General features: G+C 47.8%; 10 protein-coding genes and 3 long non-coding RNA genes across 19 annotated transcripts; 4 read left to right on the forward strand and 9 right to left on the reverse strand.

Annotated features, from left to right (window-relative positions):
• On the reverse strand, positions 2,031-3,809 carry TAS2R60 (taste 2 receptor member 60). Its single transcript, XM_003134589.2, has one exon. It carries the CDS (start codon positions 3,711-3,713, stop codon positions 2,769-2,771), a length of 945 nt encoding a protein of 314 aa, XP_003134637.1. The 5' UTR covers positions 3,714-3,809; the 3' UTR covers positions 2,031-2,768.
• LOC110257513 lies at positions 22,496-33,970 on the reverse strand. Its single transcript, XR_002340232.1, has 3 exons — positions 33,810-33,970; positions 23,493-23,618; positions 22,496-22,876 (listed from the first exon to the last, which is right to left on the reverse strand). It is a non-coding gene; the product is annotated as an uncharacterized LOC110257513 (long non-coding RNA).
• EPHA1 (EPH receptor A1) lies at positions 38,425-56,096 on the forward strand. Its single transcript, XM_003134566.5, has 18 exons — positions 38,425-38,561; positions 39,598-39,665; positions 45,170-45,451; positions 47,156-47,561; positions 48,057-48,212; positions 48,514-48,858; positions 49,009-49,136; positions 49,346-49,496; positions 49,960-50,056; positions 50,280-50,350; positions 51,126-51,251; positions 52,105-52,290; positions 52,466-52,527; positions 52,652-52,858; positions 53,023-53,172; positions 53,449-53,642; positions 55,252-55,407; positions 55,493-56,096. Exons 1-18 carry the CDS (start codon positions 38,477-38,479, stop codon positions 55,569-55,571), a joined length of 2,949 nt encoding a protein of 982 aa, XP_003134614.1. The 5' UTR covers positions 38,425-38,476; the 3' UTR covers positions 55,572-56,096.
• Positions 56,192-65,376, reverse strand: ZYX (zyxin). Of its 2 annotated transcripts, none has more exons than XM_003134592.5 (10): positions 65,067-65,354; positions 64,723-64,939; positions 64,055-64,254; positions 63,801-63,893; positions 63,171-63,686; positions 58,986-59,106; positions 58,687-58,856; positions 58,394-58,572; positions 57,498-57,618; positions 56,192-56,744 (listed from the first exon to the last, which is right to left on the reverse strand). In XM_003134592.5, exons 2-10 carry the CDS (start codon positions 64,922-64,924, stop codon positions 56,640-56,642), a joined length of 1,707 nt encoding a protein of 568 aa, XP_003134640.2. In that variant the 5' UTR covers positions 64,925-64,939; positions 65,067-65,354; the 3' UTR covers positions 56,192-56,639. The 2 variants fall into 2 exon arrangements, with proteins under 2 accessions (XP_003134640.2, XP_005657776.1); XM_005657719.3 differs by having other exon boundaries at positions 56,484-56,744; positions 64,723-64,936; positions 65,067-65,376.
• On the forward strand, positions 64,236-86,523 carry LOC102166231. The gene is made up of 3 exons (XR_299598.3): positions 64,236-64,584; positions 86,035-86,137; positions 86,281-86,523. It is a non-coding gene; the product is annotated as an uncharacterized LOC102166231 (long non-coding RNA).
• On the forward strand, positions 88,443-98,142 carry FAM131B (family with sequence similarity 131 member B). The gene is made up of 7 exons (XM_003134569.5): positions 88,443-88,656; positions 91,172-91,281; positions 91,612-91,647; positions 91,899-91,992; positions 92,289-92,486; positions 94,006-94,149; positions 94,628-98,142. Exons 1-7 carry the CDS (start codon positions 88,629-88,631, stop codon positions 95,098-95,100), a joined length of 1,083 nt encoding a protein of 360 aa, XP_003134617.1. The 5' UTR covers positions 88,443-88,628; the 3' UTR covers positions 95,101-98,142.
• On the reverse strand, positions 97,660-136,650 carry CLCN1 (chloride voltage-gated channel 1). Of its 2 annotated transcripts, XM_021078561.1 has the most exons (23): positions 135,296-135,563; positions 131,925-132,045; positions 131,387-131,518; positions 130,688-130,816; positions 130,072-130,205; positions 128,623-128,700; positions 127,535-127,613; positions 121,137-121,262; positions 120,729-120,813; positions 120,420-120,521; positions 119,721-119,805; positions 119,025-119,174; positions 113,922-113,991; positions 113,648-113,758; positions 110,472-110,685; positions 110,093-110,226; positions 106,570-106,805; positions 106,173-106,284; positions 105,783-105,862; positions 105,491-105,529; positions 100,835-100,939; positions 100,653-100,739; positions 97,660-99,804 (listed from the first exon to the last, which is right to left on the reverse strand). In XM_021078561.1, exons 1-23 carry the CDS (start codon positions 135,473-135,475, stop codon positions 99,433-99,435), a joined length of 2,961 nt encoding a protein of 986 aa, XP_020934220.1. In that variant the 5' UTR covers positions 135,476-135,563; the 3' UTR covers positions 97,660-99,432. The 2 variants fall into 2 exon arrangements, with proteins under 2 accessions (XP_020934220.1, XP_020934221.1); XM_021078562.1 differs by lacking the exons at positions 110,093-110,226; positions 110,472-110,685 and having other exon boundaries at positions 135,296-136,650.
• On the reverse strand, positions 141,552-161,208 carry CASP2 (caspase 2). Of its 2 annotated transcripts, XR_002340222.1 has the most exons (12): positions 160,991-161,177; positions 158,267-158,417; positions 157,511-157,699; positions 157,273-157,354; positions 156,619-156,713; positions 156,169-156,345; positions 148,868-148,996; positions 148,629-148,719; positions 148,483-148,543; positions 144,746-144,895; positions 144,491-144,600; positions 141,552-144,116 (listed from the first exon to the last, which is right to left on the reverse strand). XR_002340222.1 is itself a non-coding variant. In XM_005657720.3 (11 exons), exons 1-11 carry the CDS (start codon positions 161,062-161,064, stop codon positions 143,985-143,987), a joined length of 1,380 nt encoding a protein of 459 aa, XP_005657777.1. In that variant the 5' UTR covers positions 161,065-161,208; the 3' UTR covers positions 141,552-143,984. The 2 variants fall into 2 exon arrangements, 1 of the variants encoding a protein (XP_005657777.1); XM_005657720.3 differs by lacking the exon at positions 148,483-148,543 and having other exon boundaries at positions 160,991-161,208.
• On the reverse strand, positions 166,007-169,250 carry TMEM139 (transmembrane protein 139). 4 transcript variants are annotated; one of them, XM_013990764.1, is made up of 3 exons: positions 168,406-169,250; positions 167,265-167,513; positions 166,007-167,041 (listed from the first exon to the last, which is right to left on the reverse strand). In XM_013990764.1, exons 2-3 carry the CDS (start codon positions 167,495-167,497, stop codon positions 166,645-166,647), a joined length of 630 nt encoding a protein of 209 aa, XP_013846218.1. In that variant the 5' UTR covers positions 167,498-167,513; positions 168,406-169,250; the 3' UTR covers positions 166,007-166,644. The 4 variants fall into 4 exon arrangements, with proteins under 4 accessions (XP_013846218.1, XP_003134620.1, XP_005657778.1 ...); XM_003134572.4 differs by having other exon boundaries at positions 168,384-169,248; XM_005657721.2 differs by lacking the exon at positions 168,406-169,250 and adding an exon at positions 167,858-168,377.
• GSTK1 (glutathione S-transferase kappa 1) lies at positions 187,743-194,188 on the reverse strand. Its single transcript, NM_001315574.1, is given in 8 exon segments — positions 187,743-188,890; positions 189,277-189,370; positions 190,011-190,127; positions 192,335-192,370; positions 192,652-192,752; positions 193,057-193,185; positions 193,374-193,455; positions 193,972-194,188. Coding segments are annotated over 8 exon segments (681 nt in total). The 5' UTR covers positions 194,044-194,188; the 3' UTR covers positions 187,743-188,840.
• Positions 194,286-239,318, forward strand: LOC106508196. The gene is made up of 4 exons (XR_001304823.2): positions 194,286-194,485; positions 228,158-228,289; positions 229,171-229,322; positions 238,766-239,318. It is a non-coding gene; the product is annotated as an uncharacterized LOC106508196 (long non-coding RNA).
• Positions 219,538-222,317, reverse strand: TAS2R40 (taste 2 receptor member 40). The gene is given in 2 exon segments (XM_013990765.2): positions 219,538-221,648; positions 221,650-222,317. Coding segments are annotated over 2 exon segments (954 nt in total). The 5' UTR covers positions 221,821-222,317; the 3' UTR covers positions 219,538-220,865.
• On the reverse strand, positions 263,207-264,918 carry TAS2R39 (taste 2 receptor member 39). Its single transcript, XM_013985568.2, has one exon. It carries the CDS (start codon positions 264,332-264,334, stop codon positions 263,207-263,209), a length of 1,128 nt encoding a protein of 375 aa, XP_013841022.2. The 5' UTR covers positions 264,335-264,918.

Below are 284,555 nucleotides of genomic sequence, written 5' to 3' on the forward strand. Positions count from 1 at the left end.
CTCAGTTTCTACTTTGCAGTGTTATTTGAAGAATTAAACATGTTAAAAAAAAAAAAAAAGAATGAAACATATAGGAGTTCCCACTGTGGTGCAGTGGGTTAATGATCTGGCTCATCTCTGTGGCATTGCCAGTTCAACCCCTGGACCAGCACCGTGGGTTAAGGCTCTGGCATTGCTATAGCTGTGGCAGAGGTCGAAGATGCAGCTCGGATTTGATCCCTGGCTCAGAAACTTCCACATGCTGCAGGTGCAGCCGAAAAAGAAAAAAAAAAAAAAAAAACCTTAAGCACATAAAAGATGTAAGTAAATAAATTTTCTGGCCCAATGCCTCACACAAAACAGGCAATCATAAGTGATTGCTATTAATGCCATCGGTAAGCACGATGAAATTAGATTGCAGGCAAAAATTAATGGCAAAAATCTTGCTGGGTATTTTAAAAATACAAGGAACCTTACTACTCTTTTATATTTCCCAGGGTGTTCAAGTTCCAGGGTGATTTCTCCCTGTGGGGAGGTCATTCAGATTCTGGTAGATATTCTGTTCTCCTAGGCTAATAACACGAAGAAGAGAAGGAACAAAGAGTAGCTGATGGAATGTGCTTAGGACAGGGCCACCAGGTCCGTAACAAAGAGGAGAAATGTCACGTCACTTGGATTTCCAGAGGAAGGAGCTTCGCAGTTGCTTAGCAATATGTAAATGCACAAGAAAGAAGGTAAAGCTATCGTCATATCAGGCAAATTTTACTCTCTCTCCCATTTATTATTTCTACATCATGCTTAACTCAAAGAAAAACAGAATATATACGTGGCCTCCAAAAATAAGCTGGCCAGACGGCGAAGGGACTACAGCTGAAACATAACCATAAAACTGCGTTGGGGGAGTTCCCGTCGTGGCTCAGCAGAAACAAGGATGGGGTGTGAGGGTAACATCACATTTAGGGATCAGAAACTCATGCACATCCTTTAGTTGCACATTTCAACAGAAAGGCCAGCAGAAGACGCCTGCAAGGGTCCATGAAGGGACCCCAGCACGTCACTAATGAGCAGGATGATCACTTGAGGGAGTGAGAGGGGGAAGAAGGGATGAGGCACATTTATTAAAGAAAGGAAGAACTGGCGTTCCCGTTGTGGCGCAGTGGTTAACGAATCTGACTAGGAACCACGAGGTTGCGGGTTCGATCCCTGGCCTTGCTCCGTGGGTTAAGGATCTGTCATTGCCGTGAGCTGTGGTGTGGGTCGCAGATGCGGCTCGGATCCCACGTGGCTGTGGCTGTGGCGTAGGCCGGCGGCTACAGCTCCGATTCGACCCCTAGCCTGGGAACCTCCATATGCGGAGGGAGCGGCCCAAGAAATGGCAAAAAAAAAAAAAAAGGAAGAACAGTAAAGAGGAAAAGGTGGACAACTCGTGCAGAATTGGGAATTTTTGGCCAAGCGGGGGATAGAAAAGAGGCAGGAGAGGTGAGGGGCTCAGAGACTATGAATGTTGGCCTCGAAAAGCCAAAAGCAGGGACCTGCCTTCTAATGCAGAGAAGGAGAGAAACAAACAAACAAACAAACAAACAGGAAGTAAGGCCAAGAGATTCTAAAGCAAGTGGAGGGACATCGAGGGACCTCGGCTTGAACAGTTCAAGAGAGAACTGAGCTTGAGGAAGGCTTGAGGTCTCTGAAAGGCAGAAGAGCACTTCACACGCTTCGCCACACCAAGCCGTGAGGCTTCTTCGTAAATCTTATGTATCAGCCACCTCTCCATGTCAAAAATTGTAGCAGATGCCAAGATCAACATAAAAGAAGTCACATCTGGGAGTTCCTGTCATGGCGCAGTGGTTAACAAATCTGACGAGGAACCATGAGGTTGTGGGTTCGATCCCTGGCCTCACTTAGCGGCTTAATGATCGGGCGTTGCCATGAGCTGTGGTGTAGGTGGCAGACATGACTCAGATCTGGGGTTGCTGTGGCTGTGGTGTAGGCCTGCAGCTACAGCTCTGATTAGACCCCTAGCCTGGGAACCTCCATGGGCCATGGGTGCCGCCCTAAAAAACAAACAAACAAAAAAACACATCTGGGTTCATGGACCTTAACATTTGCAGACGAGACTAACAGATGGGGGGCTACTGCAGAGAATGTAAACAACATACGAACCCCTAGCATTCAGAGAGATCTCAAAAGTACTCTGTGAACATACAACACTCGGGTAACACGCAGGACCACACGGGCACAAATTACACGATGCTTCGTAACCCCAGGAACCCCTACATGGAAGGAAAGAGAACTTCATAGCAGTGGATGGCTGGATTCGGGTAAGTGATTAAACCACAAGGAGGAAGAGGAAGTGTGCTGTTACAGGATGAAGCCAGAGGAGAACTGAGCTTCCACAAATCTTCTCCAGTCTTGATTCAACCAATAAAAATTGAACCATGTGTCGGGATTCTTGCATCCGGTTTCCAGCAGGGTAACGTTAAACGCCAGGAGTTTAGTCACAGGAAATAAAAGTTCCCTGCTTCTTTGGCCACATAAAGTCCCACAGGGAACACCAACTCTATCAGCGACGCCCTGATGAGTGCACATCAGTGAGACTAGGCCCCTGCTTCAGGACCTTCCATCTCATCTGAAATCTTATTTCACTGAAGTTCTTCTCATCATGAAAGTGGGCCAAAAGGGAGAGATCATGCAATGCGGCAGAGAGATTTAAAGAAGCAGCGTCCCATGCCACCCAGGCCTTCTGCATTAGCGTCTCTGAGGTTTTCATCAGTGCCCCCTCAGGAGGCCCCCTATACGGGGGAGCAGCCCCTCGCTAGCACAGCTCTCAGCCTGCGGTTACTCAAGAGCAGAACGATGGGGTAGACGGCTGTGCACAGATAAATCAGAGTTTGCCCAATCCAGTACCTGAGCTCCTGGGATGGAAACACACCCACCGCATTGAGCACCAGTGACAGAAAGTAGGAGATGAAGAGGACGGCAAAGGAGACGAGAGCCAGGAGAGCCTTGACGTGTGCCTGGGCGCTGGTATCACGAAGGCCTGAGATGGACAGGAAGACCTTCTTGGTGTGTCTCCCCAGCGATGTAAGGAGCAGCACCATGCTGGCGACGAAGACACTGCTGGGGACTGTCCAGGTAGCAATTTTCAAAGGGAAGAAGTAGAATCTCTCATAGGATCTCCTCAGAGCGTTTCCAGTGACATTCCAGGATGGCAGACCCCTCTTTAAATAGTTCTCATATATTCTGTGGTTGCCTATGAAGAAAAGAATGGTGCTGAGGCTGGAGAAACCCACAGAGCTGAGCAGCATCCATGGGACCAACCCCGACACATTCCGTTTCAGCCAGAGGAAGGCAGGATGGGTGAAGGTGGCGATTTTCACACAGTAGAAGACGCTGAGCCAGGTGGAGAACCAGAGCGTGGCAGCATTCAAGAAGTCCCACTGAAAGGCTAGGAACTGGAATACCGGGTCGTACGGGAAGGCCATCGGATGCAGGAAAATATAAAGGTTCTTGCTCATCATCACCCATTGAAGACAGAAGCGAGAGGCCCCCAGGCTGACCAGTAACTTATTGCAGGGTGACAGTGTTCTACGCAGCAACCACTCCATGCCCAGCGCTGCAGTGATTAAGCCGTTACCCACCAATGCCACCAGGCACAAAAGGAGCAAGATGATAATGAAGATGGTGGCTCTCTTATCAGCCACCTGAAGTCCTGGAGCCACACCCTCTGCGCTCATCCCTCCTGCAGACAAGATGGGTCCCAAGTCTTCAAGGTCTATCCTGTAGGGTGGCTCTGGAAGGCTCGGAATGATCTGGGTCCTTCCAGCTGCCCCAAGTACAGAGGACAAAGTAGAGGGTGTGGGCTCTCTGAGGACCGTGAAGAGGTGACTTCTCAGAATAGATGCAAATGTAGTTCAGGCTCAGTTTCAAAAGTCCCCCTGCCTGCCCATGAATTTGCCTGTCCTCCTCTGCCTACCGTCTGCCCATGGCAACCCCAGTGTGGGTACCGTGTCAGGCCCTTGCACCTAGAACCCCTTATGTGAGAGCCTATGCTTCTCCAGGCTGACATCTAAAACGGGACCTCACACCTGCGGCCTGCTTGGCGAGGAAACCCAGGGGCCGAGCCTCTTATCCACAGTCAGCGTTCTCATCCGCGGTTGTGTGATAGGTTCTGGGCCCTGTTCTGAGGCATCATCATTGTCTGCGGTTCTCATAAGGACTGAATGATGCAGGTGCCTTTAGGAAACCCCTCTGACAGATAGCAAACTGAGCAAAACCTCTACTGACAGGGGGGGGTTAATTCAAATCCTATTATTTATAGCGACCATTCTCTTCAAATAGAACATAGGAAACCATTAGACATAATCAGGTAGGTGAATTTTTTTTTTTTTTTTTAGGTCTGCACCTGCGGCATAGGGAAGTTCCCAGGCTAAGGGTCGAATCAGAGCTACAGCTGCCGGCCTACACCACAGGCACAGCAACGCAGGATCTGAGCCACATCTGCAACTTACACCACAGCTCAGGCAACGCCAGATCCTGAGCAAGGCCAGGGATTGAACCCATGTCCTCACAGATACTCATTACCACTGAGCCATAACAGGAACTCTGGTGGGCGAATTTTGTAACCATAATTTACTAGTGAGCTTTAAAGGGCATTTCACAGAGAAAACCCTGCTGAGACAGCTATAATACCAGTGGGCTACGGCAGGAAGAACCCTGGGCTAGGAACCAAGGCAGGGGTTAGTCCTAGTTCCACTCATCACTGTCAGTTATTGGATATGTCAGTAGACCCCTCTGTGCCTCAGTATCTCCATCTGTAAGATGTGAAAATTATCTTTTTTTTTTTTTTTTTTTTTTTTTTGCTTTTTAGGGCTGCACCCGCAGCACATGGAGGTTCCCAGGCTAGGGGTCCAATCAGAGCCACAGCTGCCAGCCTACACCACAGCCACAGCAACGCAGAATCAGAGCTGCATCTGTGACCTACACCACAGCTCTCTGCAACGTCAGATCCTTAACCCACTGAGCGAGGCCAGGGATTGAACCTGCAACCTCATGGTTCCTAGTCAGATTTGTTTCTGCTGCACCATGACGGGAACTCCCTGTCATCTGTTCTAATTCACAAGATAAGGCTAGAATCTAGGACTAGAATCTCAGTTTTCAGAGTGAAAGAAGACATTCAATAATTTTATAGATGAAATAAATTAAGCCTCAAATTACAGATTAAGACTCCCACTTAAAGTCACAGTTAGGTGGAGGAAAGACCAAGACCCAAACTGACCCAAGACCAGAAATCTTTGCACAGTCAGCAACGCATGCTGTTCTCCTATCTGCTTCATCCCCAGCTGGAGTCAGAAAACCAGGTATGGAGTCTTGTCTCAATCACCATCTACGAATTTTTGGACTAGTCGTTTAACCTCTCTGAAACCCTCTTTCTTCACCCCTAAAGTGTGGATCACAAATAAATGTGTATCTTTATAATATATATTATATTATTACATGTCATAATATATAAACTATAAATCTCTACACACACGTAAGAAATAAGGAAGGTGATGATGACGTCTGTTATTCTAATGACTACCTTTTATTCCACCCATCCTTTGGAGGGACGAGCAATCCCAGAATAATTCAGGAGAGCATCGGAGCTGCAGCAGAGGTCCAAAGCACCAAATCTGGGATATCCACTTTCATTAGATATCTAATTTCTAATTTAAACGAATCTAATATCTAATTTAAGTAGCAGAAGGTGGCATAAGCAAAGGCCACATTTTCAACAGGAATGCGGTTCAAAGAGTCAAAAAAAAAAATCTGCAATCGTGTGGGTGCTTATTTACCCAGGTGAGAGGAAGCAGGTTAATATGTCACAGGGAGAGAGGCAGGAAGCAATTGTTCTGGGTCAAAGATGGCAATGCTGACGGCTCAGGGATCCAGCGACAGGCGAGTGAGGGAGGTTTACAGGACATTCAGCTCCGGACCAGCACCATTGCCTACAAATTCCATGCACAGGACCCTACAAAGAGAAAATAGCTTTCCAGTTCCCGGTTCACCTGGGACAAAAGTCCAGGTGGAATTGTTCTCCCAACACAGAAGCCTTGCTAGTAAACATGTTTCCTAGGAAAGAAGAGGTGAACTAAGGTAGCTCATTCGTGCTGCGTTTCTGTGAAGATGCAAATCTCCAAGGAATGGAGTTCCCCACTCGGCTCTCTATCCTGCCCTTGTTCGTCTGGCGAACATCAGGCTGTTTCCTGCTGGAACTTGGAGCGATAAGGCAAACTTTGAGCTCGTAACTCTGGAGTTTGGCAAAACACAAACCTCTCAATATGGAAAATAGATCTCTTTTTTTTCCTTTTAAGGTTATTTTAATTTTCTCTTTCCTTTTATTGAAGTATCGTTTACGGAGTTTCCATCATGGCTCAGTGATAACAAACCCAACTAGCATCCATGAGGATGCAGGTTCGACCCCTGGCCTCGCTCCGTGGGTTAAGGATCCAGCATTGCCGTGAGCTGTAGTGTAGGTCGCAGACACAGCTCAGATCTGTGTTGCTGTGGCTGTGGTGTAGGCCGGCAGCTGTAGCTCTGATTTGACCCCTAGCCTGGGAAACGCCATATGTGGATATGGCCCTAAAAAGCAAAAACAAACAAACAAAAAAAAATGGAGTTAAGATCTGAAAGAAAAAAAAAAGTGTAGATGATTTAGGAGTTCCTGCTGTGGCACAGTGGGTTAATGATCCGGCTTGTCTCCCTGGAGGTGCCAGTTTGATCCCTGGCCTGAGAACTTCCATATGCTGTGGCAGAAAAGGAAAAAAAAGTAGACTTGATTGACGATGTTGTACCAATTTCTGCTGTACAGCAAAGTGACCCAGTCATACATACACATACACATTCTTTGTCTCATATTATCTTCCGTCACGTTCTATCATAAGAGATTGGACGTGGTCCCTTACGCTGTCCAGTAGGATGGAAAACTCGTCTATTTCCCCATCTACCCTCTCCATCTTAGATGGTTCATATAATGGGAAAGATAGGCTGTTAACCCTCAATTCAACTAACAACAATTGATAGGCATCTCCTGTCAACCGTAATGATCTTGTGACACGTGCTTGGGCTACAACCATGAACTGGGTTATCTGCCCTCAGAGGGCTTTCCTGAACTCATCATAAACCACAAAAATGTACTGGGTGTACACTGTGTGTAGATGAAGTTAATCCAAGAGGGAGAATGATCATTTATAGTTTAGTACGCAGCATCTTTTACTGAGATTCGTATGGTGTTTGTGTTTTTGTTTGTTGCATTTTGCTTTTTTGTATTCAGATTTTCTTATTTGCTGGACGCAAGGTCTGCAAATTTGGAATATTCCACAGGTTAGCCTTTACGAGTGTCATCCTGAGGGCAGTAGATTGTCTCTGTGGGAAACACTTAGCTCAGGTCTCTTTCTCAGAGGATTAAAAAGGACTCCCGGGCTGTGTGGTTCTAAATGTATGTGTCACCCCATCGTCACCCCAAGAATTCCCAGAACTCAGTAGCAGCAAGCTCCTCCGTTGCGGGACAACAGCGATACTATCTTGTATGTTGAAAGAAGGAGAAATGATACCAGTAAAAGAGGTGGAAGTGTGATTGTGTCTAGGAAATAGTTTGGCTACAACAGAAGATTCGCATACGGGAATGGTGGCACATCAGGCTGAAAGGTAGGCCGGGGAGAGATTCCGATGCATTCCGCTATACGCCCCATTATACGCCCCCAGGAAGCCCTGAAAGTCAGGATGAGATCCTGGGCTGTGTCTTTGGTCCAGATGGAGCCATCAAATGTGTGTTGGCTCTTTATGAGCTAGAGCCTAGGAGAGGGAGGTTGAGAGTATCAACCAAGTTAAAACCCCTGGGATAAGCCCACTAGACCCGGCATAACCCAAGAGGCTGTGAAGATGTCACAGAACACGAGAGGCACCACCGTGCCCTCCCTGCCGGAGACATTCAGTAAAGCTCTGGAGCTCTGCCCAAGGTAAAGCCAGTCATCCAGGTGGCACCCATGAGGCTCCTGCCTTTGCTGCCTCGACCTAACCCTCTTTTGGCTTAACCCCCAAGGTTCAGTCCCCACGATTTATCATTGCCCTCCCAGCTCACTCATGCTGCAAAAAAAAAGAAAAAAAGAAAGAAAGAAAAAAAAAGAAAGAAAGAAAAGAAAAGAAAATCTCTTTATGATAGGATAGTCCCAGCGTTCCAGCTTCCTCTGTCCAGCCTCACCCTCTCTCCACCCCCTGGGAAACCCCTTATACTCCTCTCCCACAATTTAGGAAACTCCCCTTTCAAAGCCTGTATCAACTTCTTCCAACTGAAAGCTCCCCACTGTTAGCTCCCCTCTATTCTTCTTTCTTGCTCCTCTTACCATAGCTCAGCTTCTAGCCGGCATTGTAACATAATGTTTGGGGGGTCTCAGCTTCCCAACACTGCCAGACAACTTACTGTCAATGCAGTTACCGATTTGAAAGGTCTTTGTAACCTCTGCTCTCTTCTGTTGTTTATTACTCCTCTTTTTACCAGCTCAGACCTATAAATCTCTGTTAAACCATGTGTGGTGCTTCCCCCAGTCTCGCCTCATCTCTTGGTCTCCATACTTTTTTATAGTAAACTCTTTATAAGTTAAAAAAAAAAGAAGATGAATTCCACTTTCTGCATTGGTTATATTTGTGTAATGCTCTAATATATTATGCCCATTATACAACACGTGCCAAGAAAAGCAATTAAAAGGATGAGACAAAAATAAATGGAAACTGAAACTGCCACACTTCTTTCCACTTCCAATGGAGCATTTTGCACACACTCCGGGATACAAACACCCTAATATAGAGACTACCATTCTAGACACTGGCCGCCAGGGTCACCTCCTAAGTAGACAGGAAGAGTAAGATTCTCAGAATTAAGAACGGTGGGAGTTCCCACTGTGGCACAGCGGAAATGAGTCTGACTAGGAACCATGAGGGTGCAGGTTCGATCCCTGGCCTCGCTCAGTGGGTCAGGGATCCCGTGTTGCCATGGGCTATGGTGTAGGTCACAGATGTGCTCAGATCCTGCGTGGCTGTGGCTGTGGGGTAGGCCGCCAGCTGTAGCTCTGATTTGACCCCTAACCTAGGAGCCTCCATATGCCACAGATGCGGCCTTAAAGAGCAAAAACAACAACAAAACACTGTAGCAAATTTCCTGTTTCCCATCTCTGTCTTCTATTGGCCAGAACCTAAAAGCATTTCCAAATCGGACAGTTCCTTTTTACTCAGCATACAGTAAACAGACAAAATCATGGACAGGACCTAGGAGCACAAAACTCATATATGCCCTCAGATGTCTATGAATTCAAAAGAAAAGGCTCCGTAGATAAACATTAGTCCTTTTTTTTTTTTTTTTTTTGGTCTTTTTGTCTTTTCTAGGGCTGCACCTGCAGCATATGGAGATTCCAGGCTAGGGCTCTAATCAGAGCTGTAGCCTCTGGCCTACACCAGAGCCACAGCAACGCGAGATCCAAGCCATATCTGTGACCTACACCACAGCTCACGGCAACGCCAGATTCTTAACCCACTGAGCAAGGCCAGGGATCGAACCCCAAACCTCACAGTTCTTAGTCGGATTCATTAACCACTGAGCCAAGAAGGGAACTCCGATAAACACTAGTCTTAAGCAGGGGCCAGAAAGAGGGAATGGCGAAGATAAGCAAAGAAAGGAAAGAAGGAAGTCCCAGATGGGCCAAAAGATCACAGGCTGTGGGGAGGAGCAGACGGGGAGATATTCGCTTCCTTGGGCTAAGCAGAGACTGAACTCTGAGAGCAGAGCAGTGATGAAGCCAGTTGATGCATGTGGGACGATGTGGGACAACCTACATCATCATTAAAAAGGAAAAAAAAAAAAAACCAACACTTTATTGTCATGATCTGTACACACAGCTTGGAAAAAAGAATTTTCCAGAGTCAAAGCAAGGTGAAGAAAAGAAGGTTTACTGAGGAAGAGATGCACAGGGGGCAACGTCTTGATAATCAAGGAGAGCTGACCCCGGGCGCAAGGCTGTGTGCTTTGAGAGCCGAGAGACAAAGGAGAGAGGGGAGATGTCTCGCCATGCACCTGCTGACCTGCTGGTTCGCTGGGGAAAGATGGGGTCTTATGATACACTTGCCGGTTGGCTGGGGTGTATAAGGCCCCTAGAGGGACCGGGCACATACCTTTCCTGGTCGGGGGGCAGGAAGGAGTAAGCCAGGTCTCTCCCAAGTGGGGGGAAGGTGGCATTGCAATGAGATGAGGGGGCAAAGCTAAGGGTCTGGTAATTCTTGTCTTGGCCAGAGGCTTTGAAGTCCCACATTTGTGCTAACTACAGAGACAACTGACCACCACTGCAAGTCTCTGTAAAGGGAGTATGGACACTACGGATGTGATAAATTCATTTGAGTAATAAAAGTTTTTAAAAAATTAAATAAAAATAAAAGTGACATTCTCCTTCTTAAAAAAAATAAATAAAGGGGGGGGGTTATGGACCAAAATGTTGCATGGAGGCTGTTATTTGGGCTTCTTGTATAGTGAGTGAGAGAGAGGCCTATGAAGACATGAGACCACCATCCTAGGCCAAGGGGGTTGGGGTCCCAGACCAGAGACTAGGGCCAGTGGAATGGATGATGGAAACATAGGGGGATGGAAAAAGAATTAACAGGGCAAAGAAAGAAGAGAGAAGAACGAAGGCAATAAAAAGAGGAGAGCCCTCCAATCATAGCCTCGTCCAAGGATAGTTGTTATTGATACTGACTCTTTGTCCAGAGCTCACCAAGGCCTCTTCTTTAGGGCCCTTCTCAGCTTGGGGCTGCTTTGCCCCAAGATCCTGGAGTGGAGACAGATGCCTGCGTGGGTCACCACTTCCCAGGCCCAGGGCCAGTGGTGCCAGAGCCATATGCCATTCAGAGCAACAATTATCGGGGACAAGAAATGTGATGTGTAGAGATGCGGAAGAAGGCAAGGGACTTTGGGGCCACGGTACGCGCCTGGGTGGAGTGCTAGGATCATGAGGTCCCCCATCGGGGTCTAGGGTCCCTCATCTGCCCCAAGTGCCAGTCCAGCAAGAACATGAGCAAGAGAGTGGACGCCAGGAGCAGGAAGAGTGGACTCCACCCCAGGAGAACTACCCGAGGTGGGATAAAGTACCAATGGGCTGAAGTCCATCAGCCAGGGTGCCGCTGTCGTGGGAGTTCTGGGCAGCCATCATCTGCAAAAGACTTGCGTTCTCTATAGCCGATGGGAGGAAGGGTCAGTCCCGATACAATCGGGGAGCCCAGCAGCAGCCTGGGTGCTGATGGAGAACGCCTCCTTTTCAGCAGAGGAAGACGGAGTGGGAACGGGAGGTCTTCCCAGAGCAGAGAAGAGCGAGCAATGCAGTCAGCCCGCAAGAGCGAGTGCTGAGGAAATCCCGGGCGAGGTTGAAATAATCTTTGGAACAAGAGTCAAAGGAAGCCAGGAGGTTGTTCAGGAGGGACTTCCCATGCAGACAGAACCAGGCGGCGGCCAGGCTGGCCACAATCATGGCACCCGCGGGCAATGTCCAGCCTCGCCCCCACTCCCAGCTCAGCACAGTAACTTTGAAGTCATTCAGTAGCCATTGCAGCCAGTGACTGCAGGACAAAGACGACCATGAAGATCAGCGTGGGTAAGGGGAGCATCTTCTCCAGGGAGGCTCTGCTCGCAGTGCTGGGGAAACACAGCCTCGCTGACCAGGCCACTCCGTGGAGACGACAGACTCAGAGGCTCTTTTCTTGGATTCCTGCAAAAGCAGAGCTTCCAGCCAACACACCCCCCCACACACACCCCCAAGCAGGTCCTCCAGGATTTGAAAAGAGGCTCCCTGTGATTTCCCGTGGCATGCAAATCACTCCCAGGTCAGTGACACCCCGCCTGTTTGCATAGCCTGTATTTGCCTGTTCTTTATCAGAGCGAGATGCAGGGAAATGGTTAACAGAATAGAGATTCCGGGGAGGGGGGAGGATCAAAAATACTCATATCTTGCACTTAATTTCTCTCCGTGCTATTTCTTTCCCAACTGTTCCTTCAAATATGTCCTTATCCCTGTTTTCCTCCCATAACCACAAACCTTCCCTGACCCTTCATGGTTAATATTTTATTCCGTATCCAATGATTATATTAAGACCCACCTCTCAAACGGGTGGAATAAGAAGTCATCTATATGCAGAGAGTCCTGGAAGCATGAAGAAAAGGCTCCCTTTCCTGTCCTGGGACCGATTATGTTGCCTAAAATTTCACTGGCAGGCTCCATATTGGAATCCAAGGAATCTCTGCTTAAACCGTTGAGGTTACCTGATGTGTTATCATCAAATCTGTTAGCCATTAACACCTTAGCTTCACCTTGTTTGGAAAACCAAAATTAATCATTTCCTCAGAGGAAATGAGAGAGAGTAGATAAGTCATAAGGAGGAGAAGGGAAATGAGGAGCTCAGATCTTGAGTGGATAGCAAAATAGGAGCCAGGCGAAGCAAGAGTTGGTAGGACAAGAAGAGCTAAGAATAAAGCTGAGACCAAGCCGCCAGGGCGGGACTGCTGTTTGTAGAATGAACGATGTCCTAGAACAATGCTGAAGATAATAACAACCAGCTTGTTTAGAGCATCCCTTTGCCACTTAAGAGTGATTTTACACACATTAACTACTGTTCGCCTCCACCACCGACTTCACAAAGGGACACTGGTTCATGTCAGCCAATGGAGGCTCAGGTACCCATGAAGGAAAACTCAACTAAAGTGGGTTGTAAAAGAATCCTGTGAACGTGAAAAAAGACAAGCAAAGTGGGGGAAAAGGAGAAGCCAGAGGAAGGTAGAGGTGCAGGTGGAGAAGCTGGGAAGATCCTGGAGTCAGGGTCTTCCGCAGGGACCACTCACAGATGACAGCCTAACTTCCTCCTGCGTGTGGTCTCACTCCAGATTCCACAAGTCAGAGGTCTGTGTGTGACAGATTTAAAAGAAACAGAACCAAGGTTAACTATTTACAGTGCAGACCTCAGGAAAAAAAGGCTATAGCATTTGCTTGAAGAGCTGACTCATTTTTCTCCAAAGATGATCCAAGAGCTGATAATCCAATCTGCTCAATGGTTTTGCAACCGAGCTTCAGTGACTTGATTTCGTTTCTTGCCTGTTTTCTCTAGTTTCTCACAGGCAATGGTAATTAGTGGTTTCTGCATGTTTCACAACATTTTGGCTGTTCTCAGAATACTTTGGGGAAAGGCCAGCTCCATGATGTCATCAAGAAGCAAGTTGAGGCCATGGCACACACGCCCTGTTGCGGTCACATGTAACCGAGTGTCCCCTGTGCATTCACAGGCAATCTTCATGTGACTTGTGCAGTCAGCAGAGCATCTGCTTTGCCAGAAAGAGTCTTTCCCAAGACTTTTCCTTTCCTGCAGTTAACAGCTCTACAGAGTGAGTGTTCCCTCCTCTTTCAATCCTCTTCCATAAGAAGGTTGAAAGCGCGCCCTTCCTCATGCACCTTTTCATCCACCTCTCAGTGCCCCGTCAGCCACGTCCTGGAGAGGTCCCCTGTCCCATTTATTGTTTTTCTCTAAAAGAAGCCACAAGCAGAGCACTGAGACAACTTAGTGTTGTTTTTGAGACTTTCCAACACGCAACACGCAAAAGCAGTCAAAATACCAGGTGTCTCTCCAAGAGTTTGGGTCATGTTTCTTCTTCCTAAAGGTGTCTCATGTCTGCAAATGAAACTTATGAATACTTTTTCTTTTCTTTTCTTTTTTTTTTTTTTTTTTTTGGTCTTTTCAGGGCTACACCTGCAGCATGTGGAGGTTCCCAGCCTAGGGGTTGAATCAGAGCTGTAGCTGCCGGCCTACACCACAGCTCATGGCAACACTGGATCCTTAAACCACTGAGCGAGACCAGGGATTGAACCTGTGTCCTCATGGATCCTACTCAGATTTGTTTCTGCTGAGCCATGATGGGAACTCCATGAATACTTTTCTATAGCACAATTGGCAATATTTTTATTTTTTTGTCTTTTTGCCTTTTCTAGGGCTGCTCCCACAGCGTATGGAGGTTCCCAGGCTACGGGTCTAATCGGAGCTATAGCTGCCGGCTTACGCCACAGCCACAGCAATGCGGGATCCGAGCCACGTCTGCAACCTACACCACAGCTCACGGCAACGCCAGATGCTTAACCCACTGATCGAGGCCAGGGATCAAACCCGAAACCTCATTGTTCCTAGTCAGATTTGTTAACCACTGAGCCACGACGGGAACTCTGGTGATATTTTTAAAGATGATACCTGAGTCCTCTGAGAAATGATGCTACCATCCAATAAGTAACAGCAGAATGTTGGATTCCAAGTGGATAGTTCTGAAAAGACCCACGTGCACGTCCTTCATTTTGCTGCTCTGCTCTCATAAAGGAGGTTTTTGGCTTCTATTCATGGATTTGCTTTTTGCTTTATTTTTTTCTAATTATATTCAAAAATGCACTGGGCTACCACAGAGACATGTGAAAAGACACATTTGATTTGACAAGGTTTGTATGTGTTGGTGTCCATTTCCCACCGACCTTGGAGTGACCATGGCTTCAGCAGGTAACTGATGGTCTGTGTCAGGGAAAGGTAGAGAAGGAAGGAAAGAGCCAGGCTTTTAATGGCCAAACTGTATAATTCTAATGATGTTCATACAGAATAAGCTCCAAATAATTTTCGGGCCCTACAGACTTCCTCTCACTATCCTATTTGGGTCAATAACTTTGGATAAAACGTTGGATCTGACAGCAATCCAGTATAAAGCAGCATTTTAGCTCTTTGAAAATAATTTGGGAATTTGCAATACCCTCAATTATGAAAGTATGTAAGCACATTCAACATTGTTTAATATTCGGGTAACTGTAGTTTCCTTTCAACTAAAAATAGCATTCTAAACTCATTTTTTTTTTTTAATGAGAAGTTTAGGCTGCAAGGAGATCCAGAGTCCAATTTTGTTTCTAATCAAATTTTTTTAGACTAGTTCTTTCTGTCTTGTGCCATTGGAGCAAATTGGAAGCAATACAATTCACCTCTTAAGGAACAAAGCAATTCTCCTTCCATAAGCTCCACTCAAATGTCTGTGGGGGAGAGAAATCACATTCACTGGCTTCTAACTCTGTGGTTCACAAGCCATGCCTTCCATGAACTCTTCACGGTTCAAAGGATAACGGAGACAGTAGAACCACATCTTCTCATCAAACAAAGCAGCTCTGTTTATATCTACTTTCTAGACCGAGCTTTCGCATAAGATCTAAGTTAAAGACAGAAACGCCACAGCAAAAAACAAATTTGAAACTGCTGTTCTACATCAAACATCACCAAAGGAAAAACACAGATTAAGTTGATGCATCTTCTTTTGCTCCCTCCCCAAACTCCTACGTTTGTTTGTTTGTTTGTTTTTCGTGTTGAAGACACCGATTCACAATGACAGCATTTACAATGAAAAAAAAACAAATATTTGGGAAGCTGGCAAGTATGTAGATGGAAGAGTGGTTAAAAAAGCAGAGCAGACTTGGACGTTCCCGTTGTGGCTCAGCAATAAAGAGCCCAACTGGTATCCAGGAGGATGCAGGTTCGATTCCTGGCCTCCCTCAGTGGGTTGAGGGCCTGGCGTTCCTGTGAGCTGTGATGTAGGTCTCAGATGAGGCTCGCATCCTGCGTTGCTCTGGCTGCGGTTGTGGCTGGCAGCTATAGCGCCAACTCGACCCCTAGCCTGGGAACTCCCATATGTTGCAGGTGCAGTCCTTAAAAAAAGCAAAAAAAAGGAGTTCCCGTCGTGGCGCAGTGGTTAACGAATCCGACTAGGAACCATGAGGTTGCAGGTTCGGTCCCTGCCCTTGCTCAGTGGGTTAACGATCCGGCGTTGTCGTGAGCTGTGGTGTAGGTTGCAGACACGGCTCGGATCCCGCGTTGCTGTGGCTCTGGCGTAGGCCGGTGGCTACAGCTCCGATTCGGCCCCTAGCCTGGGAACCTCCATATGCCGCGGGAGCGGCCCAAGAAATAGCAACAACAACAACAACAAAAAGACAAAAAGACAAAAAAAAAAAAAAATCCCCCCCCCAAAAAAAACAAAAACAAAAGAGAGGAGACCTGAGAAAACTGAAGGCAGACAGAAGGAAAAGTAAAAAAATAACCTGACTTTTACTTAGGATTTGCAGTCCCAGGTACCATCAGAGGAAAAAATGGTAAGAATTGGTGAAAAATCAGTTTAAGTTTTAGATCCCCAAATCACGTCTCCCAGTTTGCCTTGGAGACAACTGTGCCTCCCTGCCCCGGGAAAAGACTGGAGGTGTATTTTCTGGAGAAGATGAAACAGGATCTCTGAGCTGGTAGGCCAATACATTTGAGGCAAAGGTACATGGGAAACAGAGAAATTAGGAGTTCCCGTCGTGGCTCAGTGATTAATGAATCCGACTAGGAACCATGAGGTTGCGGGTTCAATCCCTGGCCTTGCTCAGTGGGTTAGGGATCTGGCGTTGCCCAGAGCTGTGGTGGAGGTCACAGATGCGGCTGGATCTGGAGTTGTTGTGGCTGTGGTGTAGGCCAGCAGCTACAGCTCTGATTGGACCCCTAGCCTGGGAACCTCCATATGCCGCGGGAGCAGCCCTAGAAAAGGCAAAAAGACAAAAAAAAAAAAAAAAAGAAAGAAAGAAAACAGGGAAATTAGGTGGACAATTGCTTTTTCTTCACTTGGCACATAGAGAACACCGGAACCCTAGCCTTCACCCTCCAGGCAGGAGGTTAGTCTTTTCCAGGAATCTGAATATTCCAAGAGGGTGAACTAGAAGCACTAGGATCAGAGAGTCTTCAAATAATTGGCCTAGTCAATCACTCTACGACGAAGCCTATGGTCAACCAGTCCCATTCAAGAGTTCGGTTTGCAATCAGTCTTTCTTTTTTTCTTTTTTGGGCCACACCCATGGCATATGGAAGGCCCAGGCTAGGGGACGAATCTGCGATGTAGCTGCTGGCCTACCCCACAGCCACAGCTACACCAGATCCAAGCCATGTCTGTGACCTACACCACAGGCAATGCCGGATCCTTAACCCACTGAGGGAGGTCGGGGATCAAATCCCCAGCTTCATGGATACTAGCCGAGTTCATTAGCACTGAGCCACGATGGGAACTACCCCAGTCAGCCTTTCTGTCCTTAACTCAGCAGAGCAGACAACGGGAGTTTGAGACATCTGAAAAAAGATGGAAGATAAGGAGTTTCCCTGTGGCGAAGCAGGTTAAGGATCTGGCATTGCCATTGCAGCAGCTCATGGAAGATAAAACCCAAACAAAGAAATAAAGCAAAGCAAGGCAAAGAAACCTTTCTCCTCAAATATCAACATTCACAGAATTAAGAGACAATGACAAAAATAAAAAAAAAAAAATAACAGAATGTTCCTTAAAAAGGAACACTCAAAATTTTCCAAAGTAACGCTCACGGGAATTAAAAACATACCTGAAATTTAAACTCAGTTGAAGAGTTAGAAGATAAAATTTATGATCTCAGAAAATGCAGCAAAAAAAAAAAAAAGTAACTGAAAAACAAGAGAACACAAATCCACAATATCCAATACTGAAGCAATAGTAGTTCTGAAAAAGAGATATGATAAACAAAAGCCAGAAAATCATCAACAAAATGAGTGAAGAAAAATTCCCAGAACGAAAGGATATGGGTTTTCATATTAAAAGGATCCAGCAAGTATCTGGCACATCATCATAAAATTTCATAATACTGAGCAGGATGAGTAAATCCTACAAGCTTTTTAAGAGGAAAAAGAGAGAGGGAGGGTACCAAATTCAAAATATTAGAAATGGAGTGGTTTTAGACCTTTTGAAAGTAATTTCAGAAGCTAGAAGGCAATACAACAATCATGTCTAACCTAGAATTCTCTATCTGGATACTCAAGGACACAGGCAAAATGAAGGCATTTCAGACAAGCCAAGCCAAGTCTCAAAAAAAGTCTGCTTTCTATATATTTCCTCTGGGAGCCACTCCTCCAAAGCTAGAAAGTATGCCATGGTAAAGGAAGACGTGGTTAAAGGTGACATTTCTTGGAGAGGTTGTGACTGTAATTAGGCTAGGTATTAAGTCTCGATTTGCTGAGATGGAGCCTTAAAGCAAATTATTCCATTTGGGGTCTATTTCTTTTTAACAAGCTTCTGTGCAGAAGAGTTAGTTCTGCGAGCAGGAGCTTCTGTCCCTGTGAAGCTGGAGTTCTCCACCTTTCCAGCATGTGGACGTGTTTCACCAACCCGAAGCTCTCTGAAATCCCCTGTTGAGGGCTTTCGTGGAGGCTCTATTACGTAGGTATGACTGATTAGGTCATTGGCCGCTGGTGATTGACTCTCCAGCTTCCCTCTAGGTTGGAGGTAGAGCTGAAAATTCCAGGCTTCTAACCAAGTCTGTCTTTCGGTTGACTGGCCCCTATCCTGAAGCTAGGGGCCCGCACTCATCTCATTAGCATATAAAATCTCCTAACACTCCGGAGATTTCTAGGGTCTTAGCAGCTCCAGTCAGGAATTGGGATCAAAGATCCCATATTAGGAGTTCCCGTGGTGGGGCAGGGGTTAATGAATCTGACCGGGAACCATGAGGTTGCAGGTTCGACCCCTGCCCTTGCTCAGTGGGTTAATGATCCGGCGTTGCCGTGAGCTGTGGTGTAGGTTGCAGACGCGGCTCGGATCCCACGTTGCTGTGGCTCTGGTGTAGGCCGGAGGCTACAGCTCCAATTGGCCCCCTAGCCTGGGAACCTCCATATGCCGCAGGAGCGGCCCAAGAAATGGCAAAAAGACAAAAAAAAAAACCCTATATTAGCACAAAAGCACCCTACCACTCAGGAAATGACAGGGGTCCTAGGAGTTCTGTCAGGACCTGAGGCAGGGACCTGGGGCATATGGAAGTTCCCAGCCTAGAGGGTCTAAGCTGCATCTGCGACCTACACCACAGCTCACGGCAACACCAGATTCTTAACCCACTGAGCAGGGTCAGGGATCGAAGCTGCATCCTCATGGATCCTAGTCAGGCTTGGAACCCGCTGAGCCACAGTGGGATTTTCCATGTATATTTCTTATTATGACACGGTCATAAGATTTCAAACACTGAATATTGATCTAGCCAACATTACAATTAAACTATATTGAAAAGTAGGATGAAAAGGGTCGGCCATGGAAATGGAGGCAGGAGGAACTAAGTCTTTCTGTTCCATAGTGGAATGAATGTCTAAGACTGAAAAATCAAAAGCAGTAATGCAAGCATGAAATTTAGAGACAAAGACAGAAACATACACGCACACACACACACACGTAAAGAAAATGAAGGTAATTGCCTTGAGAAAGGGGGAATGGAAGATGATGGGAGCAAGAACCACTGTTTTTCAAAATAAAGTGGCAGACAAATCTGGCTCTTCATTTATTTATTTATTTATTTTTGTCCTTTTTGCCATTTCTTGGGCCGCTCCCACGGCATATGGAGGTTCCCAGGCTAGGGGTCTAATCAGAGCTGTAGCTGCCAGCCTACACCAGAGCCACAGCAATGCGGGATCTGAGCCAAGCCTGCAACCTACACCACAGCTCACGGCAACGCCAGATCCTTAACCCACTTAGTGAGACCAGGGACCGAACCCGCAACCTCGTGGTTCCTAGTCGGATTCGTTAACCACTGCGCCATGACGGGAACTCCCCGGCTCTTTAAATTGGATGCATATACGACTTCGACAAATTTTATTGTTGGTGGTGGTGGTGGCGGCCACACGCATGGCATATGGAAGTTCCCAAGCCAGGAATTGAACCTATGCCTCTGAGTGACCCAAGCCCCTGCAGTTGGATTCTTAACCCACAGTGCCACAGTGGGAACTCCCAACTTGAATGAAATTCTAGGAAAAAATGAGAAAAGGCAACAAGTAGAGGACTATAAGCTAAAAGCCAAGTTATTCTTCTTTGTTTTTTATAAATGGCACAGCCTCCTAGAAGCACGGATTCATTTTCCTCTTGCAATTAAGTATTGGATGGCTGTCCTCCATAAACAGGAATTATAATGATCTAATATTACTCATAATTGTACTAAAATCTTCCAAGTATATGTTTTTCATAATCATTTGGAGAAAGAAAGGGCAGAAGTCAACATGAGTAATGTTTCTAAGATGGTTTCATCATCTTGCTTAAAAAGAATCAATCTAAGATTTCCACTTTTCCATTTTTCTCCTAATTTTTTCTCTTCTCCAACCCCTTCTATGTTGCCCCTCCTCAGGTCCTCGCGTAACCCCCACCCACCATTCATCATTATACAACTTCCTAGAGGCAAAATGGGTGAGGGGAGTGCTGGTGGTAGCAGATTGTGAAACACTTCTTAGGATGAGGCTAAAACGTGCTGACCTGTATACCACTATTAGTGGGAACTGGAGGGTAAAATAAACAAGCAAAGACTGTAGCTTCCACTACGCTCCCGCAATGATGTGGAAGCTCATATATTTCCTCTTATATTCAATAGAGATGATTTAAAAAATCATAGCCAAGATATGGAAGCAACCAAAATGCCCATCAACAGATGAATAAAGAAGATATGATCAATACATAGATAGACATATACACACGCAATGGAAAATTATTCAACCCTAAAAAAGAATGAAATCTTGCCATTTACAACAACATGGATGGACCTAGAGGGTATTATGCTCAGTGAAGTAACTCAGGGAAAGACAAATATTGGATGATTTCACTTGTGCTTGGAATCTAAAACACACACCAAAAAAATGAGCAAACATAACAAAACAGAAACAAAGTCATAGATACAGAGAACAAACAGGTGGTTGCCAGAAGGGAAGGGGATGGGGGAGGAGACAAATAGGTGAGGGAAATTAAAAGGGTAGAAATCTCCAGTTACACAACAAATGAATCACATGTGTGAAATGCATAGAGGAGCGCATATAGGCAATCGTTATATAATATCTTTGTGTGGTGACACATGGCAACTAGATTTATCATCGGGATCATTTCGAAATATGCAGAAATATTGAATCATGTTGTCGTGTATCAGAACAAATGTAGTGTTGAAAGTGAATTATACTTCAAAAACAGACTCCTAGAAGAAGAAATCAGACTTGCAGTTACCAAAGGTGGGGTGGCGGGCTGGGGTTTGGGGGAGAGGGTGTCAAGAGAAGGGAGTGGGAATTGTATGAAGGTGGCCAAAAAGCACAAAATTCCAGTTATGAAATAGACAAGGGCTAGGGATGCAAAGAACAAAATAAGGAACGTAGTTAATGTTGCAGTATGTTCTCTTGGAAAGTTAAGAGTAATTCCTGAGTTCTCATCACAAGGAAAAAAATGTTTCTGTTTCTTTAACTTTGTATCTATATGAGATGATGGCTGTTCCCTAAACTTAAGGTAATAATAACCACTTCCTGATGTTGAATCATATGTCAAATCACTATGCTGTATACCTTAAACTATTACCGCGGTGTATGCCACTAATATCTCAGTAAAACTGGAAGTGGGGGGAAAAAAAAAAAGCATTCCCAGTTTTCCACTTCCTCCTGACAAGCCCCACAGAAAATTCCCATCCTTGTGTCTGCATGAGCAGAAATGAAGGATAGAGATTCCCACTGGCTGCTATGGCACAGCTTCCAACTGGGTGACTTGGGAAAGAACTGCAGCCGGATGGCAGGAATTCTGGGTAAGTAAGTGTGGATCCAGCAGGGAATGAGCAGGTCCCAGGCAGAAAGGCTGACGGATTAATCATTCTTCATCAGACCACGGTAATAAAAGCAAGAGAAGAGATTTTTTTTTTTTAAATCATGAAGTATTAAAGTAGGGAGTCCAAGGAAAGAAATATCATCTTAAATTGAACCAACATTCATTGAAAACCTGGTTTGTGGCTGGCGCTAAGCTAAGTCCGTTTGCATACATCATTTTCTCACTTAATTTTATTTAAGGATTCCATATGTGCTCCTGACTTTGCTCTTTATTATTATTACATACTCTGTCTATGCCTTTTTTTTTTTTTTAATCTTTTTAGGGCCGCACCCTTGGCACATGGAGGTTCCCAGGCTAGGGGTCTAATCGGAGCTGTGGCTGCCAGCCTACACCACCGCCACAGCAACTCCAGATCTGAGCTGTGTCTGCAACCTACACCACAGCTCACGGCAACACCAGATCCTTAACCCACTGAGCAAGGCCAGGGATCGAACCTGCAACCTCATGGTTCCTAGTCGGATTCATTTCTGCTGCGCTACGATGGGAACTCCTCTTCTTTTCCTCAGAAAATATCAAGAAGCTGCTACAACTCTGCCTTTGCTGGGGATGAGAGATCATTCGGAAAGCCCATTGCCCAGTGGGGCCAAAAAAACCCAACTCTTATCTACTTGCCACTTTTCAATGACTGAATCTCAGGTTTCTGAACCAAGACTGCTGTTTGGATGAATAAGTATTTTCCTCATCTTCAGTGTTCTCCTCTTCCCCATAATATTTCTTATTTTTCATCGGGTGGCAATGAATCAATATGCCCAAGCAAGAAAACAGTAGAACCTATCATGACATTCCAAACAAGTTACAAAAATATGCATCTTAATGTTCTACAAGTTCAAATTAACTTATAAAGCGGGTTTGTTCTAAAGGCATATAATTTAGGTGCAGAAGACATGGGCTTGGTTTTATTTTCATCATTTTCTCAACATCCAACCTAGAATTAAGTCTCCCTCTCTTTTTGTTCTGCAGGAGCAGCCCCGGCACAGCGAGGCCACCTCCCCAGGAGCCAGCCTCTCCTGCTGGAAGGATTTTACCCATGCCAGGCAATCTGAAGGCTCTCAGAGCCCCACCTGCAGGTCCTCCATGCCAGTCTGCCATGTCTGGATCCCTGCATCCTGCATCCTGCATGGGAGACTGGAAAAGAAAGCACTTTGACCTGGGTCCCCCCACTCCCAGCCCAGGTAGCACCCTCCACTGAGCATGGCACCAGTAAGAAATGGGTGTTTCAATCCGTGGGCATTTGCCACTCCAGGGAACAGTGTGGCATTATTACCGTCAGCCATAAAGGAGGCCCCAAACCTTCCCCCAGCTTTGGGGCGTTACACACAGGAGGGTAAGGCCAATTTCATGCAGGCATCGGGGGAGGTCTGAACCAAACCGGCTCCCTACCCCTGTTCTAGACCAAGGCTCAATGAAGGAGACCCCAGGCCCTGCGACCTGCACCACAGCTCACGGCAACGCCGGATGCTTAAGCCACTGAGTGAGGCCAGGGATCGAACCCGAGTCCCACAGGAAGGGGATAGGAACATCAAAGAAGGGTCACAGTGAACCCCTGGGCCTTCTGCCATCGCCACAAGGGCAAGGGTGGGTTCAATGTACTCTGAGAAAGTAGTGGGCCCCTCATCCCACAGTTCCCTGTGACTAAGTCCTAACAATCTGTGGCTATGGTCAGCGCACAGGGCCCCTCTCTCTCTCGATTTCGCTGGGCTTACTGGCCGTTATCAAACACAACAGAAACCCTGAACCTCACCTCTTGGAAAGGCAGCTACGGCAGGAGAAGAGCACAGGCAGACAGCCCAGCGTGGCGGAAGATGCTCTCAGCATACCGGATCCCCCTGCATGCCTGGTCGCAGCCACTTCCCCAAGTCTCAGCAGCCTGCAGGACAGGGGACACATCACCATGGCACTAGGCTCTGTGTGCCCTGCCAGCCGGCTCTGTGGATCTCCGCACCGACTTCCTGGGGCCTCCACGCCCCCAGACAGCTGTGCTGGGTCCTGCTGCCACAGCCGTCAGGCTGCCCGCTGGTGCTGTCTATCCGCCCTGCTGCTCTGCCTCATGTGTCCTCATGTCACCAACACCCCTGGCGGCTCCCAGAGGAACAGTCCTGTCTCCAAGGAACAGGCTTTTTCCTTCAACCTTAGGTGATCACAAGACTTTAGACGGAGACTGCAGACAGGTAGCTCAGGACCAGAAGCCCTGAGAAGGCTTCCCTCGGGGCAAGACCAGAGAGCTCACGCATCCGTACTCTCTCCAAACCTGATGTGGGTCCCTGCCTTCCGGGTATCCTGTTAGGTAACATTCTTTACTGTTCCTTTATTTTTTACGCGATGTCAAACCCCAGAGTCCCTAGAACACAGTCATCATTAACAAACTCTTCACGTAAATAAGATTCCTGGTGTCTACACAGATAGCCAAGCATTAAATGTGATTTACAGTACGAGTCCTGCTGTCAGGCCAACTGGGTTTGAAGGTCACCTTAGCTTGAGCTAGTCAATTTCCTGGACTCTGGCTTCCTTGTCTATAAAGGAGCATAGCACACAAGTTTCTTCTAAAGACTAAGTGGTGGAGTTCGCATCGTGGCACAGCGGAAACGAATCGGACTAGGAACCATGAGGTTGTGGATTCCATCCCTGACCTTGCTCAGTGGGTTGACGATCTGGTGTTGCCGTGAGCTGTGGTCACAGACACAGCTCGGATCTGGTGCTGCTGTGGCTCTGGTATAGGCTGGCAGCAATAGCTCTGATTTGACCCCTAGCCCTGGGAACCTCCAGATGCCGCAAGTGTGGCCCTAAAAAGACAAAAAGGAAAAAAAAAAAACTAAATGGTGGGATCTCCCATCGCAGCTCAGCAGTAACAAACCCAACTAGTATCCATGAGGACGCAGGTTCAATCCTTGGCCTTGCTCAGTGGGTTAAGGATCTGGTGTTGCCATGAGCTGTGGTGTAGGTCACAGACACGTCTTGGATCCTGAATTGCTGTGGCTGTGGTGTAGGCCCCCAGTTATAGCTCCGATTGGACCCCTAGCCTGGAACCTCCATGTGCCCCAGATTCAAACCTAAAAAGAAAAAAAAAAAAAACTAAATGGCAAGATATGCGAAGTGCTTAGCACAGTTCTGGTTTATCTAAGACTCCTGAAGAGCCATCAATACTCTGCTCCAAGGCCACCTGGAGAGAAGCAGAGATGAAGCCAACGTCTAACTTTCCTACGCAGTGATGCACATTTTCTTTTTATTTTTTGTTTTTGTCCTTTGTCTTTCGCCTTTTTAGGGCCATACCTGCACGGCATATGGAGGTTCCCAGGCTAAGGGTCGAGTTGAAGCTACCGCTGATGGCCTACACCACAGCTCTCGGCAACACCGGATCCTTAATCCACTGAGCAAGGCCAGGGATTTGAACTCACGTCCTCATGTATAATAGTCGGGTTCATTAACCACTGAGCCACGACGGCAACTCCATGATGCACATTTTAGAGACCTGTGTTCTGACTTACACGCGATCTTGTTTCTTTAGCGTTTCTTCTCCGCACACTTTTGCGGGGCTTGAGAATTCTGAAATTATGCTGGATTGTGACTTTGTTTCCTGGACGTCTGGGGAAAGAGTATTCATAGATTGTAGATCTTAGCAGTGAGAGGCCTTCGGAGTGCACGTGGTCCTGCCTCTGACCTCAGGTAAGATCTGTCATTCCCACCTGAAGCTGAGAGAGCTCAGAAGACCTGCCTGGGGTCTCACAATAAAGGATGAAAGATCAGAGGCGGAAGGAAGTTAGGACTTCCCCCAATGAAATCACGACATTCCATTACTTCCACTGCATGGGAATGTCCCCGGTGGCTGGTGTCAAACCCTCAACTCCTTAAGAAACAATCACATTTCTTTTGCTTTCTTCTTTCTTTTCACAGCTACACCTATGGCATGTGGAGGTCCCCAGGCTCGGGGTCGAGTGGGAGCTGCAGCTGCCGGTCTACACCACAGCCACAGCCACGCCAGATCCGAGCCACATCTGCGACCTACACCAAAGCTTGCGGCAATGCCAGAGCCTTAACCCACCGAGTGAGGCCAGGGATCAAACCCACATCCTCATGGATACTAGTCAGGTTCTTAACCTGCTGAGCCACAGTGGGAACTCCACGAGCATATTTCTATACAAAAATTAGCAAGCTCCTGTTGTGGCTCAGCGGTAACGAACCTGACTAGCATCCAGGTTCAATCCCTGGCCCCACTCAGTAGGTTAAGGATCGGGCGTTGCCTAGAGCTGTGGTGTAGGTCACAGATGGGGCTTGGATCTGGCATTGCTGTGGCTGTGGTATAGCCAGCAGCTGCAGCTCCAGTTTGACCCCTAGCCTGGGAACCTCCATATGCCACTGGCCTAAAAAAAAAAAAAAAAAAAAAAAAATTACACCTCTCCCTGCTATCCCCACAGGCCAATGACAATTAGATGCTTTCTCAAGACTCAGCAATAAAGAGAACTAGAATTTTTTTTTTAGTTCTGAGAGTTGCAAAAGGCCAGTGAGAGATGTCCTGCAAGCTGGGGAGGTGACGAAGGAAGAGGGCATGGAAACAAATCCTCACTGGGAAATAAAGGACAAGTAAAGGCCTGAGGGAACTTTGGTGCCTCTGGACAAAGCCCCGCTTTGAGCACAGGCCAGGCCCACAGGGAGCCCCAAGACCCCGACCCAGAGGGTGGGCGAGCTAGAGGGCAAAGGAGCAGGAAAGAGGGACCTTTCCTTTCCATCCGGTGGGACCGTTGGGAGACAGAAAGCGAAACTGCCCTCTCAGACCAGAGCCGAAGCAGGAACTGAGTGCGTTCGAGAAACTCTCAGCGCGTAATTGGAATTTCCATGCATTTCATTCTCCTACGGTGCCGAGCAGCAGAGTATGGGTAACTGTCCTCAGGGCACTGCGCTCCCAGGAAAACCAGGGTCTGAGTCCAAAGCCCCACATAAGGGCTTTGTAGTGACTGAACCTCCACCCCCATCCCCTCCTCACTGCACAGCCTCACAAATGTCCCCTTGAAGTATCTGGGCCATTTTTAACCAAAGTTCTGCTCCAGAAGTGTCACCTGGTAAAGCCCCTTAACAATTCCCCAGGAAGGGAGTTTCCGTCATGGCTCAGTGGTTAACGAATCCGACTAGGAACCATGAGGTTGCGGGTTCGGTCCCTGCCCTTGCTCAGTGGGTTAAGGATCCGGCATTGCCCTGAGCTGTGGTGTAGGTCGCAGACGCGGCTTGGATCCCGCGTTGCTGTGGCTCTGGCGTAGGCCGGTGGCTACAGCTCCGATTAAACCCCAGCCTGGGAACCTCCATGTGCCATGGGAGTGGCAAAAAGACAAAAAAAAAAAAAAAAAAAAAAAAATCCCTGGGGAAATAACAATAGAATCTGCATAATAAAAGAAAGTCTAACACACACACCCCCCACTTTATGCTTAATCTAGTTGCACTTGCTGACAGGGGACTGTGTGCTGAGGCCTGGCACTGGGGACCTCAGTCCTGAATTCCTGGTGCCAAATGGCCACCTCGGCTGTGGGCCACTTGCAGAAACCCCAAGCATGACACTGCTACTCAAGATGGCAGCAGCAGCGGCGGTCCCTATGCAGAGGCTGCGCACGGGCACTGCCACCTGGAGCCTTGAGCGGCGCAGCTGCCTCCCTGTGGGGGAGACCCCTGCCCCCTCTGCCCTCCTCCACCCCAGATCCCTGAAAAGCAGTCCCGCCCACGGCCAGTAGGGGGAGCGCATGAGCTCTGGAGCAAAAGCCTGTGCTACGTCATCCTTTGATCAGAATAGAAAGGTTTCCTTTGCTTCTGAGACAGAGGGGGCCCGACTCAAAAGTGTGGGTAACAGAAGGCACCTGCGCACCTCCGCTGGCTCCCTTGTTCTCTCCCAAACGACCCTCTTCCATGGCCTCCCTGGTTCCCTGCCTCCCCCTCGCCACTGCGACCCCACTTCTCAGTTTCCCCAGTAAGCACACTCCACCCAGCCAAACAAAACCCCAATCAACTATTCCGACTCCAAGCACAGTTCTGCACCCAATTCCTGTGTGTTTTTTCCGCACCCCACCAAGCAATTACACAGCACTGGCTGAGTGTCCTACAAGCCAACTCAATTCTGACACTGTCTACCCCAGAGACAGCATCAGATTCCACAGGTTAAGGGCTCCAGAGTTCCCGCTGTGGCTCAGTGGTCACAAACCCGACTAGCATCCATGAGGACTTGAGTTGAATCCCTGGCCTTGCTCAGTGGGTTAAGGATCTGGTGTTGCTGTGAGTTGTGGTGTAGGTCGCAGATGCCGCTCGGATCCCGCGTTGCTGTGGCTGTGGTGTAGGCCAGCAGCTACAGCTCTGATTTGAAACCCTAGTCTGGGAATTTCCATATGCCATGGGTGTGGCCCTAAAAAAGACCAAAAAAAAAAAAAAAAAAACCACAAAACCAAACAGAAAATCAAGTTAAAGGCTCTGTCCCAACAAGTCGGCCCACCCATCAAATACCAATAGCAGGTCTATAGACTAGGGGCTCCCAGGACCCCTCCTCAGGTTGGATTAACTAGCGGGAGCACTCATAGAACACAGGGAAACCATTTACCTACTGGATTATTGGTTGACTCTAAAGGATATAATTCAGGCACAGCCAGGTGGAAGCCGTGCAGAGGGCAATGCAGGGGGACCAGGCCTGGAGCTTCCACGGACCCTCTCCAGGGACCACTCTCCAGGAGTTCATCAACTCTGAAGCTCTCCAGACTCCGCCCTTTGGGGTGTTTACGGAGGCTTCATTACGTAGTCATGATGGATACCATTGTAGGCCATGAGTGGTGGATCCAACCTCCAGCCCCACCCTTCTCCCTATCTGAAGGGTTCTCCTGGCAACCAAGGCCCTCTCCTCCTCCAGCGACCAAGGAACTTTCCATAAGATGCCACATTTGCATAACTAAAGCCACCTTTATTGCTCTCTTCACAAGAGATTCCAAGGGCTTTAGGCGCTAGCCGCCCCCTGTAGTCTTACCTTCAGGGACCACCGGAGCTCCCCCCTCTCTGACCTCGCATTCCCTCTGGCTTACGGAGAGAGGAGTTCAAACTCTCAACTGTTCACCCAGTTGGACCCCGACCTGCCTTCCTGAGCCCAACCCAGCGCACTGTGAGTGAGAAGTATCACCTGCCTTATCAGTAAACAAGGATGCTGCAGCCTTCAAGCCCCTACAGCTCCATGCAGCCCTGAGGGAACTCAGGGTGGAAAAGCACTGGATACAGGCCGAGACAGTCACTGTGTGCATCAAAGCCGGGACTTCAGGGATCTCAGGCTCCTGAAATTTCCCATACCAAGAAAAAAACGAAATTCTTTAAATTGAGACATCTGGTTTTCTTTCATTAATGGTAATCCTTTGATGTGCCGACTACCTGGGTTTGCTGCAAAAACCCTGTGCATCCTGGCTCCTCCTGTACTTTTCAGAGCAGTCAGTCCCTCAGAGCTTCTGAGAGTCTGTCTCCCAGGCTTGAAGTCCTCAGAAAAATCTGCCACATAAAACATAACTCTCAGAGTTCCCATCGTGGAGCAGCGGAAACGAATCCAACTAGGAACCATGAGGTTGCGGGTTCGAACCCTGGCCCCACTCAGTGGCTTAAGGATCCGATGTTGCCACAAGCTGCTCAGATCCCTTGCTGCTGTGGCTGGGGCTGCTGTGGCATAGGCAAGCAGCTGCAGCTCTAATTCAGCCCCTGGCCCTGGTAAATTCCATATGCCCGCAGATGCAACCCTAAAAAGAAAAAAGAAAAAAAAAAAAAAAAAACAGAAAAATTTGAAGTCAGTTAAACGCCCAGGATAATGAGTACAGGTTTTACCTTTGGTCTAATAAATAGCAATTTCCAAGAAAGAAGGGAAGGACGGAGGGATGGAAAGAAGAAAGAAAAGGAAAAGAAACAGTGCTGCCACTTTTTCTTAGTCTTGTGCTCTGTCCAGACAATGGGCAGCTTGGTGTAAGAAGGCTTAACCAGAAATGAAGTCTTTCTCTCTAGCTTGTATCAACAGACACTTGCAAATAATGGCTCTTCTGGAGTTCCCACCATGGCTCAGTGGTTAATGAACGCAACTAGCATCCATGAGGATGCGGATTCGATCCCTAGCCTCTCTCAGTGGCTTAAGGATCTGGCATTGCCATGAGCTGTGGTGTAGGTCACAGATGCAGCTCGGATCCCACGTGGCTGTGACTGTGGTGTAAGCCAGTGGCTACACCTCGACCTGGTCCCCTAGCCTGGAAACCTCCATATGCCACCAGTGCACCTCTAAAAGACAAAAAAAAAAAAGACAATAATAATAATAATAATAATAATAATGGTTGTTCTTTCTTCCTAGCCAGTACCTCCTAGGTGACTTGGTGTCTGCTTGCTTTTTCATGGGTGTCCAGGAGTAAAGCCTGAAAGAAAGACAAACCCCTCATTTCACCACTACAAGCCCCTCCCTCCTCTTCTTTCCCACCTGGATCTTAACCTTCCCTCCTCTCTGAAGCCATCATTACTGGGGTGACACAGGCTTCTTCTTAGCTTAAGAAAGCTACTTTCTAGCCTAAAGCCTACCTATCATTATCATAATATTTCAAATTTAAGAAAAACGTACAACCACTATGGAAAACGGTATGGAGGTACCTCAGAAAACTAAATATAGAACGACCATATGACCCAGCAATCCCACTTTTGGGCGTATATCTGGACAAAACTTTCCTGGAAAAAAAACACACGCACCGCACATTCATTGCAGCTCTATTCACAACAGCCAAGACCTGGAACCAACGTAAATGTCCACTGACAGAGGAATGGATTAAGATATGACACACACACACACACACACACACACACACACACACACACACACACAATGGAATACCACTCAGCCATAAAAAAGAGCAAAATAATGCCATTCGAAGCATTATTTTGGATGGAACTAGAGATTCTCATACTAAGTGAAGTAAGTCAAATACCATATGATATCACATATCTGGAATCTAATATATGGCACAAATAAACCTTTCCACAAAAAAAGAAACTCATGGACTTGGCGAAGGGACTTGTGGTTGCCAATGGGGAGGAGGAAAGAGTGGGGTGGACTGGGAGTTTGGGATTAGTAGATGCAAACTACTGCGTTTGGAATGGATAAGCAATGAGATCCTGCTGTATAGCACTGGGGACTAGATCTAGTCACTTGTGATGGAGCAGGACGGAGGATAATGTGAGAAAAAGAATGTATGTGTGCATGTGTGACTGGGTCTCTTTTCTGTACAATAGAAAATTAGCCAAACACTATAAACCAACTATAATGGAAAAAATAAAAATAATTTTAAAAAAGAAAGAAAAGCCACTGTCCCTTTCATATCAAGCTGATGAATATTCCCGGGACAGTCTAAGATGTTAGAGACAGTATTAGCAGCACACCTGGAATTTGAAGATACAAGTGCAGTTACATACTTTCCTCACCAGGTGGCACTCATATTTTGGTGTGGGGGTTTTTTTTGTTTCTTTGGTTTTACCTTTTTGTGTTGTTTTGCTTTTTTGCTTTTTTAGGGCCACACCTGCGGTACATGGAAGTTCCCAGGCGAGGGGATGAATCGGAGCTTCAGCTGCCGACCCATGCCACAGCCACAGCAACTCAGGATTCGAACCACATCTGTGACCTACACCACAGCTCATGGCAATGCTGGATCTCAGACCACTGATCGAGGCCTTGGATGAAGTAAACCCACATCCCCCTAGATACTAGTCAGATTCGTTTCTGCTGCGCCACAACAGGAACTCCCAGCATTCATATTTTGTGACCCGCGACCTGGTACCTTCCAAACCCAAGATGTATTTGAAGTGTATTTCCTGGCAGAGGTGGTTGGCATCTGTGTGTTCCAACATGTATGTCTCTGTGTGTATATGTTTAGAACGGTAACTTCCTAACTAGAACTTGTTAGAAGATATTATAGAATACCTTACTAGAATCCCTTTATTAAAAATGTCTTCAAAGCAACATTTCAAAGGAATCAAATGCACGCCCAATTAGTAGGGCCCATGCTTTGCAAATATTTCTTTCATAAGACAACAATAAGTATTGCCTGCAGACCACAGACCGATAAACAAAAACCGTACGTGTGGGTTATGCTAAACTGCATCCCAGCCTTCTTCAGAGCTTGGTTCCCAGAACGCTCAGCCTAGACTAGCGATAAAATGGAAGCTTTACAAATAAACTCCCCCAGCCAAAGTTGACGGTTTATTTCCATCTTCTCTAAACTAAACTTGACTGTGAAACATAGCTAGTTTACCTCTTCCCTTCCTGCAGTCTAACTTGGAAATTGTTTTTGACAATGTCCTCTCCCAGGGCATTCTGGTTTAACACTTGTCTCGACTTGTTCTTATTAAATTTCTGACGTGCCCCAGTTCACTGAGACTCATTTGTTCTCTCCCTTCTCTCCCTCCCTCCTACCTGCCCAAACAATCATGCAGTGAGCATATTAATTACTCAGGTCAGGAGTTCCCACTGGATCGGTGGCGTCTCTGGATTGCTGGGGTGGGGGTTCAATCCCTGGCCCCACACAGTGGGTTAAGGATCCAGCATTGCTGCTGCTGTGGCTTGGGTTGCCACTGTGGCTGAGATCCCTGGCCTGGGAACTCTATACGCCACCTGGGCGGCCAAAAATGCAAAAAAAAAAAAGTTAATTTCTCAGGTCAGCAACCCTATCTTCTTAGGCAGTTCACACCAACACGTTAAAGTAGTAACATCAAGATTTCTCATGAGACGCTCGCAAATATTAGTGTAAGGAATTTGGGGTCCGGGACGCTTCATGTGACCTAGCCTGCCATGCTTTCATGTCGCCCCTGCAGAAACCAAAGAAAATAACAGGACAATTGTGAATCGGTTTTATTTTTCCTTTGGAATGAGGTCCATTGAGAATGGGATCGAAGAAGGTGTCGTCAAGCTCGTACCTAAATACACGCTTGGACGCAATGCCCGACCCCAAGAGAATTCCCACTTCGCCGCCTTTGTCTTTCCCATCAGCACCAGAAACGACCTGATTTCCTTCTGCCACCAGCCATTCTTCAGCTCACATTTCCTCTTCTCTGTGGCCCATGCTGCAATGCAGCGGAGGCTCACAGCTTCCCCACTCCCTTCTTGCCTCTCAAACAAACAGAATGCTTGGGAGGATTTTAAGGTTGCAAAGAGAGACAGGATTTTTTTTTTTTTTTAAGCGCAGGGAGACTTGCAATATGCTCTGATATTGTTTAAGCATTAGAATGGTATTTTTTTTTTTTGTCTTTTTTTGAGGGCTGCACCAGCAGCATATGGAGGTTCCCAGGCTAGGGGTCGAATCAGAGCTACAGCTGCCGGCCTGCACCACAGCCACAGCAACACCGGATCCTTAACCCACTGAGCGAGGCCAGGGAGCGAACCCGCGTCCTCATGGATACTTGTCAGATACGTTTCCGCCACACCACCATGAGAACTCCAACGTTAGAACTTCCTAATAGACAGCTTTGCTCCTGACATCTCAAAGAACATTCCAAAGTGCCTTTATCTCAAAACAGTCCTATTTCTGCCATGAAGAGCTGCAGCTACTTAAATAACATCAGGTGCTTTCCTCTTGGCAAAATGATAAGGGAGAGGGGAGGAATGGCGGGGTGGGGTGGGGGGGCTGGGGTGGAGACGTGGAGGGGGTACTGGCCCAATAGTATTTTTCTGGTGTATTTAACCAATTCAGGAGCCACGGGGCTAGCAGAAAGTCTCCTCCCTGAACAGAAGTAGCTTTTGGGCAGATAAAGCCTGTTTCAGAGACAGCCAGACCAGCTGGATCAACTTGGGAGTTGCCCAGTGAAGCAATTCAAGGGTAGCACTTTAACCACAAGTCAAGAGGCCTTCAGAAATAAGTGTTCTTTATACGACCACACAGCAACGGGAATGAGCCAGCACGCAACTGCGTGAATAAATCTCACAAACACAAGAGTCAATCAAGGGGCCCAGACACCAAAGAACACGCATCAGATGATTCCATTTTAAGACGTTAATCCATGGTGTCTTAAGGGGTGGGGTGAAGGAAAAAATGTGGGTGTTGCCTACCTTCTTCGCTTCTGGAAACCCCGGGGGGTGGGGCACAGGCTCCAGGGTCACACAGACCGGGGTTCAAATCCTGGTTCTGCAACTGAGTGACTTTGAACAAGGAACTTCACCTCCCGGTGCCTCGGGTTCCTCCACCTGTCAATGGGATTAATGATACTTCCTCAAAGGGTTGGTGTGAGAAGCAACTGCAATACCGCAGGTGCAATGCCCCGGCAGCGTGCGCAGGTGCTTGTGATAAATGGTAATGATGATTATCCTGCCTCTGCTGCCTGACGGTAAAGCTGGATCAGAGAGCAGATGGGTAACAGCACCGACCACAGGAAAGGAAAGGCCCAAACTAGCCTTATGATCAAAGATGTGCAGAATCTACCCGAATGCCACCCAGGGAGGGCTGTTCCTTCCCTTCCCACTGCCCACACAGTCTGCAAGGGCAGACCAGCCCGATGCGGCCGAAACAAAGCTGTTCTGGACCCATCCACGCAGAACCTTGCTCGGGACCTGATACTAATCTGATAAACTACTTTGTATGGCGGGTCTCGTAGGGGTCGCTGGCAGGGGACTGGGTTACCCTCCTGGTTAAGGTGCTTTTTATCCAGAGCCTTATGGAGGTGCAAGGTCTTGACCTAGGCTGGGTGGATCTCACCTTATGCCAGGTCAGTGAGGACCCCGGTGGGATGGGGTGAGGGGGACAACCCCAACAGGGTAGTGGTAAGGTGGGGGCTAAAGGGGAGAAGCCACAGCCCAGAAGTCTGAGGCTCTAGGGACCTGCAGGCTTCCCTTCCTGACTGCAGAGTGAGAATAGGGCCAACTTGGGTTCCCTCCACTTGAGAGAGGGGACAGATGTCCCTCTGGGAGGTCCCATCAGCTACAAGGCTCACAGATCCTGGGAGAATAGAGAAGGGAACGATCCTTGGGGCTGCATTTTTTATTTTATTTTATTTTTGTTTTTATGGTCGCCCTCATGGCTTATGGAGGTTCCCAGGCTAGGGGTCCAATCAGAGCTGTAGCCACTAGCCTACGCCACAGCCACAGCCACACCAGATCCGAGCCGCATCTGCAACCTACACCACAGCTCATGGCAACGCCTGATCCTTAATCCATTGAGTAAGGCCAGAGATCGAACCGACATCCTCGTGGATGCTGGTCAGATTCGTTAACTGCTGAGCCACGAAGGGAACTCCCTGTATTTTGTATTGTGAAGTGACCTCTTAGGGCACCAATACAGGAGGAGCAAACCGCTGATGCCCACAACACACATGGACCTGGGGGAGGGGTGGCGGGTGTCGCACTGAAGGGGGAACCCCATATTCAAGAGACTACATGAGGACTTCCTGCTGTGGTGCAACAGGCTCAGCGGCATCTCTGCAGCGCCAGGATGCAGGCTCCACCGCAAGTCCAGTCACAGTGGGTTAAAAGAGCCGGCGTTGCCGCAGATGTGGCGTAGGTTACAACTGTGACCCCAATCTGACCCCTGGCCTGGGAACTCCATATGCCTCAGGGCCGCCAAAAAAGAAAAAAAAAAAAGAAAGAAAGAACAAGAAAGACTACATGAAATTCTGATTTGGGCAAAACAGAAAACCTGGGACCAGAGGTGGGACCGACTGCCAAGGGCATGTGTGTTTTCAGGCGACGAAGGTGTCCTGTGACCTGACTGAGCCGGTGGTTGTACGCATTTGTCAGAACCCACTGAACTGTACACTTGGCATGGGTGTGATTTATTTTATGCAAATTACCCCTTTAATAAAGTTGCTTTTAAAAGAAAAAGAAAATGAATGTCTTAGTCATAGCGGTTGCTCCACTCTGGGAATAACCTGGGAGGCCCATGCGAGAACCCTAGGAAGGCCTGCCTCCATCATTCTCCCGGCATGTTAACGTTTGCTCGGGCCCTTACTGTTAGCCGAGCACGTTCTCCTCACTTGACTGATCGTCACACCCACATACGAGGGGGCATGATTAATCCCATTTTGTGGCTAAGGCCACAGAGACCCTCGACAGGCCAAAGGAGCTGGCCTAAGCCTTCTGACTATCCTATCATCTCTACTGGTCTAGGAAAACAAAGGCCTAAGAAAATTAAGGTCCAGAGCATGCAAATAACTCAAAAAAGCTGCCCTGCTAGTTAAGGACAGAGTCCAACATTGAAGGCACGCCTCCTCCCACAACAAAGGGGAACAAGGACTAGTCACATTGGGGTCATCCTGAATGCAGACAGAAGTGGGCTTTCGTTCCCCCTCAGCGGCACGGCCAGACCCTGGATGGAGAAGCAGAAACAAAAGCCAGGCTCCTCCAGACTCCACCTCTCCTTGCACGGAGCAGCCCCCACCGCACCCCCTTGAGTCCCCAGGGTCTTGTAACTTTTACGAACCACAGCACCGAGCACATGCATTACCTCACCACCGTCTGGCTTATTTCCTAGCACAATTGTCCAAAGCTTGCTCCATTTCCCCCCTCTGTTGGCTGTGCACTCTTTGCCCATTCCTCCCCGCTGAAATCACAAAGCTCTGACCCGAGGGAGCCTGCGGGAGCCTCCTCCTCCTTCCCAAAGTCCTTTATGTCAGAAAGAGGCCTCTGGGGCAGGGCCTGGGTAGCCTATGGCCCCTCCGTATATACCTTCTAACAGCTTGCGTCTGGGCCAGGGTTGGGGGAGACATACGATGGTGTGTCCATAGGGGAGGACATCCCAGGTGAATCACAATTCATGGTGGATAAATTTTTTTTTCTGTCTCTTTGGGGCCGCACCCACGGCATATGGAAGTTCCCAAGCTAGGGGTCAGATGGGAGCTGTAGCCGTCGGCCTACGCCACAGCCACAGCCACGCCAGATCTGAGCCTTGTCTGTGACCCACACCACAGCTCACAGCAACGCCGGATCCTTAACCCACTGAGCGAGGCCAGGGATCGAACCTGCGTCCTCATGGATGCTAGTTGGATTCGCTACCGCTGAGCCACAATGGGAACTCTTTGGTGGGTAACTTTGGGGACAGGAATTGGGAGTGGATGGGAGGAGAGATGATTCTACTTTTCTGTTTTGTTTCTTTTCTGCTCTATGTGAATTTTCCCACCAGTGGCTTGGATTACATTTATTTGTATCACGAGGCTAGACTGGGCCAGGAACTTAACAATTTTCTTCTTATAATTATCTGTATATATATTTTTAAAACCCTGAGAAGTATTATTATTATTTGTCTTTCTTGTCTTTTTAGGTCTGCACCCAAGACATACGGAGGCTAGAGGTCTAATGAGAGCTGCAGCTGCCGGCCTACGCCAGAGCCACAGCAACACCAGATCCGAGCTGTGTCTGCAACCTACACCACAGCTCACGGCAATGCTGGCTTCTTAACCCACTGAGTGAGGCCAGAGATGGAACCCGCAACCTCATGGTTCCTAGTCGGATTCGTTTCTGCTGTGCCACGACGGGAACTCTGAGAAGTATTAATTTTTGAAAATAAAATAAGCACCTATAATGTACCACCTCCCTTCCTCCAGGGGGACTAAAACATGCAACAATTTAAATGATGGAAAAACTATGAATGATTCACCCAAAGGAAATGGAGCCAGAGAGGGGTGTAGGAAGGAGAGGCCCCAGGAATGGAGCTGGCTGCCGTTCCTCAGTAGAGGATCACTCTCCTTCGAGCCACGGTCACCCCTGTGTTGTGCCTCTGCTGGGGTCCGCTCCTGCCATAAAGCCCTTGCCCCCTACCCACCTCAGACAAGAGTTCGTTTAGGGCAAAGACTGTCTTACTCTTCTCTGAAGCTTTCAGAGCTTTCTGCGTGCAGAGTAGAAACTGAAGAAACATCTATTGCACATGCTGGAAGGCAGTCTCCAACAGGTGAGAGGGCCGTGGGGTGACACCACTAGATCCTCTACCACTTGCGTGCAGAAGGCCTCACCCATCCCTCCTTTGCTCTGTAAAGTGCGTGGTAAGGTTCACGCTCCTTAACGTGTTTACCAAGACCTTCCCTGTCCCAGCCCACACCTGCTTTTCTGCCTGGTTCCCAAGACAATCCTGTGCCCCAGCAGTCAAACTGGTCCATTCACCACTCCCAGAGGCAACTTGAGGCTCCCTGCCTTCAGGGTCTTGCTCACGCCTTGCCCAATCTCTGCCACTGAAAACGCGGATGACAGTCTATCCACCTCATGTGCCCCTGGCTGGCTTGCTTCCTCTTCCCACCTTCCAGGTGCGTCTCTAAAAGCTGCACCCGCCCTTGCAGTATGGTCATCTAAGCCTCCCGGGCCGGAACATCAAGATGTGTCTCTTACCCTGCCTTCCCCCGTGTCTATTACCTTGCTAGGCCCTGAAGAAAGGGAGAGGGAGAAATACAAGGGTGTAGTTCAAGTCCAAGGTAGAATTAGGCCAAAGGCTCCATCAAGGCAGGGTTGGGTTTAGGGTCAGAACTAGCACTGGGTTAGTCAATTCCTAATCCCACCCACTAGGCGGCGCCCGCGGTCTCATTCCAGTCAAGACACCTCCGGTTTTTGAAGTTTATTGCCTGCTTTACAAGTTTCCTTCCTCCCCTACTGTCCCTTTAAGAAGGTGATCCAGGTGAGGCCCGGACTCCGCCCCCAGCGCTGGCCCCGCCCCCCGCCCCCGCCCGCCCTGCTCCGCTCGCCCAGTCCTAGCGACTTGCCCCCGCGGTCCGGGCCGAGGTCCCAGGTCCCGGCCCGGCGCCATGGAGCGGCGTTGGGCCCCGGGGCTCAGGCTGCTGCTGCTGCTGCTCTGCGCCCTGCTGCCCCCGGGGGCGCGCGCCAAGGAAGGTACCGACCCCCGCCCCGCCCCGCCCCGCCCCGCCCCCTCCTGCGGGAGCCGGCATTCCTAAGGAGGCCCTCTCCTCGCGCCCCTCGCTAGCGCTCTTGTTTTGCCCCGCCGCCGGGCCATCGACTGGCCTGGCCGGTCTTGGGTCTTTAACCCCAAACAGCTGCTTTCCCGGGTCAGTGATCTCCGCCCCTGGTGGCCAGCGGTTTGCTCCTGGGGGTGGGGAGTGAGCTTCTGGCAGCTGGGAGGAAGCAGTGTCCAGAGGGGCCTCCCTCCACGCCAGCAATCGGGGGGGGTGGGGGGGGCGGGATCCTTTATTCCCAGGCAGCCCCAGCCTCGGGCACCTAAAGCACAGATCCGAACCCTCTGGAGTCGGAGGTGGGAGTCGCCTTGTGCCAAGCCAGGCAGGAGAACAGAGGGACCTGACGCTGGGGGATGGGCTAGGACTAGGGGTGCAGGGGTTCCCGGGTGCAGAGGTCCATCCTTCCACGTGGACCCTTGCACACACTCTCTGCCCCTAACACCTGGACTTCCCAGACCCCTTGCTGTGCCTCTACTCCACATCCCTAATCACAGGCAGGGCAGGCCCTTTGGCAGCGGCAGGGAACCTCCCCACCCAGGAACTCCCTCCAAAGTCTTTTGTCCACCTCCTGCCGGCTCACGACCCCCCAGAGGCTGAACTCCTCTCTGGCCCATCACCCTTCCTTTTCTGCTACTGATAGGTTCCCCCCGGGCTGCCTGAGAGGCTGACGGTCCTCTCTGGGGCTGCTCTTCCTAAGGCTTCCTGCCATTGACTTTGGTCAAAGGTCCAGCCGTCCAACCCTTGCCCTACTCTCCCTCTTCCCTCAGGGATTGGACAGACTAATCCCTGGAGCTCTTCACTCCTTCCTGGGTCGTTTTCCTCCCCTGAACCTCTGGAACTCGGCTGTTAAGAGCGGGGTGTTGATGCCTTGGGGCTGGGGGCCTGAAGGAGGAATGTGGTTTGCATTTGTGTTGCCTCCTCCCTCGGAGGTGACCAGCCCCTTTTCTCTCCTTCAGTCACTCTGATGGACACTAGCACAGCGCAGGGAGAGCTGGGCTGGCTGCTGGATCCCCCAGAGGATGGGGTAAGTGTGGGGGGGGGTAAGACTTAGGGTGGCTCAAGGCTGAAGGCCAGTGGGAAATGGGGCGGTGAGGTGGGTGGAGAAACAGAGAAAAGAGCAGGAAAAACTGGAAGTGTCTCCTCTGGGAGGGGGAGGGGAGGTGAGTCAGAGTCTTCTGAATGGGACCTGGTTGGGGTTGGGGGGGGGCGGTCAGGCTTGAAGGTTCCCAAGGGGAACATTTCAAAGGCTGGCTCCTCCCCTCCCTGCCCCAGCAAGGGAGGGCTGAATACTCTGAGGACCTGGAGGAAGATGCGCCTACTCCCTCTGGGAAGAGGATGGACCATCCCTGGGGTGGTTGAAGGCTGAGACCCAAACACAGAAAAGTCTGCGGTCTCTCCAGCCCAATGGGGTTGCACAGGTTTTAGGGGGTCGGGGACCCCATCAAAGGGTTTTCAGAGTCGTGGATGGGGACATTTTTTTTCTGGAGAGGAGAGCCGGAGTTTTCATCACATTCTTGAAAGGGTCTTTGACGGCCCCCCTCCCCCAAAGTTGAAAGCTGCCCCATGGCGGTCCCAGAGCCCTTGGCACCTCCTCCATCCTCTGCAGCTCTGTGCCACACCGTGCATTCCAAGCCCCTTTCCTCCTGGAATATTTCTGAAGACCAAGGGAGCAGAGAGGTGGGATCTTGTGAGTCCTAGAGCGCACGTTGCTGCACTCAGCAGAGCCGGCCCTGGCACCACAGGAGGCTCCCCAGGTGCCACACCCTCTGGGACTCAGTCTCAAGACCTCTTCATTCTGGTCCTAGACCCTATTCGCCAATGTTCCCTTTTCCCTTTGCTCCTCCAGTAGGAATCCAACCTCTATTTCTGGAATTGAGGCTACTTAGCCTGCTTTCCTTCTGAGTCTTAGGGTCCTGGCTCCACTCTCAGCTCTCCCACAGAGTGGCCTGTAATTAGAATTAATAGACTAAACCATAATGTATCCTACAGGAGAGGCTGCTTGGAAAATACTGGATTAGGCCAGCTCTAATAGGCGCCTCATCTCATAAACCAGCTAATCACTCTACAATGAGAGCTGCAGGTCCATCTGCTGGCTCCCACGGGCTACCCCTGCTTCCCCCACCCAAATAATTCTTCCCTGGTTGGGCTGGAGCGGATGCGAGTCCCCTTTTGCAGGCTAAACAATTCAAGAAGGCAGCAGCAGTCACATTTCCACTGTCTGCCTTGCCCCCCTCTTCCCCTCTCCATCTTTTCAAAACACATACACATCCAGGTGCAGGCTCCCCAGAATGTACCTATGTAGCAGCCAGCAACCAGAGTGATAAGTGAAAGGATCCTTGTTGCAGATCCTGGGCAGCTGGTTCTCCCCCATCTGTCACTGCTGGAACTGGGAGGAGCAAGTTACAGCTGGGAACATCTGCTGCTCCTGCCCCAGCTGCAGCCATGGCAGCCTCGCTAATGAGCTGCACATTAACCACCCACCACCTTTGCACCTGCCCATCACCCCAAGCTTTCCCCATCCCTGCTTCCTCCTAAGCACAGGCTCTAGGTCCCTTCCATCGCTGCAGCTTGGATACCCCCGTGTCCTAGCTTTGAACTTCCTAACATAAATCAAAAACACAGCAGCATATACTTCTGCCTCTGGCCCGTACCACCCCAAATTTTAGTTGATGGTGTTTTTTCTTGCCTTTTCCCCAAGTGGAGAGTAGTGATGAAAGCCCTTGCAAAAAATGAACTTTCTATGGGCTTCAGTCTCTCCTTTACAAAATAAGGAAGTTGGAGTTCCCATCGTGGCTCAGTGGTTAACAAATCCAGCTAGTACCCATGAGGACGCGGGTTCCATCCCTGGCCTTGCTCAGTGGGTTAAGGATCTGGTGTTGCCGTGAGCTGTGGTGTAGGTCGAAGATGCAGCTCAGATCTGGCATTGCTGTGGCTGTGGTGTAGGCTGGTGGCTATAGCTCCAATTAGACCCTAGCCTGGGAACCTCCATATGCTGTGGGTGCGACCCTAAAAAAAAAAACAAAAAAAGACCCCCCCCCAAAAAAAAGACAAAAAAAAAAAGGAGTTGTAACCAAGATATCAATGGAATATTTTATAGAATTTGAGAGCTTCTTAAATTTATCTCACAGAGAATATACTTACGAATGGCTACGAACTTTTTTGAAAAAGAAGAATAATGAAATAGGAGACTTGTTCTATCAGACATCAGAACATACTACACATCAATTAGAATTAAAACCCTTGGTGTTACAGAATACTACTCGCACCAATGGAACAGAATGGAAAGTCCCCAAAGAGAACCACATATTTGAGATTTTAGTATGTGATACCATTGGAATTGCAAATCAATGTGGAAAATATAGACTGGTCAATAAATTGACGATTAGGTGACTGTAATTTTAAAATTTTAAAAAGGAAGAAGGGGAGTGCCCGTTGTGGCACAGCGGTTAACAAATCCGACTAGGAACCATGAGGTTGCGGGTTCGATCCCTGGCCTTGCTCAGTGAGTTAAGGATCCGGCGTTGCGGTGAGCTGTGGTGTAGGTTGCAGACGTGGCTCGGATCCCGCGTTGCTGTGGCTCTGGCGTAGGCCGGAGGCTCCAGCTCCAATTCGACCCCTAGCCTGGGAACCTCCATATGCCATGGGAGCGGCCCAAAGAAATAGCAAAAAGACAAAAAAAGAAGGGGGGGGGGAAGGTAAAGTTACATCTTCACACTATACACAAAAAAACTAATTTTAGGAAGGTTAAAATCTAAACCTAAAAACCATGCCTACAAGAATGTTAAGAGAAATATTGAAGGTCTTTATAAGTTTGGGATGGGAGAGCTTCCCAAGCAAAATACACAATGCAAAAAGGCAGATAATTGTTATTGTGTAAAATTTTTTAGAGTGCCAGCATCAAAGACATTATAGGCAAAATGAAGTGGCCTGATGGAAAAAATATTTGAAACATACATCTCAATGAAATGATTACTGTCTATGATATTAAAAAAAATGAGGAGTTCCCGTCGTGGCGCAGTGGTTAACGAATCCGACTAGGAACCATGAGGTTGCGGGTTCGATCCCTGGCCTTGCTCAGTGGGTTAACGATCTGGCGTTGCTGTGAGCTGTGGTGTAGGTTGCAGACACAGCTCGGATCCCGTGTTGCTATGGCTCTGGCGTAGGCCGGTGGCTACAGCTCCGATTGGACCCCTAGCCTGGGAACCTCCATATGCCGCGGGAGCGGCCCAAAGAAATAGCAAAAAAAAAAGACAAAAAAAAAAAAAAAAAAAAAAAAGAGCAATCAAAAGTAGACTATCAGGCAAAGGTTATAAATACATAACTGCATAAAAATACAAATAGCCTGTGAACAACAACAACAAGAAAAAGAAATACACACCCTCCTCCTCAAAGAAATGTAAATTAAAATGGCAAGAAGCTGTTTTGTCCACAAGATTGACTCAAAGTCAAAAGATCGTTAATATCCAGTGTTGATGAGGTTTTGAAAAAATGAGCCTTGTGCGTCGTGGAAGTGGAAATTGATAAAGCCTTTTTGGAGGGCAATTTGGCAGTATCTTCTTATAAAATTTATAATATATTTACCCTTTAATAGAGCAGTTTTACAGAGATCTTATAAAAATCCATACATCTTAAAAAATTTTTTAAAAACTGGACGTTACCCAAATGTCCAATGATGAGATGAATGATTAAATGCATTGTGGTACATCCGTACAATGGGATACTATTTTAAGGATTCTTAAAAAGAATTAGGTAGATCTATACATGCTTGTGGATATCTTTCAAAAATTTTTTATTGAAAACAAAAAGTAGGTTATAGAGTAACATTTGTACATTCAAAAAAAAAAATTGTGTTCAGACACATGCATGTGAAGAAACACTCAAATACTACTCTAGAGCCACCGAAAATGACCTGGAAAGTCTTACTCCAAGTTGTTAAGAATGGGTGGACAGGAGTTCTTTCTGTGATGCAGTGGGTTAATGATCTGGCCTGACAATGTGGCAGAGCTGGTTCAATCCCAGGCCTGGCACAGTGGGTTAAATGATCTGGTATGGCTGCAGCTGCAGCATAGGTCACATCTGTGGCTCAGATTCAGTCCCTGGAGCAGGAACTTCCAGATGCCAAGGGTGCAGACAGAAAAAAAAAAAAAAAAAAAAAAAAAAAAAAAAGGGTGGACAGAAGGGAGGACTTCCACTTTTTATTGTATGTAAATTTTTATTCTTTGGCTTTCTGTAATAAGCACACAGAAGCCTAATGATTAAGAACATAGACTCTGGAACCTAGAGTGCCTGGGTGCACCTCCCAGCTCCTCCTCTCAATAGCTGCTGCCTTGGGCAAGTAAGTCCTTTGACCTCAGTGTGACTCAGTTTCCTCATTGAAAGTGCTTCAAACAGTGACTGGTAAACATTATAGTAGTGCCAGCTGTTATTAAGCTCAAAAAATCCCTCTAATGAGGAGTTCCTGTTGTGGCTCAGCAGTAACAAACCTGACTAGTATCCATGAGGACATGGGTTCGATCCCTGGCCTCGTTCAGTGGGTTAAAAGATCCGGCATTGCCATGAGCTATGGTATAAGTCACAGATGCAGCTCGGATCTGGAGTTGCTGTGACTGTGGCGTAGGCTGGCAGCTGTGACTCCAATTCAACCCCTAGCCTGGGAGCTTCCACATGCTGCAGGTGTAGCCTGAAAAGAGAAAAAGACAAAGAAATTCTTCTAATGTAAAAGAAGTTAAGAGGAGATGGGAGTGGGTAATGTCTAGGAGTCCAACCCATCTTTCCATTGCTGATTTTGATAGCGGTTGTGACAAGAGGGCATGTTAGAGAGGGTAAGAGTCCTTCATATAGAAGAGTTCCATGCTTCTTGTGGCCTCCGGAAGTTAGGGGCCTTCGTATTAAATGTAGTCTCCTCTGAACAAATAGAAAGTTTTTGTGAATGAGCTTTTGCTGCAAAAATCTGCTTTTGGGGTACCTGTCTTTCTGTCTATCTATTTATTTACTTATGCATTTATATTTTTAGCTTTTTTAGGGCCACACTTGCAGCACATGGAAGTTCCCAGGCTAGGGGTTGAATCAGAGCTGCAGCTGCCGGCCTGTGCCACAGCCATAGCAATGCAGGATCTGAGCTTCGTCTGTGACCTACACCAGAGTTCATGGCACCGCCAGATCCTTAACCCACTGAGCAAGGCCAGGGATCACACCCCCCACCCTCATGGTTTGTTGACACTGAGCCACGATGGGAACTCCCTGCTGATGAAATAGGTAAAACACAGCTCATACCCTTGCTGTTGGAGTGGGCTTATCTTAAGGGACCAGGGCTGGCCGGGGTTGTCACGAGGGTGTTGTCTTGCCCAGTTTATATTCCAAATAAATCCCTGACCCTGAACATTTAACCAGCTATCCTAGGGCCGAGGGGTAGGGAGAAGGCAGGGTCGGGAGTGTAAGCTGGGCTTCCTCATCCTCCATTCTAGAAAGTGAGCCTCCGGGGAGCAGGTGATGACGACTCGGAGCCTGACTCTGATTTTCCTCTTGCAGTGGAGTGAGGTGCAGCAGATACTGAATGGGAAACCCCTCTACATGTACCAGGACTGCCCAGTGCAAGAGGGCAGAGACACTGACCACTGGCTTCGCTCCAATTGGATCTACCGGGGGGAAGAAGCCTCGCGTGTCCACGTGGAGCTGCAGTTCACTGTGCGGGACTGCAAGAGTTTCCCCGGGGAAGCCGGGCCTCTGGGCTGCAAGGAGACCTTCAACCTGCTGTACATGGAGAGTGACCAGGACGTGGGCGTTCAGCTCCGGCGGCCCTTGTTCCAGAAGGTACTCCTACCCCTCAGGGCCGTTTCAGTCCTGAGGCTGATTCTTGCCCCCCGCTCCTTTTCATGACCCCGCTCTGCTAAGAAGGAGAGAAGGGGACAGACACAGGAAAAGAGTGTAGGTTTGGAAAGATGCCAAGAATGTGGGACTAGACATCAGAAGAGCTGGCTTTGAGCACCTTTTCAGCTGTCTCCCGACTTGGGGTGCCTCACTGAACCTCTCTGAGCTCTGGTTTCCTTGTCCTAAAATAGTGATGCTAGGAGTTCCCTGGCAGCTCAACAGGTTAAGGATCCGGCACTACCACTGCTGTGGCTTGGGTTCGATCTCCAGCCTGGGACCTTCCACATGCCATGTGTGGCCAAAAAAGAAAAAAAAGCAGTGATACTATTTTATTATCAATCGTATGTGTGCCAGCCTCATCTCTTTTAGAGGCCTTTGCAGGCATCCATTGTGTTAACAGCATGGCCTGGTGGGGACAGGGAAGAAGGATTTGGGCTCTTGCCATCAGTACTCACTACATCCATGTGCGACACACACCCAGGAGTGCACGCAGAGCTGTGTAGGCGGAGTTCTCGGCAGGCTTGTCTTTACTCCCCTCCCCACTCAGGAAAACAGGCCAGAACACAAGAGAGTAAGGAGCATATGATCATAGGACGTGTGCTTATATTTTTTTCTTTTTTTTTTATGGCTAAAAATTTTATTAGAGTAGAAAAATAAACAATGTAACACACTGCTTACTATCATAATTTGAAATTGACATTTAATTTTTAAAATTTTTTTGTCTTTTTGCTATTTCCTGGACTGCTCCTGCCGCATATAGAGGTTCCCAGGCTAGGGGTCTAATCAGAGCTGTAGCCACCCGCCTACACCACAGCCACAGCAACGTGAGATCCAAGCCGCGTCTGCGACCTGCACCACAGCTCAGGGCAACGCCGGATCCTTAACCCACTGAGCGAGGCCAGGGATCGAACCTGCAACCTCGTGGTTCGTAGTTGGATTCGTTAACCACTGTGCCGCCACGGGAACTCCTGAAATTGACATTTTAATAGCATTTGGGAAATTGCTCTTTGAGTAAATTGCTTAGTTATGTTATTTAACAAACAATTTCAAACATTAATTTTTATTAAACTTGGATAAAAATATTTCTGGCCACTTATATAAATAGTATTTTATAAGCATTTTCAAGAATCATATTTTCAAGAGTCATACAATGGCATAGATGGGTATGCAGGAAAAGAAATGTAGTAAATTAATAGCATGAAGACTTATTTTTTTTTTCCAAAGAGATGTTGTAAAGTTTGTTATTCGTAATAAATGCACGGTGACACACTTTATAACCGACCACCTCATAGGCCTCAAGGCAGGGAACACCTTCAAATAGTGGCAGTCCTCTGGGCCGTCACATCGTCCAGCCTGGGTTTCAAACCTGGCCCCGCCGTGGGGTCACCGTGTGCTCTTGGATGAGGTCTCCGACCTCCCTTAGCCTGAGTCTCTTCATCTGCCAGAGGGGGAAGGTGATCCACCCCCCCAGCCCTTGTAGGATTATTGTATGGACTCCGCAGTGTGCGCATAAAAATGCTGGGCTCAGTCGTTCCCACGTAATCGGCCCTATGTTTGTGGCTGTGCAAACCCGTGCAGCGTTAAGCAAGCCGGCGCTTCTGTTATGTGGGAATGAGGCCCACCTTTGCCCCTGCCTCATCTTCCCAGGTCACCACGGTGGCTGCAGACCAGAGCTTCACCGTTCGAGACCTCGCATCTGGAGCCGTGAAGCTGAACGTGGAGCGCTGCTCCTTGGGCCACCTGACCCGCCGAGGCCTCTACCTCGCCTTCCATAACCCCGGTGCCTGTGTGGCCCTGGTGTCTGTCCGGGTGTTCTACCAGCGTTGTCCAGAGGCTGTGCATGGCTTGGCCCGATTCCCGGACACTCTCCCCGGACCCGGCGGGTTGGTGGAAGTGGCGGGGACCTGCTTGCCCCATGCCCAGGTCATCCCTGGCCCCTCCGGTGCACCCCGCATGCACTGCAGCCCGGATGGCGAGTGGTTGGTGCCCGTGGGGCAGTGCCACTGTGAGCCTGGCTATGAGGAAGGCAGCGGCGGCGCTGAGGGATGCCTTGGTAAGGAGACTTGGGGAGGTGCGAACTTACAGGGCCCATGTGGGGAGGGTCTCCTGGGAGACGGGTCGAGGGGCTCCTGCTCCATCTCAGGGATTTTTTTTTTTTTTTTTGCTTTTTAGGGTCACACCCGTGGCATATGGAAATTCCCAGGCTTGGGGTCCAGTCAGAGCTACAGCTGCCAGGCTACACCACAGCCAGAGCAATGCGGGATCTGAGCCACATCTGCAACCTACACCACAGCTCAAGGCAACGCCAGATCTCCGACCCACTAATCAAATCCAGGGATCAAACCCACATCCTCATGGATACTAGTGGGATTCGTTTCCGACACGCCACAACGGGAACTCCTGTCTCAGCGATTTTTATACTGAGCGTCCAAGGGCCCTGACGAGACACCTGCAGGGGTGTTTCCAGCGCAAGGGATTTGCGGAGTGAGGTTGTGATTCTGCCCGTAAAACACTGAACAACCTTGGTTCTGTGGCCTTCTATCTCCAGCCTGCCCAAGCGGCTCCTACCGGCCTGATGTGGACACAGCCCACTGTCTCAAGTGCCCCCAGCACAGCACAGCCGCGTCTGAAGGAGCCACTGTCTGTACCTGCGAGGGGGGGCACTACCGAGCCCCTGGGGAGGGCCCCCAGGCAGCCTGCACACGTGAGTCCAGGGCCAGAGCTGACTGTCTGTGAGGAGGTGCACATTGGCTAAGCCCTTGGTGGGCTCAGAATTTTCCAGAGCTTATCCGATGTTGGAGGCCATCCAGGGTGCTGGCCACTGAACCCGCATCCCGACATGAAAGAATGCGGAGATGTGACTAAGCATTTCCTCACGAGCACTCGAATCTCCTGTCTAGGCCTTGGGAGGGCTTTGAGAATCCGGGTGTTGGGAGGAGACTGGGGGCCAGCAGCTTGAATAAGAGCAAAGCTGGCTCCTACTGATGGCCCGCGTTCTCCCACAGGACCCCCCTCAGTCCCCCGAAACCTGAGCTTCTCTGTTTCGGGGACCCAGCTCTCCCTGCACTGGGAACCCCCAGCAGACATGGGGGGGCGCCAGGATGTCAGATACAACGTGAGGTGTTCCCAGTGTCAGGGAGCAGCGCTGGACGAGGGGCCCTGCCAGCCCTGTGGGGGAAGCGTGCGCTTCTCCCCGGGGCCCAGTGGGCTCACCACGCCTGCGGTGCGTGTGGACGGCCTCGAACCCTACGCCAACTACACCTTTAACGTCGAAGCCCAGAATGGAGTGTCAGGGCTGACCGCCTCCATGCACACCAGCGCCTCCATCAGCATCAGCATGGGGCATGCAGGTGAGGGGCCTGGGGACCAGGGGCACAGAAGGACCTGGAGGGGAACCAGAGGGCATGGAACCACTGGGGTCAGTTGATGGGCAGGAAGCGAGAAGCTGCTTAGGTGATGTCCTCTCTCTTTGCAAATCCAACCGGACCCTCTGGACACAGAGTCCCTGTCAGGCCTGTCCCTGAGGCTGGTGAAGAAGGCGCCACGGCAGCTGGAGCTGACCTGGGCAGGGTCCCGGCCTCGCAGCCCTGGGGGGAACCTCAGCTACGAGCTGCACGTGCTGAACCAGGTGAGGGCGCGGCTGACCCTCTATAGCTTGAGGTGCAGGACAGGGTAAAGCCTGCGGTGAATTGTGTGGCTTTCTCAGGACAAAACCCTACAAAGAGCCCTGTCCTGAATGTCGCCCAACCTACCCCTCGGGCACCTTCCTAGGACTGCCCGTCCCCTCCCCCAGATCTGCTTTGGCACGGCCTGGATAACATGAGTCTCCATTCACAGAACGAAGAACGGCACCAGATGGTTCTAGAACCCAGGGTCCTGCTGACCGAACTGCAGCCAGACACCACGTACATCGTCAGAGTCCGGATGTTGACCCCTCTGGGCCCTGGCCCCTTCTCCCCTGACCATGAGTTTCGGACCAGCCCACCAGGTAGGTGGGTGGTCCTGTGTTTAGTCCCAGATACGCATGCACCTGTTGTCCCCTGAGACTTCCCAGGTCCTATCTCAGTCAGTGACCTTCCTTCTTCCTCTGTACACAAGAGCACGTGCCCCCAGCTCCCCCACCACAGGCACGCAGAAGCTCCCAGATGGGCCCTGCGCATCCAGACTGACACCACGCCTCTTCTTCAGACACACATTCTGATGCTGAATACAGCCGGCCGGCATCCTGTCACATCTCCTAACCCTTTGGTTTAGTGTCCATAGGCAGGCAGCCACGCCGGCCGTCCTTGGGTGGGGCCCTTTCCACGGGCTCTCTCACCCACACCCAACCTGGTTGGGGGATGCACACCCAAACCCACTGGGGAACCTCTCCAGCCCCTGCTCCCCTTTAGTCTCTGTCGTCGTCACGGGCTCCGAGCACCCCCAGACGTCCTCACCTGGTGTGCCTACAGTTTCCAGGGTCCTGACCGGAGGAGAGATTGTGGCCATCGTCTTCGGGCTGCTGTTGGGTGTAGCTCTGCTGCTCGGGGTTCTTGTCTTCCGTTCCAGGTGCTGCTCCTGCCCCCCCCATCCACCACCCCGGGTTCCTTTACCTGGGGAAGAAACTCCTGAATGCAGCCCTCCCACCCCCTCCCACCCAAGCTCCTGTGTGCCCATTCCCACCACCCTGCACCCCCACGCCCAGTTGTTTCTGGGGAAGACTCAGCTGGAGCCCACTGGGGCCCCAAGGTGGTCCTGGGACCCTGAGGAAGCTGATCCCCATCCCCCACAGGAAATCTCAGCAGCGACGACGACACCAGAGGCAGCAGAGGCAGCGTGATCGTGTCACTGATGGGGACAGGGGTGAGCCAGGAGCACCCCTGTGTGTGTGCGCGTGTTGGGAGGTGCCACTGAGATGGGACCCAGGGACCCACATTGGCCAGGACAACTCTGAGGGTGCAAGTGGGCTCTCTTGCCTCTAGGGTGCTTGTGTTTTGCTACTTAATTAACTTTGGTTAATTAACTTTGTACCAATAGGCCCCCAGAGGCTCTGTGCAATTACCTGTTAGCTATTGGTAACACTGCCTTCCCCAGTCCTGCCTGGCCAGGTCTGTGGGCTGAGGCTGGGCAGGAAGGCGACAGCCCACAGGCTCCCTGAAGTCCTCCCAGTCGTGTGGGCTTCCTGCCAGTTAGGTGTCCCACGAAGGGGGGTTGTCTGGGGTCCATCAAGTAACAGGGCAGAAGCAAGGCTTATCCGGGAACTTGGATGAGGTGTGAGTGACGGGAGGGGTTTGGGGAGCCCGGATGAGGAGGGAGGACAAGGAATTAGGGTCAATGAGTCACAAGAAGCTTGAGTAACTTGAGGCCATGAACATGCCTCTGGGTCTGGACGCTGGCCGACCGCTCTGGGCCTCGGGCCGTCAGGACATCCAGGCTCCGCATGCAGACAGCAGGAGGAACAGCTGGGCAGCGGGGGCTTCGTTGCTGAGAATAGAGACCGTCTCTCACTTTCAGCCAGAGCAGGACGCCGCGGGGAACAGAGGCATGAGCAGTCTGGGGGCTGCTCCCCACCCCCACCCCCATCCCCCGCACTCCTGAGCCCTGGAACCGGGCTCAACCCTCCCGGCTCTCTCCCCAGAGGATAAGCTGTGGCTGAAGCCTTACGTGGACCTCCAGGCCTATGAGGACCCTGCCCAGGGAGCCCTGGACTTCACCCAGGAGCTGGATCCAGCCTGGCTGGTTGTGGACACCGTCATAGGAGAGGGTGAGCCCTGGGGTCCCCTCTGTGCAGTAGCACTGGAGCTGCCAGCGCATTCTTGTAGAGCCCAGCTGGCCTCTCCTCTAGCCCGGAGCTCCCAGATGAGTTTCCTTCCTGCCCTACCTGAGGTCCTGGCACCACTGTGATCATGTTATAACCCCCTCATCAGGTGTCCTGGAGCAGCCCCCACCTCCTGCACCATCTGCTCCTGTGCCTGCAGGATGTTTGATAAAGAGGGTTAAACACATTGTCCTTGTCCATAGAGGGGTTGCTGTGCCCAGACTCAGGCCGTCCTCAGATGCTTCCCAAACATGGGAGAGATGCAGAGCCTCCCTAGTCCCACATTCCACCCAGCCCAGGCCCCAGTGTCCTTGGACTGCCCTCCTCCCTTGGGTCACCAGGGAAAATGGATCTGAACAGAGAACAAAGCTCGGCAGTGTCTTTGCTGATTGTGTGGCCAAGCTGACTGGGCTGTGACCGGAGGAGCTCCTGAAAGAGAGGCGGCAGTGGTCGACCTCTCTGGTCCCATGTGCCCTGGCCCTGACCAGCCTGCCCTTTGTGCGTGCAGCCCAGTCCCACTGCAGGACCCCCACTCACCCAGCTCCTCCTGAGCACCTACTGTTAGCCCAGACCTCTGCTAAGAGGGGAAGCAGTGCTGAAGCACTGCCTGTTCCAAACTCCCGTCCCCTGGCCCCGAGGAGGACAACCAAGCCCTTGTCCCAGGCAGGAGGGTATACTGTGTTTCTGATCGTCTGGTCTAGAGAAGAAAAGGGACCTGGAGGACTGGAGATACCACCGCCTGTCCCCCTGGGGAGCCCGACTGTGCCTCTGGGCGTGACCCTGTTTTCTTTGCACCCAGGAGAGTTTGGGGAAGTGTATCGAGGGTCCCTGAGAACCCCCAGCCAGGACGCCAAGACTGTGGCCATCAAGACCTTGAAAGACACCTCTCCAGACGGCCAGTGGTGGAACTTCCTTCGAGAGGCTACAATCATGGGCCAGTTCAACCACCCACACATTCTGCACCTGGAAGGCGTTGTCACAAAGCGTAGGAAGGGGTGGTGTCCAGAACCGCGGGTCAGGGGGTGGGGGGTGGGGGGGGTCGGGGAGGAGCCAGTGAGGCCCCCGGAAGTGGAGGGAGGGTACGCTGCCAGAGGCAGGAAGTCTGGTTCTGGGTGGAGTCGGGGTGGAGGCTGCTGTGGTGATGTGCGCTTGTGTCTCAGGAAAGCCCATTATGATCATCACGGAGTTTATGGAGAACGGAGCTCTGGATGCTTTCCTGAGGGTGAGAGGGGCAGAGGACCAGCTGGTTTGGGATGGGATACGCCCCAGAGCCCTGGCCATTGGCTCCGGGTCCAGGAAGAGGAGACCCAGCCCCTCCTCTGAGTTCCCACCCCTCCCTGCTGCAGGAACGAGAGGACCAGCTAGTCCCTGGGCAGCTGGTGGCCATGCTGCAGGGCATAGCATCCGGCATGAACTACCTCAGTGACCACAATTATGTCCACCGGGACCTGGCCGCCAGGAACATCTTGGTGAATCAGAACCTGTGCTGCAAGGTGTCTGACTTTGGCCTGACCCGCTTGTTGGACAACTTTGATGGCACCTATGAAACCCAGGTCAGAGCCTCGCACTTAACCACCTATGCATTTACACACACGATTATAGGCTGTGTGTACAGGCAGTACGTCCAGAATTCGGATGCACGCTCATATGGACACAACGTGCCCTCCCCTTCCGGGCCCTGAATCACACCAGCTTTCTGCCTTACGTGCCCTACTAGGGAGGCAAGATCCCCATCCGCTGGACAGCCCCCGAAGCCATTGCCCACCGGATCTTCACCACCGCCAGCGACGTGTGGAGCTTTGGCATCGTGATGTGGGAGGTGCTGAGCTTTGGGGACAAGCCCTATGGGGAGATGAGCAATCAGGAGGTGAGCCTGGGGGTGTCTCGTACCTCTGGTCCCCTCCGCAAATCCACCATGGCCCTTTCCTGCACGTTGTCATACTGATCCTTCTTGACCCAGTTAGTGTGCATGCTCATCCCCTCTGTTCCCCTTCAACTCACACGCCGTTCTCTTGACCACCCCCCCACCCTGGACAGGGGGTTTAGAAGCTCCAGGGCGATAACGTTGTGTGAAAAGAGGTTCCTACTGGCTGCCAGTTTCGTTTCCTACCCTTGGGCATCCCTCTCCTCTTCCTCACTGCAGGTAATGAAGAGCATTGAGGATGGGTACCGGCTGCCCCCGCCCGTGGACTGCCCTGCGCCCCTGTATGAACTCATGAAGAACTGCTGGGCCTATGAGCGAGCCCGTCGGCCCCCCTTCCATCGCCTGAAGGCACAGCTGGAGCATTTGCATGCCAACCCGCACTCCCTGCGGACCATTGCCAATTTTGATCCCAGGTAGGCACCGCTGGGGAGGGCAGACGCGGGAGAATGGAAATGGGCATTCGGCTGCATCCACTGAGCACCAGTCCTGTGAGCTCCTGACAGGCTGGCATGAGAGGCAGGATTCCGATCTGCACCCTCTCTGATGGCGGAGATGCATCCCCGAAGAGCCCTGATTCGATGGAGGGCAGGGAGCAAACACCCCGAGATGCAAAGTACACACAAGCAGCTGATGACCGGGTACCTGCTCCACGGAGCTCGGTCACTTAGGCTGGGGTGGGGAAGGCAGAGAAACTGACAGGAGCCGGACAGTTCAAAGCTTGTAGTGACCGAGAGGGGCCACCTTATAGGGTCTGGGAAGGCTCCCAGGTCACATGGCCAGCAAGGGTTGGGGAGCTGAGGGCATGCCAGTTGCAAATAGTGCAGGGTGAGTTTCCCATTGAGGCTCAACAGTGACAAACCCAACTAGGATCCATGAGGATGTGGTTCCATCCCTGGCCTCAGTCAGGGGGTTAAAGATCTGGCGTTGCCATGACCTGTGGTGTAGATCACAGACGTGGCTCAGATCTGGCATTGCTGTGGCCATGGTGGAGGCTGGCAGCTGTAGCTCCAATTTGACCCCTAGCCTGGGAACTTTCATGTGCTGCTGTTACGGCCCTAAAAAGACCAAAAAGCAAAAAAAAAAAAAAAAAAAAAAATAGTGCAGGGTACCGAGAAATTTGGACTTTATCCTGAGCATGGAGAACTACTGACCAATTTTTAAAAACTGTCCATGGGAAGGACATGGTTAGAACTGCATTTTACCCAAAACATTGCTGGAATATGGAGGAGCAACTGGTGTCGAGGCTCAGGTGGGGGAGACGGGCCAGGCTGGACTTCAGATGCTTTATCGGGGGAACTAGCCCTGGCGCGCTGGCCTCTGTATCAAACCACCATATATAACCTTGTTTCTGGGAGAAAATGCGCTCCACGTTCCAACTTTTGAAACTATCTTTTGGAGCACAACTCCCTTGTACACTAGAGACTGCATGTGCTAATCTTTCTGGAATGTTGGATATTTTTCCCCCAGCAGATTTACTTTGCTAATGGTTTTTGGCTCTGGCGGGCTGTAGTCCAGGAACACTCATTGTGTTGGGGGTGTCAATGCAAGAATAACAGCCGAGGTTGGAGGTGGCAAACGGGGGGCTGCCCCCAGAACTCCAGGGGCCACCCCGAAAAAGGGCAAAGACCACACTGGCCTTCTGGGGCCTCTGCTCTCCTCTTCCTCCTGGCTGCTCTCAGCTGGGATTTGATACTTTGTGTCTTCACCAGCCCCCATCCGCTGCCCAAAGCTGGCCCCGGCAGTGCAGATGGGCTGGGGGTACCTCCCTGTTTGGCCCTCCCGGGCTGTCACTTGCCCCCTGTCTGTCAGTGTAGCAGGACTTGTCAGCCTGCCTGTTGCTGTTGCCAGGACACAGGCCAGGAAATGGCTTCACAGACAATGGCCCCGGCTAATCCAGAAAGTCTAGATAATCTCTGTGCTCAGACACCCAACTTGAATGCCGGCCACAGATGCAGAGGCTGAGCCCCAGTTTCAGGAAAGCCCTGCATCCCCCGTGTGACTGAGGCAGCCCGTGTCCCACAGGGTGACCCTGCGCCTGCCCAGCTTGAGTGGCTCGGACGGGATCCCCTACCGAAGCGTGGCTGAGTGGCTGGAGTCCATCCGAATGAAACGCTACATCCTGCACTTCCGCTCGGCCGGGCTGGACACCATGGAGTGTGTGCTGGAGCTGACGGCGGAGTGAGGCCCCGGGGACCTGGGCGGGGGAGGGCTGCGGGGGTTGGAGCCCACAGACTCACCAGCCAGCCCCTCTCCTGGCCCACAGGGACCTGACGCAGATGGGAATCACGCTGCCGGGACACCAGAAGCGCATTCTTTGCAGTATTCAGGGGTTCAAAGACTGAGCCCGCCCTCACCCACCCTGTCCTCAGGGAGCAAGGATGGGGCCGTGGTCATGCATCAGGCCCCTTCCCTCGACCTGCCAGAGGCAGGCCTTCGGTGCTGCTCCTGCCCACCGGCGCCCAGGAGCACCTCTGGAGCCTTCTCAGGAATCTCTTTGTTTTAAAAAGGGAGGTGGGGAGTTCCAGGTGTGGCTCAGCGGGTTAAGGACCCGACATCATCTCTGTGAGGATGAGGGTTCAATCCCTGGGCTCGCTCAGTGGGTTAAGGATCCAGTGTTGCCGTGAACTGCGGTGTAGGTTGCAGACATGGCTTGGGTCCCATGTTGCTGTGGCTGTGGTGTAGGCCTCACCTGCAGCTTCAATTCTACCCCGGCCTGGGAACCTCCATGTGCAGCAGGTGTGGCCAGAAAAAGAAGGGGGGTGGGGGAGGTGCGGGAGAGGTTTAAAAAAAAATAATAATAATTTTGGGAATGGGGGGGTTAATATATATATGTACATATACATATATATTTTTATAAATAAACAGAAACTAAGTTTTCACCTTTACCCCAGATTTTTAATTCTTCTGTTTCCCCCATCCATCTCACCCTGGAGGACTGCACAAAAGAGTCAACGGCTCAGAATTCTGGAAAACAAGGTCTTTTATTTGTAGCTGTAGCCACAACCGGGCAGCACGGGAGCAGGTGGGAACATCCAGGCTGGTGAGCCCAGCCCAGTCTCCCAGAAGGGTAGGGCATCCCCGAGCCCTCAGCAAGCAGAGTACTAGGCTGCTCAAGGGCCAGCCGAGGGCATCGGTGCAGCAGTGAAAGCAGCAGCGCTCAGCCTGGCCCCCTCGGGGGGAGGTGGGGGGGTACCTGGACTGTGGTGGGTGGTCCCTGCAGCCCTGAAGCATGTTGGGGCCCTGGATCAGGGCAGGAGGGATGCAGGGATGAGGTCTGGTATGGAAAGGGGACATCAAAAAACAGGGTGGTAGGGAAGGAGGGTGGATGGTTGGACAGGGTGGTCTCATTGTGGGGGGGGGGTCTGCTGATGGGGAATGGATCTGCAGTGGAGAACGGGGCCAGTCCTCACTCAGGTCTGGGCTCTGGTGGTGTGGCATTTCCGGCAGAGCACGTGGCCATCCAAGGGGAAGCAGCCGTTGTCATCCGCCTCAATGGACAGCGGCTTCCCACAGTCCTGGGAGGAGGACAAAAAGAGGCCCTGGCAGGAAGGCTCCCTGGACACCCCCACCTCCCACCTTTAAATTAGGAAGGCCGGATGCTTCACGGCTCAGCTGGTGTCATCACGTGTGTCCCCCCAGCCGCAGGCACCCCCACTATCCCCACCTCTATTATCTACTTTCACTTTTGTCCCCAGGGACGCTCCCACGTGAGGGTGGGCAGTGGGTAGAGATGCTTCCAGGGCGCCCACCCCAGTAAAGGGTGTGTGACTCTCCCCACCTGTCTCGGGTCGAATCGGAGCTGTAGCCGCCGGCCTACACCACCGCCACAGCATCGCAGGATCCGAGCTGCGTCTGTGACCTACACCACAGCTCATGGCAACGCCGGATCCTTAACCCACGGAGCGAGGCCAGGGATGGAACCCGCAACCTCATGGTTCCTAGTCGGATTCATTTCCCCTGAGCCACGACAGGAACTCCTATTCTGGATCTTTAACTTCACCGAGACACCCCAACCCTGCCAACACAACAAAGCAACACCCTTCCCTCCCATCGGTCAGACCCCTTTCTTGGCTTATCTGAAACTTAGTGACCCTACAGAAACCTCACGCCCCAAGTGACAGAAGCACCTGGCCTAGGCGGGCATGGGTGCTGCCACTGTGCACCCTCAAAACCGTAGCAGTCGTGTCCTCCAGGCTGGCCACAGCCACCACCTGGTCGGTCAGCAGCATCCCACCCCCTCCCATCCCTGGGCCAGAGGGATGGCCAACCTCACACTTGTAGCACTTCATGTGGAAGTTCTTGTCCAGCGCGACCACACGCACGGTCTCCTCGCGGCCAGGCTCTGGCATGATGGGCTCTGCGCAGACGGAGCACCGGGGGGCGTACTGCCTGCAGGTCAGGGAGCCAGGCGGGCGTCAGAAGGGGGCCGGGGGCACCAGGCGCTGCCCCTGAGAGCACAGGGGAATGAGCCAGCAGCGCTCTGCCCAGCTGGCCCCACATCTCTCGGCAGAGGAAGCCCAACAGATGGGCCTAGGACTGGCCACCACAACCAGCCCTCCACTCCAGGGACCTCTGCCACCCACACTGCAACTCCTGCAAAAAGCACGGCCAGAGGGTCCCACACCTGGACCCCTGACCCTCACCTACCCCTCGCCATGCGGGTGCCTCTGCCCAACTGCTGGGGTGCCCACATGGATGTGATGTCCTGGCTGCCCAAGGGGGAGCCCTGAAAACGTACACCTCACACACTCAAAGGCGGGAGTCAAGAGTCTGTAGCTTTCCCGCTCCCGCCCTTTACAGGATTTCACCACGGGCCTGAGAAAGCAGCCACCTTGTAAACACTGTTTCGAAGGGCAAAGCCCTTCCAAACAGCCCATCTCCAAAGGCACTTTTAGACTCCAGTGTGTGTGAAAGGAAGTCACTCCAGCACACATTGCTGAACGCAGGACTGCACCCAAAAGGAATCCTGGAGTGCCAAGGGCCGGGGGAGAGGGACGAGCCAACAGCAAGACTTGTGACCTGGGCCTAAGGCCCCTGGACAGCTAAGTCCGGATGAACTGGTCTCTGACGGGATGTGTCGAAAGAAAGTAAGTCCAGGGGTTCGGGGTTAGCTTGGGGTCAGGGGGCAGCCTGGCTCCCGGACAAACCATAGTTGGGTCCTCACTTGTGGTAGTCGGGGACGCAGTGGGGCCGGTTGGCCTGGTCCACGATGAACGAGGTGCCCTCCAGGGGGCAGGCGCAGACCACACAGGTGAAGCACTGCGGGTGGTAGGCTTTGCCGGTGGCCCTTAGCATGCGGTCCGTGATGGGCTGCCCACAGGTGTTGCACTTCTCCAGGGTGTCCTGAGGAGGCAGCAGCAGGAGGTTGGCAGGGAACCGGTACCCCAGGGCCAGCTGCCAGGGCGCATCCGCTCCACGTCCGCCCCCTGGGTGCCCCCGGCCCCAACCCTGACTCACAGTATAGCAGCCCTCACAGTACGGCGCCCCCTCCAGGCTGTAGAACTGCTGTCCCTGCAGCTGCTGCTCACACTGGTGGCAGGTAAAGCAGGTGATGTGAAACAGCTGCCCGAGAGCGCGAACAGCCGGCTGCGCCCGTGCCAGGGGCTGGCGACACCGGCCGCAGAACTCTGGGGAGGCCGGAGAAGGGAGAAATGAGGAAGGGCTTGCGAGGGAATGGCTGGCTCGGAGTAGAGCCATAAACACCCCTCACTCAGCACAGGAGCAGAGATGCCCCAACTGGGAGACGGCGGGCTCACCATTCACGGCCACATTCTGCCTCTGAGGATGCTCCATGTCCTGCATCAGCTGCTGGGTCAGCTGCTCCAGCTCCTCCACCTCCTTCAGAGTCAGAGGTCCTGGGGCCCCAGAGGAGCGCACCTGAAACCCCAACACCTTTTTCATACCTTCTCCAGGGCCACCCCCTGCAAGAAGCCACTCCAGCTGGCTTCCCCATTTTCTTCCAAAAAGGACTAACTCCCCTCCCATTTCCCACTCAGGTTGGTTGGACCCCAAAAGCTCCTCATTCTCAGTGCCCGAGCCCCAGCGCCACACACATAAGGGGAAGGGGTCAGGGTTGATCCTTCCACCTGCTCCTCCCCCACCCACCCCCCCCCACCCCCCGCCAGCAGTCACAGACAGGCCAGAATGACTGAGCGGACGGAGGCCACGTACACAGCAGCTCAGGTCACTGAAGCACCGAACACACCAGGCCACGCGTCAATTCCACAGAGCATGCTGGGACATGGCCCCCACGAAGAGGGTGGCACGCGATGGCGGGTGCACCCACACGCACACACACCTACCCGTCCCGCCGGCTGCCGAGCAGCCCCTGTCAGCGTGAGGATGCAACACAACACAGGCGGGAGTCAGGTTAACCCCCGGCGCTGTTTGCAGAAGCCCAGTCCCCAGCTCCCAGGCAGAGGTCCAGGGGTCCCTCCGTAGAGGGGGTTCCTGGACTTCCCGACCCCAGTCCCTCCCCGGTATGCCTCAGAGAAGAGCAACTTTCTAGGTCAGCCCACCCCTCCTGTTCAGGGGCTCCTGAGACAGCTGGAGACTGAGGGTAGGGCTGAGGTGAGGGGGCAGTGCCAGTAACCCTGAGAAGTCCTGGGAGGAGATGCGGCAGGGGCTGTCTGACCTGTAGCAGCATTTCCACGGGACAGTCCAATGGGCAGGATGGGGTTGGTCTCCATGACCAAGTCCCCTCAGGACGGTGGCCCCTGTCATTGACTGCTCTACCTGCCAATGTCTGTACTCCCGTAAGACCTGGAAACGCAAAGCTTCCCAGCCACCTCCCCCCATGGCCGCCAGCCCTGACTTCACCACCCTCACACCCCTGTCTGCATCCAGAGCTGCATCCGCCCAGACAAGTACACATCCAGATGCTCTAGCTATCTCCAGCCCTTAACTAACTGTGCAAGTCCCCTGTGCGCCCCCTCTTCTATGTAAGCGTCCCCTTTTCCTCTCCCAATCTTCCCTTCCTGGCATCTTGGGGCCAGAAGAAGAGGACACAGCCAGTCCTTGTTTTCTGGTGTCACTTAAATGCCTCTTCCACTCTTTGGAAATAGGAACTATTCAGACTTGGGTCTCCATGGCCCCTCACAACACACTCAATCCGGCCACTGGTTTCCCTCACTGCCTACCGGCACTGAGGTCCCAGCTGCAACAAACATGCCACTTGGATCTCTCCGACTCCAACAGATCCAAACGTCCCTCCATCTCGGGCACCACCATGGGACACCTTGGACCTGAGATTTACGGGTCTCTGCCTCCGAGACTCTGGGCTTGACCGCCCCCCACCCCCACCCCCACCCATCACCTCTTCCCCCTTTCTCCTGAACCTGCTCAGAAAAGCTTTAGTTCCTCTGCCTCGCAACCCTCTCCACATGCCTTCTGCATCCAGCCCTTCTGGCTTGCCCCCTCCCCCAAACTCCTGGCCTCTTGACCACTGCTTTCTACGAGGCTCTCATGGCCACCGTTGCCACCTTCAGCCAGCATTGCTTATCTGGTCCAATGGCCACCCTGGGTCAAAGACACCGCCCGCTTCCTGTTTCTGCCTTCAAGCTGCAGAAAGTAGGTGGAGAGATGGCTGAACACTGCAGAGTTCACAAAACACTGCAGCGCCCTCCGCACCCTCCAGCCTCAGCTCGGCTGTCTAGTTACGTGACTCCCGTGGATGCCCAGTCGCCTTCCCCACAGCAGCTGTTCCAAACCTTTCCATCTCCCCAAGCCCCTGACTGCTTCGCCCCCTCGCTCTCACAGATGACCTCAGCCCCTACACGACAGAGGAGCTGGAAGGCGGCCAAGGGATATTGTGGCCACACCACCCTGGCTCTCTGGGAATGCCTTGGGGGCAGGGCGGTCGCCAGCAGCACCCCCCCCATCTCAGGCACCCCAATTCTTCTTCCATGGGTTTCCTCCTCCTGGTTCACATCTATACCCAACCCTCTTCCCCTAATGTCAACCCTACACACACACACACACACACACACACACTCACACACACACGCACACGCACACGCACACAAGTCCTTCTCTCTGCCAACCTCTGAGAGCAGCCTACCCTGGCAACTCCATTTTCGCAACACCCACTCCCTGCTCACTCTGTCCCCACAACAGGACATGGCTTCCGAGTCATCCAATCCCAAGCCGTATTTCAGTCCTCATCCTCCTTGGACTCTCACCAAAGAGCTCCGTGGCCATCCCTCTCTTCTCTGAGCTCCCACCCTGACCTGTGACTCTCCTCCTTGCCATTCTTCCCCCTCCCTCCTGGTCCACAGGAGCATCCATCACTCAGGGGTCTTCCCAGGCCCCAGGCTCCTCCCGTGTCAGCATCCCCTGGGCTTGCGTATCAGGGCACATCCGACAGAGTGCATGCACACCCCTCAAGCCCAGGCCCTCTCCTGCCACCCATCCCCCGCTTCTAAGTGAATGACAGTTCCAGCTGAAAGAAGGTCCTCCTGGAACCTGTTGCTCAACAACAGCTGGACCCTCCTCTTCCCGTCCACACCATTTCCCCTTCTGGACTTCTCTATTTTGTCAGCAACACTGTCATTCCCCAGCACAGTGAGCATTTCTTTTTTTTTTTTTTTTTTTTTTAACTCCTCCCCCTCCTCTTCCAACTGCTTATCAGTTACTGAGCCTGAAGGCTCTTCCTTTGGAAGAGCTCTCCCATCTGAGCCTTGGTTTCATTTCCACTAAAGTGACCACTGCCCCGGGGGGGTTGTCGCCCAGAGTGAACCGCCCCTCCCCCGCACATCACTGACCTCCTACATCTAGTCCGCACCAAAGCTTCCAAAAGGCACAGCTGTCCCGAGCCTCGCAACCCAGACACACACCTACTCAAAAGCCATCACCACCTCTGCAGGACCCACAGGCTCCCTCCGTGTGCTCTTTCACTTTTTTGCTCTCTGAGGTCTATACTTTCCCCACGACCACCTTCCACGTCTTATCCTCCAGACAGCGCCAGCGGTATCTGTGCCCTTGAGTTTTGCTCGCGTTATTCCCACCCAAATGCCCTTCCCTCTCCTCTCTGGATTCTTAGGTCTCACCGCCAAGGCTGAGGCACGCCAGCCTCATGATGCCTGGTCCCAGTCTGGCTGCTGTTCAGCGTTTCTACAAGATGGGACTCCGCAAACCTCCCTGGCTCTGGGCATCTCTTCCAACCCCATGCCTGAGCTCACAAGGACATCCATGCTGTCAGTCAACTCCATGGCTAGATGACTGGCAGCGTCCCTTAAAGCCAGAAGATCTGTCTCCTGAACTGAAGGCAGGAATGGGCAAGCAGGAATGGGAACTTTTCTGCTTTGAGCATTCGCGTCCCAGGTACAGATCCCAGCTTGCTCAATCTCACTCTAAATCTAGATAGTGAACTGAGGCTCAAAGTTCACCTAACTTGCCTGGAGTCTTGGGAGCCGGGAATTCTACTCCAGGTCCACTGACTCCCTCAGGCTCAACCTCTCCGCGCTCTCTTCCCTCCCAGCACAGAGCACAGTGCCTGGCACTGGGCAGATGTCGGCTGGCTCAGCCAGTGTTTACCAATGGCTCTTATCGCGCAGAAGGGCCCCTGGGCGGTGAAAGTGCTTAGAGGAGCAGCGATTAACTCAAGCATCCAAGAATGGGGAAGACCTGAAGGTGGACTGGGGATGACCTCATCCCGCCCCTTTAACTTTCTGAGGCAGGAGGGGAGGGCCACCAAACCCTCCTCCTAAGTCAGAGCCTATGCTGCTCCCCCCTCTCCCCGTCAGGCCCCACCCAGCCCAGACCCTGCCAAAGCTCTCCTCCAGAAGCACGAGGCCCACCAAAGAAGCCCAGAGGCTGAAAACGCTTATCCCACCACTCTCCCGCCACCTCTGGCTCCAGGACCACCTTCCTCCTCATCCTCCGGCTCCCGATTCAGCCCCCCCACCCCCTGGTCTCAGTCTGGTCCTCTCACCCTCCCTCACCTGGTTTTGGTTTGGAGCTGGTGGGGGCACTGGGTGCTGCTTCTCTTGCACTTGGGGCTTCTCCCTCTGCTGAGCATAAGTGAAGCTGGGAGGCTGAGCAGAGCCTGTGCCAGTGGAAGGAGCTTCAGGGGGCCCTGACTTTCGACTGGGCTGTGACCCAGGTCCACCTGGTGCTCCAGGGCTGAACTTGGAAGCCACAGGAGTAAACTTGGGAGTCACTGGAGAAAACTTAGGGGCGGGAGATGGGGCTGGGGGACCCCGAGGCTGGGTGTTAGCCGAAGGCACAGGCTGGGGCTGGGCCTGGGGCTGGACATGGAGCTGGACCTGAGGCTTGGCCTGGGGCTGGGGCTGCACATGGAAGTGCGTTTGGCTCTGAGGCTGGGCCTGGGACAAAGGCTGGGAGCTGGAAGCAGACTTCCAGGGAGGCAGGGGGGCTGTGCCCCCAGGTGCAGGCTTGGTATTGGACTTGGAAATGAATGGCGTGGAGACCGGTGGGGGTACATATCCAGATGACACCTGCAAGGGGAGGCAGAGGGGAGAGAAGCACCTTAGAGGAGGTGCTGCCCCCCCATAATTCGATCCCCACGACCTTCCTCCCTGCCCTGCCCTTGCTCCTCTCCATTCCCTTACCCGGGCTTTGAAGGGATCATTCTTGGTCATGTCATCCAGCAGTGAGGACAGAGAGTCAATCTCCAGATCAATACTGCTCACTTTATCCCTGGGCTAGAGGGTCAGGAGTCAGAGCACCCATGCCCAATTCTCCACCGCAGCCCCACCCTCGTGTGGACAGAGAGGCCGAGAGCCGGGGGGGGGGGGGGGTTGAAGGACCCTCCTCTCCTCCCCTTGGGGTGTCCACTGCAGCTGCCCCTCCCAGGCCTCCATACCTGCGGTGGGAGCTGTATGGGGACCTCAGGCCCTCCCTCCTCCACCAGCGGGGGCGGCGGGGAAGGGAAGATCTCCTCCTCCAAAGGCGCAGGGGGAAACGGTTCCTCGATCGGGGGAGGAGGGGGAGGGAAAGCACCTCCCAGGGCGCCCTCCGCCTCGTCGGCCTCCCCCAGCACGGGAGGCGGCGGTAAAGGAAAGTCTGAGGTTGGGAGGAGACAGAGGGCAGTCAGCGGGGACTCCTCTACCCCTCGCCAAGTTCCCCTCCTGCTCCACCTCTAAGCCCCAACCCAAGAACTTCTCTCAGGGGTCCTGGAGGGCGCGGGAAGTAAAAGGGGCGCAGGACGCCCCGGGAGCACTGGGTCAGGAAAGGCCGGGGCTCGGCCAAGGAGTGGATGCATCTCCCATTACACTTCGGAAAACGGACCCAGAGGGGAAAATTCGTGCCCCACATTCCCGCCTCCCACCCCCAGGCGGAGGACTTGGAACAGTCCCAGGAGCCCTGGCTTCCAGCCATGAGCTCCACGATGAGGTAAGAACATCTGCTCGGGACTGGGTGGCTGCGCCCAGCCCCCTCTGCTGCAACCTCTCCAGACATCCCCAAATTCCCGAAACCACTCCCCCCGGCCCGGCGCCCGCCGAGGTCCAGCCCCCGAGCTCGGCCACATACCTTCTGGGGGCGGTGGGGGGATCTCGCCCACTCGGCCCATCTGTGCGCGTTGGGCCCCGGCCGCCGCGGGAGGCTCACCGTCCCCGGGCCGGAAAGGATTCACTTTGGGCTTTGGGGCCACCACCGGGCCGAACTTCTTCTGCGGGGCGTAAAAAACCGGAGCCGAGACGGAGATCGCGCGAGGCGGGCGGGGGGCCGCCATGGCCAGGCCGGGCTGCTGGGGACGGAGGGCCGGGTTACGCAGCGCAGAGCCCGGCTGAGGACCCCCTCGCCGGCCCGGCTCCCCTCCGCGCCCCCGCGCCCCCACCCCGGGAGCGGCCGCCGGGCGGCTCCCCGCGCCTCACCGCGGGCCGGAGCGTGCGCGCAGCGTCTCGGGTGGCCGTCTCGCAGCCGGGTCCTCGGACTCTGCGTCCCGGTCCCGAGCTGCCTCCAGCCAGGCGGGGAGGGGCGCAGGGAAGAGGGAGGGAGGGAGAGGGCGGGGAGAGAGCGGCGCCGAGACCATACAAGGAGCGGCCCGGAGAGGGGGCGGGGAGAGGCGGGGAGGGCCGACGAGGCAGGAAACTCCCCCAGGAAGGGGCCCCGATCCTGCCCCGGGGCCGGAGGCTTCATCAAGGTCCTCCCGCCCCCGCCTCCGCCCCCCTCCCGGCCGGCCCCGCCGCCCCCGCCGCCCCGGCCCGGCCCAGACCACCCCTCCCCAAACACAGGCCTCTGATGTCATTTCCTGACTTGCCCCGCCCCCCCCTCCCGCCCGACCCGCGGGTGCCCGAGATCTGACTCACCGTTCCTACTCCGGGCTACCCTGCGGAGGTCGGGTGGCCGCCCCAGAGCTGCCCCAGCAGCTCAGGGGCGCCTCCGCCCCAGCCCAGCCCCCTCCTCTCCCGGCCTACCTGCCCCCGCCACCTTCGGCCGCTCCTCCGCCTTTGCACCCAGCCGCCAGCCCCTCGCCCCGGGACTGGCAGGACTGGGATGGAACGGGGCTCCTAGGTGGACGGGGATGGTGAGTGGGGTGTTATCCCTTCTCCCGCCCCCCTAGGCCCTTCTGTGACCTGGAGTAGGGGTGGGGTGTCAGCATGAACCTCAAGGGTCCTTTGGGGATCTTAACTTCAAATCCTGGGCAGCTACTAAAGGTTTCTAAGAATTCGCATCACCCGCGCCCCCGCCTATGGATCAGTTAAATACTGCGGGAGGGAGAGTCCGGGCGGGCCCGGCCAGGCCGGGGAGGTGAGAGGGCGGGACGGAGGCGAGGGCAGCCAGAGCACTTGGGGCGGGGGAGAACGGACTTGGAGGCTGGCGACAGTCTTCGCCGGTTCTGCAGCGCCCGCCCGGACCCACCTCTCTAGGAGCTGGTGCGCTGCTGCGGGGCGGCCCTCCGGGGGTTCCGAGACTGCGCTCGGTGGAGCCCCCCATGGGTCCGATCGGATTCCTCAGCCTTCTTGTGCCCCAGGCTACTGGAAAGGGACCGACCTAGGTTCTTTCTTTCTGATTCTTTTTCTAACTGAGCATGGAAACTTACCAGATTGGCTCCTGAATTCTTCCACACTCACTGTCTACAAACTATGGCTTCACAGGGCCTTTTGGCTTGTAATTCCAACGTTATCACAATCGGGCGCTTTCTTGCCTCTCACTGTGTTGCCAGCCTTCGCTGCCATGTAAGGCAGTCCCTTGGTGCACACTCTATGCAATGTGTCCAGTCCCTGGCCCTCCAAATCAAATCGGCTGCACTCTGCTGCCAACCAGCGTCTGGGCTGGGCTCGAGAGACTGACCAGACTCACTCCTAGCATTTACCACGAGAAAACAGGCTGGAAGCTTAAGAGATACCCAGTAAGCTGCAGGATCTAGACTAAAACTGGGTATGTTAGAGGGGTCTCAGTGGCAGAGCTCATTCCTTCCCACCCTGACGTCAGGTGAAGCAACCCTGGACCCAGGAGAGCAGGTGAGGTTCAGGGGGCAGAGACCCAGCTGGAGTGCTCCAAGTGAGCGACACATCTCTGTCCTCTTGGTGTCATGTCCCCCGTGTATAAAAGGGTAATGATATTTAATCCTTATTGTGTTATATAGATAAATACATGAAATACCATATCTGAAAGTGCTGATGATGCCCAGTCCTATTATTCAAGTTCCTGTTCTGACAGGTTCCCCTAGGGCCATTTTCCCCATGTGTCCCCTTCCAGGTTGCCCGGCAGGCCTCTCATGGGCCTTCATACATGCATGCCTCCTCCTCCAACCTTATCAAATATTTAATTATACCTAAGACCTTATCTCCTTCGCCTTCTCTGACACCACTGATCTTTCTTTTCTCTGGCGTCTTCATGTCTTTGCCACTGGTATTTCTCACAGCCACAAGCATGGGTGGCCATGTATCATATCAAGCTTGCAGGGCAGACCTTCTCTGACATATAAGCTGGTCTCGGGCCAGGCCCTGTGAAGATCTGCTGGAAATTTGATGCTAAGATTTCCTGTGAGACCAAAAGTCTCATGGCCAATCCTTGAAAAATGTACCCACTTAGGGAAGTGAGGAAGATGGTTTGCGCATAACATCATAAGAGTAAAAGCCATCTGCCCTCTGAATGTCTCCTTAAGGAATGTGCCTGTGCAAAATATAGTCTATTTAATTGTTAGGCAGCTGAACCTATTTATAAATCAAGAATAGAAGAGTGCGTAGGCAGGCTTAGTTTTACTGACAACTAAGAGCATTCGGGTTGCAGAATATCAAAGCTAAGAGTTTTCAGCCAACCATCCTAAACACAAGTAGAAACACACAGAGCATTCCAGAAAAACAGATTCTTCTGGCCAGAATGTCTCAGGTGGAATTGTGGGGTCAATACCTTTAAAATGCACACAACAAATAGGAGAAGCCCTAATAATTTTTAGGTATTTGTCTTTCTTTTTTTTTTTAATTTACTTTTATTTATTTTATTTTATTTTATTTTTTTGCTTTTTAGGGCCGCACCTGCAGCATATGGAGGTTACCAGGCTAGGGGTCAATTTGGAGCCACAGCTGCCGGCCTACACCACAGTCACAGCAACACCAGATCTGAGCCGCGTCTGTGACCTACACCACAACTCAAGTCAACGCTGGATCCTTACTCCACTGAGCGAGGCCAGCAATCGAACCTGTGTTGTCCTCATGGATACTAGCTGGATTCGTTACCATTGACCACAATGGGAACTCCAAAAGTTCTTTTTTTAAGATTTTTGTTTTTCCTGCTATAGTTGATTTACAATGTCCTGTCAATTTCTGCTGTCCAGCAAAGTGACCCAGTCATGCATATATACATACACTCTTCTTCTCACATTATCCTCCGTCATGTTCCATCACAAGTGACTAGATATAAAAGTTTCTCGTTTTTGTTTTGGCCACACCTGTGGTATATAGAGTTTCCTGGCCAGGAATCAAATCCAAGCTACAGGTGCAACCTACACCACAGCTCCAGCAATGCCGCAGGATCTTTTTAGCCCGCTGTGCTGCAGAGGGAACTTCCTGCAAAAGATTTTTTGCAGTGCAAATCTTTTATTATTTGAAGACACCCCTGCCCGGCACTTGCATCCTTGCAGTGCATCGCTTGCTCCCCTGGGAAGCCCCAGCTTGGTATATGGACAGCCTTTTCAGGTCAGCCTCCAGCTCCATCCCCCACTTTAAGTCCTTGGGCCACCAGTTTCTTTTTTCTTTTTGACAGGCACTAGCAAATTGTGTCTGTCTCTATATCTGTCCATCTGCGTATGTGTATACACACCCAGTGGCATTTGCGTGTCAGTACGGAAGAATCTCTCACCAGTGCCACTGCAGGCTTGATAGAGGATCGGGTGATAATGGGGGTGGGGGAGGGTGAAATGCCCAGCAAGACCCAGGGATCTTTGCAGCAAAGAAAGAAAGAGCAGCTTCCTCTTCTGCCCAGCCCCCGCCTCCTCTCTGCCCGCCCCCCCAACCCTTCAGAGGAAGAAATGGACCTAAAACCACAAATGCCCCTTTTCTTCCTTTCTTTCTGCCACCAAGAGCATCCTCTGTGGCTTTCCTCTCCCAGTTCCCAACTTCAGTTCAACAATATTTACCAGTAACTTCTGTATTCTGGGCACCCTGGATATAAAGATAAATCAACCCAGTTCTTTCCTCCGAGGTACTCTTCATCTAGAGAAAAAACACTTAAGTAGATATTTTAGTATAATAAAATAAACGTTAGGATTAGAAAAAAAGTTATCACCCAACCTGTAATGCTTCCTTGGTAGGGCTACACTAATTACCACGGCTGGGTTGATGTCTCATCATTTAAGCCTCATTTTTTTTCTTTTTCTTTTTTTGCTTTTTAGGACCCCACTTGCAGCATATGGAAGTTCCCAGGCTAGGGGTCAAATCGAAGGTACAGCTGCCAGCCTACACCACAGCCACAGCAATGCCAGATCCTTAACCCACTGAGCGAGGCCAGGGATCAAACCCACAACTTCATGGATCCTAGTTAGGTTGGTTACCGCTGAGTCACGATGGGAACTCCGTAAGCCTCGTTGTTATTAAGTATCCTACCAGGTCCGAAGCAGCAGTGAGGATCCCAGGAGCAGGGGAGCAAAGCCTGCCTAGGGCATTTAGGGAACAGAGGTCAGAGGAGCCATGGAAGCCTCGAGATGTTCCTAGGTCTGAGGCAGATGGGTGCTCAAAGACGCTGCAAGCATCAGCAAAGCAGAAATGCATGGTGGTTGTGGGGGGCAGAGCAAGGCAGATGGTCAGATGGCAGAGAGTCAGCAGCCAAGGGAGCTGGGAAGGGCAGACAGGAAAAGAAAAGGGCACCAACAGCATCTCAGGCGGGTTGCTGGCACCAAGGCCACTGCTCGTGGAGCATCTGCTGCTTTGCTTCTCCCCGAACCCAGGCGAAGCCAAAATCGGAAAGAGCCAGGGCTAGAAGCTAGATTGTTTGTCACTGAAAATAGCCGACTAAGTCACCACAGGAAGTAGACATGTCAGGGAGGAGGGGGTTAAGTACAGACAGATAGCCTAGTTTCTTGAGATGAAAAGTACTTACATTTCTCTAGTAGCTCCTGCCACCCCTCTCCCTTCTTTTTTTTTTTTTGGTCTTTTTAGGGTTGCACCTGCAGCAGCATGGAGGTTCCCAGGCTAGGGGTCGAACTGCGCACAACTGTCGGCCTACACCACAGCACAGCAACACCAGGTCCGAGCTACATCTTCGACCTACACCACAGCTCAGGACAACGCTGGATCCTTAACCCACTGAGCGAGGCCAGGGATCGAACCTGCAGTCTCATAGATACTAGCCAGATTCTTAGCCTGCTGAGCCACAACGGGAAGCACGAGGAAGGCAGGTATGGTCTTGCCCGTGGCGGGGTGTCTGAGAATGAGGTACAGACCGGGCTGCAGAAGAGCTGGAGAGGGGATTGAGCAGAAATACGGATCACATTAAAGGATCTTGACTTTGGACAGCAGTGGGGAGCTGCTACAGAGTTTCAGGTTGAAGAGAATAGCATGACAAGGCTTGAGAGCTTTGAAAATCTCCTGAGATTTCCAATCCTTGGGCAATGTGGAGAGAAGCAGGAGGGTCTGGTACAGACATGGACAGACCAGTCAAGAGGCTATTATAGGCCAGGCACAAAGGGCAGAATTGTGGGGATGGACAAAGTGGCTAGAACAGAGGGCTATTTAGGACCTGAAATCGTCAACAGAACCTAGTGGTGGATTGCATTGGGGGTGGGGGGGTGGTTGAGGGGGAGAAAGAGGCATCCTGGACTTAGCGCAGCTTCCGACTGGTACCTATTCAGAATTCGGTGCGCTCAGAGTTGCCATCACGGCTAGGTGGTCATGAACCCGACTAGTATCCGTGAGGACACGGTTCCAGGCATGGCCTCACTCAGTGGGTTACGGATCCGGTGTTGCCATGACCCGTGGTGTAGGTCCCAGGTGCGGCTCGGATCCTACACTGCTGTGGTTGCGGCGTAGGCAGCTCCGATTCGACCCTTGGCCTGGGAATTTCCATACGCTGCAGGTGCAGCCCTAAAAAGAAACAAACGACAACACAAAACGGAATTCAGTGCTCTCTGCTGGCAGGAGCATGTTGGGGAGGAAGACTGTGTGTTTTGTTCTGGGCATGCTGACTAAGAGAGGTGGGCGGGGGGGATATCTGGATCTAGAGCAGAAAGTGAAGGAACAGCCCTCACATGGGCCCGCACCCTCCCCACCACCCGAGAGAGTAAAGCCTGGTTCCCTCTCAGCTTATCATCATGGAAAAACCCTCACCAGCTATGACCTGAACACACCAGGGTCAGACATTCATTCTTAGACACATTCTTAGGTTTCTCCACACTGTTCTCCATAGTGGTGGTACCAGCTTACATTCCCACCAACAGTGCAGGAGGGTTCCCTTTCCTCCACACACCCTCCAGCATTTGTTATTTGTGGACTTATGAATGATGGCCATTCTGACTGGTGTGAGGTGGTATCTTGTGGTAGTTTTGATTTGCATTTCTCTAACGATCAGGGATATTGAGCATTTTTTCATGTGCTTGTTGGCCATCTGTATCTCTTCTTTGGAGGAATGTCTATTCAGGTCTTTTGCCCATTTTTCAGTTGGGTTGTTGGTGTTTTTGCTGTTGAGTTGTATAATTTGTGTATTTTAGAGATTAAGCCAGTTGCATCATTTGAAACTATTTTCTCCTATTCTGTAGGTTGTCTTTTTAGTTTTTTTTTTAATTTTTTTTATGGTTTCCTTTGCTGTGTAAAAGCTTGTCAGTTTGATTAGGTCCCATTGGTTTATTTTTGCTTTTATTTCTATTGCCTTGGGAGATTGACCTAAGAAAACATTTGTATGGTTGATGTCAAAGAATGTTTTGCCTATGTTCTCTTCTAGGAGTTTGATGGTGTCTTGTCTTACATTTAAGTCTTTAAGCCTTTTTTTTTTTTTCGCTTTTTAGGGCTGCACCAGTGGCATATGGAGGTTCCCAGGCTAGGGGTCCAATCAGAGCTATGACTGCTGACCTACACCACAGCCACAGCAATGTCAGATCTGAGCCACGTCTGCAGCCTACACCACAGCTCATGGCAATGCCAGATCCTTAACCCACTGAGTGAGGCCAGGAATTGAACCCGCAACCTCATGGTTCCTACTCAGATTCGTTTCCACAGGGCCACGATGGGAACTCCATCTTTAAGCCATTTTGAGTTTATTTTCATGCGTGGTGTGAGGGTGTGTTCCAGTTTCATTGATTTACATGCAGCTGTCCAGTTTTCCCAGCACCACTTGGTGAAAAGACTGTCGTTTTTCCCATTGTATATTCTTGCCTCCTTTGTCGAAGATTAATTGACCATAGGTGCCTGGGTTTATTCCCATATGTAATTTTAAAGAAACTGGTCATTGTAATTTTTTTTGAAATAGAATATTTATTTTGGTAGCTGATAATATTTCCTATATTGCTAAAGTACTTTTTTTCTTCTTTTAAATGGTCATTGTAATTTTAATAATATGCTTTAGGGAGTTCCCATTGTGCCTCAGCGGTAACGATCTTGACTAGTATCCATAAGGACGTGAGTTCAATCCCTGGCCTCAATTAGTGGGTTAAGGATCCAGTGTTGCTGTGAGCTATAGTATAGGTCACAGACACAGCTTGGATCTGGCGTTGCTGTGGCTATGGTGCTACAGCTCCAGCTCCAATTCAACCCCTAGCCTGGGAATTTCCATATGTCACAGGTGCAGCCCTAAAAATACAATAATAATAGTAATAATAATATGCTTTAACTCAATACATCACATTATGTATTACTTTAATACATAATCAATATTTTAAAAATTGTTGATAAAGCATAGTACCTTTCGTGGGGGGGGTGTGATAAGCCTTAGGAATTGGGTATGAATTTTAACCTTACAGCCCCTCTCCGTTCAGACTAGTCCCATTTCAGGTGCTCAGAGGTCCCACATTGCTAGTGGCTACTGCATCGGAGCCAGCTCTAGATAGACCTTGTATCACCCCATCACCATCTCAATTCTAAGTAATTGCTCTTCAGCTCTTCAGCTCCTGCTCTTTCCAGTTCACTCCCTTCTGTTACCTTAAACCCAACAATCCTTGGACCCAGTGGGACAGGCACTTCATGTCAGCTTCTCCCTCCCTTCCCCATCACGCCCTCCTCACCCAGTTTAAATTCCTCAGGCCATCAGGAGAGCCACCCCCTTGAATCTGCTCTCTGCTCCCTCGTGCCCTTCTCTGACTCTGTGGGACTCCCTGGGCAAACCCCACACCTGAGTTCAACCCAACCTCACACCTGCCCCCACGCAGCTCCGTTAGGCTGGAGGGAAACACACAGCCCTTCGGACCCGTCTCATCTGAAAATCACGACCCGCTTCAGGTGCTGCCCAGCGAATCCGCTTCCGGTAAACACACCCATCTCTCCTGTCCGTTCACTTCCCAGGCTTTCGAAAGTGTTCTCTCTCTTCAGCTTCTCCTTCCTCATCCTCACGCACTGCCTTGCCTCCTGTTGCACTGGGAAAACGGAGGGGATTGAGAAGACTCCCTGGGCCCCCAGGACATCCCCCCTCCCACCTGCGGGTCCATTCCCGCCCGCTGCCATATAACCAACTGCTCAGGGTCCTATCTCAAGCCTCCTCTACCAGGCTCGGGCTAGAGTCTATTCCCTCTCATCTGCCCCAGGATGCTGCTGCAGCAATGAATACGCTCCCTTGAATTTCAGTCTTTCCTTCTCTACTAGATCACTCGCCTCAGTATACTGATAGGCTATTGTTTGCCTCGACTTTAAAAAAAAAAAAAAGGCCATCTTCCCCTCCAGCTACCACTCCATTTGTCTGCTCATTTTTGCAACAAGACTTCTTGAGTTTTCTATACTTGCTGTCTCTGATTTCTCTTCGCCCATTTTCTTTTAACTTTCTGCAATCCTCTTCTCCCCCTGCTGCGTCACCAAAATGACTCTTCTCAAGGTCAGTGATGACCCCGTGTTGCTCAATTCAATGACAACTCTCGGTTCCCATTTTTCTTGACATATCAGCTGTATTTGACTCAGTTGTTTGCTCTCTCCTTTGTGAAGCACGTGTTGCTTCACTCTCTGCACATCACATACTTCCATTTTTCCTTCTGCCACACGGATCCATGGTTCTCAGTCTCCTTGTTTGGCTTCCAGCTTATCTGCTCAGCCTCTAAATGTTGGGGTGCCCCAGGATTGAGTCCTGGTACCTCTTCTCTTCTGATTTTACTCTTTCTTTGCTGATTATATCCAATCTTAAGCCCCTAAGTGCCATCGGTATGCCAATAATTCCCAAATCTCTTCTCTCTCTTGGACCTTTCCTATGGCCTAACCACACCTATATCCAAGCTCCTACAATTCCCACGTGATTATCTAATAGACATTTCAAATTAAATATGTCCAAAACCGAATTTCTATTCTTTGCCCCTAAAATCTGTTCCGCCAATCATCTTCCTCGTGTCCCTACCAGAAATTCTATTCTTTGGCTCAGGCCAAAAGCTTTGGAGTCATCACTGACATCCCTCTTTCTCTGGTACTTCAAACGCATCACATCCTGCTGACTCTATCTTCAAAACATTTCCAGAATCTGACCCCTCCTCACTGTCTCTACCACTGCCATTGGTCAAAGACCACAGTCTCTCCTGATTTGCTGTGATCGTCACCTCCCCACCATCTTCTCTCAATATAGCAGCTTGTGGTATCTTTTCCTCCTATTTCCAATCATGTTATTCTGATCAAAACCCTCCTCTTTTTCAGAATGAAAGCCAAAGTTCTTTTTTTTCCTCACAATGTGGTATTTTATTTTCATTATTTTAGAACTAACAAGTATGGAGTTCCCTTCGTGGCTCAGTGGCTAACAAGCCTGACTAGGATCCGTGAGGATGCAGGTTCGATCCCTGGCCTTGGTCAGTGGGTTAAAGATCTGGTGTTGCCATGAGCTGTGGTATAGGTCGCAGATGCGGCTTGGATCCTGCATGGCTGTGGCTGTGGTGTAGGCCAGCAACTGTAGCTCCGACTGAACCCCTAGCCTGGGAACCTCCATATCCCTCAGGTGTGGCCCTAGAATGCAAAAAAAGAAAAAAGAAAAAAAGAAAAAGAAACAACACGTATGCATCAGTGTTTGTTTTATACATGTTTTCAATAATATACCTATGTCATATAATTTAGCATACATGTAAACAGATATGTGTATGTATATAAATTAAATATAATTTAAATTTAAATATATATATATATAATTTCAATTTTGAATACAATTCAAAATTTCAATGTCTGCTTTGAATCAGCTGCAGTTTTTGGGGGTGCTCTCCCACAGCATATGGAGTTCATGGGCCAGGGGTGCTGGGCCACGGATTAAACCCCAGCACTCCAGAGATCCTGCTGATCCCACTATGCCACAGCGGGAACTCCTCAAATATGATTGTTTTCTTTACCTTTTGACCCTTCATCTATTTCTCCAACTCCCCACCCACCACCTCTGGAAACCATCCATCTGCTTTCTGCATCTATGAGTTTGTTTGTTTGTTTTAGATTTCCCATATAAGAGAGTTCATATGGTATTTGTCTTTCTCTGCCTTATTTTACTTAGCCTAAAGCCATCAAAATCCATCCATCTTGTCACAGGTGGCAAGATTTCATTTTTCTTGGATGAATAATATTCTGTTACATCTGTACATCATAATTCTTCATCCATTTATCCCCTGATGGACCCTTAGGTAGTTCCAAATCTTGGCAATTGTGCAATAATGCTGCAATGAACATGGGGGTGCAATATCTTCTTGAGTTAGTGTCTTCATTTTCTTTGGATAAATACCCAAAAGTGGAATTAGGTCATATGGTAGTTCTATCTTTAATTTCTTGAGGATTCTCCATACTGTTTTCCATGGTGGCAGCACCAATCTATTTTCTCTGCAACCGTGCTCAGGGTTTTCCTTCTCCCCGCATCCTTGCCAACACTTGTTATTTCCTGTCTTTTTGGTAACAGGTAGAAGGTGAAATTTCACTGTGATTTTGATTTGCATTTCCTTGACAATTAATACCATTGAGCATCTTTTCATGTCCATGGCTATCTGGACATTTTCTTTGGAAAGATCTCTGTACAAATCTTCTGCCAATTTTTAAACTGCATTTTTTTGTTTTCTTTGCTGTTGTGTTATATGAGTTCTTGATATACTTTGGGTATTAGACCTTAGCAGACAGATGATTTTTCAAATATTTTCTCCCCTTCTATAGGTTGCCTTTTCATTTTGCTGATTGTTTTCTTTGCCGTGCAGAAGCTTTTTAGTTTAATGTAGTCCCACTTATTTTTGCTTTTGTTGCTTTAGCTCTTGGTGTCAGATTCAAAAATCATCACCAAGACCAATGCCACAGAGCTTACCACCTATGTTTTCTTCTAGAAGTTTTATGGTTTTAGGTTTTACATACAAGTCTAATCCATTTTGAGTTAAATTTTGCATATGGTATAAAATAGCAGCTGAGTATCATTCTTTTGTATGTGGCTGTCCAGTTTTCCCACCAACATTTTTCTTTAAGGACCACACCCACGGCATATGGTAGTCCCCAGGCTAGGGGTCGAATCGAAGCTGTAGCTGCCAGCCTACACCACCGCCACGGCAACTCTTGTCTTCGACCTACACTGCAGCTCATGGCAGTGTCAGATCCTTAACTCACTGAGCGAGGCCAGGGATGGAACCCGCTCCTCATGGATACTAGTCAGGCGCATTACCACTGAGCCATGACGGGAACTCGTCCCACCAACATTATTGAAGGGATTGTCTTTTCCTCATTGTATATATTCTTGGCTCCTTTGTCAGAAATTACTTGGCCATATACGAGTGGACTTATTTCTGGGCTCTTTATTCTGTTACATTGACCCATGTGTCTGTTTTTGCCGTTGTTGTTTTATTTTTACAGCCATACCTGCAACATATGAAAGTTCCCAGGCCAGGGATAGAATCAGAGCTGCAGCTGAGTCCAAGGCCATAGCCACGACACCAGATCTGAGCCACATCTGCAAGCTACTCCACAGCCTGCAGCAATGTTGGATCCTTAACTCACTGAGTCAGGCCAGGGATCACACCTGCATCCTCACAGAGACAACATCAGGTCCTTAACCTGCTGAGCCACAAAAGGAACTCCCTCCCTATGTCTGTTTTTATGCCAATACCATACTGTCTTAATTACTATAGCATTGTACTATAGTTTTGTCTTTTGTCTTTTTTTTTTTTTTTTTTTTTTGTCTTTTGTTGTTGTTGTTGTTGTTGTTGCTATTTCTTGGGCCGCTCCCTCGGCATATGGAGGTTCCCAGGCTAGGGGTTGAATCGGAGCTGTAGCCACCGGCCTACGCCAGAGGCACAGCAACGCAGGATCCGAGCCGCGTCTGCAACCTACACCACAGCTCACAACAACGCCGGATAGTTAACCCACTGAGCAAGGGCAGGGACTGAACCCGCAACCTCATGGTTCCTAGTCGGATTCGTTAACCACTGCGCCACGACGGGAACTCCAGTACTATAGTTTGAAATGAGGGACCAAAGTTGTTTTTTTGTTTTTGTTTTTTATTTCTGGCTGTGCCCGTGACATATGTCATTTCCCGGGCCAGGGATCAAACCCCAGTCACAGCAGCCACTGGAGCTGCTGCAGTAACCACGCCAGGTTCTTAACTTGCTGCACCACAAGGGAACTCCCAAGTTCTTCTAGCAGGGTACAAGGCTCTCTCCAAACTAGACCTCCATATTCTCTGAGCTCATCTCCTACAATTCATTCTGATTAAACACAATGGCCCCTCTGCGGTCCCTCCAATGAGCAAAGCACTTTTCCACCTCAGTTCTTTGCAACTGCTGTTCCCTCTGCCTGGAAGGCTCTTCCCCAGACATCAGCATGGGTCACTCTATTATCTCTTTCATATCCTTCCTCAAATGTTGCTTTCTCAGTGAGGTCATCCCTGACCCCTGTATTTAAAATTCCATTTACCAATTTATTTACCTCCTTTCCTTCATTTTTCTTCATGTAATTTACCACCTTAAATATAGTCTATCATTCGATCCTGCCTTTCAGCACCAAAAGCCACTATATCACTTCTTTAATTTATTTATTGCTGTCTCCTTTCCACCACTTATCACTAGACTTAAGCCCCATAAAAGCATGAACATTAGCCCCTAGCACTGAGAACTGACATGTAAAAGGTGCCCAATAAATACCTGTAATAGAGAATGAATGAATGAATGGAATGGACTAACAAAGAGGATGGAGGAGGGCCATTCAGAAAGAAACACCGGGAAAGAGTGTTCGGGGACAAGGAAGTGGTCAACAGCGTGGAAACCTCCTGATGTGCAAAGACTAGAAACGAACAAAATCTACTGACATGGAAGACGGAGGGAACCCGCCCCTGTGTTTGCTGTTTCAGGAGCATGAAGATGCCAGATTGGAGCAGGAGGAGGACTGAATGGAGGCGAGGAAATGAAGGCAAATGTCAGCAGCTCCTTAAGAATGATGGCTGAGGGAGTTCCCCTGTGGCTCAGTGGGTTAAGGACCTGACATTGCCTCTGTGACGTAGCGGATAGCGACCCCTGGCCTCACTCAGTGGGTTAAGGATCAGGCATTGCTACAAGCTGCAGCATAAGTTCTCAGATGTGGCTCAGATCTGGTGAGCCTCAGCTCAGATTCAGCCTCTATCCTGGGAACGTGCATATGCCACACATGGGGCAGAAGAAGGAAGGGAGGGAGGAAGAAAGACCTGACTGCAGAAATTCCCTGCTGCAATGCAGCAGGACCATCAACGTCTCTTCAGTGCCAAGGACACAGGTTTGATCCCCAACCCAGCATAGTGGGTTGAGAGATCTGGCATTGCTGTAGCTGTGGCATAGGCTGCAACTGTGCCTTGAACTGACCCCTGGCCCAGGATCTCCAAGAGAGAAAGATCAAGTGGCAAATTCAAGCTCCCACCTTCGAACGCAGAAATTGCTTGTACCTCTTCCCTAAGCACAGTAGTAATAAAACCAGTAATAAAACCGTCAGTAATAAAACCTTGGCAATTCAACCTCTACCACCACTAGCCAGCTGGTTGCATGTATCAATGCAAAGAAGTCTGAAGGAAAAGCGAAGCCTCAAATGTTAGCAGCGTAAGAAATAAGGGAGGAGTTCCCATTGTGGCGCAGTGGTTAACGAATCCGACTAGGAACCATGAGGTTGTGGGTTCGATCCCTGACCTTGCTCAGTGAGTTAAGGATCTGGCGTTGCCGTGAGCTGTGGTGTAGGTCGCAGATGTGGCTCGGATCCTGCGTTGCTGTGGCTGTGGTGTAGGCTGGTGGCTGCAGCTCCGATTCGACCCCTAGCCTGGGAACCTCCATATGCCTCGGGAGCGGCCTGACAAAAGGCAAAAAAAAAAAAAAAAAAAAAAAAAAAGAAAAGAAAGAAAGAAAGAAAGAAAGAAATAAGGGAGTTCCCATCGTGGCTCAGTGGTAACAAACCCAACTAGTACCCTAGAGGATGCAGGTTCAGTCCCTGGCCTTGCTCAGTGTGTTAAGGATCCGGTGTTGCCATGAGCTGTGGCATAGATCTCAAACTTGGCTTGGGTCTGGTGTTGCTGTGGCTGCAATGTGCAGCCCTAAAAAGCATTAAAAAAAAAAAAAAAAAAAAGAAGAAGGTGATGATTCTGATTTTCTTATTTTTGCATGTATCTTTTCATTGTTCTAAAATGGGTATTCAAAGTTTCCAGCGTCTTTTGAGCTTTCCCATCTGGGTGTGGCCACTGCCGGTTAGCAGGACAATCATGATTGACTCAGTGAAGGAACAGCCCTCACATGGGCCCACACCCTCCCCACCACCCAAGAGAGTAAAGCCTGGTACCCTCTCAGCTTATAGAGCTGAGCATATTTCACCAGTATGCAGTGTTATGATAAAAATCAGAAAAATCATCTAACAGATTTAGGGAGGCCTTGTAGAATAGGGAAAAGAATCCTACTAGAGGACCTGGATTTTGGTTGCAAGTCAGCCACTTACTGGCTGTGTGACTGTAAAAATCTGAGCAGCAAATGTTCCTTATCTGGGAAAATACAGCAATGGTCTTGACTTCTAAATTCTCATGCAGGAGTTCCTGTTGTGGTGCAGCAGAAACGAATCTGACTAGGAACCATGAGGTTGGGGGTTCAATCCCTGGCCTCGCTCAGTGGGTTAAGGATCCGGCATTGCCATGAGCTGTGGTGTGGGTCACAGACGCGGCTCGGATCCTGTGTTGCTGTGGCTCTGGCGTAGGCCGGCAGCTGCAGCTCCGATTAGACCCCTAGCCTGGGAATCGCCATATGCCATGGGTGCGGCCCTAAAAAGACAAAAGACAAAAAAATAAAAAAAATAATAATAATACATTCTCATCAGTTAAGATAAGAAAAACTTAAAAAAAATTCTCATCCAGTTCTAATATTCAAGGCTCTGTATACACAATGCCATGTGTAGCCCCTGCTCTTTCATGGTCAGGAAAATGCCTCTGCTGTCCTCTCCAGAGTTTGCGTAACTTTGGTCAGTTTGCTTCAAGATGACAGATTGGAAAGGGCCGAGATCTGGAGCTCCATGGACCCATATTAAACACACCATGTAGGATCAGGACCAGTTGCAGGAAAGGAGAAAAGATCCAGGCTATTAGACTTTGCACATCCTTGTCCAAGAAAACATTTGCAAGAGGAATCCAAGCTGAGGCTTCAGGATATTCAAAAAGCTAAGGAGGCACAGGAAGGGGAACTGAGAATGGGGTATATCCAGGAATCCCAGAGGTGGGCTGTCAGCTGTCACCTGGTGACAGAGAAGCCTGACAGGTAGCAAATGGAGCATCACCTACCAGACTGAGACTCAGAGGCAGGACCAGGAGAGGATGCCTCATAAGATAAGGCAGGAAATCTCTCCTGGAGGAACGGGGCATAAAGATGGGGACTAAGGGGTACCAGCAGGGAAGCTAAGAAGTCTCCAGAGGTGTGATGTTACATCAGCTGCTCCTCTACCCTGAGCTCAAAAGTATGAGCCAGGCAGCTCTCCCGTGATGCTGAGAATATGCCTTCCAGTTCCAGGTTCTGGCTGATCCTCCTGGACGGAGGAGTATAAAACTGGCAGATAGGGGTCACTGAGGCTGGAAGCAGCACCTGCCGGGGGTAACCGATTTGATTCTTCCCTTTCTCTGTCAATGACTCTGGGATTTATATGTACTGAGAACTTGCTTGACCTCTGAAGATGCCCTCCGGCCTGTTCTCTGGGACTGATAAGCTTGAATTGCTTCTCTGACCTCACAGTCACCCAAACTCTAGACCTGCTTCCTTGGTCCTGGCATCCTGCCTGGTCTGCTGCTGCCTGTGATCTGAACACGATGATGGGACGCTGAGACCCTGCGTGTGCTTTGGGACAGGCAGCAGCGGTTATAGCACTGCCACTGTTCCAGTCCCTCTGGACCAGACCCTCCCTGTCTCTGAGACGGTCCATCATCAGAGCCTCTGGCCTGGCCTTTCTCATCAGAATGTTTGGATGGTTCTCTCAAATCTGAATGGTTTCTGTTCCAGACATTCCTATAGTCCTAGTAGTCCTACTCCTTAAAGAGAAGACAGGGCGAATGCATTCCCTTGATTATTTAAAAAACAGACTATTAGAATCACCTGGGAAACATTTGTTCAAGCATTTTTTTTGTCTTTTTAGGGCCGAACGCTGGCATGTGGAGGTTCCTGGGCTAGGGGTCTAATCGGGCTGCAGCTGCAGGCCTACACCACAGTCACAGCAATGCTGGATCCGAGCCACATCTGCGACCCACACCACAGTTCACGGCAATGCCAGATCCTTAACCCACAGAGTGAGGCCAGGGATTGAACCCGTGTCCTCATGGATACTAGTCGGGTTCATTAACCACTGAGCCACGATGGGAACTCCAAGCATTCTTTTCTGCTAATGGGAACCACAGGATTCCTATGAAATGTGGATTCGAGGACCTGCCCATGGAAGCTTCAGCTCACGCTTGGAGGTGTGTGTCTGGGGACTGCACCATGGTAGTGGCGGTGGGGCAGGGGGGGACTTGCCACCATTGCCCAAGCTAAGCTTCCTTATCCCTCCACACCTAGGAAGGAGCTCACTTTAGGTCCCTAATATTCTGCAATATTAAGGTTTCAAACTGCACCTAGACATCAAGCAGGCGATGACATAGGCTGCGGTTAAAGGTTTTATCTTCCACAGTGTCCAACAGAGCAGAGATTGGCCAGATGAGGCTTCTGGGCTCGTTTGAAACCAGAGAACTTCTGTTAGGAAACATGTCATCCTATATAACCAGCTGCCCTGAGAAGTCCTTCCTTCCTCCGCAAATGGTCTGCCCAGAAAACCCCCTGCCCTGGCACCCTGGCCAGAAACCTCAGCTTCTGATTCCTCTGAGAATCCAGCTGACCAAGGACACAGGGAAGAGAGCGCCCCGGACCCCGCCCCCGGACAGATTCTGTGGCCGCTGCCTACTCTGTGGAAACGTAACTTACTGCCAACACTCCCGTCCATGACTCGGCTCTGAGTCTGCCTCAGTGTGTCAACAACCCGGCCCCCAGGCCCGACCCTTTGTCTTCCTGTTCCCTGGGGTATGGAGAAAAATACTCCCTTTTAAAAGAATGCAGACCTCAGAGTTCCTGTTATGGCTCAGTGGAAACAAACCCGACTGGGATCCATAAAGATGCAGGTTTGATCCCTGGCCTCACTCAGTGGGTTAAGGATCCGGTGTTGCCGTGAGCTGTGTGTAGATCGCAGACGCAGCTCAGATCCCGCATTGCTGTGGCTGTGGCGTAGGTTGGCAGCTGTAGCTCCAATTGGACCCCTAGCTTGGGAAATTCTATATACTGCATGTGCGGCCCTAGAAAGGAAAAAAAAAAAAAAGAAGAAGAAGAAGAATATGGCCCTGTATCACCTTTCTTAGGGCCTTCTGATTTCCATCCAGACCCCCCATGGTGTTCCAGGAAAGCTATTGCCAAACAGTCTACCCCAGCCCTTCCCCCAAGGTTCTCCAGAATCAGCCGCCCACTTTGGGAGCCTTCAGAAAAAAGGGCCTCCTGGGAGCCACCAAAGGCTGCCCTCAAGGTGACTGAATCATCTGCTTGTCACCTGGAGATACAGACTCAGATGCATAGATGCTGACAAGTAGGAACTGAGGTGGCTCTGTGCTCAGTACTTTGTGACCACACCACAGACCTGCAGCAGGGGCTACAAGTCACCCTGAGGAAAAATCATTGCTTTTCAAAACTTGGGAATGGGGATTGATGTTTCCCCCTCTTCTGCTAATGGTCCCACCTTAATAAAAGAAAGACCAGAGTGAAAGAATGTGTGTCAAATAAAATCCCTGGAGTTCCTCTGTAGCTCCGTAGGTTAATATCTGGTGTTGTCACTGCTGTGGCTTGGGTTCAATCCCTGGCCGGGGAACTTCTGCATGCTGTGAATGCAGCCCCAAACAAACAATAAATAAATTGTACATAAAAAATAAAATGAAATAAAATTCCCTGAACCAAGTCACTCTACTTCTTTTTTTTTTTTTAATTTTATTTATTTATTTATTTTTATTTTTGTCTTTTAGGGCCGCATGCACGGCACATGGAGGTTCTCAGGCTAGGGGTCTAATCAGAGCTGTAGCCCTCCGTCTACATCACAGCCACAGCAATGCCAGATCCAAGCCACGTCCGCAATCTACACCACGGCTCATAGGAATGCTGGATCCTTAACCCACTGAGCGAGGGCAGGGATTGAATCTGTGTCCTCATGGACACTGGTCAGATTCTCTTCCACTGAGCTACGACAGGAACTCCTACTTATTCCTTTAAAAAATGGGCAAACACATAAATGAAGCTTTTTCCTCCACCATCCAGGATGACTTTTCCATCCGACGGGCTGAGTTGAAGCTTTTGCTCCTTCTCTTCCAGCTGGGTAATCTTGGGGGGAAAAAAGTGAATCGGCTTCTAACCCAGTTTTCTCCACTGCAGTGCAAAGGTAGTGGCTTCCTTACTGGGTTGTTGTTAAGAGATGGAAAATTCTTGGTCAACTGTGAAGTGGTATTTGTATCCATTATTATGTTGCTCTCTGTCGCCCCATCCCCAGATCTTCTTACTTCTCAGAGAAAACACACGCCCGCCATTGGACAAGAATCCCTCATATCCCAACATCAAAGGTGTACCCTACTGGCATCTGCTGCAACCTTCCTTCTGCGAGAACAGCTGGGCATCTCCGTCTGAGCCTATTTTTTCTTCCTGAATTTTCTGCCACCCCTGTGACTGCCTTAGGAATTCACTCTCAGTATCGATTAATCTTCCTCTCTTTTCATAACCCCTTCACTGTGATCTAATGTCTCCCATTAAAACAAAGGAAGCACTTTATTAAGCTGTTTTGTTTTAAAGCTGCTGCTCCACTTCTTGGGGATTGGCATGCCTTTGGTGCAAAAGGGACATACGTTGTTCTTGGAGACCTAGTTTTGAAATGGGATGTTAAATATCTTGTTTGGTCATTTAAGTTGGTACTGCTTTTTTGTTTTTTGTTTTGTTTTTTTGTTTTATGTCTTTTTTTTTTTTTTTCTTTTAGGGCTGCACCAGCGGCATATGGAGCTTCCCAGGCTAGGGGTCGAATTGGAGCTATAGCCATCAGCCTATACCACAGCCACAGCAACATGGGATCTGAGCTGCTTCTGTGACCTACACCACAGCTCACAGCAACACTGGATCTTTTACTCACTGAGTGAGGCCAGGGATCAAACCCGCAACCTCATGGTTCCTAGTCAGATACGTTAACCACTGAGCCACGACGAGAACTCCAAGAGTCCCCATTTTCGACAGTACTGTCTCTAAATTTGACTTGTTCCTTCTGTCCTAGACCTATCCACAGGAGCACGAAGCAGCAACCACAGAGAGATTGGAAGCATAATTTCACCTTGGGGTTGTATCCCACAGGGGACCAGTAAGGAAGTGCCAGTGCCATACTGGGGCATTCTGCCAAAGTCCTATATTTTTAGACTTTGGAAATGAACTGATTAATACCGTAATTTCATTGAGGGTCAAACTGCAACTGATGAGTAGAATTGGACATTTGTAAAATATAGGCTTTCCTCAAGGAATCCCATAAATTATTTGGGATAGAAATCTTGATGAAAAGTAGGAAAAGAATCTCTCTGCACGTATGCATGTGTGTGTGATTTTTAAGCAAAAACGGATACACTGTAATTCATATAGCCTGTTTTTTTATGATGTCACAATATATCCTGAATAATTTTCTGTCAACAAATACAGTTATAAGATAGGATTAGTAGCTGCATAGTATTCTATTCTAGACATATAGCATAATTTCTTCAATTAATCTCCAGATTTGAACACTTGGGTTGTGTACAATTTTTCTTATTATATAAATTGTGTTCTGATGGGTGCTATAGATTTCATCGTTGTCCACATTCTATTTTTACTTTCTTAGAATACTTCTATAAATGGAATTGCTGTGTCACAATTTAGTTAACAATAGCAATGCGTATTTTAAAGAGCAGTACTGTCAAACTGTCCTCCAGAAAGGCTGTTTCTGTTCATACCAGAACCAGAATCTTTGACCTTGGCTCAGAAGATGGCAAAGAGGTTGGGAGTGTGTCTGCAAATGGTGAGAAATAAGAGGGTCCACTACCAGAACTAGAAGGAAGGAGGCCAGCGGAGTTCCCGTTGTGGCTCAGTGGTTAACGAATCCGACTAGGAACCATGAGGTTGTGGGTTTGATCCCTGGCCTTGCTCAGTGAGTAAAAGATCCAGCGTTGCCGTGAGCTGTGGTGAAGGTCACAGATGCGGCTCGGATCTGGCGTGGCTGTGGTGTAGGCTGGTGGCTACAGCTCCAATGAGACTCCTAGCCTGGGAACCTCCATATGCCTCGGGTGCAGCCCTGGAAAAGATGAAAAGAAAGAAAAAAAAAAAAGATGTTCTGCTTTTCTCTGATGCTGGAAATACCTTTAAGACTGAATGTGGGAGTTCCCGTCGTGGCGCAGTGGTTAACGAATCCGACTAGGAACCATGAGGTTGCGGGTTCGGTCCCTGCCCTTGCTCAGTGGGTTAACGATCCGGTGTTGCCGTGAGCTGTGGTGTAGGTTGCAGACGCGGCTTGGATCCCGTGTTGCTGTGGCTCTGGCGTAGGCCTGTGGCTACAGCTCCGATTGGACCCCTAGCCTGGGAACCTCCATATGCCGCGGGAGTGGCCCAAGAAATAGCAACAACAACAACAACAACAAAAAGACAAAAGACAAAAAAAAAAAAAAAAAAAAAAAAAGACTGAATGTGGAATGAACTGTGTTTCAAGACCTTCAGTCCTTGTGTTGACTTGATTTAAATCGTTTGCATAGGTCCAGCCTCATCCAGCTGTGCCAAGGGGAAGGGTTTCTGTCCATGTTTGAACCAGTAAGAAGACAGGAATCAGAAAGCACCCCAAGGGGAGACCCGTTTCAGGTGAGAAGCGTGGAGAGTTAGAGTTTTCTCTGGTCAAACAATAGAGGTTTGGGAGCCTTGCTCTTGTAATGGAGGCTGTTTGTTCTTTTTATCTTTTTTTCTTTTTTTTTTTAAACCATCTTTCCATTTTCTTTCCTTTGCAGTTAGACAATATATTCCAGGAGGGCAGAAACCACGTGATACTTCTTTTGTGTAACCGACACAAGCTGACACAAGCTGAGGAAAAATATTTCTAATTCTCTCCACTGTCAAAAATAAGATATCAGATCCTGTCACAAAGTGTACTGGCTGATTAAAATCTAAGCCTACTTGCAATTAACCATTCTCTCTCCTCGCCCAGGGTTTTGTAGATGTAGATATGGTTTATTTCTTTCTTTTTTTTTTTTTTTTTTTTTTGTCTTTTTGCCATTTCTTGGGCCGCTCCTTCGGCATATGGGGGTTCCCAGGCTAGAGGTCTCATCGGAGCTGTAGCTGCCAGCCTCCGCCAGAGCCACAGCAACGTGGGATCCGAGCCATGTCTGCAACCTACACCACAGCTCACGGCAACGCCGGATCCTTAACCCATGGAGCAAGGCCAGGGATCGAACCCACAACCTCATGGTTCCTAGTCGGATTTATTAACCACTGCGCCACGACAGGAACTCCGATGGTTTATTTCTTCATGCACAGAGACCAAGGAGCAGTTCCCTCTCCCTCATCCCATCTCCCCAGATCTGCAGTTAAATTATTAATTTAGGATCTTCTCCCACATCTCTCATCAGGGGGGATTCCACAGAATGTAGCAGTTACCACCCTAAAGTTTGGCTTCCTATTCATAATCTAAAGATCAACAAATCGCATGCATAAGATGTAGTCTCTCTCTTCATTCCATGCTCACAAGGGCCTCTGGCTCACAGCTCTACTCCCTGTCCAGCCTCAAGAGGGACATAAAAGCAGGGGAGCAGCAAACATAAAAGCAGGGGGGCAGACCCTGGGTTGGCATTGGCTTCTGACCGTCAGTGCTTACCTGGTGGGCTCTCTCGCACTTTGCGGTGCTGCTTAGATAAAAGAGTCTACTTTTTTTTTCATGGAACTTTTCTGAACTCCACTTCTGGCCTGCTATAACTATAGCGCCCACCTGACCCCTGCCCCTTAGATCTCTCTGAGTCTCTTACCCAGAAGGCCCTTGGTACCTACCCCACTCCATCCCACCAGCAAGATGGCAATCCTCCCTGCTCTGGACCCCTTCTGACATCCACGCTCTCCTTTGTCAGAGAAGACCAAGGCTCAGAAAAGTTACACTGGGTATGAAACTGTCTTCTTGGAGTTTCTGTTGAGGCTCAGCGGTAACAAACTGGACTAGTATCCATGAGGACTTGGGTTTGATCTCTGACCTCTCTCATTGGGTTAAGGATCCCATCACGGTTGCCATGAGCTGTGGTGTGGATGGGAGAGGAAGCTGGGATCTATCTAGCGTTGCTGTGACTGTGGTGTAGGCCGGCAGCGGGAGCTCCGATTCGACCTCTAGCCTGGGAACTTCCATATGCTGCGGGTGCGGCCCTAAAAAGACAATAAATAAATAAATAAATAAATAAATAAATAAATAAATAAATAAATAAAAACTGCCAGTCAGCCACGGGGCCAGACATTTATTTCTCTCGAGGAGATGGCATTGACTTATCTTCTATTCCGCCTCCCCAGTCGGGCCTACAGTTAGATTTCGTGCACCGTCCTCACACCTATGCGCGGTTTTCCCGCGAGCGCGGAGCACGGGCAAGTCTAAGACACCAGCCGCTTGCAAAGACTTCGCGGAGAAAACAGCGCACAGGAAACGCAGAGCAACCGGAGCTGCATCCAATCACGCTCCCAGTTGGTGTCCCAGATGCAGCCCCAGGAAGAAAACAAGTGTTTGCGGAATTTGGCGGCCAAGGCCCTTCATACAGGCTTTATTCTCACTCCCGCCCCAGTTTCCCTCTAGGCATCCCCAACCCCGACCCTCAAAATCACTCCCCTGCCCCATCCGAAGGATGGGCTCGGGGTTCTTTACCCAGCTCCTGAGACCCAAGGCGGGCATCCTCCGGGTCTCCAGCAGCCCCCCGGCGCGAGCACAGCGCGCACCCGGCGGGCAGCCCCCGCTTGGGGCTGGGGAAGGGCGAGGGAGGGAAGCGGCCGCGAGGCCCGGCGACCGCCCCGCTCCCCGAGGGAGCGCCGCGGGGAGCGCGGGGAGCGCGGCTGCGGGGTCGGGGGCAGGGCGGGGAGGCGCCGGCGCAGCCAATCCCCGGGCCGCCCCCTCCCCGCCGCCGGGAGCCGAGCCGGGGCGGGGGAGCCAGGCGGCGGCGGCGGCGGCGGCGACGGAGGCTGCCGTGGGGAGGGATGGAGAGGGGAGGGGGGAGCGGAGCCGAGCGGAGACAGCCGCGGCGCTGCAGAGCGTCTGGGGCGGCGGCGCGGCTCCCGGTGCTCCCCCCGGCGCCCGCCCCGCGTCGGTGAGGGCCCGGCCTGGAGGCCCGGAGCCATGGGCTGCATCGGCTCCCGGACCGTGGGTGGGTACCTCGGCGGCGTGCGAGCGGGCGGCGGCAGGGCTCTGCTGGGTCCGGTCCTCCGGCCCCCTCCCCCACCACTCCCCGCGCCCCTCCGGGTCCCGGCCCGGCCTGGCCCCCTCACTTTCCCTCGGTGCCCTCGCGGTCCCTGCCTTCCTCTCATCCCTGCGCTTCTCTTGAGCCTGCGGGGCTCGCAGCCCTCTGGGCTCCGGCTTTCTCTCCGTCTTCCTCCAGCTTTCTTCCTTCCATCGCCCTCCCCCAGGCGCGGTCCCTCTCCATCATCGCTCCACCAACCTCCTCTCTCTGCTCGGTCGCTCTCCCTTACTCTCTAGTCTCCTCACCCTCCACCTCCAGGCCGTCGGCCTCGACTCTGCCTTCCCTAGCGCCTCCTTGCCCCCTTCCATTTCTGGAGCAGCCCCCCTTCTAAAGACCCCCAGCCTCAGAGTCAGCCCGGAGTCCCTTTAGCATGCACCCCCCCCACCCCGCCTCCATCTGGCTTGGATGTTTTGCCCCCATCTCTTCCCCTCTCCTTTGCCTTTTTCTGTCGTTCCTGCCTCCCCCGATTTGCTTTGTTCACGTGCATTTTTCCCTCCAGGGCGGGGGCGGGATGAGCCTGGTGCCTCCGGGAGGCGAATGGGTTCCACGCCCGAAGAGAATGGGGCCCGGCTGGGCTGGGGTGGAGGGGAAGAGCCGGGGGACGCCCGGAGCAAGCAGGGGTTTAGAGGGCCAGCGAGGGGTCGGGTGCTCGATCCCAGGAGGGTGGGGCTGGCCGGGCTAGGGAACCCGCGGACCCGACTGCACCTGTCAGCGGGGGCCGGCGGGGCGGGGCCAGCTCTTTATTTACCTTTGATTGGGGTAAGGAAGAGAGGCGCCTCCTAATTCTTTTTCTCTCAACCTTTGCCTGCCTCCCACCTCCTTCTCCCTCACCCCAGGCACCCACTCCACTCTCACTGCTCAACAGATTGGTCCAACCCTCTCCCAAACCCCCCAATTTTTTCCTATTCCAACTCCCGATTTCTCCCGCCTACATGCCCCAGTGACCTCAGGCTGAGGGAATAATTCCTATTCTGATTGCAAACAAACTCCCTCTCCGGAAGCCTGATTTCTCGGAGACCCGATTTATTTCCATGGATACCCCCCTCCTCCTCTGCTTTCACCTCTTCTCTGGGCTCTTTCCCTCCCCCTCCCTATCCCCCCCTGCTCTGACTCAGCTCTCCCTCTTCTACAAAGGCCACCTCCCCTCCGCCCTGTCTCCCACTCTGCCCTTCCCATCTCGCTTCTCCTCAGAGGGTGTTCCCTGCCTGCCCCGTGTCCATCTTTCCTCTTCCCTACCAGCCACAGCCTCTGGCTGGACCCCTTGTAGCCCCAGGAGAGAATGTGCCCACTTGGGAGGGGTCTTAGCTTTCTCAGCCCCGTTAACCACATCCCTTCCTCTTGCAATAGCTATGTTGCTGCATGCTAAATGTCTCCCGGTGCCCAAGACCCCATTCGATTCACCCCTTCTCAAGAGTGGACTCCTAACTCTCTCTATTCAGAAGCATAAAACTTTGTGCAGAAACAATCTAGTGTTCAGGCAGCTGTCTGATGCTTGAACCCAAGCATCTGCCACCCAGGTGAATCTCCCCGGAGCCTTCCAGGAGGCACACCCTGGCCTCACACCAGCAACCTCCCAACACAAGGAGCTCCGGCCTCGGCTGAACAATGACCACTCTTCTGGACCCTCCAGTTTCCCAGGCAGCTCTCAAACCCTTCCACGCTCACCCACTGTCTTTTGTCTTCTCTTTGACTCGAATTCCCATTCTTTTAGTCCCTGCTTTAACAAAGGTGCCGGTTCTCCTCCAGCTGTCTCCCCCTCCTCTCTCTGCTTTAATCCATCACTAGTCTCCCAACGGTCAGGTACAATGATGCCATCCCACGCTTTGCTTTCTCTGCTCTCATCGCTTCTAGGTGAACACACCCAGCTCGTGCCTCTGTCCCCACCAAAGCCCCTTCCCGTCAGACAAATGCACCCACTCCTGTGGAGGGGCGCCTAGGGAAGATGCAGTTCTTCCACCTCACAAATAACAAAGGTGACACTTTGAGAAGCATGGCCCTAGAAAAGTTCTGCCCTTACGTGCAGAACCGTAAGAGAGGAGACGCACAGTCCCCGTGGATGCACGTCGAGAAACCCACAGAGGTGACTCAGGACAGAATGCAGAACGATGTCCCTGCTAAAACCCTGCCACTGACCCCTCCTTGTAAACAACCACCGCCACGGATGAGGCCACAGGGCACTCTTCTGAGTGCGCTCTTCTGGGCGGAGCTCCGCATTGTTGTCCCGCCTCCCAAACACGTGAGGCCAGTAAGGATGTCAAAGCAGATAAGCCATCAGAAGCAGGAGCTGGGGGGGAGCGAGGGGTCTTCAGGCGACTGGGCCCCGAGGGTGGCCTCAGCATTTTGAAGGAAAAGAACAAAGAGGGGCCTTTGGGGTGGGCATAGGGTGGCCAGAGGGGAACAACTAACTGTACGACCACCTCAGGAAATGAGGTGATTGCCGTCGACTGGAAGGGCCTGAAAGATGTGGACCAAATCAACATGGACAGCACCAGCTCGCTGCATGGGAGCAGCCTGCACCGGCCGTCCACCGAGGTGAGGGCCCCCGCTCCGTGCTCGGCCGCCCTCCCGGAGGACCCCTGAAAGCCCCCCAGAACCGCCTCGCCTAAGCCCGGTCCTTTAGCCAGCCTCCTGAATTCCAGGACACGACCCCCAACACGCCTTCAGACTGACATTTTCCCAGGACGGTTCTTTCCTCAAATACGAGGCGAATGCTCCACCCTGAGACCCTGATTCCCGGCATGAATCTCACGAAAGGCCACCTTCACTTTCACTTGTGAGAGTCCCTCTGGGCAAGGCAGGGTTCCTTGCGTTCCTGGAAGCGCCCAGGGTACCACACTTCCTTTGTCTGCTCTCTCCTCCCAGCAAACCCGGACCGACTTCTCCTGGGATGGCATCAATGTGAGTGCAGCCTCCCCCAGACCTCCTCACCTGCCCTAACTCCGCTCCCTTAGGCCTGCCACAGAACCCAGGGCTCCCTGACTTCTCTACCGACCCCCGGACTTTCAAGGGTGGTTGGGGGCGAGGCCTCCTGGGAGCTCTGGGTATAATGGTTTCCTTATCACCTGTCCTAGCTCCTATCCTTCCTCCCCATAGAGAGCACCCCAGAGCATCTTATGCCTCTGTCCCCCCCCCCCCATTCCCTACCCCAGCTCTCCATGGAGGACACCACGTCCATCCTTCCGAAGCTCAAGCGAAACTCGAACGCCTATGGCATCGGGGCCCTGGCCAAGTCATCATTCTCAGGTGAGACCCCCAACCTGCAGATGCATCCAGACAGGAGCCCACCTAGAAGGTCCTGGTCTCTGTCTCCCTGCCCCTTCAGGCCCGAGCAGACCTTCATCCCTGGGCCCCTAAACTCCTTGCCCTTTCGATCAAGCCTCTCCCACCTTCCCAGCTGCCTCCCATATACGGAGTCATAGGGCACACCTGCCCCCTCCATGGGCAGTCTCATGGGACTAGGGTGGGGCTCATGGGGGAGGGGGGCTGGTATGGGTATTGTGTGATGTTCTGGCGGATGTGGGGACTGTCTGGCCCCTCAGGGATTTCTCGAAGCATGAAGGACCACGTGACAAAGCCCACAGCCATGGGGCAGGGCCGGGTGGCCCATATGATTGAATGGCAGGGCTGGGGGAAGGCACCAGCCATTCAGCCGCAACACAGCCACGAGGCGGTGCGCAGGGACACCGATGCCTACTCCGACCTCAGCGACGGCGAGAAGGAGGCACGCTTCCTGGCAGGTACTAGTTCCCCAGCCCCTGTAGAGAGGCATCTTCAGGATGGCTGGAGACCGAGCCTCCATCCTGATCCTCAGTACAGGGAAAAAAAAAGGCAGGAGCCACAGGCTTCAAAAGGCTTTGCTTCTGCTTTTTTTGTTTGTTTTGTTTTTGCTTTTTAGGGCCCAACCCACGGCATATGGAAGTTTCCAGGCTAGGGGTCAAATCAGAGCAACAGCTGCTGGCCTGGCCTACACCACAGCCACAGCAACACCTGATCCGAGCCAGGTCTGTGTCTGACACCACGGCTCATGGCAATGTTGGATCCTTAACCCAGTGAGTGGGGCCAGGGATTGAACCTGCATCCTCGTGGATACTAGTTGGATTCGTTTCCGCTGCGCCACAAAGGGAACTCCCTTTGCTTATGTTTCTTGACGCAGAAGAAAGAAAAGCCTTGGGGTTCTTTTTAGCCTTTTGCCCATCAGCATGTCACAGTCGTGGATTCACTTACAGGGTTCACTATTTGTGACAACCACTAGAAGATCAAGGACCTGGCTGAGGAGAGGGTGTGTATAGACGAGCATGTATGCAGTACAGGCACAAGGCAGGCATCTGGTGTACCTTCAACACTGGCCTAGGCCTAGTGGCAGGTCTCAGTAAGATACTTAGGACAAATGATAGATCTGGAACAGAAGAGCTGGGTTTTGGTGGTGGTCGTGGTGGAAGAACCATCAGTGGAGGGGAGACAAACCTGTGAGGGGTAGTGTAGGCAGCTAGCCATGTAAGCTTCGACTTCCTTATGGCTTTGACTAGAATCGGGACCCCAAGTCTACCTATATATATTCACCATTCTGTCCTCCCTCCCCTCTCCTTCCATGACCTTGAACTTCCAACCTGTTACCACTGGGGACCGACAGTCCCTCCCATTTAAATTCCTCTGGCCTGGACTGCCTGATGCTAACGACCATTGCTAAAAACTTCCAAAGATAAACTTCTGGAAATTGCCAATTTCAATCCCTTAGGATATCTCACCAGAAGACGCACCCCCCGCCGCCGCCGTAGCCCCCAGCTCTTTCCCCTAGGAATCCGAAATCTGATCTTCTGGGCAGTTCCCCATGATTTTACCTTGCTTTGGGGCATATGCGAAGGCTGTGCTGTCCAGTACAGTAGCCACTGGCCGCATGTGGTAATCAAGAACTTGAAATGTGCCTCATCGGAATGGAGAGGTGCTGTAAGTGTAAAAATATAGACTGAATTTCCCAGACTTCATAGGACTAAAAGGCTGTGAAGTATCTCATTAATTTTATATAAATTATATATTGAAATGATAATCCTTTATATAGATGAGGTCAAACCAGATGTATTATTAAAATTCATTTCACCTGTTTCTTTTACATTTTCTTTAATATGACTACTAGAAAATTTAAAATTGCAAAAGTGGCTTGCATTATATTTCTGTTGAACAGCGCTGCCCTGCTGTCCCCCAGGCAGGTGTCTGAGGCTTCCTGGAGGTACCCTTCGCTAACCAGGTTTTTTCTCCCAGGTGTCATGGAACAGTTTGCTATTTCCGAGGCCACTCTCATGGCCTGGTCTTCCATGGATGGTGAGGACATGAGTGTCAACTCCACCCAGGAGCCACTGGGCTGCAACTACAGTGACAACTACCAGGAGCTGATGGAGAGTCAGGGTGAGGGATGGTTCCGGAATCCAACCCCAGCATCCTAAGAGACCTCCTCAACTAAGCTACCCCTTCTCATCTCCGTTTTTTAGACTTGCTGTCCCTATCAGCTTTCCTACTCCCCTCCCTCCTCTGTCTCACTGCCATTCTCTGTGTGACAGTTACTGCCTTTTTTTTTTTTTTTTGTCTTTTGCCTTTTTAGGGCCGCACCTGCGGCATGTGGAGTTTCCCAGGCTAGGGGTCTAATCAGAGCTGCAGCTGCCAGCCTACACCACAGCCACAGCAACGCCAGATCCGAGCCTTGTCTGCTATCTACACCACAGCTCACAACAATGCTCGATCCTTAACCCACCAAGCGAGGCCAGGGATCAAACCCGCAACCTCACTGTTCCCAGTCAGATTCCTTTCAGCTGTGCTACGACGGGAACTCATATAGTTACTGCCTTCAATATTGTGGCCCCACCAATCTCCACAATTCTCTTTACAGATGCCCTCGCTCAAGCCCCGATGGACGGATGGCCTCACTCCTATGTGTCCCAGGGCATGTACTGTCTGGGCTCATCGGATGCCTGGGAAGCAAGCGACCAGTCCCTCATTGCCTCTCCGGCCACAGGATCCTACCTTGGCCCTGCATTTGATGACTCACAGCCCAGCTTGCATGAAATGGGGCCTTCCCAACCTGCTTCAGGATACTCTGCTCAGGAGCCCCCATCTTTTCTCGGGGGAGACGCTGACTGGGCTCCAGGGGTGGGCGGGGTGGACCTGGCGAGGGGCCCTGCGGAGGAGGAGAAGCGGCCACTGGCCCCCGAGGAGGAAGAGGATGCGGGATGCCGGGACCTGGAGTCGCTTTCCCCTCGAGAAGACCCTGAGGTGTCCACGGCTCTTAGCCGGAAAGTGTCTGACGTCACATCCTCGGGCGTGCAGTCTTTCGATGAGGAGGAGGGCGAGGCCAACAACTAGCTTCCTCCCCCTCCACGCCCTGCCTTCCACTCCCTCCTGAGGGGCATGGCTGCAGCAACACCCTCCCTTCCCCCAGAAGGACGGCTGAAGCCTGGGCAGAAGACCGACGGTCACGAGCCCAGGAGTCCTCGCCAGCGAAACAGAGGGCCAGGGTGGGATGCTCTCCAGGCTTACACTGGAGAAAGCACAGGTCCAGGAACTGAAGCCCAGGCAAGCAGATGGCTGTGAACTTGGCTCGGCTGCGGGCTTCTGGGTCTGTGATGGCGGGGCTCTGGTGAGTGTCCTGAGCACAGGAGCCAAGAATGGCCCTCGGATCTTGGTTTTCCGCTCTCTGATCTCGTCTTCCAGCAACCTTGATGGTGGCTGTCTGAAGGCCTCCTTTCTCCATGTCACTCTTGCTCTTCTCTGCCTGTGGCCCAGGCTCATTCGTCCTGTGAGGACCAGATCTCAGGGGCTGTCGGACGTGGTTCCATGGGCACAGGGGAAGCAACGTAGAGACCACATCTCATTAGAGGGTGGAGAGTCTGCCCTCAGAGGTAACACAGCTTCTGCGACCGGGAGTCAGCAGGTGGACATGCCAGCTGGGGTGCACAGGGGCACAAACCTGGTTCTGGATATCAAGACCCACCTGGAGACCAGGCGGTCGCTGGGGAGACCAAGAACAGGCATGGCCACTAGTTCTGGGATCTTGACTATCTGGTGGCTGAAAGAAGGACCCTAAGGATCTGGGAAAGGACCCTGCCGGGGCTGGCTGCTCCAACTCTTCCCTTTTCTGCCTTCTTCTATCCCCTGCTCTGGGAGCCCCGGCCCCAAAGAGGACACAGAATGCAGGTGTCCTGGCCAGATGGGGAAGCATGAGGCTGTGTCTCCCTCCATCCACCCCCAAATTCTCTGGAGCTGTTTACACTTTTCTCTTTGCCTTTTCTACATTTTTATAACTTCTCGGGGACTCAGGGTTGAGTGGGGTGGAGAGAGGGGTCTGGTGCTGTCAGGCCCCTGGGCCAGGGCGGGGTCTTTGCTGCGGAGCAGTGTGGGCGCTCGGCTCCCCTTGCCCCTCTCCACCTTCTCCCAGGAGGGCCTCACAGGTGTCCTCCTCTGGCCCCAGGCCTCCTGAGGAGGAGAGGGGGGGATCTGCGTATTCTTCCTTCCAGGACGGACAGTGAGGCATAAGCCCCTGAAACGCTTGCCCTCCCACACCCACTTTCCATTCTGGTGGGGACTTTTGCGCAGCACATGGTGACAGAGGGCACAGGGTGGAGGGGCAGAGCAGAGAGGTGGCAGCAGCCCCTTCCTGCTGCACTGGTGCCCAAAACCTGGACAGGAGGGAGAAGCTGCGAGGGTCCCTGTCCCCCCTCCCTCTTTGCTCACGTCCATCTAAGTCTCTGGCTCTGAGGCCTCGGGTCCCACCTGAACAGGGAGGGGTCCTACTACTTGAGTCCGCGGCCAGGAAGGGAACCCTCTCGTCCTCTCAGGGCCTGGGTGCATATGTGCGTGCACGCATGCGTGCGCGCGCGCACACACACGCGCACGTACGCACACGCACCCCACCGCCCGGCCCCAGATGACTGTTTCTTTGGAATGAGGAGGTTGAGAACTGGGGTGTTTCTGTCCATCTATGACCCTGACCCCCCCACAATCTGGTCCACACTTTCGTACCCATGTGCCCCTGAAATGCCACAGAGGCCATGTCACACATCTTCTGGGGGTGGGGGGGAAGGATGGCTACCGCAGGTGGATTTTGGAGGAAACGGGTGTAGTGAGCACAGGTAGGTGAAGTCACCTAGTCGGAAGCTGTGGGTCTTGTGTGATCACGTGACTGGACTGGGGTGGCCCTGGCAGCGGCCCACCCTGCACTCCTGCCGCAGGTCCTGAGGGTCTGCATAGGTCACATGTCATGGTCCCCTCCTCTCCAGGGCTCCCTGTTTCCTCAGCTCGTGCAACCTGCCCTCTCAGCACATCCTCTTTCCCTCTTAGTCTCGTCCCCTTCGCGTCCCGTATTCCGCCCCCAGACTGCAGTCGACACCCAGTCCAGGGAGCGGGTTCCTTCATCACAGTTCCTTTTCCGCTCAGGGCCCTGTGGAGTTAGGAAAGATCATCTAAAGCACCATTCTTTCCTCCCTCCTTCCCCGAGGAAGCCAAACGGTCCCTGGCAAGAGAAGACCACAACTCGGTTCAGATGTGAGCGGGGCTGGCACACCCAGGGGGTGCTGGCATCGCTGCAGACCAGAGGTCCAGGTGGGGGACTTCTGCATTTTGCAAGGAGCTACCCCTCCACCTGGAGGAGGGAGATGACCCAAGGAGCTGGCCAGGGACCCTCTCAGGACTCCTTTAGAAGGAGGGACTGCCTCTCTGGTCAGGCGGGGCAGGATGCATGGGGTTTGCTTATAGCCTATTTTGGGGGAGGGGAGGGGCATGTGCAGGAAGAGGCTGTTGGGGGGTGGGGGAGGGGTGCTTTTCCTTTGGGGTTAAAGGCTGTGCCGCACGTTTCACAGCAGTCCCAGAACCGGGCTGTTTTTCTATCATTGTGAATGAAACTGCTCTTGCTAAATGATTTTCTTCTGGTTGGGGGGGGGGTGGGGTGCACTTTCGTTTTCAATTCAGTTTATTCAAGGAAAATCCGAATCGTCCGCCTCCCACTGCCCCCCCACCCCTTCCTTTTCTCATCCTCCTGTTGAGGAGGGGACCTTGGCCAATGAGTTTGCCACCCCTCCTTGCCCCCACCTGTGCGTCTCCTACTCCGTCTTCCAGGTCTGGGGAACATTCATTTTTACGGCCAGTCTTAGCATGTTTTCTTAATGGGAAATTTCCACCCCAGGCCCAAGAGAGATTCTATGACATATATTACAGAGAGAATGATATATAAATAACATATATAAATACTATAGATTATATACACATGGGCACGGGCTCCGAGGTCCACTGCCAGTCTCCCTCCCCAGGCTGCAGCCTCTCTCTTGGCCTGGGGAGGCAGAAGGGAGGTACTGCTGGAGAGGGCTCCAGGCTGTGTTTGATGGCACTAAACAGAATGTGGTGGCACCTTCAGCGGCTATGAGTGTCTTATTGGGGGGATGACGGAGACTGGGCACAGGGTGGGGAGGATGAGGCTGCCTGGGAAGGAAGCACCCCTGCAGAACGAAACCAGGCACAGAGGGAGGGAGGGAGGGACAAAAGCCTTGGGTGTGGGAGCAGGGGGTCCTGGCTGCTCAGAAATGGCTCCTGGGAAAGGCAGGGCAATAGCAGACCCCCTGTCACTGGCTTGGGAAGGATAAGGATCTGACTTCCCCGGTGTGGGAAGATTGAATGGGTCTCCCGTCTTGGCAGTGAACCCCAGAGGAGGAACACAAAGTCCCTACGAAGGGCTTGTGTGTTCCTGGGTGAACTAGTGGCCCAGCTGCCCTGGGTCCTGGTTCCCGGCTGGAGAAGCCCCAGCTAGAACAGCTCAAGGTCAAGAGCTGACCCTTGGTCAGGACAGACTGCAGTAGGAGAGGGAGTGACCTGGAAACTGGAGGGCAAGGAGGCGGTGATGTGAGATGGAGGAACTTCTGCCAGGAGTTAAGTGAATCCACTGGAGCCGGAGGCCTGCCTGCCCACAAGTGCCCACTCCACTCCCAGGCTCTTCTCCCCAGTGGTCTCTTTACCCAACTTTCCCTGCTTGACTGGAGGACCAAGCAGAAGGAAATGGGACTGGCCTCCGGCCTTGCTAGTAATGGCCTTGTCTGCGGACAGGCAGTGGGAGCCAGGATGGTGTCGGGAGGCAGTGTTCGGGAGTGGCTGTGGGCGAGTGGAGGACGGGGTGGGGGCCCCGAGAGAAGGGACTGTGGGCGCTTTGTGAGTATACCCTGGGGCCGTCAGTCCCTGAGGCCAGGAGGTGGTCCCATCTCTTCCTCCAACATGGCCCTGGCGGGGCCCCAGTCATCCTGGGCCTCCCTTCACCTACCCTCTGGAGAGACTGATGGGCAAGGCCAGGAGGGTACTGGGACAAGAACGCAGGGAGACTGAGGGCTGACTAGGGGAGCCAGAGAGAGGCAGGTGCTCCCCACCCACGCACAGGCAGACTCAGGAAGCCCCTGGAATATCAAGGGCCCTTCCCAGCGCGTAGAACAACCACCTGTCTGAGGGTGGGGGGACATGGCCCAAATAATTGACCGAGGCTACTCCCTGCCTAAACTCTGGCTCCTGCTCCAATGTTATCACTATCACGTTTCTTAATTCCTGGGAGGGGCTGGCTATTGGGGGGTGCGATCTCTCCCACTTTAGGAAATACCCTCTCCCCCACAGGCCCACCCTCTAGCCTGGGTCTCTGGACCATCGATGAGGAGGGCCAGGCGATGATCAAAGGATCAGTTCGTCCTCATCCTCCTCGTCGGTGAGACGCAGACTGGGGCCCTGCAAGATGTCAGCCAGCTCCTCTTCCGGCCCCGGACTCTCCGCCAGCTCCAGCTCCTCCAGCTCGCTCTCTGCCTTGGCCGGAGCCCGGGAGAGAGGGGGCTCTGGGGATGGGGATGGCACAGGGGTCTCTGGGGAGTCAGGAGCTGCATCCCCTGCACTAGTGGCCCCCGTTCCATCATCAGGCATGGTCCAAGCCTCTGCAGGAGGGAGCGGGCCCCCAGGAGTCTTTCGAGTCGAAGTGGTACTCCGGAAGCTGGCAAGGGGTGGGCGGAGTTGCACCCCGGACTTTGTGTGCCCCTCGATGGCCTTCTGGAGCTGCGGAGGGGGCAGAGGGAAGGACAAGGAGGGTGCACAGTGAGGAAGTAAAGATAATGGAGCAGAGAGAGAAACAGACAGAGAGAGGGACAGACAATAAAAGGAAAGGGAGGAGTTCCCATCGTGGCCAGTGGTTAATGAATCCGACTAGGAACTATGACGTTGCGGGTTCGATCCCTGGCCTTGCTCAGTGGGTTAAGGACCCAGCATTGCCGTGAGCTGTGGTGTAGGTCGCAGACGTGGCTCAGATTCCGTGTTGCTGTGGCTGTGGTGTAGGCCAGCGGCTACAGCTCCGATTCGACCCCTAGCCTGGGAACCTCCATATGCCGTGGGAGTGGCCCAAGAAATAGCAAAAAGAAAAAAAAAAAAAAAAAAAAAGGAAAGGGAAGGGAATGGAATGGAAAAGATGGAGAGAGAGAGTGGCAGGAAAGATGTTTGGGATGGAGGAGTCCATGGGAGAAGATAGGAAAAGGGAAAATGGGAGGAGAGGAACAAGAAGCCCCACCTGCAGAGCAGTGAATCCCAAGACCCCTGACCCAAGTCCTTCTTCAGCTTTTTCTCATCAATTCTTCTTCCCTGCACCCCGCCCCCTACAAAACCATGACCCATGCCTGGAACCCCCATCCCAAACCTATGCCATTGTTGGAAGATCAGGGGCCACATAGCCTTTGCCGTCCCCTCTCCCTCCCACTGGCTGCACCCCACCCCCTCCAAGTCTCTGCCTGAGAAATAGAAGGAAAATCTCCCTCCCCCCCACCGGATGTTAACACCATCCCTGTCCCACCTCACCCCTTATCCTCTGCCCACCCCCTTCGTCCTGCTGCTCAAATGGGACACGTGGCTCTTACCTCCTCCAAGGCCAGCACACCCCTGAGCTTCCCCATGCTGGTCACATAAGCAAGGTGGAGGCCCAAGAGCGAGAACAGGGTGTGAGTCTGCGGGGCAAGAGCAGCAGGTCAGCGCAGGGCCAGCCCCCCGCCGGCCAGCCCTCCCAGCAGCCCGGCTCCGTGAGCGGTGGGCAGGAACTTGCCTTGTGCAGAGACGTCTGCTCCACCAGCTGGAAGGGGGACTGGTCGATACAACAGCAGTCAAAACACACAGGTTGGCTCAGCTGCTCCCGCTCCCAGGCCTCAATCTGCCAGCAGAGAAGAGCCCTCAGCTAGTGTCAGAGCCCCTTCAACCCTAGATCCAAGGCATTGACCCTGCACGGCCCTCCTGGCCCTGGCCCAGAAGCCTGCTGTATGCAGTGAACAATCCCAGCTCCCCCAGAGGAGGGAACCAGTCTCTGCCCTCCTAAGGCTCCAAAGCAACCTTCACCCTCAGGCGTTCAGAACCCACCATCTTCCACTCCGGGTGTCCCAAATGCTTGTTCTTTCCAACCCATCCTTCCAGTCTTATTTTTTGCTACTCCTGTAATCCCCAGGGCTCCAGTCAAGCCAGGCGTGCTTCCATTCTGCACCTGCTGGCCTGGGTTTCCCCAAAGGCCTGGTCAGTGCTCTGCCCCCCAGAGCTCTGCTGGGCGCACTTTTTCAGAAATGGCACGGCTCATGCTCCTTCCATGGGCATTTGCCCTCACTCTGCCCACTGGATGGAACTCCTCCAGGGGTCATGTGGCATCCACTGCTGCGTGTTGGGGAGAAATCAGCACACTGGCCTTTTACATAGCAGGTCACGGTGAAGCTTTGTTGGGTGTGAAGGGCTGTACTGAGTTGAAAGGCCATACACAAGACTCTGACAAGCCGTTTTGGGGTGTGTGTCTGGTTTATACTGCTTTGTTTTGTCTATGACCGAAGCATTAAGGTGCAAGGTCCAGGTGACCTCTGGATCTTAGATTTGCACACCAAAATCCCCAAGATTTCAAATAATCTAGTACCACTATGGCTCTCATAAATGAATTTCAAATTTTCTGTAATCTCTCTCTTTTCGGTCTTTTTGGGGCCACACCCATGGCATATGGAGGTTCCCAGGCTAGGGGTCAAATCGGAGCTATAGCCGCCGGCCTACACCACAGCCACAGCAACACAGGATCTGAGCCGCATCTGTGACCTACACCACGGCCCAGAGCAACACAGGATCCTTAACCCACTGAGCGAGGCCAGGGATCGAACCTGTGTTCTTATGGATACAAGTCTGGTTTGTTACTGCTGAGCCACGATGGGAACACCTTTATTCTCTTCCCAGGTAGTCTCCTCTGAATGAGACACTACTTTCTCTGTTTTACTATTTGTCCCCTGCTATACCTCTCAGGCTGCCGAGGATATCACTGAAGCCCTGATTCTCAGGTCCAGTTTGGGTCCGCAGTGCTAGTCTCCTCATCTGTCCTGTCCTGCTTTTTTCTAGACAGTGATCGCACTTCGTCTAAATGCTCACCTTCCCTGAACAAAGGTTCACACAAAGTTGGGCAGCCCTCCTGACACAGGATGGATGACCCCATAGCAGGGATGCTGCAGGGAGGACTTACTGCTAGGACAAGAGGCCAGACACTCGCCAGCCCTGGTTTGGTGGGTCCTGTCCTCCTGGGCCCTTCCATGATCACTTCTTGCCTCCCTGGTTCCACTTTTGCCCTCCCTTGGGAACAACAGTAGCAGCATCTCTTCATTTCCAGCGCACGTGCACCAAGGATTTCTCCTGTGCCAAGTGCTATTCGAATTGGTTGACATGTCTTTACTCATTTCGTCCTCGCCAACAACCCTACGGGCATCTTCATGTTACAGATGAAGGAACCGAGGCAGAGAATGCTCAAGGGTTTGCCCAAGACTGCACAGAAGCAGGCTTCTGACCTTGACTGCTGAGTGTGATCCGGGACCGCCAGCTTTTGTGTGCTCTGGGTCCCACCGCTTCAAACAGCTCAGCATCAGGAACAAACCAGGGCTCTAACAGGGCAGCAGGATTCAACAAGTCCCAGCCAGGACATCTGGTGACCCAGAGTTGAGTTCTTTGATGCTTCCCAGAGGGATCATATTGATATTGCCAAGGGGGTCATCTTGATCTAGTCGCAAAATAGTGTTCAAAATATCCTGAAGTGGGACTCTTATTGAATTGGATCTCTCCAAAATGTCTCAGTGGATCCCTTGGGCACTGAGAGCTGCCTAAAGCCTTCCTTGAGAAAGACATCAGCTAAAAATATACCGTCTATCTTCTTTTTACCCCTGGGTGCATTTTATTTCCAGGAGTCATGACATAACCTCACTAGCTGGCTTTCTCTCCTTGGGGTATTTTTTAAAAAGTATTGGGGAGTTCATGCTGTGGCAAAGTGGGTTAAGAATCTGACTGCAGGAGTTCCTGTCGTGGCACAGTGGTTAACGAATCCGACTAGGAACCATGAGGTTGCGGGTTCGGTCCCTGCCCTTGCTCAGTGGGTTAACGATCCGGCGTTGCCTATGAGCTGTGGTGTAGGTCGCAGACGCGGCTCGGATCCTGCGTTGCTGTGGCTCTGGCGCAGGCCCGCAGTTACAGCTCCGATTCAACCCCTAGCCTGGAAACCTCCATATGCCGCGGGAGCGGCCCAAGAAATGGCAAAAAGACCAAATAAAAAAAAAAAAAGGAATCTGACTGCAGTGGCTCGGGTCGCTACAGAGGCCTAGGTTTGATCCCCGGCCTGGGTGTAGTGCGTTAAAGGATCCAGTGTTGCCACAGCTGCAGCTCAGATGCAATCCCTGGCCCCAGGAACTTCGTTGCTGTGAGTACAGCCATTAAAAAACAAAACAAAACAGTATCATTAGTTTCAGTACCCTAATACGGTATTGCTTAATTGTAGTTATGACCCATCTGACTCCTATTTGTGAGCAGAAGCAAGAATTGGGGGTTTTTCCTCAGTGATTATCCATTTTCTTTTTCTTTTTCTTTTTTTTCTTTTGTTTTTTTAGGCATATGGAAATTCCCAGGCTAGGGGTCGAATCGGGAGCTGTGGCTGAAGGCCTACACCACAGCCACAGCAACACCAGATCTGAGCCACATCTGCGCCCTACCCCACAGCTCATGGCAATGCCAGATCCTTAACCTACTGAGCAAGGCCAGGGCTTGAACCCAGGTCCTCATGGATACTAGTCAGGTTTGTTACTGCTGAGCCACAATGGAAACTTCCTTCTTTTTCTTTTTTTTCCTTTTTTTTTTTTTTGGTCTGCCTCTCAGCATATGAAGTTTCCAGGCCATGGACGAGATCAGAGCCACAGCTGTGAGCTATGTGTCAGCTGCGGCATTGGCGGATCCGGGCCAGGGGTGGAACCTGTGTCCCAGAGCTGCAGAGATGCCACTGATCCTATTACAGCACAAGGGGGACTCCTCCTTAGATTCCTCAGATCATTTATCAGAAACATGTGTGTGGTGGGAATGTCAAGAGGAGACGGGGAAGACTGCCTTTTTCTGTTGTCACTCACTACCCCCCACCTCCAACCCTGAGTACTTTTTTTCCTTTGTCCGCACCTGGGGCGTGTGGAAGTTTCCAAGCCAGGGATAGAACGCGAGCCACAGCTGCCACCAGAGCCACAGCAATGAGAATGCCAAACCCTTAACCCAATTTTTTTCTTTTCTTTCTTTTTAGGGCTGCACCTGCAGCGTATGGACGTTCCCAGGCTAGGGGTTGAATCAGAGCTGCAACTTCCGGCCTACACCACAGCCACAGCAACGCTGGATCCGAGCCTTGTCTGCAACCTACACCACAGCTCACGGCAACACCAGATCCTTAACCCACTGGTGAGGCCAGGGATCAAACCTGCATCTCCATGGACACTATTTGGGTTTGTTACCACTAAGCCACAACGGGAACTCCCTTTAACCCGTTTTGACATAAGGGAACTCCAACCCTGAGTACTTTTAATTTTTAGTGAATGTATGTTCTGGATATACAATAGATGCTTCTTTAAAAATAATGCACATGATGATATTTTGTCAGCTACATACTTTTAAAGCTCTACCCTTTGGCCTTCGCAGCAAGGCTGTGTTCTTTTACTAGATGGAAGGGTTGCTAATGCGCTTTGTTGGTGTCTCTACACCCTGGGGTTAGTCCTCGTCAGCAGAGCTCAGCCGCCTGCTCCCATCACTCTGACACAACCAGACCCTCTAAAGGCTTGACTTCCTCTTTGGGGAAACAGGCATTTGTCCCAACAAGGCACCACTATCAAAATTTGCCCTCAGGAGTTCCCATTGTGGCTCAGCAGGTTACAAACCCAAGTAGTATCCATGAAGATGCGGGTTCGATCCTTGGCCTCACTCAATGGCTTAAGGATCCGGGGTTGCCATGAGCTGTGGTGTAGGTCACAGACATGGCTTGGATCCCACGTTGCTGTGGCTGTGGCTGTGGCTGTGGTGTTGGCTGGAAGTTGCAGCTCTGATTCAACCCCTAGCCTGGGAACTTGCATATGCTGCAGGTGTGGCTCAAAAAGACAAATAAATAAATAAGTAAAAGATCGAAGGCTCATCCTAGCACCATGGACCCATCTATACCTGAAGGCTCAAAACTTTCTCTCCTGAAATGAAGACAGTCCCCCACCCCAAGGACAGCACCAGGCTCCCCAGTCTCAAACAAGGTGCCCTGTCTTCCCAGTCACGCCTCATTCCCAACTTCTCAGCTCGCTCTCCTGCCCAAACGCACATCTCACTCTTACGACACAGCGAAAGGTCAGACAAAAATGAGCAATAACTTCATTCGCCAAAACAACCCACCCGGACTGCTCCTTCCTTTACTTACGTCTTCAGGGGACATGTTATCCACTAAATCCACTGGCTCCTAGAGAAGAAAGACATGGGTCCTAGTGCCTGCGCTCGTCTTCCTAATGGAACCACAAGGAGAGATGGCTGTGGTTCCATTAGGAAGCGCCCCAGATGCCTCTTCCCAACCCATCATCCCTCCCACTGGATGAAGCTTTTCTTCCATGGTGGGATGGGACTCTTCCCTCCTGATGTAAGGACCGTGGGTTTCTCATTCCTCAAAGACAGGCTCCCTTTCCCACATCCTCCAACCCCAACCCCGCTCCCCTCACCTGGGTGGGTTTTTTCTTTGTGGGACGAGCTCTGCCCAGCAAGCAGCGCAGCAGGGTCCGAAAGACAGAGGGTCTTTGACCTGAGAGGAGGGGTGGGTGGATGGAAGTGGAAACAAAGCAATGTCCCTCCTGGGAGGAAGTGGGCAGGGGCTCCGTGTGGTCCCTGACACTGGGTTCAAAAGGTCCATACTCCCAGGTTCCTCACCTCCAGAGACACTTTCTCCTCTCCCCTCCTAACCCAGCCCTTGCCCCCGCGCCTTGGGGCAGTAACACAGAGACCCCCTCCCATCGTCCACAGCCTCACCCCTCCTCCCAGTCAGAGCCCTTAGGCTGAGGAGCACCCAGAGATAACCCACAAGGCGTGACAGTGCATGATGGGAGAATCTTCACCTGCAGGCTCTGGTGCTTCCGGCTGCTGCTTGGGGCTGGGCAGGGGCCCATTGGGCTCTTCAGGGTGCAGTGGAGCAGTGGAAAAGGGAAGAGGAGGAGTCAAAGGAGAGGGCTGTAAGGAAGAGTGAAAATCCTCAGTCGAAGAAGGAGCCTACCTGGCACTTGCCTGCCTCTGCGAGCTGGTGTCCTGGGAAAACTAACTCTAGTCTTCTCCCAAATTCACACATCCTTACAGCTCTTTGAATTCTCAGGGTACCGTCATTTGCAACCGTATCTCCTCCAGTCCCTGGACTCGGAGACCCTGACTGAATGGCACTGATCAGCATCCTTCCTCCCTCTTCCGATGTCTCCTCGGTCCCCACCTATTCTGTGCCCCGGCCCTTGCCAGCCCGCTCACCTCGGGCTTCCCGCAGACATCCTCATCCTCGTCCTCATCCACAAAGGCGAAGGACTCAGGGCGCCCCTGCGGCCAGACGCCACGGCGCCCCACCCCAGCCTTGCCATCGAAGGGCAGCTCAGACAACTTCCTGGCCATGTCCTGGGCCGCCCGCAGCCTCCGCTCAGGGCACAGGTGGCGCTGCAAGAGGGACTGCAGTTCTGACCGCTCCACGGAGCCCAGCAGGATCATGGAATCTGGGGGGATCCAAGCTCAGCCTGAGGGCAGCTCAATACCGTCCCCCAGACCCCCCTTGGCAGGGTGGCGTCAGGGACAGAAGCCCAGCACCCCGTCTCTTTTTTCAGTTCTTTCTCTCCCCATAAACTCATTTCAAAAGTCTTCCAGGATTGACCTCACTCATTCCCTTTTATTTCATCCGTTTGGCATTTAGAGCCCCAAATGACGGGACACTAATTGGTGCTAGTTTGTACTTATTTTGATGCAGCCCTTACATGGACTGTTTGCAAATAGGTGAACTTGGTGTGAAAATAGGCTCATCAAGCCTGTCCCCCAAAAAGAAATATTATAAACCGTTCGCATAGACTGAGACTGAATATCCTTTGGAAGGAGTCTACAAGGAAATCTGCTGTTTAATCACTTAACTACTCTGGTCCTTCTCAGTAGAAACAAAATGCCTACTTTTTCTGGGAGGGGCTTATCTATTTACTGGGATTCTGCTACTATAATTAACATTTTTTTATTATTATTTTTTTTAATTTTCTTTTTATTTATTTTCCCACTGTATAATTAACATTTTAATTAAGTTTTAGGGCCATAAGACTGTAGCAGTGCTATTGAGACAAATCTTACCATTAGGTCTTAGTCATTATTACGAAATCTCTGCAGCCCAATCAGCTGTACCCCTGTTCCAATAAGAAGTAGGGGTGGGGTGTCAGCATGAACCTCAAGGGTCCTTTGGGGGATGGAAGTTCTCATTGCGGCGCCGCAGAAATGAATCCGACTAGTGAACATGAGGGTGCGGGTTCGATCCCTGGCCTCACTCAGTGGGTTAAGGATCTGGCATTGCCATGAGCTGTGGTGTAGGCTGAAGATGTGGCTCAGATCTGGTGTTGCTGTGGCTGTGGTATAGGCCGGCAGCTATAGCTCCGATTTGACCCCTAGCCTGGGAACTTCCGTATGCTGCAGGTGCGGCCCTAAACAAACAAACAAACAAACAAAAAGCAAAAAAAAAAAAAAAAAAAAAAAAAAAAAAGGCTCTGAATGGCCCTACATGATTCTCCCTATTACAGTAATTCATTTTTTTTAATTTTTTAATTTTTTTTGTCTTTTTTGCTATTTCTTGGGCTGCTCCCACGGCATATGGAGGTTCCCAAGCTAGGGGTCGAATCGGAGCTGTAGCCACAGGCCTACGCCAGAGCCACAGCAACATGGGATCCAAGCTGCGTCTGCAACCTACACCACAGCTCACAGCAAAGCCGGATCGTTAACCCACTGAGCAAGGCCAGGGATCGAATCCGCAACCTCATGGTTCCTAGTCGGATTCGTTAACCACTGCGCCACGACGGGAACTCCCCTATTACAGTAATTCAAACACTAGACAAGTATTTATCTACTACCTAGTAAATACCTACAAGGAGGCCTTACAATCTCTTCCCTCAGGGGATGCCCAGACTAGGCAGGAAGATGACACAGATATATAAATCATAATGAGAAATAATATAGTGGAATTCCAGTCGTGGCTCAGCAGAACCAAATCCTACTAGTACCCATGAGGATGTGGGTTTGATCCCTGGCCCCCGCTCAGTGGACTGGGGATCCGGTGTTGCTGTGAGCTGTGCTACAGGTCCCAGCTGCAGCTCCAATTTGACCCCTAGCCCAGGAACTTCCATATGCTGGGGGTGCAGCCCTAAAAACCAAAAAGAAAAAAAAAAAAAAAGAAATTACACAGAACAGGATTAAGTGCCAAAGATGGGTAGAAAGGACGGGGAAGGAGGTGAAATCACTGCTCATTGAACCCATTCATTCCTTCAAGTGGAACAGTTTCATCTGCTCTTCAAGTTGGGCACTAGAGAACAGCTATCGTTTAGCCAAGCAGCAGAGAGTACCACATACGAGGCCGTAAGATTATAGCTGAGCCTCGTTACTCACAGATTCCCTATTTTCAATTTTTTTTTTGTCTTTTTATCTTTTTAGGGCCGCACCTGCGGCATATGGAGGTTCCCAGGCTAGGGGTCTAATTGGAGCTATAGCAGCCAGCCTACCCCACAGCCACAGCAACGCCAGATCTAAGCCGCGTCTGCGACCTACACCACAGCTCTTGACAACGCCGGATCCTTAACCCAGAGCAAGGCCAGGGATCGAACCCACAACCTCATGGTTCCTAGTCAGATTCGTTTCTGCTACACCATGACGGGAACTCCAGATTCCCTATTTTCCAATTCACCTACTGGCCCCACTATATTTGTAACCTCAAATCAGTACTTGTGGTGCTCTTCCAGTCATTCATACACACGTGCAAAGCAGCAAAAAAAAAAAAAAAAAAAAAAAATCAGAGCTGCCCTGTGCACATGTTCCCAGCTGAGATTAAATAAAGTGACACTCTATTTTTTCCCCCCAGCTTTCATATTATAAACAAGTGTCCCTTTCATGGTTCATGGTCCATTGAAGGCCACTTTTTTTTTTTCATTTTTGTGTTTTGCGTTGGTCATTTTGCTGTTTAAAATTGCCCTCGAGTAAGAAGGCCATGATGTGGCTTACGGAGAAAATACGTGTATTAGATAATCTTTGTTCCGCTAGGAGCTACGTGCTGTTGGTCATGGTGAGTTCAATGTTAATGAATGAACAGTACATAGTGAATAAGGTGTCTTTAAGGAGAAACAAACACAAGAAAAGTGCATGCTTTGATTACTTGAAGAAAATGCGATCAGAGGCTTACAGGAACCTAACCCTGTATTCCCTCTAGGAGCAATGATTCAGTATAGTTCCTGTAATTCCGTGTTCATGATGACTTCACAGAACAAGGAATAATGAGAATCAACTATATTTTTTCTTTTTTTTTCTTTTTAAGGCCACACCTGCAGCACATGGAGGTTCCCAGGCTAGGGGTCCAATCGGAGTGGCAGCTGCTGGCCTGCACTAAAGCCACAGCAACGCAGGATCTGAGCGGCATCTGTGACCTACACGGTAGCTTGTGGCAATACTGGATCCTTAACCCAGTGAGCGAGGCCAGGGATCGAACCTACATCCTCATGGTTCCTAGTCAGGTTCTTAAGACGCTGAGCCACAAGAACTCCTCAACTGTATTTGTCTAATTGGATTTTTAACTGTCTTCTTGTGCTGGTGTTAGGGCTATGATTTTTCTTCCTTGAAGTGGATCTAGTTCCCTGAGAAGCACAGGCTGGGTGTCCTGCAGCAGTCCGGGTGGCCCCTACAGAGAAGCCCAGCCCAGGGTGCCATCCCCGCCCTGCGGAGCCCTTGCTCAGGTCACTAACTCGCTGTCTGCAGTCCATTCCTTCCCACTGACCTTTCGAATCAACCAGTGGTAAAGTCTTGAGTGTGGTGGTCTGGAGCAGGTTTTGCAGCTCCCCATACGTGCAAGAAGCTGAGACAAACTTCACATCACGTACCATGATGTCCTCGACAAAGATTGTAAATTTGCTATGGAGGGAGAAAGCACGGGGGGGTTAGCCCCACCAAATGCCTGTCCCTTGGCAGCCCCTTTCACCCCTCCCATGAGATTTGCCATGCATTTGATCATTCCTAATATTTACTGAGTACATGGGAATAGAAAGGGAAGTTAAAAAGCAGTGCTTCCAGGCATTGACCCTGACCTCATTCTCAATCTCAGAAGCTCCCACCCCAACCCCATCAAGTCTGAGCTAATTCCAGCTGGTGCCCCTGACCTGAGCTGGTTCCAACCAAGGTCAGGCAAGTAGGGTAGCTTCTTGACCTGGATGATGCTGTCATAAAGGGAGGGCTGCAGGCTCTGAGCCACCATGTTGGCCAAGATAACAGCCACCATCATGGGTAGGATGTGGGCAATCTGACCCGTTAATTCGAAGCAAATCACGGCTGTGGAGACTGTGTGGGACACTGCACCAGTCAGCGCTGCTGCTCCTAGAATGAGACACAGGAATGCACCCATGGGTTATGGCTGCCATTCTTGCATGGAGGCTACATGGGAACAGGATGGGAATGATAGGGTGGGGAGACATGACCCTGGGCAATGCCAATACTTGCGAGATAACCATTTGTCAAGAGTAGGGGCTAGAAACTTAAATGTCCACCAACAGAGGAATGGATAAAGAGGATGTGGTACATATACAGTGGAATATTACTCAGCCATAAAAAATGAAATAATGCCATTTGCACCTAGAAATTGCCACACTAAGTGAAATAAATTTGACAGAAAATGACAAATATCACGAGATCACTAACATATGGACTCTAATAAAAAATGACACAAAAGAACTCATTCACAAAATAGACTCAAAGATTTCAAAATCAAACTTACGTTTACCAGAGGGGAAACGTTGGGGGAAGGGATAAATTAGGAGGCTGGGATTAACACATACACGCTACTATACATAGAATACATACGTAACAAGGACCTACTGTATAGCACAGGGAAATCTACTCAGTACTGCGTAATACTCTTCCTCTATGAGAAAAGAAACCAAAAAGGAATGGATATATGTGTATGTGTAACTGACCCACTTTGCTGTATATCTGAAACTAACACAGCATGGTAAGTAAGTCAACGATACTCTAACAAAACGTTTTTAAAAGAATAGGGGCTAGAATGCCGAACTGTTAGATCACCATCTTGGAATTCCCATCTCGGCTCAGCGGTTGACGAACCCGACTAGCATCCATGAGGATGCCGGTTCGATCCCTGGCCTTGCTCAGTGCGTTAAGGATGCGGGTGTTGCCGTGAGCTGTGGTGTAGATCACAGATGCACTGTAGATCCCGCATTGCTGCGGCTGTGGTGGTGATTCGACCCCTAGCCTGGGAACCTCCATATGCCACGGGTGCGGCCCTGAAATGACAAAAGACAAAAAAAAAAAAAAAAAAATCACCATCTCGATATCATTCTATGACCTTTGGCAATGTACAAAAATTTTGTATGTGCCCAAATTTTCATTTATAAAAGAAGATAGGGATGTGCTATCTAGTTCTTGCTTTTAAACATCTGGAGCACTTTTAGACGAGCATTGGAAAACCCATTTAGAGCATAATTTGTGAGTGATTAGTTAAAACCCAAGAATCATGCTGTGGACTGGAAGCAATGCCTGATTCTACTATTTCTCAACTGTATGAATAAAACTTAATTCTTCCAAAACACCACACTCTCCTCTCCAAGGTGAAAGAGTCATTAGGTAAGTTCTAAGGCCCTCACAGATCTAAAATATTACTATTCCATAAGCTCTTTGAAGACAGAATCTGCCTTACTTGTTTGTGGTTACATTTTTCCCACCAATCAAAATAGTCCTTAGGGCATTAACCGTATGTCTGATTTAAATATGGGGGAGATATTCTATAAGAAAAGATGCAGGGGAAGCCATACATAAAAATGGAACAAGAAAAAGTCACAAAAGGGAATATTGGGAGGAATGATTCTACTGGACGGGGCATAGAAACATACTCCAGAACATAAACAGATATGTATCCTGGGAAATGACCACCAGGGAGAATGGGGGGTTGGGGGGGCTCCTACCTGAGAGGCATGAAGGTGGGGAGTGGGAGCAGGTGCCTCTCACTGAGGAAAGAGGTCTTTGTAAAGAACTGAGATGGGGAGGAAGGTCGCCATATAAAGCTGGCTGGTTCCCTATCAAAGGGAGGCAGGGCTTTGCAAGTTATGGAATTTCAAGGAAGAGGGGAGGGACGGAAGAAGGAAGCATAACAGTTCTGGGGAATATACCGGTCACTTGGTCAGGCATGGCTTTTGGTTGCATGGCACTACAGCTTTAATGGAAAAAGATGATCTTAGACTTTCAGGATGTTACGGCTGTAAGACAACTCATCAGTCACTTTATTATTTTTTTTTTTGTCTTTTGTCTTTTTTTAGAGTCACACCTGCAGCATGTGGAGATTCCCAGGCTAGGGGTCTTATCAGAGCTACAGCTGCCAGCCTACGCCACAGCCACAGCAACACGGGATCCGAGCTTCATCTGCGACCTACACCACAGCTCATGGCAACGCCAGATCCTTAACCCACTGAGCGAGGCCAGGGATCGAACCCGAAACCTCATGGTTCCTAGTGGGATTTGTTTCTGCTGCACCACAACGGGAACTCCATATTGGTCAATTTAGAATAAAGAAACTAAGGTGCAGAAAGGCAGCTAACTCATCCCATGGTCATCCAGGTGACCAGAAACGGGGAAGAGTCCAGAGCCCATGTTTCTTAGCCTTGGCCACATGCTCTTAAGTCCCATCAATATGAGTCCATCTGCAGGTCAGGAGTATTCAAGCCAGTCACCTACACTGTTGTTTTCATAATTCTTTGAGGAAAAGAAAGAAAGAAAGAAAGAAAGAAAGAAAGAAAGAAAGAAAGAAAGAAAGAAAGAAAGAAAAAGAAATAGCCCTTTCCAAACATTCAGAGGTGATCCTAGGTGCTCTCATCCTTATTATCTCATTTAATCCCCCAAAGTCCTTTTTTTTTTTTGTCTTATTTATTTATTTATTTATTTATTGCATTTTTAGGGCCACACCCACAGCACATGGAATGTCTCAGGCTAGGGGTTGAATAAGACCTGCAGCTGCCAGCCTGCACCACACCTCAGGCCATTTCCGGATCCTTAACCCGCTGAGCAAGGCCAGGGATAGAACCCACATCCTCATGGATACTAGTCAGGTTTGTGACCGCTGAGCCACAACATGAACTCCCCAAATTCCTTTTCTGCATGAAGAAACAAGGGCTCAAAGATGTTTAATAAGCGCTAATGAGTCAGAGCCAATGAATACAAGCTGAATTAAACAGCATTACAGTCAAACCATATTGTGTAGCCTGGGGTGCCGATGTCATGGGGGAGTTTGAGGGAGGGTATTGGGGTTACAGGAGGGTGGGATGTGTCTCACCAATGACTGCATAGCCCCCAGGTAGGATCTTGTAGATGATGTCATCAAATAAAATGCCGTCCGGGAAGAGCATGGCCATGATCTCTCCCACCAGCCTTCCGAACGCAGCTCCTGGGCAGAGACACAGGTCCTCATCCTCTCTCCTTTCAGAGCCAGCGCCCCCTCGGGTGCTAAGACGGAGTACAAACCCCCAGCATTGCCGGCCTTTCCTTGTTTCCCCGGTACCCTAGGTTTCAGCCATCAGTGAGATGCCAGGCTTCCCACCAGAACTTACCGAGCACAAACACAGGCATGAAGCCTCCGCAGGGTATGGGCATAGTGGTAGCCACGATGGACATCCAGAACTGGGGTGAAAAGAGGAGTCAGGATACCCTCTCAACGACCCACCGCACACACACACACTCAACCCTCTTCCCGCTGTCCTCCTCCTCCTCGCTTCGAAACTTACAGAACTCCTGGGATAGCCAATCTGTCCGTCACCCTCCCTCCAGAACCCAAAAGCACGGAACGTTCGGGGCAAGAGATCACCAAAGACAACACTGTAGGAAGATTCGTCCAGACAGCTACCCCAAATGGCTCCTACTTGGAGTGACAGTATTTGCCTTTAGGTAATCTACAGCTGGGAGAGAAACCCCAGACGATGCCTGAGAAAGGGCCCTACCCCACTGCATCCTCTTAGCTCAAATAGGTCACCTCTGCAGAACAGCCGGAAGCTCTTGAACCTGGACAGATTATGTTTCTGAAAAAGAGCCCCAGATCTAAGCGGCAGATACCCTAAAGTCATAGTGACGTGACTGACTGAGCTTCAGTGGGGTCAGTTACAAAGCCACCTGTATGGCAAACCTCAGGAGGGCACCTGGAGTGAAGACTGTCCTGCCCGAGCCACTTCCTTCAACACCAAATCACTCTAAACAAAGGCTCAGAAAAGCAGATCTGTCCCGACCATCCTGGACAAACACATCGAGAAACCAGGCCAATCAGCCAGGATAACAGAAAAGACCTCCAAGGCCAAAACGGTATTTCAACAGAAGTTGGGAGGATGGCAGCAAAAGCACTATGTACCTTCTGCAGCAAAGAATGCAAACAAATGAGAAACAGACTGGGAAAAGAGGTGCGGTTGAACTTTCAAAATACATGGAAAGGAAATTTAAAAATGAGACATAATGACATAAATTAAGCAATAGGTTTACATGTCGCTTCCAAAATAAGTAAACCAATCTTAGAAGAGGACCTTAAACTAATTTGGTGAAAGATGATAGCAGCCAAAGGTCAAAATAAGTAGCCAGGATCAGAATATTTACAATTTTAAAACGGCACCAACTTTATTGTACACTGATGAGACACAAATCTCCTAATAGTCTGACCTTAGAGAGAGTCCCTGGGGCCAGAGCTGACTTCAACAGGCAGTGACAAAGGCTCTGAGAAGGCTTCATCCTAGAAGCTCTGAGATGAGGCAAAATACACTGTCATGTTAGAAGGTGACTGTTTAAAATGGTAGAGGAGGAGTTCCCGTTGTGGCTCAGTGGTTAATGAATCTGACTAGGATCCATGAGGTTGCGGGTTCGATCCCTGGCCTTGCTCAGTGGGTTAAGGATCTGGCGTTGCCGTGAGCTGTGGTGTAGGTTGCAGACGCGGCTCGGATCTGGCGTTGCTGTGGCTGTGGCGTAGGCTGGTGGCTACAGCTCTGATAAGACTCCTAGCCTGGGAATCTCCATATGCCGTGGGAGCAGCCCAAGAAATGGCAAAAAGACAAAAAAAAAAAAAAAAAAAAAAAGTGGTAGAGGAGTGCAAAGTTAAATGTACTAATAAAGAGGATACAGACTGAGAATTCCTTGAGAGCGTAACAAGGAGGCATCAGAGACCGCCTTCTCTCAGCACCGGCACAGTGCTCAACAGATGCCGGTAGGATGCAGGTGGGTAGGGGAAGTTAGGGAGGGAGGGAGGGAGGAAGGGAAGAGGAAGGAAGGGAGGGAGGGAGGGAAGGGGGCTGGTCAAATAGGCTTCATGCAAAGCAAGAAAAGCATCTTAGAGCTAATTTTTGCTTAAATCACAGGAATGCTTGCAGGGGGACTTGTTGAAACTGTGGGATGCTACTGGATGCTACCCCATTGAAATGTCTGGAGACAGAGTTCTAGGCACCTGTAATTTAAGCTTCTTAAGTGATCCTGACGTGGAACATTTTGAGACCCCCATGAACTATTCGGCACTATCTCCTTGAGATAAGTACATGAAAGCCATCGGGGATTTTGAGGGTTCAGGTTAATCTGAAAAGCTCCAGTAATACAGATAAAAGGTGGCCGGTGGGCCTGATTTCAAAGGATGAACTTCAGATTATCTTCCAAGATAATCTGTAAGAACAGTATCCGGATCAAAGGACATTGAAGTGATCAACTCCTAGAGAGAATGGCATTCCAATTCGCATTCTCTTCACAGAGAAAGACACTTGAGACTAGCACATTTTTTGAGCGATCAGCACATGAAAGCACGATCCAGGCACGTGATCTGGGACCTAAATAACGCCCAAGAGTTTAGACACCCCATTCCAGAGACCTAGGACACCAGAGACCTGTCATCACAGAGCTGACTTCATCTGGACGCTTCCCTTGAAAGTTCAGGCAAGAATTCGACAGAACCTCAGGCTGCAGTGAGAACTCATGAGGATACTAGGTAATAAAGTTAGACAGACGTGTGAAAAGAGGAACTGAGAAGTTGTAATTCCATTCCTGCGCATTGTGAAAGTTCCAGACTTATAATAGGATGGTATTTCCTACATCTTCAGATGGAAGAAGATGGAAGTTCCCCTCATCAACGTTACAAAAGAGCTGAACTGAGACTCTTACCCGCAAGCATTGATACTCCCAGAGGACCACACAGGCTATATTTCAAATCAGACAGTGGAACTTTTGTGTTTTAATTCGGCTGGGTAGCCTATTGCCCACCCTTTGGAAATAAAAAGGGTATCTCCTTCTGTGTCCAAGGATAGAACAGTGGAAATGCTGGGAGCAGTGACAACTAGGTAATACCATGGATTTATAGCAGTGAATCATTTTATAGTCAAACATTACAGAATAGTGCAAGCCTGCTGCAAACAGTTAGGCTTGGAATATAGCCCAAGAAGGGTGTGAGTTTCTTTTCTTGACTCCCTTATGATGTCACCCCTACTGAGGATGTAACTCAGCGAGAAACTAATAATCGTGACATGCAGTTGAGTCCTTCTACATGATCCAAGTAAGTTTCTCAGAATAAACTTTCATCTGTGAAGTGGAATCCAGATATATATGTGGGAATCCGGGGAAGTGAGGTGAGGTGTGAAGGAAATGTTGAAAATATATACAGAAATTTCCATCTCCAAAAAATTTCCAATGCCTAACATTTCAAGAGCATACGTGATCCCCAAGTTACCATAGAGCTCAGTCTAGAGGCGTATCAGAAAAACGTAATTATCATGGAACAAGAAACTCTGAGATGCCATCAAAATGTGGACTTGCTTACTGCAGGTGGGCTTGTAGGCTCGACAACCAATTACGGGAAGTTGGAGTTTATAAATTAGAGAAGATAAACTCTGTAACAAAAGTCCAAGAACCAGATTGCTAATAAGACATTGAGACCTGCTTTATGATAAAAATATCAAATCTTGGAGTTCTCTTGGGGCGCAGCTGGTTAAGGATCCAGTGTCGTCACCGTAGCAGCTTGGGTCACTGCTGTGGCTCGGGTTTGATCCCCGGCCTACGAACTTCCATATGCCACGGGCCTGTCCCCACCCCCCCAAAAAAAAACCAACAAATCTTTTGAAGTAGGAGATGAAACGGATCGAATTACTAAAGTGGGTATGCAAAACATGGATGCTACAGACCCGATTAACCCTTTTGGAGTGGAATGGGAAAGAACATACAAAAATATAGCTTCCAAAAAACCCACAGCCCATCCTAAGAGTGTAATTATAGTGTGGGAACCTGGACAGACACATACCTGGTATCTCTACCCATAAGCCCACTGACAAGCACATTAAAAGAGCAGTGAAATCCATGAAGGAAATTTTTAAATAATTTTTTCAAACATAAGCATGAGACTATGATCAAGATCAACAAACACGCACTGGATATTTGGCACACAGTAGGTGCCTAAGAATATTTACGGAGAGAATGAACCCACTACCGCCATTACAGTATAACTCAATGACTCATATCTTGGGGAAATACAGATTCGCAATAAGTATCAAGAATAAGAGCAAGGTATTAAAAAACATGAAAGTTCAATGTGGACCGACTTTCAAACGAGAGCCATAATATACAGAGGAAAAATGTGGGGTTATTCAGGCAAAACATACTATTAATAATAAGGCAATTGGAGTTCCCGTCGTGGCGCAGTGGTTAACGAATCCGACTAGGAACCATGAGGTTGCGGGTTTGATCCCTGGCCTTGCTCAGTGGGTTAAGGATCCAGCGTTGCCGTGAGCTGTGGTGTAGGTCGCAGACGTGGCTTGGATCCCGCGTTGCTGTGGCTCTGGCGTACGCCGGTGGCTACAGCTCCGATTCCACCCCTAGCCTGGGAACCTCCATATGCCATGGGAGCGGCCCAAGAAAGGGCAAAAAGACAAAAAAAAATAATAATAATAATAAAATAAAATAAAAATAATAATAAGGCAATCATCAAGAGAAAAAAAGGGCAATCAGCAGTTATAACATGTTACAACCAGGATTGGCAATAAAAACACACTTGCATAAGGCAGTAAGTGAGACGTCTATAAACATGGGCTCTTTGACGGACAGATATGAAAAAGAATGGATGTAAAAGAGATGAGCTTTTGTCTCCTAATTGAAGTTGGAAGAAAATGGCAAAATCCCCACAGCCTCGCTACCTCAGTAGGGAAGAATAACACTCATAAAAATTATTTACAGTCGCTAATAAAGTGGATTTAAATATTTTATCCCTTTCGAAATTCTAGGAAAGAGATTAACGACTAGACTGGGGAAAAACGGATATGCAAAATCATCTGCAAATGGATAATCAGATACATGGAGCATGAAGCACCTAATTATCTAACATGTGGGGGGAGCTGGTTAACTTTCCAGAGGTTTTTCCGCAGTTGGATTGCTACCCTCTGTCTTGTCCTTGCTTACTTGACTGCTGTGACGGCTCAAGAATTCAGCGCGGGGAACCTTTAGAAGGGTATAATAATCATGGCAACATCACGGAGTTGCCATGAATGGAACAGTTAACCCAGATGTTGGTTCACGTCTACCAACGGGCCACTGCTTATGCTCTTCTTCGGTCGAGCAAGGACCGAGTGACGTCCCACCCTTCCCTACCCTGCGCCAACCCGGCTTGCGGGGCTGAACACAGACGCTCAGGGAGTCCCGAGTACAGGGAGAGGTACCTTCATGATGAAGAAGAGGAGGATGACCACGACCACGTTGACTTTTGGGTGGATCCACACAGCCGACCGGCCCAGGCTCTCGGGGTCCCCCACATGTTTTACCCACGTATGGTTGTCAAACAGGGTACTGATGGCTTCACGAGGCATCAACTGTGGGAGGAGGAAGCCAAAGGAAGCCGTTCTCCAGGGATGTCTGGGACTTCCATTTTTCAAGAGAACTGAATCCCGGTCTGATTTTCTCTTTTCTTTCTTTCTTTCTTTTGGTCTTTTTAGGGCTGCACCCATGGCACATGGACATTCCCAAGCTAGGGGTTGAATCAGAGCTACAGCTGCCGGCCTACACCACAGCCACAGGAATGCCGGATCTGAGCTATGACCTACACCACAGCTCACAGCAACACCAGATCCGTAACCCACTGAGCAAGGCCAGGGATCGAACCCGTGTCCTCATGGATACTAGTCAGGTTCATTACTGCTGAGCCAGGATGGGAACTTCCCCAATCTCATTTTCATGGGTCCCTCTTGCTTTTTTTCTCAGGGAGAGAGTTGATCCTTGGGCCAAAGTATATATGCTCAGAAGCCTCAGGGACATCTGTGCTGTTCCCTCTCATCCTGGTGGCCCAGTCCTGGGTTCGTCCCAGTCATGTGCTTAGTGATCTGTCCCCCTACCCTCAGAGGTCCCCCTTTGGAGCTGACCTCTCCAGCCATGAATTGACCTATTCCCGGTGGGAAGGTGAATGAGGCAATGACAAAGGTCACGATTCCAGGATAGAGCAGGCGGCTGAAAAAGAGACAGAAGTAGTCCTTACCCAAACTGGGCAACCCACACAGAGTCCAGCAGACCCCACACTGGACTCTGGGAAGCCAAAGCTTCCTGTAGGCCACTGTAGTCTCAGGCCATTAGCACTCTCTCCACCAGCGAGCAATCTCTCTCTCTCTCTCTCTTTTTTTTTTTTTTTTTTTTTTTTGGCTTTTTAGGGCCACACTGGAGGCATATGGAGGTTCCCAGGCTAGGGATCGAATCAGAGCTGCAGCTGCCAGCCCATGCCACAGCCACAGCCACAGCCAAGCCAGATCCAAGCCACGTCTGTGACCTACACCACAGCTCACGGCAACGCCAAACGCCAGGTCCTTAACCCACTGAGTGAGGCCAGGGATTGAACCCGCATCCTCATGGATCCTAATCAGATTCGTTTTCTGCTGAGCCATGAGGGGAACGCCCAACAAGCAGTCTTTAAAAGGGAAACCACACCTCTCACCAGTAGAGCTATCAGGGCTTCTGCATTTTATCACAAACCACCTAAAGGCATTTAACGCCTTCCACAAAGAATAAAAGGGAGGAACTCCTGGAAAAACCGGAAAGTAAATGGGTAGAGCAGAAGGGTGGTGACTCACTGCTTAGCCAGAAACTGGCTGAGGCCCTTGTGCTTTCGGACACCGAGCATGACCTGGCGATGCAGGTAGACAAACACAGCTCCCAGGAAACCACAGCAAATCCTGAGGGGTAAGTCGTGCCGGAATGAAACCTTCACCCCTTGGACCTGGCCGAGTTTGGAAAACAAACTTCCCTTTCTACCCACCTCCCCCCAGGAATTTACACTTCGTCCAAGCCCGCCCCACCTTTCCAGCTTGGGCCCCTTCCAATCCAAAGCCACACCCGCCCCCGGCTGGCTCACCACTCCCAGAGCAGACAAACCCACTGACCCGATGACTGCAAAGGCTGGGAGCTCCTGCAGGTCAAAGGGGAAATCCATTCGGAAGTTGGTTCTGAAGAGAGCCGTGATGGTGACTGTAGGATGGAGGGGCCAAGGATCACGGTGGGGGTGTCGTAGGAACCCACGGAGAAGGGGCCGAGGTCATTAGCTTTAAGGACTAGAGCTTCCTCCAGGGTCAAAGTTTCCTTATCTATCTTCTTACTTTCCTTTTTCTGACGTCGACTGGCACAAACACCACTCCTGGACTCCACGACGTTTTCCGTTGTCCTACACCCTAGGGCCTCCCTCCCACATCCCTGATATGCCACCCACTCGTACTCTGCGCTGCGCCCCCCCAGAGCATCCCTTCATGCCTCATAACTGGCCTCATTTCCCCCCTCCAGGGCTCCCCCGTTACCTGCATCCTTGTTCCACACGGCTAGCACTCGGAAAACGAAGGCACTGAAGGTGGCCGCAAAGAATCCTCGCCAGTAGTTCCTTACGGCAAAGTAGGTAGAGGTGACCTCGATGCTAAACAGCACTCCTGTAGGGCAAGGAAGTGGGGTCAGGCACAGGCAGCAGCGTCAGGCTCTCCCCACACCCTGACCCCGGGGACCTGAGGCGCTCTTGCTGATAGGAGAATCACAAGGGGAAGCGGTCGGTCGTGGGAAGTGATGACCTCCTGGAGTGCCCCATGCTCTAAACAATATACCTGCTCGTGCTGGCAGTTTTTGGCAGGCCATGGATGTGGTTCCATGATACACAGAGAGGCCGGAAAACGAGGGGGGTTTCCTACCAAACCTGAGGGGGGGATGGCTGTGCCCTCGCCATCCCGTGGAAAGCAGGGCTGGGGGGGATTCACCGGTGTCTGACATCTGTGGGGATTTCAATGTCATTGAAAGATTTCTGCAGAGACGTCACCAGAGGGAAAGCATCCAGAGCAGGTGCAGAGCACAGGACGCACAGGGACTGTCCTTACCACACCTTGCTACCCCTCCTCCCTCCTCCTCTGCACCTCACATACCATAGAGCACCTCTACAGGGAAGCAATCAGAAAAACAAATAGGCAAAAACAAAAACAAAAACAAGCAAAAAAAAAAAAAAGGGAGTTCCCGTTGTGGCGCAGTGGTTAACGAATCCGACTAGGAATCATGAGGTTGTAGGTTCAATCCCTGGCCTTGCTCAGTGGGTTAAGGATCCCACGTTGCCATGAGCTGTAGTGTAGGTCGCAGACGCGGCTCGGATCCCGAGTTGCTGTGGCTCTGGCGTACGCCGGTGGCTACAGCTCTGATTCCACCCCTAGCCTGGGAACCTCCGTATGCCCTGGAAGCGGTCCAAGAAATGGCAAAAAGACAAAAAAAAAAAAAGAAAAAGAAAAACAAATAGGAAAGGGTTTGGGGAGAGCTGAGTACTCAAGAGTCCAAGAAAAGAAAGTAGATTTATCCATATTGTTTTAAAAAATTATTATTAAAAATCTGACTGAGGAGTTCCCATTGTGTCTCAGTGCTTAGTGAACCCGACTGGCATCCATGAGGATGAGGGTTTGATCCCTGGCCTCACTCAATGGGTTAAGGATCCAGTGTCACTATGAGCTGTGGTGTAGGTGGCAGATGCAGTTCTGATTCCACATTGCTGTGGCTGTGGTGCAGAGTGGCAGCTGCAGTTCTGATTCAACCCCTAGCCTGGGAACATCCGTGTGCCGCAGGTGCCGCTCTAAAACAAAAAAAGAGACAAAGTTAAGGAGGCTAATAAGGGCATAAAAGATAAGAGCTGTGAAGAAAATAAACTTTAAGAATATCAAGCTTAAGGGAGTGGACAGAGATTGGATGCCAAGTAAAACTGACGAGAGATTTCCCTAACACCTGGCTACGCCTTACCTTGACCAGAAATGAGGAGGGAAGACGGAAAGGCGGCGCCTGATTAATGGAAGGAGAAGAGGCTGGGGCCCAGGAAAGCCCTTGCACCAGGTACCGCTCCTCTCCCCTGCTCTCCACGGCAACGGCTGCTGGCCGGCCCAAGCCCCCGACCTGCTTCCCCCTTCAAGTGACACCTCGCCTCCGAGCCATTTTCTCCTCCCTCTTCTAGATTCCGAAGTCACATCTCTTGGATCTCCCAGGGCCTCAGCGCCCTCTTCCGTAGGTGACAGTTGACGGTGACGGGAAGTCATGCATACCCCGGAAATGGTGGCCTGGTGGTTGGCCCCTCGAGGAGCAGCTGCTGAATTGGGGCGGGGGCTTCCTAATGGTCAGCTCGATCCCCTTCCACAGGTAAACACATCCCCTCCTCCACCTTGGTCTCTCGGATCTCCGGACCATCAGAGCACTAACCACTTTCAGACGGGGGTTCTTTAGTTACCGCTCTGAGATCCCCTGGGACTGAAACTTCCTTGGACCCCAACACCTAACACAGTGCCGGGTACATAATCAGGGCTCAATGCCTGGTCTCTGGATGAACAGAAGGGGAGGGAAGAGGAAGGAAGGAGGGGGAAGGGGGGGGGAGAGGGAAGGAAGAAAGAGAGCAGAAGAGAATAAACGGGTGGATTTCAGAACGGGAAACGGGGACTCGGGCAGGCAGAGCTTTGCCAACCACCCCTGGTCCCTGCTCCTCACGTCTCATCAGGGGCCGCAACTGCCTCCTTGGCCTAAAAGGAGGATTTGAGAGTGTGGGGGATCTCGTGGGGGTGGGGGAGCAGGTCTCTCCCTTGCTTTACCAGGAACAAAACCGAAGTCAGCTTTGACATGTCGGGTGTAAACTATCCAACTTCTGAATATTTTACCACTCAGTTTTGGAAATCCTAAGTCTAGATTTTCTTTCTCGGGAAGTGGTTCTGGGACACTGTCTCTAACAGTCTGTCACTGTGTGCTTCGGGATGCGAGCTAATTTTAATATTCGCCGGAGCCAAACAGAAAATGTGCTGCTAAGAGGAAACAAAGCACTAAATACACAAACAGCATTTGGAAACTCTCTCGTCTCTTGGGTGCCGCAGTATGGCTCTCTTTTCTACCCGGGAGGCTCCTCTCGGGCCTGCCCTCTGGTTCCTTTGCCTCTGCCCGAGCCAACGCCTTGGCCTTGGTCTCTTGCTGCTCACAGGCACATTTCCTCACCTGCACTGATGCCCAGGTCTTCAGCTACCACCTCCATGCTACTGGTTAACAAAGCCAGGCTTTCGGCTCAGTTCCGCAACTTCCGTCTCAGCAACCCAGCTGCCTCTCTGACCTCACTGTCCATAGTCAAAGTGCAATTATCAACTGCCCCAGACCTGTTTCACTTCCTAGAGTCCCTATCTTGCCTGCAGCATCACCACGTGCCCGATTCTCCTTGCTGTCAAATTTGACCCCAGCCGGGCTGCATCTTCCTTTCTTACCTTTCACATCCTCATATGAGTCAGCCAGCCGGTCCCATCCCTTTTATTTTCTATCTCCCGTATATATCATCCTGTTCTCTCTTCTGCCTCTGCCCAGTTCACTCTCTCATCATCTAGCATCAGGACTGTGACAATAGTCTTTCTTGTTAATCTTGGATAAATCCCGTTAATCCACAGGCCAGTTCTATCCCGCACATAGCTGCCAAAGCTGGCCACAGCACCACAGCACTTCCTTGTTCAAAATTCGTCCATGGCCCCCGTTCGTGACAGCATTTCTCAAGGCCAGGTCTGAGATACTGTGAGTCCCCGAAGAAGGTCCTTGCCAAAGATCCTGTAGGAAATGCTGAATTTCAGCCGCATTTGGGGAACTCACAATGCATGTCAGCATTGCAAATGCTCTGATAACTCTTCCAGTTGGAAAAACTATGTGTTTAACACAACATTTTCCAACTTATCTGATCTTGGAACACTGTTACCTTATTAGTACTATCTGCTAACCCCATGAAGAACTATATTCTGTAAAACACATTTGGACATCCCACTCCTGGGCACTATCTGGAGAAAACCCTGGTCCAAAAAGATAGATGTACCCCAGTGTTCACTGCAGCACGATATACAATAGCCAAGACACGGAAGCAACCTAAATGTCCATCAACAGAGGAGTGATAAAGATGTGGTACATATACGAAGTGGAATATTACTCAGTCGTAAAAAGGAATGAAATAATGGCATTGGCAGCAACGTGGATGGATCTAGAAATTATGCTAAATAAAGTGAGTTACACAGCAAGACACCAACGTCACAAGCTATCACTTACATGTGGAATCTAAAAAAGGGATACAATGAACTTCTCTGCAGAACATATATTGACTCACATACTTTGAAAAACTTACAGTTTCCAAAGGAGACAGGTTGGGGGTGGGGAGGCTGGGGGGTGGGGGTTTGGGATGCAAACGCTGTAAAACTGGGTTGTGATGATCATTGTACAACTATAAATGTAATAAAATTCATTGCATTAAAACACACACACACACACACATTTGGGCAAATTCTCACCTAGAGAGTGAAATCTACATTCTTGTATATTTCCTACGAGGAACTTCATGATTCAGCCCCTGTGTACCTGTCCACACTCACTTCCTGCCCTTCCTTCCCTGTATCCTCTAGCGACGCTCACCTATGGAAATTCTAGTCCTTTACATCTCAACAGAGCAATGTTCTCTCCTCCCTCCAGAATATAACGCCTTCACTGTGTTCCTTTCACTTTGCCCAGGCTGCCACTGGGATGCTCCTCTGAGTGGGCTGTGATGGTCTGTTTGCCCCCCTGCTGGATTTGCAAGGCGAAAGACAAAATAAAGGCGAAAGTGGGTAGAAATGTTAGAGTGAACATTTAATGTGTGCACAAATTCTAATGCACTGCCCTTCACTGCTGGGGACTAATGACTTTAATGACAAGAGCTGACAACGGAAGTGCAAACAGGATGCTGGCTGATGCCTTTGCTGACCTGACTTCCCTATGCTGTGCATTGGTGCGCTGTCAGTCCAAGACAGCATGCTACATTTTCATTAACTGTAAATGCTTCTCCATTTATCAGTCCGGAGCCAAGTCATTTTAGCTTCCTGAAGCCTCCTCTATGAAAGGGCCGATTACATTTTCACAATTGAAGGATACCTCTGACAGCTGGTGCATTTAGAAAGCATATGCTTTTCTGCAGTTTTGTCTCTCCCACTGTCAACATGGTGTCCTTTTTATCTCCAGTGGATCTGATGAATGATCTCTATATCCCTGCTCTGTTAACCTGGTTACAACTGTTATCAATGGGTAAATAAACAGATATGACTGCTTTCTCTGACCACACCCACATGTTAGTCATCCAGGACAAGGAAAATAATCTGAAAGGCTGCCCTTTGTTTCATACTTGTAGGAAGAGCTAAACTCAACTTTAACTTGCTGTCAAAGAATAATGACCCTTTAATTCTCATCTATAGTCCTCATTTAAAGCTGATCATTAATCTAAATAAGGTCCACCTAACCTCCCACGTCCTTAACACACAACCAAGGTAAGTCTTCCCTTGAAGAAGAAAGTGCATAGTACATTATACTTCTTCTTCTTCTTTTTTTTGGTCTTTTTGTCTGTTCTAGGGCCTCACTCACGGCATATGGAGGTTCCCAGGCTAGAGGTCCAATCGGAGCTGTAGCTGCCAGCCTACACCAGAGCCACAGCAACGTGGGATCCGAGCCACGTCTGTGACCTACATCACAGCTCATGGCAATACCAGATCCTTAAATCACTGAGCAAAGGCCAGCGATCGAACCCTCAACCTCATGGTTCCTAGTTGGATTCGTTAACCGCTGAGCCACGAAGGGAGCTCCACATTATATGTCAATAAAAAAAAAAAAAAAAGAATGATTCAAGAGAGAGGAAAAAAGGAGTTCCCTGGTGGCTCAGTGGGTTAAGGATCTGGCATTGTCACTCCTGTGGTTCAGGATCTATCCCTGGCTGGGGAACTTCTAGATGCCACAGGCGTGGCCAACAAAAGAGAGAGAGGGGGAGAGAACAGGAACATACGTACGCAGAAGTCCCTGGCTAGGAGATGTAATTAAGTGAAGAGCAAAATCCAACAATATGAAAAGGTTTTAGGAGTTCCTGTTATGGCTCAGCGGAAATGAATCTGACTAGTATCCATGAGGATGCAGGTTCAATTCCTGGCCTCGATCAGGGCTTAAGAATCTGGATCTGGCATTGCCGTGAGCTGTGGTGTAGGTCACAGACTCGGCTCAGATTCCATGTTTCTGTGGCTGCGGTGTAGGCTGGCAGCTGTAGCTCCAATTCCATCCCTTGCCTGGGAACTTCCATATGCACTATAGCTCTACAAAGCAAAAAAAAAAAAGGTTTTTTATTATTATTATTATTTGGTTGGGTTTTGTTGTTGTTGTTGTTGTTTTTGCTTTTTAGGGCCGCACCTGCACCATATGGAAGTTCCCAGGTTAGGGGTCGAATCAGCTGTAGCCGCCAGCCTACACCACAGCCAAAGCAACGTCAGTGGGGTATCTGCGACCTACCCCACAGCTCTCGACAGTGCTGGATCCTAACTCACTGAGCGAGGCTTTATTTTTTAATGTTTTAGAAAGGTTTTCATATAAGCTGGGGAAGCACAAAAGCCACCTCAGTTTTCCTTCCTGGCTATTCCATTTACTAGCAGGCCGACCTTGCTCAGGCCCCTTACTCGCTCCTCTCTCTCTGCCTTAATGTCTATCTCACACGGCTCTGGGCAGGAATGGATGTCACGTCCGCAGAACACGGTCGGCACGTGGTAAATGCTCAGAAAAAGTTCATCTTGCAATACTCTTGTTTTAACTGATGGTACTCATGCTTGGGGATGCTGACAAAAACGGTTTTGGGAGCAAGATCAGCCAAGTGGATGGATGCAGAGGGGGGTAGATCACTTGCCTCCAAGTGGTGTCCCAAAACAACAGCCGACTCCTACGGCACAGCCCACCGTCAGCATGTCAGTGTAATAGTATGGCTGCTACTAGGGGAGAGACAGACAGAGAACGAGATGGGAGGGACAGGAGGGGGGCAGAAGAGGAAAGGAGAGGTGAGGATGGGGAGTAAGGCAGAAGGAGAGGCTTAAGTCACGGGGAATCATAGTGGCCCATGTCCCCTGCCGTCCCTAGGCCAAGAGAAAGTTCGTTAGTTCGGCAAAGAGGAAGTAACTTCATAGCGCGAAGCCAAACATAGAAAATGAAATCAAATATACGGAAGGCAGTAAGCCAATGATCATCAGAGAGGGGCTCAAGACGGAGACAATTAGGGCAAGAAATGTCAATAGCAAGACAGACAGGGAAGAACTTCAGCAGCAATAAAGCCGGCAAAAATAGCCACCAACCTCAAAAGAACACACAGCCCTCTGGTTAAAAAAAGCGTGGATGCCTGGAGACCAGGGGCTGTGGTCAGGGTCACTCTTTGAAGGCCCACCCATCAGTCCCCTCTCCACCCCCTAAGCTGGTGGCAGCCCAAACCCTCCCTTGCGAGTCGTGCTCAGACCACCGGGGTAGCGAGGAAGGGGGACTTGCCTCCGACGGGGGCGGCAAAGCAGCATCCCACGCCCACCGCGCAGGCCGACACCAGGAGATCAAGCTGCCCAGGCACGGTCTGCAACAGAGAAGCGAGCGACCAGACGGCTGGAGGGCTGGGGCGGCAAGTGCGCGAGAGGTCGGGAGGTGGGGAGACCGGGAATGACAAAGGGACGGGGCTGCTTTGGAGGGAAACTGACACAGGGGTGCCGAGGAGCGGGAACACGTGCGGACCCCCAGGCGCTGGGCTGGGATCAGGAAGGGAGGGGCGTCCCGGGACCGCACAGGCTCAACAGCGGCCTCGTGCGGCTGGAGCGGGCGGCGCCGGGGATGTGCGCGGGGGAGGCGGGAGCGTGGTTAGCTCAGTGCCCGGCTCAGCATCACAGCCAACCCAGAGCCAAGGCAGCCCTACCCCACACTCCGAGCACGCAGCCCCGCCGCATTCTACCTTCTCCGCCTTACCTCATACACCCCACAGAAAACCGACATGAACTTGCTGAGGACAGCAGCGCAGATGCTGGCAATGTGGACAAAAGGGCCCTGGGAGAGAGGAGGGGACAAGGGGTCAGGGGCCGGGACGGGGGAGGGGCAAGACGGGGCGGGGGGGGGGGCTTGGTGGCATTTCTGGACCACATTGGTTGCTCCAGGCACTGTACCAGGAGCCGGAAATATAGGCAATGAGTGGGATAGGAATTCTGCCTTCACACAGTTTCAATCCCGGGAAAGAGAGAGAGGAAAAGGCAGCCTGTTATCAATTCAGAGAATGAAGACATGGAGGAAGGGTAAGAGGAGGGAGAGGCAGGACAACTAGGGAGGGGTGGGAAGGTCGCAAATGAGTAGGGCCTCGAGTGAACTCAGGGCATGAGCCACGCAGTGTGAAAAGAAGGCTGTTCCAGGCGGAGGGAACAGCAAGGGCGGGAGCCCCTGGTGGGGGGCAGGAAGTACGTCCTCACTCAGGCACAGGGGAGGACGGGCAGCCTGGGAGGAGAGGAGCCCAGACCAAGAGGAGCCAGATCACCACAGGTCCCCTGGGCCCTGGGAAGAGGAGCAATGGACAGCCCTGAAAGGTTCCTGAGCAGAGCCCAGACCTTCCTGAGTGCACTTTGAAAAGATGACTCTGGCTGCAGTGGATCAAGAGCTCACATAGCATGACTTTGAGGTTCTGTGGGTGAAGCATCTTTGTGGTTCAGTGGTTAAGAACCTGATGGGCATCCATGAGGATGCCAGTTCGATCCCTGGCCTCACTCAGTGGGTCAAGGATCCGAGTTGCCGTGAGCTGTGGTGTAGGTGGCACATGTGGCTCAGATCTGGCGTTGCTGTGGCTGTGTCGAAGGCCGGCAGCTGTAGCTTCTATTCGACCCCTAGCCTGGGAGCTTCCACATGCTGCATGTGCAGCCCTAGACAAAACAAACAAACAAACAAAAAGCATAACCTTGAAAAAAGCCTCTTTTAGGTCTCAGTTTTCGCAGCATTTGTCTACATTATCTCTAAGGCAGTGGTTCTCAGCTGGGGGGTAGATTTTGCCTCCAGGGGACATTTGGTAATGTCTGGAGACATTCTGGCTGTCATATGGGGGTGGGGGGCTGCTACCGGCACGTAGGAGTAAGGCCATGGAGGCTGCTAATGTCCACATGGTTCCCCAGTACCAAGAGGTACTCAGCCACAAACACCAACAGTGCGCAGGATGCGAGATTCTGCTCTAAGACACTCCAGTTCCGTTTTCTGTCACTGCGCCCCAGCACAAGGACCCTCCCATGTCCCTCCCCTTCGGAATGACCCTTGGCCCTGGCTCCCACACCTGCCCCACGGACTATCCCCCTCCCTCCACCCCTCCCCACACCCCCACAGCCCCCACCACCGTCCTCTGCCTTCGGCCCTGCCCAGCTCACCCCTTAGTAGCTGGCGTCCTACCTCCTTCCCCACGGGGATGCCACTGCCCAGCCCCGCGGTCAGGGCCACAACCTTGGCCACAAAGGCCTTGAGGGTGAGGTATTCCTTCAGGACAACCCCGCGAAGTATGGTCTTCATTTCAGGGATTCCAGAGCCTAAAAGGGTTTTTAAAAATGATTCCGTGGAGGAGTTCCCGTTGGGGCTCAGCAGTAACAAACCCGACGAACATCCATGAGGATGCGGGTTCAATCCCTGGCCTCACGCGGTGAATTAAAGAATTTGGTGTTGCCTTGAGCTGTGGTGTGGGTCACAGACGTGGCTAGGATCCCACACTGCTGTGACTGGGGCTGCGGCTACAGCTCTAATTTGACCCCTGGCCTGGGAACCTCCATATGCTGCAGGTACAGCCGTAAAAAAGAAAAAGATTCTGTGCAGGTTCAAGCTGGAGGTTAAAGGGAGATGGACATCCAAACAGTGGGGGCCTGGGAGGACAATGGCAGAGCCGAGAAAGGGCTGTCAGGGGGTTGGGGGAGGGAGGGGGGGGGAGAGGGAGGGAGGGAAGTTCGAGGTCCACAGGCCAGTGATGCTTTGGGGGTTATGTTGATGCATCACAGCGTAGGATCTGGGAAGTTCTCACCGACAGCCTGAGGGGAGATGAGGTGGCAGAAGAGGGCGCTGAAGAGGATGAGGACGAGGGGGAAGGTGACCCAGACCAGGAACTGCAGAGGCAGGTTGGGCTGCATCTGGTAGTAGGTCCACTTGTAGGCTGCAGAGACAGGCATCTGGGCTCAGTCCCATCTGGGTGGCATGTCACCGCCACCCCCATGCCTGCAGCACAGGACAGCATGCTAGGAGCGTGCTCCCTTCAGGGCTGTCCCATTTGACCTCGGAGATGACACTACGGCACTGTTCTCTTTCACATGTGGGGGATCTCAGCTGGGGGAGGTGGTGTGGCCCATTCAGGTCCCCACCACTTGCAGGCGGTCAAGTCCCCAGCGGAGCAGCCAACCACACTCAGTGGGTGCATCGTTAGAGGTCATATGGTGCCTACTCGCCCCGTTTTACTGGGCACTGAGAGGTTCCTGGGACTCCAGACATGTCCAGTTGCCCAAACTGGAAAGTCTGAAGAAAACTGGGACAAGTTGGGCACCCTGCAGCTTGGCTGGTAGCAGATGAGAGGGGCAGGAAGAATGGATCTGGGTCTGGTCTTATCCTGGGCCAGAATCACCCCAGATCTCATATGTGCCCCCCAACCCCCATCCGCTTACCCTAGGTCGAAACTCTAGAACAGCCACAGTGAGGGGAGGGCCGAGGACAAAGGGCCGGGTTAACCTACCCTGAAGGCTTTTGGCACTGACATAATCCATGCACCAGCTGACCAGAGCCATTAGTAGCCCCAGGAGCACCAAAAAGATCCAGTCTTCCCCTAATTTTCTTCTCACTACAAGTCCCATTCGGTGGATACAACCTAGGAAGACAGAGTGAAGCAGATCGGGCGAGCAGTCACTGCTGTGTGTGTGGCTGAGGACTGGGGAGGTGCTGGGCCCTCAGGGTCTTGTCTGCACGTCTCAGTCCCTGAGTCTCCCCTCCCCTCTCTGCCCTTCGCAAGGCACCAAAGTCCAATTCCCCATGGGCTGCTCGATTGATTCCTTTCTAGACTCCTGTTACTTGGGGCTGTGCGGGAGGGACAGCAGGAAGGCGGCGTGAGGAGGAGGTGGGAGCTGGGTCTTTTCCTCGGTCCTTGGAGGAGGGCTTCGGGGTGTGTGTGTGGGGACAGTGCGGAGGGAAGTGTAGGCAGGGGGACTTGCGGGCCCATGTCCTAGCCCCTGAACCTCCTTCCATCCCGGATGCCTTTATGCCCCAGTCCCTGTCACCTTGACATTTAGAATAGCGGTCCTCATCCTTGCTGTCCACGGAAGAACTGGAGCCCATCTTCTCGGGCATCCCCATGTCTGGCTCCTTGTCTGAGAACTGCTCTTTGTGATGGCCATAAATCTGGACAGAGGGAGATGGGAAAGGTCTTTCCTGATGTTCAAGAGAAGCAGACGGACACTCACAGACCCCCAGAAAAATACAAATAGCGTTTCCTTTTTTTTTTTTTTTTTTTTGCTTTTTTAGGGCCACACCCTCGGCCCTGGAAATTCCCAGGCTAGGGGTCAAATCAGAGCTGTAGCCGCCAGCCTGCACCAGAGCCACAGCCACACGGGATCCGAGCCACGTCTGCGACCTACACCACAGCTCATGGCAACGCCGGATCCTTAACCCACTGAGCAAGGCCAGGATCGAACCCGAAACCTCATGGTTCCTTGTTGGATTCGTTTCCGGGACTGCAACCTACATCACAGCTCATGGCAATGCCAGATCCCGACCCACTGATTAAAGCCAGGGATCAAACCCACGTCCTCATGGATACTAGTCGGATTGGTTTCCACTGCACCACAATGGGAACTCTCAGGGAGGCCAATTTCTACTCTGAAGTAGAGATACAAGAACTGTGCTAAGACTGGGCCTCCGTGTCAATTAGGTGTTTTATGTGTCACTACTTCCTGTGTCTCAGCCACTTTCTCTCTCATTTCCCCAGGCCCCCCACACGGACAGGGACGGGGTGAGAGTGAAGAGGAGCATGTGAGCAGTTACAGACTAGCAGGTGACACTCTTGGTTGCACTTGGCCTTGGCATGTCTAGCCTTACTTGAGGCCCCTCAGATGCTCTGCCAGGCCCAGAGGAAGCCCATCCGCCTCCCCTCCTCACGCTTGTATGCACCTAGAGGACCCAGCCCCCATAAGGCAAGGCAGTCCACTTCTATCCAGAGCAAGGTAATCAGATGCTCACCCAAACGTGAAGAGGGCAGAGCAGCAGCCCTCCAGTCTGGTAGCCCTCCACTCCCATCCCCAAATGGAGCCTGTGTGTGTGTGTGTGTGCGTGTGCACATGCACGTGTGTGCAAGGTCTCTGACTCCTTTTAGGCTGCCCCACCCCCACTGCACTAACTCTGTCCTCTGGGGCCAGGGTCAGGCCAGGCCATGTTGCTGGTTCTGGGAGAGCCTGGGTAGAAGAGATCTGATTTCACAATACGAGCAGCAGACTTTACGGCTGAGTCCTGGAGAGGCAGACACAAACTCTCTGCTCACAGCTTTTTCGCCTTCTGGGATGAGGTTAGTTTCCCTCTGCGCCCTACCTGGGACCCAAGAGAAGACACGCCCCTCGGGGACCAGCAAACATCCCTCCATGGCTGCCTCAGCTCGCTGGGGTCCCAGGCCAGTGGCGATGCGAAGGGGGTGCCCGTTCCAAACCTGGGCTGTGAAACACTCCAAAGAGCCAAATCTCTGCTGGCTGGACCAGGACTCACCAGCTAGGCAGGGCTGGGAGGGGAGGGAGAAGTCTAGCCTGAAAGAGTCTGGACGCCGTAACAAAAGCACCAGTATCTGGAAGGCTGAGGCTGGGGATGGGCAGATTGATGAACTGATTGCAACAAAATATTGCTGTCACTGGGCAAGGGGCACTCGGGAATTCATTACATTGTTCTCTTTACATTTTTTTTCCCTCTTGGGTCATGCCTGCAGCATGTGGAAGTTCCGGGGCCAGGGATGGAACCCGTACCACAGCAGCAACCTGAGCCACCACTGTGACAACACTGGATCCTTAACCCGCTGAGCCACCAGGGAACTCCTCCACTTTTGTGTTAGTTTGAAATTTTCCATAAGAAAATTTAAACAGAGAAACAAATAAGTCTAAACTCCTCTTTGCTTCCAGGGCCCTGTGGAAACCAGCCCACCCTGACTTCCCAAGTCACTTCGGCATTCCCGTCCAACGGGGAGTCTTACACTGGTGTGTCTGGTTTTCTCCCTGTCGCCAGAAGGTTCCACGGCTGCACATTTACTCAATTCGTTGCCCCACCCAGATTGTATACATGGTGATATGTACGTGGCTATGAGAAGAGGTCTTTTTTAAATGGATGCACCCTTGGCATATGGAAGTTCCTGGTCCAAGAGTTGAATTGGAGCTGCAGCTGATGCCTACGCCACTAGATCTGAGCCGCATCTGTGACCTACGCTGAAACTTCGGCAATGCCAGATCCTCAACCCACTGAGCAAGGCCAGGGATCAAACCCACATTCTCACAGAGACAGTGCTGGGTCCTTAACCTGCTGAGCCACAACAGGAACTCCAAAAGAGGGCTTCCTGTCCGCCCCTGGCACAGTGTTCCAGGCCCTCCCTTCTCCAGGAAGCCCCCTCTGACTCACCACTGGAGCCCCCCTGGCTTTCAGGTCCCCACCCCCAACTCATGCTCTGGGGCTGCCCTTAGCCACCACACCAGGGATGGAGCAGGACGGAGACGTGAATCCTCTTGACCCCTAAGCTGAGGTCACCAGCCCAGCCCAGCCCCTCAGCTTCCCGGTCCTGGCCAGACCCCGAAACAAGGAGCTGCAATCTGCCCCCTTGTTGGTTAAAACTCTTCTAAATGCCGATTTCCTGTTCCCCCAACAGGTTCCATCCAGTGCTTCTCCACATGCATGTCCACCCGATAATCATAATCTGTGTATTTATGTGACAAGCTCCCACCTGTCCCAGCAGCCCCCATCCTGCGGTCCTTGCCTAGATGCCTCCAGCCCCTGGAGGATATTCATTCCTGGACACCCCCAATTTGTTCACAAGCCCCTCTCACCGGGGTCATATCTCTGGACCTGCCCCCTTCATAGGTTCTGACTTGATTAATCCCCGCCTGAAGGTTTGATCACATTTCTCCTGCTGACGGGACCCTGATATGCAATTCAGTCCCTTTTCGCCACTTATCCCGCCCCTCTTCTGCCTTCTGCAGGGGTGTTGGTGTGTGTGTTCTGTTGGGGGCGGAGAGGGGCTCGTCTGGAGGTGTCCGCATGCGGGTGAGCGTGTGTCAACTCACACACGCAGAGGTGTGGGCTCCCCTGCCAGTCACCTCGTGTGGGTTATGTAAGCACGAGCCTGTCGTGCGTGTGGGGTTCTGCTGCCTCCCCACAGGATCCGGGGGCTCTGTTGGTAAAGCTTGTGTTAAAAGTCCGTGTGTCTCACACAAGTGCACACTTAGCTGAAGCCAGACCTTTGCAGAATGTCCATATTTTGGACATGTTACCGTGTACTTGAAATTAAAAAGATCACACTGCTCCCTCTTTTTGCTCATTTCCCCCAATCCATGGCACGCACAGCCCTCTCCTCAAAGTCCCCTCGAACCCCCGCCCCCTCCCCCGCTCCCACCCTTGAGGACTTTACCTGTGTGGGGTGGGCACTGGGTCGGGGTCCCGCATCCCTCCGGAGCCTGTGCTGAAGGCCCCCGTTCTCAGAGGGCAGTCCGTAGCTGGTGCAGTGTTCAAAGGGCATGTACTGGTACTGGGGGGCACTGCCCCACCAGCTTTGCTCGCGCCCACGCCGCTGGGACTCAGAGGGCTCCATGCTCCCTCCCCGGCCAGGCCTCGGCCTGCTGGCCCCCGCCCTCCCCGCAGTACAGCTCCTTAGGCCGGTCCTCCTGCCTGTCCCCAAGGCGTCTGGGGCAGCATGCCCACCCCCAGCTATTTATAGCCATCTCGCCGTCACATGACCCCCCCATTGCCACATCTGATCTGCTTGGGGTCGAAGCAGGTGTGAGAGCCGTGCGGGGGAGGGGTGGGGACGAGAACCTGCGGGGCAGCCCCACAGGGAATTCCCTCAGCGGGGCCAGCAGCACTGTCCCCCTCCTTAGTCACCAGGAGGCTTCTAGTCCCAGGCCACCGGTCCCTCTATAAATACCTCCCAGACCAGGATGGGAAACTGGTTCACACGCCCTCTTCAAACCTGTCTGCTCCCCAGACTGCACCTCTGCGTCCCTGGGGAGGTGAGGACTGGGGAGCCAGATGGCATGCCTCTAGGGTCTGGAAATGCGGGGGGCAGAGGGGGAGGGGCTCACCTGGGGGAGCAGCTGGCACCTGTCCGCCACCGGTCCCTGTGGGGTGGCTCCCAGCTCCGTATCTTCCTCCAGTTTACTCATCGGTCGGACCAGCTCCCCAATCCAACCAGTGGTGAGTTTTCTCCTCCAGCGCTGCCTTTTCTGTCTGCCAGAGGCTGCCAGTGATGCTTTGGGGCCATGCCCTTGACCCCAGCTTTATCACCCGCTGGGTGTGGGGCAGAGGGCAATAGCCTTGGCTTCTGGCATTTCTCCCACGTCCCAGACTGATACATGCCCGCCACGCCACAGCCTGGATGTACAGGGAGGGCTGAGCTTCCACTTAGACTGTGGAGCAGCCCTTGGGAGCCTGTCAGCACAGGTTAGATAACAGGGGAGAAGGGGAAGTGGGAACGGGGGACACCAGGGAGGGAAGGGAGTGGGCATTGCTCGTGATGAGTCCGACAACATAAAAGATGACAGGGAAGTACTCTGCTATTCTTCCCGTTTCAGGTCAATAAATAATTTTTGGCCAAGGCCAAGCTACTCCATCTGGCATCGCACTTTTTTAAAACCACTTTTCCTAGGACAGTCTTTTCCCTGTGAACTCTTCACTACAGAAACAACGTTATGGGAGTTCCTGTCATGGCTCAGCGGGAACAAACCCAGCGAGTATCCATGAGGATGTGGGTTCCATCCCTGGCCTTGATCAGTGGGTTAAGGATCTGGCATTGCTGTGAGCTGTGGTGTAGGGTGCAGACTTGGCTCGGGTCTGGCAGCTGCAGCTCTGATTCAACTCCTAGTCCGGGAACTTCCCTAGGCCGTGCTTGTGGCCCCAAAAGACCAAACAAACAAACAAAAGATTACAGAGTGCCAAAGTGCAATTACATTCTTTGGGGAGGGGGCTTTAGAAACAGAGAAGATTTGGAGTTCCCGTCATGGCTCAGTGGTTAACGAATCCGACTAGGAACCACGAGGCTGCGGGTTCGGTCCCTGGCCTCGCTCAGTGGGTTAAGGATCCGGCGTTGCCGTGAGCTGTGGTGTAGGTTGCAGACGCGGCTCAGATCCCGCGTTGCTGTGGCTCTGGTGCAGGCTGGCGGCTACAGCTCTGATTTGACCCCTAGCCTGGGAACCACCATCTGCCGCGGGTAGAGCCCTAGAAATGGCAAAAAGACAACAAAGAAAAAGAAACAGAGAAGATTTTCACCCCTTTGTGGAGTATGGCTCCCCTGAAGGTAACCAGCTTTTGTTGGGGCTTGATAACCCCAAGCAACAATTGTCTAACACGACTACCATGTCTTCACAATTCCTGAGAAAATCAGGTCCAGATGATGGATTCTGAGATTTGAGGGCAGCGCTCATGGGCACTGAGAAAACCCGCACACTCCACCAAGCCACCCCGAAGCACCAGCCGCTATTCTAAAAAGCAGGTTCTGAAATGAGAGGGTCGAGGAATCGTACATCTGCTAGCGCTGAAGGGCAAGGACTGGAGGGCAATAATTCTGAGCATGAAATCAGAACTGGTTCAGATCTCATGAGTGGCGTCCCCGCTGTGGTGCGATGGGAGCAGTGGCATCTCTGCAGCACCAGGACACAGGTTTGATCCCCAGCCTGGCACAGTGGGTGTTGCCCCAGCTGCAGCGTAGGTTGAAACTGCCGCTGGGATCTGATTCCTGGTCTGAGAACTCCTTAGGCCACAGGTCAGCCTTAAAAAAAACAAAAAAAAAAAAGAAGAAAAAAAAAAATCACTGGATAATATGCCATCAGGCTCTCTTTCAGGGGCTTTCCGTCATGGTTTTCCTTCTGCACATCCAGCGTAGCACAAAACCCATGACCACCTACTTTCTGAAACTTTCCCCAGGCAACCGAAATCTCCTATAAACACACTTTCTCTTTGTAGCTGTCCAAATGTAGCAGTCATTTCTCCTCTACTGTGTACTGGGCCTTGCCTTCCAGATTCTTCAAAAATCCTTGGCCCTCTGGGAGTGCCTGTTGTGGCTCAGTGGAAACGAATCCCACTAGTATCCATGAGGATGCGGGTTCGTTCCCTGGCCTTGCTCAGTGGGTTAGGGATCCAGCCTTGCCGTGAGCGGTGGTGTAGGTCACAGATGTGGCTCAGATCCCACATTGCTGTGGCTGTGGTGTAGGCTGGCAGCTGCAGCTCTGATTCGACCCCTAGCCTGGTAACTTCCATATGCTGCAGGTGCAGGCCTAAAAAGCAAAAATAAATAGTAAAATAACATAACATAAAATAAAAATAATAAAAATCCCTGGCCTCTTCCCCATAGCACTGGACAGGGCTCTTTCTCCCTCTTCCGGATTTGTGCACAGGTTATACTTTTTCCCTCTTCTCTGCCCAACAGAAGCTAAGGTGGAATAAAGTCCTGGGTCTTAGGACCAAGCTCAGCTCCTTCTTGGCTTCTTCTCCTAGCTCGGTGGGAAAAAGCGATAGCCCCTGAAGGCGGGGGCAGGAGTGGGGAGAAAGTCTCATGCTAGGAAAAAAATAAACAGAAGCAATACTCTTCGTTGAGAGTGTGCACTGAAGCATCATCTCCCACCCTGGCCTCTCTTTCTTCAGAACGACAGTAACTTAGAGGGTCATGGAGAGAAAAGAATGCACACGAAAGCTAAGCGTGACTGCCCCGAAATAAGCTCCGAATGTCAGCTGTGTCATTAAAGCAAAGCTCATTCTTGGAGATGGGCGACGGCATCCGAACGCGGCCACCCCGCGTCACCACTCTGCATTGCTGTGCTTCATCCTCAGAGGGACTTTTAGGAGAACAGCTGTTTCTCCATTTTTAATTGCTTTGCTTTTTAGGGCTGCACCCGTCGCACATAGAGGTTCCCATGGTAGGGGTCACATCAGAGCTACAGCTGTCGGCCTACATCACAGCCACAGCAACACGGGATCCGAGCCTACACCACGGGATCCGAGCCTACACCACAGCTCACGGCAACGCTGGATCCCAGACACACTGAGCCAGGCCAGGGATTGAACCTGTCTCCTCATGGCTACTATTTCCGCTGTGCCACAGTGGGAACTCCCCATCTCTCCCTTTTTAGAGAAGGGGGACTGAAGTTCAGTGAGGTTAGGTAGCTTAGCCAACGTCTCCAATACCTTAAAAGGCAGAGCCAGCATCTGCAATCTGTTTAATTCTAGAGTGCACGCGCTTAAGGTGACATCTCTTGATTTTTTTGTATAATTGAAGCCTCGGAACCTCATCTTCCTCTTTTGGAAAACAAAACACAACACAACACGGGAGAATGACACCCTCTGGCCTGTGGGAAGACGGTCGCAAGCTCCACGCACAGCACAGGGAGGTGCTCTGGCAGTTGTAGCTGCTGGCAGTGTCTTGGCCTCAGACAGACACCTTCCCCTCTTTGCTCGGATATCCCATTTGCTTCATTTCTTCCTGTTTTCCTCTTCCCTGTGACAGGAAACAGGATGGGGAGGGCAGCAAAGGGCCACCCCCAGCTCAGGGAGTGGGGGGATAATTTTAGAAGAGAATCCCCTGGCAAAGGGAAGCAGAGCTGTGAAATTCAACCTGATACCCTTCTTCAAGGGCGGGGGTTGGAAGGACACAGAACCCAGCTCCGATGTGGTTCTCTAACTGCCAAACACACGGCCCCTCCAAAACGCCTTCCCACGCTGCTGCAGCAGCAGGACACTGACGTGCGTCCCACCATTCCAGCAGCCCACCCGAAGACCGGGTCCTCCCTCAAGGTCGCCACCCAACTCCGGCACCCAACTCCAGGTCACTTCTGAGGCCCCTTTGCTCTTTCTCAGCCAGTTCCCCTCCCTCTGCCTGGTGATGTTTCAGCTCAACTTTTTTTTCCTCTCCCTCCTCTGCATTTTTTTTTCCTGTCTTTTTAGGGCCGAACCTGTGGCACACGGAGGTTCCCAGGCTAGGGGTCTAATCGGAGCTGCAGCTGCCGACCTACACCACAGCCACAGCAACGCCGGATCTGAGCCGCGTCTGCAACCTACACCACAGCTCAGGGCAACACCAGATCCTTAACCCACTGAGCGAGGCCAGGGATCAAACCTGCATCCTCATGGATCCTAGCTGGGTTCGTTAACCCCTGAGCCACGACGGGAACTCCTCCCTCCTCTGCATTTCTGACAACTTTCCCCAAGGCCCGAGCTGCCTCCTCCTGCTGAGCTCCCACAGCCCACCTGCACGTGCACACTTGCCTCCCTAGGGTACAACTTATTTCATTTTATTTTCATTTAATAATGTCATTCTACTTATTTTTTACAAAATATGTGGTCATAATATTTAGACTAATCTATAATTTGTTTTGTTCACTTAAAATTGCCTGACAGACTTCTTTTCATGGTTTTAGCAAAGTTTTTACTATTTTTTTTAAATGTATTTATTTATTTTTGCTTTTTTTTTAGGGCCACGTGTGCGGCATATGGAAGTTCTGACTAGGGGTCGAATCCAAGCTGTCGCTGCCGGCCTATGCCACAGCCACGGCAATGCAGGATTCGAGCTGCATCTGGGACCTACACGATGGGTCACAGCAATGCCAGATCCTTTAACCCACTGAATGAGGCCAGGGATTGAAGCCACATCTTCATGGATACTAACTGGGTTCGTTACTGCTGAGCCACAATGGGAACTCCCAGTTTTTACTCTTTCAATTAAAATTTTTTTAAACTATAGTTTATAATGTTGTGTCAACTTCTACTGCACAGCAGAGCAACCCAGTCAGACACGTACACACATTCCCTTTCTTATATCATCTTGAATCACAGCGTTCCCGTCGTGGCGCAGAGGAAACAAATCCATCTAGCAACCTTGAGGTGGCGGGTTCAATCCCTGGCCTCGCTCAGTGGGTTAAGGATCCGACGTTGCCGTGAGCTGTGGTGTAGGTCGCAGACGTGGCTTGGATCTGGCGTGGCTGTGGCTCTGGTGTAGGCTGGCAGCAACAGCTCTGATCAGACCCCTAGCCTGGGAACCTCCATATGATAAGGGTGCAGCCCTAAAATAGACAAAAAAAAAAAAAAGTTTTCCATCATGTTCTATCCCAAGAGATTGGATATAGTTCCCTGTGCTGTACAGCAGGACCTCATTGCTTATCCATTCGAAACATAATAGTTTGCATCTACTATCCCCAAATTCTAGGGTATGCTTTAGACCCACTGCTTCCCGAGAATCCCCAGCTTACACACAGCCTGCTACTTTGATCGCTTCCATACTGCCCGAGAATTCTATCTATGCCCACCCTAGAAAACCTTATATCCAAATTGGACCACGTGAGAAGGAATTCTACGACCCACAGATCCTCCTCCTGTTCTAGCTCAATCTGTTTCTCCAGCCTCCACCCCATAATCGAATTCAGCCTGCATCCCATAATCTAATTCAAACCCAACACTGCTTGTCCATGACCATGACAACTCCCAGGGCTAGCAGCAGACGCTGGGCAGCTGCCTGTGGCCTTGACAACGGAGATGGGCTCACTGCGGGCGTGAACCTGGCCATGTGCGAAACAAGAAGGGGCGTGTTCAGCCTGTGAGGCGGAGAGGGAGGCTGCAGGAAGCTAAGGAAAGAAGCGGGCTTTGAAACATCGATCATCCGAGACACAGAGACACCAGGCACACGCTGAGAATAAATACGAGCATTTATTTGGCACCAGATGGCGATACAAAATCCTGGCAGTGGGAGGTGGAAAGGTCCTATCACCCCGAGACTTCCGTATGACACCGCGCCGAGGGCAGGGCTTGGCCGCGAGTCCCCGCACCGCCTGGCTCACAGAACAAGTTTTCACTGAGCGCCTGAACTACGAGAGGCCGAGCACTGGGCCCGGCACACGGGAGAGTGGGGGGAGCTGCCTCACACGTGACTTCTGTCTTCCGGAGCTAATAACACCAGTGGATAAAACCAAACGCGGGGAAACAGAGTACATATACTTCGCTGTGTATTCTGGCAAAAGGGAAATTTTGCCAAAAAGTAGGATTCTAGCTAGGGTTGCTTCCTTCCTGCCTTCCACAAACAGGTACTAAAGACCTACAATAAACTGAAGACCCTGTGCCAGGCACTGGGTACATAGTAGTGAACAAAAGAGACAAGCTTTCTGCCCTCATGGAGCTTACAGCTCAGCAAGGGGAACAGAAATGAGCAAGGGAAGCAGGCAAATGTATGATTTTAAGTTGTGTTAAGTGCAACGAGGAGATTAAACAGAGCACAGCAATAAGCCCTGGAGAAGATTATTTAGAGAGAGACTGGCCTGGGAAGGCCTCCGCAAGAAGGTGGCATTTAAGCTCAGACTCAAAGATTTGAGACGCCACCTGAGCCAAGAGCCCTGAGGAACGGAGCTCAGCAGACCCTCCAAGAGTGTGTGACGGTCTAGGGCAGGAAAGGGCTCCGAACGTCTGAGAAGCTGAGGATGCTGTTGGCTGTGGCTTGCTGGGAAATCAGCACTTAGAGCCCCAAGGGGCAGGTGGGGACCCTGCAGGCCAAAGGAAGGAGTTTGGATTTTATTCCAGGTGCAACAAGAAACCAAAGGGTTCCCAGAAGGGGAGTAACAAGATCAGATTTATATTTAACAACCCAAACCCAAACCTGTCCCATAGAGATCAGACTGAAGTGGGCAAGAACAAAACAGAAGGCCTTAGGGCGTTCTCGACGTGGCTCAGCAGAAACGAATATGACTAGTATCCAGGAGAATGCACACTTGATTCCGGGCCTCACTCAGTGGGTTAAGGATCCGGTGTTGCCGTGAGCTGTGGCGTAGGCCGCAGACATGGCTCAGATTCTGCACTGCTGTGGCTGTAGTGTAGGCTGGCAGCTGTAGCTCCCATTCGACCCCTAGCCTGGAAACTTCCATATGCTGCAGGTGTGGCCCTAAAAAGGCAAAAACAAAAACACACCAAAACCCCCCCAAAACAAACAAACCAAAAAACAGAAGGCCTTAAAGAACATCAAAGTTTCATACAAGCACAGATAAAGATGGCTTCCAGGGGTAAAGAGAGAGCACACAGCAGTACAGCAACGGCCTCTTTGAAATGCAGTCAATGGCAATGGGAAAAGAGGCCACATAAAGTCACAAGGAGATTTAATACTGAAGCAGAAAGAGGGAACAAGGTACATCACATCCTTGAGCAGCCAAATGACCCAATGAAGCAGTATTTTAGACAGATTTGGTGGCAGCAATAAACGGGATGAGATGCCATAAAGGTAGAGAAACAGGAAGCAGGGAGATAACAACTAGATACTTTTATAGACAGGGATGTTCCATAGGAAGAAAAACAAAGATAAGGAGACAGATCCCAAGTATGAGCACACACAGAGCTCTTAGCTGCCCCCTGCTGACTCTCTGCAAGGCTCGCTGCAGGAACAAAGCTCAGAGAAAGAACCAATGCGAAGATCTTTGAAACGTCCGTGGGCAAAGACGGACCAGTAACAGAGACGAGGACCCAGACCCTGACCTCTGCGGAAAGGCTGGGGTCCATGAGCCCAGAGGAGCCGAGGGTGGAGGTGAGAAGAGTGTCCTTCCACACGGGTGACCTTCTGGAAATGAGGGTGAGGGCCACACACACAGCAGCCGTGTGTGCCCAGTCCCGCTTGGCCTCTTGAAGGCAAATGAACAATGTCTACATTAAATCAGGACACCTTCCAAACTCCCGCTCTGGGGCAAACAGGGCTGGGATACGAAAACAAAGACGGGAGAGGACTCTGAGCCACTGCAGCTCATGTAATAAGAGCAATGATCAAACCGCTTCCTACAAAAGCCCTCGGGGCAGAAACTGCACACAAACACTGCGGACACCCACACGCCCTCTCCCCATAAACACCATTTCTTAAAGCTCCTTTGCCAGGCTTCTCGGCGGCAACCAAACACTCCTGGCAAAGAGTCCAGCCAGAGCTGGCTCTGCAGGGAGAGTGCGTCGCTCAGGAAGGGCTGGCCTGCAGGCCCTTCTCAAAGGCGGCGAGCCTGGGAGACTCCCAGTCCCTGAGGGCGAGGAACAGAAACCGTGCATCCTGCAGAGACGAGGCTGTCTCACGCCTCCCACGGCCCAGCGGCCTCCACGTGGCATCACGCGGGAGGCTGTCCCGGGAAGAGATAGAGGCGGCGGCACAGGGTGCTGCAGTACTCGGACATCTCCTTGCAGCGGTGGAACTCGGTGCCGGGCGCGTAGCCTTCACGCTCCTTGATGAGCGCGTTCACCTGGACAGGCCGAAACCAGAGGCCAAGGGCTGAGAGTCGGTGAGACTGGCAGAAGAGGACCACGAACAGCAGCGCAAGGAGTTCCCGTTGTGGCGCAGTGGAAACGAGCCCAACTAGTATCCATGAGGATGCGGGTTCCAGTCCTGGCCTTGCTCCGTGGGTGAAGGGTCTGGTGTCGGCGTGAGCTGTGGTGTAGGTCGCAGACGAGGCTTGGATCTGGCATTGCTGTGGCTCCAATCTGATCCCTAGCCTGGGAACTTCCATATGCTGCGGGTGTGGCCCTAAAAAGCAAAAAAAAAAAAAAACAAACCAAACCAAACCAAAGCTCCCCCCAAAAAAACCAGTGCAGGGGACGAGGGAGGCGGAACACTTACCCTCACCAGCATGTCAGCCACGTGCATGTCGCAGGCCCGCTCGGAGAACACCTGGGTGAGGGCCTCGATGTACCAGGAGCCCCGCTTGGTGTTGCGCATGGCAGCGGTCCCTGCACGCAGGACAGCAGGGGGCGCGATGAGAGCCACAGGACACCCTCACGCTGGACGGCCCCAACTCGACCTCCATGGCACCTGTACCACCCCCACTCGGAGGCCTGGGGACAGAGCGGGTGGCTCTTTCGGACCTCACAATACCTCTGAGGCAGGCGTAGCCGCAGATCATGTCTGAGCGAGTGGGCAGCCGCATCTTCAGCAGCTCCTCTTTGCCAGCGTCGCTCTCCTCACACTCGGGGGACCGGGCATGGTTCTTTCCATCTTGCTGGTCGACCCCGCGATCTGTTTCATCTGTAGAAAGACAGACAGAGTGGACAAAGGTGTCATTTCCTCCCATCTCTCTTGGGCCCACCAGGGGCAAGGCCAAGTTCCCTACGATCGTGACTGGGAAGAGCCATTTCCAGCTGTTGCCTCCAACCTATGGCTGATGAATTAAAACAAAACAAAACCATTACTCCCGTTCCTCTGCCAGCTCGCATCCACCAGGTAGAGGGCGCCCACGACAGGCCAGGCACTGTGCTCAAGAGTGTGCACAAATACGTGGTCTGAGCTTTGTCCACTCTGTGTAAGACAGGGAAAGTGCTCAATTAAATGCTCCTGGCAAACGGAATTAAAAGCCACCTGTGTCCATGATTCACTTGTTCAATTATCAATATACCTGGAAGTCAAAGTGCTTCTTACTGCAATTACAATAAAACATCGATACATTTCGTTTTGTTATAAAAAAAGAAAAACAAGTTAATAAACCAACAATATGATTACATGTATGCTATATAAAAACTGCAACCTCAAATCTATGTATGAATGAACAAATTTATAAAACTTAGGCATGACAGCTGTTTAGAGGGTGGTTTTGGCATTTTTATTTTTTTTTGGCTGCACCTGTGGCCAGGGATCAAGCCTGAGCCACAGCAGTGACAATGCCAGATCTTTAACTCACTAAGCCATCGGGGAATTTCATAGTTTTCCCTTTCTTTCTCTCTTTTTTGGCTGCTCCTATGTCATAGGGAAGTTCCTGGGTGACAATGTGAAAAAGTTCCAGCAGTGACAATGCCTGATCCATAACCGGCTGAGCCACCAGGAATCTCCTGGTTTTGGCATTTTTAAATCACTTATCACTGGTTTATTAGTTTCATAAGCGGCAGGTGTGCAAGGTTTAAGAGACATTTAAAAGAGTAGAAATTTAAAATTGGGATATTTTGACTGTTTTCTTCTACACAATGGAAAGAGAACATGATTATTCAATAGATTCTCAACATACCCTAGCAAATACCCAACCAAACCTTGATACGGGCCTTATCCACCCTAAGATGTATTCTTTTTCTGATGCTATTGTTTTTATTTTGGGGGTGGTTGGGGTGCTGCTGGTAGGAAAGAGAGACAGGGAGGACACACGGCTTGTCATGCCAAAGGCAGAAGGCTGTGTATACTTTTTACACCAACTCCTGCTCCGTGTGATGTTCAAGAGAGCCTAAGAGGGACATGAAGCCTGAAGAGCTGAGCAGGAAAAAGACCAAGATTCACTGAGCCAATAAAAATGTATTGAGCAACTGCCAGGTGCCAGGCGGTGCTTTTGTTTTAAGCCCTAGCAGTACAGGGAAGAAGCCCCAGCCCTCATGGAGCTCCCACTCCAGGCTGTGAGCCAGTCAGCTGGGGTGGGGCAGTCCTTTTGGCAGGCCTCAACTGTATTAACTGAATACAGCAGAAGACAGGTGAGCTCAAACTTTCAAAGGAAGAGCTGGCTACCAGTCATCCTTTAAAGGATTTAACTTTCTTTTGGGTCTTTTAGTGCCACACCTGTGGCCTATGGAAGTTCCCAGGCCAGGGGATGAATCGGAGCTGCTGCAGCCGGCCTACACCACAGCCATGATCTATGCTGCCGTTTGCGGCAACGCCGGACACTTAACCCACTGAGCAAGGACAGGGATCAAACCCCTGTCCTCACGGATACTAGTCAGGTTCTTAACCTGCTGAGCCACAAAGGGAACTCCTGAAGCTTTGTAGAGAGAAAATTGAGACTATCCCAGAAGAGAGCATTTTCCCATATCCAGATCTAGTATCTGTGTATAATCTCTGAACAATGTAGAAAATGATCACCAACACGTTTATTCCGTTTTCTTCTGCTAGTGATACTTCCTAAAGGAACGGGCCCCGCGGAAGGCATCCCTCAAGAGAAAGGAGAGTCCTCTTTTGCCTTTGTGCCTCAGCTCCATTAATACACAAATGTTATTGGTTCTTTCTTCACAATACCCCAATATCTGTTTTCTATATTCTTGCTATGCTTTTTAGGCAGATTGATTTCCACCCACTCATTCAATATTTATTAAGTGCGACTATCAAGCAGTGCTCTGGACCCGGGGATACAGCTGGTGAATAAAAGTTCCTGCCTACACCTAACTCTCCCTGCCATGGCACTGCTCCCTGCCATGGTAATCGCCCCGAAAAAACACAAAAAAACTTCATCCCATTATTTCTTACTTACGCTCCCAAGAGCTCTGTACTATTATCTGTCAAAGTCCAAAATCTCAGCTGCGACTAAAGGATTATGACCAGCTCAAGGATCTACTTCATGTGGTAAGCCCCATCTCACTACATCCTGCTACAGACACTCAGTGTTTAAATGAGATCTGGGTACGTTTCTGGCTCAGCATCCTTTTTTGGGGGGGGTGGGGGAGATACCCTTTTAATCTTGGTGTGCTTGTCATACTGCACTCCCTTTTACCCCTGAAAGGCTCCACCTGCTACTCCACATCTATGTCACACACACAAAAATTATTACCATGTTTAGGCAAAGTGACCTTTAAATCAAACTGTAAGCCCCTTAAAGGCACGGACCATGTTATAACAGTTAGAGCTGGCATTTTCCAGGAGTTTACTGTGAGCCAGACACTGCGCTATGGAAGCCCTTCGTATGTCCCATTTCCCTCAGTTATCACAACCTCCTGGCCTTACGAAGACAGTCAGATGATTATCTACGTTTTTTGTTTTTTTTCTTTTTTTGTCTTTTTGCCTTTTCTAGGGCTGCTCCTGCGGCATATGGAGGTTCCCAGGCTAGGGTCTAATCGGAGCTGTAGCCACCAGCCTACGCCAGAGCCACAGCAAGGCTGGATCCCGGCCGCGTTTGTGACCTACACCACAGCTCACGGCAACGCGGGATCCTTAACCCACTGAGCGAGGCCAGGGATCGAACCCACAACCTCATGGTTCCTAGTCAGATTCGTTAACCACTGCGCCACAACGGGAACTCCTATCCACATTTTATACCGAGGAAACTAAGGTGGAGGCATAGCAAGTAATGTCTCTAACATGACCTAAGAAGTAAGTGCTGGAGGCAGATTCTGACTCCAGAGTTAGAGCTTTTGATTATTCCTGTTTTCCTCCCAGATGAGGACCAGGCCCGCCTGTCCTCTGAGCCTACATGGAGACCTGGCCCTTCAAGGGGCAAAAGAGACCACGTGCAGGAAAGAAGAGGGATGGACGCAGCTCACGGAAGAGCACGAGCCGAAGGCTGACGGGGGGCTTCTGCGCTGCCATCCTGCCTGACCCGTGAGTGGCAGGGAAGAGAGGAAGCGGGGGTGCAGTGCAGGTGAGAAGTAAGAGGAGAGAGTAGAAACGAGGAAGGCGGAGAAAGAAGAAGAGCCAGAGCAGCAAGTGAGAGAGCCAGGAAGCAGAGACAGAAAAGCCTGAACTGGAACGAGTGCCCCGAAAAAGCCACCTCAGGGTAAATATGCAGGAAAAAGGAAGCGTTCTCAGCAAAGAAGGCCAAGATGCCGAGAGCATCCTGAGGCCAGGCCATGGCGGTGCACAGAGAGCTGACCAACCTGAGAGCCACGGGCTGCCCAAGTCCCAGCACACCCCATGCATCGGGAGACACTTACAGAGCAAGAGAGGCGGTGGCAGCAGTGAACAGAAGGAGGTGCCCAAGGGATCCAATAGCACCTGAGAGGAGCAAACAGCAAAGTGAGAGCTGGTGGGAGGCTGCCCGGGAGCCACCACCCAGGTGCTGGTCAGCCAGGGCACTCACCTCCACGGCAGGCCTGGATGAAGAACATTTTCGGTTTGTTCTGCAGGCTTGGGCAGTTGGCATTGTCGAAGAGCTGAAACACCTCCTGCAGCTGCCGCAAAGAAGTAAAGAAGAAGGGAGGTTGGTGAGCGGGGCCTCCCGAGTCCTACACACACAACAGCAGCCATCACTGGCAGGACGGGCAGGCGGGAGGCGCCGCCACCCAGCTTGACAGCTGCCGCCCACAGGACTGCACACACCTGAAGCAGCTTGCCATCCACGCCGTACACGCCGCCCTCCACGCCATGGGAGAGGAGCGCCACTATGCAGGAGTCGGTGACACGGTGAGTGGGTAACTGGGCAAAATCCTGGAGTTTCTCTTGCATCTCCTAGAAAAAGACACCTTTTAGTGCTATTCACTCCGGCCGGCAGCAACAGAAGCTTTTCTTTGGAGCCTGAAACCCCAAGCTGTGAAAAGATAAACTGTGCCTTCTATATTCCTCTGGCCAAAGAAAGCTGTGGACGCCCCAGAAAACTGCATGACTTCAGACCAAACTCTGAAGGTATTTTATAATTCACAGATTCACTGAGATATGTTAAGAGCTCCTGCATTAAAAGAAATTACTGACGAAGCTAATGATGCATGCGCTAGTTGACGGCCACTCTCCACTCAACCAGCGCCTTCTTCAAAGCATGTGCCCTTGGAGTTCCCATCGTGGCTCAGTGGTTAACGAATCCGACTAGGAACCATGAGGTTGTGGGTTCGATCCCTGGCCTTGCTCAGTGGGTTAAGGATCTGGTGTTGCCATGAGCTGTAGTGTAGGTTGCAGACGCGGCTTGGATCCAGCCTTGCTGTGGCTCTGGTGTAGGCTGGTGGCTACAGCTCCGATTCGACCCCTGGCCTGGGGACCTCCACATGCTGCAGGTGTGGCCCTAGAAAAGGCAAAAAAGTATGGGCCCTGCGTGTCAATGGGACAAAGAGGACCATCAGGCGAACTGTGCATGCAGTAGGTAACACAGCTACGAGGAAACAGCTGCAAGAACTGCTCTGTGACAAGGGCTGACAGGTTCATGAGCAGAGAGCGGCAGTGCTTCTATGCTGTTTTCGGCCCGAGAATTTAAGTTCCTAGCAACAGGGACCATGCCTGTAAAACCACTTTGTCCATGGAAGAGCAGACTCTATGGACGATTCTCTACAGTGTCACCAGGGGATCCATGGGCTCGTAAACTGAAACACATCATTTGGCCCCTCAAGGCTCCAATACCCGTTTTGTAGGAAGACAATGAAGCATAAATCTAATGAACAGACTACAAAACAGACCCAAGGACATAGAGAACAGATTTGTGGCTGCCAAGGTGCCTGGAGGTGGCGGGAGAGTGGGATGGACTGGGGTTTGGGGTTGGTAGATGCAAACCATTACATTTAGAATGGATAAGCTATGAGGTCCTCCCGTATACAGCACAAGGACTATATCCAGTCTCTTGGGAGAGAGCATCATGGAAGATAATATAAGAAAAAGAATATATATATATGTATGTGTATGACTGGGTCACCATGCTGTATAGTAGAAATTGCCTCAACACTGGTAAATCAACCATACCCTAATAAAAAATAAATCTGATTTAAAAAAAAAACCCAGGGAGTTCCCGACGTGGCGCAGTGGTTAACGAATCCGACTAGGAACCATGAGGTTGCGGGTTCGGTCCCTGCCCTTGCTCAGTGGGTTAGCGATCCGGCGTTGCCGTGAGCTGTGGTGTAGGTTGCAGACGCGGCTCGGATCCTGCGTTGCTGTGGCTCTGGCGTAGGCCGGTCGCTACAGCTCCGATTCAACCCCTAGCCTGGGAACCTCCATATGCCGCGGGAGCGGCCGAAGAAGTAGCAACAACAACAACAAAAAAGACAAAAAAAAAAAAAAAAAAAAAAAAAAAAAAAAAACAACAAAAAAACCCAGCAGATCTCCAAGTTTGTGAAGATTAAATGAGATATTGCATAGAAAGCACTGTGTCCATCCGGCACAGGGTGCAGAGACCTGCCATTATAATGTGCCTGTCTAATGAAGGGCATCGATGCTATTTTTTCAAAGAAACCTTGAAGTCCAACTTAAAGAATCTTTTTAATCTTGCTCTAGACTGCCCTATATATAAATACACACATGCATACATGTGCGTATATATAGTCCTTTTAGGAATGCACTCATGACACACAGAAGTTCCCAGGCTATGGGTCAAATCGGAGCTGCAGCGGCTGGCCTACACCACAGCCATAGCCAGGCCAGATCCAAGCCGCCTCTGCAACCTATACCACAGCTCACAGCAACACGGGATTCTTAACCCACTAAGCAAGGCCAGGGATCAAACGCAAGTCCTCATGGATACTAGTCGGGTTCATTACCGCTGAGCCATAACGGGAACTTCCAAGACTGCCACAGACAAATAACACTCTGCCTTAAGCATGTGGTCCATCCTATAGCGAGTTATACCATAGCTAACGGTTTAACAGTATGATACCAACTGTTAAACCTGTGTCTCCCTCTGCACCTCAGGATATCTCAATCCTCTCTATCCGAGATGAACAGAGAGAAAACAAGTTCGTTTTATCAGGAATTTGCATAAAATATAACGAAGAATATGCTATCTAGGCACAACAGTTGGAGCAGGCATAGACTGTACCGTTACCACACACAGCCTCCAATACATCGCACATCTGTATGGCACACACTGCACTGCTTCCCCAGCTGTGGTCCATCAGCATCACCTGGGACCTTGCAAAAATGGCAAAGTCTTGGGCCTCAGCAAACTGTGTTTTCACAAGCCCACTAGGTGATTCCGATGTGCTGAAGTTGGAGAACTATTTATCTATTTGCTTGGAAGACTTCTGTTTGCAGATAATTGAGACTTAATAAAACAGACTGGAAAGTCTGCAACTTCACTGGGAATGGAGAAATCGGTCGTGTTCAAAGAGTATGTATGTATATTTTCTGGGCAAACTGAAACCAAACATAATACTGGAGAACTTAAGGTAACAAAAGATACCCAAAATAGATTCACTTTAAGAATATATAATCTCGGAGTTCCCATCGTGGCGCAGTGGTTAACGAATCCGACTAGGATAGGAACCATGAGGTTTCGGGTTTGATCCCTGGCCTTTCTTAGTGGGTTAAGGATCCCGCGTTGCTTTGAGCTGTGGTGTAGGTCACAGACGTGGCTCAGATCCCGAGTTGCTGTGGCTCTGGTGTAGGCTGGTGGCTACAGCTCTAATTCGACCCCTAGCCTGAGAACCTTGCGGCCCAAGAAAAGGCAAAAAAAAAAAAAAAAGAATATATAATCTCAAGAGAATATACAAGTATGACTGATCCCCTGGAATTGACGATAATAGAATTTAACACGTAATAATTGAAGCTAATTTTGCTCCAAGAAAAGGAATAAAAATATAAGCTTGGCACCTACTCATGAGCATTTTGAATTTAGGTCAGATTATTAAGTCAGTAAACAGAAGACAACAAAGCCCAAATTAAGAACACACAGACTTTGAATTTAATAAGCCTAAACCATTCAATAAATGGGGGTTAGTCACTGGAGGAATTTTCCAAGTAGTGCAGCTTAGAATAGGATTTGAGATCTATTTTTGATAAAATTATAGGACTTCTATCACCAGCAGGCCTCTTAACGCTTGTAAGTGTTAAGGGAAAACAGGAGAAGAGAGTAACCTGCGAACCCCCTGAAATTACACCTGAAATTTTACAGGCAGCTGCACTTTCCAGAGATTCTCCATGTTCTTGGTTCTGTCTCTTTGCTCGCCACATGATTACATAGAAGACTTGAGCCTCTTGAGATGGTCTCTCAGCAGGAGAGTGTTCTGTGCAGGTGCCCAGTGTACCAAGCGGGGACAGATGCCCAGTGTACTACTGTAACTGCCTGGTTTTCCCTGCATCTGGGAGTTTGGCCACTGTCACAGACTGATTCTGCCACGTCTTCTAAGGACCGGGACACATGGAGGGCTGATCCGAAGCCTTTCATTCTTTCTCAAAGATCATCCTCACTCATTAAAGTCTTTTTCCTACACAAGTAATACCCGAATTTACATCTTGGGTTCTGACTTCCTCTGAGGCCCTCACTTCCTAGCTTTTCCCAGCTTCTTCCCTAGGCAGCCATTCAATCACTTACAGTACAATCCTGCCATTATACTATTTTCCACCTATCTTCTTTTTTAGTACTATTTTCAGTAACTGTTTATTTTTATTGAAGCGTAGTTGGTTCACCGTGCTAAGCACAGGTGTACAGCAGTGATTGTTTTTAACACATGAATAAGCACATATTCTTTTATGTTAGTTTATGTATACACATACACACTTTTCACATTATTTTCCATTAAAGGTTATTACAAGATATTGAATAGAGTTCCCTGTGCTATACAGTAAGTCCTCGCTGCTTATCTATTTTATATCTAGTAGGATGTGTCTGTTAATCCCAAACCCCACCCCCCGCCCTCCTTCACTGCTCCTTTGTTAAGTACAAGTTTGTTTTCTATGTCTGTGAATCTACTTGTCTTTTTTTTTTTGGCTGTGCCAGTAGCTTGTGGAAATTCCTGGGCCAAGGACTGAACCCGTACCACAACAGGGATCCCAGCTGTTGTAATGACAATGCTGGATCCTTAACCCACCTGCATAAAAGAACTTCTATTTCTAGGGTTTTTTAATTAAGCTCATTCGTAGCTTTTTTTTAAGATTCCACATATAAATGATATCATAAGATGTTTGTCTTTCTCTGTCTGACTTCACTTAGTATGACCTCTATGTTACTGCTAAAGGCATCATTTCACTCTTTTATGGCTGAACAGTTCTCCGCGTATATTCAGATCTCTGTCCATTCATCTACTGGTGGACACTTACCCCCTTCCAAGTCTTGGCTCTTATAAATAGTGCCACTCTGAATGGTGGGGTGCATACATCTTTCCGAATGATGGTTTTCTCTGCATATACCACACTCGTTTCCTTTTTGTCCACTGGCCAATCCAGGCCCCCGTGCCATGTCACACTGGCATGATAAAATTAACTCCAAACTGGATGCCCTGCCACTGGTCTCTACTCGGTTCTTGACAATACTGTCACACAAGTCTTCCTGAATCATCACTGTGAATGCATCACCTTTCTGTTCCAAAACTACTTATGAAGCCCTCATGCCAAAACAAGGAGGTCCAAGTCCCCTGGGAAGACATTCAAGGGCCGGGGACTCTGTCCCCGTTAACGTCCATCTCATTTTTGGCACTCCTTTGCCCCAGACATCGGTTTACCCCCAAGAGCCCCAACACCACACGCGTTTCTAATCTACATGCTGTTCCCCTTATGCTGGACCCACCGAGGGCGGCTTCGGCCTCACATTCCCCACTTATCCTTCTGACCGTATCTACCCAAGTGGTTGCTTCCTTCCCTTACCGACTGTGGAAGACGCTGTCCCTCATCTCACGTGGTCCTCAGGAACATGAGGGGATGTGCTTCTTTTTTTTTTGCTGATGCCAAGACTCCCTCAACTACCTGAGGTCCCCCAAACTCACGGTCCACATTTAGAAAAAATCTCTGCTGGCTAACACAGTTCTCCCTCTGTTAGAGGGTGCTCAGAACTGAACTCTACTGCAGTTCAAGTTACAGGAACAGCGTAACCAGAGAATGAGAACCTAACAGGTCCTTGGAGCTGCATCAGGTTTAGGGTAAGTGGGAATGAGATTTATCAAGTAGGCTCAGAGGCCCTTCAAATCTACTGAATGTCTCTGAAAATGAGCAGCACGTAGCTGACTGGGTGACTAAGGAAGTATCTTTAACTATCAAGCACATAAATTCCCCTATCAACCGCACAAAATCTGGGAAACCACTACATAACATTCTTACTGAAAAGAATGACTAGACCAAAACTTCTAAAGAACTGTAAATAGCAATCATTTTGTTCAGTGACCTTCTAACAGGACTCCCTCTTCGGGCACTGCAGCCGTTCCACCTTACTCCCTCATGCCCAGCACAACTCTCAGGAAAGCACATAGCCTATGTGAATACTTGACAACGAAAAAGGCTGTTCCAGCCATGGTGGGTGTAGCCCTTTCCGTGGACTATGACTGGGAGGCTGGCAACAGCACGGTAAAGGCAGCATTCAGGTACCTACCAGTGAAATCGGCCTTCACAAAAGTTTAGCAAATACATATTTACTCTCACAAAAGACAGCTGAGAAATAACAATGCAGAAGACAAAGAGAGACCCCCCCCCCACACACACACACACTTCAACAGATCAAAGAGCATTTCACAGACACCTTCATTTCACCACGGACATTCCCGACGGCAAGCCCAGGAGAAAGTACTATTGTTCTGGAATCAAAATAAAGAATTAGAGGAGTTCCTGTTGTGGCTCAGTGGTTAATGAACCCCACTAGCATCCATGAGGACGCGGGTTCGATCCCTGGCCTCGCTCAGTGGGTTAAGGATCCGACGTTGCCGTGAGCTGTGGTGTAGGTCGAAGAGGCAGCTCGGATCCCAAGTTGCTGTGGCTCTGGCGTAGGCCAGCAGCTACAGCTCCAAATGGACCCCTAGCCTCGGAACCTCCGTATGCCAGGATGCAGACAAAAAAAATACAGAATTAGTGTGAATCTTACCAATGGACTATTTTTGGATTTCAAAACAAATACCTAAAGGTAACAAAGTCAGTGGTACAGCTGGTAACTGAGGTTAACAGGAACTAACCCATGATGAAAATGCCTATGACCTGTAGTCACCTACCCTAAGATCTGTCTTGTGGCTACACCAGTGACAAGTGAAACTCCCACCATAAAACGGTAAAGACCATTCCAGCAAACTTTCATTTGCAAGGATCTGATCTGCCAAAGTCACCCTGAGAACAAGAACTAGACTTCTAAGTAGCAATTACCAGAAGTAAATGTTCTGTGCAGTCCTGGCGTATGAAGACCTTTTCTCTTGTCTTTTTTGTTTTTACGGCCGCACCCATGGCCTATGGAGGTTCCCAGGCTAGGGGGTGAATCAGGGCTGGAGCTGCCACGTACGCCGCAGCCACAGCCACGTCACATCCGAACTTCATCTGTGACCTACACCACACCTCACGGCCACGCCGGATCCTTCACCCACCGAGTAGGGCCAGGGATCAAACCTGCATCTTCATGGATCCTAGTCGGGTTCATTACCACTGAGCCACAGCTGGAACTCCTGAATACCTTTTCTGAGTTGGTCAGGTGCATGTCAGTGTCCCCAGCTCTGAGCGACTGGGAATCAAGTTGCTGAGCTGGCAGAGGTGAGCACCTGACCCTGGACCATCCTGACTCAGGGAGCACAGCCACCCTGCGAGGGCAACACCGAAGCCACTGGCTGCACCTAATTCTTCCTTCCCTTTTTTAACTTCATACTAGATGGCAAGGTGAGAGGCAGGCCATACCAAGTGCAAGGAAAGAAGAGAAAACAAGGCCAGCAAGGCCAAGCCCAGCAGGCAGGGGAGTGCCGATGTCTCTGGCCCCCAAGAGCCGCCCAGCTCTCTAATGAGCACACGTCCACATGTCCTGCCTCAGGTACCTGCGCAGTCTGGTCAAGCAGGACATGAACTTGGTAGCCCAAGAGCTTGAAGAGGGCCACTAGAGTGCTGTGGTCCACATCGCCTCCAGAGCGGAATTCCAGGTCCTTCTCGCCAGTGAAGTGCACATTGCTCAGCACCAGCGCCAGCCCGCGGGGCCGAGACTGCAACCTATAGGCCTGGGGAGGGAAGGCCGATTAGACCGCGAGCTTCCTGAGCCCAGAAACGCCACCTCCCCAACACACGGGACACTTCAGGAAAAACGAGGACACAGCATTCTCCGACTCAACCCCACCAGGTCAAAACAATAAATGCCCACCGAAGACATTCAAGCAGCAATGGTGTTCTGACTCATACCGCGGGAAGCAAACGGCCACACAAACTAAGTTCAGACGCCCAGAAAGGTAGCTCACGTCCCAGCTCTCTTCCTCCTGCCACGTCCCAAGACTCACCAGCTGGTAGTGTGTCTGATAGAACTCAGGAGTGCAGGGCTTCACCTGGAGGCAGGGAGGACCGTCTCCGTCGTCTAGGGAGCGTTCCCCCACATCTGCAGCAAAGAGAGCCGAAACACTCACACGCAATCTATGCACCGAGCCGAGGACTTCACTTGTAATAATCGCTGGCCTTGCTCACTCCGAGGCTGTATGATCTACGAGGGCAAAGGCCCTGCTTACTCGTGCTCATCTCTGGATGCTCCATACCTCGCTTGCGAGTAGCAGTTGGTGCTCACCCCACTGAGTGACTGCATGGGGCATCTGCCAAAAGCCTTTTTCTAATCACTAGACTATTCGATCAGCAGGCAAGACGCTCAGGCGTCGTCTTGCCTCGCTGTGAGATAACTCAGCTCTCTAGAGGAGACAGGCTAACAACGTGCAAGAGTTTCCTACCTGTGCACGTTGCCAATTATCATTAAAAAATCATCCGTGACGGTAGGAAAATAGGCCCAATCAATACCCCATCTAAACCTCCCGCTGGTCCCCGACAAATTCGCTGAGGGAACTGTTCCCAACATGCTCGAAAATAGGTACTCCCCTGGGGCAAAGTCAGATACCAGCCAAAAACACAAAGTCAACCCGGGGGATCAATTCGGTGCCATTGATTCTCACCTGCAGAGAGGCGGGGCTGCTTGTGGGGGGGACAGGACTCACGCACCGGGAAAGGGAGACTCAAGTTGTAGTCGCAGCTCAGCTGTAAGAAATTAGGACCACCACGCCGGGCCTCAGGGAGCTGGTCCAGCCCCCGTCAAACAGAAACCTAACCCCGCCCACCAACCCTGGCTCAAAAGTGCCCCCTGCCCCCCACCTGCTGCCCCAACAACCCTTCCCAACACAGCCCATGTCTCACCACGTGTCTAGGACTCCATACTGGTGGGTGTGCATGCTGAAGACCAGACAGGGTTTCAAGCAACAGCTCCTCCAGGTGATCCTGCTTGGTTTCCCTCAAGGCCACACAGAAGGCGTCAAAAGCCTGCGGGCCCCTCTTGGGCAGCAGGTTCAGAAGTTCCACATTCTGGCTGAAACTGCCCACCTTGGCCTATGGTACAAAAATAAAAAATGAAACCACACTGACTTACCTAGCAGTATATATATACATTTCTTTGCCTTTTTTAGGGCCACAGCGGCAGCATGTAGAGGTTCCCAGGCTAGGGGTCGAATTGGAGCTACAGCTGCCAGCCTATGCCACAGCCACAGCAATGCCAGATCTGAGCTAATGTCTTAGACCTACACCACAGCTCACGGCAACGCCGGATCCTTGACCCACTGAGCAAGGCCAGGGATCGAACCCGCATCCTCATGAATACTAGCTGGATTCGTTTCTGCTGCGCCTCAATGGGAACTCCTCTAGCAGGCATCCTATCTCTCCAGATAGACTTCCTGATAATGTCATCATCCATCTCAGAGGTTCCTCTTATGGGAAAAATATGAACGTGTGACGTCCTTCCCATGATTTCTGAGTTGTATGTCCATTTCAGTGCTCTAGGGTAGAAGCGTGACTTCACTTCCTCAGTAAGGCTCATCTTCTTCACACTTTCTCACGCTCCGGTCCTATGCCTACAACTGATGTAGGTACACGTGGCTTTTCTCTTTTGCTCTCAGGTACCTGAATGTGCTCCCTCATTTCCAAGGTGATAATGTCCTTCTCCAGGAGGTGTTCTAACAGTTCGCTCAGCAGCAGCTGTTTGGCCAGGACCACTCGGTTCTTTTTTAGAGCTTCCTGATGGTCAGGATGCATGCCACACACCCCCAACATCCTGTAGACAAAGAGGAGACAGAACGACTCTCAAGTACAGGATTTGGTACAGAAATGGGGGTGGGGGGGCAAGAAGTGTGGGTAGGAAAAAGACATAAAGAACAAGACTTAGGAGTTCCCGTCGTGGCGCAGTGGTTAACGAATCCGACTAGGAACCATGAGGTTGCGGGTTCGGTCCCTGCCCTTGCTCAGTGGGTTAACGATCCGGCATTGCCGTGAGCTGTGGTGTAGGTTGCAGACGCGGATCGGATCCCGCGTTGCTGTGGCTCTGGTGTAGGCTGGTGGCTACAGCTCCGATTCGACCCCTAGCCTGGGAACCTCCATATGCCGCGGGAGCGGCCCAAGAAATAGCAAAAAAAAAAAAACAAGACTTATAATAACCAAGATCGGATATGTTTTATTGAAGCTGGTTAAAAATCAAAGAAATATTAAGCAGGGAGTTCCCGTTTGGCTCAGCAGTAACAAAACCGACCGGGATCCATGAGGACACGGGTTCGATCCCTGGGCTCACTTAGTGGGTTAAGGATCTAGGGCTGCCGTGAGCTGTGGTGTAGGCTGCAGATGCAGCTCCGATTAGACCCCTGGCCTGGGAACTTCCATATGCCGTGGGTACAGCCCTAGAAAAGACAACAAAAGAAAAAAGTAAACTGTAAGTTCCAGTGACAAAATGATGTTAGAAATGACCAGAATCTGGAGTTCCCGTCGTGGCTCAGTGGTTAACGAATCCGACTAGGAACCATGAGGTTGCGGGTTTGATCCCTGGCCTTGTTCAGTGGGTTAAGGATCTGACGTTGCCATGAGCTGTGGTGTAGGTTGCAGACATGGCTCAGATCCTGCGTGGCTGTGGCTGTGGTGTAGGCCAGTGGCTACCACTCTGATTCAACCCTTAGCCTGGGAACCTCCATATGCCGCGGGAGCAGCCCAAGAAATGGCAAAAAGAAAAAGAAATGACCAGAATCCATAAAGAACTAAGTAAAAAGTCTGACAGTCATGTCTGAAACTGCATTTTAATTTCACGTTCTCCGTTCTATTGTAATACTCGTTTACACCAAACCTTTAGTAAAAACCTGCTACAACAACACACTCTAAAGATATCAAAAACCTCACTTATGAATCATCTTAGGCGTTCCCATCGTGGCTCAGCAATAATGAACCCGACAAGTATCCAAGAGGACATGGGTTCGATCCCTGGCCTCACTCAGTGGTACAGGAGCTGGCATTGTGTACAGGCTGCAGCGGAGGCTTGGATCCCATGTTGCTGTGGCTGTGCACTGGCCTGCAGTTGCAGCTCTGATGTGACCCCAAGCCTAGGAATTTCCATATGCCGTGCGTGTGGCCCTCAAAAGACAAAAAAAAAAAATCACCTTAGAACACACGAAAGCAGTAACAATGAGACAAGTGTGAACTCTGGTTAAAAATAAGTGTTGAAAGGTCAACTGTAAGATGACATCACAACTGGATACTAGGTCTTTCCTCAGGATACAGACAATGCAGGGTAAGTTTCCTCAGTTTTTCCTCCCTAAAGTCCCAGGAGCATTTTCTCCTTACAACTTTCTCCTCCCCCGGTTGCCAGGACACCACTGTCTTCAGTTCCCCTCTCTGCCTTCTAGGTCATTTCCTTCACAGGACCTCTGGCCTGCCCTCACATGCTGCTCTTCCTTTAGGATCCCCCCTCAAAAAGCCTCTCCCTATTCAATCTCATCCATACTCACCATTCACGCACTGACTCTCAGTTCTTAACTCTAAATTCTCAACTTAAACTTCCAATCAGTAACCCAAGAGATTTAATCTGAAGTATTATCCATTCTCCACACACCTTCTCCTTCCTGTATTGCACGTTCTGGGGAGAGTCTCAAATGTGGACGTTCCACAAATAACCACAATTACCTAGAACTTTAGGACTGATCTGGAAAGGGAGGAGGTGGTGCAGAATCACAGGGGAGATTCTTGAGTCTTGATTCTGTGTCCTTCTGCAGGCTCTGCACCCAAAGTCCTCAATCAACTTGGGTCTGAACCAGGAAACATTAAAATATGTTATCCTGGAAAATGTGTGTCATGAAATGATAAAACTAGAGCACTGGCGGAGACACACTTGGAGCCTCGGGCACCTCCCGGTCTCAAAGCACTCAAACTCCAAAAGCTGTGCTGAATGCCCTGCACATCAGGCCATTACAGTCAACACAATACGGGTCATGATATATTCCATCCCAAACAAATGCACATCAGGCAGGATTCCGAGGTCTGCAGGTTTAAGTTTAGTTCCTCATAAAGGAGTTGAAAACCTCATAAGGGGAAAGAAAGAATGACGGAGCTTTAAGAGAAGCCACGATCTGGCAGGAATGGAAAGATCTTACCTTGTTCAGACGCCCGGGTAGAAGAAAAAGAGAGTCAAGGCCAGAAGACCCACCCGCCCGCGCGCCCCCGGGGGCCCTGCCCCGCCTCCCACCCTAGGCAGGAAGAGCGGACGCCGCTTTTCCAGGGGTTTAGATCGGGGGGCGCCAGGGCCACACGCCAGAGGCCCGAGCTCCCGTCCCTGGGTCCAACCAACGACCCCGGGGATCCTCCCTCACTCACCTGCGACCCCGATCAGCGGCCATCAGCCCCTTCTGCTGGAGGGCAGGTCCGGAGGCCGCGCTCGGCGCCGCCATTCCCCGCTTTTCCCGCGCACCGTCCGCGACCCAAACAAACCGCGAGCCTTCGCGTCCTCCGCATCCCTCCCCCGTCCGCCCGCGCGCTAGGCGCCTGCGCACTACTTCTCCTAGCTGCACCCCCGCGCCGGCCGGCGGGGCCGTCGGCGGGGCGCGCGCAGGCGCAGAGCCCTCGAGTTGAAGCGCCGTCCAATGGGGTGAGAGCGCCCTCTTCGGAAGGGGAAGGACGGAGCCGCCCCGCCCAGCGTGGGCACCCCATTGGCCGTGGGTTCCCGCGGAAATCACGCTCCCGCCCCAGCACCGCCCGCCGGGCCACACCCGCCTATTGCAAGAACTCGGTGGACATGGGTGTGGCCGGACTTTTCACTCCATCGAGTTTAATTGCTGGGACCCGGGTAAGGAAGACGTGGAGAGCGCTAGGAGGCGCTGTAGACAGGTCCCCGCGCCCGAAGATGACCGACTGAGTAGGGCGCGCGGGTCAGTGCCGGTGGAGCGGCTCCCAGGGGCTAAAACCTACAGCACAGGTGCAGCACAGGAGTCCAGAAAGACAGATATGCTTTTTGAATCTGGGGAAGCAGGGCAGGGGGCCTGGGGCAAAACCCTGGCGGTTAGAGCGCAAGGGTGAGGCTGAAGCGAGTAGAGTGTTTCATAATAGATGATTCAAAAAAGATCCTTACAGGGAGTTCCCCTTGCGGCTCAGGGGCAACAACCCTACTACTATCCATGAGGATGCGGGTTTAATCCCTGGCCTCGCTCAGTGGGTTAAGGATCCCGTGTTGCTGGGAGCTGTGGTGTAGACCTGCAGCTACAGCTGTAACTCACAACCTGGGAACTTCCATATATCACAGGTGTGGCCCTGAAAAGACAAAATAATAATAATAATAATAATAATAAAAGAGGGCCTTAGATACTCCACCACCCCAGCCAAGAAGCTCATGTTTTACATTTTATTTTATTTAGGGCTGCCAGGAATATAGAAGTTCCCAGGCTTGGAGTTGAATCAGAGCTACAGCTGCCTGTCTACGCCACAGCCACAGCAATGCCAGATCCCAGCCACATCTGTGACCTACACCACAGCTCACAGAAATATGGGATAACCTGGCTTCTGTTGCCTTGTATTGAAAACACATGGGCTTTCATGTTGGGGGGGAGGGTGTATTGCTGGCTGAGAATGCTGAACCCTTACCAGTTGATGTAGGTCCCCACAACTTTGGGTCTTTGGGGAAAGAATTTGGCAAAGAGACTGAGGGTAATGAGGCAAGTAAGTATTTGAAGAGAGATGAGAAAGAAGGTGCAGGGAGCACTGGCAGGCTGGGGGACCCGGATGGGGGTGGAGGGAGAAAAAAGACTGACAGAGCAAGATAGGAAGCGAGAGACACATGCTTTGGAGATCCTTTAAGTCACTTGTAGGGGGACAGTCCTTCCGGGCTTCCTCTGGCCTGTCATCTTGCTTTGTCTGGCTTTTGCCTGACTTGGGGCCCTGCCCTCAGGGTGGATTTTAGCACAAGGGTCTTTGGGAAGTTGACCGGATGTACTGTGGTCTGGTGCCCCTCCTTTCTCTGTCCCTGGGGAACCATTCTGCCAGTGTGTAGTTTCGGAGAAAATGAGAAATAGATGGTCTCTATCTTTTATCCAAGTAGGAGCTTTTATCTTGAAGTTATCTATCCACAGGGAACAGATTACATTTGCTCAACCTGGGACCCTGCTTCAAATCCCCCCTGAGAGATGTGAACCGCAGTACATCTTTATTGGGAAGATGAAGGGCTATGGTCTATCTTCAGTAGCTTCTTCAGGTGGCAGGGGGCTCGCAGACCCTACATAACTGGGGCATAGAACTCTCGCCCTGTCTTGTCAAGGGATCCCAGGGTGACTTTTCGCTGTTATTCAGACAGGATCTGTTTTATGGTGTGGCTGGGTTCCCTACATCACTATTATCCTCTTAGGAAAACTGTTGTAATCTGAAAGAGGCAAATTTAACAGGCAGATTAAAAAGTCGAGGCCAAAGGTCAATAAAAGAATTATTGTAACTGGAGGCTCAAGCAGTGGTAAGAACCAGGTTATGTTTGGTAATATTTGTTATTATAGTTCAGATAGTTAGTGCTTGGATTACACTGTCCAAAGGAATAGAACCACTTGGCATGGATATGTGTGTATATATATCTCTCTTCTTCTGTCAGTCCAGTTTACGGATGTAAATTTTAACAGACCCAGTTAGAAGTAGTTGGTGGAGTGACAACCTGAACATTTATAGACAAAAATAATTTCTCATTTCTTTTTAGCATATAAGTGTGAAACCCAGTTTAGGCCGCACTTCCAGGAGACTTGTAGTCAGATAGCCAGTGGTGTAGGTTTTAAAGCTTGACGTGGTATTAACACATAAACAACAGGAACGATTCTTCATTATACACATTGTCTCCTCTTTCTGTTCATGTACAAGAGGAGACCTTGAAAATGTAAAGTTGCAGCTGCCAGCTGATGCTGCTTTGAGAATGGCTGGCAGCATCAAGTCTGACACAACACATAAAACTGAAGTTCTTAGCAATGCAAGGACTTGTCTAAAAGTACATCCATAGGAGTTGCCGTTGTGGCTCAGCGGTAACGAATCCGACTAGTATCCATGCAGACACAGGTTCAATCCCTGGCCTTGCTCATTGGGTCGAGGATCCAGTGTTGCTGTGAGCTGTGGTGTAGGCTTGGATCTGGCGTTGCTGTAGCTGTGGTGTAGGCCGGCAGCTGTAGCTCCAGTTCCACCCCTAGCCTGGAACCTCCCATATGCCATGGGTGAGGCCCTAAAAAGACAAAAAAAAAAAAAAAAAAAAAAAGTCCCCCCCCCACAACGTATTGGGTGGCCACACAGAATTTTTTCCTACTATCAGGGGCAGACTGGCTGATAAAACATCCTGGAGGGGACTGTCCCTCTGCAGTGGTGGGGGTCTTAGGATGATCAGAAGAATCTGGAGGAGGAGGGAACTTGCAGAAGCGGGAAGCTTGGCGTCCTTCCTGAGAGCGGGGCGGTTAGGAGGAGAGAGTAGAGGGACGAGAGAGCTGTCTGACTCCCTAGGCTTTTGATTATAGGAGGTAAAGGTCACAGGAGAGACTTAGTCCTGGAATTTTCTGGTGAACTGGCTAGGTTCCTCTGAGAATCTGCCTAAGTGTGTGCAACACTGGTAGAGGCTGGACAAAGCAAAGGGGTATGGACTTTAGGAATTCCCTGAGGCCTGCCTACTACTTCCTGAAGGGGCAAAGAAGCTTTGGCTGCACTTTTGGTAAGGAAGGGCCAAGAGGCTTGTAGGGTGGGAGAGAGGCTGAAGATGGTGAAGAAATATCAGGGCTTCTGCCTCAGACCCCTGTTCCTCTAGGGGTGCCCCTATAGGGGGCTCCATAGCAGGCTTTTGTGTAGCCCGAATGGGGCCCAGCCAGACATGTTTCCCTGACACAGGATGTGCATAGCTCCAGGTTCTCCCTCAGGGCCATAAAAGCTTGAACACAAGGAACCTCTGTCCATTTTCCCTACATTTTGCTAAAGGTGCTTAACTGTAGTTAACTATGTCTAACTATATTCGAGGCTTCCATTTTCCGGCCAGGCCTCATCCCCCTCAAGTCTGTGTCAGGGCCAGGTTGTATTGAAAAAGGAAATGGAGTTCCCATCGTGACTCAGCAGGAACAAACCCGACTAGCGTCCGTGAGGACACAGGTTCAATCCCTAGCCTCGCCTAAGGGGTTAGAGATCTGGCCTTGCCGTGAGCTGTGGTGCAGGCTGCAGACAAAGGCTGAAATCTGGCATTGCTGCGGCTGTGACCTAGGCCGGCAGCTACAGCTCCTGGGAACTTCCATATGCCTCAGGTGTGGCCCTAAAAAGCAAAAGAAAAAAGAAAGAAGGAAAAAGGAAATGAGCTTTTTTTCCTTTTACAGAATCTAGAGAAAGCTTGTCCCAGTGACTCGATGCACCAGAGGGGTGAGTCCTTGGGGATGGAGGGAGTGTCTCCCATCATTCCTTCAAGAAGACGATGCTCCTGCAACAGAGAGGAGCACTAGCGTTGGGAGGTCCCGTGGGGGCTCCCTGAGACAGGACTGGTTCCAAGCATCCCCGTGTCTACCTAGTGCTGTCAACCCTAGCCGCAGCGGGGGCCAGCTACTCCCCCGTGTGGCAGCCCTGCCGGCCAGGGTGTCCTGGGACCCATGTGCTATCCTGGCATCCATGGTACCCAGGATGAGCAACCTTCCTGAAGTTTCCTCTATGAATTCTATGGATTAATCCCTGTGTTCTGGGGGTATTTTTCCTGGAACAGAAATCTTCATAGTTGTAAGGACCTGTGTAAGTCCCAGCTTTCTTTCTGAAAACAGGCATTGGCCAGAAAGGGAGATAGTTAGTGGAAAAACCTCTCCTTGCCTTTCCCTTTTGTGGGTGGCATTTCAGAGCCTCGGCCTGGCCCTTCCACCTATCCCTTCCCACACGCGCTCCATCCAGCAGCAGCCGGCCGGGTGCAGTGAGGGAGTGTGGCAGTCAAGGCGGAGGCACCCTGTCTGTGCTTAGAGGGACAGAGGGTCTGGCAGCCCTGTGAGGGCCTTCCTATGGCACAGGACCCAGAAGAGGCAAGCCCTGTGATGGGGGAAGCGGTCAGGCCTGGGCTCCAGTATTCTCTGGGTGCAGCCAAGTGCACGAGCCACCCTCGGAAGCGGTAGTACAATGGGCGGAAGGAGGTGATGCCCCGTGGGTCTTGAAAAGAAAGCAAAGCAGAGAGCTAGCGAGAGAGACAGACCCCAAGAGTGAAAGTCAGGGGCCTTATGTCATAGCTGAATGAGGCTTGAATTCCCTGGTTTCGGCACCAAAAATATTTGGGGTGGGGGGTTGCCGTCGGGTGAGAATGCTAACCTCACCACTTGAAGTAGGTCCCCAGAACTTTGTGTGTTTGGAGAAAGAATTCGGCAAAGAGACTGCAGGTAGTGAGGCAAATAAGTGTTTATTTGAAGAGAGAAGAGAGATGCAGAGAACGCACAGGAAGGTGGGGGGGCGGAGATGGGGGAGAAGGACAGATCACAGTTGCTCAGCCTGGGCCCCATCTAGCGCCTGCTTCTTTGGCATCAGAAGAGCAGAGTTCAAGACATTTGTGTGCTATTTATCAGCAGCGGGCCCCTGTGCAAATCATCAAATTTTCTGACCCTTGGAAGCCTCATTTTGCAAATGAGGGCGCTACTACCTCACTTTTTGTGATCTAACGGACGGAAAGCTCCAGAACTGAGGCAACATAGCTGCCACTCAGATGGTATTTCTTTTCTTCTTTCACCAGATTTCTCTGGCTCGCCTCCTCATCTCACCCTCAGCCTCACTCTGGAGATAATCAGCTATGGGGCAGGTCACTGGCGATTTCCCGAAGGCTCAGATTGTGCCGCCTACATGTCTGGGATGTGCCACCTCAAGACTAGACCTGGCTCGTGGTGGCCTGACTCCCCTCTGGGTTGACGTCTTCATCTGTGATGTGCGGGTGGATCAGCTCCGGGCACGTAACAGGCCCTGGGAAGTGATGGTCGAACGAAAGCCTGAGTCTGCTGCAGAAAGACGGTAGATCCTGGGAAGGCCCTTTAGGGGGGTGTCCAGTTGTTTCCATAGAAAACATCATCATCGGGGTAACAGAGGCTGACGTCATAGGCAGGGGGTGGAGTCAGCGGTTCCAGTTTGGGGACAGTCCACAAGCTCTGCAGGTCAGGGACAGTGGACACAACCCGTGCTCCCCGAAGCCGCAGGCTGACTGGGGGTCTTCCATGGCTTCCTGAGGTCACAGATCCTTCTGAGCCCACTCGCCTGTCCAATCTGGCTCTCCTGGGCTCCTCTGGGTGGCTAGGCTGTCCCTCCTCATGTGCTGGGGGGATCACAACAACACTGCTGTAGGAGGGGGGTTGATCCAGCTCTTGGGGGTGGCTCTGTGATTCCAACACCGTGGCCTCTTCGTAGGCTGGCACTTCAAAGGCTTCATTGTCCCTGAGGGGGGAGCAAAAAAGTCATTAGTGGCTTCTTGAAAGGAACCTTTTTCTCCCCCGCATCTACTCTCTACCAGCAAAAGACCCCTCCCCTGGCTCCCAACCCCTCTACTCCCTGATACCAGTGACGAGGGAGAGCAGTGGCTGTATGCCTGGAGACAAGAGGGACACAGGGAGAGTGGGTCCGTGTGTATTCCTCCAGTCCTGCCCACCCCTTAACTCACCGTGCATTGCTTGAGGCCCCTGGGCTCTCAGTCTGCATGGATTGAGACCCCCGTTCCAAAAGGCAGGCCAGGAAGCAGACCAACAAGAAGAAGCCGCTCAAGCTGAGAAAGAAATAAGCAACAGGGGCGATGTCCGGCCGTATCCCCAGCAAAGCCAGCCCCAGGAGGAAGGAGGCGCAGCACAGGAAGAGAAAGGGCTTCTCCAGTCTCCCCCACAGCTGGCTTGGCACCATGGCCCCTCCCCAACTCCTGCAAAGAGAAACACACCTGTTGTGTCCAAACTAGCAACTGGCATCATGGCCGGGTCAGATTTCCAAGTACTTGGGGTTTCATTTTCTTCAGTCTCAAAGAAATGGCCCAAAGACATGATGTGCAGGGTCCCCTTCAGTTCTGGAATTCTCTAGGCGCGCACGGTTGTCCCAGGGGAGAAGAGCCAGGAAACCAGCCCGGAGTCCTGCCTCCCAGCCCTCAAGCACGTTTCCCACGTCATGGCCTGGCCTGCCTTCCTTCTTCCTCCTTCGCTGTGATCTCTAAGTTTCTACCCCTCCAGGACCCAGTCCTGGGCACACCTTGCCTCCGGCCTTAGTGCTCACCTGGCATCTCTGGAATCCAGGTGTTGGGCAGGCCCTGCCCTTTATTACTGCTTTCGCCCAACCTTCACTCCCCGCCTCCCCGGCCCGAGGCCCTCCGTCTGACCCTGCAGGGGAGAGAGGCCCACTTACCCTGTCTGACCTCGTTTCCCCATTTTCTCCAGTCAGCCCAGGCTCCAGGCAGAGGGAGAAAGTTCACAGGGACACAACAAAGCCACAGGCCAGAACTACCCCAGAATCTTACAAAGGCCTGGGGCAGAGTAATCCCTGACCTCTCTACGTACGTCAGCATCCCCCACCTCTACCGACCCTAACTTCGGAAACTCAGATTTCGAGTTTCCTGCCTGCCTGGCGTTATCACCGCAGGGGCTGGGAGGCTGCAGGGGAAGAAGCCGTTTCTTTCCTCTGCAACAGAACACCGCTGGCTGGCAGCCCCACGGCCAAACCAGCCCATCAGGAGTTCCCTGAAATCTGCACAGCTAGGAGTCACGGATTCTACCAAGGAGCCAGACCCTCCCACCCCTCTTACCTGCACCGAGTTCTTCCCTCACCTGTCTCACCAGACTCCGCGCTAAGTAGGTTGTGGGGAGTGGGAGGCGGGGGAGGGGGTGGAGCCCACTGGTTCCACCCACTTTTCTGCGCGAATCTCCTCCCTCCTGTCCAGCTTCCTCCGCCCCTTTTCTGCTTAAGGCTGAACTCCTACCGCCCCACCTTAATTTTTCCGGCCCTCACTGTACTGCACCCACCCCCTCCAGAGCCCTAAAGAAAGTCCTCCCCACCCTCACCTGCCGTCGTCCTCGTGATCTTCGTACTTCGGACCAGAGTTAAATTCACCTTTCCTTTTCCCCTCAACGCAGTTTGCGTTGTACTCGGGTGCCTTGTGTTGTGCCTGGGAGCACAGACCGTGGTTTACTTAATCTCTAACTCACATAGTGCTTTACACGTGGAATGATGTGTCCTGCTTCCCTTGCCCAAGCGCCGTTTCTATGAAGTCCTTCTCTTCTGCAGACCTGTAAGATTGTTTGTGTGTAGTATATGCTTGTTGGCCCAGGTAAGTCTTAATTCTTCAAAGGCCACTTGCAAGGTGACACCTGCTGCAGAGACAGTATCCGCTGAGTCTGCATGGCATTCCCTCCCACCTCCGCTGCCTTTCCCGTTGTATAGTAATGTTCTGTTTACATACCTTCCCCCTGAAACCGAGCAGGACCCTGTGGGGCCCTCCTGGATACAAACGCTTTCTGTGTCCCCTGTTTCTGCTTTGTTGGGAAAAGGCTTCAGCTTCCTAGACCTTCCCAGAGTCCCTTAGGGCAGACTCAAATGGTTTCTTATTAGGGAAGGAAGGGAGTGTAAAACAAAGGAGGAGCAGTCCGGAAACAACAGTGCAAGGTCCTGCTGTGGCTCAGCAGAAACGAATCCAACTAGGATCTGTGAGGATGAGGGTTTGATCCCTGGCCTCGCTCAGTGGGTTAAGGATCCAGCATTGACGAGAGCTGTGGTGTAGGTCACTGAGGTGGCTCGGATCCCACATTGCTGTGATGTAGGCTGACAGCTGTGGCTTCTATTGGACCCCTAGCCCGGGAACTTCCATACGCTGCAGGTGCAACAAAAAACGAAACAAAGACAGAAGGAAGCAAGGAAGGAAGGAAGGAAGGAAAGAGAGAGAGAGAGAGAAAGAAAGAAAGAAAGAAAGAAAGAAAGAAAGAAAGAAAGAAAGAAAGAGAAAGAAAGAAAGGAGTTCCTGTTGTGGCGCAGCAGAGGCGAGTCCGACTAGGAACAATGCGATTGCGGGTTCGATCCCTGGCCTCGCTCAGAGGGTTGAGGATCCGGCATGGCTGTGTGTAGGTCGCAGGCACAGCTCAGATCCTGTGTTGCTGTGGCTGTAGTGTAGGTTGACTGCTGCGGCTCCAATTGGACCCCTAGCCTGGGAACCTCCATGTGCTGCAGGTGTGGCCCTAAAAAAGCAAAAAAAAAAAAAAAAAAAAAAAAAAAAAGAGAGAGAGAGAGAAAGAACAGTGCAATGATAAGTAATGATAAGTGATCCTGGATTTCCCCAAAAGGTTTGGTAACAATACATCTCTGAGCTCTTCTAGGAACTAAGGCCCCAGCCGAGGTGGATAAGGGTAACTTCAGGCCGAGCCCAAGTTTCCTCAGTACCTCACCACCAACCAATCAGAAGTCACACACCCCACAGCTCTCACCCAAAAATTGCCTTTAAAAATTCTTCCACGGAGTTCCTGTCGTGGTGCAGTGGTTAATGAATCTAAGAACCATGAGGTTGTGGGTTTGATCCCTGGCCTTGCTCAGTGGGTTAAGGATCAGGCATTGCTGTGAGCTGTGGTGTAGGTTGCAGACTCAGCTGGGATCCTTGCGTTGCTGTGGCTCTGGTGTAGGCTGGCGGCTGCAGCTCTGATTAGACCCCTAGCCTGGGAACCTCCATATGTCACGAGTGTGGCCCTAGAAAAGACAAAAATAAAAAAAATAAAATAAAAATTCTTCCACAGACCATGGAGTTCCCTTGTGGTGCAACGGGTTGAGGATCAGGCATCGTTACTGCACTGGTCTGGGTGGCTGCTTTGGCATGGGTTTGATCCCTGGCCTGGAAATTTTGCATGCCGTGGGTGTGGCCAAAACAAACAAACTCTTCTCCCCAAACCATCAGGGAGTTAGGTCTTTTGAGTATAAGCCGCTCATTCTCCCTGCGTGGCCCCACAGTAAACCTTTCTCTGCCCAGATTTCGACATTTCAGTGTGTTGGGCCTCGCCATGCTTCAGGCATAGCAACCTGTGCTGGGCAGCACTTCCACTGAGGTAGGAGGTCAATGGGCCCCTGGGCTGAGAACAGCTGGGACTTGTCAGGCTGAGTAAACTGGACCTTGCTTCTCTTTGACACTTCAAGGAAAAAGTTAATTGCAGGAGCTGAGCCCTGCTGGAGTAGAAAGATAAGATGACTGTTTCAATTACTCCTGGAGTCAAGGAGAGCTCCCCAATGGCACATGCACAGTTAAGACTCCTAGGAGTCAAAAAGGGAGGGGGTGCCAGGCCATAATAAGCCTTGATAGCATCCAGAACCCTTTGCTCTGGAATCCAACCTTGCCAAAAAATGTGCGCGCATGCTGGGGAGGGCCCAGTGTCTGGTTAGGTGTGAGAAATAAAACAAGATAATTGGCCAAACGGAAACAAAGATCCAGAAGAACTGTCCTATATAAAGGACTCAAATCCCCTCTCTGGCATGCTCCTCGCTCAGGGGGAGCGCCTGCACCCACACTCTTCTTTAGGGTGTGTATTAATGCTTTGCTTCTGCGGTAGATAAATGGACTCTTCTCTCTGTGCTCTCCAGCATGTTGTGCTGTATTTCCAACAATAAACTTTACCCTTGTTTTTACAGTCTTTGCCTCCTTGAAACCTTCTTGCTTTCAACGGGGAGCAAGAATCCTGGCAATTCTGCTTCTAGCCTCTCACTGGTCTAGTGGCTAGGATTCCTGGTTTTCATCCAGGCTGCCCAGGTTCAATTCCAGAGCAGAGAATTAAGGTCTCGCTTCGAGCCATCACTCACTTCTGTCCCTCTGAGATCATTACCGTCAGCCTCTCAAGGTGAGTGATGAGTTTCCACCATCCCTGAATCTTTGAAATGAACACAGTTGCTGACATATGGCAAATGCTCACTGAACACAGTTGAATGCTCTCATTTCCTAAGGAGAAAATGAGGTAGCCTTCTGGTTACCCTTTCACGTGGCCTCACTGAAGACTAGCTGGAGATCAGGGACCCCCTCTTTTCAGTCATGGGTATGGCAGTAAGTCTGGGTGAGGCAGGTGCTCAGAGGTGCAGAGTGGCTGGAAGCATATTTTTGTTGTTGAAACTCTGCCCTTCACGACCCGGTGCCAAGTAGAAACTTGGAGACAGAGTTTTGGGTAAAGGAAAAAAAATTAGCTTTATTGCTTTGCCAGGCAAAGGAGGCCACAGCAGGCTAATGCCCTAAAGACTGTCCCCTCCTTTGCGAAATAATAGGAGGTGGAGTTATCATTTTGTAGTGGAAAACAGGGCTGCAGATAAGGATCAGAGTAGATGCAAGCTTACATTATTTTTAAAGCTGGTGTTCAGTGGCCCTGGGACTGGTTCTGGTGGTCCACCGATCTTTCTGGAATGAAGAAGGCTTCATCAAGTAGTTAACATCTTTCATTGGTTGGGGGTTTTAGTTCTGCAGAAGAATTCAAAGATATTATTCTGTGTATCCCTTGAGGAGAAACCAGGACCCTGCCCCAAGGCCACAGTATGGTTTCCAGACTCCTCCCAGGTCTCTGCATCCCCTCCCCTCCCTGGTGAGCAGCTGTTTGAACCTGCCCCGTGGAACTCAGGGACGCTCAGGGAGGCTGAATGAGGCCTATTTCCTAAAAACAAGAAAGGAGAGGACACACAAAGGGTTCCATTCCCAGGAGCCCCACAGAGTCCTGCTCAGTTTCACTTTGTTCTTGAGACAAAGCTGAGCTCCATGTCTTTAGAGTGTTACTAGTGGACAAACTGAGGGGGTAGCAGATGATGGTCACACATCTAACCCCAAGGACCGTCTTGGGGGCACTGGCAGGGTTCCTGCAGCAGAGGATGTGTGCAGTGAGTGTGTGTGTGTGTGTGTGTGTGTGTGTGTGTGAGAGAGAGAGAGACAGACAGAGGAGAAAAATGAGGATGAGGATACCGATGAGAACCAGTGTGCCCGCGTGGTTGTGATAGGGATGGATAGGAGGTTACACAGTAGTTAACACAGGAAGTTGTAGGAGTCCCAGTAGGGGACCACAGACAGAGAGGGAAACCCAGGGAACTTTGGGAGATCACTGTAAGTTAATAGTCGCTCAAGAAAGCCATCAGAACAAAGCAGGCTTCCCACAGATAAAAGCAGGAGATATGCCTCAGGTCATCACCCTCAGGTCCAAGAGCAGGACTTCAAGGACCTCTCTTGGGCTGATTTGAATAAGTACCTTGACAGTCCTAGTTTGACCTTATAGGGTCAAACACTCTCTTATTAGATTCCAAAGAGGAGCTAATACTTGAAGAAAGAGGAAGTCTTTTCCCACCCCCACTTCCCTTGAGTTATAAAGCTGTCACCCACCTAATCCTCAGGCAGAGCCTCCTTGCCTGCCCGCTTGCATCTCTCAAGCTTCTCATCTTAATAAATCTATTTCTTGCCTCTCACTTTGTCTCTCGCTGAATTCCCTCTGTGCTGAAGCACAAAGAACCCAAGCTTCAGTAAGTCCAGACACCCGGCCAGTAATTGTAATTTAAAAACCATGGGTGCAAGTCCCAATCTGAGTTCTGGCTGGGTTCAAGCCATAAGTGTTATCAGTTTCAGTTGTGTGTGGGGGTGGAATGTTCACGTTGATTCTCTAGCCCAGATCGATAAAGAGGAGTGGGAGGCCACAGATGTAGCAGGAAGGCTGTGAGTCTCCATGAGCTGCGTCGCTCTAGGAAGTAGGTGTGGGAGGAAAACTGGTTATTACATTCAGCCCTCTGTAGCCACAGGTTCTGTAATCACTCAGATTCAACCACCTTCACATCAGTATTCAGAAAAAAGTTATCTAGAAAGTTCCAAGCGGTCCCGTTGTGGGTCGGCAGAAACAAATCTGACTGGCATCCATGAGGATGGTTTGATCCCTGGCCTCCATCAGTGGGTTAGGCATCCATTGATGCTGTGAGCTGTGCTGTAGGCCAGGGGCTACAGCTCCAATTCAACCCCTAGCCTGGGAATCTCCATATGCTGCAGGTGCAGCCCTAGAAAGAAAAAAAAAAAAAAAAAAAAAATTCCCAAAAGCAAAGCTTGAATTTGCTGAGGGCTGGTAACTATTTACATGTCATTTACATGGTATTTACAACTATTTTCATTGTAGTGGGTATTCCACTAATGTAACAATGGGGAACATGTGCTAGGTCATATTCAAAAACTGCGTCATTTCATATAAGGGACATGACCATCCCTGGATTTTGGTATCTGTGGGGATGCTGGAGCCAATCCCCTACTGCCCCCCCCCCCATTTTGGAAAGAAAGCAGTGAGTGATGGCTTGAAGCGAGATCTTAATTCTCTGTTCTGGAATGAACCTGGGCAGCCTGGATGAAAACCAAGAATCCTAGCCACTAGACCAGCTAGCGGCTAAAAGCAAGATTGCCCTGATTTAAGGGGTGAGGGATTTCCATTGTGGCACGGTGATTAAGAATCTGGTGTTGTCACTGCAGTGGCTTGGGTCACTGCTATGATGGCAGGTTTAATCGCTGGCCTGGGAACTTCCACATGCCTGGGGTGTGGCAAAAAAAAGGGGGGAGTGAATTGTACCTCTATGAAGCTGTTTAAAAAAATAATGCTACAGGAGTTCCCATCGTGGCTCAGTGGTTAACGAATCTGACTAGGAACCGTGAGGTTGTGGGTTCAATCCCTGGCCTTGCTCAGTGGGTTTAGGGATCCGGCATTGCCGTGAGCTGTGGTATAGGTTGCAGATGTGGCTTGGATCCCACATTGCTGTGGCTCTGGTGTAGGCCGGCGGCTACAGCTCCGATTAGACCCCTAGCCTGGGAACCTCCATATGCTGTGGGAGTGGCCCAAGAAATGGCCCAAGACAATGAATATCTTCTTAGGTGTAGTTTTTCCTTCTTTTTGGATTATTTACTCCAACTGAATTCTAAAGAATGTCACTATTGAGACAAATGAAATTTTTTATTGCCCTGAATACATATGGCCAACCTCCATCCCAAAGGTTTTACTTTGCTTTTTTCTTAATCAGCTTGGTATTCTTGGCAAAATATGAAGTCTCCACTTAATTTAGTTGTCTTTCCACTTTCTATTGCCTGCTTTCTGCAAACCACCCTGCTAGGGTTTGGAGCACCCTTCTTTTTTTTTTTTTTTTTTTTTTTTTTTTTTTTTGTCCTTTTAGGACTGCACCCACGGCATATGGAAGTTCCCAGGCTAGGGGTCCAATTGGAGTTAAAGCTGCCGGCCACAGCCACAGCCACAGCAACTTGGAATCCAAGCTACGTCTGCGACCTACACCACAGCTCACGGCAACGCCAGATCCTTACCCCACTGAGAGAGGCCAGGGATCAAACCCTCAACCTCATGGTTCCTAGTCGGATTCATTTCCACTGAGCCACGACAGGAACTCCTGGAGCACCCTTCTTGGCTGCCCACTATGCTGCCTCATTTGGGGGATGATGGGGAAGGGAAGTCAGAGGTTAGGCGATAGGGGAGAAGTGGAGGTTATGGACAGAGTTCCCAGGAAAGGTAACAGATGTATCCTGTTATATTCTTCTCTGTGTCTCCAGATTTCTGTCTCCAGGTTTTGTGTTTTAGAATCTGGGTCTGCTTAATGCTTACAGCCAACATGTGTAGAATGTTTTGTATGTACTGCCCACCTTGCTAAATGCTTTGCACAAATTAAGTAATTTAAAATAAAATAGTGGTGGCTATTATTGTATCATTTTATAGGTGAGGTCAGAAACTTGAGGAACCGGTGTAGCTGATCAAGGGTAGGCTCAAGATGTGAGCCCGCCATCCCAGTCCAGAAGCTGGCTCTTAACCACTGTCAACCAACTGGAAACATTTTTTGACTGCCTAATGATGATAATTTACCAAAACACCTATGACCTTCCAAGATCATTATCCTGGTTTTCCCGGAGGAGTGGTTTGATACCATTGTTTGGCACCTTCAGAAAAGGCTCATCTTCAGACAGCAAAGGCAGCAAAAGAGATAAAAGATCAGAAGATAAAATAAGGTTATCACCTTATAGGGGAAGATTGAGAAGTTAAGATTGTAGGTTCTGTATCAGGATATTCATCTTTTATGAGCTAATGAAGACTGATCGTAAAAGTGACGTTTGAACTGAATGGCTCGTAGACGCCTAATGCGCAGGTGGCTTCTTCTTTTTTTTTTTTTCCTCCTATTGGTTGTATTTTAATTTTTTTTTTTTTTTTTTTTTTTTTTTTTTTTTGCAGGTGGCTTCTAACAGGGTGTTCATGGTAGAAACAATTTGGCCACATCTGTAATCTTATTTGATCCTAAACAATCAGGCGGGCTAAGTCTGATTATTATTTTCTTTTTCTTTTTTCTTTCCTTTTTTGTCCTCTTTTGGTCGCAGCATGCAGTGGCTTGATGTAGGATCTCAGTTCCCAGGCCAGGGATGGAACTTGGGCCACAGCCGTGAAAGCACCTGCGTCCTAACCACTAGACCACTAGGGACACCCCACGATTATCATTGTCATGTTACAGAGAGGAAAACCAGCTCAGAGAAAGTATGTGATTCGTTTAGTTAGAGTCATCCTCACAGTGGGTTAAGGATCTGGTGTTGTCACAGCAGGGGCCCAGGCTCGGATTCCGTCCCTGGCCAGGGAACTTCCACATGCCTTGGGTGAAACACCACCCCCAACTAAAAAACAAAACAAAACAGAACAAAACCCAGAAAAGAATTTTACATGAACACTCATGTACACACAATGTATATTCTATAATTAATATTTCACTATACTTGACTTATTACATATCCATCCATTGCTTTATCCATCTGTTTTTTTTTGTTGTTGTTGTTGTTTTTTGTCTTTTTGCTATTTCTTGGGCCGCCCCTGCGGCATATGGAGGTTCCCAGGCTAGGGGTTGAATCGGAGCCATAGCCACCGGCCTACGCCAGAGCCACAGCAACGCGGGATCTGAGCCGCGTCTGCAACCTACACCACAGCTCACGGCAACGCCGGATCGTTAACCCACTGAGCAAGGGCAGGGACCGAACCCGCAACCTCATGGTTCCTAGTCGGATTCCTTAACCACTACGCCACGACGGGAACTCCTCCATCTGTTTTATTTTATTTATTTATTTATTTATTTATTTGCTTTTTAGGGCCGCACCTGTGGCATATGGAGGTTCCCAGGCTAGGGGTCCAATCAGAGCTACAGCTGCTGGCCTACACCACAGCCATAGGATCCAAGCCTCGTCTGCAACCTACACCACAGCCCATGGCAACGCTGGATCCTTAACCCACTGAGTGAGGCCAGGGATCAAACCCAAAACCTTATAGTTTCTAGTCGGATTCGTTTCTGCTGTGCCATGACGGGAACTCCGGAAGTTCCTGTGTTTCTTTGTCTGTCTTTATTTACATGTGTAAATAGGAAACATTCCTAACAGTGAAGTTTTTGATATACGTGTTGCCAAAATGCTTTTGAAAGGAGTGGTAAAAATTCCCACTCCCACCCACACTGCAGGAGTGCCTATTTCCTCACACCTAGTCCACCGTGAGCTGTCACACTTGGATTCAAGACATTTTTTTTATTGTTCATTTGCTTCAAGGGACATTCTAAGGCATATGCAGTAGATCCAACAGGCGTCTCACCCTTCAGGAGCCTACTGCCAAGAAGAGGAAAGTCATGTACATCGCTGCCCTAAGACAAGGTACAAAGTGACAAATGCTGTGGCGTGAGGTACAAAGTGCTGCTGGGGTTCAGAGGAGAGACTGGGTGCTGTGAAGGGTGGGGACCAGAATGCATCATGAGTAAGGGTGGGGTTTATTTACACTCCTTTTTATATCTTTCTCATTGTTAGGCATGGAGTAGGCAATAAATACTTGTACGATTTATTGGTAATTAGCGAATACTTGCTGTTAATGATTTATGATCTTTTTGTTTCTTTGTTTGTTTGTCTTTTGTCCTTTTAGGGCCACGCCAGCAGCATAAGAGGTTCCCAGGCTAGGGGTCTAAGCAGAGCTGTAGCCGCCCGCCTACACCACAGCCAGAGCCACAGCAACGCCAGATCTGAGATGCGTCTGTGACCTACACCACAGCTCACGGCTACACCGGATCCTTAACCCACTGAGCAAGGGCAGGGATCGATCCCGCAACCTCAGGGTTCCTAGTCGGATTCGTCTCCACTGTGCCACGACGGGAACTCCAATTTATGACCTTTTGATTCCTTGATCCTCCCCCCTCCCCAAACCATTTTCCAGTCTTTCCCAGTCTTGCATTAGCGAGAGACAACCACAGCCTTGAACATGGGTTTGGCTGTAGAGGGAGCTGGTCTGTTCCACGTCAAGGGCTCTCCTTTTTCTCCACTTTGCTGTAAAGACATTGGGGGCACTCTCTAGGCTGAGATTATTGGTGAGGGACCAGCAAAGGGAATGGGTTCAGTTTGCCTCCCAGCCTACAAGCCTTTCTTTCCTTGGATCCAAGCGGCTTCCTCTTTCTGCTTCCACTGTTGCTTTTGCTTATACTTGGGAATTGTAGCTGAACGAAGGGCTGTGGTTCCTCTGAGAAGGGGAAGGATGAATAATGGGCCCTTTCCTCCCGGCTTTCTCTCTGAACCTCCTTGTCTCCCCAGCAGCATCGTTTTTTTGGAATCACATTAACTTTTTACTTCATGACTTTATTCCGCTCTCCTTTGACCTTGTTATCTCCTCCTTTTTGTACCTCCAAATTGTTTTCCCTTTCTCCTTCGTTATCTTCTCTTTGTTCCATTTATTTGACAAGCATTCACTGAGCATGTACTATGTGCTTATAGGATCAGCTCCAGATACATAATTTGTGGGGTCCAGTGCAGAATGAAAATGAAGGGCCCCTTGCTCAAAATCATTAGGAATTTCAAGACCTTGGAGTTCTCCTGTGGCACAGTGGGTTAAGGTCCAGCATTGTCACTGCAGTGGCTTGGGTCACTGCCGTTGCCTGGGTTTGATCCATGGTCCGGGAACTTCCACATGCTGGGGATGTGGCTAAAAAAATTTTCAAGACCATGAGAGCAGGAGTTCCCATCATGGCCCAGTGGTAACAAATCTGACTAGCATTCATGAGGATTCAGGTTCGATCTCTGGCCTTGATCAGTGGGTTAAGGATCCGGCATTGCCATGAGCTGCCTCGAGATCCTGAGTTGCTGTGGCTATAGCATAGGCTGGCAGCTGCAGCTCTGATTTGACCCTTAGCCTGGAAAATTCCATATGCTGTGGGTACGGCCCTAAAAAGCAAAACAAAAAAAACAAAAACAAAAAAACAAAACAAAAAAAAAAACACGGGAGCAAAGCACTAAAGCATGTGTGAGGCCCTGCGTGGCACAGGTGGCAGGTTCGTGAAGCTGGCCTTGCATGCCTAGCACTGTGGGGATATGATGAAAACATGTAATAACACAAACTTGCATTTTCATTACATTCTCTCTCTCTCTCTCTCTCTTTTTTTTAGGGCCACACCCACAGCACATGGAGGTTTCCAGGCTAGGGGTCCAATTGGAGCTACAGCTGCTGGCCTATGCCACAGCCACAGCAACGCAGGATCCTTAAACCACTGAGCGAGGTCAGGGATCAAACTTGCAACCTGATGGTTCCTGGTTGGATTTGTTTCTGCTGCGCCAGGATGGGAACTCCCACATTGTCTTTTTAAAACATTTTTATTCTGGAAATATCCCAACACAGGCAAATGCGAAAAGGGTAGCGTAATGAATCCTCTTTGTAACCCATCACACAACTTCAACAATTACCAACATTCTGCCACTCCTGTTTCAGATGAAACAGGAGTGAACAGGAGTGTTTCACTCCTGTTCCTTCCATCTCTCCCAGCTCTGAAAAGTCATCATGTTACTTCTACCTGAAATACGTCAGAATGCACTTTGAACTGATGGGAGCTTTTCTGTGCACAGCCACTCTGCCATTATCACACTTAGGCAATTGACATTAATTCCTTCACGTTACCTAGTACTCAATCCATGTTATTTTACCCCCCACTTGTCTCAAAAATGTATTCTTACCGTTTGTGCATTCTTTTGAAATCTATTGGAGTTCCTGTCGTGGCTTTAGCAGTAATGAAACCGACTAGTATCCATGAGGATGTGGGTTCAATCCCTGGCCTTACTCAGTGGGTTAAGGATCTGAGGTTGCCATGAGCTGAGGTATAGATCTCAGACGCAGTTCAGATCTGGCATTGCTATGGCTGTGGTGTAGGCTGGCAGTTCTCAACCCTAGATTGGGAACTTCCATATGCCACAGGTGCGGCACTAAAAAGACCAAAAAAAAAAAAAAAAGATTAAAATATCTTATTAAAAACAGTGTGGAAATTGTATTTTATTATTATTTTTTGGCCACATCTGCAACATGCCCAAGTTTCCGAGCCAGGAATTCAACCTACACCACAACAGTGACCTGAGCTGCTGTAATGACAATACCGGATCCTTAACTTGTTGCATCACAAAAGAACTCTTAAAAAAAAGGAAATTTTAGGAAATTTCTTTTTCTTCCAACTTTACTGGCATGCTGTATAAGTTTAAGGTGTACAGCATAATGAATCGACTTGCATACATCATGAAATGATTATCACAATTAGTTTAGTGAACATCATCTCATATCAATACAGAATTAAAGAAATAGAAAAAAAAATTTTCCCCGCGATGAGAACTCTTAGGATTTACTCTCTTAACACCTTTCACGTATAACATATAGCAGCATTAATTACATTTATCCTGTTGTTCATTTTATTCCTAGTGTTTATTTATCTTATAACTCGCCCTTGGTACTTTTTGCCACCTTCAGCCAACTCCCCTTTCCCCCACCCCCTTCCTCTGGTTACCACACATCTCATCTTTTTCTGAGTGTGTTTGTTTGTTTGTTGAGGTATAATCGACCTGCAACACTCTGTTAGTTCCTGTTATACAACATAGTGTTTCGTTATTTCCATACATTTCAAAATGATCACGAGGGAAAGTCTAATTAAACTATGTCATCATTCAAAGATATTATATAACTATTTACTATATTTCCCACCTTGGACATTTCATACCTGTGGCTCATTTATTTTGCACCTGGAAGTTTGTACCTCTTAATTTCCCTCACCCAGTAATACCCTCTTCCCACTCCTCCCCTCTGGCAACCACCTGTTTGTTCTCTGTATCTGTAACTCTGTTTCTGTTTTGTTATGTTTGTTCATTTGTTTTGTTTTTTAGATTCCACGTGTAAATGAAAGGATACAGGGCTTTGCCATCTCTGCCTGATTTATCCCTCCAGTCCCTCCATGCTGTAAATGGCAAGACCTTGTTCTCTTCAATGGCTGAGTAATACTACATCGTGTGTATTTACCACATCTTCTTTTCCGTTCACCTATTGGTGGGCACCTAGGTTGCTTCCATATCTTGGCTATTGGAAATAATGTTGTAATGAACATAGTGGTGTGTGTGTCTTTTTGAATTAGTGTTTCTGTTTTCTCTGGATAAATACCAGGGAGTGGAATTGTTGGGTTATCTGGTAGTCCTATTTTGAATTTTTTGAGGACTTTCTATTCTAGTATCCATAGTGGCTGTACCAATTTACATGCCCACCGAAAAAGTACATGAGGATGCCTTTTTCTCCGCATCCTTGCCAAGCTTATTGTTATTACTATTATTGCAATAGTCATTCTGACAGGCGTCAGGAGGTGTCTCATTATGGTTTTGATTTGCATCTCCCTGAAGATGCTGAGCGTCTTTTCACGTGCCTGTCAGCTTTCTCTGTGCCTTCTTTGGAAAAATGTCTCTTTAGATATTCTGCCCAGTTTTTAATTGTTTTTTTTTTTATGTTGACTCGTATGAGTTTTATGTGTATTTTGGATATTAACTCCTCATTGAATATGTCATTTGCAAATATCTTCTTCCATTCAGTGGGTGGCCTTTTCATCTTATTGCTAGTTTCTCTCACTGTGCAAAACTTTTTAGTTTGATGTGGACCCACTTCCATAGTTTTACTTTTGCTTCCCTTGCCTGAGGAGACATACCTCCCTATACTAAGACTGATGTCAAAGAGCTTATGGCTTATGTTTTCTTCTAGCAGTTCTATGGTTTCAGGGCTTACATTTAAGTGTTTAACCCATCTTGAATTTATTTTTATGCGTAGTGTGAGTAGTCCAGTTTGATTCTTTTGTGTGTAGTTGTCTAGTTTTCCCAACATAATTTTTTTTTTTTGGCCGTGCCCTTGGCATGTGGAAGTTCCTGGGCTAGGGGTTGAACCTGTGCCACAGCAGTGACCCAAGCCACAGCAGTGACAATACCAGATCCTTAACCTGCTGAACCACTGGGGAACTCCCCCAACACTATTTATTGAAGAGACTATGTTTTCCCCATTGTATATCCGTGCTCCTTTGTTTTTAGATCAATTTTCCGTATAAGCATGGCTTTATTTCTGGATTCTCTATTCTGCTCCAGTGATCTCTGTGTCTATTTTTGCACCACCCTATACAGTTTTGATTACTATGGGTTCATGGTATAGTTTGAAATCAGGGAATGTGATATCTGCAGCTTTGTCTATTCTCAAGATTGCTTTTGCTATTCAGGGCCTTTTGTGCCTCCATACAAATTTTAGGATTATTTTTTCTAGTTCTGAGGAAAATGCCCTTGGTATTTTGATAGAGATTGCATTAAATCCGTAGCTTGCCATGTATAGGATGGTCATCTTAACAATAGTTTTTCTTCTGATCCACAAACACAATATAGCTTTCCATCTGGTTGTGTCATCTTCAGTTTCCTTCATCAGCGTCTTGTAGTCTTCCAAGTAAAATATGGAAATTTATCAGATCAATCCAACTGGAATGTGGGCAAAAGGCATTAACAGATATTTCACTGAAGAAGATGTACAGATGGCAAATAAGCACACAAAAAGATGTTCAACATCATTAGCCCTTAAGAAAATGCCAAGTAGGGAGTTCCTGTTGTGGCACAGTGGAAACGAATCCGACTAGTATCCATGAGGATGCAGTTCAATCCCTGGCCTTGCTCAGGGGGTTAAGGATCCGGCATTGCTGCGAGCTGTGACGTAAGTCGCAGACAGTGGCTCGGGTCCTGCGTTGCTGTGGCTGAAGGAAAGAAAATTCCAATTAAAATCACAGTGAGCTACCACTACACACCAATCAGAAAAGATAAAATAAGAAGCTGTAATAACACCAAATGCTGGTGAGGATGTGGAGAAACTGGATCATTCATGAATTGCTTGTAGGAAGGTAAAATGATATGGCCACTATGGAAAAGTATAGGAGTGTCTTATAAAAATAAACATGCACTTACCACATGACTCAGCAATTGTACCCTTGTTCATTTACCCCAGAGAAATGAAAATTTATGTGCACACAAAACCCTGTACATGTATGTTCATAGCAAATTTACTTGAAAAACTCCTGTGATATTGTAATCGGTAAGAAATATATATATATTTACTTTTTATTATTTTTTTGCCATTTCTTGGGCCGCTCCCATGGCATATGGAGGTTCCCAGGCTAGGGGGTGAATGGGAGCTATAGCTGCCGGCCTACACCACAGACACAGCAATGCTAGATCCGAGCCATGTCTGAGACCTACACCACAGCTCACGGCAACGCTGGATCCTTAACCCACTGAGCAAGGCCAGGGATCGAACCTGCAACCTCATGGTTCCCAGTCAGATTCGTTAACCACTTTGCCATGATGGGAACTCCTATATTTGCATATTTAGATAACCAAAATATATTTCTCACACATATGTGGTTTTCATCCACAGTTCTCGGCTCATAGCTCCCCAAAGCCTTGGCATATCCTAAGCCAGGAGAGTGATGATAAATGTGTCTTTGATATGTTAATGAAGCGATATTTTTTTTATTTATTGGAAGTTCCCAGGCCAGAGATTGAACCCACACCACAGCAGTGCCTGGAGCCACTGCAGTGACAATGCTGGGTCCTCAACCCTCTGTACCAGAAGAGAACTCCTTTTTGAAGTGACTTTTAGAAACAACTATGGGTGGGGCCTGGTTGCAAGGAGAACCAACTGGTTGATTAGAAGGTTGGAATTTTCAGTCCCGCCCCCTGATTTCTGGGGAGGAAAGAAGGGCTTGAGATTGAATCAGCTGCCATTGGCCAGAGATTTAGTCAATCATGACTACGTAATGAAGCCTCCATTAACACCGCAAAAGGAGGGCTTCCTGGGCCTCACTGGAGAGTTTCTTCACTGGGGAACTGGACTGCTGCCATGTGCCATGGGGCTGCTCACCAAGCTCAGTGAGGACACGCTCCTTTGTTCAGGCCCTCACCCTACATATCTCTTCATCTGGCTGTTGAACTGGATCCTTTAGCACACTTCTATAATAAATCATTAATCTAGTGAGTACATGGGTTTTATTGAGTTCTGTGAGCTGTTCTAGAAAATTAATCAAACCCAAGGAGGGAGTCATGAGAACCTCTGGTTTAGAGCCAGTCTGTCAGAATTGCAGGTGACAAGCGGGACTCACAGCTGGTACCTGAGGTTGAGGGTGGTTTTACCTGTGGAATGTGATGTTGTCTCTCGGGAGACAGTGTCAGAATTGAGTTGAATTCTCAGGTATCATGCTGGCATCTGAGAATTGCTTGTTGGTGTGACACACACACACACACACACACACACTGAAATTCGGTCCAGGAACTGTTTTTCAGTTCCAAACTTGGCAACAACCTAAATGTCCTTCAACAGGTTAAACAAACTGGTGCATCCATCCCACAAAACATGACTCTGCAATAAAAAGAACAAGCTAAGGATACACACAAACACCTTGGGTGGGCCGCAAGGGTTATGCTGAGTGAAAACAAGCCAACCTGACTCCATTCATACATCCCTTGGAAAATGACAACTCTATGAGCAGATCAGTGGCTGGCAGGGGTCGGGGAAGTGAGAAGGGCAGGGGGCAGGTAGCTCTGGCTATGGAGGGCGCAGTGTGGGGGATCCTTATGCTGTATCTAGACTGTGGTTGTGGTCCCATGAGTCTATAGGTGATAATCTTGTTTGGAACTAAAACACAGCTGCAAATGAGTGCATGTAAAACTGGTGAAATAGGAATAAGTTTGATGGATTGTATCAATGTCAGTTTTCTGGTTGTGTTATTGTACTAGTTACGCAAGATGGTAACGTAGGGCAAACTGGACAAAGGGTACGTGAGATCCCTATTATGCCTGACATTTGTGTGTTAAAAAAACGGGCATTCCCAGAAAAAATAAAAAAATAAATAAAAAATAGGAGTTCCCATTGCGGCTCAGCAGTAGCAAACCTAACTGGTATCCATGAGGATGAAGGTTTGATCCCTGGCCTTGCTCAGTGGGTTAAGGATCCGGCATTGCTGTGAGCCGTGGTTTAGGTCTCAGATGTGGCTCGGATTCTGCATTGCTGTGGCTGTGGTGTAGGCTGGCAGCTGCAGCTCTGATTTGACCTCTAGCCTGGGAATTTCCATATGCCATGGATGTGGCCCGACAAAAATTAAAAATGAAAATAAAAAAGGAGTTCCCTTGTAGTGCAGTGGGTTGAGGATCTGGCATTGATGTGGCTCAGGTCACTGCTCTGGAGTGGGTTCAGTCCCTGACCTGGGAACTTCCACAGGTCGTGGACATGGCCCAAACAAGACAAAACAAAACAAAATATGGACATTTCTGGAAGCACATATAAGAGTGGAGGGCAGGGGGAATTCTTGTGGCTCAGTAGAAACCAATCCGACTAGTATCTGTGAGGATGTGGGTTTGATCCCTGGCCTTACTCAGTAGGTCAGGGATCTGGTGTTGCTGTGAGCTGCAGGGTAGGTCACAGTCAAGGCTTGGATCTGGCATTGCTGTGGCTGTGGTGTAGGCCGGCAGCTGTAGCTCTGATTCGACCCCTAGCCTGGGAACCTCTATATGCCACAGGTGGGACCATAAAAAGCAAATAATAAAAAAAAGAATTTTACCTAAGAAAGTTGTGTTTTGGAAGCATAACATTATCTGGTAAGCTTGGAATTTGAACTACAACACAAGGAAGTGGTTCAGTGTTGAATTCTGAACACTGACATATGGCAAATTTCATATTACATTACAATGTTGATCAGAAAGGGAGGAGAGGAAGAAACTAAAAATAAGGATGACACTGTTTAAATTAGAAGAAAAGAGCGTTCTTTTATTTTAAAAAATACAGTTGTATTTGTGGGCTTTTCCCTTTCTTGCTAAAATGGTTAATTTTGTCTTTCTTTTTTTCTTTCTTTTTTTTTTTTTCAGGACCCTACCTGTGGCATATGGAAGTTCCAGGCTAGGGGTCAAATGGGAGCTACAGCTACTGACCTACTCCCCAGCCACAGCAATGCCAGATCTGAGCTGTGTCTACCACCTACACCACAGCTCATGGCAATGCCAGATCCTTAACCCACTGAGCAAGGCCAAGGATCAAACCCACATCCTCATGGATACTAGTCGGGTTTGTTACGTCTGAACCACAACAAGAACTCCCAAGATGGTTAATTTTATGTGTCAACTTGACTGAGCTAACGGATGCCCAGAGAGCTGATAAAACATAGCTTCCGGGTGCGCCTGCAAGGGTGTTTCCAGAAGAGATTAGTATTTGAGTCACAGACTGAGGATGGTTCTTACCAATGTGGGTTTTCATCATCCGGTCCATTAAGGGCCCAGTAGAACGAGGCAGAGACAGGGTGAATCTACTGTCTTCTTGAACTGACACAACCATCCTCTCCTTCCCGCAGACAATAGTGCCTCTGGTTGTCCAGCCTTTGGACTTGGACTAGAACTGCCCTACCAGCTTTCCCGGGCCTCCAGATGGCAGGATGCCAGATGAGATGATGGCGCTTCTCAGCCTTGGTAATAACATGAGTCAATACCTCACGATAAATCTTTCTATGTATTTACAAGTAACCAATTGATTTTTTTTCTTTCTTTCCCCACTTCTTCCTTCCTCCCTCCCTATTTCTTTCTTTTTTCTTTTCTTCTTTCCTTTCTTCTTTCTCTCTCTTTCTTTTTTATACCTCTATCCACGGCATAAGGAGGTTCCCAAGCTAGGGGTCAAATTGGAGTTGCAGGTGCCTGCCTGCGCCAGATCCAAGCTGCACCCGTGATCTACACCACAGCTCACAGCAATGCTGGATCCTTAACCCAATGAGCAATGCCAGGGATCGAACCCACGTTCTCATGGATCCTAGTCAGGATCATTACTGCTGACCCACCACAGGAACTCTTATTGATTGTTTCTTTGGAGAACCCCAGCAAATACAACCATTTTTTATTTGGCAGAAGTTCAGACATTATACTCTAGATCACGTGTGTAATGATTGTCTAGAAATTGTCTCATCCCTCCAGAGAAGATTAAATTCTGGAAGTGGATTAGAGAAATAGGATGCTGGAATCTCTGAAGGAAGGGTGGTCAGAGATGGGAAATGTGCATCTACAATAAGAGATTATCCCACATTACTCTGGGATAAGATTTAGGATTAAGTAGTTGATAAATTTAGAAAACAATAAGAAAGATTATACCCAAATGTGAATCTACAAATTCTTGTATTTTTTCACTTGAGCATTTTTTTACCAGAATAAATTATCATTTAAAAAGTATACAAATAATATGAAAACATTTTGATATATTTTATTCCAGAATACATTAATGCCTTCTCTTCTCGCCTTTTTTTTTTTTTTTTTTTTTTTTTTTTTTTTTTTGCCATTTCTTAGGCCACTCCCGCAGCACACAGAGGGTTCCCAGGCTAGGGGTCTAATCAGAGCTGTAGCTGCCAGCCTACGCCAGAGCCACAGCAAAGCAGGATCCGAGCCGCGTTTGTGACCTACACCACAGCTCACGGCAACACCGGATCCTTAACCCACTGAGCAAGGCCAGGGATCGAACCCGCAACCTCATGGTTCCTAGTCGGATTCGTTAACCACTGCGCCACGATGGGAACTCCCCTTCTCTATTTTTATTTATTTATTTTTGTCTTTTTAGACCTGCACCCTTGGCATATGGAGGTTCCCAGGCTAGGGGCTGAATCAGAGCTGTAGCCTCTGGCCTACACCACAGCCACAGCAGTGCGGGATCTGAGCCACGTCCGCAACCTAGAGCACAGCTCACAGCAATGCTGGATCCTTAATCCACTGAGCAAGGAAGGGATTGAACCTGCGTCCTCATGGATACTAGTTGGATTTGTTTCCATTGAGCCACAACAGGAACTCCCTTATTTATTTTTTTCATTTTTGGCCACCCCGAGGCATGTGGAGTTCCTAGGCCTGGGATCGGATCCGAGCAGCAGTCGAGACCCAAGCCACAGCTGCACCAACACCAGATCCTTAACCCACTCTGCAGGCCAAGGGATCAAACACGCATCCCAGCGCTCCCAAGATGCCACTGATCCTGTTGCGCCACAGCGTGAACTCCCAGATATTTTCAAAACACGAGGCATTCTGATTATTGCATAGTGGTCACAGATGGAGCAGGGACGTTGGATGAATAACTGGGGGAGTGGGACAGCTGCGGGTTCCTGTGGGAGGGAACAGGGGTCACACAGGCCAGGGAGAGTGGTCTGGGCCTTTCTGGGGATCTGCTTTGCAGGTGAGGGGAAGGCACTATGAGCGGATGTGCAACTTCTTCAGGCCACGGCAGCTCTGGCCAGTCTTCCTGCACTGCCTTGGCCTGGTTCTTCTGGTCAGAGTAGCTAGACCCTGGTTCAGTACCTGGATGCAAGCTCAGTCACGCTCTGCACTCCAGCCTCCGCTCCCACTGGGCTTCTGGCCGCCGCCCTATCTCAGGCACCGCAGCTGGTCAGAAGACAGTGCCAAACTGGTTAGCTACAAAACCTGGCTGGTTTAGTTTTGTGTCTCTGAGAGACTCAGGAAGCTTCTGTAGAAGAGAAAGAGGCACTGCTTCGTGCTCCTTCCCCATGAGCTGGCCCACGGTGGGTAGGAGCTGGGAGCACACAGTGAGCTGTACTTGTCAAATACCTAGAATGGCCAGGTGTGACTGCAGGGACAGGAACACACAAACACCAGCAAAGACACAGGCCCAGAAACAGGATCCCGAATGGCATGAGGTTTATTCTTTGGGAACCAGAGCCTGGGGTTCTCATAAGGCACTGAAGTAACAGCAGCTATGAGACTAACGGTGGATGGTGTACCACACAGCCCCCTCCCCGGCATCCCCCAGGGCCACAGAGGAAACTCTGTCAGATAGGAAAGCAGAGTCCCAGGCCCCGCGCTGGAGGGGTAAGCAGATGGTCTTCTGTTTATACCAACAGCTTTGCTTCCTTAAAGTCTGGCATTTACAGCTGGAGGCACAGGGCCCATCCACTTCTCGCCTGGATAGAGAAAGCCACGTATGACAGAGGCTGGCCTCACGAGCCCCCTGAGGTTTTCTAGAAGAGCTCTGCCTGACTTAAAATACAGAAGGCTCCCTTCTCTTCTCCGGGAGAAGGTGGCCCTTTCTCATTCTACCTCAAGCACACCTATGTCAGTATGAGGCTTCAGCACTGGAAGCACGCAGTGCATTTTTAAAAAAAATTCTAGTATGAGGCTTCAGCACTGGAAGCACGCAGTGCATTTTAAAAAAAAATTCTAGTATGAGGCTTCAGCACTGGAAGCACGCAGTGCATTTTTAAAAAAAATTCTGAGTCCATCCTTCTGGGACAACTGATAGAACACAGGGGTGGGGTCAAAGGCCGCTCAGCATGAACCTGTAACTTACCCAGCAGGTGTGCCAGCAGCTCCATCCGGTCAGAGCCAAAGAGCATGTGTGTTTTGTCATCCAGGTGAGCCACAGTGATGGGCAGCCCAAAGGCCTAGAGAAAGCAGTTATGGTGCAGGGAGGAGAGTGCTGGAGCAGCTGTTTTTTTGTTTTGTTTTGTTTTGTTTTGTTTTGTTTTTCTGTTTTTTGTCCTTTTAGGGCTGCATCCGAGGCATATGGAGGTTCCCAGGCTAGGGGTCTAATCAGAGCTGTAGCTGCCAGCCTGAGCCACAGCCACAGCAACGCAGGATCCGAACAGTGTCTGCAACGTACACCACAGCTCACAGCAACGCCAGATCCTTAACCCACTGAACGAGGCCAGGGATCACACCCACAACCTCATGGTTCCTAGTCGGATTTGTTTCCGCTGCACCATGATGGGAACTCCTGGAGCAGGTGTTTATTGGAGTGCGGCTGAAGGCGGCAAGTCATTACTGGTCTGAGGTCGTAGATACGAAACAGCCAGAGGTGTCTGATAAGAGGCTCCAGGGCTCTAAGGAGCATTTTCTCTTTCCCTTGCCATCCTCCTCCTTCCCTTCCTTTCTGGGGCTCAGGAAAAGGATGCGCGAGGAGGAGGGTGGTCGGGGAGAGACAGAGGACTCACGTTGGGTAGCAGCTTTTGGACAGGGGCGTGGGGACCGAGCCGAGACTCTGTCTCAGCACTGGGGATGGGGACTCAGCAAGGAGCTGCTCACCCCATATTTGCAGGCCGCCTCAGTGGTCTCCTTGAGCTGGTTCTTCACCTCTGGTGTTGAGACCCTTTCCAGGAGTCCTCGGGCCTGTCCTGTGGACATGCCGGCCTTCTCTGCCGCCTGAAGGGACACAGCAGGGAACAGAACCGTGTCTGCATTAGCAGGGCCGGGGGTCCCGGGGGAAAACGCTGGTATTTTTATTTTCGGCCCCCACATTATCCTGGCAGTGCCTTTATCCACCCATGAGTAGAGGTCTTTCCTTGCCAAGAGGGGCTGTGTTTTTTGTTTTCCTTCAAAATATTGAGATTAGTGGAAAGAGCAGGTGACAAAGAGTCACAGTTGTGGAAATTTAAGGCCAGAGGGCATCTTAGAGACCAGCTTCTAGAGCTTTTCTTTAATAGGCCAGGAGCCTGAATCCAGTATCAGCAAACGCCTTGGTTGGGGCTGAAGAGCTGTCAGTAGCAGAGACGTGCTAGACTCCCAGTCACCTGGCATTAAGTCCCGGGTTCTTGGAGTTGCCCTTGTGGTTCAGGGGTCACAAACCCAACTAGTACCCATGAGGATGCGGGGTTGATCCCTGGCCCTGCTCAGTGGGTTAAGGACCTGAGGTTGCTGTGAGCTGAGGTGTAGGTCAACGACCTGGCTCAGATCTGGCATTGCTGTGGCACAGGCCAACAGCTATAGCTTCTATTTGAACCCTAGCCTGGGAACCTCCATGTGCCATAGGTGCAGCCCTAAAAAGATAAAAAACAGACAAACAAACAAACAACCTATCCAGGGCTCTTGCCTTCCTGCTTCTCACAGTTCCTGCATCAAGGGCTGGGCTCTAATTCCTACAGAATTTTCTGAGGACTTTTGACAGGGCCCACGGCTGCAGCCACCTGCCTGGCCTCAAGAGAACGTCAGTGGCTTCAGTTTGGGATTTTTGGGGATCGGTGGTTCTCAACTTTGGCTGCACATATTAGAATCTTCCCGTGGGGGGAGCTTTTGAAAATCCCAGTTTGCACGTCGACTCCAAGAACAGTGACATTGGAATTTCTGGGCAGTGGTGCCCAGGTGACTTTTTTATTGTATTGTATTGTATTATTTTGTTTTATTTTTGTATTTTGGCCTTTTCTAGGGCCGCTTCCATAGCACATGGAGGTTCCCAGGCTAGGGGTCAAATCGGAGCTGTAGCCACAAGCCTACACCACAGCCACAGCCACGCCAGATACGAGCCGCGTCTGCGACCTACACCACAGCTCACGGCAATGCCGGATCCTTAACCCACTGAGTGAGGCCAGGGATCGAACCCGCAACCTCATGGTCCCTAGTCGGATTCGTTAACCACTGAGCCACGACGGGAACTCCCTCTCCAAGAGTTTTAAATGCATGGAAAATGATGGTTAAATATGAGGTGAAAAAGCAAGCCTGCGTGTAAACTTTTACAGGAATACATCCTCTGGAGGAGATATTGGGTGTGCTTTGAATGTTTTAACTTTTTTGTAACTTGTCATTTCATATATTAAATTTGAATATGGCTCAATTATCTCCTGTCAACTTAAGGAAAAGATATGTTGAATTTCCTGATGTAATCCTGAAGAAAAACTTCTTATTTTTTATTTTTAGGACTGCACCTGTGGCATAGCACATGGAAGTTCCCTAGCAGGTCAAATTGGAGCTGCAGCTGCCAGCCTAGGCCACAGCCACACCAGATCTGAGCCACATCTGAGACTTGACACCACAGCTCACCGCAACGCCAGATACTTAACCAACTGAGCAAGGCCAGGGATTGAACTCGAGTCCTCATGGATACCAGTCAGGTTCGTTATCGCTGAGCCACAATGGGAACTCCAAAAAACTCACTTTTTATACCTCCATCTATGGCTGGCACACATTTAATATTTTGAGCTATTTCCATTTTTCTCATCGAGGCTTCTGAATAATTCTACTTGAGTCTGTTATCTCTTTTTGTCTTTTTAAAGCCTGTTTTTTTTTTAATTTTCTGCTTTCCACTCCAGATATCTTGGTGAGGTTTGTGTTGGAGTCCTGAGGCCAAGACTTGCCAATACTTCATGTCTTCCCATTGGCAGGTGCCAACAATTATTCCCTCTCTGCCACTAAGTTCTTTCATCAAATACATGCTACCCAGGGAGAATTCTGCACTTCCTCTTTCAACCATGAAATATTCTTTCAAGAGTCCTTAGTTCCAATGCTTTGGTGATTTGGCCTCTCAAACATCCTTCCTCCCCAAATAACTATGACCTCGTCCACCCAGTAAGAAAACCTTGTCCTCTCTGCACCCAATGCCAAGTGTACTCAGATTCCCCATGAGAGGGGACACTCACGGCCAGGACGCTCTGGGGCTCTGTGATGTCTTCGTCCTGGGAAGAAGAGGACACTTGGTATGAGGGGGGTGGTGAGTGAGGGGTGTGATGGAGGGCACCAGGTCAGGGAACAAGGCGGAGGGCAGGACCTAGTGGGCACCAGGTCAGGGAACAACAGGGAGGGCAGGACCCAGAGGGCACCAGGTCAGGGAACAACGCGGAGGGCAGGACCCAGAGGGCACCAGGTCAGGGAACAACGCGGAGGGCAGGACCTAGGGGAAGGTCACCAAGTCACACTGGGTATCCTCGCACGTGGGTTCCCAGAGCCCTGCGCTCACCCGTGACCAGACGCGCATCCACAGTTCCCTGGACACTTTCTCCAGCATCTCGGGGTGCTCCAGTTTCACGGTGGTGAGGAAGCGCATGGCTGTCAAACTTCCTGTGGGGCAGAGGCCCTCAGAAGTAGGGCCCTCCTAGCCTGCTTCCCATGGAAGACCAGCTCTTTCCTGCACCTGACACCCTGCAGTGCGCCATTGCCCTCAGCCCCCCACCCAAGTTTCTGGGAACTGATTAGTCCTGTTCTTCCTGTCCTTACGTCCCCACAACCTCGCTCAACTCTTATCCTGAGTTTTCCCAAGGTTTGTTGCACTTAACGTAGCACCTAAGCCTCTTCTTCCCAGCCTTGCGATCTCCAAATCTACTCCTCCCCACTTGATGCCCCATCTATATCCCATGTTTTTCACCTTTTCCAAGGATTGTAGAGAAGAAATCCTTGGGGAAGTGGATGGGAACCTGGAGATGGTGTCCCAGTCGCTTAATGTCCTCTTTCATGTACACAGCTTTGCGGGGAAGCATAGCTGGTGGCTGGTTTCCTGAAAATGGACAGTTAGGCTCACTGGTAAGAGACACCTAAGAGTCCCAGGCCCGGGGGACTCCTTCCCAGGCTTTGGGCAGAGGGCATATTACTGGCTGCTGCCACCAATATGAAACTCCAGTGGTAGCGCCTATGGGTCTCTGAAGTCAGTCTTCCCTCAAATCCTTGGAGAAAACGCCTTCCTACCGCTGTCTTTTAAGATCCCTGCAATTAAGCTTGGGCACAGCTGCAGGTTGACATTCCAGATGTTCTTGTACCGGCACAGGATCTGCAGGAGAGGAGGCGAAGATGGAGAGTGAAAGATGGGCAGTGAAAAAGGCTGAGGGAAGGGAAAGGTTCGTAGTAATGACCAGCCAGAGGCTACACGTGCAGGGAAGGGCTTAGGAGGAGGCCCTAAAGTGCTTGGTTTGAAATGGCAAAACTCTCTACGCCTAGAAATCCATCCCAGGATCTTTGTGGACAGTTTTTATCTGTTCTGCACGCTACCCCGCAAAACTGACATCTGAGGGCTAAGAAGTGGCGGTGCCATGGATTTCTCCTACATTCTCTGGAGCTGTTCCTCTTTCACTGTAGGAAACCCCTACTTTAGAATATAAGGGCTCTCCCTGGAGCCAGCGATCGTATCCTGTTTACCGACACAGTGACCTTCAGCCCTGGCTCTATCAACGTGTCTTAAACGCGCCGGGCAGAGCCAGGAGTTTCACAAGACTGCGGTTCCCGCGCCCCAAGCTCGCCCTTCCCTCTGCTCTCCAAGCCCCGGCTGAAGCGGCTCCCCAGGCGTCACCTCGAAGGCCAGCCAGGAGTAGGGGGACAGCACATCGTAGAAAAGCTCCACGGTCCGCGGGAGAGGCCCCATGCTGCAGCCGGACAACTGAGAAGCAAGCGCGGCCCAGCAAGCCGAGCGTTGATCGTTCCCTTTCTCCTGCGCGCAGCGTCCAGGCCGCGGCTCCAGGCGCAGAGTGAGGACGGGCCCCACCTTCGGCCCCGCCCCGATTCCCGGCCTCCCCGGGGTCAGGCCCCGCCCCGCCCATCCGCCCCGCCCCGCCCATCCTTCCCCGGAGCCCCGCCCCCGGCTCGGGGGACAGCCCCGCCCCGCCTCGCCCGCCCCGCCCTGGCCGCGCAGCCCGCAGCGGGCAGAGTCGGGCTGGCTGTGGGGTGCCCTGGAAAAGCGGAGAGCGCCCGGGAGGCGAGGGTGAGAGGATATCCCCTGCGGAGCGCGCCGGTGTGGTGACCCAAGCACCTCACGGTCACCGCCCTGCCCTGCAGTGGAGTCCGGGGCAAACGGACGTAGTTTAAGGGTGAGTGCTGGCCTCTCACTTAGCTGTGAGCCTCTGGCAAGCCCGTTGACCTCTCTGAACCGCAGTGGCCTCCTCTCTCGTAAACATAGGCATAAAAATAGGGTTTACATAATAATAACACTGCCTTATTCAGGCTTGTGGGGAGTGAAAGGATTACGATTCACCTCAGCTTTTAGTGTTACTTGGCAATTGCAAGACTTTCTGGGACTGGGCAGAGTAAGAAGTGACCCAATGATAATTTTTTTTGTATTTCTCAAGAGTTTAGCACAATGTCTGGAGTATATTTGATAACCAATATATTCTGAACGAAGGAGAGGATACCTTACTGCAGCGGTAATTGGAGGGATAATGAGGAATAGTCTGTTGTCTTCGTACTTGTAAATATGTCATATTGTCTTCTTTTTTTTTTTTTTGGCTTTTCTAGGGCCGCTCCCGGGGCATATGGAGATTCCCGCATATGGAGGTTCCCAGGCTAGGGGTCGAATCAGAGCTGTAGCCGCCGGCCTACATCAGAGCCACAGCAACAGGGGATCTGAGCCACGTCTGCAGCCTACACCACAGCTCACGGGAACACCGGATCCTTAACCCACTGAGCAAGGCCAGGGATCGAACCTGCAACCTCATGGTTCCTAGTCGGATTCCTTAACCACTGCGCCACGGCAGGAACTCCTGTCATATTGTCTTGTACTTGAATTACATTTATTGCAAAGAAACAAGTTTAAAAATTCCATTTAATTTTATTAAATTATTCTTAATATTACTAATTTTATGAATTGGAAAACTTACAAAGATTCCACTCATTTGTATGCATTGAAAAACAACCCTAGGGAGTTCCCGTCATGGCGCAGTGGTTAACTGAATCCAACTAGGAACCATGAGGTTGCGGGTTCGGTCCCTGCCCTTGCTCAGTGGGTTAACGATCCGGCGTTGCCATGAGCTGTGGTGTAGGTCGCAGACGCAGCTCAGATCCCGCGTTGCTGTGGCTCTGGCGTAGGCCGGTGGCTACAGCTCCGATTCAACCCCTGGCCTGGGAACCTCCATATGCCGCGGGAGCGGCCCAAGAAATAGCAACAACAACAACAACAAAAGACAAACAAAACAAAACAAAACAAAAAAAACCCTAAGACCATCAGAATACAAGGATACAGTGTAAACCTTTAAACTTTTACACAGAACATATAAAATGGAATGAGAAATGATGTTATCTTCACCCACTTTCACATTAAACTAATTGCATGATGATCAGTGAAACTAAATTATTGACATTAAAAAACTGTACTTTGTTTTTCTTCAACAGTGTTAGTTTAAAAGTATCTAAGAGCTAATTTAGCTTGGTCATAAGATTTTAAAAGTTGATCATCACTTTTATTTTAAAACCTTTATATCTGGAAATCATTTTAGACTTACAGAAGAGATACACAGGGAGTACAAAGAGTTTCTGCATTTCCCTCATCCAGCTTCTCCTAATGTGAACATTTTGTGCATATATAACTATCAAAACTGGGAAATTAACTGGATTACAGACTTCATTCCTATTTCACCATTTTTTCACTAATGACCTTTCTCTGTTCCAGGATCCAGTCCAGGATACTATACAGCATTTATTTTCTTCTTCTTCTTCTTTTTTTTTTTTTTTTTTTTTTGCTTTTTAGGGCTGAACCCACAGCATATGGAAGTTCCCAGGCTAGGGGTCCAATTGGAGCTACAGCTGCTGGCCTACACCACAGCCACAACAACTTGGGATCCAAGCCGCATCTACAACATACACCATAGCTCATGGCAACACCAGATCCTTAACCCACTGAACGAGGCCAAGGATCGAACCTGCATCTTCACGGATCTTAGTCGGTTTTAATTACTGCTGAGCCATGATGGGAACTCCCCACATCGCATTTAGATGTCATGTCTCTTGAGTCTAATCCTATCTGTGCACGTTTTTGGCTTTTTCTTATATTTTATGATCTTGACACTTTGCAAAAGCATTGGGCAAGTATTTTGGTTTGGGTTTGATGTTTTCTCTTGCCCAGGCTGGGGTTATGGATTTTGGGAAAGTGTACCACAAAAGTGAAATGCCCCTCTCCTCCACTTCAGTCAGGCCGTTCCTGACATAAACCTGACTTATTACCAGTGATGCTGACCGTGACCACTTGGTCACTCGTGATCACTGTGTCCCCCCTTCCAGACCCCAGTCCTTGGAAGGGAGTCACTAGGTGCAGCCGAATCTCAGGGTAGGGGAAGGGGGTGAGTAGATTAAACCCACCTTCTGGAGGGAAGAACATCGAAGAATCTGTGGACATTTGTTAAAACCTTACAGTAATTAAGACATATTTGGGGGGGAGATATTTGAGGCATAAGCCTGTTCTCCCTTAAACTTTCATTTACTGCTCTTAGCAGTCATCAGTGGATCTTGCCTGTGATGTTCTAATGGTGATTTTCTATTTCTGCCTTTACTAGAATTCTTCGGAAAGGAGAATGGTACCATTTATTTATTTATCTATTCATTCATTCATTCACTCACTTAAAGCACTGTGGACTCGGAGTTCCCGTCATGGCGCAGTGGTTAAGAAATCCAACTAAGAATCATGAGGTTGCAGGTTCGATCACTGGCCTTGCTCAGTGGGTTAAGGATCTGGCGTTGCCGTGAGCTTGGTGGTGTAGTTTGCAGACGCGGCTTGGATCCCGCGTTGCTGTGGCTGTGGTGTAGGCCGGCAGCTATAGCTCCGATTAGACCCCTAGCCTGGGAACCTCCATATGCCTCGGGTGCAGCCCTGGAAAAGACAAATAAATAAATAAATAAAGCACCATGGACTCATGGGTATTTGAGTCATAGAATGGTGAAGATTGATCTGAGTCTCTACATCTTGTCTCCATACCCTGTTATTATTGTTGTTTTTTGTTATTATTAGATTGGGCCCTGTTGTGGATAACATGGAGTGAGAACAACAACCAAAAAAAATGTACACTTCTGTGCACAATTAGTTTCTCTTTGCTGAGAGGAGTGCTTACCTACTGATTGTTGGGATTAGAAATAGTGGCATAAATTGATTATTTAAAGTAGCAGAAATAGCAAATAGAGGAACTTCTGGAGTTCCTATTGTGATGCAGCAGTAACGAGCCTGTCTAGCATCCTTGAGCATATGGGTTCGATCCCTGGTCCTGCTCAGTGGGTCAAGGATCCGGCGTTGCCGTGAGCTGTGGTGTAGGTTGCAGACAGGCTCAGATCCCACGTTGCTGTGGCTGTGGTGTAGGCTGGCAGCTGAAACTCTGATTTGATCCCTAGCCTAGTTTCTTCCATATGCCATGGATGCGGCCCTAACCACCCCCCCCGAAAAAAAAAACGAAAAACAAAAACAAAACTCCTAACTAGTCCACCAAGCAAACAGAAACTTATAGAGGAACTAAACATGACGTAATTTTCAAATTTTGGAGGAGGGAGAGAAAGATCTTTATCTTTCACAAGTCAGTGATATTGTCTACATTCAAAACAGCCCTAAACTGTATTTAATCCACGGTATGATTGCCTTTCCGATGGCATCAATTTGGAATTGGACAGTTTGGATTTATTTTTTTTGTGTGTTTGTTTTTTATTTGTTTTGGTTGCACCTGTGACATATGAAAATTCCTGGGCTAGAGATTGAATCAGAGCTGCAGCTGCAACCTATCCCATAGTTGCAGCAACACAGAATCCTTAACCCACTGCACTGGACCTGGGGTCAAACCTGCAGGGCCACAAAGACAACACTGAGTTCTTTTTTTTTTTTTTTTTTTCTTTTCCATTTTTGGCTGCCCAAGGCACATGGCGTTCCCCAGCCAGGGATTAGATGTGAGCTGAAGTTGTGACCTCTGGCCACAGGTGTGGCAACACTGGATCCTTTAACCCATTATGGTCCATCAAAACTGCATCCTGGTGCAGCAGAGATGCCACTGAACCTGTTGCACCACAGCGGTAACGCCTGGATTTGTTTAGTTGGACAATTAGAATGTTAAAATTGCATCAACACAGATAATCTGTGAAATTTTGTGACCTATTTGTCTAGATATATATTCTGTAGTCAATCATGCAAGTTTATATTCAAGGAGATATAGCTTATTAGAGCAATATAATGGGATTGAAAGAGACATTTAGAACTATATTAATTAATATTCTTCTCACTTGTTCCTTTATGCTATAAAGAGTAAAATAGGCTTACTCGATTATTAAGCGTTAAAAATGGATGCTACCCCAAAGAAACTTAAGTCACTCTGACACATAAGCATCAGTTTCATTACTGGGAAATTGCCTGTGGCTGATGTAAAAATTTCTCTATTTCCTTTCTTATCTAATTTCTAATAAAAGTACAAATAAACATGTAAATAAACATGTAACATACCAAGAGTACTTTTTAAATTTTACATTAAATGTATTCTATCCTTAGACCTTTAATCATGTAATTTGGAATTACATATTTGAAATCAGAAATCCTTTAATAAGTTGTTTTTTTTAAAAAAATCAGTAAAAGATGGATTATTAAATGATATGGCACAACTGAGAAGTTTAAACAAAATATAACTGGGCCCATACCTCATAAAGACTGTACACAAGAAACATCTCTAGATAGAGCAAATATTTATGTGCTAAAAAAGGAAACCAACAAAAGACCTGAGGGAATATAAGGAAAAAACCTTTAAAAAAATTCTGAGAGTAGAAACAGCCTTGCTAACTACTATCAAAGGCAGAAAGCTTAGAAGAAAAGATTTATACATTCAATTACATAAAATTCAAAAAATCTGTTTGGCAAAATCCAGTAAGTTAAAAACATAGCTGAGAAAAATATTTAGGTCCATTTTATAGTCAGAAAGCTAGTTCTTCTAGTGTAGAAAGAGCTAAAAAAATCAGCAAAGTAAAAGAACAGGAGCCCCATGGAAAAGTGGGCACATGATATGAACAGAGCATTCACAGAAATGGACGTGTTGATGGCTCTCAAACACAGACCTGCTTGTGTACACTTCTGAAAACTGCAGGTTACAATTACACTATGGTAAGTTTTCATCTATCACGTTGGCAGAGATGAAAAAATTTTAGGACTCAGGGACTTGGCAGGGGTTCCTGGAAAGTCATTGTCTTATGTAAGTGGTGGGCGTGAAAATCAGTGCAACCTCTAAGTACAAACTCTAAAGGGCAGTGTAGCGCTATCTTTCTGTTTTAAAAATGCACACGCACTTTGACCTGGCAATTCCCATTTTAAGAATTTATACAATAAACATGTTTTCTACATGCAGTATGAGGTTATTTATTACAGCAATGTTTGTCAAAGCAAAAGGTAGGAAAACTAAGTGTTATGGATGTGGGGCTAATTCAGTACACCAGTGTCTGTTGTATTTTCAACGTTAAAAAGACTTTTTACATATTATTATTATTATTGCCACACACACAGCATGCAGGAGTTCCTGGGCCAGGGATCAAACCTGAGCCACAGCCATGACATTGCCTAACCCTTAACTGCTTGGCCACCAGGGAAGTCCTCTTTGCATAATAATATTGTGGAAAAATCAGTGTTATCCTACTTCTTAAAAAGTGAAAAAAATGTAAAAAACTGTGCATATAATTTCTGTTTTTGTTTTTTTTTTTTTTTTAAGAGTTGAAATACTAGGAGTTCCTGTTGTGGCGCAGTGGAAATGAACCCGACTAGTATCCATGAAGATGCGGGTTTGATCCCTGGCCTTGCTCAGTGGGTTAAGGATCTAGCGTTGCCGTGAGCTGTAGTGTAGGCTGGCAGCTGTAGCTCCATTTTGACCCTTAGCCTGGGAACTTCCATATGCTGTGAGTGTGGCCCTAAAAACAAACAAACAAAAAAATTGAAATACTAAGCGTGTGGATATAACACATATACACTCCTTGATACTCATGGCTGGAGAGACAAAAAACTGATAAAACTGGTTGCCTTTGAGGAGGGAAGCTAGTTATTAGAGGCAGGGCAGGTGGGAGAGTTTTTGTTGTACAGAATGTTTCACACCTTTTTTTTTTTTTTTTGCACGTTTTTCTTTTTAGGGCTGCAGGTGTGGCATATGGAAGTTCCCAAGCTAGGGGTCAAATGGAAGCTACAGCCTCCAGCCTATGCCACAGCCACAGCAACACGGGGTCTGAGCCTTGTCTGCAACCTACACCACAGCCCTTGGTGATGCCAGATCCTTAATCCACGGAGTAAGGCCAGGGGGTCGAACCTGCCAGCATCCTCATGTATACTTTTGGGTTTGGTATTGCTGAGCCACAACAGGAACTCCCTGTTTCACACTTTTTGATTTTTGACCCACAAAGAAACACAGTCAGAAAAGAAGGAAAGAGAGGGAAAGAAGGAAGAAATAATAAAAAAAAAGAAGTCATTTTCAGGAACTTGTGCTGGCAGAAGGGGGGAAGGGATTGCTAGAAGGCTTATTTACATGATTTCTTACATTTTTATATTTTACTTTGATTTAAGGCAAATGTCAATGATGAAGGCCATGTAGCAACGCATGTGACACAGTTTTAAGATCTAATGTTTGCCAAGATACAACTGAGTATTTACATCACTGGTCCTCAGTGCCTGACATTTTCCTAAGGATGTGCCAAGGGTTATGTGAAATTCTGCCTGCTAGTATTTGCACGTAAGAAAGCATGCCGATATGCAGAGAGATACAAGTTGACATTATAGTGGTTCTAATCTTAGATATGCTATAATATAGTAAAAGAGGTAAACCTTGGCAAACCAGGTATGTTATTTATGTATTTGTGTTTGTTTATTTGCTTATTTACTTATTTTCATGGCCACACCTGTGGCATATGGAAGTTCCCAGGCCAGGGGTCAAATTGGAGCTGCACCTGCAACCTATGCCACAGCCCTTGCCGCAACATCAGCTCCTTAACCCAGTGAGCGAGACCAGGGATTGAACCCACATCCTCGTGAATACCAAGTCGGGTTCTTAACTCATTGAGCCACAGTGGGAACCCCCAACCGGGTATTTGAAATATGATCAAGAACAAATTTAGTTGGTACATCTTGCAGTTGGAACATCAGGACACACCAGCGTGACAGCATCACAGCTGAGAACAGTTAATATACGGTATCATTACACCATTGTAAACTAGGTACATGTTGGACATGTGCACAAAACCCACAAAGAGGAAAAAATGAAAATAGCTATGTTAGGAATTTTTAAAATTAAAAATTTTTTTTTTGGCTGCACCCACGGCATGTGTGGGAGTTCCTGCGCCAGGAATCAAAAGCTGTGCCACAACAGCAACCCGAGCCACTGCAGTGACAAAGCCAGATCCTTAACCTGCTGCACCACATGGGAATCCCTCCCTTTTCTTCTTTCTAAAATAGTTTTTTTGAGGTATAACTGATAGGTGATAAACTGCACATATTTTGTTTATTTGTTTGTTTGTTTATTGTCTTTTCAGGGCCACACTCGGGCATATGGAAGATCCCAGGCTAGGGGTCCAATTGGAGTTGTAGCCACTGGCCTACACCACAGCCACAGCAGCACCAGATCTGAGCCACGTCTGCAGTCTATACCCCATCTCACGGCAACACTGGATCCTCAGCCCACTGTTCGAGGCCAGGGATCGAATCTGCAACCTCATGGTTCCTAGTCGGATTCGTTTCTGCTGCGCCGTGATGGGAACTCCTATTTTGCTTATTTATTTAATTTTTTTTAGTAAAATATAATTGATTTACAATGTTGTGCCAATTTCTTCTGTACAGCAGAGTGACCCAGTGATGTATATATTACGTTCTTTTTCTTGTTATCTTCCATCATGTTCTATCTCCAGACATTGGATATAGTTCCCTGTGCTGTACAGCAGGATCTCATTGCTTATCCATTCTTTTTTTTTTTTTTTTTTTTTTTTTGTCTTTTGTTTTTTTGTTGTTGTTGTTGCTACTTCTTGGGGCCGCTCCCGTGGCATATGGAGGTTCCCAGGCTAGGGGTCGAATTGGAGCTGTAGCCACCGGCCTACGCCAGAGCCACAGCAACAGGGGATCCGAGCCGAGTCTGCAACCTACACCACAGCTCACGGCAACGCCGGGTCGTTAACCCACTGAGCAAGGGCAGGGACCGAACCCGCAACCTCATGGTTCCTAGTCGGATTCGTTAACCACTGTGCCACGACGGGAACTCCGCTTATCCATTCTAAATGTGACAGTTTGCAGCTACTAACCCCAAACTCCCAGTCCATCCCACTCCCACCCCCCACCCCCTTGGCAACCACAAGTCTATTCTCTATGTTTGTGAGTCTGTTTCTATTTCGTAGATAGGTTCATTTGTGCCATATTGGATTCCACATAGAAGTGATATACGGTATTTGTCTTTCTCTTTCTGACTTTATTTCACTTATAATGAGAATCTCTAGTTTCATCCATGTAACTGCAAATGGCATTATTTTGTTCATTTTTATGCCAGAGTAATATTCTGTTGTGTATATGTACCACATCTTCTTAATCCATTCATCTGTTGATGGACATGTAGGGTGTTTCCATGTCTTGGCTATTGTGAATAGTGCTGCAATGAACATAGGAGTGCATGTGTTGAATGAAAGTTTTGTCTGGATATATGCCCAGGAGTGGGATTGCTATATTTTATGGTGGTTCTATATTTAGTTTTCTGAGGAACCTCCATACTGTTTTCCATAATGGCTGTACCAATTTACATTCCCACCAACAGTGTAGGAGGGTTCCCTTTTTTCCTTACCCTCTCCAGTATTTGTAATTTGTGGATTTATTAAGGATGGCCATTCTGACTGGTGTCCGGTGGTACCTCATGTAGTTTTGGTTTGCATTTCTCTATTAATTAGTGATGTTGAGTGCTTTTTTTCATGCGCCTACTGACCATCTGTGTGTTTTCTTTGGAGAAATGTCTATTTGAGTCTTCTGCTAATTTTTGATTTTTTTTTTGAGTTGTGTGAGTTGTTTGTATATTTTGGAGATTAATCCCTTGTCAGTTGCATCATCTGCAACTATTTTCTCCCATTCTGTAGGTTTTGTTTTCGTTTTGTTTTTGTTTTTTTATGGTTTCCTTTGCTGTGCAATAAAGCTTGACAGTTTGATTAGGTCTCTTTTGTTTGTTTTGTTTGCTTGTTTGTTTTTATCTTTTTAGGGGCACACCCATGTCATATGGAGGTACCCAGGCTAGTAGATGCCAGCTTACGCCACAGCCACAGCAATGCCAGATCCAAGCCGCATCTGTGACCTACACCACAGCTCACAGCAACGCTGGATCCTTAACCTGCTAAGCAAGGCCAGGGATCAAACCTGCGTCCTCATGGATACTAGTCATATCTGAGCCACAACGGGAACTCCTAGGTCCCATTTGTGATTTTTGTTTTTATTTCCATTGCCTTGTGAGACTGACCTAAGTAAACATTTATAAGATTTATGTCAGAGAATGTTTTGCATATGTCCTCTTTTAGGACTTTTATGATGTCATATCTTATGTTTAAGTCTTTTTAAAATTTATTTATTAATTTTTTTTTTTTTGTCTTTTTAGGGCTGTACCCACTGCATATGGAAGTTCCCAGGCTAAGGGTTGAATTGGAGCCGCAGCTGCTGGCCTATAGCACAGCCACAGCAACTCGGGCTCTGAGCTTCGTCTGCAACCTACACCACAGCTCACGGCAATGCTGGATCCTTAACCCACTGGGTGAGGCCAGGGATTGAATCTTCATCCTCATGCACACTAGTCAGATTCGTTTCCGCTGAGCCACAATGAGAACTCCTTGTGTTTAAGTCTTTAAGCCATTTTGAGTTTATTTTTGTGCATATCGTGACAGAGCTGCCGCTGCCAGCCTACGCCACTGCCACAGCAATGCTGGATTCCTGACCCATGTGTGAGGCCGGGGATTGAACCCATATCCTCACGGATACTTCCTTTCTGCTGTGCCATGGTGGGAACTCCTGTGATGCTGTCTTAACAAAGGCTCAGACAACCCCTGAGGAATTCTTGAGCTGGGTTGGCCCTTCAGAGTTTCCCGAGTTGGGTGAGTTGGCTGGCTCTTTACACCCCCCATGAACCTTTCATGGGATGTGAGCTGCCCTGGGAAGAGGGCCTGACCTTGGCTGAAGTGACGCTTTATCTGCAGACTGTCCTCTGTCCCCTCCCCCAATGAGCTGGGGGTCATTCCTGAAGTGGGGGACAGTCTCTGCAGAGCATTGCAGTGCCTCTGACAGAATAATCCTGATATTTCTCCCATCCTGGGGACTTCTTTCAAAATAATGTTTTAGAGAAACAAATGTCAAATTATGGAGGGGGAAGGGGTGTTGAAATACCTTAGAGATTTTTCTTGGGATTTGAGAGGACAGTAAGAACAATCCTCCGATTTAGAAAAGCGATTCATGGGCTCATCGATTCACTTTCCTTCCACCAGTGCAGGGTTTCTCAGCCTCAGCACCAGTGACGTGCTGGACGGGATCATTCTCCTGGTGGGGGCTGTCCTGCTCATTGCAGGATGTTTAGCAGCATCCCTGGCTCCTTCCCAGTAGATGCCAGTAGTAGGCGCCAACCCCAGTGGTGACAAAAATATATGCTTAAGGGAAAGAAAACAGATGCAAAGGACTCCACATCATATGATTCCATTTATGACATTTTTCAGCAAAGACAGGAAGCAGATTAGTGGTGTCTCCCGAGTCTGGGAGTGGGAGTGGGAGTGGGGATTGACTGAAAACTGGAACAAGGGAACTTTCTGAAGTCAGGTAGTCACTAGCTGTCTTCTGAGGAATTAGAATCATCCGGTTGTGTGGATGTACCACGTTCCGCTTGTCCACGCACCAGGCGATGGGCATTTGGATTATCTGCAGTTGTTGGCCATTAGAAACGATGCTGCCAGGAGTATTTGCGTACACGTCTGTGGGTGAACAGGTTGTCCCTAAACTTGGGTGGCCACTTCCTGGGTGGGAAACTGTTCTCGGTTTCAAAGAATGCACCTTGTCTCTTTCCCTGACCAGATTTTGGTTTCAAAACCGCTAGAGAAGATGTCATTCAGCTCTGTCCGTGGGACTTGTGCCTGGAAAATGTCTGTGATGTCCTTTTCCTTCCTTACTTCCAAGGTCATTCCCTAAGCACATTCCAGGCCACTCAACTATTTTGATTTTCGTGTTCCTTTCGTGAGAAAAATGAACAAACTTGGCAAGTGTTTTACAATTGAGTTTTGTAAACTCTCCAGGGACTAAGTCCCTTTCTTGGACCAAGAGTCACCTCTTTAGGACAAAATAACATTCTAGTTACGGACTCAGTGTGTGTGCCTGGTGGATTTTGTTTCTAATCCAGCAGCTGGTAGCCTAAGTGCATGTGCCAATGATGGCATGTGGGCCGACTTTCAGTCACTCACAGGCTCAAAAGACCCTTTGCATCTGACTGGTTTTTACTATTCTATTCTATTCTATTCTATTCTATTCTATTCTATTCTATTCTATTCTATTCTATTCCATTCCATTCCATTCCATTCCATTCCATTCATTATTTTGCTTTTTAGGGCCACACCTGAAGCATATGGAAGTTCCCAGGCTAGGGGTTGAATCGGAGCTACAGCTGCTGGCCTACGCCACAGCCACAGCAATGTGGGATCTGAGTTGCATCTGCAACCTACACCACAGCTCATGGGAACGCTGGATCCTTAACCCACTGAGTGGGGCCAGGGGTCCAACCTGCATCCTCATGGATCCTAGTCAGGGTCGCTACCGCAGAGCCACGATGGGAACTCCCCTCCTGATTGTAAAGGCAGCACAGTCATCACTACCTTCTGCTTTCAAGATATGATCACCCCTTGATATGATATGTCTGCTGCTTTCCTTTGTTGAGGATTGCAAAAGAACACCACAGCCCCCTCGCTGAATGCTCTACACAAATCAGTGAGGAGATGCATTTTTTATGCCCTTAGGTTAATGTACACATGCTTGACAAATGCAGTTGGAGGCATGGTTCTTAAAGAGATACGAACTGTCTTGAGAGAGGCTCGATCAGAGCTGAGGTGATGGTGAGGTTCTGATGGGCTCTTTGAGTTCTAAGAATATATTCTTAGGGAGGGGTGTTTCCTAGGTGTCCTTACTCTGGGAGTATAACTTGCCAAAAATCATACAGGCTGGTAGGAGGCACAACAGTGATCCTAACTCAGGCCCCCAATCTTTTTTTTTTTTTAATTTTATTGGAGCATGGTTGACCTACAATGTTGTCCCAAATCTTAAGCCCTAAACCTTACTGCTCCTCAAGACTCCCGTCACCCAGAATCCCTTGGTGAACCTGCAGGTTAAGCTAAATGTCTCTTTCCTGGGTCCTTGAACTGTCCTATATATTCTCTTACTGTGCCCTTGTCATGGTATATAGGAATTTGCAAAATCTCCCATTGTATTGCAAGCTTCTGCAGGGAGAAAGGTGTGTGTGTGTGTGTGTGTGTGTTTTAACCTCAGGTACAGAGAGAGTTAAGTTAATCATTCGCATTCAATTCAGAGGACACTATGATCCTACACATCTGTCCTCATCTTTGTTGTTTTTTATTTTTATTTTTATCTTTTTAATTTTTAGTCACACGTGGTGCATATGTAAGTTCCCAGGCTAAGGGCCAAATCAGAGCTGCAGCTGCTGGCCTACACCACAGCCACAGTAACAAGGGATCTGATCCACATCTTGGACCTACACCACAGCTCACAGCAACACCAGATCCTTAACCCACTGGGCGAGGCCAGGGATTGAACCCTCGTCTTCATGGATACTAGTTGGGTGCATTACCACTGAGCTATGGTGGGAACACCTCAATGGGGTTCTTGTGAGGATAATAAGCATTCCCTATCCTTATTATTAACCTTCACCTGCTGGTCTACACCATGGACACAGCCACGCAGGGTCCGCACCTCATCTGTGACCTACACCACAGCTCCCCTACCCACTGGGCGAGGCCAGGGATGGAACCCTCATCCTCATGGATACTAGCTGGATTCGTTTCTGCTGTGTCGCAATGGGAACTCCCTGAGATAGTATCTTATTATTGTTTTAATTTGGATATTTCTGGTTACAAGTGCGGGTGAGTCCATCTCCTGTCGTCCTTCAGAGCCTCCTCTGCCTATTTGTGTGTTTGTGTGTGCGCACCCCAGTTTTTCCTGTGTAGTCTAGCTAGTGGTCTCCACATTGTAAATGTCTCCTCCTTGACTTGTGTCATCTGTGACTTTCATTGAATGGAATGCCAATCAATATTTGAGCTTTCAGGAGCTTGTTTAATAAGATTCTCTACCCTTTAGTCACAAAATTATTTTATATTCTCTTCTATTAATCATATAATTTTACTTTCCATATTTAGGTCTTTTACCCATTTGTATTTACCTTCTAATCCAACTTTATTTTCTTCCAAACAGCCTCATTCCAAGTACCATTTAGTGGATAATCTGCCCTTTGCCCCCCTTATATGTGGCTGAAATTTTGTCTTAAGTGCCCATGGATAAATGCATCCTTTTTAATGCTCATTTTCCTGTTCTGTTAGTCTGTTAACTTAGTAGATTGCCTTAATATCTAGTAGAGGTTAGTATGCCTTACTACCTAGTAGATGCCTTTACTCTTCTATGTAAGTTTTAGAAGTCAGTTGTCAAGTCTATTAAAAAATTATCTTATTTCTGGAAAGATCTAGTAGATTTGTTGATAGGTAAGTTCCTTGCTTTTATATGATTCTTATTTACCTTTCTTTTCTTTCTTTTTTTTTTTTTTTTTTTTTTTTTTTTTTTGTCTTTCTATGGCTGCACCCATGGCATATGGAGATTCCCAGGCTAGGGGTCAAATAGGAGCTGTAGCCACCAGACTACACCACAGCTACAGCAACTCGGGATCCTTAACCCACTGAGTGAGGCCAGGGATCAAACCCACGTCCTTATGGATGCTAGTCGGGTTCGTTAATCACTGAGCCACGATGGGAACTCCATATTTACCTTTCTACCCTTACTGCCTGGCATGGTATCTCACATACATAGTGGCTCAGTCAATCTTTATAGAATTGAACTGTTGCTCAGCTGATTTATATTCTTCTTTCTGGGCTGGGAATGGAGTGGTGTGATAATGGAGGCCACATTTGAAGCCATCTGGTCTTCTTTTGAGAGAGGAGAGCAGATATCAGGGGTGTAACCCCTTCTGTAACAGGGACAAGTGTGGCTTTGGTTTTATTTCTTATCATTGCTAAGACTAGCAACCCTTGATTGAAAATAGCTTCTGCCTAGAGCTTTAGAGGTGGCTATACTCAAAGGTCAATAGCTGGGTTCCTAATGGATTTTCAAAGGAGAATATGATGCTTAAACTGCAAGAGGACAGGGGAAAATTTTGCCAGTTCCTTTCTGTGATGGAATTAAGGCCTTGTTGAACTCTGAGTTGCAACCCTCACCCTCTCGGGAGAGGGTTTGTGCTACAGAAATGAGGAGGTTGCCCTCTAGTGACCATAAGTTCATATAACACCCTTTGATTTTGGAGCCCAAGTAATAACAGGAAATGTGTTACACATTGTCTACAGCTTGCGAGGCACTGTTCTAAGTGCACGTTATGACAGTAGCCCCGTGAGACAGAACCATTTATTACCCCTATTTTAAAGATGATGAAATTGAGGCTCAGAGGAGTTAGGCAACTTGCCCAAGGTCACTGAGCCAGTGTTGTGTTGAAATCTGGGCTCTGTGGCTCTGAAATCAGTATGTTCAATCCTTCTGCTATTTTGCCTGAGAGGAAGAGAGGGTGTTGTGGTGGACTTGGTGCCTTCTGGCAAGAGGGCATGGGTGGTGTGCATCTCTTCCACACGGCCCTTCCAGGGACGTCTGGTTGGTAGTTCAAATTCCATCATGGTGGAGGAACTCACACAGTGGGAATTAGAAAATAGTACACTACAGAGATTTTTTCCTTCCTTCCTTCCTTTTTCTCTCTTTCTTCTCCAGAGAACCAATTTGCCAATACACCCCGGGTGAGAATGTCTGAGAAGTCAAAGATATATCCTTAAGTTTTCTTTGGGAAAACTGGAAAAGAGATTTGGGAACTAATGAAAACCTAGTTTTGTTAAAAAAAAAATACAGAGATTTTTAAGACTTTGCTTCTTGATTTTTTTTTTTTTTGGTATGAGAACAGAAACAGGTATTTTTATAACTAATGTAGAACTCCTTAAAATGAAGAAAAACTTATCAAAGTGCTCAGCTGCTTTCTGAGATAAGAAAATAGAACAGTTGCAGGGCCTGTGTTGCTGAGCACACATCACAAATGGCCAAAGAGACAGAGGAGTCAGACAAAACAAGCAGAACTGTTTCTAGAGGAACTTAAGCTAAATCCATCTGGGCCCACTTAACCATTGGTGGGATGGGCAAAGTAGATTTGGAAGAGCAAGAATTCAGAGAAAAACACATGGGTGCCAGTTTGAAGGCGATCAGATCACAGACGGAGAATGGCCATGGCTTTTAGGAGAAATGACACAAAGTCGCTACAATTTCGTACTTTTAGAACCCATAATTTTTTGGGGGCAAAAACTACTAGGAATATTTGAATCGTAGAATAACCCTACTCAAAAGCTTTCAATAGGCAGTACTGGCAACGTGGTGATTGTCCTTGAGGCTGTGCTACATAGAGGATCTTCTTATTTCCCTACTGCTCTGTCTGTTGGAAACTTTCCATAGTTAAAAAGAGGACCAGAGTTCCTGTCGTGGCCCAGCGGAAAGGAATCCAACTAGGAACCATGAGGTCGTGGGTGCGATCCCTGGCCTCCCTCAGTGGGTTAAGGATCCTGTTGCTGTGAGCTGGGTGTAGGTCCCAAACGCGGCTCGGATCCCACGTTGCTGTGTCGGTGGTGTGGGCCGGCAGCTGTAGCTCCGATTTGCCCCCTAGCCTGGGAACCTCCATATGCCGTGGGTGCGGCCCTAAAAAGCAAAAAATAAAATAAAATGAAGATAAAAATAAAAAGAGGACCAAGCTATTGGGCCCTGTAAATGATTATGTTAAAGAGAATAAAATAAAGCATCAAGATCTGTCAGCAAAGGTAGGTCTGAGATGCAGTGTGCAGGGCCTGAAGATGTGGGTAACAGGAAGGTGCGGGAGGCAGATGTGCGTGTGTTCCAAGTTCACCTCTGTATATCTGCTCCCAAGGGAAGAGACCTGGAGAGAACATCATGACTGTCCTTGAAAGGTAACGCTTGAAATCTGAATGTAGCCTTGGTGATGCAGGCGTGACCAATTGCTCTGGGTTGGCCCAGATCTGAGGGTTTTCTGAGATGCAGGACTTTTGAGTTTTGGAACCTGGTTGGTTGGTCACCTTAGCAGTGGAAACGAAGTATGCAAACAGTGAGTGTGTTCTGTGCTTGGAGGGCTTTGATGAATAAGGAAACAGGAGGAAAACCAGGCAGCTGAACAGATCTTGAAGCCAAGGGTGGAAAGTTTTTTTTTGTCTTTTTTGTCTTTTTAGGGCCGCACCCATGGCATATGGAGATTCCCAGGCTAGGGGTTGAATCAGAGCTGTAGCTGCCGACCTACACCACAGCCATAGCAATGAAAGATCCAAGCCGCGTCTGTGAGCTACACCACAGCTCACAGCAATGCTGGATCCTTAACTCACTGAGAAAGGCCGGGAATTGGACCCGCAACCTCATGGTTCCTAGTCGGATTCGTTTCCGCTGCGCCACAGCGTAACTCCCAAGAGTGGAGAGTTTTAAAAGGGGATGGTCACGGTGTCTTGTGACGTGGGAGACCAGACAGAATGGGGACTCAGGCCATAGCGTTTGATTTCTTAGAATGACCGCTTCAGATCAGGACTTGCCAGACACGTTCTTCAGTGACTTAGCCTTTGAAAACAGAAAACAAAGGCAAAATTTCTGTGGTCAGGTACAATCAGTGTAATCAGTGCCAAAATTAAATTTTATTGGCACTTTTAGGATTAGATTTTGATATAGGAATTAATTATTTAAATAACTCATTATAAGGTAAACTGCAAAGTCAAAGGTATTTTGGTCACTTAACAGTTTGATTAGTTCACACAAAGGTTAAGGCCATGGAGTTCCCTGGTGGCTCAGCCAGTGAAGGATCTGGCATTGTCACTGCTGTGGCTGTGATTGCTACTTTGGCATAGGTTTGATCCCTGGCTGGGGAACTTCCTCATGCCACAGGTGTGGTGCAAAAAAAAAAAAAAAGCTAAAGCCATGTCTAGCAGTATTTGGAAATACTTCACTTTTGTATGTTAAGATAAATCTCACATAAAGTTGAGCAAATCTTAGTCAAGAATATAAATGTAAGGAGTTCCCACTGTGGCTCTGAATCTGTTAAGAATCTGACTGCAGTGGCTCTGGTCACTGCAGAGGTGTGAGTCTGATTCTGGCCCAGCACAGTGGGTTAAAGGCTCCAGTGCTGGTGCAGCTGTGGTGCAGGTTGCAGCTATGGCTCGGATTCAACTCCTGGCCTGTGAACTTCCAAATGCCTTGAGTGGTGGTCATAAAATATATATATATATATATATATATATATATATATATATATATATATATAGGCCTATATATATATTTGGCATATATATATAAAATTTGGCATATACATATATATATGGCTAACTTTCACTCTAGAGCAAATCATTTTATCCTCCTTGCTTATCTTTCTCACCATAATTAACTGGTTGAGTCCATGCAGCTTTGTTCTGCTGTGTTGTGAAGGAGGTCTTGGGCCACGGTTTCAGGAATGAGAAGGCTAAGTTAGTCTTCTACGCCTGTTAACTGTTTTTCTTTTGTCAGAAGGTTGCATCCAGCATTGTGGAGAGCAGAAGGCGGGCTATCTATTCTCTTGGGTTGCAGCTTGGACTTTGGGATTCATTCACCAAGTTGTCTGGGCACCAAAGGCACTGGAGCAGAGCTCCACCTGCTCAGATGCACCTTCAGCCAGAGACCCACAAGGTCACGTGGCCTCCCGGTTCTTGTACCTTGATCCCTCCATGGTCAGAGCTTACCTGTGACTTGATCTACTGCTCGTGGTCTCCACACACTCCGTGAGTTCACCCAGGGCTTGTGCTGCTGCTGTTCCTTGTGCCGTTAGGGTTAGGGTTAGGGCTAGGGTTAAGGTTAGGGTAGGGTTAGGGTTGGCATGTGTGGGGAACCTGGGCTAGGTTCACTGCTAGGGCAGGGAATCAGAGGTGGCAGGTGGGGAGTGAGGGGGTGGGGGTAGGAGGTAAGCCATGGTTCCTCTTGTCTCTAACCTCAACAAAGGACCCAGCTTCTTTCATCCCTGTCCCCACACTGATCCCCTGGCAGATACTCCACTGTCCCTTGGGGAGCCAGGTTGTGGCTAGAAGGAAATGTTGGAGGGTGCCCTCAGGGCCCCGAATAGACATGCCTTCCAAGTGACTAGTCTGAGTTTTCCAAGGCATTTTCCCTGACCTTTGCATCCACAGGCAAGCCTACACTTCTCACTGCATTGATGAGTGGAATGCGGACTGAGGTTTGATTCCACTGAGAAGTGAGAGTGAGCCAGACCGGCACCCTGTGAGGTTTCCTGTCTTTTCCGAGTGTCGTATTGACACCTGCTAAGTATTTCTGTCACTCCTGGTCCCAGGTGCACTCAGGGCCACAAGCTGTGATACGCTATCTAGCATCTGGTTTGAATGAACCAGGGATTTGTTTGCGGTCTCTTAGGGCTCTGGGGAGGAGATGCAAACAGCAGCTTTCCCTAGGGAGGGCAGGCTGTAATAGGACCCTTTCTCTTTTGCATCCTTAGGCACTGATGGGGATCTCTAGGGATGTTCAAGGGGACATTTCTTCTCTGGGTCCTGACCTATCTTCCTTCCTTCCTCCCTCCCTCCCTCCGTCCCTCTCTCTCTCTCTCTCTCTTTTTTTTTTTTCCGGTTTTTAGGGCTGCACCTGTGGCAAATGGAGGTTCCCAGGCCAGGGCCCGAATCAGAGCTATAGCTGCCGGCCTATGCTACAGCCACAGAAACTTGGGAACCAAGCCGCACCTGCAATCTATACCACAGCTCACAACAACGCCAGATCCTTAACCCACTGAGTGAGCCCAGGGATTGAACCCGCATCCTCAGGGATATTAGTTGATTCGTTTCCATTTCGCCACAACAGGAATTCTGGCCCTGATCTTTCCTAGCTGGCCAGTGAGACAGAGATAAGGGTTCTGTCCTGAGTTCTTCTCTCTCCAACCCAGAAGGAGCTAAAGCAGGAAGAACAGGATTTACAGTGTTTTGTGGAGAATGAGTTTTAACTGTGAAACTTTGAGGTTGGAGACACAGCCCTGACCCTGTGCGTAGTACCTAGACCTCCCCTGAAGTGTTTGCCAATTGTAATTTAATCCGTTGTTCTTCCCTAGCCTCTGAGCTGGAGAGAGGGTAAAAGCTTTGTTGTATAATCCAGAATCCAGTCCAGTGAGTAGCCTATATGCTCAGTATAATTTTATTGAATAAATAAGTGCACTCATTTTGTATGGAGGCTTATGGTCTATTATGCACTTATGTAGTATTTCCTTTGAACCTCAAAACAACCCCTTGAAATAGATATTATGATCATCTCTGTTTTTTTTCTTTTTTTTTTTTTTTTCTTTTTTAGGGCTGCACTTGTGGCATATGCACATTACCAGGCTAGGGGTCAAATTGGAGCTGCAGCTGCTGGCCTACACTGCAGCCACAGCAATTTAGGATCTGAGCCAGGTCTGCCACCTACACCACAGCTCATGGCAATGCTGGATTCTTAACCCACTGAGGGAGGCCAGGGATTGAACCCGCAGTCTCAAGGATTCACTTCTGCTGCGCCGCAATGGGAACTTCTTTTTTTTTTTTTTTTTTTTTGTCCTTTTGCCTTTTCTAGGGCCACACCCGAGGCATATGGAGGTTCCCAGGCTAGGGATCGAATTGGAGCTGTAGCCGCCAGCCTACACCAGAGCCACAGCAACTCGGGATCTGAGCCGGGTCTGCGACCTACACCTCAGCTCATGGCAATGCTGGATCATTAACCCACTGAGCAAGGCCAGGGATCGAACCCGAAACCTCATGGTTCCTAGTCGGATTCGTTAACTACTGAGCCATGATGGGAGCTCCACAACTGGAACTTCTTGAAGGGAGATTTTAATTCCCTGCTCAGGAATGGAAACTGGGCAGCCTGCCTGAAAACTAGGAATCCGAGCTGTAGACCACCAGGAACTAGAAGCTAAAAGCAGAGTTGCCTTAATTCTTGCCCCCGTTGAAGGCAAGAATATCTGAAGAAGGCAAAAATTGAGTTCCTGTCTGTCTCAGTGGTAACGAACCCAGCTGGTATCCAAGAGGATGCAGGTTCGATATTAGGGCCGCAGGTATGGCCCTAATATGGGAAAAAAAGGCAGAAATTGTAAAAATAGGTACAAATTTATTATTATGAGCCCAGTGCACAGCTCATGTGGGAGAACAATATAGAAACAAAACAGGGAGTTCCCGTTGTGGTGCAGCAGAAACAAATCCGACTAGGAACCATGAGGTTGCGTGTTCGATCCCTGGCCTTGCTCAGTGGGTTAGGATCCCGCGTTGCTGTGAGTTGTGGTGTAGGCCGGCAGCAACAGCTCTGATTAGACCCCTAGCCTGGGAACTGCCATAGGCCAAAGGTGCAGCCCCGAAAAGACAACAATAACAACAACAAAAAGACCAAAAAAAAAAAAAAAAAAAAAGCAAAACAACACACTCAGGGATTTGGACACCCTTGCTGGTGAGGAGCGGGCCAAAGGGGTGATTTAAATCATTCATGTAGGGGCAGTTCGTCCAGGTCTTTGTTTTCCTTGGGCTAATTGTATAATTTTGTTTCTCACACTTGACGAGACCCAGGACCCTCCCCAATATGTATGCCCGTCCTTTAACCAAGATGAATTCCAGCACCAGGGCTTATGGGAAGTTTGACACAATGCATGGTCCCCTAGGGTCCCCTCCCATTTTTTTTTTTTTTTTTTTTTTTTTGTCTTTTTAGAGCCACATCCACGGTATATGGAGGTTCCCAGGCTAGGGGTCTAATCGGAGCTACAGCTGCCGGCCTACACCACAGCCACAGCAACGCCAGATCCAAGCCGCATCTGCAACCTACACCACAGCTCACGGCAACGCTGGATCCTTAACCTACTGAGTGAGGCCAGGGATCAAACCGCAACCTGGTCAGATTTGGCCAGGGATCAAACCGCAAATCCTAGTCAGATTTGTTTCTGCTGCACCACGACGGGAACTCCTCCCCTCCCATTTGACTCCTAGGAGTCTTTGTGTGTACATGTAGTCGGGGAGGCCTCCTTGGCCTTATGAGTGAGAGACTGATATGGTTATCGTATCTTTCTACTCCAGCAGAGCTCAGCTCCTGCAATTAGCTTTTTCCTTGAGAAGTCACAGAGAAGCAAGACCCGATTTACTCAGCCTGACAAGTCCCCTGCTGTTCAGCCCAGGGGCCCATCCAATTCCTACCTCAGATGATTGAGTGGCTACAACTGAGCTGTGTTCTAAGTCCCTGGACGGGTCTGGTCCTCTGTGTGCATCTGGTCCAGTCTGGGCTCTGTCCTTTTCACATGGGGCCTGCTTTGAATGTCCTCCTTCTAGACACCCTGCTCCTCTGCCTCACATCCCTCACCCCATTATTATTTTTTTTGGCGGGGGGGGGGGTTTAGGGCCACACTTGCAGCATATAGAAATTCCCCGGGTAGGGGTGAAACAGAGTTGCAGCTGTGGGCATACACCACAGCCACAGCAACGCAGAATCTGAGCCAGATCTGCGACCTACACCACAGCTCACAGTAATCCCGGATCCTTAACCCACTGAATGGAGCCAGGGATCGAACCTGCCTCCTCATAGATACTGGTCGGGTTCATTTCTGCTGAGCCACAATGGGAACTCCCCTCACCTTTATTTTTTCTATTTTATTGTCTTTTTGCCTTTTCTAGGGCTGCTCCCTCGACATATGGAGGTTTCCAGCCTAGGGGTCTAATCAGAGCTGTAGCCACCAGCCTACACCACAGCCATAGCAACGCAGGATCTGAGCCTCATCTGCGATCTACACCACAGCTCATGGCAGTGCTGGATCCTTAACCCACTGAGCGAGGCCAGGGATCGAACCTGCAACCTCATGATTCCTAGTCAAATTCCTTTCCACTGCGCCACGATAGGAACTTCAGGAGTAGATATTATTGTAACTCCTATTTTACAGATACAGAAACAGAGACATGCAGTAACATGCCTGTGTCACACACCAGTAAGTAGCAGAGCCAGGAGCCAAGCTTAAGTCATCCAGAGTCTGGGGACTGCAGGGTGACAGGGTGGCGGGTGTGAGAACTGGCAGAAGGTGCAGCTGAGGGTTTTTTGGTTTGTTTGTTTTATTGGCCGCACCCGTGGCATGTGGAAGTTCTTGGGTCAGGGATCGAACCTACACCACAACGGCAAGCAGCGACCAGAGCTGCTGCAATGACCATGCTGAATCCTTCACCCGCTGGGCCACGGGACAACTCCGTGGGGTTTTTCCATTAATTTTCCACCTCGGAATCCTCTCCTCGGCTCCTCCTCTCTCCCTGTTGCTGCCACACCTAGACCGAACTCAACCCAGGGAATTATTGTTTTTTTCCTCTTTGGATTGTCTTCAGAACCACTGTTTTCTTATTTTCTTCCAATGCAACTGGGAGGCAGCCTGACATTCTTTAGACACTTCACAATAAAGGAAAGCAAATGAGAGACAAACCAGAAACTTTAAAACAAACAAACAAACAAAATCAGTTCCTACCTGGTGAGGCTAGTTGTTAGGCTAGCTGCACAGACATGAAGCATCTCTGCAGGGCCCACTCCCACTGGTGAGGGGTCCCACCCAGAACTGTTCCTCTGGGAAACTCTTGGGAGATGTTTTGCCGTGTTGCTTATGGGGATAATCCCCGAAGGCCAGGCAGGAGCTCCCAACCAGACAGGCCCAGAGTGTCCTCAGAGCTTAACACCTTCACCGCTTCCCTCACCCCGTTCCTGCTGCTCTGCTCTCCATCCCACACCTTTGGTGCTGCTGTTTTCTGCCCAGACCTGCGCTGCCCAGGCCTCCTGGGCCACGTTCCAGGCTGCAGAATGCTTCTGCCCTCCTTCCCTGAAGGAAACTCCTAACTGCCTGTAACGCATGGCTCCTGGCAGAGGGCATGGGAGACGAGCCTCTCCTGCAGAAGGCAGCACATCAGGGGTGCAGGCCAGGGGTCCAGAGAGCTTCCCCAGCCTGCAGACCTTGAGGACTGGCCCCCTGGCTTGTTTATCCGTCCTCATTCCACCAGCCCATCTTTCGGAGGCGTCTGTCTGAAGTTTCCATACCTCCACCTTTCCTCTAAGGACTCCAGCCCTCTCCCGAGGGAAGAGGGAAACAGGAGGTGGGTGGGAGGCCCACCCTTCAGGGGCTCCTGCCTTCTTGCTTCTGATGTCTGCCCCCCTCTGTTGGTTGATTGAACTTATGGTTTCTTGTCTCATTCAACAGCTGGTTCTGTCCTAGAAGCCCAAAGAAAAGCGTGCCTGAGAAAATAATAAAAGAATTCCTGTGGTATCTGCTCACAGGAAAGTAGGAGGAATTTAGCAGGCACGGAGGTATTAGAAGGGGAAGGTTGTGTTAGCTGGGGGGCCATCTGATGCCTCTCAAGTCCTGGCCATTGGATTGGCCCCAGCTGCCAGTCCAGTCTTCATTTGCAAGGCTCTACCAGGTTTGAGACACCTTGCCCCATGCTGGGCCTTCCCGATTGGACTCCTGTGGCCACCAGAATCCCCTTAGCTGCTCCACATGGTGGGTAAGGTCTGGGCTGACTCTGTGGGTAAAGAAATCCTTCACACCATAGCTTTCAATGTCTCTCAGGGGACAGTAGTGTAGGGTTTGCAAAGTGGATCCCTTAGGAATTCTGGTTTCTGTCTGAAGCCAAGCAATTCAAAGACAGGGTATTCTGGCCCCTTCTGGAAGTTTAGGTGTGTTTTCAATAAAAGAAAAAAAAAAAAAAAAGGAAGGGAGGGAAGAGTGGAGAGAACTTGATCTAGTTAAAGTAGGACAACATACAGTATTTACAATTATGTCATCACCCTTAAAGCTCTTGTTAGTTCTCCTGCCTTCAGCTTTTGCAAACAATGAGATAATATTTCTTCATAATAAGCACAGAGAGGGATTATACAGTTGGTTTTCCTGGCAGGGTTCATATTAATGACAGGCTGACTTTATTTTTTAATTTTTTATTTACTGATGTTTTGCTTTTTAGGGCCACACCCATGCATATGGAAATTCCCAGGCTAGGGGTCCAATCGGAGCCAGTCTACACCACAGCCACAGCAACACCAGATCTGAGCCACATCTGCAACCTACACCACAGCTCATGGCAACACTGGATCCCTGACCCACTGGGGGAGGCCAGGTATTAAACCTGAATCCTCGTGGATACTAGTTGGACTTGTTTCTGCTGAGCCACAATGGGAACCCCCATGACATGCCAACTTTAATTTCTTGCTTTTCTCTCTTTTTCAGTGAGTATGTATGCATGTATCATTTAGAAAAAAACATATTTCTCTATTCTTTAGGAGTTGGAAGGATTTAATTTGTCTTCCTATAACAGTTATGCCAACCTTAAATAGTCATATAAATAAATATCACTTAGGAAATCTATCAAAATAGTATATTTTCATAAACATTTTCCTTTCCAGTTAATTAAGTCCCAAGCTGTCTGAATTATAAAGGGATGAGTGTGAGTGTGCCTGTGTGTGTGTGTGTGTGTGTGCGTGTGTGTGTGATTCTTTTTTGTCATTTAGGAGAGGAGGGACTCTCTTGAAATATGTGCTCAGGGACCTGGGAACTCAGAATTTAGTCTTTGCTAGTGACCTTATATTTTTATTTGGTAGCTTTCTTCTTTCCTTCTTTTTTCCTTCTCTTCCTTTCTTTCTTTCTTTCTCCTTTTCTTTGTTTCTTTCTCTCTTTCTCCCTTTCTTTCTCTCTTTCTTTCTTTTTCTTTCTTTCTTTCTTTCTTTCTTTCTTTCTTTCTTTCTTTCTTTCTTTCTTTCTTTCTCTCTCTCTCTCTCTCTCTCTCTCTCTCTCTCTCTCTCTCTCTCCTCTCTCTCTCTCTCTCTCTCTCTCTCTTTCTTTCTTTCTGCTATACTCTCAGCATTGTGGAAGTTCCTGTGCCAGGAATCAAACCCAAGCCACAGCAGTGACCTGAGCCACAGCGTGATAATGCTGGGCTCCTAAACCCATTGCATCACGAGGAAACTCCTATTTGGGAGCTTCTTAAGCTTGGTATGGTCAGCAGCATTCTTTTCAAATTCATCAGTACTTCTGATTTTAAAAATACCAAATGCAAGAAAAGCTAATCTGCTAACTTCTAGTTCTGAGCTATCTGAGAGGTGGGGTGTCTTACTAGGGAATAGCCTTCTGAAGCGGATGGGCTCCTTCTGGAGAGTGACAGTGAGCAGCAAACAGCCCCTCCCAGGGACTTTGCCCCAGCCCCACAAGGTCCTTCGAGGTGCCCTAGGACTGGTAAAGCCAGAGGAACCAGTGCCACGTACATTGTCACAGATCCAGGAGCGAAGCAAAAGAGCCTGGCCTCTAGTCTTGCCTCTTTCTACCTCCTTTCTGCTTCCTTTTTACTTCATTTTTCCCCTTCCCTTTCTTCTCACTTTGTCTTTTACCATTTGGGAAAATAGAGCATTGCACTGAGTGTGCAGCACCTACCCACCCTAGCTCGCGCTATTTCATCGTTACCTCCAAGCAACCTCCTGAAACTATTGGTCTTTACAAAATCCATGTGTTTTCATCATCATTTGTGAAAACTCCTGTGATGTGAGTGCACCGCATCCCTCCACTGGCAGTGTACATGGCCTCCTCTAAGTCACGTCCACAGCCTTTTTCTTCACTTTTCATTTTCCTTGGAACCTCTGCACCACTTGATGATTTGGGCCAGCTTTTCTTTCCCCTTTCAGGTTTCCCTTCCACCTCCCGGGAAGGGAGCCCTCTTTTTTTCTTGACTAGCCCTTGTCACTAGCCCTCTTTTTTTCTTGACTGTGGGTTAACAGGTTGCCTTAAGGGGGGGCATATAATTTTTCATCCATTCCAAAATATTCTTGAGAATTAAAGGGTGACATATGACAAGAGGCATAAACAGAGATCGTCCTGGGCAAACAGAGGTATCTGGTCACTCTCTCCTTAAGGCTCGGTGGGAGAGCAAGCAGAGAAGAGCGCAGGGCAGGATACAAATGACCACAGATGAAAGAGTTTTCAAACATCTGTCGTAGAGTTGCTCAGCTACTTCTGTTTAGATTCTGAAGTTACACATTCAGCTTCATGTTCATGAAAGGATCTAGTTACCTGAGGAGAAGTGTCAGAGCAGATGAGGAAAGAAAAGATGGGTGAGGAAAAGACAGAGCTTGTGGGATCAGGTCCTTTGTTACCCTGTGGGTTACAGTCACAGAATTTGTCCTTACAGGTAAAGATGAACTTGGTGCTGAGACCGTGTCCAGGCTCCTTTCAGCCCAGGGTTGCCCAGGATCAATAGCACTGAGTGGCCAGCTAGGCAGGCAGCCGTGATGATTTCACACAGAATATTCCAAGAACTGTTGGCATTGAAGATGCTGCACATGGAAAGAAATAGAGCAACTGTGCTGAAAGTGTAAAAACTGAGGAAGCAGCTGATGGCTTTGATGGCCCTCATGTGAGCCTCCATGCTGGGGCCCCTGAAGCCAGTGGCATTGCTCTCCATCCATTGGGGGTGTCTCTTGAGAGAGACCATCAGCAGGGTGGCTGCAAGGATGAACATGCTCAGAGGGATGAAGATACCCAGGTAAAGCGTGAGAATCAAGTTGACCACGTTGGTCCCAGAGAAGTACAGCTTCTCAGTGGAGTTGGAGGAGGGGCTAGGGATGGAGTTCTTTACGTGCACATTGACGATATCTGTAGAGAAGGGAAAACTAGAGCAGAAGGAGAACAACGACAGCCTCAAGAGCCAAGGCAACAGCACCGGCATTATCCCCTTCATCGCAGCGATCAAAGGGTGAGTAAAGTTTGCAATTCTAAGACAATAGAAGATACTGAGCCAGGCAGCAAGCCAGAGGTTGGCATAGTTTAGAAACATGGTGACGGTTTTAAAAAGCGTATACATGGTTTTTCGGTTATAAGTGACCCAGAATAGTATAATGTAGGTATTTTCTAGCATGATCCAAAGCTGTAGCAAGAGCCTGGAAAAACTCAGCATCAACAGAATTGCAGTCACCAACAGGGAGGATTTTGTCTCTGGCCTCCTTGGCTCCACGGATGGCTGTGATGAAGCTGTTCCCAGGAATGGCAGTGATGCACTCTATTCCGGAGACCACTAAGGTGAAGACGATTTTAAACCCGGTGGTGTCTTCAGCCATAGCATCTCTGTTCACTATCGCCATCCTCTTTAGCTCTGATGTTCAAGCTTCCTTGCCAAGAACTTGTACCTTCTCTGCAGACTTTCTGATCCTTTTTCAATGCTAGTATAGTTCCCCCCCGCCCCCAGTTAATGGTTATTTCCAATTTTTCTTCATTAGCTTGTCACATGACCAGAGGCATGAAATGCAAATGACGAGAGGATCTGGTTACTGGCTGTCTTGCTTTTTCTTTTCTTTTCTTTTCTTTTTTTTTTAATTGTTCATAAAATTTATTTGTATTTTGTCCATTTACAAAGATGATTAAAAATGGTTTGCTGTCTCCCAAATTTTATTTTTCTAGACAAATTGCTTGATATATACTTTGATTTCCTCTGTTACAGTATTTAAGCACCATCAAATTGCAAGTAACCATAGTTCAGAGTTCTGGTTATGGTGCAGCAGAAATGAATCTGACTAGCATCCATGAGGATGCAGGTTTGATCCCTGGCCTCGTTCAGTAGGTTAGGGACCTGGCTTTGCTGGGAGCTGTGGTGCAGGTTGCAGACTCGGCTCGGATCTGGCGTAGCTGTGGCTGTGGCTGTTGCCGGCGACTACAGCTCCAAGTCAACCCCTACCCTGGGAAGCTCCATATGCCACGGGTATGGCCCTAAAAAGACAAAAAGAAAAAAAAATAAAACAGATATGAATGCACATTTCAATTTATTATGGTAGTCACCAATTCCTAATGTCTTCTTGACCCTGAGGCTTTACGCCAGTGTGCTTGCCCTGTTGTAATTTTTTTTTTTTTTTTTGTCTTTTTAGGGCCAAACTAGCGGCACATGGAGATTCCCAGGCTAGAGGTTTAATCTGAGCTGTAGCCACCAACCTACACCATAACCCCAGCAATGCCAGATCCAAGCCGCCTCTTCGACCTACAGCACAGCTCATGGCAACGCTGGATCCCTAACCCACTGAGCGAGATCAGGGATTGAACCCAAACCATAACCCCAGCAATGCCAGATCCAAGCCGCCTCTTCGATCTACAGCACAGCTCACGGCAACGCTGGATCCCTAACCCACTGAGCGAGATCAGGGATCGAACCCATGTTCTTGTTGATGCTAGTTGGGTTTGTTAACCGCTGAGCCATGACGGGAACTCCTGCCCTCTTACAATTTTTATAATACAAATGAAGGACTAATAACATGGATTTCTCCAACCCCAAAATAATTGTATTTCAAATGAAGCCAGATTTATTTTTATTATGTAAATCATATTTGTATGAAAAATAGCACCAGACAAAGCAGCATGTTACAAAATTAAGAAAGCATAATTATCATTATTATTTATTTCTTATTTGGCTGCTCCCTGGCAAATGGAGTTCCCAGGCCAAGGATCAGATCTGAGCCACAGTTGCAACCTACACTGCAGCCTTTGGCAACACCGGATCTTTTAATCCACACTGTGCAGGGCTGAGAATTGAACCTGCGTCCTGGTGCTGCAGAGACACCATCGATCCCATTGTGCCACAGTGGGAACTCCAAGAAAGCATTATTTTATGTATTTATTTATTTGGCCTCACCCACAGCATGGGAAGTTCCCCAGCCTGGGATCGAACTTGCGCCAGAGCAGTAACTAGAGCCACAGCAGTGACAAGGCTGGATCCTTAATTCACTGAGCCACCAGGGCACTTCCAGAAAGCATTGTTCCAGAAGTCATGTCACCACAAAGACTTGTACAAGAATGACTTTATTCATAGTAGCCAGAAATGGGAAACAAGATTCTTTGACAAGTAAGAGAGTCATTAAACTATGTTACTTCTCCTAATTGAGGAGAGAAGTATTTGTCAGCGGCTTTCATATGTTCCAAAGCAGAGAATGCATCTTTTTATTTGTTCCAACTTATGCAAGTTTGTAATAAATATATCTCTCCAAATTTCTTGCACATAATTGTGGATTTCCATTGTTTTAATAGCATTTTCTCTTGGTGTGAATTCACATTTTTCTCTGATTTTAAGAAGTGAGAACAGTGGGGACTAGTGGGCAGGCCCTATATTTATAGGGATGTAGGGCCAATTTTTTTTTTTTTTTAGGTGGCACTCACGGCATATGGAATTTCCCAGGTTAGGGGCCAAATCAGAGCTGTAGCCGCTGGCCTACGACACATCCACAGCAACGCCAGATCCCAGCCACATCTGCAACCTGCACCACAGCTCATGGCAATGCCAGATCCTTAACCCCCTGAGTGAGGCCAAGGATCGAACCTGCGTCCTCATGGATGCTAGTCAGATTTGTTTCTGCTGAGCCACGATGGGAACTCCTATTTTTTAATTTTTTGATCCTTTCTCATTTGGGGAGCTAGAACACAGGCACCTTTATTTTGGGGAAAATCTCATGGAGGAACCAAACAACAAAAATTTCAAATTATTGGCTTTTTTTTTTTTTTAATTTTTTTGGCCATGCCCATAGCATGTAGAAGATCCTGGGCCAGGGACCTGAACCACTGCAGTGACAATGCTGGATCTTTAACCTGCTTCCCCAAAGAAGAACCCCCAACTTCTTGGCTATTAAGTTCAAAATTCTAGGCTATTAAGTCCAGATGTAGAATAGAACAGATTTGGAAGAATATGTGATTGGGGAACAACTTTGCTTTCTCTCTCAAGCACCACCATGCAGACTATAAATTGTTTTTCCAAGTGAGGGAGGAGTGAGAGGGATGCAGGGAATAGCAATGGAGAGTGAGCCACTCTCTGAAAGGGGCGCTGTGTCTTGGCCCATCACACATGGCTTCATGGGGACATCAAGGCAGAGGGGGCGCCGCAAGCTTGCTTCTGAGTTCCCCACAGCCCATCCACTCTCACGAGAGTGAGAGTCATTCAACCTTCCTTGCGTTCACAAAAATGGGTTGGAAATTTGCTGAGGGAGTTTGTCGATCCCCAAAGGCTGGTCATACCGAGGAGGTTTGCAAGCGTCGGTTCAGATGCAGCCAATGCAAGGACAGAGGAATGACCATGGAAAAGATTCCCCAGCTCCTTCCCTCCAGCCAAATCTCTGATCCCCAGGCAACCTGTATGTCACCTTAGGGAGGACGGGCAGGAGAAATCCTGAGACGCTCTTGTAATCAGAGTGTCTAAGCCTAGCCTGACTGAGGAGACACTAGAATATAATTGGTTTATGGACACGTGTCGACTCAGTGAGGGGGAGAAACATGAATAAGACTTTCCCTTCAGTCTTTGTGCTCAACTCTGTGCTCTTGAATTTGTTCCCATCCTGTGGTCAAGCCCAAGTTCATGTGCCTGATGCACAGTGAGGCCAGACAAACCGAAAACGTCAGAGTTTGCAGCAGGGAGGAGGCTTCAGCTCAAAAGATGGGGAACTTGTCTCAAATCCACCTGGCTGGCAGGCTGGGGCAGAAGGTTTTTTAGAGGCAGAAAGGGTAAAGATGAGGCGGCGAGTTCTCTGCGATTTCACCTTCCTGATAAGACAGCAGTTGCAGACTTCCCGGCACCATCTTGGGACTTGAGGCATCATTGGTGATTGTGACTGATCTATGAGTTCCTGTGAGGCAGACGAGTCAATCATGGTCTTGTGATCCCTTAACTTCTTTTTAGGAGTGAGCAAAAGCCAAGGTTGAGGCATTTTATTATTTGCTTAGAGCCTTTGAGATGGTTCAGGAGTTTCAGTTCTTCATGGACCCTGCTGGTGTCATCAGTTTTAATTCTGCTTGTGGCAGCTGGTTGAAGCCACAGGACATTACCTCCACGGTTTGGGGTCATAAATCAAGGCATTAGTTTAAGCTAACAATCATGGAAAAGATTTTCTTGGGTTTGCTTTTCCTTTGTTTCTGTACGTCCTCACTTTCCTGGTTGTAACTTCTTGGATCTGCTCTTTGAAACTCAGGGAAGGTCTCTGAGTCTAAAACCTTTTTCCACAAACAGGAAACAGGTAACATGGAAAGGCCCCACAGTGTCCTGTTTGGTTTCAATCCCATAGTGATAACTTGGGCAGATTTCATCTTTTCTAATCTTTTTTGTGTTATTACTACTCAATCCAGCTTAGTTTCATACTTGGTAAAATCTTAACTTCTCCCTTTTCCTCAAGCACAGTTTTTTGTTTTGTTTTGTTTTGCTTTGCTTTTTTAGGGCCCCACCCACAGTATATGGACATTCCCAGGCTAGGGGTTGAATCAGAGCTATAGCTGCTGGCCTGCATCATAGCTACAGCCATAGCAATGTGGGATGCAGCCTAGTCCACAGCTCACAGCAACACCAGATCCTTAACCCATTGAGCAAGGCCAGGGATCCAACCCATATCCCCATGGATACCAGTCGGGCTCACTATGGCTGAGCCACAATGGGAACTTCCCCCAAGCACAGTTTGAATGGAGACCCCCATCTGCTGGTATTGGATGGGAACAGCGTAGGCTCTGGGGCACCGGTCTCTCCTTCCTCCAGGGTGCTGGTGAGGGAGAGAGCGGGCAGGTGGTGCCTCTTAATTTTGCTGGGCGCTGTGGTAGATATGCTTTCTTGTGGATGCTGCTGCTTCTTCTGCACTATGTGGCCACTGTATCTCTGGGGACCAGACATCCCCTTACTGGCTGTCTCCTGGGGAACACTAGGGAGTTCTTGAGAGGGCTCTGTGGCATTTGTCCAGTGTTCTTCCCGTGGCTCATGTCACCCTTCTCTTCTCTCCCTCCCCTCATCTTTTTAAAAGTGTAGACCCAGGTGAGGGTTGCTGTTGGGATCCTAGCTAGTTCTAGTAAGGCTGGTATTTCCACATTTTCCACCTTTGGGTAAGATTTGCAGGTGGGTATCTAGTCCTAGTTCTTGGTTTCTTTCTTTAATGTGTCCCTCTCAACCCTCTCTCCATACCAGAATTGGCTTAAAGGGCCTAAAACATCCATACCCAAGGCTCATCCTCAAACATTCTAAGTTGCTGTTCTGGAGAAAAGCTAAGCATTGGCATCTCCAAAGCTCCCCACTGAGAGTCTAATGTGGCGTGGGGAGGGCTGAGAACCACTGCAGGGAAGGGCTATGTTCTTGTGTGGTTTATAGTGTGGGCTCTAGGCTCAGTTCTGGGGCAACGGGAACCAAGCCACTCAACACCTTTGTGGAAGCGACTGAATGACTTTTTGGAGAAGAACAAGAAGACAAGTTTTTCCATCATGTAGAGAGATACAGATACAGAGGTTGAATCACAGAAAATTATAACTTTTTTTTCTTTTATGGCCGTACCTACAACATATGGAAGTTTTCAGGCTAAGGTCTGAATCAGAGCTGTAGCTGGGCCTATGCCACAACCATGGCAACACCACATCCAAGCTGCATCTACGACCTATGCTACAGCTTATGGCAATGCTGGATACTTAACCCACTGAGTGAGGCTGGGGATCAAACCCACAACTTCATGGACACTATGAGGGGTTCTTAACCTGCTGAACCACAATGGGAACTCAAAAAATTATATTTTTAAAAACTGAGTTTTGGGAGTTCCATTCCTGGATCAGCGGTAATGGACCCAACTTGTATCCATGAGGACATGGGTTTGATCCCCCACTTTGCTCAGTGGGTTAAGGATTCAGCATTGCCGTGAACAGTGGGGTAGGTTGCAGACACAGCTCAGATCCTACGTTGCTGTGGCTGTGGTGTAGGCAGGCAGTTGCAGCTCCATTTTGACCTTAGCCTGGGAACTTCCATGTATCATCCATGGGTACAGCTCTAAATTATAAAATAAAAAAATAAAAACTGAGTTTGGGGCTTATGAAAATTACTTCCACTCTACGGTATTAAATAAGTGAAAATATTTCTTGGATCTCTATGAAAAGGAGGAAAAAGAACATAGAGAGTCATACATTCTCCTTTGAGCTTATTTGGCAAAGGATGTGTGGACTAAAAAAATGTTTGCCTGCCATTTCAGTGAACAGTGGATATTGCCTGCCTTCTAGTAAACAAGAAATGTGCCCACCATCAAGCCATTGGCCCCTTCAGCTGCTCCCTACCCACCTTCACAGTGGGCCCTGAGGGCATTCAGGATGGAGAAAAACAGGATTCTGGTCCTAGATAGTTAAGATGCGTATCAAAGAAAGGAATTCAATGAGCCCAGACTCTTGCATCTTCTTATACATAGAAAAGTGCTAAATATAATTACCTGAGATGTCTGTTTTTTTTTGTGAGTAAATATCAGCAATCTTTTGATGTTTGATTATGTGATATCCCCCCACCTCCACACCAGCAAAAATTCCTGTATATCCTAGCTCTCCCTTTACCTCTTTGAAACAGTTCCTTAGAGCCATCTGAGAGGCAGCCTCCCAGGCTATATTCCTCAGTAATGTCTCTGAATAAAACATAACTTGAAACTTTTAGGGTGTAATTTTTTTTCTTTTCAGGTTGACAGACGTAACTAAAGAAAACAGTCTAGGTGCTCTTGAAAGAAACACCTGTAAGAACAAAGACCTGGGATGTGAAAGATGTGAGATCAAAACCTATCGGACTGTCAAGAAAACAAAAATGTCAACAAGGTTTGTTTTGGTTGTTCATAAAATAAGCAGTTGTGTATTTAAGTGAAAAATCTGCCCAGGACATCAAATTCTTCAGACTCAAATTGTGAAAGAGTGCCTTTTGAATGTAGCAGAAAGGATGTGTCCTAAAAAGATAGAAGCATGTACAAATATAAATGTAACCAGAAATACTGTTGCTCAACATCCTGGAAATATAGCCAGGAAATTAAAAGATAAATTGTGTGAACAAGTCTTAAACGTTGTGACATTTGCTAGTGCAGCTACTCAGATGTAATAATTAGCTCTATTTATTCACTGTGGGTTTGAGAATTTCTAGGACTGAAAATATTTTGGACAGTGTGCCCACGACAGGCACAACACTAGGAAGTAATTAGGGAATTCATTTTTGGAATAGAGGAAACTTTCAAACAATTTTATGGAGATGATGAAGGGATATGTGGAAAGTAACATAATGTCTTTTCTATCAAAGGAATCTTGGTTGCTCTATTTTGCTCTGGTTTTGGCTGAAACGCCTTCCTGTGACCGCCCCCCCTTCCTTCCTCTCCCAGTAACAATTTGTTTCAAATTAGCCAACCAAGAAGGATGTGCGCCCTGACCTGACCAATGGGAAGGGGACAGGTACATGACCTGCGTTAGGGATAAATAGGGAGGGTCTTTTCTTCTTTGCACGCACTTTTTGAGTACCTGTGCCCTTCTGCAGAAGTAAAGAGCCTTGTCGAGATCTCCCCATGTTCATGTGTCTCAATTTCTGGCACTGACGATCCAAGCCGTCTCCCCAACAGAGAGATAAGGCTAATATTGGACTTGCCATTAAACTTAAGTTCCATGTTGCAAGTTATATAAGGACACAGCCTTTAGATCTACCCATTTGCATTATTCAGCAGGAATTGCTTTCTGCCAGAAGTTAAAAATGGAACACGTCACAGACACAGAGCTCACCACCTGTAAGCTGGATCTCTTCCTGGCGCTTGGGCCGCAGAGCATCCTGGGCAATTTGATGAAGTGGACACAACACAGATGTCTCCTCGCTGAGGTAGGTTGGGAGGCTTTGTCACTGCTAAAGCCAAGGAGAATTGTTGAACTGTTGAAATGAACTCATTCATATCTTCTAAGGTGGGGGGCGGGGGCAAAAAAACCAACTTTGCTTGTGCTGAGCAGCAAAAATTGTCATCATGTAAGTGGTCTTTGAGGTTGACAAACACCTTGAATTTCCCCTCAAAGGCATCCCCAGGAGTTATAAAACATTGTGGAGACAGTTATCTGGCAGTGTTTTCTGGTCCTCTTCTTTTCTGGGCTAAGAATAGTTTCTAGAACTGTAACTGGTGGCCTGAATGTCATGATGGGGACAGTGACACTGAGTTCCCAAAGTGACCTGCTGATCTCAGACTCTGAAGATAAACTCCCACTGCTCTGTGCTCCTTTATCGATTCTTACCGACAATGTGAAAGATGATCCACAGGATCATACAGGATGGAAAATTTAGCGTCGTGACCCTGGAGAGTCCAACTCCTGAAAATACCTTAGCGAGTGTGCCAAGATTTTTGAAACTCTTGGGCAATACCTATGTTTTTCCACAGCTCTTTTCCAATATTAAACGTCATTCCTAGTCAAAACTACTTGTCAAACTTAATTCTGTGTTCACTTCAAACTTGATCCAAAATTTAACAATGGCATATCGATGCCAAAGAAAAAGTTGTAGATTTCTGCTTCCAAAAGTCAACACATTGTAAAAGAAATGTTGGAAGTAAAATATTTCTATTTTATCTTTTTTTTTTTTTTTCAATTTTGAATTTCAAATACAACCATCAGTATGAAACAGGCAGGTATTATGTGGTTTGGTTGCAACCTTAGGTCAGAAAAATACAATTTGATAATTTTCCTGGCACTTGGTTTGTTTTTCTTTATGTTCCTGCCTTCTCTAGACCCTGGAGTTTTCACTGATCTCTTTAATTTACTTCTCATGCAGACAATGAATTATGGGATGGCTCTACAGCTTAGCAAACAGATTTCACCATAAGATGGAGCCTGTGAAACTTTCTTGGAAAGTCAAGCAATTACTTAATTCTTCCACTAGTGGGAGGGCATGCTCTTTCTTTCTAAATAGGAACCTCAAGGAAATCTTTGAAAACCTTTTCTATTTTAGGCGGTTGGTTAAGAGTTTTACCCACGCAGTTTTAGGGAGAGCTCTGAATCTTTGTACCCATGGTCGGAGTTATTTCAGAAAGCTTTTGTGAGGAAATTCACATTATCTCTTTTTTCTTTCTTTCTTTCTTTTTTCTTTCTTTTTTTCTTTTTTCTGTCTTTTTGCCATTTCTTGGGCCGCTCCCGTGGCATATGGAGGTTCCCAGGCTAGGGGTCTCATCGGAGCTGTAGCTGCCAGCCTACACCAGAGCCACAGCAACGCAGGATCTGAGCCACTGAGCGAGGCCAGGGATCAAACCTGCAACCTCATGGTTCCTAGTCGGATTTGTTAACCACTGCACCACGACGGGAACTCCCACATTATCTCTTAATAAAGTATCTTTTAATTAACATTGATTACTATTATTTTTAAAAAGATATTGCAAATACAAATTATATTCTGTAAATAGACTCACTCTAGATGACTAGCAGAGCCTCTTGCTAAAGAGTCCAAAACATGAGGGAACTAGAATACCAGTACATATATTATGCTGGACTTGAGAGCTGGTCCATCGAGCTCACAATTTGGAGATGAGTGGACACTGATAGGAGATAAGGACCTTGTTGAATATCAGGTAATGCATCTTGGATTGTCCCTTTACACTTGCCTTTGGAGTTCTGTTGAAGTTCTCCCCAAGTGATTAATTTTGTCTTTTTAGGGACAAACCCGCAGCATATGGAAGTTCCAGGCTAGGGGTGGAATTGGAGCTAAAGCTGCAGGCCTACAGCACAGCCACAGCAATATGGGATCCGTGCCATGTCTGCAACCGATACCACAGTTCATGGCAATGCCTGATCCTTAACGCACTGAGTGAGGCCAGGGACTGAACCCTCATTCTCACGGATACCAGTCGGGTTTGTAACCACTGAGCCATGAAGGGAACTCTCAGGCCCTTTCTTTACCAAGGGATGGTTACTTGCCTAAATAGGCTCTTTTCATCCAACCCAAGAAGTGGTAATGAAATCTCATTTAGGTCCTTTGCTCAACAATCTTTTTTTTTTTTTTTTTTTTTTTTGCCCCAAATTAAATGATTTTTTGAGCTCAGGAAATATAGATACATACAATGGCCATTTTTTTTCCTTAAAAAAAAAGAGGTATCCTTTATTCATTCCACACATATTTATTAATTGCTGACTATGTCCCAAGCATTGGATATAAACAGTAAGTGAGGCAAGCTTGTCTTTAAGAAACTCAGTTTCGTTTGTGTGTGTGTGTGGGGGGTGGGGCTGGGGAGGAAATGTGGGGGGAAGAGAGTGAGGGAGTTTGAGAAGAGCACATGATGTAACTTCAGATGGTGCTAAGTGCGTAAAGAAAAGACTGATGTTCAACAAGGGTGCCAAAACTATTTCATGGGGGAGAGAATAGTCTTTTTTTTTTTTTTTTTTTTTTTTAAAGATGGAACTGGAGTTCCTGTTGTGGCACAGCAGAAACAAATTTGACTAGTATCCGTGAGGATGTGGGTTCAGTTTCTGTCCTCGCTCAGTGGGTTGGGGATCTGGCATTGCCATGAGCTTCAGTGTAGGTTGGGTCCCAAGTTGCTGCGGCTATGGCATAGGCCAGTAGCTGTAGCTCCGATTCCACCCCTAACCTGGGAATTTCCATGTGCCACAGCTGCAGCCCTAAAAAGCCAAAAAAAAAAAAAAAAAAAAAAAAAGGAACTGAATATCCTCATGCAAAAAGAATGAGGTTAGACTTATATCTCATACTAGGTACAAAAACTAACCCCAAATGTGTCAAAGACTTAAATAAATAAGAGCTAAAATTATTAAACTCTCAGAGGAAAATATAAGTGTAAATTTCTGTGACCTTGAGTACACAAGGATTTTCAGGCACAGCAATGAAAGAAAAAATTAAAATAATGGACTGTGAAAACTTAAAGCTTTGTGCTTCAAAGGGCACCGCACTGTCAGAAAGTGAAAAAACAACCTGTGTAATGGGACAAAATACTGGCAAATCATGGTAAGAGTCTGGTATCCAGAATATATAAAGACCCTTTCAGCTCAGCAATAAAAAGGTAGCTCAATTAAAAATTGGGCAAAGGATGTGAAAATATCTTTCTTTCCAAAAAGCACTCAGCCCCATTAGTCATTAGGGAAATGCAAATCAAAACGATGACAAGCTACTGTTTCATACCCACTAGGATGGCAAACAAAACAAAACAAAACAATTACAAGCGTTGTTGAGGACTCAGAGAAATTGGAACTTTCATATATTGCTGGTATGACTGTAAAATGGTGCAGCTACTTTGGAAAACAGTTCAGAAATTCTTCAAAAAGTTAAGCATATGACACAGAAATTATACTCCTAGGTAGGACAAGACAATTGAAAACATATGTCCACACAAAAACTTGAACATGAATGTTCTTAACAGCATTATTCATGATTCAAGAAAACAACCCAACTCAACAACAGCAACAACAAAAAACAGAGTTCCCATTGTGGCTCAGTGATAATGAATCTGACTAGTATCCATGAAGATGCAGGTTTAATCCCTGGCCTTGCTCAGTGGGTTAAGTATCCAGTGTTGCCATGACCTCTGGTATAGGTTGCAGATCCTTCATCACTGTAGCTGTGGCTGCAGCTCCCATTTGACCCCTAGCCTGGGAAAATCCATATGCCACAGGTGTGGCCCTAAAAAAGCAAAACAGACAAACAAACAACCTAATTGAAAAGTGGGCAGAAAATCTAAATAGACATTTCTCCAAAGAAGACATATGGATGGGCAGCAGGCACATGAAAAAATGCTTAACATCACTTATTTTTATGAGAAATGCAAGTTAAAACTACAATGAGTTACCATCTCATACTGGTGGCCAACGTTAATAAGTCTACAAAAAAACAAATGCTGGAGAGGGTGTGGAAAAAAGGGAACCCTCCTACACTGTTGGTGGGACTGTAAATTGGTACAACCACTGTGGAAATCAGTATGGAAGTTCCTCAGAAAACTAAATATAGAACCATCGTACAATCCAGCAATCCCACTCCTAGGCATATATACAGACAAAACTACAATTCAAAAAGATACATGTGCTTATATGTTCATAGAAACACTATTCACAATAGCCAAGACATGGAAGGAACTTAAATGTCCATCGATAGATGAATAGATTAAGAAGATGTATTACACATACACAATGGAATACCTCTCAGCCATAAAAAAGAATGAAATAATGCCATTTTCAGCAACGGGGATGCAACTAGACATTCTCATATTAAGTGAAGTAAGTCAGGTCAAGAAAGACAAATACTGTATGATATCACCTATATGAGGAATATAAAATATGGCACAAATGAACCTATCTGCAGAATAGAAACAGACTCAGACATAGAGAACAGACTTGTGGTTGCCAAGGGGAAGGGGGAGGGAGTGGGATGGACTGGGAGTTTGGGGTTAGTAGATGCAAACTATTACATTTAGAATGGATGGGCAGTTAAGTCCTACAGTATAGCACAGGGAATGGTGTCCATTCTCTTGGGATAGAACATGATGGGGGCTAATATGAAAAAAAATAATGTGTATATACACATACACACACATATATGTGGGTCACTTTGATGTTCAGAAGAAATTGGCACAACATTGTAAATCAATTATACTTTAATAAAAAAATACAGCAAAAGCAAAAGAAAATGACCCAAATGTCTGATAAATGAATTTAAAAAGGTGGTATGCCTTTCAATAAACTATTTTTCAGCTGTGAGAAAGGAATGAAGGATAGGTATATACTACAACAAGGATAAACCTTGAAACCATTATGCTAAGAAGCCAGACGCGAAAAGCCACACACTGCATGATTCCATTTGTATGAAATGCCCAGAATCGGACAATTCATAGAAATAGAAAGTGGATTGGTGGGAGCCAGGGCCTAGGGAGGGAGGAAATGGGGAGTAACCTCTAAAGAAACAAGGCTTCCTTTGGGGGTGATGGAAATGTTCCAGAATTAAATAACAGTGATGACTGCACGAATCTTGTAAATACACGACCCCTCCCCCCGAATTACATATTTCAGAGAATGAATTTTGTGGCATGGGGTTACATCTCCAAAAAAAAAAAAAAGGGAAGAAAGAAAGAAAAAAGGCGAGAGGATGGAAAGTGGGCATAGGATGGGAGTGGGTTATTGTAAACACTGGTCAGCGAAGGTTTTGATGGGAAGGACATGTCTGAGCAGTGTTCGCTGAATTCACAAATGACTGGAGGAAGCACACCAACCCTGCAGCATCCCCATCCTCTCTTCCTTTGATTTTGTGTATCCTTTCTCTGATGCAGACTCTACACACCCTAATGCTACAAATTTGTGTGAAAGACACAATCAGGGAATGAAAGTCATTGTTTCATGGAAATGCTTTCACATGATGATGCTGCCATGAAGAATTAGTTAACAGGGAAATCTTGAAGCCCTAATGTTGCCATCAACTACTTTAAGGTGTGTCACAGGATGCTAAACGAGGCTCTTGAGTTGCTTTCTAAACCACTGGGGTGGAACACAATGGGTGCTAAATGGCCATATAATCTAGAGAATTCTTAACTCATTTCTGCTGGAGGAGGGAAGGGATGAAACTCTCCCACAAAATGGAGACGTTATCTTGAGACTAAAAAATGAGGCAAGAAGCTCCATATAATCAGTGGATTGGTATTACAGGGTAGCTTACAGGGTGGGTAACTTACAGGGTGGGATCAGGCAGCCAAGGATCTAGAAGCATTCACAGCTGCACTCTACCTTCTGGGGGGCCACTGGGACAGTTTTATAGTTAACCTAAGGTATGGTGGTATGAGCTTGGAAAGAAACAGGCGTGCATTTCTAAGTCAAGATTTATGAAGGGGTAACTAGACTTTGGGAATTGAGATCGTGACAGCAAAGTTCTTTGTCATTGTTTGGGGACTAACAGAGCATTGAGGCAACTTGATACTACTGATTATTAAACAATATATATTAACTACAAAGTCCTTGATGACAGAGAAATGATTTCCCACACAGGACCGTCCTGGGCAGGGTCAGCTAAGGACAGAAGGTACTCTATGGGGGTCATTTATGCTTAACACCCATGCCGTCTCCCACCTCCAACCCACAGAAGAGAGCCTTCAGTAGGGGCTGCCCGAGTTGGGAGTGTTTGGTGGAGTAAAGGGTAGTATTTTCCCCTCAGGCACACACTGTAGAAGTGAGCCAATCTCAAGTTATTTTGAAAGGACCTTCTTGAAAGTGGATGACTGTTGGACAGGAGAGATTTCTAAGAGGCTCAAGAGTCCATTGCTTGCTTTAGATCAGGATTTCTCAGCCTTACCACTATTGACATCTTGGATCTAAAAATTCTTTGTTGTAGGAGCCTGTCCTGTGCGTTGTGGTAAAGCTGACAGCACTTATGGCTTGAACCCAGCCAGGACTCAGGTTGGTACTTCATCCACATGCATGGACTCAAGTCCAGCCTAGTCTCAGATTGGGACTTGAACCCACATTTTTTAAATTAGAATCATTCACCTTCACCTGGTGTCTGGACTTCCTAGGGTTCAGGTTCTTTGTACCTCAACATGGAAGGAATTCAGTGAGGGACAAAGTGATAGGCAAGAAATAGGTTTATTAAGATAGGATGCTTGTGAGAGGTGCAAGGGGGCAGGCAAGAAGGCTCAGCCCCACGGATTAGGTGGGCTACATTTTTATCATCCAAGGAGAGTGTGGGTGGGAAAAGACTGCCTCTTCCTCTTTCTTTGAGTAGTTGCTCCTTCTTGGTATCTGGTAAGTTAGTATTTGACCCTATAAAGTCAAACTAGCGCTATCATGGTGCTTATTCAAATCAGCAGAAGGGCAGTCCTTATACTTCTGCCCTTGGTCCTAAGGGTCATTGTGTTGCTGGACTTGAATGCAGGCCTCATTTTAATGACCTGAGGCATATCTCCTGCTTTTGTTTGTGGTTTTGTAGTTAAGAAAGCCTGCTTTGTTCTGATGGCTTTCTTGAGCAATTATTGACTGAAAAGGTGTTCTCCCAAAGTTCCCTAGGTTTCCCTCTCTATCTGGGACTTCCACAACTACCTGTGTAACTATCCTACTCCGTCCCTACCAGGCTGCATCTCTGGCTTCCACCCACTAAAAACCACTGGCAACCCCTCCCCCTCCCCCGTTATGATGGCTTAAAATGCCTATAGATGTCAAATACTCTCCGGGGGGCCAAAAATGCCCCTGGTTGAGAAGCATTGCTTTTGAGAAGGGTATATGCCAAGAATCCCACTGTGGAAGTTTGGAAAACTCCCCATGAGTCAGCATATTAGTTTTTTATGGCTCCTGTAATAGATTACCCAAAACCTAGTGGTTTAAAACAACACACTTTCTCGATCTCACAATTCTGGAGGCCAGAAGTCCAATATGGATCTCAACGGGCTAACATCAAGGTGTTGGCAGGCATGCGTCCTTCTGGGAGCTCGAGTGGAGAATTCCTGTCCTTGACCTGTCCAGCTTTCTGAGGCTGCCCTCCTTCCTTGGCTTAGCAGCTCCCAGCCATCAATGTCATCTCTCTGACCTCCGCTTCATCATCGCGTCTCTGTCTCTGACTCTGACCCTCCTGCCTTCCTGTGAGTAAAGACCCTTGTGATTACATTGGGCCCACCTGGGTGATCCAGGCTTCTCTTCCCACCTGAAGGTCCTAAACTTCATCACATGTCAAGGTACCTTTTTACCCTGGAAGGTAATGTATCCACAGGTTTCACAGATTAAAATGTGGCCATCTTTGGGGAAGGCTTTATTCTGCCCACCACAGTCGGTATTTGGGCGCATGCCAACCAGAAGGCACAGAGAAGCCAGATTGCACCTGCATTAGTTAAGTCATATCCTGTGATTTCTACAGTCCTCCCTTGGTATCCGCAGGGGACTGGTTTCAGGATGCCCCTGATGGGGCAGCTACAGGTAGTTGTAGAAGTTCCAGTAAGGGACCACAGATAGAGGGGGAAACAGAGGGGACTTTGGGAGATCACTGTAAATGAATAACTGTTCAAGAAAGCCATCAGAACAAAGCAGGCTTGCTTGACTAGTGGAGGTGTGAGGTATGCCTCAGGTCATTGGATGGGTTGTAGGGTGAGGCCTGCATTCAGGTTCAGACCAAGGGCAGGAGTTTGAGGACCACCCTTCAGCTGATTTGAATAAGCACCAAGACCGGATATGAAGGAGGAGCTACTACTCAAAGAGGAAGAGGCAGTCTTTTCCCACCCACACTCCCCATGGATGATAAAACTGTAGACCTAATCCTTGGGGCTGAGCCTCCTTGCCTGCTTGCATCTCTCACAAGTGTCCTATCTTAATAAACCTATTTCTTGCGTATGGCTTTGTATCTTGCTGAATTCCTTCTGCATGGAGGCATAGAGAACCTGAACCACAATAAGTCCAGACACCAGGTGAAGGTGAGTGATTCTAATTTAAAAATTGTGGGTTTAAGTCCCAGTCTAGGTTTAGGCTGTGTTTGAGTCCCAGCACATGGGTTCAAGTCCCAATCTGGGTTCTGGCTGGGTTCAAGCCATAAGCGCTATCAGTTTCACACCCACCTCCCCAAAGGGGAGGTTCACCAGTCCCTCATATAAGAGGGTATAGTATTTGTCTGTAAGCTACACGCATCTTCCCCTGTACTTTAAGTTATCTCTAGGTTACTTGTATTACCTAATACGATGCAAATTCTATGTCAAACATTCTGGGGTGCTCAGCAAATTTAAGTTTTGCTTTTTGGATCTTTCGGGAAAGTCTTCCTCTCAAATATTTTCCACTTGCAATTGCTTGAATCTGCGGATATGGAACCCAAAGATAGGGAGGGCTGACTTTAATTCCTTATTCCGGGGCTCCACTCAGGAATGGGAGGCAGCTGAGCTAGCGGGAATGACGGGTGAGGAAAGAGCAGACTTTGTGGCTCAGGCCTAGCTGGAAAGAGGACAGACTTTAACTTAGGTATGAAATAATGGTTTTGATTATAATAGGATTCTTTTTTTTTTTTTTTTAAACTGATTATGCTGTTTTAATTCCCGACTTGCCTGGAAACCCACAGGTTCTACCTGGAGGGTTGCGCTGGGCTAGAAAAGGAGCTTTTCAACTGTACATCTAAAGGCAGTGATGGGGCAAGGGACAGTCCCTTCTCCAGGTCCCTTGCAGAATCCAGCTTATTGAGTAAACCTGGTACAAAATGATTTTGGGGGAAAAGGGATTTCAGAATTCAATGGACTCACCCCATGAACTAAAAAAAACACTCTTCCTAGAAAGGGAGGAAGAGGCTGTGAACTAAGAGGTGGGGAGGCCTCAGGAAGCCCATGGTTTTTCCTCTTTTCTCAGGGACCCTGGATGATGTTTCTCTCACCTAGAGATTTGAGGAAGGAGAAAGAAGAGTGGGAAGAGGCTGGAAAGACCTGGACTGGAAACCACTGACACGCACGTGGGCAAGCAGTAGACTGCCTTTCCAGTCTGTGCTGGCAGGAAAAGCTGGGGCATATGGCCCCACAGGAAGAGGTGCAGCTCACACCTCCGCAGCTCTGAATCCAACCAGCAGGCTTCCCGACACGTGAATATACGGCCTGCATCAACCCTGAAACCATCAGCAGAAAACTTTCGTGGGCTTCTTGAGGACACCAAGGAGATCTTGAAACCCATGTTTCTCCATTTACGGCTGACAGCTTCCTTCACTCCCAGGACCTGCAACACCACGGACCAGGCCATCAACGAACACTAAAAACCGTGAGTGGCAATCAGGTTAAAACCAAAATTGCTATATATATATATTTTTTAAATGACTATGGGGTGTATATATATAATGATAATGACTATTTTAAGCATTCAAAAATAACACATGGGGCGTTCCCTTGTGGTTTAATGGTTAAGATTCACCACTTTCATTGTTGTGGCCAGGGTTCAATCCCTGGTCTGGGAACTTGAGATCCTACATCAAGCTGCTGCACACCATGGCCAAACCCCCCCCCCCATTCTATTAGCTGTCCTTCTAGAAAGGTTTGAGGTGAAAATGGTTTTGTTGTTGGGAGGTAAGGGAACAGCGAACACGCAGACATGTTTTGTGCAGGAGATGTGGTGCTGGTAGGTCTTTTTGAATGGAATGAAGTCGTCCAACAAGCAGCAGATAATGAGGATAACCCAGTAAGACAGATGGATGTTTTGTGCCTCTTGCACCACTGCAGGGCCCAGGGAAGTATGAAGCAAGAGAAGTGGACCCAGCTCTTAACAGTGTTCCAGGTCCATTGGGAGCTTGAGGTTAATAGATGCAGATCATTGGAGTTCCCGTCGTGGCTCAGTGGTTAAGGAATCCGACTAGGAACCATGAGGTTACGGGTTCGATCCCTGGCCTTGCTCAGTGGGTTACGGGTTTGATCCCTGGCGTTGCTGTGAGCTGTGGTGTAGGTTGCAAACACGGCTCGGATCCCGAGTTGCTGTGGCTCTGGCGTACGCTGGAGGCTACAGCTCCGATTGGACCCCTAGCCTGGGAACCTCCATATGCCATGGGAAGCGACTCAAGAAATGGTATAAAAAAAAAAAATGGCAGAAAAAAATAGATGCACACTATTGCCTTTGGAATGGATTAGCAATGAGATCCTGCTGTGTAGCACTGGGAACTATGTCTAGTTACTTATGATAGAACCTGATAATGTGAGAAAGAAGAATGTATACATGTATGTGTAACTGGGTCACCATGCTGTACAGTAGAAAAAAAATTATTGGGGAAATAAAAAAATTAAAAAAAAAATAGTGTTCCAAGTCCAGAGAGAAAAAACACACTCAGGTGTGAGGTGGGGACAGGTGGGAGCAGCTAGACGGAATTCATCTTTCTCTAGGTTCTAAGTAGGGATGAACTTGTAGAACTTTACGCCAGGAGCACAGCAGATACTGGAAGTAGGATGTTGTTGATGTGCCTACTTCTGTGGGTGCTCACTGCCTTCTGCCCCCAATTCTACCTATGACGGACAATGAAAAGCACCTGGATTTTTTCTTTCCTCTCAGGTGGGTGGGCAGAAGCATCCAATGGAAGCTGGGTTCTGTATCTCCATGTTTTTCTAGCTGTCTACCTGGGAACAGGTGCTTCTTACTTTTTTGCTTTTTTGGGTCACACCTGCAGCATATAGAAGTTCTCAGGCTATGGGTCGAATCGGAGCTGCAGCTGCCAGCCTATACCACAGCCACAGCAACGTGGGATCCGAGCTGCCTCTGTGACCCATACCACAGCTCAGGGCAGTGCTGGATCCTTAACCCATTGAGTGAGGCCAGGGCTTGAATCTGTGTCCTCATGGCTGCTAGTCAGATTCGTTTCTGCCGTGCCACAACGGGAAACTCCTGACTTTTAAATTGCATGTGGTAAAGTCTCATTTTCTAAATTAAGGAGATTGTGCCTGGCCACATATGAGGCTCTTGGTAAGTAAGTTGTAGAAGGAAGGAAGGAGGAAAGGAGGGAAGAAGTGCCTCAGGTGTGTGCTAGGGGTTGAGTCACAGGAATTGGCTTCAAGAGGTGGCCCAGGGGATTATGAAGAGCTTAGCTTGGGGATCCTTTGGGTTGTGACAGAGAAAGCAGGTTACTTTGGTGCTGGATTGTCACTGTTTGCTGTGGGAAGAATAGAACCGTCCTTACATCCTTATTCTGTGATGAGGGTTAGAAATGTTATCCATGAAGAAGGACTGAATTACCCATGAACTTGGGGACCCTTGCAACACAGATTCTCCCTGGAAAGCTGCTTAATGGCTTTTCTCTGGGTGTATAAGTCAGTGAAACCAAACAGCCCTGTGCTTTCTTCACTTACAGCCCTGCTTTAAGATCTCTTTATTCTCTCCCTGGAGCCTCCCCCATCTGTCTGTGTGTTTGATGCTCTTAGCCTTGCTCTCTGCACTTGTTTTTTATTTTCTCTGTTGGGGGTTCTTATCTATGTTCTGTGGTCTCAGAAGAGATGGCTGTTCTCCCATTTCACACATGCCTTTGGTGCTATATGTGGCTTTCAAAGTGTCTGTGCTAAGGTGGCTGGAATTTTTATGAGTGAAAACAAGCCATTGAGAATATTACATGTGAAGATTCTAGGTGGAGAGTGTGCGTTGATCACTACTGGTGGATTTAGAAAATGCTTATTCTTACAATTTGCTTATCTTTTATTGTCAATGCTATCTTTATTTTGTTGTCTAATCAAGACCTCAAATCTATGATACTCACAATGGAGAGTGTTATTTTCTATTTTGACACATGGAAGCCACTGCATTTCTGAAGAGGGGAGGTGTGATCTGGATAATCCCTACAAAAGGCAATGTCTACTGCTCTGATTGGCAGTCAAGTAGAGAGTTCAAATTGGAGTCAGAAAGTGACTAGAAGGGAAGGGATGGGAGTTCCCGTTGTGGCTCAGCAGGTTAAGAACTCGACTAGTATCCTTGAGGATGCGGGTTCGATCTCTGGCCTCTCTCAGTGGATTAAGGATCTAGTGTTGCCACAAGGTGCAGCATAGGTCACAAATGCAGCTTGGATCTGGTGTTGCTGTAGCTGTGGTATTGGCCAGCAGCTGCAGCTCTGATTCGACCCCTAGCCTGGGAACTTCCTTATGCCTCAGGTGCACCCCTAAAAAGGAAAAAAAAAGAGAGAAATGAGGAATAAAGTGAGTGAGGTATATACCTTTCCGCTGTGGTCCTAACATGGGTTGGAAGAAGAATTTCCAGACACAAAGCAAAGTGAGAAGAGAAATGAATTTATTGAGCTAAGAAATGCTGCTAGCACAGCGGGATGGCTTCCTGATGGGCAGGGAGAGCCGACCCCAGTGGAAGCTGGCTGCTTCTTTTTATAGCTAGAGTGTAAGGGAAAGAATGGCGTGGCTTTGCTGATTAACCCGGGGTCTGAAACTCTCCTCATTCCTGATAAGGACCTACTTAATCAGGTCCTTTCTCCTTTACCAAGAAAAGGAGAACTTTCAAGGGCAGGGCTCCTTCTTTATCAGAAGAGAGCTAGGCTGTCTCCAGCATCAGCTCCAGGTTTTGTGCTTGAGCTAATATGCTGCAGCTTGAGTTCCACACTTTGTTCTCTCCTTCCTTTTTCCACATTATCTTGAGACAGACAAGAGTTTCTTTTCTTTTTTTCTTTTTTGAATTACTCAATGAATTTATTACATTTGTAGTTGTACTGTTGTGGAAACCGCAAAAACCGTGGCAGTGGAAGGAGACAAACAGCACTCGGGAGATATGGAAAAGCAAGGTTTATTCAGCAGCGGTGCGGGCTCAGAGGAGTCACCTCCAGAGTCTGAGCACCAGGTCTTTGTTCTCAGTAACTTTTATACACTGCAAGGTCTTGATTTTCCCGTGTAAGCATCCCGGACCTCCCCCCATCCCCAAGCAGACAGTGTTCCTCCCTAAGAAACTGAGCAAGCAAGGTTACAGAAGAGGAACTGAGAAGCAATGTTGGATACATGATTAGCAGGGCTGCTGGCTTGGACAGAGAGCACACAGTTGTTACATTATTACAAGAAGGGTGGTATGTGAGGAGCATAGGGGGAAAGGCTTGCAGCTGCCTTCTTAGCCAAGGGGGGGTTATTCTTTACCTAAAACTCTATTTCAGTACAATGATCATCACAATCCAATTTATAGGATTTCCATCCCACAACCCCAGCGCATTCCCTCCACCCCCCAAACTGTCTAAGAGTTTCTAGTTGAGCAGAAAATGGAAACTTAAGGTGATACTGTAGCAGAGACAGGAATGTTCCACAAATAATGCCTGGAATTCCCAGCATTTCCTCCCCCCCCCCCCCCCCCCCGCAGGTAGGTGGGGCTGTGTCATTAGTTTGATGGGCCCAGAGTGGAAGATTTGCAACATCCACACAAATGCACAGAAGTGCAACAGCCAACCGGCTCCCTTCTGCTAAGGTGACCCCTGGGCCTCACTGGAGATGGTAAAACATTAGCTCTAAGCAGCCTGCATCCCTGAGATGGAGAACAGCTGCCCTTGAAGTACTTGGGCCCGCAGGGAACTTTAAAGGAGCAAGAGATAAGTATGTGGCTGAACCAAACCTGGATCCATTTGCCCAGGGTGGTAAAGCCAATCTGTTGATGCTGGTTTGTGGTGAAGGTGAGTGCAGTGCTCTCTGATGGGTTTCAGCAAAGGATTTTTAAGGGCAAAGTGGGGGGGGGGAGGGGTAGTGCCTCCCCATCCCAGGGAAGGTAAGCAGCTCATGCACAGTTCTCTGATTGGTGGATGAGGTAACAGGGCAGTGTCACAGGGGTTAACGTTAAGAATCCTTCGGCGCCAGAAGGTCTCCATGCTCATGGTCATCATGTAGTTAATTTCTTCCATTTGGTGCTAAAACCACATCTGTAGAACAACTCAGGAAATGTACATCAGATACCATTATCTGGGTATTTCAGAGAGGAGCTCAAGCAGAGGCTGTGGGGGAAGGGTCTGTCTCAGGAAGGCCCCATAGGATCCTGCTCAGTTACAAGTATGTTTTCTTAAGACGTCGAAACTTGGAATTTTTTTTTCATGGAAAATGAATTTAATTGGATCCCTTAAATAGTATAATTTTTAGTTTTAACATATTTACACAGCACTTTGTAATTACTAGAGCATTTTAAATAGATATTTCCTTCAAAGCTCATCAAGCTCCTAAGGTCATTTTAAAAAAAAACTTTTGACTTAATTTCAGACTTCTAGACAAGTTGCAAAAAGACCACAAAGGATTCCTGCATATCCTTCATCCAGATGACTGAAATGTTATCATTACTGCATTGCTTGATCCTTTTCTCTAAGTATGTATACAGTTGTCCCTTGGTATCTGTGAGGGATTGGTTCCAATATCCAGCTCCCTCTCCCACCCGCGTGGATACCAAAATCCAAAGATGCTCAAGTCCCTTATATAAAATGATGTAGTATTTGCATATAACCCTCCACATTCTCCCCTATATTTTAAATCATCTATAGATTGCTTATAATATCTAATCCAATGGAAATGCTGTGTAAACAATTGCCAAATTCAAGTTTTGCCTTTTGGAATGTTCTGGAATTTTTCTTTCTTTTTTTTTTTTGTCTTTTGTCTTTTTATGGCCACACCCTTGGCATATGGAGGTTCCCAGGCTAGGGGTCTAATCAGAGCTGTTGCTGCAGGCCTATGCCATAGCCACAGCAATGCCAGATCCAAGCCACATCTGTGACCTACAACACAGCTCACAGTAACGCTGGATCCTTAACCCATTGAGCGAGGCCAGGGATCGAACCTGCATCCTCATGTTTCCTAGTCAGATTCGTTTCCTCTGTGCCACAATGGGAATGACCTGGCATTTTTTTTTTTTTTTTAAATATTTTTGGTCTGTGATTGGTTGAACTTGAGACTATGGAACTCATGGGTATGGCTGACTGTACACATATTGCTTTATTTTCTGGATTGTGTGAGAGGAAGCTGCAGATATGATGCCCCCTCACCCCAAATACTTCCGTGTGTTCCCTAGAAACAAGGATGGTGGGATCATGCAGCACAGCACAGCCTATTCTAAACTGATACAGACAAACTTTGTGGCATTGGTAAACGGGGAGGTTTTAGCACAGACAACAGTGAATCTGTAGACCTGAGGTCACAGCTCATTATGGAAAGTCAGTGAATTTGGAAGAGTAGGCTCTTAAAGGAAGGTTTTTGATTTTTTTTTTTTTTTAATCCTTTTAGGGCCGCTCCCAGGTTAGGGGTCACATCGGAGCTGTAGCTGCCAGCCTATACCACAGGCACAGCAGCGAGGGATCTGAGTCGCATCTGTGACCTACACCACAGCTCATGGCAACACCAGATCCTTAACCCACTGAGTGAGGCCAGGGAATGAACCTGTGTCCTCATGGATGCTAGTCAGATTCATTTCTACTGAGCCAGGACGGGAGATCCATGTTTTTGATTTTTTAATTGATGCTTTATGATATGTATTTAGGGAGCTGATAAAGAGGTAATGGGATTACCGCATTCAGGTGTGTGGATACAAGCCATTCAGGAAAATTTGTTTCCTAAGTGAGATGAAACTGGACTTCGTTTCTTCTTTGTGCCCACAGTGGGTATGACATGTCACAGCATGTTGACATATTTTCAATGAAACTTCATTTCTGCCTTTTTTTTTTTTTTCCTTTTTAGGGCCACACCTGCAGTATATGGAGGCTCCCAGACTAGGGGTCGAATGGAACTACAGCTGCTGGCCTATACCACAGCCACGCCAGATCCGAGCTGCATTGGCAACCTACATCACAGCTCACAGCAACTCTGGATCCTTAACCCACTGAGCGAGGCCAGGGATCAAACCCGCAACCTCATGGTTCCTAGTCGGATCTGTTGAAGCTGCGCCACAATGGGAACTCCTCATTTATGTTTTTTCCAGGCTGGAAAATGTGTCCTGGCAACAATGACATTGTTAAAAATGATGCAGTTAATGAAAGCACAGGAAGGCATCTTTTTTGGGGGGGTGGTGGTGGGAGAATAGCAGTTGAAAATAACAGCTATTAAATTGAAGGAAAGTCAGGTTAGGGTTAGACACTGAAGAATTCACTGCCCCCTCCCCCCTTTGTCAGTGAACGGGCTCATTTTCCCCAAATTCCAGAGCTGTGTCCTTTTCATGCCATCTTCCAAACCCACCTCCACTGGAGCTTGCAATCTGTGCCTGGATTCTGGTTTGAAGGAGACGCTGATTGATTTGCAGTCACCAGGATCTGGCATGCAGATGCAAATGGCAGTTTTCTCTAGGAAGTGTCAGTGGCAATTGGATTAGTTTCTGATTTGCATTCTCAAGGCCTGCAGGTCCTCAGAAAACCACATTTTACAGGCAGTCTGCTGGGGGTTATTTTTAATCTCAGCTATAAATGCCACACCATAATAGTCCTTAAAACTGAAAGCACTTACATTTGCAAGGCAGAGGATACTTAGAATTATTAGTTTAGCAAAAATCTGGATCCAAAAAGGTGATGGGAGAAAGGACTTTGGGGATAGAGAGGGCTTGGTGTTCAACAGTGAGCTATGGGACAGACCCGGTTTAGAAGTTCTTCTGGCTTTTCTTGAAGGTCTTGAATAAAGGGAATTGGAGGGGTTTGCTCGGGGAGAGAAAAGTGAACCATGGACCTGGCCTGGGCTTTTCAAGCATCTGCGGTTCTCTTTTAAAGTCAGCATTATAATTCATCCCATTCCTGATAGCAGCAGTGCCTTCTGCAGGTCCATGTCATCTATTCTTGCCACTGCTCAGTCTCTTGCCCTTTGCCTCTCAGTGGTGCTGGGCCCTGCCTGGAGATAAACTGGACTCTAAATCCTTGTCCAACATAGAGAATTGGTCCTGGGCAGATGCAGGCCCTGAGGATTTTTTGAGGGCGGGATGAATTAAAAAATTTGCAAATCGGGTGTGTGAAAAAGCAACTTACACTGTAAAAATAATTTGTTTAATATTCAAGGAGTCGCCGCCTCCAGGGTCCACCTTGTGGGTAAAAACATAATATGGCGTCAACTCACTCTGATCATGTTATACTCCTCTCTCAAGATACTCTCTCCTGCTTGGAGCCTGGCTGCTAGTTAAAGGTGGAAGTTTGGTCTCCAAGCCAAAGAGAAGTTTTGATCAACGGCAGGTCTCTCCCATCTGCAGGGTTATGACCTGCAACTGCCTGTCCTTTCACTGTGACACCTACATCCAGAATGTCACCTTTTCTTCCCCTTTAAACCGCCCCTTCTCTTGCTCACTCTCCTGGCACTAGCGGTTCCATCTTCATGTTCAGCCAGCTTTGATGTACAGAATCCCGTTGCTTAATGGTTGGAGCAGTGTCTCCATGGTGATACAGGCACAGAACTTTAGAGCATCACCCACCATGCTTTCTTGTATACTTGGCAGGCAAGTTAGAGTTGCCTGGGGTGGCCTATATTCTCCTTTTTTTTTTTTTTTTTTGTCTTTCTGTCTTTTCTAGGGCCGCACCCTCGGCATATGGAGGTTCCCAGGCTAGGGGTCTAATGAGAGCTCTAGCCGCCGGCCTACACCAGAGCCACTGCAACTCGGGATCCGAGCTGCGTCTGCAACCTATACCACAGCTTACGGCAATGCTGGATCCTTAACCCACTGAGCAAGGCCAGGGATCGAACCCGCAACCTCATGATTCCTAGTTGGATTCCTAGTTGGAGCCACAATGGGAACTCCTATATTCTGCTTTTATCTTTTCTGTTTGATCTTACACACTTAAGAAAAAAATTCTTGGAGTTCGCGTCGTGGCGTAGTGGTTAACGAATCCGACTAGGAACCATGAGGTTGCAGGTTCGGTCCCTGCCCTTGCTCAGTGGGTTAACGATCCGGCGTTGCCGTGAGCTGTGGTGTAGGTTGCAGACACGGCTCGGATCCCGCGTTGCTGTGGCTCTGGCGTAGGCCGGTGGCTACAGCTCCGATTCAACCCCTAGCCTGGGAACCTCCATATGCCGCGGGAGCGGCCCAAGAAATAGCAACAACAACAACAAAAAGACAAAAAAAAAAAACAAAATAGAAAAAAATTCTTGAGATAGTGGTGAGTAGCTGTGTAGAGTGTATGCTAGGAGGTCCCCTATAGACGTTTTTATTTTAAGAAGAACACCACTTAACTAGCTACTTATTGATAAAATCTCTTATCCCCCGGCCCACAATCAGCTTTCATGGATTTAAGCTTTCTGGAAATTTTCTATAAAACCACTAAGACGAGGAAATTGGGAGCTGCCACTGTTTAATCACCTTGAAGGGTTGATAAACTTTCCCAAGGGGGTCACATAAGGGAATTAGCTGGTCTGTTAACAGGTAAGAAAAAACTGACATAAAACAAAAACAAGGTAAGTCTGTTATCAATGGAGTTAATGTTCCAATTCAAAACTTTCCTTAGAAATTTCCTGTAGAAAACCAGTTCGAAGGCATTTTTATGATTCAAAATTAAGATTTGGGCAATACAGGATTGCCCATGATAAAATACTGTAGGCACCAAAAATTAAGCTTCTGAAATAAGCTTAGAGGTTTCTGTGTAATAAAAAATTTGCATAAAGTTTCTGATTTTAAATGTTAGAACAACAAATGCATTTTCCTCCCCTTTCTTTTGAGATTCCATTGAGGGGAAAGAAATCCTGATAATGAAGAGAGAGGAGTGGGGATAACCTATGGCAGACTAGAGATTTCACGTCATTTTCTGGGTGTGGACCATCAATGCAGAAGCATATTGTAGGCAAAGAGGAGTAGTGGGTGCTCAGAATATGCACATGGTGGACCTCTGGGAATGTGGTGGCCCATCAGCTTGGTACATCCAGGGCCCTGGATGTAGGGTTCCTAGCTTTGGATAGTGAGAATGAGGCATGGTGCAAAACCAGAGGTATCATTAAAATTTTGTCTGCCATATATTAGATTCCAGATATAAGTGATATCGTATGGTATTTGTCTTTCTCTATCTGGAATCTAATATATAGCACAAATGAAACTTTCCACAGAAAAGAAAATCATAGACTTGGAGAATAGACTTGTAGTTGCCAAGGGGGAGGGGGAGGGAGTGGGAGGGATGGGGAGCTTGGGGTTGATAGATGCAGACGAGTGCCTTTGAAATGGATTAGCATTGAGATCCTGCTGTGTAGCACTGAGAACTATGTCTAGTCACTTATGATGGGGCATGATAATGTGAGAAAAAGAATGTATACATGTAGGTATAACTGGGCCACCATGCTGTACATTAAAAATAATAATATATTGGGGAAATGAAAAAAAAAATTGTTGCCAGATAGCTGCTTCAGTGATCCCTTCCAACCCTTTCCCCACTACTGCCCCCGGGACCATTGGCAGCCCCTCATATTGAAAGTTCTTTTCTGGAGAAATTGGATACATTTTCTAGGAAGAGCTATGGTGTCCAGTGTGGGGTGTCTGCACATAGATTAAATTCCTTCTTATGACATTTTAGATTTCCAGTCTAATGTCAGATTTCTCATCCTCACACCTAAAAGAAAAGCTGATTGTCAAAAGCCAATGACAATGAACCGGATGGATGACCCAGTTGCAGAGCAGAGCTATCCATCAGCCTTTCTTTTTAGGAGACTGTCCTACTGGGGAATAACACTTATGCAAAAGAGCCTTTCATTTTCCCTCATGAATTAGTTATCAAGGATGATCAGAAATAGCAAAATCCACAGCCTGAAAGAGAAAGCTAAGTTAAACATTCAGAATAAATGACTCCTGAAGAAATAAAGATCAAAAGCCACCTAAAAAATTCAAATTTACATCCTCAGAGATGGTAGAGAAGATATTGTATACATAAAATAAGAAAATGATGCCATTAAAAATAAAAATGAGAAGTTTTTAGAAATTAAAAATGATTTAGAATTGCATTCAGTTAATACATGATTTCAGTAAAAATAAGATGAAGTCAAGGTGATTTCTCTGAATGGAGAGCAAAAATCAATGATAAAAATGCAAACAGAGTTATTAATGATGGCCATACTGACCGGCGTGAGGTGGTGTTTTATTACAGTTTTGATTTGCATTTCTCTATTAGTTAGTGATGTTGAACATCTTTTCACGTGCCTATTGGCCATCTGTATGTCTCTGGAGAAACTTCTATTTAGGTCTTCTGCCCATCTTTCAATTGGGTTGTTTGTTTTTTTGTTGTTGTTGAGCTGTAAAAGTTGTTTGTACATTTGGAAGAGTAAGCCCTTGTTGGTTTCATCATTTGCAAAGACTTTCTTACATTCTGTGGGTTGTGGTTTTTTTTTTTTAATGGTTTCCTTTGCTTTGCAAAAGCTTTTGCATTTAATTAGGTCCCACTGGTTTATTTTGTTATTGTCATCATTCTAGGAGGTGGATCTGAAATTATGGCACAAACAAACCCATATACAAAACAGAAACAGACTCACAGACATAGAGAACAGACTTGTGGTTGCCAAGGGAAAGGGGGAGAAAGTGGGATGGACTGGGAGTTTGGGGTTAGTAGACACAAGCCATTGCATTTAGAATGGATAAGCTATGAGGTCCTACTCTATAGCACAGGGTATTATATACAATCTCTTGGGATATAACCTGATGGAAGGTAATATGAAAAAAAGAATGTACATATATATGTGACTGGGTCACTTTGCTGTTCAGCAGAAATTGACACAGCATTGAAAAACAACTATAATTTAAAAAAATGAGAACAGAAAGGATATGAGACACAGATGTTTAATCCAACAGATCTAGAATCTGACTGAATAGAATTTCAGGAAGAAAGATTAAAGAAAATAGAGAGGAAGAAATTATTTTTTAAAAATAGCAGATCTTTTCGTAGTGCTGATGAAAGGCATGGTCTTTTGATTGATAAGCCCTGAATTGGTCTTATGTAATTTTCACCAAATGGAATGTTTGATACTAATTGCCTAAGCCATGATATTTGCTTAGAGGAGAAAATTTGTTTCCTGAACTTCTCATTATAAGTACTCTAATTTTCCTGAACTTTCTCATTATAAGTACTCTAATTTTCTTTAGAGGAAAAGCATGCATGATTAAAAGTAATTTCTTCTACAGATTTCCTGGCAGGGGTGTCTATATACTCAGTTTTGCCTGTAATGTAAATAAAGGTGATACCTCAGTGTGTAGCAGCCAATCTTGTGGCCGTGGACAGGAAGCTCAGCAACACGATAAGGAGGGATGGAAAGGAAGATGGAACAGCCACTTTTTTTTTTTTTTCACTTTCTGGAGAATTTTCTCTACCCACCAAACTTTACGTTGCATTAAAAGTATTAAGCATTACATGGTTACTGTAGTTAGAGCTGTTTATGATCTTGGAGAGACAGCAATGAGTGATGGCTTGGACTGAGATCTTAATTCTCTGCTCAGAAATTGAACCTGGGCAGTCTGGATGAAAACCAGGAATCCTAGCCACTAGACCACCTAGAAACTAGAAGCAGAAATGCCCTGATTCTTTTTTTTTTTTTTGGGGGGGGGTATTTAAAAATTTTTATTAAAGTATATTTGATTTACAGTGTTCCTTCAATTTCTGCTGTACAGTAAATGATTAAAAATGATATTTGCTTAGAGGAGAAAATTTGTTTCCTGAACTTCTTTTCAAGACAACACACTGATTCCTTTAGTAAGAACATTATCCTCGTTACGTAGAAAGGAAAGCAGGAAGCCTGAAGGATCCTGTTAGAAGATAAGGTACTTTGGGAAAGTTGCTACATCTCCCTGAATGATGCATCTAAATCCACAGCCTTTGAGCAAAGCATAATTATTAATTGTTAATCAAATGTGAAAATTAAACATGGGTAATTTTTACTTCTTATCTGTCCTGGCACTATTTTCTAAATCTATTTTTTAATAAGAGGTTGGATCAGTGGACATTTATCAGTACTAGTTGGGAAATTACTCAGAACCAGTACTAGACTAATGATAAATTGGTTTTTTTGGGGGGTTGGTTACATTTTTTTTTTTAAATTGAGATGTAGATAAATACAGTAAAGTCACATAAGTGTATAGTTCAGTGAATTTTTTTTTTTTTTTTTGTCTTTTTGCCTTTTCTAGGGCCACTCCTGTGGCATATGGAGATTCCCAGGCTAGAGGTCCAATTGGAGCTGTAGCCACTGGCCTACGCCAGGGCCACAGCAACAAGGGATCCGAGCCACGTCTACTACTTACATCACAGCTCACGGCAACGCCGGATCCTTAACCCACTGAGCAAGGCCAGGGATCGAACCCGCAACCTCATGGTTCCTAGTCATATTAATTAACCACTGAGCCACGACGGGAACTCCAAGTTCAGTGAATTTTAAAAAAGATATAAAGTGAATATGTCCTAAGCATACATCTCAATGAATTTTAAAGATATGTATATATGATCACTAATCATATATATGATATGAAAGATTTCTGGCACCTTAGAGACTTTCTCATGCTAACGTCAAATCAGTAAGACTGTCACCACAAGGAAACCACTTTTTTGACAGAGATTAATCTTGCCCATCTTTGAAGTTCAAATAAATGAAATCACACCATATGAACTCTTTTACATCTGGCTTTTTTGGCTGAACATTATTTCTGTGAAATTTATTTATGTTATTACATGCAGTAATACGTTGATAATATTTACTGCTGTGTGTGTATGGATAGTCCATAATTTATTTAACCAGACTATTGCTGTTGGACATTTGGATTGTCTCCAGTTTTGTGCTACTACGAATAAAGGTGCTATAAGCATTCTTGCACAAGTTTTTTGGTGAGCCTGTGTTGTACCCATTTGTCTGGAACGATAAGTACTCACAAGGTTGTTTCCACCTTTTGGCTTACCCACTGTGGATAATGCTGCTGTGACCATTTGTGTACACATTTTTGCCAGCATATGTTTTCATTGCTCTTGGGTGAATATTTACCCAAGGTGTATTCGCAAATATACACAAGATTATACCCAAGATTAGCGAGTGTTTGTGTCCACCAAAAGCCTTGCACAAGAATGCTTATAGCAGATTTACTTATGGATTATTTAGGTCTCGGTATTTAAATGTACTTAGATTTTATTTTTATTTTTAACTCAGTGAATTTTATTATGTTTGAAATTGTATAAAGATCATCATAATCCAATTATAAAGTTGCATTTTATAGCATTTCCATCCCAAACCACCAGCCCATTCCCCCACTCCTCAACCTGTCTCCTTTGGAAACCGTAAGTTTTTCAAAGTGAGTCAGTATCTGTTCTACAAAAAAGTTAATTGTGTCCTTTATTTTATTTTTCATTCATTTATTTTTTTGGTCTTTTTGTCTTTTTAAGGCTGCACCTGCGGCATATGCAGGTTCCCAGGTTGGGGTCTAATTGGAGCTGCAGCTGCCGACCTACGTGGGCAGCAATGCCAGATCCGAGCCACGTCTGGGACCTACACCACGGCTCACAGCAACGCCGGTTCCTTAACCCACTGAGCAAGGCCAGGGATCAAACCCGCAACCTCATAGTTCCTAGTGGGATTTGTTTCTGCTGTGCCATGACGGGAATTCCTGTGTCCTTTTTTAGATTCCGCATGTAAGTGATAGCATTTGATGTTGGTGTCTCATTGTCTGACTGACTTCACTTAGCATGATAATTTCTAGGTCCATCCATGTTGCTGCAATTGCCGTTATTTTTTTTCCTTTCAATGGCTGAGTAATATTCCATTGTGTATATGTTCCATATCTTCTTGATCCACTCCTCTGTCATGGGCATTTAGGTTGTTTCCATGTCTTGGCTACTGCAAATAGTGCTGCAGTGAACATCGGAGTACATGTGTCTTTGCAAGTCATGGTTTTCTCTGGATAGATGCCCAGGAGTGGGATTGCTGGATCCAATGGTAGCTCTATGTTTAGTTTTCTGAGGCATCTTCATACTGGTTTCCACAGTGGTTGCACCAATTTACATTCCCACCAACAGTGTAATAGGGTTCCCTTTTCTCCACACCCTCTCCAGCACTTATTGTTTGTAGACTTTTTATGATGGTCACTTTGGCCAGTGTAAGGTAGTACCTCATAGTGGTTTTGATTTGCATTTCTCTAATAATGAGTGATGTTGAACATCTTGTCTTGTGTTTTTTGGCATCTGTATGTCTTCTTTGGAGAACTGTCCGTTTAGATCTTCTGCCCATTTTTCGATGGGGTTGTTTGCTTTTTTGGCATTGAGCTGCAGGAGGTGTGTATAAATTTTGGAGATGAATCCCTCGTCCGTCGATTCATTTTGCAAATATTCTCTCCCATTCTGTGGGTTGTCTTTTCATTTTGTTTTAGGGTTTTCTTTGCTGTGCAGAAACTTTTAAGTTTAATTCGGTCCCATTTGTTTATTTTTGTCTTTATTGTCATTACTCTAGGAAGAGAAGATAGTGCTGTGGTTTATGTCAGAGAATGTTTGGCCTGTGTTTTCCTCTAAGAATTTTATAGCATCTGATCTTTAATCCATTTTGAGTTTATTTTTGTGTGTGGTGTGAGTGTTCTAATTTCATTCTTTTACATGTAGCTGTCCAGTTTCCTCAGTACCACTTATTGAAGGGACTGTCTTTTCCCCATTGTATATTCTTGCCTCCATTGTCATAGATTACTTGACTCTAGGTACATGGGTTTAATTCTGGGCTTCCTATCCTGTTCCACTGATCTATATTTCTTTGTGCCAGTACCATACAGTTTTGATGACTAGCTTTGTACTACAGTCTGAAGTCCGGGAGCCTGATTCCTCCAGCTCCATTTTTCTTTTCAGGATGTCTTTGGCTATTCTAGGTCTTTTGTTCTTCCAAACAAACTTTAAAATATTTTGTTCTAGTTCAGTGAAAAATGTCCTTGGTATTTTGCTAGCGATTGCATTAGATCTGTAGATTGCCTTGGGTAGTATAATCATTTTGATAATATTGATTCTTCCAGTCTAAGAGCATGGTATGTCTTTCAATCTGTTCGTATCATCAGCATCTTATAGTTTTCAGAGTATAATAAGTCTTTTGTTTCCTTAGCTAGGTTTATTGCTTAATATTTTATTCTTTTTGATGAGATGGTAAATTGGATTTTTCCCCTAATTTCTCTTTCTGATCTTTCACTGTTAGCATAGAGAAATGCAGTCAACTTCTGTGTATCAATTTTGTATCCTGCGACTTTGCCAAATTCATGATGAGCTCTAACAGTTTTCTGGTAGCATCTTTAGGATTTTCTAGGTATAGTGTGTTATTTGCAAAAAAGATAGTTTTACTTCTTCCTATTCAATTTGGATTCCTTTTATTTCTTTTTCTTCTCTGATTGCCATGGTTAGGACAAACTAACCAAAACTATCTTGAATAGTAGTGGTGAGAGTGGACATCCTTGTCTTGTTCCTGATCTCAGCAGGAATTCTTTCAGCTTTTCAATTGTCACTGTTGAGAATGATGTTAGTTCTGGGTTTGTCATATATGGACTTTATCATGTTGAGGTAAGTTCCCTCTATGCCCACTTTTTGAAGGTTTTTTTGAAATCAGAAATGAGTGTTGGATTGTCAAAGGATTTTTCTGCATCTATTGAGAAGATCATATGGTTTTTCTTCTTCAGTTTGTTAATGTGGTGTATCACACTGCTTGATTTGCAGATATTGAAGAATCCTTGCATCCCTGGGATAAATACCATTTGATCATGATGTGCAATTCTTTTAATGTATTGTTGGATTTAGTTTGCTAGTGTTTTGTTGAGAATTTTTGCATCTTTGTTCATCAGTGATATTGGCCTGTAATTTTCTTTTTTTTGTGTGTGATATCTTTGTCTGGTTTTGGTATCAGGGTGATGGTGGGCTCAAAGAGTGAGTTTAGGAGTGGTCCTTTCTCTGCAATTTTTTTGGAATAGTTTCAGAAGGATAGGTGTTAACTCTTCTCTAAATGTTTGATAAAATTTGCCTGTGAAGCCATCTGGTCCTGGACTTTTGTTTGTTGGAAGTTTTTAAACTATAGTTTCAAATTCAGTATTTGTGATTGGTCTGCTTATCTTTTCTATTTCATCTTGGTTTAGTCTTGGAATATTGTACTTTTCTAAGAATTTGTCCATTTCATCTAGGTTGTCCATTTTATTGGCATATAGTTTCATGGAGTAGTCTCTTATGATCCTTTATATTTTTGTGATGTCCATTTTTTTTTTCATTTCTAATTTTATTGATTTGGGTCCTCTTCCTTTTTTTTCTTGGTAAGTCCGGCTAAGGGTTTATCAATTTTGTTGATCTTTTCAAAGAACCAGCTTTTTGTTTCATTGCTCTTTTCTGTGGTTTTCTTAGATCGTATATCATTTATTTCTGCTCTGATCTTTATGATTTCTTTCCTTCTACTAACTTTAGGTCTTGTCTGTTCTCTCTCGAGCTGCTTTAGATGTAAAGTTAGGTTGTTTATTTGAGCTTTTTCTTGTTTCCTGAGGTAGGCTTGTATTGCTATAAACTTTCCTCTTAGAATGGCTTTTGCTGCATCCCATAGGTTTTGGAGTGTCGTATCTTTGTTGTCATTTGCTGCCAGGTATTTTTTAATTTCCTCTTTGATTTCTTCAGTGATCCATTGGTTGTTTAGTAGCATGTTGTTTAGTCTCCAAGTGTTTGTGTTTTTTGCAGTTTTTTTCTTGTTGATTTCCAGTCCTATAGCATGTTGGGAAAAGATGCTCAGTATGATTTCAGTTTTCTTAAAGTTATCAAGGCTTGATTTGTAGCCCCAGGATGTGATCAATCTTAGAGAATGTTCCATGTGCACTTGAGAAGAATGTGTATTCTGTTGCTTTTGGATGGAATGTCCTATAAATATCTGTTAAGTCCATCTGGTCTAATGCTTCATTCAGGTCTGGGTTTCCTTATTGATTTTCTGTCTGGATGATCTGTCCATTGCTGTAAGTGGGTGTTAAAAGTCCCCCATTATTATTGTGTTATTGTCAATTTCTCCTTTTAAGATTATTAGCAGTTGCCTTGTATATTGAGGTGATCCTATGTTGAGTGCATATATATTTACAATTGTTATATCTTCTTCTTGGATCGATCCTTTGATCATTATGTAATGTCCTTCTTCGTCTCTTATAATATTCTTTAAGGACTCTTTTGTCTGATATGAATATTGCTACTTCAGTTTTTTTTTTTTTTGATTCCTATTTTCATGGAATATTTTCTTCCATCCTCTCACTTTCAATTTGTATGTGTCCGTAGAAGTGAAGTGGGTCTCTTGAAGACAGCATATATATGGGTCTTGTTTTTGTATCCATTCAATCAGTCTATGTCTTTTGGTTGGGGCATTTAGTCTGTTTACATTTAAGGTACTTATCGATATCTCCATTCTCATTGCTATTTTATTCACTGTTTTGGATTTATTTTTGTTGGTCTTTTTTTCTTCCCTTCTCTTGTGGTTTGATGACTATCTTTAATGTTGTATTTGAGTTGATTTGTCTTATTTGTGTATGTATCTATTGTAGATTTTTGGTGTGCAGTTTCCCTGAAGTTTTGATATAGGTGTCTATATATATACACAAAATTGTTTTAAGTTGCTGGTCTCTTAATTGCAAGTGCATCTCCAGTGTCCTGCATTTGTACCCTCCTCTTCTCACTATTTCTGATTTTTGGTAGCATGTTTATGTTGGACTGAGCTTCATCTGTGACCTACACCACAGCTCACAGCAACACTGGACTCTTAACCCACTGAGTGAGGCCAGGGATCAAACTCAAGACCTCATGGTTCCTAGTGGGATTTGTTTCCGCTGCACCATGACGGGAACTCCGATAGATATATTTTATCATGTTAAATTATCTATTTATTATTTTATTAAGACTTTTAAAATAATTTGGGATCAATAGTGATTTTTTTCCTTTTAGTCTTTTTTTAGGGCTGCAGCTGTGGCATATGGAAGTTCCCAGGCTCGGGTTCAAATTAGAGCTGTAGCTTCCAGCCTGTACCACATTCACTGCAATACTGGGTCCAAGTTTTGTCTGCAACCTACGCCACAGCCTATGGCAATGCCAGGTTGCTAACCCACTGAGTAAGGCCAGGGATTAAACCTGCCTCCTCATGGATACTAGTCAGATTTGCTACTGCTGAATCACAATGGGAACTCCCTGATACTGAATTTTGCTTATGTTTTTTAAGAATTTATGAAAATTATTCAGTGGCTTTTCTCCTTAGTGTTATTTATATGGTAAATTGCATTGACATATTTTCTAATATTGAACCTTATTTACTTTTATGGATAAATTTGTATTTTGGATCTCTGTTAAGTTTTATTTAACATTTTTACGTAAATATTAAGCGAGACTGGTTTGTGGTTTTCTGGAAGACAGTTTTTGTCCTTTGGTATCAAAATTGTGTTCATTTTATAAAACAAATTTGGAAGCTTATCTTAATTTTTATGCTGTGAAACAATTTTGACATTGTCTGCTTTTAAAAAAATCTGTGTAACTCCCTTGTGAAAATATTTGATCTTAGCACCTTTTGGGTTGTGACTTTTGGCAACTTTTTGTAGTTTCTTTACAATGATCAATTCTTTTTGGATTTTCTACCTCTTTTGGAGTCAATTTTAGTAAATTACATTTTTTTTCCTCTAGAAACATCTACCTTATCTTTTCAAACTCTTGTTGAACAAAATAGATTCTTAAGAATACCATAATTTATCAAATTTTTGATAATTTTTCCTTTTAAAAATTTTGTATATTTATGCCTTTGTCTTTCTTTCTCAATTATTGAAGTTAAAAATACTAATTTTATCTTTCTTCATGAAACTAATTCATATATTCCTTTTTAATTCTCCCCTTTTTGACCTTTAATTCATGAATATTTCATGAATTATGTTTATAAATTGTTTCTTCTTTTGATTATGCTTATTTTGTTATCATTCTTCTAAGTTCTTGATTTGGGCTTGTTTATAACACTGTTTCTTCTTTAAATGTTATTTACTTACACAGACACTTCCTGGCTTAGTTGTAACACATCGCCTCCACCACATCTTATTCATCCTGTTCTGTTTTTTTGGCTTTTTTTTGTTTGTTTGTTTAGGACTTTTGAAACCTTGCATTTGAAGTATTTATATACAAATACATCTATACAGTTGATAGCCATTCACTTTGAAAAAAATCTTTATTAAAATTATATTGTAAGAGTGTAACATTAATTTCCACACACTAAAAATATGTAACTTACACCCAGATCATGAAACCGAATGTTACCACAGGACTGGTGTCCCAGAAGTCCCCCTTTGTTCCTTCTCAGACAGTGGGCACTCTACATACCCTGTCCTGTAATTGCAAAGAGTAGCTTCAGTAATGCTTGTGTTATTATAAGCACTGGTACTGTAACATCTATCCTCTCTTCATGTTTTCATGTTTTTGTGATTCTGAATTTGTCTCATTACTCTGTAGTATTTTGCTGTGGAACCCATTGTGTGAAGACACATTGAATTTCATTGGAAAACAGTTTGGGAGCATCTATAAAAGCTGAAGATACACATATTGTGTAACCATGAAATTCCACTGCTAATTATATTTTGAACAGAAATGTACACATGTGCTCAACAGATATATTTTGAAATTAGACATCGTACTATAATAGCTCTTAGAAGTTTGAGTATCACATACAAATTCATGGCTATGCTCTGTTTGTGATATTTCCTTTTGCCTAGATTTATTTATTTTAAAGCTTTATTTAAAGCCCCAAAACAGGAGTTCCTGTCATGGCTCAGTGGTTAACGAATCCAACTAGGAACCATGAGGTTGCAGGTTCGATCCCTGGCCTTGCTCAGTGGGTTAAGGATCCAGCCTTGCTGTGAGCTGTGGTGTAGGTCACAGACGTAGCTCAGATCCTGAGTTGCTGTGGCTCTGGTGTAGGCTGGCAGCTGCAGCTCTGATTAGACCCCTAGCCTGGGAACCTCCATGTGCCATGGGAGTGGCCCTAGAAAAGGCAAAAAGACAAAAAAAAAAAAAAATGTACAAAAACAGTCCACTCCTTTTCCCATCCTTCACATCCCCACCTCTTGCAACTCCCAATTTGTTTGCTGTATCTATGTTCATGGATAGGCACCCTTTCTATTGAAACAGGAGTGTAGAAGAAAATTAGTAGTTTTATAGATTTACTAATGGGAAGGTGAAAGAATGACTTCCTAATGTTGTCCTTTTATCAAAAAATTTAAGGGCAATTTCACGAGTTGAAAATGAGGCAGAGGAAGTTCCCATTGTGGTGCAGCGGAAACGAATCCAACTAGGAACCATGAGGTTGTGGGTTCGATCTCTGGCCTTGCTCAGTGGGTTAAGTATCTGGCGTTGCCATGAGCTGTGGTGCAGGCATGGCTGGGATCCAGATCATTGCTGTGGCTGTGGTGTAGGCTGGTGGCTCTGATTAGACCCCTAGCCTGGGAACCTCCATATGCCGTGGGTGCGGCCCTAAAATGACCAAAAAAAAAAAAAAAAAAAAAAAAAAAGAAAAAAAATGAGGCAGAGAGATGACAGACTGGAGACTTAGGACTGAGGAAAATCTATGAGATGGTCATTGCGGGTAGTTAATGAATGACTTCTCTAGGGAAGAATGGGTTAGAAACGCCTGATGATGTTACTCATCTGAGGCTGAAGAGCATGAATTTCTAGGAACATAACTTCATCCAGTTATGAGATATCTCAAGCAACACCAGACTGCTTAGAAGTAACCATGGGGTGTTAAATAGCTGGGTTCGTTGAGATGTGCCATTATTCCACATGATTCACGATAGGAAGCATGGACCAGGAAATTAACGTGTTTTATAATTCATTTGCATAAAGATAGGTTAGGAAAATTTCAAACATACTCTGAACTAGAGGGACTAGTGTAAAGAACCACAGCCTACCCGAGACCTTGTTTGAAAAAAATCAACCTGCGACCTTGCCCTCTGTCGAGTTATCTCAGAGCAAATCTCAGACAGAATCTCACTTCATCTGCAAATGCTGAAGATATTTCTTTTCTTTTTTTTTTTTTTTTGTCTTTTTGCCATTTCTTGGGCTGCTCCCGCAGCATATGAAGGTTCCCAGGCCAGTGGTCTAATCGGAGCTGCAGCTGCCAGCCTACACCACAGCTCACGGCAACGCCGGATCGTTAACCCACTGAGCAAGGGCAGGTATCAAACCCACAACCTCATGGTCCTAGTCGGAGTCGTTAACCACCGTGCCATGACGGGAACTCGTGAAGATATTTCTAATGCGAAAAGTATTTTGAAGGGTGTGGGTATGATTGACAAGTAGTCCAAACTGATAGGAGAAGTGAGGAGGAGGGCTGCCAATGGGATGGAGAATCTAGACATCTCAGTGGATTGAAAGTTGGCAGTTTTCCATGGCAGCTGTTAAGCTGATACAATGAAAAAGAGGAGGTAGGGATAGGAGGGGAAATGTTTAATTCGTGTTTTTGGAGGTTTGCATTTTCAATATAAACAAACACAGAGGTTGAGTCAATTAGTTAAGATACACAAGTCTGAGAGTTCCCTGGTGGCCTAGTGGGTAGGACTCATGCTTTCACCAGTGTGGCCTGGGTTCAATCCTTGGTCTGAAACTGAGACTCCACATCAAGCAGCATTGCCACGGCAAAAAAAAAAAAAAAAAAAAAAAATGCCTGAGGCCTTACGTAGTTCTGTTTGTAATAAATACATACATAAATATAAATCTTTTACAATTTTATAATTAATGCATATGTGTTCTAAATAGTTCAAACAACGCAGAAAGGTATAAATTAAGTGTAAATGTTTCATTTACCCCCCAACACCCAATGTCACTATGCAGAAGTCCTTTTAAACCATTTTTATACATCCTTCTAGGACCTTCAGATATGCATAAATATACATACAAGAAGAATTTATGGAGTTACCTTATGGTGCAGCAGGTTAAGGATCTGTGTTGTCACTGAAGTGGCTTGGGTTGCTGCTGTGGTGCTGGTTCAATCCCTGGCCTTGGAACTTCCATATGTCAGGAGGGTACAGCCGAAAAAAAAAAAAAAAAAAAAAGATGAGAGAGAGAGATGTATATTCCATTAAATTCCATAAAACATGAATGGAGTCATGAAATACCTGCTTGCATTTTGTACTTAGTATATTGGGAATCTTTTTGTTTCAGGATACATTCATTTCTGTCCTTGCAAACTGTTTGCAGAAGTTTCCGTTGTGATTGTATGAGTTCTCTCATCGATGAACAGTGCTGCCATGAAGATCTTCCTGCACATGTTGTTTTTTTAACATGTATACTTATGACCGTATTTTACCTACAGGAAAAGTTCTTAGAATTTTTAGGTTGAAAGTTGTCTTAGGTAATGTTTAATTTGATAAACATTTTCAAATTATTCAGATGATGTCTTTGGAGGGTCGAGATAAAATACATTTCCAGCTGTTACTCAGCTTCCTAAATAATCTGAATCTGTTTAAAAGGCACATGGATGGAGAAAGAGAGGAGTTGCCAGAAGTTCAAGTTGCAAAACCTTCTTTTATTTTGGTGGTTATAACAATTCTGGCTGCACATCAGAATCACTTTGAGAACTTAAAAAATCATTTAAGTTCCACACCCTTGAAATCCTGACTTAATTGTTCTAGGGTCAGGCCTGGACATTGATTGATAAATATATATATAAATTTTTTTTGTCTTTTTGCCTTTTTTAGGGCTGCTCCCGAGGCATATGGAGGTTCCCAGGCTAGGGGTCTAATTGGAGCTGTTGCTGCCAGCCTACACCAGAGCCACAGCACCACAAGATCTGAGCCGTGTCTGCGACCCACACCACAGCTCACAGCAATACCAGATCCTTAACCCACTGAGCAAGGCCAGGGATCGAACCTGCAACCTCATGGTTCCTATTGGATTTATTTCTGCTCCGCCAAGATGGGAACTCCGACATTGATATTTAAAAAAAAAAAATCTCCCCTAGACTACATTTAGAATGGGTAGATAGCAAGGTCCTATGCAAGTACAGGGAACTCTATCCAATCTCCTGGGATAGACCATGATGGGGAATCATATTTGAAAAAAAAAGAATACATGTATATATATATATATATGTGTGTGTGTCACTTTGCTCTACGACAGAAATTGGTACAACATTGTAAACCAACTATATGTTAAAAAATGAAAAACTCCCCTAGAGATTCTGTGTAGCCAGTATGTCTGGAATCACTGCTTTAGATAGAGAAAGGGGAGGTGGAAATGGAAGACGCAGGTGAAGATTATGTCAAGCCATGCAGCAGACGGAGAAATGAAGATCAGTTTGCAATACTGATCGAGGGAAAGGATCAGCTCATGTTTGGGGAAGAAAGGAGGCAGGGAGAGGTCTGGGTGACGGAAAGGCAGAGCTGGTTGAGTTCAGGGTTGTGGTACTCTTCAGGTGTGGGTTGTAGAGTCTACTCTTTTAAATAAAGATGAACTCGAGCCTGAAGCCGCTTCCAAGCTCTTCTCAACCCAGGGTTGTCCCGAATCAGTAGGATGGAGTGGCCAGCAGGGTAGGTAGCCAGGATGACTTTGCATAAAACATTCCAGAAACTGTTGATGTCAAAGACGTTGGACATATAGAGAAGAAGAGCGACAGCATTGAAAATGTAGAGAATGAGAAAGTAGCTGATGGCTTTGATGGCCCCCATGTGAGCCTCCATGCTGGGGTCCCTGGAGCCAGTGGTATTGCTCTCCATGTGCTGGGTGTGTCTCTTGAGAGAGATGATCAGCAGAGTGGCTGCGAGGATGAACATGCTCAGAGGGATGATGATCCCCGTGTTAAAGACAAGAACCAGGTTGGTCACATTGGTTTCAGTGAAGTAATTTTTCTTCGTGGAGTTGAAGGAGGGGATAGCAGAAGAATTGTTACAATGCACAGTGTAGACGTTTTTGAGGAAGAGTCCACTATGGCCCAAGGAAATAAACACTGACAACCACAGAAACCAGGGCATCAATCCAGAAATTCTCCACTTCAGCTTAAGGAAAAGGGGGTGGGAGAAATCAGCAATCTTCACAAAGTAGAAGAAGCCGAGCCAGGCAGCAAACCAGAGGCCACAGTAATTGAAGAACATGAAACCTCCTTTGAATGTATCATACACAGTGTCTTGGTTATAAAAGCTTGGGGATGTTGAACTGAAGTTAATTTCTAGCATCATGAAGCTTTGTAGAGCTATTCTGGACACACTCAGGAAAAGCAGGATCTTGCCATTTGTGGAAATTTCCTTATTCTGAATCCATTCCGCTGTATTTATAGCTGCAATGAACCCATTTGCAATGATACCAATGATGCATTCAGCGCTTACAATGATTAAAATTAAAATGATGTGAGATGATAATTCATTTTCTGGGGGACTGCTGGTTTTGATCATCCTGAGTCGTTTCTCTTCTTTGTTGTCTGGAGAAAAAAGTCTCCCTAGCATTTGATGGGCAGATCTGGGATAGCTCCCACAATTCATGTCACAAGAGGAAGTAGCTGATGCATCATTTCCAAATCTATTCCATTTGTTTATTTTAGAATTCTTAGTTCTAAACCTGGACATGCAAATGATGGATTTGTTTGTAATCCTCTCCCATGTCCTTTTGGATGTGTTGGTGTGTTAGTTCAAACATGGGGCCCAGGGAAGAACTTTAGACACTCCTTTATAAACCACTGACATGATTTTGAGAACTATGTTCTTAACTAGCTCCAATTAAGTCCAACATCTGTCCACCCAGTCATCATTTAATTGAGTTTCACTTGTGACCTCAGGGAAGTGACTGAAAATGCTAATAACTTGAAATAGATACAGTTCTTATGTGCCAGGCGCTGTGCAATCCCTATGTATGTATTACAACATTTAAGCCTTACAACAGCTCTATGAAGAATGTACTTTTATTATCTCCATTTTGCAGATGTGGAAACTGAGGCTAAAAAACTCATCCAAAGTCACAGAGAGAAAGCGAGAGAGGGGGTGAGGGGGAGAAAGAGAGCTGAGAGGCACACCTAAGTCACCTGGTCCCAGAGTCTTTGTTCCTAGCACTATGTTACATTACCTACACTTGGGGATCCTTTTTCCTTTTTTAACATATAATTGATTTTCAGTGTTGTGTCAATTTCTGCCATACAGCAAATTGACCATATATATACATGTATGTATATACAAATACATATATATAAAGAATATATATATATATGTTCTTTTTCTCCTATTATCTTCTGTCATGTTCTGTCCCAAGAGATTGGGTGTAGATCTCTGTGCTACATTCTAAATGGAATAGTTTGCATCTACTAACCCCAAACTCCCCATTCATCCCACTCCCCCCACCTCCTCCTTGGCAATCACAGGTCTGTTCTCTATGCCTGTGAGTCTGTTTCTATTTCGTAGATAGGTTCATTTGTGCCACGTTTTAGATTCCACATATAGGTGATATGATGTGGTATTTGTCTTTCTCTTTCTGACTTACTTCACTTAGTATGAGAGACTCTAGTTGGATCCATGTTGCTGCAGATGACATTGTTTCTTTCCTGTGAGCCAAAGATTAAATGCGGGGTTGGCTTAACTGTTACATTTTTTTTTTTGATAGTCTTTCATGATGTCCTCACTACTTAAGGAAAGAAAAATTGAGCTGAAAAAAACAAAAACAAAACAGAACCCATCTGTGAGGTGCCCTTTTTATTTTATTTTTTCACTTTTTAGGGCTGCACCATGGCATATGGTAGTTCCCAGGCTAGGGGTTGAATCAGAGCTGTAGCTGCTGGCTGACACCACAGCCACAGCAACAGCAACTCATGATCCTAGCAATGTCTTTGACCTACACTACAGCTCATGGCAACGCCAGATCCCCCATTGATGAATGAGGCCAGGGATTTAACCCAAATCCTCCTGGATACTAGTTGGATTTGTTTCCACTGCACCACAATGGGAACCCCCTGTTTGCTTTTGTTTTTGTTTTTGTTTTGTTTTTTTACTACTCACACAGAAAGCTTTACTTCTGATTCTTCTGGTCACTAAACATGTGGGTCCCCCCTCTCCCCCACAGCATGCAACACCATCTTGGTGCCCTACAATTGAACTCAATTCTGACACTATCTACCTGGAGATGACATCAGATTCCACAGGCTAAGGGCTCAGCCACTGAAGACTGCCCTGCATTTCAGATGCCAGTCCCAAGTCCAGATTGTCAAGTGTGCTTCTCACTTCTCAGGTATAAGTTAGAGGTTTCTATGACACATACCTTGGGTCTAGTAATTTGCTCGAGTCGCTCACAGAACTCAAGAAAAAAGTTTATTTACATTTACTGATTTATTATAAAAGGATATGATTCAGAAGAACATCCAGATAGAAGCAATGTATAGAGAGAGGTATGTGGAAAGGGGCACAGGGCTTCCATGCCCTCTCTGGGGTGCCATACCCCCAGCACCTCACGTGTTCACCATTGAGTGAGACTAGGAAGGTTCCAATTTGTATTCACAGTGGTTCCCCTGCCAATTAGTCCCTGTCTTTAGGTTTGGTCCAAAAGTCACTTTGTTAACATAAGACATTTTTGTTGATCTCATCACTTAGTAAATTCCAAGTGTTTTAGGAGCTCTGTGCCAGAAAAGGGAACAAGGGCCAAATGTAGTTTTTTTTTTCTTTTCCTGGCCATACCTGTGGCATAAGGAGGTTGCCACAGCAACTCCAGATCTGAGCTGCATCTGCTACTTACACCACAGCTTATGGCAGTGCCTGATCCTTCACCCACTGTGTGAGGCCAGGGATTGAACCTCCATCCTCACAGAGACAATGTCAGGTTCTTAACCTGCCAAGCCACAATGGGAATTCCTTTTTTCCCCCATATTTTTTTAAATTAAAAATCACAATGTCACAATAATCAAGCAAGAAGACATGGCTTTTCAGGGATAAATATTTTTAACAAAATAAATTATTTGAGAGGTTATATATATATATATATACATACACACACATATGATTGCACACATATGTGTACACACAAACACATGTTAACCTTTCATTTAAAACAAATCATTAGGAAAATAAGGCTTGAAGGAAAAATTCCTTGTTTCTTTACAAGGTAGGCAAACCAACATTAGTGTGAAAATAATATCCTAAGTTACCTAATCTGTTTTGGAATATCAGAACTCAAAGAGGGGCAGAAAAGCATCACTTTTATTCTGAGGCAGTTGCTTCTGATTTAAAAGGTAAGCACAACACACACAATGACAAAATGGACTTCTCAACTCAGAACATACTAACTTTTGTGAATGTATGCAACTCTAAAATAATAATGAAGTAATTCTAATAAAGAGAGGGTTGGTGTGTGAGATGGCTCTGAAAATTTTCATAAAATTTTATTTTCCCTTAGGGACTTCTTCCTTTTTTTTTTTAAGAGCCACACTGGAGGCATATGGAAGTTCCCAGGCTACAGGTCTAATTGGAGCTGCAGCTGCCAGGCTACACCACGGCCACAGCAACTCTGGATCCAAGCCATGTACATCACAGCCTGTGGCAATGCTGGATTTTTAACACACTGGGCGAGGCCGGGGATCGAACCTTCATCTTCATGGATACTAGTCAAGTTCATTACGGCTGAGCCACAGTGGGAACTCCAGGACTTCTTTTAAGTAAGGAAACAACTTAAGGATTTTCTGCTTGATGAGCTGTATTAGGCAAGTTATATATTTTACCGTCTCATCTTTACCTCTCCATTCCTGAACTCCAAGAGAAATCTCCTGTTTCTCTTGAATACAATACAACAAACAACTGTTGCTCTCTGCTTGTTTCCACTCACTTGTTCAAGTAGGTGGTCTGGAGCATCTTGGGACCTCTGACTTGGTTTTCAAGAAGATTTTTCTTGTCCCAGGCTTCCCTCCATGTCTGTGGGCCAGGCTTCTAAGAGTAAGAGGGATAACGGGACACACTATCTGCAGTTTGATGTCTCTCTCCTCATTTGTTTTGTGATCTGTGTATGTGGGTCAGAAAAAAGAATTTTCTATATTCAAAGCGAGGTGAGGAAAAGACAAGGTTATTGAGGCAAGAAATGCTATTAACCCAGCAGGCAGTCTTCCTGATAATCAGGGAGAGCCTATCCTGAAGAGAAGGAAGAGTTTAAGATGAGAGACTCAGCTGGCACAGGGGGACGACTTCCTGATAAACAGGGAGAGCCAGACCTGGGATGCATGGTCCTGACTGTTGTTATAGTCCAGGAAGAGGAAAGGACTCAGGATATACCTGCTGACCTGCTTATTGGTCGAGGAAAGAGGGGTCTTACCATACACTTGCTGGTTGGTTGTGGGTGTATAAGGGTCCTATAGGGGCAGGGTGAGGAGTGGGTCACATACCCTTCCTAGTAGGAGGAAGGAAGGAGTAGGCCAGGTTGCTCAAGGTGGGGGAAGGGCAATTATAATAAGACAGGTGGGGCCATGATAAGGGCCAGAGGTTTGTGTTCTAGCTCATTGAAAGGGCTGTGAAGTCCAACAATTTGTTTTGTTCATCACTGTATTTTTTCAAATAGAATTCACATTGAGTGAATTTGAAGATCAAATTGGCTTTATTCAGTGATTTATGAATAGGGCAGTATCCCATCTAGCAAGTAGAAAAGAGTTCTGGGGAGCTGTACAAAAAGGAAGAATTTTGTAGGTAGAAGGGAGCACAAAAAGGGAATTTCTAGCTAAGAGTGGATTGTTTCAGGCAAGGTCACTTTCCTTTGGGGGGGGAGGGTCTAGCAGGCAGATGACCTCCTTAGCACTGACCAGCTAATTCCAGGTCAATCGGTTCCTGGGAGAGGCTGAAACTGAAACTAGGTCAGATATTAAGTCTTGGCTTGCTAATGTGGGACCTAGGCTCCATTTTGGGCTTGTTTCCTTTTAAACGACTGTATCTCAGTCCTAAATCCTAATGCACTGCCTGACTCCCAGGAGGTTGTACATAGATACTAGTTAGTGAATGAATGATGATGAGACCAGGGAATCCGAGTTTTTTATCATGAAAGACATGCAGATAAATGGAAGTTGCACCACCTTCCAAACCTTGAACTCTTGCAGATCCGATGTCCAAATCAAGTGTGGGAACATGAGAACACAGCTATCCTTTGAGAGAAACACTGGTGGGAGACAGGGCAAAGGAAGGGGACACAAGACTGGAGAGACGTCGGGGCGGGGGGCTGGGCTTCACGGTGGTGGATGCTGCAGAGAGGTGGTGGGCATGGAGCAGGGGCCATGGACATCATCAAATGCATTTTATTTTATTTTATTTTTTTAATATTTTTTTTTATTTTCCCACTGTACAGCAAGGGGTTCAGGTTATCCTTACATGTATACATTACAATTACATTCCCCCCCCCCACCCTTTCTTCTGTTGCAACATGAGTATCTAGACATAGTATCAAATGCATTTTAGAAGAGGCTCTGCTTGCTGCAGCTTCTGGCAGTTTGCTCCTTGCCATGGAAAGAAGACAATTGTTGATGTGATTTCCTAGGGACGGTCTTAAGTGGGGTGAAGTAACCTTTCTGGGTGGAGATGATCTTTTAAAGTAGCACCCGTGGACTAAGACCGAAGGGGCATATCCTGTTTGCTAAATATAGCCTGTTGTATTTACATGTACTTCTAACCAAGAAAAAACTCATGAAGAAAATTGCACCATTAAGGACAGAAAGAATGGCTTTAAAATGCCCAGTTTATTTGAAGTTCCCGCTGTGGTGCAGTGGGTTAAGGATCCATAATTGCTACAGCTGTGGTGTAGGTCAGGCTGAGGCTTGGATTTGATCTCTGGCTGGGAACTTCCATATACTGCGAGTGTAGCCAAAAAAGAAAAAAAAAGCCCAGTTTCTTTGGTTTTATAGACACACACACACACACACACACACACACACACAGTTTTTAGGGTCTCACCCATGGCGTACGGAGGTTCCCAGGCTAGGGGGAAAATTGCAGCTGTAGCTGCTGGCCTACACTATCCCACAGCAATGCAGGATCTGAGACGCATCTGCAGCCTACACCACAGCTCATGGCAGTGCTGGATTCTTTTTTTTTTTTTTTTTTTGTCTTTTTGCTATTTCTTGGGCCGCTCCTGCGGCATATGGAGGTTCCCAGGCTAGGGGTCCAATCGGAGCTGTAGCCACCGGCCTACGCCAGAGCCACAGCAACGCAGGATCCGAGCCGTGTCTGCAACCTACACCACAGCTGACGGCCACGCCGGATCGTTAACCCACTGAGCAAGGGCAGGGACCAAACCCGCAACCTCATGGTTCCTAGTTGGATTCGTTAACCACTGCGCCACGACGGGAACTCCATGTGCTGGATTCTTAACCCACTGAGCAAGGCCAGGGGTCAAATCCACATTCTCATGGATACTATTTGGGTGTGTTACTGCTGAGCCACAATGGGAACTCCTGGTTGTATTTTTAACTTATTATTTCTAAGTAGTTTTTGATGTGAAGCTGCAATAGTACATAGAATACCCATATACACTTCATCCAGCTTCCCCTAATGTTCATATCTTACATTCCCATGGCACAATGATGGAAAGTAAGAAATCAGCTCAGTTATAATACTATTAGCTAAATTTAGGGTTCATTGGATTTTTTCATTTTTAAACTAATGTCCTTTTCCAAGGTCTAATGGCAATTGCTTTTAATCATTATGTCTCTTTAGTCTCTTCTAGTCTATGATGCCTTCTTGGTCTTTAATTTTTTTCCTTTCATGATCATGACCCTTTTGAAGAATACTGGTCGAGGATTTTGTAGAGTAAGTCTTGGTTTGGGTTTGTCTCATGTTTTTTCAGGATTAGACTGGAGCTGTTTAATCCCTTTCCCAACCCAATCCTTAAGTCCCTAGCAGCCACAACTTTGTTTGCTGTCCCAATACTTTTGCTCTTTTTAGATGCCATATAATTGGTTTCATACATTATATAGCCTTTTGAGCCTGGCTTCTTTTGCTTCATGAAATGTATTTAAGGTTGAACCATGCTGCTGTGTGAATCAATAGTTCAGCCACGTTTATGGCTGAGAAGTATTCCATGGTATGACTGTATTAGTTTGTTTATCTATTTTCTTTCGAAGGACATCTGAGTCACTTAATTTTTGGCATGCTAAGTGATAAAGCTGCTATAAACATTCACACATGTTTATATTCACACAAAGTTTATATTTCACTTGGGTAAATTACTAGAAGTAGGATTTCTGAATTATACAATAAGTTTGCAAGAAGTTTAATTTTGTAAGAAACTATTTTCCAGAGTAGTCATACTATTTTTCATTCTGCAAGCCATGTATGAGAGTTCTACTTGCTCTGATCTTAACAAGCACCTGCTATTGTCAGTGTTTTGCTTTGTTTTTAAATCATTTAGAAATATGTATAATAATATTTCATTGTGATTTTAATTTGCATCTCCCTGATGACTGGTGGTGTTGAACATCTGTTCATATGCTAATTGGACATAAATCTATCTTCTTTGTCAAGTGTTTAAAGATTTTTACCTATTTTTTTTTCAAATAGAGGTGTTCTCTTGTGGCACAGCCCGTTAAGGATCTGGCTTTGTCACTGAAGTGGCTTGGGTTACTTCCGTGGTGCAGGTTTCATCCTTGACCCGGGAACTCCCACATATTGAGAGTGTAGCCTCCCCCAACCCCCCCCCCCAAAAAAAATTGAGTTGCTTGCTTATTGTTGAGTTTTTTGTTTTGTTTAATTTTGTTTTGCCTTTTATGGCTGCACTTGCAGCAATATGGAAGTTCCCAGGCTAGGGGTCGAATCGGAGGTAAAGCTACCAGCCTACATCACAGCTACAACCACAACACCACCAGATCCATGCTATGTCTGCAACCTACACCTCAGCTCATGGCAACGCTGGATCCTTAACACACTGAATGAGGTCAGGGATCGAACTTGCATTCTCATGGATATAAGTCAGATTTATTTCCGCTGAGCTACGACAGAAACTCCTAGCTTTTCATTTTCTTAACAATGTCTTTCACAGAATGAAAGTTTTAAATTTTGATCAATTCAATTTATTAACTTTTATGCTATAAAGTATGCTTTTGGTCTTATATTGAAAAACTCTTCCCTAGGCTGAAGGCCACAAAAGTTTTCTCCCTTGTTTTCTTTGAGAAGTTTTATAATTTTACCTTTTACATTTAGGTTGATGATACATTTCCATTTAATTTTTTTTTCAGTATGTATAGCAGTATTCTATTTTATTTTTAATTTTTTTTTAAATTTTTTTATTTTCCCACTGTACAGCAAGGGGGTCAGGTTATCCTTACATATATACATTACAATTACATTTTTTTTCCCTTACCCTTTGTTCTGTTGCAACATGAGTATCTAGACAAAGTTCTCAATGCTATTTAGCAGGATCTCCTTGTATATCTATTCTAAGTTTTGTCTGATAAGCCCAAGCTCCCGATCCCTCCCACTCCCTCCCCCTCCCATCAGGCAGCCACAAGTCTTTTCTCCAAGTGCATGATTTTCTATTCTGAGCAGATGTTCATTTGTGCTGGATATTAGATTCCAGTTATAAGTGATATCATATGGTATTTGTCTTTGTCTTTCTGGCTCATTTCACTCAGTGTGAGATTCTCTAGTTCCATCCATGTTGCTGCAAATGGCATTATGTCATTCTTTTTTATGGCTGAGTAGTATTCCATTGTGTATATACACCACATCTTCCGAATCCAATCATCTGTCGATGGACATTTGGGTTGTTTCCATGTCCTGGCTATTGTGAATAGTGCTGCAATGAACATGCGGGTGCATGTGTCTCTTTTAAGTAGAGTTTTGTCCGGATAGATGCCCAAGAGTGGGATTGCGGGGTCATATGCAAGTTCTATGTATAGATTTCTAAGGTATCTCCAAAGTGTTCTCCATAGTGGCTGTACCAGTTTCCATTCCCACCAACAGTGCAGGAGGGTTCCCTTTTCTACACAACCCCTCCAACACTTGTTATTTGTGGATTTATTAATGATGGCCATTCTGACTGGTGTGAGGTGGTATCTCATGATAGTTTTGATTTGCATTTCTCTTATAATCAGCGATGTTGAGCATTTTTTCATGTGCATTTCCATTTAATTTTGTATAGAATGCAAGGAATGTGCGGAGGTTTTTGCTGGGCTTTTGTTTTTGCTTTTCACATAGGAGCAACCAATTGTTCCAGAACCATTTGTTCACAAAAATATTCTTTCTTCATTGAATTGCCTTAGTACTCTGGTCAAAAACCAGTTGTCTCAGGATTTCCCAGTGTGGCTCAGTGGGTTATGAACCCAACTCGTATCCATGAGGATGTGGGTTCAATTCCAGGCCTTGCTCAGTGGGTTAAGGATCTGGGGTTGCTGTGAGCTGTGGTGAAGGTCGCAGATACAGCTTAGATCCTGAGCTGTTGTGGCTGTGTGTGGATGGACAGCTGCAGCTCCGATTTGACCCCTGGCCTGGGAACTTCCATGTGCCACAGGTATGGCACTGAGAAGTGGGGGGAAAAACCAGTAGTTTCTATCCATGCAGATCGACTTCTCAATTATCTCCTCTGTTCCACTGGTCTATGTGTTTATCCTTTTGTGAACGACACACTATTAATTATAATAAATTTTATGTGTGTAAATAACTTTATAATAGATTTTGAAATTAGTGTGAATCTGTGAAATTTGTTCATGCTTTTCAGAGTTGTTTTTCTGTAAGTGGAGCTCTGGAAAAAAAAAGAGGAGATTTTTTTCTTCTACAGTAACAACCGTAGCATTCCTTTTTCTCTTTTTTTTTAATTTTAAGTTTTACTTTTTTTTTTTGGCTTTTTAGGGCAGCACCCATGGCATATGGGGGTTTAATTGGAGCTACAGCTGCCAGCCTGTGCCACAGCCACAGCAACACTGGGTCCGAGCCGTGCCTGTGACCTACACCACAGCTCACGGCAAGGCGGGATCCTTTTTGTATTTTACTGTATTTTTTTTCCCCTCATAACCCACTGATCTAGGGCAGGGATCGAACCCACGCTCATGGTTCCCAGTCGGATTCACTTCCGAGGCGCCACAATGGAAGCACCAACCATAGCGTTTCAAAGGAGTGTTTTCCTGCTGTGGTTTCTGTTTCCTGCTACAGAAACTGCCACATCTTCGAGTCTTTGCTTGGACTGAAGTGAAAAAGCAGAGGACATTCCCTTCTTTCTTTCTTTCTTTCTTTCTTTCTTTCTTTCTTTCTTTTTTTGTGTGTGTTTTTTATCATATTAACGCTAGGAGCAAATGGTAATCTAGACGTATTGCAAGATCGTGAGGGCTCACATTTCGCATTTATTACATTCTAGAGATCCCCATAGTTGATCTTTGTTTTCTTCATGGCACAATTACCATTTGCAATTGGAGTAAGCTCTGTGTTTCTTTTCTCCCCAGTGTGGGTGCTTATGACTCTCTTAGAGTGATTCCATGAAAACATATTATGTGGCCAATTATAGTTTTGATATTAATAGTATTTTTGTATGAAAACTACAAAATTTTTATTTATTTTATTTTATTTGCTTTTTAGGGGTGCACCTGCAGCATATGGGAGTTCCCAGGCTAGGGGTCAAATTGGAGTTGCAGCTGCTGGCCTGCACCACAGCCACAGCAACTCAGGGGCTGACCCTCATCTGCAACCAACACCACAGCTCGCAGTAATGCCAGATCCTTATCCCACTGAGTGAGGGCAGGGATCAAACCTTCGTCCTCATGGATACTAGGATGGTTTGTAACCTTCTGAGCCACAACGGGGAACTCATATAAAATATTTTAACTAAACTATAAAAAGGACTCTATTCCAGGACTCAGAAATGACCATTGTATTCAGTATTATTTATTTATCTAATTTCTACATTTTATTTTATAATTGTAAAGGCCATGAAAGAATAATAAACATTGTGTCCCAAATAAAAGCTCTTTAGTTGTATACTTGACTCAGATAAGCTCTTAAAAAAATAACTTCTTTTTGACCTTTTACAGCTCTTAAAAGCAACTCATCTAAAGTCATTTTTAACATAGCAAGCAATGCTTAAACCAGACAGACATTTATCTCTAAGATACTAAAGTATGGAAGTGAGTGGTCTACGATGGGTGGTAACTCTGTCCCACCGGGTCCTCAGAGACAATGCTTCTTCTAGGTCATTGCTCCACCATTAGCCTCAGATTCAGGATGGTAGCATCTGCAGTCAAGGGGGTAGAGTGGAAGATGGGCAAAAGATGAGACAAAAGATGTTGACATGACCCTAAAGTAGGACTCCCATACACCACAAATCAGTGATTCTTGCATATCACTGGCTGACTTTATAATCTAGTGCAACATTTGTCTGCAAAGGAGGCTTGGAAATGGAGTCTATTTGTAGGTAATTATGTGTCTAGTTGAAAATTCTTTTACATTGGATAAACAGAAAAAGGAATATTGAGGGAAAGCTAGCAGGGTCTGCTAGAATCATAATATGTTAAAACTATGAGATGAATTCAATTTATTAATATTCTATTTAGATTTTTGCATTTATATACTTCAGATTTATTTTGAACTTTCCTTGTACTCTCATTATTTAGGACATAATTATTTCATAAAATGAGTTGGGTAGCTTTCCTTCTTATTTTAGTCTCGAAAACTGTTTATTTAAAATAAGGATTATATTCTCCTTGAAGATTTGGTAAACTTCATTTAGTAAATCTCCACTATATCCACAGTCATTGCATCCTTTTTTCTTTCTCATATTGCCTGTGTCTTTTCTATTGCTTACTATTTAGAGGTTTGCTTCTTTAACCAGATTTCTCACCCTCATGTAAAGATTCAAGTCTAGGAGTTCCTGTTGTGGCTCAGCGGTTAACGACTCCAACTAGGAACCATGAGGTTGCAGGGCTTGCTCAGTGGGTTAAGGATCCGGCGTTGCTGTGAGCTGTGGTGGAGGTCGGCAGCTGTAGCTCCCATTCAACCCCTAGCCTGGGAACCTCCATATGCCGTAGGTGCAGCCCTCAAAATAAAATAAAATAAAGATTCAAGTCTAGGTTTTGTTTATTCTCTATTGTTTCTTTGATTCTTGCTGCATTAATTTCATGAATTATGTTTTGTTTTCTATCTTCTTTTAGTTTAATTTTGTTACTTTTTTAGGTTTCTTGAGTTGAACACCTTCACAAACTTTTCAATTAAAATTTTTTTTTTTAAATAAAGATGTATATACATTTATCGCTAAGTACCATGTTACTTGAACCTGTATAATTTGATGTGTAGTACTTCCATTGTCACATGTTTCTAAATATTTTGTAACTTCCTTAATGGTTTTCTCCTGAGAATTTTTGAAATAGGAAACACACATAATACACTTTTGAGCACGTAGACATGACAGGATATAGAAATGAAACACTTAAAGACATCTTAAAGATCAACTATCATAGGTTTAACTATCATAGGTTTAAAAGGTAAACACTTAAGGGCATGGCGTGTTTTATGTTAAGTAGGTTTCTGACTGTGTCAGCTTATATGATTATTGACTGCACTGGTTGGGTAGAGTGCCCTGGCCAGATGAGGCCAAGATTAACATCCAGTGTGTGTGTTCATAAATCAGTTTCTCTTTGTTCCTGGAACAGCTAATCTCAGTTACTAATGTTGTAAACAGTTACCTGGACACAGGAAAAAATCATGTAACTAGATCGCATAATTTTAGTTGGGTTTTTATTCAATGTATGTGTAGTTTAAAGAGTCATATTTCTTTTTTTTTTGCATTTTAAAATTAAACTGTAGTTGATTTACAATGTTATGCAAATTTCTGCCATATAGCAAGGTGACCCATATATGTATCTCTATACTGTTTTCCATGGTGGTTGTACCAATTTACATTCCCACCAACAGTGTAGGAGGGTTCCCTTTACTCCTCACTCTCTCCACATTTGTTATTTGTAGACTTACTAATGATGGCCATTCTAACTGGTGCGAGGTGGTACCTCATTGTAATTTTGATTTGCATTTCTCTAATAATTAGTGATGTTTATTTAGCATTTTCTCATGTTCCTACTGGCCATCTGTATGTCTTCTTTGGAGAAATGTCTCCTTAGCTATTCTGCCCATTTTTCGATTGGGTTTTTTGTTTTTTTCCATTGTTGAGTTATATGTATATTTTGGATTTTAAGCCCTTGTCAGTTGTGCAATTTGCAACTATTTCCCCATTCACTGAATTCTCTTTTCATTTCTTATGGTTTCCTTTGCTGTGTAAAAGCTTGAAAATTTGATTTGGTCTCATTTAAAAAAAATTTCGTTTTCTATTGCTTTGGGAGACTGACCTAAGAAAACATTTATATGGTTGATGTCAGAGAAGGTTTTGCCTATGTTCTCTTCTGGGAGTTTGATAGTGTCATGTCTTATATTTTAGTCTTTATTTTATTATTATTATCTTTTTATCTTTTTTTATTTTTTATTTTTTTTATTATTTTATTTTCCCACTGTACAGCAGGGGATCAAGTTATCCTTACATGTATACATTACATTTTTTCCCCACCCTTTGTTCTGTTGCAACATGAGTATCTAGATATAGTTCTCAATGCTACTCAGCAGGATCTCCTTGTAAATCTATTCTAAGTTTTGTCTGATAGGCCCAAGCTCCCGATCCCTCCCACTCCCTCTCTCTCTCATTAGGCAGCCACAAGTCTTTTCTCCAAGTCTATGATTTTCTTTTCTGAGGAGATGTTCATTTGTGCTGGATATTAGATTCCAGTTAAAAGTGATATCATATGGTATTTGTCTTTGTCTTTCTGGCTCATTTCACTCAGTGTGAGATTCTCTAGTTCCATCCATGTTGCTGCAAATGGCATTATGTCATTCTTTTTTATGGCTGAGTAGTATTCCATTGTGTATATACACCTCATCTTCCGAATCCAATCATCTGTCGATGGACATTTGGGTTGTTTCCATGTCCTGGCTATTGTGAATAGTGCTGCAATGAACATGCGGGTGCATGTGTCTCTTTTAAGTAGAGTTTTGTCTGGATATATGCCCAAGAGTGGGATTGTGGGGTCATATGGAAGTTCTATGTATAGATTTCTAAGGTATCTCCAAAGTGTTCTCCATAGTGGCTGTACCAGTTTACATTCCCACCAACAGTGCAGGAGGGTTCCCTTTTCTCCACAACCCCTCCAACACTTGTTATTTGTGGATATTTTAGTCTTTAAGCCATTTTGAGTTTATTTTGTGCATGGTGTGAAGGTGTGTTCTAGTTTCATTGATTTGCATGCAGTTGTCCAGCTTTGCCAGCACAACTTGCTGAAGAGACTGACTTTTCCCATTTTATATTCTTGACTAAAAAGTCTTATTTCTACATGGCTTTTTACTTAGGAAAAAAAAAATTCTGTTTTCCCTTACCATTACATTTCCTATACTCAGAGGAAACCATTTTCATTCCTTTATCTGTTAGATTTGATATTTTTCTCCGTGTCTCTTAAGTAACATACCTATTCTGCTACCTTTTGATTTTTTTCCCCCAGTTTCGTGAATTTTTTTTGATGTCCCAGTTTGGAAGATGAGGATTTTGCTTTATTTCATTCTCCACACCCCAGCTTACTACACACACTCACAATACTTTCTAGCTTCCCTGCTCCCCATATACTTATAATATTACTTAAAATGATATTCAACATCTACATAAGTATGACCATGCAAATACAATCTGTAGTTGAGTCAGGTCAGGCCCTGTGATTACTTTTGTTTCAGAGGCATCTTTTTGTTTTCCTTAGAACAACAAAAAAGATTTTCGTTGTTTAGTTTTTAGAAAATATTTGTCACCCACTCATTCCAAATGGGACGCTAATCTTCCAAATGCTCAGCCACATCAGATGTTCTATATTTTTTAGATACAGCTCTTTGATCCTTTCTACTTGCTCCAGCCGGGACTGGTTCTTTCTAGGCCTGCTGCTCACCTGCTGTTGTAGACTCTCCCCTCCCCATTGTCCTGGTGATGCTCTTTGCTTCTGTCTTATGGTGATTCCATTTTCACATTCCCATGTTTTCTTCTTTTTTTGGTTTACTCCTATTTTTGTGTGGCACATAACTTCCTGACAAACGATTGTAAAATTTAATTAACAGAAATCTCAATTAAAATAGTCATGAGGCCAGCAGGGGGAGCTGTCACACCCCGTGATGATAGAGCCCAGCAGGAAGAAGACTTTGTCTTCTTTTCTGGAAAGAGTTTGTTTGTTCAATGAGAGATAACTCAACCAATGACAAACTATAGCCTCTGTTTACTATAGTCTTCCCAACTTCCTTACCCCCTCCAACAAAGAGTTAGCCTCTCCATTTTTGTGGGGAACTTGCACGTGGCACATCATGGTTGCAGACCCTGATGTGTAATTCTTCGCTAATCCTGAGTAAATCATTTTTGCTGGAGAAATAACAGATGGTCTCTTTGTTTTAGGTCACCAGGAGATGATGGGAGATACTTTTTATTTTCTTCCAGATTTACATGCTAAACATACCTTTATTCTAACTTCCTGACTAATGGTATGGCTGTGAATAGAATTCTAGGTTGGGACATATTTTTCTGTGGAATTTGTTCCTGTTTCAAGGGTTAGTGTTGAGGAGTCTAACCTCAATCTTGTTCCTCTGTGTTTAATTTACATTTCCTTCTCTGGAATCATGAATAATCTTCTCTCTGTCCATGGTGTCCTGAATTTTCATGAGGATGTTTTCTTGTTGCATGCCAATTTTACCTACTGGATTGGGGTTTTAATCTGGAAAATTACGTATGCCAATTTGGGCAATCTATTGATCGTTTAATGATTCTTCCTACTTTGTTTTCTCTCTTCTCTCTTTTCTGATTTCCTCATGTTCAGTGTTGGCCTTTGAAATTTTTCCATCTCTATTGGATTAGGAAGATGTGGTATATATACACAATGGAATACTACTCAGCCATAAAAAAGAACAAAATAATGCCATTTGCAGCAACATGGGTGGAACTAGAGACTCTCATGCTAAGTGAAGTAAGTCAGAAAGAGAAAGACAAATACCATATGATATCACTTTTATCTGGAATCTGCTATATGGAGCAAATGAACCTTTCCCCCAAAAAGAAAATCATGGACTTGAAGAATAGACTTGTGGTTGCCAAGGGGGAGGGGGAGGGAGTGGGATGGATGGGGAACTTGGGGTTAATAGATGCGGACTATTGCCTTTGGAATGGATAAGCAATGAGATCCTTCTGTGTAGCACTGGGAACTACATCTAGTCACTTATGATGGAGCATGATAATGTGAGAAAAAAAAATCTATACTTGTATGTGTAACTGGGTCACCATGCTGTACAGTAGAAAATCAACAGAACACTGTAAACCAGCTATAATGAAAAAATCATTATATGAAAAAATAATTTTTGTCCCTCTCTTTAGCATTGTCTTCTGATTTCTGGGAGATTTCTTTGACTTTGCTTCCAACCATCCCATTTAGCATTTACATTTTCACTATCATGCCCTTGTCTCCCCTCTGAATGCTCCTTTATAATATAATAATGTCCATTTATGGCTACATGCATGGAGGTACTATTGTCTTTTCAAGGTTCCATCTTCCTAAATGCTATTTCCTGTAAGTAAATGCCTCTTTTGATTTGGTCTTTGTATTTCTTAGTAAAGATTTTTAGCAGCTATCTGTTAATTTTCAGATGACTTTCTGTATGAGTGGGGTTCTCTTCATATTTGTGTGTCTGAATATATTTTTATTTTTCTCTTACTTTAATGAGAATTTTATGATTTAAAAAACAACTTTTCTCTTAGGACTTCGTTAGTCTAAGTACTTCTTAGTCTCTTGTTTCAGGTATTATTCTTGATGAGAAATACACTGTTATTCTTTAGTAGTTATCCTTTTTAAATTATATTTTGGTAAGTTTTAACAATCTGTTTTTTCTTTGGTTTACTACAGTTTTTCTACTATGTGTCTAGTTTGGACTTTTATTATTATTATTTTTAATTTGTCCTGCTCGTCATTTAGAAGGGGCTCTAGATATTTCATATGTTTAAAACTGGAAAACTTTCAGAAATGATGTCTTTAAGTCCATCTCTCAGATTTTTCCTTCAATCTCTTCACTGAAATTATTATTAGACCTAGCTTCTCTTTACAGTTATTTCAAGTTTTTAATATTTTTGTCATCTTCTTATTCATTCCATATAGGCCAATCATGTAATTTATCATGCAAATGAGACACTTTGGGGAGTGGAAAAAAGTGTTATAATTATTAAACCTATATACCTATTTGAATATGAATTTATTGGCTGGAACATTTTAATTTTTTTGGTAAATTAATAAAATAGTATTTCAAACAATCTTTCTAAAAATCACACATCCTAGGAATTCCTGTTGTGGCTTAGTGTCAACAAACTCAGCTAGTATCCATGAGGGTGTGGGTTTATCCCTGGCCTCACTCAGTAGGTTAAGGATCTGGCGTTGCCATGAACTGTGGTGTAGGTCACAGATGTGGCTTGGATCTGGTGTTGCTGTGGCTGTGGCATAGGCTGACACCTACAGCTCTGATTCAACCCCTAGCCTGAGAACTTCCATATGCACAAGTGTGGCCCTAAAAAGAAAAAAAAATAACAAAAATAGTTTTCCTATTGTATATTCATGTACTTTAATTAGATGTTTAGTCATATTTATTTCTAATATTCTGTCACTGGCATTTTTCCGAATAATATATATTTCAGTATTTTTTTATCTCTCTAAATAAAATTGCCTGCAATATTATTCTAAGTTGCATTTTATGGCTAATACATTTGAAATTGTTGATACCTTCGATTTCTTAGTAGTTCTCCTCTGACTACTTAGAAAATGGTCTCTATAGGTGCTGAGATAATTAGTGTGGGCTGAGCAAACTCTGTTAAAGGGAAGGTGTTCTCAGTTCTAACATTTTTGGAACTGAATTATGTAAATATTTTGCCTTCCATTCAGAAAAGCTTTCTTCAAAAATACTTTATAAGATAAAACTTAAATACGTTTCTCTTGTCCATGATTCTTTTGAATGCTTCACGAAATTCTGTGTACTTCTAGTCCTTAATTTTATTTCATTGGGTGAATGTATACTTACCCAATCAAGAATTTTACCTCAATTAAAGTACTCTTTTCTAGAGTTGAGATAGTGTAAAGAATAATTTTTAAAGTTTGAAATGAAATCTTCTATGCCACTGAGTACTCGTGGTTTATTTATTTATTTTATTTCTTTTGTAGGGATAGACGCCAATGTTTTCCTTTTTTTAAGTTGTGTTTCAATCATAATAATTTACAAAAAGCTTTAAAAGCTGAAACATTTTTTGCTCCATTTGTTTAATATTTTGATTATATATTTTCCTCTGATTTTTCACACTAGTAATCAAAATTTACAGAAAATTGCTTACCAAAACATTTAATATAATTGTAGGCAACTTAGTTTCATTTATAAAGTAGTTCTTTAAAGATTCAAACATATCTAAAGTATGACTGATGAGAAGGAGCAAAGGGAGAAATCGTGTATTGCCATGTTGAAGTGTTTTTAATATTTAATATGAGATTCATCTTACAAATTTTGTCAGTTCCTCTGCTTATATAAAAATATTTGCAAAGTTTAGCAACTACACCTATTTTGATTGGTGAAGTATCTCAGCTTGTTTGAAAGCTATTTGAATTGTATTTGTACCACAAGCAATTCTAATTATCTTTCACAGATTTCTTAGTTTAGTGAGAATGTTAGGTTTTTTTTTTTTTTTTTTTTTTGTCTTTTGTCTTTTGTCCTTTTAGGGCCGCATCTGCAGCATATGGAGGTTCCGAGGCTGGGGTCGAATTGGGGCTGTAGCTGCTGGCCTACGCCAGAGCCACAGCAACACCAGATCCAAGCTGAGTCTTCGACCCACACCACAGCTCATGGCAACACTGGATCCTTAATCCACTGAGTGAGGCCTAGGGATCGAACCTGCAACCTCATGGTTCCTAGTCGGATTCGTTTCCACTGTGCCACGATGGGAACTCCAGAATATTAGTTTTTAATGTGACAGTGTGCTCCACTAAAATTTGTGTTTGTATTATTAGCTATGGAACAAATAATTTTATCTGCAATGTTTACCTTTTTAAATGAGTTTCACACCAGAATATTAGCTATTTCATCTTCAGTAGAAAGAACTTCCCCAAAGCTTTCCTTGTATTTCATGGATCAGATGAACACAGTCTAGCCATTATTTGAAATAACCAAATTTTTTACTTGAAAGGCTCTGATAAAACTGAGATTTTTATTATTGGGAATTTTTTCTTCTACTAGTGGACCCAACATATTGATAGTTTTCAGTTCTTTTTTGGTATGTAGGCTCATAAAACTTGAAATTGAGAAGGTAAGCCTTACTAAAGGAATTTTACTTCTTCCTTTCCTATTTGGATGCCTTTTATTTCTTATCTAGTTGCTCCAGTTAGGACTTCTGTTAGTATGTTGAATAGAAGTGGCGAGACTGAACATTCTTATATTATTCCTGACCTTAGAGGAAAAATGTTCATTTTTTTTTTTTTAAACCATTGAGTATGACATTAGCTGTGGGTTTGGCCTATATGGCCTTTATTATGTTGAGATACATTTCTTTTATACCTAGTTTGTTGAATTTTTTTTTATCACAAATGAATGTTGAATTTTTTCAAATGCTTTTTCTGCATCCATTGCGATGATGATGTATTTTTATCCTTTATTGTGTTAATGTGCTATATCCCATTTATTGATTTGCATATGTTGAACCATCTGTGCATCCCAGATATAAATCCATTCAATCATGGCATGCAATCCTTTTACTATGTTTTTTTAAACATAGCAAACATGGTTTGCTAGTATTTAGTGGGATTTTTGTATCCATGTTCATCAGAGATATTGGCCTATAGTTTTCTTTTCTTGTAGTGTCTTTGTCTAGCTTTGCCGGAGCTTTGCTGGGCTCATGAAAAATGTTTTGGAAGTGTTCTCTCCTCCTCAGTTTTTTGGAAGAGTTCAAAAAGAAGTGGCATTATTTATTTAAAAGTGTGGTAGAGGAGTGCCAGTTGTGGCTCAGTGGTAATGAACCTGACTAGGATCCATGACAACATGGGTTCGATTCCTGGCCTTGCTCAGTGGATTAAGGATCCGGCATTGCTGTGAGCTGTGGTGTAGTTTGACCTCCAGCCTGGGAACCTCAATATGCTGAAAGTGTGGCCCTAAAACAACATAAATAAATAAATAAATAAATAAATAAATAAAAGTATGGTAGAATTCACCAACAAAGCCAATTGATCTTGGCCTTTTCTTTGTTGAGAAGTTTTTGATTACTGATTCAATCTCCTTACTTGTTATTGGCCTCTTCAGATTTTTTTTTCTTTTTCTTTTTTTTGAGATTCAAAGTTTATTTATTGGTTTTCTCATAAATCCACTTAGTCTTATGCATAAAATTTTGATTTGGTGTTATTGTCACATGCTTTCCAGGTGTTTATCTAAATGAATCTTTTTTTCATTTTTAAAAGTTTTATTGAACTATAGTTGATTTACAGTGTTTTGATAATTTTTTCCGTACAGCAAAGTGATTCGTATATATGTATATACACATATATTTATATATATGCACACACATTCATTCTTTTTCAGATTCTTTTCCCATATAGATCATCACAGAATATTGGATAAAGTTCCCTGTGCTATCCTGTCCCCTTTGGTCAGTAATTCCATCTACCGCAGTGTGTGTGTGCCAATCCCAAACCACCAGCCCATTCCGCCCCCCACACCTATCCCCTTTGGTAATCATAAGTTTGTTTTCCAAGTCTGTGAGTCTGTTTCTGTTCTGCAGATACATTCATTTGTATCC

The sequence above is a fragment of the Sus scrofa genome, chromosome 18 (genome assembly GCF_000003025.6).
Source record: "Sus scrofa isolate TJ Tabasco breed Duroc chromosome 18, Sscrofa11.1, whole genome shotgun sequence".
NCBI classification, from domain to species: domain Eukaryota; kingdom Metazoa; phylum Chordata; class Mammalia; order Artiodactyla; family Suidae; genus Sus; species Sus scrofa.

Excerpts from the sequence above, each read along its gene's own strand:
- TAS2R60 (XM_003134589.2), bottom strand. The coding sequence starts at position 3,713 with ATGAGCGCAGAGGGTGTGGCTCCAGGACTTCAGGTGGCTGATAAGAGA.
- EPHA1 (XM_003134566.5), top strand. The coding sequence starts at position 38,477 with ATGGAGCGGCGTTGGGCCCCGGGGCTCAGGCTGCTGCTGCTGCTGCTC. Across the intron at positions 45,452-47,155 it reads GGCGGCCCTTGTTCCAGAAG|GTCACCACGGTGGCTGCAGA; the intron begins GTACTCCTACCC and ends TCATCTTCCCAG. Across the intron at positions 52,291-52,465 it reads GGAAGGCGTTGTCACAAAGC|GAAAGCCCATTATGATCATC; the intron begins GTAGGAAGGGGT and ends CTTGTGTCTCAG.
- ZYX (XM_003134592.5), bottom strand. The coding sequence starts at position 64,924 with ATGGCGGCCCCCCGCCCGCCTCGCGCGATCTCCGTCTCGGCTCCGGTT. Across the intron at positions 63,687-63,800 it reads ATGATCCCTTCAAAGCCCGG|GTGTCATCTGGATATGTACC; the intron begins GTAAGGGAATGG and ends CTCCCCTTGCAG. Across the intron at positions 57,619-58,393 it reads TGCGTCCCCGACTACCACAA|GCAGTACGCCCCCCGGTGCT; the intron begins GTGAGGACCCAA and ends CCTGACCTGCAG.
- FAM131B (XM_003134569.5), top strand. The coding sequence starts at position 88,629 with ATGGGCTGCATCGGCTCCCGGACCGTGG. Across the intron at positions 91,648-91,898 it reads TCTCCTGGGATGGCATCAAT|CTCTCCATGGAGGACACCAC; the intron begins GTGAGTGCAGCC and ends TCCCTACCCCAG. Across the intron at positions 92,487-94,005 it reads GGAGGCACGCTTCCTGGCAG|GTGTCATGGAACAGTTTGCT; the intron begins GTACTAGTTCCC and ends TTTTTCTCCCAG.
- CLCN1 (XM_021078561.1), bottom strand. The coding sequence starts at position 135,475 with ATGGAGCCCTCTGAGTCCCAGCGGCGTGGGCGCGAGCAAAGCTGGTGG. Across the intron at positions 131,519-131,924 it reads CCGCTATTCTAAATGTCAAG|GTTGTATCCACCGAATGGGA; the intron begins GTGACAGGGACT and ends CTGTCTTCCTAG. Across the intron at positions 113,992-119,024 it reads TCCTCTTCTTCATCATGAAG|TTCTGGATGTCCATCGTGGC; the intron begins GTACCTCTCCCT and ends TTTTCACCCCAG.
- CASP2 (XM_005657720.3), bottom strand. The coding sequence starts at position 161,064 with ATGGCGGCGCCGAGCGCGGCCTCCGGACCTGCCCTCCAGCAGAAGGGG. Across the intron at positions 157,355-157,510 it reads TATGGAGTCCTAGACACGTG|CTGAGCTGCGACTACAACTT; the intron begins GTGAGACATGGG and ends AATTTCTTACAG. Across the intron at positions 144,601-144,745 it reads CGGCTACGCCTGCCTCAGAG|GGACCGCTGCCATGCGCAAC; the intron begins GTATTGTGAGGT and ends TCCTGCGTGCAG.
- TMEM139 (XM_013990764.1), bottom strand. The coding sequence starts at position 167,497 with ATGGTGCCAAGCCAGCTGTGGGGGAGACTGGAGAAGCCCTTTCTCTTC. Across the intron at positions 167,042-167,264 it reads GGGGCCTCAAGCAATGCACG|GGACAATGAAGCCTTTGAAG; the intron begins GTGAGTTAAGGG and ends CTCCCCCCTCAG.
- TAS2R39 (XM_013985568.2), bottom strand. The coding sequence starts at position 264,334 with ATGTCCAGGTTTAGAACTAAGAATTCTAAAATAAACAAATGGAATAGA.